This window comes from Equus przewalskii, chromosome 21, assembly GCF_037783145.1.
Source record: "Equus przewalskii isolate Varuska chromosome 21, EquPr2, whole genome shotgun sequence".
NCBI classification, from domain to species: Eukaryota; Metazoa; Chordata; class Mammalia; order Perissodactyla; family Equidae; genus Equus; species Equus przewalskii.
Genome location: NC_091851.1, coordinates 32,794,242 through 33,082,599, shown reverse-complemented (window position 1 = coordinate 33,082,599; position 288,358 = coordinate 32,794,242). Strand labels below are relative to the sequence as shown.

The window sequence follows — 288,358 nt, the reverse complement described above, 5'->3', positions numbered from 1 at the left end:
CTTAAAAATGGTTAAAATGGTAAGTTTTCGGATCCTGGGCACGGACATGGCACTGCTTGTCAGGCCACGTTGAGGTGGCGTCCCACATCCCACAACTAGAAGGACCTGCAACTAAGATATACAACTACGTACGGGGGCAGCGGTTTGGGGACATAAAGCAGAAAAAAAACAAAAGAAGATTGGCAACAGTTGTTAGCTCAGGTGCCAATCTAAAAAAAATAAAATAAATACATTAATTAATTAATTAAATAAAATCTTATGGATCATGTGTAACTGTCATCTAAAAGCTTATAGTAGAAATAAATTATCAAGGACAAAAGTTATTTGTGTTGACATGTAATGGGATTATTGTTATTTTTAAATGAGTTAATAAATAATTTTTTTTCCTGAGGAAGATTTGCCCTGCTCTAACATCTGCTGCCAATCTTCCTGTTTTTGTATGTGAGCCGCCACCACAGCACGGCCACTGACAGATGAGTGGTGTAGGTCTGTGTCTGGGAACTGAACTCTGGCTGCTGAAGCAGAGCATGCCAAACTTAACCAGGCCACGAGGGCTGGCCCAGTAAATATTTTTAAATGTATGAGTTTTAGTGTCTAATATGGTAAATATTAATAGATGCAACTCACGTAAGCAAAAGCTCTTTGAGGTCTTCAAAACATTTTTTAAAAGTGTAAAATGTCGGGGCTGGCCCCGTGGCCGAATGGTTAAGTTTGTGCGCTCCGCTGCAGGCGGCCCAGTGTTTCGTTAGTTCGAATCCTGGGCGCGGACATGGCACTGCTCATCAGACCACGCTGAGGCGGCGTCCCACATGCCACAACTAGAAGAACCCACAACGAAGAATACACAACTATGTACCGGGGGGCTTTGGGGAGAAAAAGGAAAAAATAAAATCTTAAAAAAAAAAAAAAAGTGTAAAATGTTCCTGAGACCAAAAAGTTTGAGTGTAGCTACATGACATTATTCTCTCTACTTTGCATATGTTTTAAATTTTCCATAGTAAAAAAAAAAACATTTTAAAAATAACAACAATTGACTATTGTCTCTCCTTCTTTGCTGTTTGGGCAAATTGCTTAACCTTGGCGGGCCTCAGTATCCTCATCTGTCAAGGGGATAGATAATTCCAAAGCATGATTCTGTGACTCAGATCTGACCCCACACAGCCATGGGGGCTGCTGCCCCACCCGGAGCTTCCGCAGAGATCTGAGCCTGCCTGGGTTAAGGAACAGGGAGTGTGCTCTTGTATTAATCAGCTCCCATTAATTTTTCAAAGTAGACAACAGCCCACTTACTCATCACCCATCCAGCTTCATCCATAATTGATCCTGAGCTGCACTTATCCAAATGGATGGAGACGAGGCCCGGGGCACGGGGGGCTCTGGGAGGGTTTTCTGCTGCTAAGCCCGTCCTCCCAATTAATGGCTGTCATGAGCAGGCACTCACAGCTGTGACATGTTCTAACTGAAGGGGGCTGGCCCTTTCCTTCGATCAAGAATAACAAGGAAGAGAGAAAAACTACTCCTGGATGCTCTGAAGGACTGTTCTGAGGTTCCCTCCTCAAACCGGCTTGAGGAGGCTGATGGAAGCCAGCCTTGCAGACAACTCTGGTCCATACAGACAGGGCAAGTTGCTGTCCACACAGGACAGGTTCGGCCCTCAAACCGCTTCTCATGTCGCTTCTACCCTCATGGCTTCTTCTTAAGGCCGTACACCTCCGGCCCCATCCCCCTGGATGCCAACTGGATTGAAGATTTAAACGTTTATAAAAAAGAATTTGCTACAACCCTTAAAGACAACAGCAAGTGAACATTTCTCAGAGGAGGAAAGACTTTGAGATAAGAGAGAAGAAAGCAGCCCCCGACATCTGGGAGAGCCGGCCTGGCGCTCACAGCCAGGCCCCCATGTTTCCCACTGAACATAAACAATTTCACAGAACACCGACATCACACGAGACCGTGACTAAGCACGACAAAAGCGAGGCCTCTCTGGAATCCTATCTGAACTGTGTTAGTTTCCTGGGAAGGCCGTAACAAAGCACCACACACTGAGTGAGTTAGATAACAGAGAGTTTTTGTCTCTCGGTTTCCGAGGCTGGAAGCGTGTGATCAGAGTGTTTGCAGGGCCGTGCTCCCTCCGGAGGTGCAGGGGAAGGATCTGCTCTGGGCCCCTCGCCTCGTTCATGGTGGTTCCTCAGCTTGTGGCAGCATAGCTCCAGTCCTCGCATGGTGTTCTCCCTGGATGTGCATCTCCATGCCCAAATGTCCCGTTTTTACAAGGACACCGGTTACACTGGGTTAGGGGACCACTCTACTGACCTCATCCTAACATAATTAGTTACATCTGCAAATGTGCCATTTCCAAATACGGCCACATTCTGAGGCACTCAGCCTTAGGACTTTAACATGTGAACTTGGCAGGGAGGGGACACAATTCAACCCATAACCCATGAATTTAGGCAAAAATAAGAACATTGTCCAACCCACAAAAATGACTAAAAACACCCTGCATTGTTTCCTAGGGCCGCTGTAACAAATTACAACAAGTCTGGTAGCTTAAGCGACAGGCATTTGTTCTCCGACAGTTCTGGAGGCCAGAAGTCCGCACTCAGTCACTGGGCTGAAATCAAGGTGTGGACTGCGCTGTGCGCCCCCCGGAAGCTCTAGGAAAGAATCCATCCCTTGCCTCTTCTGGCTGCTGGTGGCTGTTGGCATTCCTTGGCTTGTGGGCACACCCCTCTACTCTTCAATGCCAGCATCTTCAAATCTCTCTCAGCTCTGTCTTCACGCCCCCTTCTCCTGAGAGAGTCAGAAGCAGACAGACAGACAGAAACAGATAGACAAACAGACAAAGAGAAGGTGTGTGTGAACCTATCCCTCTCTCTTATATGAACAACTGTGACTATATTTAGGGCCCACCTGGATAATCCAGGACAATCTCCCATCTCAAGATCCTTAATTTAACCACATCTGCCAAGACAAGTTTCCCACATAAGGAAACATTCACAGGGACCAGGGATTAGGATCTGATATCTTTGGCAGCTATTATTCAGCCCACTACACCCCTGTCCTAGCTGATGAGGGTGACTACTCCTTCTTTACCAATTATAGCTTTAATCTCTCTTCATCCCTCCCACTTTCTCAATAAGAACTATGAAAATAGCCAGTCACAGACTTGCCTCCAATTCCAAAAAGCATCCAAATCAGAGAGAAGCCATGCTTCCTTGAAACCTTCTCAAAACCACTTGACACAAGTCCTTTGGAACACCTCTTAGGAGGTGCCTCACAGTTTCCCATGATGTACGGTCTCTCTTGTTGCCGTGAGCCAATAAACCCAACTTTGCTCAACTGCAGGTATATCCATGGTGGTATTTAGCTGGAGAAATATTAACAGTGGCATAAATACCATAAGAGACATCACAAAGAAGAAAATGCCTGAGTTTGTCGACACAGGAGTGACATCATCAAAAAAGGCAGAGCAAGAATCTCCAAAAACCCTTCCCTCCATGAAAGCAACTAGAACACTGGCAAAATCATGAGAATCAAGTACTTCAGAATGCTGGAAATTAACCAAAAGTTTGCCGTAATCTGCGGGGCAGTTTTTCAAGACAAACAATGAATCTTGATCAGAAGAGTGAGCTTTGTGGCATTTTAACATGTCCTACACCCACCCGCTGCTCCCCAGTCCACAATGACCTTGAACGCTAACAGCCCATAATCTCAGGGAAAACCAGCAGCCCAGTAGCCACTGGAGGAGTCAGAACAGGGTTGGAGATTTTCAAAGCTCCACTCTAAAAGAATCATCAGTATTTGATCTGTCTGGCAGACACCTGGAAAACCCCACTCTTAAGGCTCATCTTTACTTGACCTGACTCAGAGCTCACCCAATATGACCAGTCTTCTCCCCCTGCCCCCTACCCCTGGGGGGGCTTTTGTTAAAAACAATAAGCAGCCATTATTTACTATTGTAGCTGCCTGAGGGAGATAGAACAGTTTGGGCAAACAACAAGTTGCCTAAAAAACTTAAAACGAAAAGCTGGAGAATGAAATTCCATAGAGGGCTTTTTTTTTTTTTTTTCAGGAAGATTTGTCCTGAGCTAACATGGACAGCCAATCTTTCTCTTTTTGCTGAGGAAGATTGGCCTTGAGCTAACAGCTGTGCCCATCTTCCTCTACTTTATACATGGGACGCCTGCCACAACATGGCTTGATAAGTGGTGCATATGTCCATGCCTGGGCCACTAAAGCAGACACATGCCCCGAGATGGCACACATGGGCCTGTGCAGGTGGCACATACAATGCCCTGTGGACAGCACACAGATATTGGCAGCCAACTCAACTCTGCAGGATTGAGAAAAAGAGGACAACTTAAACACTTCAGGGCACTTCCCTGGGGAAAATAAGTGGAAGGCTCTTAGCACCCATTCTCACTTTGCAGGATTGAGTGAAGGCAAAAAGTCCTAAGACAAAAAGTTGGAGGGAACAAAAGGAGTAGGGCAGGTGCATCCATAGACAAAGCCCAAGAGGGGCCAGCCTGGCGGTGCAACGGTTAAGTGTGCATGTTCTGCTTCTCGGCGGCCCAGGGTTTGCCGGTTCGGATCCCGGGTGCGGACATGGCACTGCTTGGCAAGCCATGCTGTGGCAGGTGTCCCACATATAAAGTAGAGGAAGATGGGCATGGATGTTAGCTCAGGGCCAGTCTTCCTCAGCAAAAAGATTGGCAGTAGTTAGCTCAGGGCTAATCTTCCTCAAATAAAATAAAATAAATATATAAAAAAAAGAAAAAGCCCAAAAGACCCCAAAAATTTCTAGCTGGGCTGACAGGTGAAGGTCCTTCTCCCCTGCAGCACACAATAAAAACTGGAGGAGGGTACTGTTTCTTCAAATTGGAAAAGAACAATGCAAGACTTCAAGAAACACGAAGAATCAGGGAAAGAAAACACCACCAGAGAAACAAAATAAAGCTCTAGAGGTAGATTCTAAAAAAAATAGAAATCTATGAAGTGCCTGGCAAAGAATTTTAAATTATCATCTTAGGGAAGCTTGATGAGCTACAAGAGACCACAAATACACAACTAAACAAATCAGGAAAACAATACAGGAACAAAATGAGATGTTCAACAAAAAAATACAAACCATTAAAACAAAACAAATAGAATTCCTAGAATTGAAAAATATAATGACTGAAGTGAAGAATTTGATAGAGAGCTTCAATAACAAACTCAATCAAGCAGAAGAAAGAATCAGTGAACTAGAAGACACATCATTTGAAATTATCCAGTCAGAGGAACAAAAAGAAACAAGAATGAAAAAGAGTAAAGAAACCCTACACGACTCATAGAATACCTGCAAACAAAACAATATGCATATTATAGGAATCCCAGGAGGAGTAGAGAAAGAGAAAGGGGTAGAAAGCTTATTTAAAGAAATAATGACAGAAAACTTCCCAAATCTCTGGAGGGAAATGAACATCCAAATCCACAATGTCCAGAGAACCCTAAATCAGCTGAATATCAAGAGACCTCCAATGAGACATATTATAATCAAATTATCCAAAGTCGAAGCCAGAGAAAATTTTCAAAGCAGTGAGAGAAAAAGTACTTGTCACTTACAGGGTAGCCCCTCTGCTCCCATAAGACTATGAGAGGATTTCTCAGCAAATCCATGAAGGTTAGGAGATAATGAAATGTTATATTCACAGTACTGAAAGAAAAAAAACTGTCAACAAAGAATAATTTACCCAACATAACTGTCTTTCAGAAATGAAGGAGAAAAAAAGAAAAGACTTGCCTAGACAAACAAAAGCTGAGGGAGTTCATCACAACTAGAACTGCCTTACAAGAAATGCTACAGGAAGCTCTTTGAGTTGAAATGAAAGGATGCGAAGTAGCAACATGAACACATGTGAAAGTATAAAACTTACTGGTAAAGGTAAGTATATAGGAAAATTCAGAATATTCCAATACTGTAATGATGGCATGTAAATCACTTTTAATGCTCGTATAAAAGTCAAAAGACTAAAGTATTTAAAATAATTATAGTTATAATAATTTTTAATGGATTATATTATAAAAATAAGTAAATAATAACAGCTATAACATAAAATGGGGGAAGTAAAAATGTAAAGTTTTTGTATGTGATCAAAATCATTATCAGCTTAGAATAGACTGTCATAACTATAAGATGTTTTATGTAAGCCTCATGGTAATCACAAGGAAAAACCCTGCAGTAGAGACACAAAAGATAAAGAGAAAGGAATCAAAGCAAAACACTCCCAAAAGTCATCAAATCACAAAGGGAGACAAGAGAGGAAGAAAGCAACAAAGGAAACACGAAACAGTCAGAAAGCAATTTTTTAAGTGGCAATAGTAAGTCCTTACCTACCAATAATTATTTTAAAAGTAAATGGACTAAATTATCTAATCAAAAAACAGATTGGGTGAATAGATAAAGAAACAAGATCCACCTATATGCTGACTACGAGAGACTCACTTTAGCTTTAAGGACACATATAGGCTGAAAGTAAAGGGATAGAAAAAGATATGTCATGCAAATGTAACTAGAAGAGAGAAGGGGTGGCTATACTTATCTAAGACAAAATAGGCTTCAAGGCAAAAAGTGTCACAAGAGACAAATAAGGTCATTATATAATGATAAAGGGGTCAATTCATCAAGAGGATATAACAATTATAAATACATATGTATGCAACATCAGAGTGCCTAAATATATAAAGCAAGTATTAACAGAACTAAAAGAATAAATAGACAGCAATACAATAATATTGAAGGGGACTTCAATACCCCACTTTCAACATTGATGGATCATTCAGGCAGAATATCAAAGACACAGCAGATTAGAACAACAGTATAGACCAAACGGACCTAACACATTCCATCTAACAGCAGCAGACTACACATTCTTCTGAAGAGCATACAGAACATTATCCAGGATATATCATATGTTAAGACACAAAATGAGTCTTAAAAAATTTAAGATTTAGATCATATCAAGTATCTTTTCCAAGCACAATAGTATGAAACTAGAAATTAATAACAGGAGGAAACAGGAAAATTCGTAAACATGTGGAAGTCAAACCACACACTTCTAAACAACCAATAGGTCAAAGAAGAAATCAAAAGATAAATCAAAGTATATCTTAAAAAAAAACAAAAATAGAAACGCAGTATACTAAAACCTATGGGATGCTGCAAAAGCAGTTATAAGAGGGAATTTTAGCAATAAAAATCTACATTAAGAAAAGAGAAATATCTCAAACCACCTTACTTTACACCCCAAGGAACTTGAAAAAGAAGAACAAACTAAGCCTAAAGTTGGCAGAAGGAAGGAAATAGTACAGATTAGAGAAGAAATGAATGAAATAGAGACTAGAAAAACTATAGAAAAGATCAAGAGAACTAAGAGTTGTCTTTTTTAAAAAAGATAAAATTGACAAACCTTAGCTAGACTAAGAAAAAAGAGAGAAGACTCAAATAAATAAAATCAGAAATGAAAGAAGGGACATTACAATTGTTACCACAGAAATATAAAGGATCACAAGAGGCTACCATGAACAAATTATATGCTAACAAATTGGATAACCTAGAAGACATGGATAAATTTGTAGAAACATACGACGTACCAAGACTGAATCATAAAGAAATAGAAAATCTAAACAGACCAATGATGAGTAAGGAGATTGAGTCAATAATTTAAAATCTCCCAACAAAGGAAAGCCCAGGACCAGATGGCTTCACTGGTGAATTCCACTAAACATTTAAGGAAGAATTAACATCAGTCCTTCTCAAACTCTTCTAAACACTGAAGAGGATAGAACACATCGAAACTAATTTTGTGAGGCCAGCATCATCTGGATACCACAGCCAAACAAGGATTCTATATGATAATAAAATTGATGGTCAATATCCCTCATGAACATAGACGAAAGAATCCTCAACAAAACACTAGCAAATTGAATTCAACAGCATGGTCAAAGGGGATTTATCAATGGGATGCGAGAATGGTTCAACATCTGCAAATCAATAAATGTGATACATCACAATAACAAAATGAAGGATAAAAATCATACGATCATCTTAATAGATGCAGAAAAACCCTTTCACAAAATTCAGCATCATTTCCGGATAAAAACTGTCAACAAATTAGTTATAGAAGGAATGTATCTTAACGTAATATAGGCCCTATGTGACAAAGCCACAGCTAAAATCATAGTCAATGGTCAGAAGCTGAAAGCTTTTTCTCTTAAGACCAGGAACAAGACAAGGATGCTCACTCTCGCCACTTCTATTCAACACAGTACTGGAAGTCTTAGAGTAATTGGGCAAGAAAAAGCAATAAAAGGTACCCAGATTGGAAAGGAAGAAGTTAAGTTGTCTCTGTTTGCAAATGACGTGATCATATACATACAAAACCCTAAAGACGCAACCAAAAAAACTGTTAGAACTAATAAACAAATGCAATAAATTTGTAGGATACAAAATCAACGTACAAAAAATGATATTTCTATATACTAACAATGAACTATCTGAAAAGGAAATTAACAAAACAGTCCCATTCACAATAGCAACAAAAGAATAAAATACTTAAGATGAATTTAACAAAGGAGGTGAAAGATCAGTACACTGAAAACTATGAAACATTGATGAAGGAAATTAAAGAAGACCTGAAAATGGAAAGACATCCCATGTTCCTAGACCGGAAGAATTAATATTGTTAAATGGCCATACTACCCAAAGCGATCTATAAGTTCAAAGCAATCCCTATTAAAATTCTAGTGACATTTCCCACAGAAATAGAAAAAAAATCCTAAAATTCATATGGAACCACAAAAGACCCCAAAAAGCAGAAGCAGTCTTGAGAAAGAACAAAGCTGGAGGCATCACACTTCCTGATTTCAAATTATATTGCAAAGCTATAGTAATCAAACAATATGGAACCGGCATAAAAACAGACACATAAACCAATGGAGCAGAATAGAGAGCCCAGAAATAAACCCTCACATACCGTCAACTAATCTTCAACAGGGGAGCCAAGAACACACAATGGGGAAAGGATAGTCTTTTCAATAAAGAGTATTGGGGAAAATGGACAGCCACATGCAAAAGAATGAAATTGGACCCTTATCTTACACCACACATAAAAATCAACTCAAAATGGATTAAAGACCTAAACATAAGACCTGAAATTGTAAAACTCCTAGAAAAAAACAGGGGAAAAGATCCTTGACACTGGTGTTGGCAACAATTTTTTGGATATGACACTAAACAGCATAAGCAACAAAGGCAAAAATAAACAAGTGAGATTATATCAAACTGAAACACTTCTGCACAGGAAAGGAAACAATCAACAGAGTGAAAAGGCAACCTCCAGAATGGAAAAAAAAAATATTTTCAAACCGTATATCTGATAAGGGGTTAACATCCTAAATATAGACGGAGCTCATGCAACTCAATAGCAAAAATCACAATTTCAATAAATGAGCAGAGGACTTGAATAGAGATTTTTCAAAAGAAGACGTAAAAATGGGCAACAGGGGCCAGCCCAGTGGCATAGTGGTTAAGTTCACATGCTCCACTTCGGTGGCCTGAGGTTCCCAGGTTCAGATCCCAGGCACAGACCTACACGCCTCTCATCCAGCCATGTATGGCAGTGTCCCAAATACAAATTAGAGGAAGATTGGCACAGATGTTAGCTCAGTGACAATCTTCCTCAAGCAAAAAGAGGAAGATTGACAACAGATGTTAGCTCAGGGCCAATCTTCCTCACACACACACACATACACACACACAAAATGGCTAACAGGTATATGGGATGGTGTCAACATCACTAATCAGCAGGGAAATGCAAAACAAAACCAGAATGAGATATTGCCTCACACCTGTTAGGATAGTTATTATCGAAAAGACAAAAGGTAACAAGTGTTGGCGAAAATGTGGCGAAAAGGGAACCCTGGTACACTGTTGGAGGGAATGTTAATTGATGCAGCTATTATGGAAGACAGTATGGAGGTACCTCAAAAAAAGAAAAATATAACTACCTTGTGATCCAGCAATCCCACTTCTGGATATTTATCCAAAGGAATCGAAATCAGGATCTCGAAGCAATATCTGCTTGTGGCATATACATACAAAGGAATATTATTCAACTTTTAAAAGAAGGAAATCTTGCCATTTGTGACAACATGAATAGATTCCACTAAAAGTTTAAAATTTTGTGCTTCAAAGCACACAATCAAGAAAGTGAAAAAGACAAACCACAGAATGGGAGAAAATATTTGCAAATCATATGTCTGATAAAGGACTAGTATTCAGAATATCTCAAACATCCTTACAACAATAAACATCCTTACTCAACAATGAAAAGACAAATAACCCAATTTAAAAGTGGCCACAGGATTTGAAATAGACATTTCTCCAAAGATATACAAATGACCTAGAAGCACATGAAAAGATGCTCAGCATCGTTACTTATTATGGAAATGTAAACCAAGATCCCAATGAGATCCCACTTCACACCCACTAGGAGGTCTATAATCAAGAACTGGAACACTCACACGTGGCTGGTGAATGTAAACTTGTGCAGCTGGTTGGAAAGCTGTTTGACAGTTTCTCAAAAGTTAAACAGAGAATTACTATATGACTAAGTCATTCCACTTGTAGGCATATAGCTAAGAGGGTTGAAAACATATGTTGAAGCAAAACATGTCCACAAATATTCATAGCAACACACTCATAATAGTAAAAAAAATGGAAACAAGCCAAACGTCTGTCAGTCTGTGAATGGATAAAGCATGGTAGGTCCATACAATGGAATATCATTCAGTCATAAAAAGGAATTAAGTACTAATTTCTGCTACATCATGGATGAACCTTGAAAACATTGTGGTAAGTGAAAGAAGCCAGACTAAAAAAAATTATGTATTCTATAATTACGTTTATATAAAATGTTCAAAACAGGCACATCTACAGAGACAGAAAGTGGATTCGTGGGGAGGGAGAAGGGGCTGCTATTTCAGACTGGATCGTCCGAAAGGCCTCTCTACAGAGGTGGCACTGAAACAGGTCCTGACTGAAGGGGCAGAATGTGCCAAGCAGATTTCCCTGGGAAGTGCATTCCAGGCAGAGGGAACAGCCAGCGCGCAAAGACTGAGCTGGAAAAAGCGTGTTGGGCAGGGAGATGAGGCAGGGCAGGCGGGCAGAGCTACGTGCTGTAGGGTCTAGAGTGCGGGGGGCGGGGTGGGTGCTGAAGTGTCTCCTAAGATAGAGGGAAGCTTTGGGGGCCTTAACAGTGTATGGGGGTTGGGAATTGATTGGCGTTTTGAAAAGACCACTCCGGCTGCTGTGTGGAGAATGGGCTGGCGGGTGGGAGTATAGAATGGAGAGACTAGATCAGTGAGGAGGGAAGAGATGGAAGTGGCTTTGTCCCTGCTGGGAGCCGTGAAAACAATGAAGTTAACGCATTTAGGAAATATTTTGGAGCTCGGGCTGATGAGGTCAGCTAACGCCCAGAATGCTCACCTCCTAGCAAGAGTTTTTCCTCTGTTCTGTTCAGAGGCTTTTATTCTTCTCTAATCCACTGGTAGAGAGAGCAAATAGGGTATTTTTAGAAAGTCTTGAAGAGTGAGTGCTGAAGAGATGAGGTTAAATTCTCCCATCCCCACCTGGACTCTCAAAATTGAAGGACGGCCATGTCCACTAAAAGAAGCGCACGAGAATGTTCGTGGCAGTTTATTCATAGTAGCCTCAAACTGGAAACAACTCAGTGTCCATCAACAGTAGAGTGGATAAATAGATTGTGTGTGTTCCTACAATGCAATACTAGACAACAATGAAAAAGCGATCTACTGCTCCCAGCAACAACTTGTGCATGTTAAAAACATTATGTTGGGGGCCGGCCTGGTGGCGCAGAGGTTAAGTGTGCAGGTTCCACTTCGGCGGCCTGGGGTTCGCCGGTTCAGATCCCGGGTGTGGACGTGGCACAGTTTGTCAGGCCATGCTGTGGTGGGCGTCCCACATATAAAGTAGAGGAAGATGGGCACGGATGTTAGCTCAGGGCAAGGCTTCCTCAGCGAAAAAAGGAGGATTGGCAACAGATGTTAGCTCAGGGCTAATCTTCCTCCAAAAAAAAAGAAATTAAATTAAACCCACTATGTTGTGCAAAAAAAAAAAATGCCAGACGGAATAAAAGAACATATTGGTGATTCCTCTCACCCTTCCTATCCTCCAACGCACTCTCTCCCTACTGAAGGCTTCCCCTTCCCCCACTCCTCACTCTTTTTGTGACTAACTTCTACGCACCCTTCAGATCACCCTGAAATGTCACTTCCTCCAGGGAGCCTTCGCTGACTCCCCTGGCCCTGCCCAGGTCTCCCCTACCTTCCCTACCTGCCAGGGACTCCTCTCTTCTGTTTTATTCGCTGCTAAGTCATCTGCAGGACCCAGCTCAACACCTGGCACCTGCAGATGATAGTCAATAATATTGTAGCGCACATTTGAAAGTTGCTGAGAGAGTAAATCTTAAGAGATGTCATCACAAGAAAAAAAATGTGTTACTTTGTCTGGTGATGGCTGGTAACTAGACTTATCGTGGTGATCATTTCAGAGTGTATACAAATATTGAATCATTATGTTGTACACCTGAAACGAATATAATATGTCAATTATACCTCAATAAAAAAAAATTTAATGAAAGAAAACCTGGCAGGGCCAGCCCTGTTGCCTAATGGTTAAGTTTGGCGTGCTCTCCTTCGGTGGCCCAGGTTCGGTTCCCAGGCATGGACATACACCATTTTTTTGTTTTTTAAGATTGGCACATGAGCTAACAACTGTTGTCCGCCTTCTTTCTTCTTCTTCTTCTGCTTTTTCTCCCCAAATCCCCCCAATGCGTAGTTGCATATTTTAGTTGTGGGTCCTTTTAGTTGTGGCATGTGGGACGCCGCCTCAGCATGGTCTGACAAGTGGTGCCATATTGGTGCCCAGGATCCGAACCAGTGAAACCCTGGGCCGCTGAAGTGTGGCGTGCAGACTTAACCACTCGGCCACAGGGCCGGCACCCCCTACACCACTTTTTGGTGGCCATGCTATGGCAGCGATCCACATACAAAATGGAGAAAGACTGATGTTAGCTCAGGGTGAATCTACCTCAGCAAAAAATAAAAATTAAATTAAATTTAAAAAATTAAAAACCTGGCATCTGCAAGCACTCAATGAGTATTTGCTGAATGCATGCATGAATGAATGAATGAATGACCTGGGGGGGTTAGGAAGGGCTTCACAGGAGGAGGTGACATCTCATGGGTCTTAAAGGATGAGTGGAAGTTAACCAGGGCAAGAGTCGGAGAGGGTGTTGCACTATTGAGGGAAAGTTGAGGGATGTGGCCAAGCCTGACACTTTCTGGGACCCAAAGAAGAGGTGGCATGGAGGCTGAGAATCTAGGGGCTGATTCTCTAAGCCCAGGGCTACCACCCCACAGAGCATCTGAACTGCCTAGGCCCCCGCTTTGTGGACTCTGGTCCAGCCAGTCTGGGTCCCTCAGATTCTAACGACAGCCAGGGTCAGGGGTCCCTGCTGGCGCATCAGGAGGAAAGTCGGAGAGATTTTCAAGCAGGGGAGGGCCCTGATCCCGTCTTCAGATCTAACTCTGTTCAGAGAGTGAGGCCAGACAGAAGCAAAGAGTGATCAGGATGGCAGAAAGGGGTAAAAATCAAGAGGTTCAGTCTCTTATTTAATGTGGGACAGGAGGGCAGCGGTGTTGGGGTTCAGCAACCGGGAAGGTGAGTTGTGGTTACACTGCTTCTGAAGGAGGCAGAAAACCTAAGAGAAGCAGGTGTGTATGACCTGTGTATACTCACCGCACAACTCACCCCTCCCAACATACACGCACAGATGCACACGCACACACTCAGCCTTTCCTCTCTGAAACCAGCTGCCCCTCACAGAGGACCGCGTCCCCACACCTGCACACTAAGTCTGGCCAAGAGATCTCTCGCCTTATAAAAATTTGCTTGCACACAACATTGGCAAGGTGAGGCCAGCACAACATCATTTCCACTGTATCATTTTCCACGGAAGAAGACCAGCAGTGGCTTCTAGAAGGAACTTCAGGCTCCAACGGTTTTTGCCTTTCTGAGAAGCAATTGCTGCTTTCACAAACACTGGGCGGGGGCAGGGGGTAGATAGCACAGACGGACAGGCGCTAAGCTATGCTCATTATAGACAAGGCCTGATACAGAGAGAAGAAAAAAAAATCCAGTTTGTACTATCTTCGAATATCACAGTGTTGTGCCTTACAACAGCATCCACGGCACCTTGTTTCATTACAACTGCCAAAAGGAAAAAAAAAATTGAATTACCATGCTAATGTCTTCTCTTTGGGTGAAATCTGTGATTCAGGTACGTGGATATAAAATACATCATTAGTTGCTTTAAAGCTTGTCTTTAATGATGAAAACACATTGCAGGGCGTGAGGGGAGACATAAGTAAACTCAGTCGGCTGGCAGCCTTGGGAGCCTCTTGTAAACCGTAATGTGACAGAGCAGTTTCTTTTTCCCTCTGAGATGACAGTTAATTCCAGACCAGGAAGGCTGTCAAAAATGCTTAGTTCTGCTCCACTTGAGTTAATTACCGGCCCTGGGGCAGGCTGCCCTCCACTCCTCTGCTAATGGGGCTGGGCTCCAGGTAAAAAATCCATTTGCAAGAATGTTTTCCTTGCTCCAGATCTAATTTATTGAATATCAAATATTTATGCCAATGCTATTAAAGTGACAACATTGCTCTCCCTTCCCTCCCGCCGCCAGTCCTAGGCAAGCCCAGGCTTGCTGACAGAAGGCTTTATCCCGTCAACACAGGGCCAAAGTTTTGCTTGAGCTTCTAAGGCCAGAGCTTAGAAACCTCTTCAACCCACAAAGTCACCTGGGACTCTTTATCTCCTTCTTCCTTGGTAGGCAGCCACGTGGCCGGTTATGAAGCGATGACAGGGAACTTGGGCAGGAGGTGAAGAGAAGAAGAGAATAGGAGGCCCGACTGTGGGTTCAACCCCACCAACATCCACTGCAGCCCTCTGTGTTCCAGGCACCAGACCAGGCACCGTGGATGAGAGAGATGGAGTAGACTCGGTCCCGACCCTCAGCGATCTCCCGGCCTGACAGTGGGGACAACTCAGGGCATGTGTAGAAGAGGAGCCAGAGAGAGGTCCTTAGAGATCTTGAGTTTGGGGTCTCCAAGGCTTGAAGGGCACCCAAGGCCCCCTCCCACCCAACCGCACTTAACTGCAGAAAGTTTCAAGTCCAGTCAAGCATATTCCATCTTTCCCAAAACCTTGGTCACCCAGCAAGAGGGCCTCAGACTGTCCAGACTCCGAAGCCTTGGGGCATTCCCCATTAGGACAGCACCCAGCACCCATTGTCACCCCCATGAGTCTCCTGCAGCACAAGACAAATGACTTGACATCTACCCCAAACAGAGGGGTGACTGGTAAAGGTGGGCCAAAGACCAGTCTAATGTGTACCCTCTCCCAGCTATGCCCTGAAAATGGGAAAATGAAATGCATTCGGCTAAAAAAGGACTTTTTCTTTTCTTTTCTTCCTTGAAGCCAGGGAGCTCAGCAAAGCCCAGGCCAGCAGGAAATGCAGTGGTCCCCCTTTATCCGAGGGGAGTACATTCCAAGACCCCCAGCGGATGCCTGAAACCTCAGAGAGTACCGAACCCTATATATGCTATATTTTTTCCTATACACTCATACCTATGATAGAGGTTAAATCATCAATTAGACACAGTAAGAGAATAACAACAATAACCAATAATAAAATAGAACAGTTATAGCAATATACTGTAATAAAAATTACTGTAGCTCTTAGCAACCTCAGCATACACCTTTTTTTCTTTCCTCATTAAGTGCAGAATTTCTACCTTTTCACTTAAAGGAAGCACTTTATGGCTTCTCCTTGGCGTCTCTGAATTGCCAGCATCACCACTCTTGTGTTTTGGGCTATTATGAAGTAAAATAAGGTTTGCTTGAACACAAGCCCTGTGATAATAGATCTGATAACCAAGACAGCTACTAAGTGACTAATGGACCCGTAGCATGTACAGCCTGGATCTGCTGGACAAAGGGGTGATTCACATCCGGGGCAGGACGGAGCAGGACGGCGCAAGATGGCGCGAGATTTCATCCCAATACTCAGAACGACGCACAATTTAAAGCTTATGAATTGTTTATTTCTGGACTTTTCCATTTAATATTTTCTGACCGCAGTGGATGGCGGGTAACTGAAACAGCAGAAAAGGAAACTGTGGATGGGGGGAGGGGGGGTTCTGTAGTGTGTCTGTGGCATGTTTGAGGTTGTGCTGTGCCCTCTGGGTGGGATTCTTTCAGGGCCCTGCTGTCTACACCCACCTCTCCCTTCCTGGAATGAAACAAAGGCCTTTCCTTGGGCCTGAGCTGGGTTTTGAAGGAGAAACAGGCATGCACAAGGTGAACCACAAGGCTTTAGTGCAGGAAACAACAGGACATTGTGTTCAAAGAACTGAAAGCAGATTGATTTTTATTGGAGCCTGAATTGCAAGTGAGTGAGCCCTGGGAATATAACCATCAAATGAGGTAATCTAAGCATGTTAGAAAATGTCAAGTCCTGGATAAATGTGAATTACTCCCCACATCACAGAGGTATGGGGGAACCAAATGATATGTTACATGCACGCTTGCGCTACATAAACTGTAGTTGTTCTAAGACATTTTGGAAGAAGATGGATTAAGCTTCCACCGTGGAGAGAGATCAGGAAAAAATATATCTGTTAATTTCTTTTGATACTAGCGTCTTAGAACTGTTTATAAATTGAGAATTTTGGTAAATTTCCCTTCTGTCCTTTTTTTCAGATCAGCATACTGTATCCAGGTTTAACATTTAGAGTTTAGATAGTCTTGGTTTCCTGTCGATCTGAGTGCTGTGCTTTAGTTTTGAGGCTTTCTCATCATTTTTTATGGCCAGACAATTCTTTGTCTGTGAATGTGGGGGAGAGAGGGTTGGTATTTCTGTCCCTTCCTGTGTCTTCAGTTATCACCCTATTCAAATACATTGCCACATCACATCTGAACTGCTGACATAATTTCTTAGCTGTCTACATTGCCTCTAGCTTCCTTTGTCTTAAAAGCACCTTCTTGGCTACTCTAATATCAATCGCATTTTTACCATTAAAAGTAGCTATAAAAGAACCTTTGCTATAGCCACTGTGATAGGATAAGAAAACAAAAGAGGTAACACTGTTGAGAAAGAAGAAGCAAATTTATCATTATTTACACATAGCATAATTATATATCAGGAAAAAATCACAAAAAAAGCTATTCAAACTAATGAGAGAGGTGGGTAAAATGACCTAACACAAAATGTTTGAAACAACAGTTTTCCTATATACTAACAACAGCCAATTAGAAATACAGTCTAAAAATATGGTTTATGATATATATCCAGCTACTTTGCTGACTTCTTCATGAGAATGCATCACAGAAACTTCAGTGCAAAAGTGAATTTGGATCCTCCACTCAAATCTGCTCCTCTTCCCGTGCTCCCTAGCTCAGTGGGCGTTCTTCCATCTACCTAGTTGCACAAGGCAGACCCTAGGATTTATCCTACTCTGTCTCTCCCTCTCTCATACGCCAGCACGTAAAGCTGTCACCAAACCCTGACAATATTACGTTCTACATCCATCTGCTTTTCTCTCCACCCCAACTGCCTCCATCATCTCTCACCTGGGCGACTGTAATAGCTCCTCTTTCTTCTCCTCTTTTGGGTTCCTTGCTCTCTCCAAACTGTCTTCACAAAGCACTCATAAAGATCTTTCGAGATTTTTACTAAATCGCACCACTCCTCTGCTGATAGCCCTTCACTAACGTATAGACCCCACAGCCTTACCACGGCCAGCATAACTCGGCTGCCATGGTCCTTGCTGACATTTCTAGCCACTTGCCTCCTCACTCCTTGTGTTCTAGCCCCTCCAGCCTCACTTAGTTCCTCAAATGCCCCGAATCTCTTTCTCACGTCAGAGCCTTCACTCTCTAGTTTCCCTTCTGGGAACAACGATCTCTGATCTTCCTTCAAGAAGGTTGGGCGGGGCCAGGGGACCTTAGTCGCTGTCAGAGATCTCCCTGACTCCCCGGGCCTCAGTTTCCCCATCTACAACATAAGTTGGCTGACCTGGAGGTTCTTTCTGGCATTCTATGAGGGGAAGTTTCAGTAAGAGGGAACATCGGTTGAATTGGTGGAGAAGAATGGGAAATCGGAGAGGGAGAGAGGAAATGATCCCGGGAAGACAGTGCAGAAAGAAATGCTAGAAAACTACAGGGAACCCCTTCCAGGGTGTTTAAAACACTAAATGCTGTCACTTTATTTTTATGAGGAGAACAAGTGAGATTAAATCTTAACAGGACCTGGGACCATCATTATAATCCTGTCATGAGGAGGGCAAGCGGCAGCCAACTTACAGTATTCAAATAGCAAATGCATGCACTAGATTGAAAACTTGATTCCATTCAGTAAAAATAATTCACGTCATCCTAAGGCAAGAAGAAAAAAATCAACTTCATTGATCCATGTAAACAGTTTCTGGGTAGTCAAAGGAAGGGACACATCGGCTGCTTCTGCTCCCGGCTTCCGTAGAGACTCCGATGTCCTTCTCTCTTCCTAGCAGAACTTTGGTTTCATTCAGAGAAGCAATGCACCCAATTAAAATGCTACATTTCCCAGCTTCCTTTGCCAAGAGAGGCGGACACATAGCATCATCCGGTAAATGATATGTGAGAAGAAATTGTTGGGTGGACTTCAGAGAAATGTCGTTCAAGGCAGGGCTGACTCAGCTGCCACATACCCTTCTTTTGTCTTCTGCTTTTTACGCTTTCCTCTTCTCCCTTCTTCAACCACCTTGTGACCTTGGGGTAACCATAAAGGAGAGGTCAAGAGAGTCAGAGACTTCAGTGTAAATCCTAGCTCTGCTACCTGCACACTCCATGCATTTGGACTGTTCACTTAACCTCTCTGAGCCTCACTCGTGTCTACAAAATGGGAGTCATAGTGCCTTCTTGTGATACTGGTAGGATTAGTAGAAATATTTTATCATACACAGGTGACAGTGCTTTGTAAATTGTGTCACTCTAAAAGCAAATGCTAGGTCACCTGTTTGCTTATTTGTCTCCTTCCCTTTGTTTTGTAAGTGACAGGTTTTCCTTCCCACCTAAATTTGAGATACTTTAGAAATTAGAATGCTATATTTCTACATGACATTCTTTCATAACAGGAGTATCTATTTTCTTGACATGATACTAATCCTTATGTCATCAGATGCAGCCAGAGGTCCTTTTGTGTACAGTCTGGCCACAGGCAAGCCACAAGTTAATTTGCATTCTCCAACTGTAGCATCAATTATCTTCTAAGCAAATCAGAAACTTCAGATACACCATTCTTAAAAAAATTATTTTTCAAAGATATGGGTCTATTTTATTGAGCATTTGAAGGGTCCTATCAAGCTACGATTCCACAACCTTCAATTCTAGCAAATTTTCTTAAATTATTTATTTGATGATGTCTTCCATTTCATTTTCTCATTCTTGAACTCCTATTATTTGGATGTTGGACCTCTTAGTCTATTTCTCTAATTTTCTTATCTTTTGTTAAGATCTCTTATCTTTCCTACCTGTACATCAGCCAAAGGACCCCAAAGGGACAAGAACTATCCTCCGTAGAAGCCAATGGGGAATTAGAAATAATAAATACTTCTTCCCTATCACACAAACCAAAACATCCAACCACTTAGATTTTGTTTTTCTTTTGTATACTTTTTTTTTATTGTGGTCATAATAGTTTATAACATAGTGAAATTTCAGTTGTGCATAATTGTTTGTCATACACCATATAAGTATGTCCCTTTACACCCTGTGCCCATCCCATAGGGGGGTGGAGGTTGGGCACCAGATGTGAAGGGGCATACTTCTACACCCCTGGTAGAGTAGTATACTTCTATACCTCTAGTAGTAATAAATTACTACTAATTTATTCTCTTTGTCCGTAAGTTTGTTTATATTCCACATATAAGTGAAATCATATGGTGTTTGTCTTTCTCTGTCTGGGTTATTTCGCTTAACATGATGCCCACAAGTTTCCTCCATGTGGTTGCCAATGGGACAATTTCATCTTTTTTACAGCTGAGTAGTATTCCACTGTATATAGGTACCACATCTTCTTTATCCAGTCATCTGTTGATGGACACTTAGGTTGCTTCCACGTTTTGGCTATTGTGAATAATGCCGCAGTGAACATAGGGGTGCATAAATCTCTTTGAATTGTTGATTTCAAGTTCTTTGGGTAAACACCCAGTAGTGAGATAGCTGGGTCATGTGGTAGTTCTATTTTTAATTTTTTGAGAAATCTCCATACTGTTTTCCACAGTGGCTGCACCAGTTTGCATTCCCACCAGCTGTGGATGAGGGCTCCCTTTTTTCCACATCCTTTCCAACAACTGTTGTGTTTTGTCTTGGTGATTACAGCCATTCTAACAGGTGTAAGATGGCATCTAAGAGTCACTTTTTAAGTGTTCTCCTAGGTAACACTTGGGCTAAAGAGCAAAAACCAAAACAGCAAACAGTTTATTTGAAAACCACGAAAATGAGGAAATCTTATGGGATGAGGCAAAGCTGATTCAAAGGCAAATTTGTAACCTTAAGTGCCTTTACGGTTAATCAGAAAAACATGAAAAGTAGGTAAAGCAAACATTCATTTAAATAATTTAGTTTTTATAAAAGATCAAAGTAACTATGGGAAGAAACATGGAAAATATAGTTAAATCAAACCTTAGTGATTAGTTATCTTAATAGTCAGAAAAACAGTAGAACTAGTAGATAAATTTTAGAGTTGGATCATGAAGTAACCTTGTTTCTACCATTACAAGAAGCACAAATAAATGTTATAAATGCAAAAAGCGAAATTATAGATTTTAAAACTGTAAGAGGACTCTATATATAATTACATGCTGATACTTTCGAAACCTTAGTGAAATGGGTTATTTTTTGGGAAAACAAAACATACCAAAGTTGCCTCAAGAAAAATTAGGCTACCTGAATAGACCAATAACCAAGGAAAAAGCTATAAAACTAACTGTCAAAGTATTGTCTCCTAAAATGGAGCTTCAGATGGTTTTGTGGGTTCATTACTTCAACATTTCACAGAACAGATAATTTTCATGTAACATAAACCCCTTCAGGGCATGAAAAAAGATGTAAATCTCATCAGATCATTTTACAAAACTAACACAATTATTGACCATAATGTTTCGGATAAATTTCAAAAACATTACGTTGAATGAAAGAAGCCGGACACAAAGGAATATAAACTATGATCCCATTTATATGAAGTTCAAGGACACACAAAACCAATGTCCAGTGATAAAAATTAGAGAAGCAGTTGCTGGAGGTGGGGATGGAGGACTGCCTGGAAGAAGCCACAAGGAACTTTCTGGGACCGTGAGAATGGTCCATATCTTGATCTGGGTGATGCTACTGGAGTGTGTATATTTGTCAAAATCCATTCAAGTCGTACACTTAAAATCTGTGCATCTTATTGTATATAAATTATAACTCAATAGTGTACTGTTAGGAAAGAGAAAAACTTGTAACCATAACTTAAAAGACAGCCAAGAAAAATAGCAGGCTGATCACACTTAATATGTTGCATATGCAAAAATACTAAACGAAATATAGGCAAAGGTAATCTTGCAATAGATTAAAAGAATAATACATCAAAAAGCTTCAAAGTTGTTTCAATATTAGAAGCCTATTACTACGGTAGTTTAAACAAGAAAAAACATATCATAATAATATTGAAATTGGTCTATAAAATTCATTTATTTGTGATATTAATTCCTAATAACTTCAGATAAAAAAAGATAATACTTCAACATGATGAATAATATCTATCTTTAAACCGAAAGCCCAAATCATCCCTAAGAGTGAAACTCAAGAGGCCACCTCGTTAATGTCAGGAACAAAATGAGGATGGCCACTGTTCCCACTGCTATTTACTATTGTTCTGAAATTTCTAAGAAACGCAAAAGGACCAGAAATAGATATGAATCATAACTACAGGAGAGAAAGAGACAAAAGTATCATTTTTAGTCTATGATAATATTGTCTTTCTAGAGAACTCAAGGGGGCCAACTGAAAAACAATATTCTGACTGGTTACAAAATAAATAGACAGACCCAAGTAGGGATGTTCACTGAAGCATTATCATAAGGAACAATTGGAAACCCCCTGAACGCCCAATAATAGGAGACTGGATAAACAGAGGTGTACACGCGCGGTAGAACACTATACAGCGGTTAAAATGAATTAAGTAGATATAAAATATTAAGTGAAAAACAAAAGGCAGGATGGGATACACAGCGTGGTACTTTAAATGTAATGTTTAAAAACACACTAAACTATACTGTTTCGAAAAATACAGAAATATGGATGTGAAAGATACCAACTTCAGTCCTCCGGCTCCCTCTGAGCGGCAAGGAAGGAGAATGAGATGGGAGAGGAATACAAAGGGGCTTCGGCTAGGTCATACCTTTATTAAAGGAGCAGAAAGTCCTGCAGAAAACACTCCATCTGACAAGCAGACCCAGCATGCCAGAAATAACCCCCAGAAAATTCCCTTGTGACCCTACCAGTTAATTCTCCAATTCCACCCCAGCAACCACTTCAATGATTTCTGTCCCCAGAGGTGAGTTTTGCCAGTTCTTGAAACTTACTTAAATAGAATCATGGGTTTTCTTCCAGAATCTCCTGGGTCTCCCTCTGGAAGACTGGCCTCTTTTTAGGACACTGAGTCTCTCGAGCAGACCAGTGGCAGCCTGAGCCACGGCTGAGGACCGCACCCCTCAGTGCTCTTAGCCGCCATGCAAGTCAGGGGTACAGCCTCTCCTGGGAGGCTGCTGGTCTCAGGGCACGGAGCAGACACCCAGAGGGCACCCAGGGCACCCTCACGGTACTTAGCAGATTCCCCTCTGTTACCGATCAAACTACTGCTACACCAGTAGGACAACCCCAGAGGGGAAAGTCTCCATTCACAACATAGATAGATCAGGGTTTCTCAACCTCAGCACTGCTGACACTTGGGGCCAGATAATTGTCATGAGGACCGTAGGATGTCTAGCGGCATCGCTGGCCTCTCCCCAGTAGACGCCAGGAGTTGATGACAACTAAAGATATTTCCAGACATTGCCGAATGTCTCCTGAGGAGCAAAATCGCTCTTGGTTGAGAACCACTGTGATAGAAGACAGATTAGAGAGGGAGAGTGGGGAGACAATTCTGGGGTTTTTTACCCAGGAACAAAATCACGAAGATGTCTGCATTAGTGTTTGAAGAAGCGACAAAATTGTATCGAGAACACGGAAGAAGACCTGCAGTGTTAGGGAGCACACCACACCCAAGGGTGGGAAAAGCAATATTACAAACCTGCTGATTCTGCTCAAAGGAATACGTGAGCTTAATGGAAGTGCAATTAAAACTCGGCTGGAAACTTCCTGCAACTTAAAAATGTTAGTCTAAAGTTTGAATAGAAAAAAGAAGACGTTGAATATTCAAAAGTATAAATAAATAATAGATTTTATCTACCAGATATTAAGTGGATTGTCAAATTAGAATAATTAAAACAGTGTAGAAGAACAGACATAGCTCTGAAAAAACTAGAAGCCTGGAAACAGGCCCTAGTCCATGCAAGAATTTAGTATCGATCAAAGCGGCATTTAAATTAATGAGAAATGCTGTGGAACGCTCAACGAATAATGTAGGAACAAATCACTAACAACTTGGGGCAGGAAAAAATTCAAGACCTCAAAATAGACATCAAAATAAATTTCATGAATCAGACAGTTATTCTTTTAATTAGGCTATAAAAAACAAGAGTAAAATATAGATTGATATTTTTCTGATATTAGGAGAATGGCTTTCTGAGAAAAAAGAAAAAGGAAGGACTCAAAAAGGAAAAGACCGATACACCTGGCTGCATTAACACACCAACCTTCTAAGCATCAGGAAACACCACAAACAAAATTAAAATCCAGAAAAACTATTGGTCATATAACAAAGGACATAATATCTAAGATTTCTTCTAAATCAGTACAAAGAGGACAACGTGTCATTCCCATTTTTTAAATAGACAAAAGGATATGACCATGCAATTCACAGGAGATAAAATAGAAATGGCCAGAAAACATTAGGAAGTTAATGTCACTGGAAATCTACATTATGAAAATTCAAATATTGAGCTATCTTTCACCCATTGAACTGGCAGGGATTTTTTAAGGTAACACCCAGTGTTTGGGAATTTCCATATCCTCTAGAGACAGCGTTAATTTATGAAACTTTCTGAAAAGGAATTTGATGATTATTTTCAAAAGCCTTCAAAGGTTTCAAGTACACCTAACAGCTTCATGTTTGAGGCTCCAGCCCAGAACTTGCCCCGAATTCCACAGCTGGAAATCCGACTGCTTCCCACCCAACATATCCACTTGGGTATCTAACCGGGGTGTCACACACGCCACCCCCAAAACCAAGCTCCGATTCCTACTCCCCCTCTGTGCCCCAAAGTTGTTCCTCCTGTTGTCACCTCCATCTCAGGAAGAGGTAACTCTGCCCTTCCTATTGCTCATACCCCAAACCTTGATGTCGTCCCTGACATCATTCTTTTACTCACGTCAAATCCTGGGGATGTTAAGCTTCAAACTAGATTCAGAATCCACCCCCTTGTCACCACCTCCATCAAGATCCTGCCCCAGCCACCATCATTCCTTGCCTGGGCCATGGCAATACCTCTTCATTCCACCTGGCCCCACCTTTGCCGTGTTCCAGATTCTCCTCCACATGGCAGCTAGTGGATCCTTTTGTAGCCTGAGTCAAATCAAGTCACTCCTCACTCAAAACCCTCCATTGGATCACTTCTCAGAGAAAACAGAGCCATATAAGGGCCTATAAAACCATGATAATTTGGTTTATAATATATATTTGGTCAGTTAGATGATCGAAATATGTTTCTCATATACATTCGGTCTTCCTCAATGGTTCCTGACTCACAGCTCCCAAAACTCTCAAAATTTCCTAAGTGTTGGGAGTGATAGAGGTATCTCTTTTGTTACGTTAATGAGGTGACTTTTAGAAAGCGCCTAAGGATGCAGTTTGGTTCCCAACAGAGCTGATGATGTGATTAGAGGGTTGGACCTTTGAATCCCACCCCCTGGCCTCTGGGAAGGGGAGAGGGGCTGGAGGCTGAATCAATCGCCAATGGCCAATGATTTAATCAATTGTGAACATGTAATGAACCCTCTATAAAAACCCAAGAGGACAGGTTCAGAGAGCTTCCAGGTGGATCTGGGGATCGTAGTGAGCCCAGAGAGGGCGTGAAAGCTCCATGCCCTTTCCCCAGACCTTGCCCTGTGCGTCTCTTGCATCTGGCTGTTCCTGAGTTCTATCCTTTTATAACAAATCAGTGATCTAGTGAGTAAAATGTTTCTCTGGGTTCTGTGAGCCACTCTAGCAAATTAATTGAACCCAGGGAGCGGGGCATGGGAACCTCCAATCTACAGCCAATTGGTCAGAGGCACAGGTGACAACCTGGGCTGCAACTGGCATCTGAAGTGGGTGGGTGGGGGCAGTCTTGTAGGACCGGACCCTTAACTTGTGGAATCTGATGCTATCTCTGCATGGATAGTGTCAGAACTGAGAGGAATTCTTGAACACCCTGCTGGTGTCCAAGAATTGCTTGTTGGAGGTGGGTGTGGGGGTACTCTCACACTCACATGCTGGAATTGGGTCCAGTAACCCAAAAGAAAGTATAGGATCTGGCTATTTTTCTCACTTAAGCCTAAGTCAGTCCACATAATCATAAAACTCAACACTGCATAATACCAGTGCCAGAAGAATTAATTTCTATGTCAGCAAGTCTATATTGATACATACAAAATGCTTCCTTAATGTCTCTGACAGTTTGGAACCACTGAGATTCTAATCCAACACTTTTTTTCTGCAAAAGAATAAACCAAGACTTAGAAAGTAATTCCTGGAGATGGGTAGAGTAAACAACGCAGCTCTCTCAGGGTGTCCCCTTGATCCAACCCTTCCTGAATCCCATGTAGCTCTTAGCGTCTTAGTGACCTGGTATAAGAGGTTATCTCTCTCTGACAGCTCTGCCCTAACCAATCAAAACACATATTTAGAATAAATGCTCGGAATAAGTTCTGATTGCCTGGCCAACAGAAATTCTTCACTTTGTCATATAAATGGGTAACATTTATATGGCCATTTCTGTTGAGATCTACAGTCTTTCAAGCCCAAGCATCACTCATCATACAAAATAGATCATCAGAATATGAAAACTCCAAGATGGATGGGATGACTGGCCCCCGAGGGGCTCTTGTGCACCTGTGTGGAGCCCACACAAGCCTCTTTCCAACTTCTTACTTCCTCCCAGGCCATCTGTGTATCAGCATCCCTCTCATCACTAATCTGTTAATCCAGTTTGCATTATCGGCACCTGCCTGAGCCAGGCCCTGGGCTGGGCACCAGCCAGGCCGGGATCAGAAGCCCCATGAGCACCAAAATGAGAGCAGGAAAACGAGCCAGCAGGGGGTGGGGATGAGGGATGGGTGGGCAGCCACTCACCGTGGCCGCAGCACCACGGGCCCCGACAGCCGGTTTCACTGTCCCCAGAGCAGATGGGGAAACCAAGGCACAGGAAGACTGAGAGACTCCCCAGGTGACTCAGTGAGGAGGTGCAGAGTGGGCGGCCAAAGCTGAAAGCAGAACTCACCCCATGGCGCTCCTCACTCTATGATGTTCCTCACCCACAGAGCTCCTCACCATATGGTACTCCTCACCCCACAGAGCTCCTCACCCCACGGTGCTCCTCACCCCACGGTGCTCCTCACCCCACGGAGCTCCTCACCCCACGGTGCTCCTCACCCCATGGTGCTTCTCACCCCACGGTGCTCCTCACCCCACAGAGCTCCTCCGCCCGCAACTCTCCCACCTCCTAGAACCCAAGTCAGGGCTGCAGGCCCATCCGGGATGGTGCACCTTTGTTAATTTTTGACTCCCCACCATCCAAACATCTGTCCCTTTGTGTGACCAACCTGTCTGTGTCCTGCCCTGTCTGTCCCCACTGCCCGAGTGGCACACTGTCTGCTCTCCTCTGTATCCCTAATCCTGTCACACGTCTGCCCACCTGTCAAGGGCTGAGAAAGGGTCACCCAGGCCGTGGGGGTGCCAGGCCTCTGAGCACCAGCGAATCCCAGGGCTGCAGAGGCGGCTGTGAAGACCCAGCCGGAGAGGCCGCCAGCGACGAGGTCCCTGAGTGACAGGCCCAGGGAGCAAGGCTTTAATAACTTCGTCCTTCCCTCTCAGCCGCCCCAAATGAGGACGGACTCAGGAGAGAACCAGCCTTGCGAGGGCCTTCTCCTCGTGCCTGAGTCCTCGCTTCAGCAGGAGGCGGAGGCGGCCACCCTGGCACCCACTGTGGGCCCGATTTTCCAGATCGCGAGTAACAACAAAAGCCACCCTGGGGAGAAACTGGGGCCCGGATCACGCAGACGCTCTGGGCCGCAGGTGCGGTGGTCACCGGCTGCCTCTTTCCCTGCCTCTCTCTGCGCCCGCTCATCCTGCTTCCTCCGGTGTTGCAGCCCGGCAGGCGCTCGGGGGCGTCGGAGGGGTCCCTGGCGGGCATCGGAGGGGCCGCTGGGCACCATCCTCTGAAGCCAAGCGCCTGGGCTCCGCAGGCAGCCCGCCTCCCCTGGGAAACCAGCCCCACCTCTCGGCTTTGTGACCCGGGGAAAGGGGTTTCACGTCTTTGCACCTCGACGTCCTCACCTGAAAGGGGACCGTGACAGCAGAGCCGACTGCATAGGATTCGGCGGGTCGCTGCCTGGGAAGCACCGGGAGGCGGGTGCCTCGTGCAAGGGTGCTCCGGAGAGTCAGCAAGGACCGCTCTCGCCAACGAACACGTGCACGGAGAGGCGACACTGCGAAGCCGTTCCGCACACGCGTCATCTGGACGTCACTCTGGCCGGGTCCCATGCAGAAAGGGAAAAGCTGCGGCGAGGACTGAACGAGGTCATGCGCTTGATGTCCCAGCAGCGGTGGGCATCCAGGAAGTGTCAGTACCTGTTAGCAACCAAAGGCCCGTTTGAACAGACAACAGAGGCTCCGGGAGGTGGTGGGGCCAAAGTCACATGGGTGAACGGTGGAGAGCTGCTTTGACCCACGTCTTCCTGGTTCTACATCTCTTTCCTCTGGACTATGTTTAGCATCCTGGCAAGGTCCTGGGTTCTTCGGAGGCAGATCCAGTTCCCAGTCTTGGAGTGAAGAAGTCAGGGATGTGCCAGTGTTGGATCATGTTTTTTGTTGTTGTTGTTTGTTTGTTTTTGAGGAAGATTAGCTCTAAGCTAACATCTGCTGACAATCCTCCTCTTTTTGCTGAGGAAGACTGGCCCTGAGCTCACATCCACGCCCATCTTCCTCTACTTTATATGTGGGACGCCCACCACAGCATGGCCTAACAAGCGGTGCCAAGTCCGCACCCGGGTTCCAAATCAGTGAACCCCGGGCCGCCGAAGTGGAACGTGCGAACCTAACTGCTGCGCCACCGGGCCGGCCCCTGGATCATGTTTAAGGGCAAAGTCTGGGGAGTTAGATGACCTGGGTTCCAATCCCAGCTCCACCACTTTTCAGCTGTGTCCTTGGCAAATTACCCAACCTCACTGGGTCTCAGTTTCCTCATCTGTAAAATGGGGATAATAGCATCACCTAACAGGACTGTCATGAGACATAATCTATGTATTAAGCTTAGCCTAATGCTTCAGCACATTAAATAGATGTTATTTTGTTGTTGTTAGGGTCAGCACCTTGATCTCAGCTTGCCATGACCCCCTTCCCTTAAATATGTTGGTACAAGTTCCCTAAGAATGTGGTCATCTCATACCTAACTGCTCAGGCAAGGCTGCTGCAATGCACGGTTTCAAGGGCATCGTTCACATCTTGTGGAATACCACATGAATGGTGCCCTCTGGGCTTGTACAGTGCACAGCCTATACTCCTGTATGTAGCAACTCTGTGCTCAGGGCAAACTGTGGGACCACAAAGCATCTGGATGTCAGGTTTCTAGTTGCAGAGCATGAGCACCATGAGGCTAGCAAAATGTCCCGGTTCTGGGGGCCTCCAGTTTAGAGCTAGAATCCAGGCTAATCCTAAAAGTCTGGGGACTACACCTGGTGGCCACAGGGAGAAGGTGATGAAAAATAGTAGATGCCAACCCAGGGCCACAGGTTGGGTGGCTGGACTTCTGGGTAGGGATGGGACTTGGGCAAGCAGTGGTCTCAGCTCCAATTCAGGGTCTCTGAGAAAAAGCAACCCAGAGTCAAGGGGGAGGACCCACGTATTCGGCCATGGAAGATAAAACATCAGATCCCGGAGCACAGACTGCGTCCTGCCCAACAGCAGCCCAGCCTCGAAGGAGGCAGACCTGGGTCTTCCGCTGGGCCCTTCGCCTCACCCCAGGCGGCTGCTTCTGCGTCTACGTGGTGAAAATAGCAGATCTCACAAGCACCAGCTCAACGCCTCACGGCTCTCGCTGTGGCCAGAGGGAACACTGTGGCTACGCAGATGTATCTAACAACTTGTGGATGGCGATGCTGCCGGGACCTGATGGACATGGACATCCAGAATAAGCGTCTATTCCGGTAAGAACAAAGGGCTCCCCCTCCATAGCGAATGAGAGAATAACCAGCCCGCCACCAGGTCCCCTCGATGTGCTCTGGCCCCTCGTGGAGGGCTTAGAGTGGACGCCTGCTGCTGGGCACTGAGCAGGGGGCAGCCCAGGAAGTCAGGATGTTGGGTGCATGAGGCTGTTGTGGCCGCTTGGCTGTGAGCCCCTTGGGCAGTGGGACCGCCCGGGAAGGAGAAAGATCAACAGTACGGGGGCGAGTTATCTTGTCCACTGGTGAGCGGCCTGGAGTAGCTACTCAGTGACTACTTCCTGAAGGAACACAGTAACCTGAGGATTGCCAGGCGCGGGGACCTGGCCAGGACCAGGGAAGGAAGTGAGGCGCTCGCCTCCGGCACAAAGTTTAAGGGAGGTGCCCCAAATCTCAAGAATCAAGATAAAAAATACCTTGTTTGAAGTGATTCTTAAAAATCAATGCGAAAAAAATCGATGATGAATAAAATTTCAAAATATTAACTAAAAACAGAATCTGGTAGGGCCGAGATTAGGGTGAGGCGAGCGAGGCCAAATCATGCAAGTACAGGGTCAGCTCCTATCTTGACTTAAAGTTTTGATATTTTGTTTACAATGGATTTTTTTGTATTAGTTTTTTATTAAAGAAAGGTGGCATTAAAATATCATCTATTGGGGGTGGCCTGGTGGCGTAGCAGTTAAGTGTCCACATTCTGCTTCGGCGCCCTGGGGTTCACCCGTTCAGATCCCGGGTGCGGACATGGCACTCCTCATCAAGCCATGCTGTGGTAGGCATCCCACATATAATGTGGAGGAAGATGGGCGTGGATGTGAGCTCAGGGCCAGGCTTCCTCAGCAAAAAGAGGAGGATTGGCAGCAGATGTTAGCTCAGGGCTAATCTTCCTCAAAAAAAAAAATCATCTTGATTTTTGAGTTTTCTGGCATCCCCTTCAATTGTGGGCCTGGGGCAAGTGCCTTCTGGCCTCACCTTAGTCCCGTCCCTGCCTGGCTCCGTCTGTTGGGAGTCTCAAGGTTTTCCACTGCTGCAAACAGCATCCTGATGTGCCACCAGACCCACCAAGAGGCAGGCTCCCTGGACCAGCCGTGGAAACTCCTCTTGCCCGGCATGCCATTCAGAGCTTGTGGCTTGTTTGATAGCGTGGTCCCTGATTGATACAGGCCACCCAAATGTGAAGAGCTGCGTCAGGCACTGATGCCTCTGCTTCCCAAGGGAAATTCTACCCCAGGAGCCCTGCTAAAGTGACTGGTCATGAGGTTTGTTTGTGAGTTGTTTTTTAAATTAATAGACTTTATTTTATTTATTTATTTTTGGTGAGGAAGATTGGCCCTGAGCTAACATCTGTGCCCATCTTCCTCTATTTTGTGTGTGGGAGGCCACCACAGCATGGCTTGACGACCGGTGTGTAGGTCTGTGCCTGGGATCAGTAGCCGTGAACCCCAGGCTGCTGAAGCAGAGCATGTGAACTTAACCGCTATGCCACTGGGTCGGCCCCTAATAGACTTTATTTTTTAGGGCAGTTTTAGGTTTACAGAAAAATTGGGCACGAAGTACAGAGAGTTTCCATATACTTCCTCACTCCTCCACCCAGTTCCCCTATTATTAACCTCTTGCATTAGGGTAGTACATTTGTTACAGTTGATGAATGAATATTGATACATTGTTAATAACTAAACTCCAGTTTAATTAGGGTTCACTCTTTGTGTTGTAGATTCTATGGGTTTTGCCAAATGCTTGATGCCATTTATCCACCATTACAATATCTTACATAATGGTTTCACTGCCCTAAAAATGCCCCGTCTCATCTCTTCACCTCTCCCGCCTCGTCCCAAACTGCTGGCAGCCACTGCTCCTTTTCCTGTCTCTGTAGTTTTGCCTTTTCCAGAATGTCACGGAGTTTGAATCACACAATACGTAGCCTTTCAGACTGGCTTCTTTCACTGAGCAATATGCCTTTAAGGTTTCTCCATTTTTGTTTCCTTTTCGTGGTTTGAACAATTTTTTTAATTACTAAATAATGTTCCATTATTCAGATGTAGCACGGATCATTTAACCATTCACCTACTGAAGGGCATCTAGGTTGCTTTCAAGTCTTGGCAATTACGAATAAAGCTGCTCTTAAACATTTGTGTGCCAGTTTTTGTGCGGACGTAATGTTTCAACATGTTTAGGTAAATATTAAGGAGTGCAATTGGCCTATGAGTTTTTGAGGCCCCACAAGACCTCTAGGACATGAGCCCTTTCTTCTCCAGGGTCAACCAGCACGGCCCTGTCAGTGCAGTGGACCAGTAGACGCTCTACAGGATGGTGAGGCCAACGGAGTCCCTCGCCATCAGAGGGCTGGCCTATGCCCGGATCAGGAAGACAAAGATGTACCACTGCCAAGTCAGGAGGAGGCAGACAACGTCCAGGGGTCCAGTTTTACAGGAGCAGAAAGATAATCTCCCCGCCGCCTGGCCCTGCCCCCACCCTAGAGAGAGCACGCCAGCGAGAACAGAGGGAGAAAAAAATGTGCACTTTCCAATTCAGCACAAACATGTTCTCCCCGGGGGAGCAGGGCCCAGCTCTGCTTTTCTGTTTGTTCTCTCAATTAGGGCGTTTTTGCCTGCAATGATTACCTGCCACAAGGAGATCATAATTAACAGAGAGAACAGACTATATTTCTAGCAATCAGAAACTGTTTTCTAACAACAAGTGAAAATATAGTTAACATTCCACAGCTCTCTCCTCTGTGGAGATTTTTTCCCCCTCACTCTCTACAAATTCAGAGAAAAAAAAAGATTAAGAGTCTGTTATGGGGTGAATTGTGTCCATCCGAAAAGATATATTGAAGTCCTAACCCCGGGAACGGAGAGTGTGACCTCATTTGGAAACCGGGTCATTGCAGGTGGAATTAGGGAAGATGAGGACGCATTGGAGTGGGGTGGCTGGTGCTTAATCTAATATGACCCGTGTCCTTACAACAGGAGGGGAAGAGACGCAGAAACACATGCAGAGGTGACAGCTGTGTGATGCTGGAGGCAGAGGCTCCTGGAGTGACTCAGAGGAAGACGAGGCACACCAAAGATGTCCGGCTGACCCTGCAAGCTGGGAGGAGGCAGGAGAGATTTCACGCAGAGTCTCAGAGGAGCAGAGCTCTGTCGACGCCTGGGTTCAGACTTCCAGCCTCCAGAACTTGAGCGAATATGTGTGTGCTGTGTGAAGCCCCCAGTCTGGGACACTCTGCTGCAGGGGCCCCGCAAATGAATACGGGGCGAGTCCCCTAACTCCTCACCTTGCAGGCGGACCGCCTGAGGCTCCAGAAGGGGCAGGGGCTCACCTGAGGTCCCAAGCAAGTGGGAGGCGGAGGCGAGACTTGAATCACGGTCCCGCTGACTCGGAGGCCAGTGCTCACCTCACACTGTAACTCCTTCCCCGAGTGTGTGGCAGCCTGGGCTGGTGCCGCCGTGCTCCCATCTGGACAGGGACTACGTCTGGCTCAACACCTGGGCAGCAGGTGCAAGCCGAGCCGCGGGGGGCTCGGGTGTAGGATGCTCCAGAAACCAAGGTGGGAAAAAGTGCATGTGGTGCGGGAGGAAGGGGAGAGAGACGGAGAAAAGCGATTAACACTGACTGGGCTGAGTGCCGGGTCTTCTGCACATCATCTCATTTACATCCCACAACAACCTTTTGGCGTAAGTATCATTATCCTCATTTTTCAGATGGAAAACTGAGTTTCAGAGAAGCTAAGTGACCCTCCCATAAACTGTACAGCTGGAGATTTGAAGCCACTTCTAGGAGACTCCACACGCTCGTTGTGGGTAGTTTCATCTCTTCCTACGGTTTCAATTGCCATCTCTATGTTATGGCTCCCGAATGTTTATCTGCAGCCCGCATCTCGTCTCCTTGTTCACCACCTCCCTGTTAATGTCTCACGGGCATCTCAGATTCAACGTGTCCAAAATTTAACCCATCAGCTTCCAGTGGAAACCTGGCACTCCCGTTCACCAAAATGCGCAAACGCACAAACCAGAAAGCTGGCTGCCATCCCCGCCTCCTCTTCTGCCTCCCACCACCCCTTATCCCACCCACAGCACAGGCATGCTGTCACCAAGTCCTGGTCCTGCATCCTCTTTCCATCTTCACCACTTCCACCCTGGTCTACGCTGCCATCCTCTCACTCCTGGGTAACTGCGACCTTCTAACTGGGCTCTCTGCCCTCACGCTTTCCCTCTGCAGTCTAGCTTCCCTTCATGCAGAAGCGAGAGCGGTCTCTTGAAGCACACATCTTATCACATTCTGCTCCTGGATTAAAACCCTTTGACAGTGATTGCCACTTCTTATGTGCTATTCACTGGTGTACGCTCTTTACATATAGCGACTCACTTAATCCTAAAAGCCACCTCACAGTACGAAACAGACACGCTGCTGTTCTCCTTTCACAGATGAGAAAACCGGGGTGCTGAAAGGTTAAGTAACTTGCCGAAGGCCTCACAGTCAGCCGGAATTTCAATTCAGGCAGTGTGGCTCCTGAGTTTGTGCCCTTACCAGTTACACTAAATATCCTTTCCAACGTTGCCCTTCTGCTCTCAGGAGAAAGCCCAAAATCCTTCTCATGGCCTTCAAGGGCCTGCAGGGTCTCACCCTTGCATCCAGCTCTCCATCCCATCCCATCCACGCTCTCTCTTACTTACCCTTCTCAAGTTCAGAACAAGGACTGGGTTTTTTTTTTTTTCAATCAGTCAAGATCTCCAAGGTTCTTTCTGCCACAGGGCCTTTGCACATGCCGTTTCTTCTGCCTGAAACACTGCTGTCCCCCATTCTTCACCTGACTGACTTCTCCTCCTTCATGTCTCACTTTAAACACTGCTTTCTCAGGGAAGCTTTCTCTGAGCCCCTAGAGCAGGGCAAGTTTCCTGTTTTATGTTTTCATTGTCACCTGCACTTTTTCTTTGTACCATTTATCACAATTGTCATTATTTGTATAATTTTATGTTTAAAGTCTGTTTTCTCCCTGATAGACAGCAAGCTCCATGAGAGCAGGGACTGGATCTGCCTTGCTTCTCTGGGACATTGCCTGGAACATAGTAGATGTTCCATAAATAGTGATAGATTGAAAACACAAATGAAACGATGAAGAGAAGAATAAATGAATGAACGTGTCGTGCTCTCTTCAGCCGTCCGTCCAGCAAGATGCAAGGTTAACCGGGAAATATAGGCCCAGTCTCGGCAGCCACCTCCTAGCAACAGTTCCACGCTATGGGAGGTGGAGCACGAATAATTGGCAGGTGGAACGCTAGCTGTCTCCAGCGCAGGGCCTGATCCTAGGGACTCTGTTAGCATTTGCTGAGTCGGTGGTCTATGCTCCATCAGACATCAGGGCTGGTGTCTTCTCTGAATACCTTGATCCCCACCTCAACTCTTGCCAGCACCACTTCACCCTACGGCCTCCGTGCATCTTGGGTGGGAGCCTTGTTCTAGGACCCCCTGACCTCTCTCCACAGCTGCCCTGGTGATGGGCTCTTGTTGAACCCGCAGGCTTGGAGCCTTCCCCCTGTCTGACCTCCCCTCATTGCCCTCCTCACTCTGCGGCCTTCTACACAGCCTCAAGGAGGGCTCAGTGCCCTCCAACCTGTCTCTAGGCCGAGGAGGGCAGGTCTGCACACATGGCACCTCCCTCGTTGCTTCTCCTCCCCTGTCTCCCATCTCCCTCCCACAACCCACCAGGGCAGGAAGCAGGACCGTCCCTCCCTTCCTTTTCCTGTCTTGTCTGGGGTCTCCTTGTGGCAGATGCTGTTGGTTCCCAAGCTGTATCCCCTTTGCCAGACTAGCGCCCCCACCCCGGATCCTACGAGTGTTGGCTGCTGCAGGCTAATACCGTTCGTTCCCTTCCCTGGAGACGTGCCTTCGGCGGGATCTGCCTCTCCTAGGTTACTCTCCCAACCCAACCGGTGACATCCGGCAGCCATTGACCTGGGGGTTCAAATGCCAACCCCCTTGTCTCAAGTGGGGACAACTTGGTGATACAATTCACGTCCCAGAGCTCCTCGTGGGATCGGGCTGAAGCCGGTCTCTAGCTTCAGGTCCTTCCTCTGTCTTCCCACGCTTCCCTCACTCCTCTTCTCCTGAGAGCTCTCTGCAGGAAATCGTCTCTCAGGAATCCCCAACACAGACTCTGACGCCGGGAAACCCCACCTAGGACATCCCCTACTTCAGACCCTCCTCCTCTTTCTCCCGGCGGCACTTACTCTCCTCTCTTTCCAGAGCCATCATGGCGGACAGGATACAGGAAAAGAGAAACCAGCTCACAGATAACAGAACGTGCCTTGGGACGTACAATTAAAATATCACGCAAAAGAAACTCTGGGGTCTTGAGCACCGTGCCGTCGACCATAATCCTCACCAGCAACCCTAACGTGGCCCTGGAGCTCTGCCCCTTGGAGGGAGGCCACCCACCAAAGGATTGCGGCCTAGATCCCATGGACTCTGTGGCGATCCTTGTCCCTGAGCCCCATCCAGCCTCACCGTGGCCTTCCCAAGGCAAAGCTCCTCCTTGTTACTTCGTTGGCCACGCCAGGGAATAGAAATGCAATGGGAACACAAGAATCCAGAGAAAGAGGAAGCAGCATCTTCCAAAAGGACCAAGCACTACTTTCTTTGGCCCATCAGGAAATCCCTCTCCCCCGCCAGCCCATCAGCGGCCCACATCCTGCGACCTGCGATCCACGAAAGAAGAGCTTTCGGTGTGTGGTACCCATGGAGGCGCGTGGTGGAAGGCAGCGAGGGGAGACAGAAGGGCCCACCGGCCCGCGGGTGATGGAGCAGAGGGGTGGGGACGGCGAAAGGATAGGGTTAAGAAACCGGCGGTCCACACAAACACCTTCCACACGGCACTCCTTTCAATTTCTTCTCCGTGAATTTAAATGCATTCTGTCACAGTGAGTTATGTCACCCGGAGGAAATGCCCAACTCGGCGACGTTTTTAAAGATTATTTTTTAGATCACCTATCACTATCCATTTGAGGGACGATTGTTCAATCTGAAAAAATAAATTCAAAACTGTCCCCATCTAAGCAAGATGGAAAAATAACTTTCCCTATTCTTTCGTTTTCTTTCTTTTTACTTTTTTTTTTTTAAAGAAGGCTTATTTCTGAAGGACAAGTTTGAAGATCTGTTTTCACCTTGACATTCTGGCTGGATTTGAGCAGCTTGGTGAGCTGAATATCATGCCTGGTCTAACGGGTAAACAAATGAATGTAAGGCCAGCTGTGTGACTTCAGGCAAGTCGCTTAACCTCTCTGAGCCTTAATCCCCTCAATTGTTATGCTGAGATAACAACACTGACCATAATCATCAAAAGAAATGATGCCCAGATGGTCTTTGAATATGAGACAGATGTAAGGTGTCTGTTGCTCTGAACCATCAATTCCTCGAGGGCAGGGAGCGGGCTGTACCCAATTCTGCCCTCCCTGTGGATCTCATCCAGGGCTTGGCCCACAGGAAGTGTTCAATAACTGTTGGATGGGTGGATGGTTCAGTGGCCAACGGTTTGGTGGGTGAATGTCTGGACATAGAAGGAGACAGATGGCGGAATGCAATGGCATCCTGCAAAATAGCAAGAAAAAAATAATTTAAAAAAGCCCTTCCTTGTATTGTCCTCCGGTTTCCATTGTGTACACACGCCCACCATGGCTGACTCCAAGCTACTGATGTGGCAGCGCTGAATGCAGAGCTGGAAAGAGACGTGCAAAATCGTGCTTGGGAGTCTGTAGAAGCCAGCTCTGCACCCACGGGCAGGAGGGAGGGAGGAGAGAGGGAGGGAGGGGGAGCTGGAGAGAAATAAGGGAGGGAGGAGGGAAGAAAGAAGGAGGCGGGAAGGAGAACCATGAATAAATGTTTATCGTCGAGAAGAAGATAAAGATACTCGGTACCGGAAAGTGCCAGAAAGAGCAACCCGGGGGAGGCAGGAAGTGGCTCCCCGCCATTCATCGTCGACTAGGACTGAATCTACCCATTTTCTGGAGCAAATTATTTCTTTTTAAGGACGGGGTCGGGGAGTTTACACAGCACAGAACGATGATCCTCAATTATTTTTAAGAATTAGAAACCTTTTTTGTTCAAATGAAATCTTACTCGGAAGGCACAATAATTACTGATGTTTATTAAGCATTTACTATACACCGGGTACAGTCGAAGTACATTGCATGGCATACCCCACGGAACCCTCCCAGTGACCCACTGAGACCCAGGGAGATGGTCTTACCAGCCCCACTTTACCAGCGGGCCTGAGGCACTTGCCCAAGGTCACATACTAAGCAGTAGATTCAGGATTTAAACACAAGTTGGTGATGGCAGCCCTAACCACTCAGTTCTCCTGCCCTAATAGATCAAAAGAAAAAGAATGGCTCTAATATGTCAATTACACCTCAATTTAAAAAAATAAATAAATAATTTTTAAAAGAATAATGAAGTGAAAAAAAGAGGAGGAGGGGAAGGGCTGCCCACTGAACCGCCCCCTGCAGGCCATACGCCCAGCAACTCCAGAGGCCCCACAGGGAGTCAGAGTCTCGGAAAAGAAGCAGGAGGAACAGCTGCTCAACCTGGTTCTACTCCTGGCTGGCTGTGTGTCCTTGGAAAAGCTTCTTGCCCTCCCTGAGCCTCAGTTTTCTCATTCATAAACAAGGTATCACCCCCTACAACTCTTATAGATTATACATTGGACAATTCCCATAAGGATCAGGAGACCTTCAGAGTAAAATAGCTTGAATATGTCACCTTACATACGACTTATTTACTTCTGGGACAGCAGGATCTGCTTGATTTAGAATGCATCTGTTTTCGAGCTTGTACGACACTCTTGAAAAAATGATAGTAATCGTTTCTCTAATTCAATTAAGTCTGGTAGGGCTGACTCTATTCTCAAGGATGCCGATTTTTAAACTCACTTTTGTTGGTGCAGAGTAATATTTGGCTCCTAATGCCGCTTTCATGTACAATTTTACAAATGTGCATGAAATTAAACCTGTTTTTGTGGGGAAAACAGCAACACAGACAAAAGGTGATCAGCCTATTGAGTGTCACCGTCTTCGGGACTCGTAGCCCTTTGAAAATCTAAAGAGAAATATAGGCTTTCCTCCCCACAGCAATGCAGACATTCGGCGAACTGTAGCTGTAACTTTGGGATGGGAAGGCTCGGGGACCGTTGGCCCCAGCGGCCAGCAGAAGGAGGACCACAGCAGAGACGAGACCACCTCTGAGGTCCCAGGCAATTCTCAGATCCACGGTCAGCATCCTCGAGCCGCGCAGAAAAATAGCCAGAAGCCACTCAGACACTGCTGAGATTTTAAAATGAAGAATTCTCTTGATAAATAAATCTCTTAATGAAATACAAGCAATTAAGCTAACAGTCCTATCAAATACCACCTGTCACTCAGCAGCCTGACACTTAATTGAATTTCTTTTTCCATCCCCTGGCTCCTTTTCCCCGATAAACAATTTCATTCACTGCAGATCAAGTTTCCCTAACTCAGAAACCAATGATAGTCAATCAACTAATTGACACAACAAAGACTTCTGTTTAAAAAAAAAAAAGTTTCCCTAATTAAAGTGGGAATGAAATTTTATAATACTCTGGTGCCTGATATTAATTTCTCCGTGGTTAACCCTCTCCCTCTTCCTCAGGGACCTGCTAGTGGCTTGAGGGGAATGAGGGGGCCTCAGATCCAGATACAAGTTCAAGTTCCAGCTTTATCCTGAGTTTGCTGTGTGACCTCGGGAGGTTGCTTTCCCTCTCTGTTTTTCAGCAGCTGCAACATAAGGAGTAGAAGTAGGTGACTTCCAAAGCTGCTTCTACCTCTAACTCTTATATTTTATGATCCAGAGGACAGTCCAATGGCGTAGGCTTCTCTCTGTGGTTGCAGGTTAGCCGGCACAGCTGCCAAGAGCTCTCACACAGCCTCGAACTAAAACTGCAGCCCGGTCTCAGTGGTCTCCCTCAGCCTCCACCTGGAAAGAGCAGCAGCCCCTGAATGCATGCACCCCGCTCCCCAGGCACACCCCTTACACACATGTTCGTACAACCTCTCCTTGCAGCACACTCCCTCACAAGTTCAGATCACTCTACGTCAAGGCCAGGTGTGCACACACACCCTCACACATGTACGTGAAACACACATGCATACACACGCATGCACATAGTTGAACTCATGCTCCCTTACACACCAGGTCCCTCAGTCCAGGCCATGCGCGCGCACACACACACATGCACACACATCCCTTCTCCTGGAACACACGTGCACACGTTTAGACGCATGCCCCTTTAGAGAGCAGATCCCCTGAAAGCCGTGCGCATGCTCATCTCCTCATCCCGGACACACAGCACGCACGGACGCAGCCCCAGACTCCTCTTCACAGCAAACTCTCTCCAAAGAGGCCATGCACACACGCGTTTGCACACTCCCATGCCACACACGCTCACACTCACTGTCCAATGGCAGCTGGGGCTGGATGTGAGCAGGTTTCCTGATCGCAAGGAAGCTTTGGCTGAGGCAGCCCCGAGGATCTCAGAAACCTGACGACCGACCCAACAGGATTTTCCAGAACCTTCTGGGCTCCGAAGTTTCTTTCACTCGACCAGGGGCACTGAGCGCCTCCCCTGGGCCAGGCGCTGCGTGGGGAGGAGAGCGGGGAACGAGCAGACACCGTCCCCCAGAAGCAGCTCTGTGCCCAGCAGCCACAGGCCCGGGCCCCGCCAGCGTCACCCCCAGCCTGGACTCGCCAGCAGGCAGTGAGGCCCCGTCCCTGGGCTCTGACACACCCCGGGGTCTAGTTTAGAGGTGGGTCTTCATTAACATCATGGTCAAGGTGGTCTTTGAGCCAGGCCCCAGAGGACACAGGACAGGTGTAGCAGGCAGGGGCAGCGGGGACCAAGACAGGGAGGCTGGGAAGTGGGTACCGAGAGGCAGCGCCACGCAAGGCTGTGGGCAGCCCAGCGCCCCTGCTCACTCTCTTTGGGGCTTGGGTAAGTCACTTAACGTCTCTGAGCCTCAATGTGCTCATCTGTAGAATGGGGACAAGAGCAGCAGCTACGGAGAAGGACCAACAAGTAGAGACTGAGCAGGTGCTCTGGACCAGAACTGTTCTAGGCACTCGAGGTTGTGGTGAAGAACAGAGGAGGTGACGAACGCCAGCTCTTGTGCCACGTCTGCACACACTGGGCGCCAGGTAGGCAGAACGCCCCGGCACTTCAGGGAGTGGAGGGAACAGGAGGCCCTGAATGCCGGTGGGAAGACTGGGCTCTGAAATGGAAGAAAGGGAGGGGCAGAGGCTGAGGCTGGGAGGCCAGCCTGGAGGAGGGGACCATGGAGGAGGATGGGACGGAGCCCCCAGCCTCAGGCTGCATCTCCAGGTGAGAGCCACCTTTTCAACCCCAACCTCCTCTGAGCATCCCCCATTCCTCACAGGGACCCTCTCCCAAGGCAGGGGCCTGGCTTCCTTGTAGGTTTGCAAAACCAGGCTGGGGGGTGGGGGCGCTTCTCCCTCCCCCTCAGACAGAGCGGATGCTCTCGGCATCTGATGCCTTCTGTGGAGCTCATCTCCCCGTCTCTGTTTTCATGTTTTCCTCTCTCACGCTGGCTGTGTGGAGCACATCTCTCAGAAAATACTTGCTTTTGAAAGTTGTTGCCATAACAACCACTTCATTACACGCCAGGCCCAGTATCTCAGAAATGCAGAATCTTTCCTTAAAAGCGTGCGCTGCACATCAAAGGGGAATAGGAGCTCATTATTTTTACATTATTTTGCAGGCAAATAGATATTTTCCAATACACATTTCTTTTCTAAGTTGATTTTCTTGTTCAGTGGAAATGCACATTTCTTTCTTAACGCTTTACTGCCTGCAGGGTTCAGGGCCTGGAAACCTCAGTTCCTCAGAGCGGGAGGGAGAAGGCAATTCTTTGCCCGGGTGTGCATCCCTCGGCCCCCAAAGCTGCAGCTCAGGAAGGCTGGTTTGCTCTGATTCACAATTTGTCTGCACCCAGAAATTCTAGAAAAGGCAGAAATTCTCCGTGTAGCCTGCACAAGTCTTCATTGGTCTGACATGGTTCTCGCCAAGATTTCATAACAAGTGAAGCTAATGATTTAAGAAGCCAAATCAAAACCAACCAACCAAACGAAAATCATAACCATTTGGGATGGAGACGTGTTCCAGGATCTTGTTCTTGGAACCAGAGGGCCCTGTTAGAATTTGATAGGTCGCTTTGGGGGAATGCATAGCGTGTCACTCTCCCCTCACCAGCACAGAAGCCTTGTGGCTTCTGTCTGTCTGGCTCACTGCTCCATCACCAGCACCCAGAACAGTGCCCGGGGCCTGTGGGTGCTCAGCAATTATCTGTCGAATGGACCAATGAATGAATGTGCTGTGAACAGCGCATCTTATGACAATTCTGCAACGAAAGCAATCATCATCTCCATTATACAGATGAAGAACTCAAGCCCTAGAGAAGTTAATACAATAATACTACCAATAATCGCTGACATTTTTAACTTTTTATTGACGCATAACATGCACACAGAAAACGCACCTGTCTTATGTGGATGGCTCCTGGACTTCTCATGCATTGAATCCCCTGGGTAACCAACCCCCAGATCAAGAAATGAAACATTTGGAGGGAGCGAGGAGACTACGAAGAGGGCTCGCTCCTCAGGTGGCCTTGTGGTAATCCACCAAACGGCTGCACGTTTGTTCCACGTGGATTTCTGTGTCTGTTCCCTTTCACAACAGAAAGAGCTGCCTTGAGTCGCTGGCTCCCATCACTACTGTCCTGACCTCTAATGTCGTACATCAATTTTGCCCATCTTTGTGATTTCCGTAAACAGAATCCTACAGCGGGTCCCCGTTCGTGCCTGACGCCTTTCCCTCCTCGCGTTTTTGAGGCGCGTCCGCATGCCGCATGCATTTGACCATTGTTCACCTCTCTGCTAACAGCGGCTAATTTTTAATGAGTATTTATTACGCACACAGTGAGCTCATTTAATCCTCCCAATACTCTAAGATAAAGGCATTATTATAAGTGATTTGCCTGGGGCCCCACACACAGCGGGTGGAGAATTGAACCCAGCACCTTATGGACCCCAAACTCCTGCTGTTGTCAGGAACCTCTTTCCCGGATGACTCAAGGTTACTGCCAAGCACAGTCAGTCGCTGGGCTGGGCCAGGGGTGAGTGGAGAGCTTTTTGCTGGAACACTAAATGGCCCCAGGATGCGATGTCTCAGCCTCTTGTAATGGCCTTGCTATTTCTCCAGCTCCTGACCTCATGTCAGGCTCTCCGCTGCCCCCTCCTGCTGGTGTCAGTGTGTCTGCCAACAGCCACACCAACAGCTCCCCCATTACTTCTAATCCACTATGACCAGGAAGCCGACACAACGAGGGTTGTTAGAATTGTGTGCAAAGCAAGAGAAAGCGGCTATGATCAAGGGCTTGCCAGTGCCTGAGCTTGTAGAGAATATCTGTGATGGCTACATTTCTCTTTGCTTCCTGGGTCCAGACAGGGGAAGTTTCTGGATAAGTCAAGTACCACTCTAGTAAATTTGTTCCCTTTTTGACTGCTTCAATAACAAGTTTTTTGATTTGGGGTCTGAAGGCTTCGTTCTTATAGCATTTCCATAGCTTGTGCTGACGGTCAGCACCTGAAACCCCAACAGACAAAGGAGCCAGGAGAAGCTCCTGGTCCTGAAGCAGAAATGGGTGTTGAAGGGATGTCTGGGAAGGACCCGTTTCTGCCCCCATGGAAGACCTGGTGTCCCATGACCCTGGGCTTTGGTGGGTCTGCTCCAATTCCATTCCTGGGAGGTCCCCTCCCATCCCTTCACATTCCAAGGTTGGTAGTGCGCTTACCTTATTCTGGGTCTGCACTGAGTGCTGGGGACGCTAATACAAGCAGATGGGGACCCACCAGGCTTGTCCCCTGGTGGCCTCCTGCCCTTCTGTGCAGCCCTTCCGGACAGCCCAGGCCTGGCAGCACGGGCCTGCTCCAGCCCTCCATCCCAGTCTGTCCGTCCCTCCATGAGAATACTCGCTCACCTCCAGTGGGCACTTAGCTCCCGGTATCTTTTTTTAATGAAAAACTGAACTATCTCCCCACCCGCCCAACTCCCCCTGAAAGAAGCCACTTTTACATCTATTAACCAATTCGTTTCCACCTGCCTGATTACCTAAATTCATGTCTGCTCTGTCGATTCTCTTCTGAACCACTTTTTAACACCTTCCTGGTTGCTTCATTAATTAATGGGTTAAAAAAAAGAAGAAGTCTGTCCCTGTGGGGTCTCAGCATGAGAGTGAGCCCTCAGTTTTCCTGGATTTCACGCTCCCCTAAATCCAGGGCCTGATAGCAGAGAGAGCATCTCTCTTCAGGGACAGGGACGGTATTTGCTTATTTTCTGACATTTTTGCAGAAGCCCCGATGGCTGTGGTGCAAAAAGCCACTCCACCCTGGGCCCACAGTTCACATTTGGCAACTGTGTCCCTTTAATGGATGCACACGTGTCTATTGTGAGTACAGACATAATGGTTTCCTTGGAGACATGGTCACAATGACTAATTAGACAAAAGAGAGTGTTTTTCAAAGCCTTGAAAGGCATCGCAGATGTAATAAACGAACATCATCTTATCCGATTGATGTATTCCTTCTCATTTCTCCCTAGAAACATCAATAAATGGCCCTGGTGACTTGACCTCATTATGGAGTTGGACTTTTTAACCACCCGGTCAGAGCCTTCTAGATTTTCAACCACAGGATGCTGATCCTGGCAGGCATTCTGAAAGCAGCCAAGGGGCACTTGTCCACGGCCAGCATTTCCAGACCTGGTCGTCCACTCTGGTCCCTGCTCACTCGCATTACGGCCATCAAGGAGACCAGGGATGCTAGGCTTTGGGGACCTCATCCTATCCCCTTCATCACACCAGCCTGGCTCGGCCATCAGCGGCCCCACAGGCTCCCCTTACCGCTCATTTATTTGTTTCAGAATGTTGCGTGTGACCCTTCCTGCTCCCGCAACCGCAAGTGTAACCCAGCATAAGATACTGGCAAAACCTCCCAAGTGAAGGAGAGAACGACCCCAGGTATTTCTTTCAAAGACTGTACACCGATCTGGATGAGCTTTTCCACTCTCCTGCCCCTAATCCCACCACGACCTCAGGCTAAAGGGAAAATGTTCAGAACACAAAATATCCAAATCTCAGACTATGGATAGGCAAGGAAAACAAACCTGTCTCAGATATACTGAGAGATGAGTCCAAAAGGCCCACCATATAACAGCAAAAAGAACACCTGGATAGAAATGCCTGGCCATAAGGAGGAAACAAACAGCAATTAACCAACACTCTAAGAAAAAAATTACCCAGAGGCAAAGAATCCCGTCTAGAAGAAAACATAACCCCAAAACCAGAAGAAAATTTCACTAAAGTGCTTTCTGTTATAAGACCGCACAATAAGAATATAAATATATATGTGTGTGTGTGAGGAAGATTGGCCCTCAGCTGACGTCTGTGCTCATCTTCCTCTATTTCATGTGGGATGCCACCACAGCATGGCTTGACAAGCAGTGCTAAGTCTGCACCCGAGATCCAAACCTTCAAACCCCAGGCTGCTGAAGCAGAGCTTGCAAACTTAACCACTACTCCACTGGGCAGCCCCAAGAATATCAATATTTTAAAGGCATAAACTCTCAAGCACAAACATAACAGAAGAGATAACACCAGAGATGTCATCAAAATTTAGAACATAAAAGTGAATGGACGAGTGGTAATTGACCAAGAAAAAGAGAAAACTGAGACCTAGTGATGCTAGGCTTTGGGGACCTCATCCTATCCCCTTCATCACATCCCTGTGTGCCGGCAGGATGCAGAACTTGCAAAGAAAAAATGGATTCAAGCCACAGAATGCTGCATCAACCAGAGTACCACTGAGGCTGGGGTAAAAGAGATACTGAAACAGAAGTGACCAAGAGTCTGTGTGACGAACATTTATAACTCCAGGCTCCCTTTCCTGACCCTGAAAAGCCAGGTGATGGCATCTCCCATCCAGCAGAAGAAGATGGGGAGTTTTTTCCCTGGAAAGGTTGAAGCCAGAGGCTCAAGAATGAACACTGATCACAGCTAATGGTGGGTATCAGGTGCTATGATGAGAACACTAGAATTAAATGCACGTCTGTACATGAAACAGGGAGAGACAGAAGCCATTTCCCTACTTAGCCCCCAGAATACTTGCAGACAGTCTATCGCCCTGACATAGGGGAGCAAAGGACTCCTCTTGGGGAAAACTAGCCCAAGAGAAAAGACTTAGAGATTCCGACATTTGAGGTTTCCCAATGGCGCATCTTGATCCCTGTCCCTTTACCCCGTGAAGCCCACCAGCCAAGAAGCATCCCCCACACTCACTCAGACCTTCCAAGGAGGCTTTTAGTGCCTCACTCTTAACCACAAGCCAGGGATCACCAGATACTTGGAGGAAACTTGAAATGTGAAAGGTAAAGAACAAAACGAATGGAAAACAGCTTCCCAAAAGCCCAACACAACAGAAGAAGGATGACAGGAGGGAAAGTATGCATGTAGGGATAACTCAACAGAGCATTCCAAAATGGAAAAAAAAATTAAAGATATAGCAATGTAAGCAACCCTGTTATTTAGAAATATGGAAGTGAGACTAAAAGTAACAGCTTAAAGAGTTGAAAGAAGGGGGCAAAAATCAAGAAAGGCAGGTATGAGAGAGTTGATTCCCTTAGAAACCTGGGAGTATAATTCACCTTTATGATCTATGGGCCTTGATACTTCTTTAAAAATAAAAATTGTGTTTTTAGGAAAAGAAAAACAAACCTTGAGTAATAAATACTTAGACAGTCCAGCAGCAAAAGCAAATCATCTACAAATGAAAACAAAGCATCAGGCTAGACTCAGACTTCTACTCAGCCATGGTCAAAGCCAGAAGATCTTGGGAAATGGTGCTTCAGTTTAAAACACACGTAAGCCATGATCATTCTATCCTGAGCGGATGTCGTTCAGGTATGAAGGCAACAGGCAGACATTCGCAAACATCAGCTGACTCAGAGGCCACCTCACCTATGAATCTCTCTTGGAAAAACTACTTGATAATAAAATCCAGCAAATGAAGAGAGAAATAAAAAATAAAAACTCAGGGCTGGAGACATCAGGGCAAGAGGACTGAGCATGAGCAATAAGTCCACCTAAAATTAGAGTTTACACCGATATTCTGATTGTTATTTCATATAAATACAAATGTTTTAAACCTTAGCAATGTAAAAATAATAGTGGAGAAGAGGAACGAAGTGGGGGGAAGGAGGAGAAGGCTAATGTCCTATCCTTTAGAATAGAATAGGGCATCGAAACTGTCTGACATGTAAGCACGTCATTTAAAAACACATGATTCTTGTTGCCATCCTGGAGCAGTGGACAGCGCATTAGTCTCACAGAAACACACGATTCTTAAGGAAATGCAAGTTAAAACCACAATGAAATGCTACAACACATCCATTAGAATGATTAAATTTTTTTAAACGACAAAGCCAGGTGCTGGGGAGATCACAGCCTCTCACCCATTACTGGTGGGGATGCAAAATGGTACAGCCACTGAGGAAAACAGTTGGGCAGTTTCTTATAAAGTCAAACACTTAACAGACAACCCAACAATCCCACTCCTAGGTATTTACCCAAGACAAATGAAAGTTTATGTCCACAGAAAACCCTGTATGCAATTATTTAGAGCAGCTTTACTCATAATTGCCCCAAACTGGAAACAACCCAAATGTCTTTTAACTGGTGAGCAGATAAACAAACTTGGTCCAACTACGCGATGGACTTAGCCATCAAAAGGAGTGAACTACTGAAACGTACAACATGGTTAATCGCCAATGCATCACGCTAAGGGAAGAAAGCCAAACTTAAAAGGTTATCTTCTGTGTGAGTTACGTGATTTTCTGGAAAAGGCCAAACTGTAGGTACAGCAAACCGGTCCGTGGTGGCCAAGGTCCAGGTGTGGAAGGAGGAGTTGACTACAAACGGGCACAGAGTTTGGGGGGCGATGGAACCATTCCACATCTTGATTGTGGGGTGACTATGTGGCTATGTATTTGTGAAAACTCACAGAACTGACCGTACACCGCTCTGTGAAAAATGGATTAGGGCAGGAATGGAAAAGTTAGTCACAGACTTTTCACAGAATATGCCCGTGTCTTTTGATTTAATGAACAATTTTATGTTGCTCTCTCAAAAATTCCATCTTCGGATTAATTTAAGTATTTTATCTGAGAATACCATTGTCGATTGTGCTTAGAATACACAGATTTTAAAAACCACGTGACCCCAACCACACTGTTTTTCCTAACCTCTTGTTAAACATTTTTGGAGGGATCTTTTAGGAAACGATTTCCATTGGTGATGATATAATATTTGTTTGAGGTTCAGAAATTCCTCTGCTTTCACTGCTTTCCTTTTCTTCAGTTAACATCAAGTAAAATTACATTTAATGATTTTACCTTCAAGATACCCCATTTTACAAAAATATTCCCATCTACCTCTCCATCTAGAAACTCCCCATAGAAACATAGTTTGAATGATGGTTTTTTGGAGGGTGAGGGGGTCTTTTTGTTTTATTTTAGCTATTGTACCTTTCTGTGTTTTTTGCATTTTAATGCATATGCACTATTTTTATGAAAACAGTAAGTCCTTCCTTGACCCCACCCTAGCTACAGCCACAGCGCCCCCTCCTCCCTCTCCCTGGCATGCATGTCACTCTCCTTACTCCACAGGTGTTGCCATGCTTATCCCGCCCTTTTCTGGACTGCATGTCCTTGCAGGGCAAGAGCTGTGTCTTGCTCATCCATGTATTGCATGGAAGGCCATGGTCCACATAACAGGTCCTCCATACATGCAGCTGGAATGAAGGACACCATGTACCAAGGAGGCCAAGGAGAAATCCTTCATGAATCTGAAAAGCAAAAAGCATCTCAGAGTTTTCTATCCTGACCTCAGCTGAGGGCTTCCCATTGTCTACTTTCCTACAGTGTGAGAGAGAAATCAAAGGAGAGAGGGGACATGGCTAAAAGCTTGGCTCACGAGAGCAGTGGGAGACCAAACCCAGCCATCTCACTGCCTAACATGTAGGGACAACTCTCTCCTCTCAGTGAGAGGCTGAGCCTTCAACAGAAACCCCATGTTTGGGCTTCTAGAACCATGAGTAAACAAAGAGAACTTCAGAACGTGATGGAGCCACAGGCACCTGGAAGACACCACGGTTAAGCAGAGATTGAGTAGATAAACCCAATACACTCCTTGGCATTCATGAAGCCAACGTGAATCATTTGTCAGCCACCCTCAGACACTGTGACAAGAGACCACTTGTTACTTCATTGAGGAATGAATTCAAGTTATGTGCCCTGCAGGGCTGGGTGCAGACCGTATCAAAGGTGGGTCCCCAGCCAGAGAATGAGCCAAGCCCACCACCCAACGCATCTCAACAGGGGCTGTCATTCTCTCTCGGTCCTTCCATGTCCCCACCTACTCCTGAGAAGTGATGAAACTTTGCTATTTGTGAGAAATGGCCCTGAAAATAAATTCAACTGCTTATGTTGGTAATGGAAGTGAAGAGGAAGTAAAGAAAAAGAGAAAGCATCCAAGAAAGTGAGGACGTAGAGGTATATACTGAAAAGGAATATCAAATTCCAGTGCCGCTCAAATCTACCGTGTGAGTGACTTCAATATATACTCAAGATGGAGTCAGAAAATTCAACTCACAAAACTCTCAGCGAGTGCTTCTGTCATGGGCAGAAATGCTTACCAAACGACAGCTCAGTCCATCCCTTCATTCAATCCTTCATTCGATTCAGCCAATATGACTGATGTCCTCTTATGACCCAGGCACTGGCCTTGACCCTGAGGACGTAACAGTGAGCAGAGCAAAGTCCTTGCTTTCATGGAGCTTCTTGTCTAGCGGAGGAAGACAAGAAATAAATATATCTTATGTCAAAATACGAAGAAAAAGTAGGCAGAGGGATAAAGAGTGAAGGAAGCTGATGTTTTAGAGAGAAGAGTCAAGAAGAGCCTCTCTGAGAAGGTGACAATTCAGCAGAAACCTGAAAGAGGTGAGAGAGAGCCACATGGATATCTGGGGACATGCATGGATATTCCAGGTGGAGAGAACAAGTGCAAAGGCCCTGAGGTGGGAATGTGCTTGGAGAAATAGCAAGGAGGCCAGAGAGGCTGGAACAAGGTGAGCAAAAGGAGGAGCAGCAGGAGATGAGCTCAGAGAGGGAGGAGGGCAGACCTATAAGGCCATGTGGGCCACTGTAAGGACCTTGGGGGTTTTCTGGTTTTTTAAATTGAGGTAACGTTGGTTTATAACATCATGTAAATTTCAGGTGTACATCATAATATTTTGATTCCTGTATAGATTATGTCGTGTTCACCACCCAAAGGATAATTACAATCCATCACCACACACATGTGCCTGGTCACCCCTATGGCCATCCTCCCTCTCCCCTTCCCCTCTGGTAACCACCAGTCCAATTTCTGTGTCTGTGTGTTTGTTTGTTGTCATTTTTATCTTCTGTTTATGAATGAGATCATAAGGTATTTGACCTTCTCCCTCTGACTTATTATTTCTCACTCAGCATAATACCCTCAAGTTCCATCCATGTTGTCACAAATGGCTGGATTGCATCACTTCTTATTGCTGGTAGTATTCCATTGTGTATGTATACCACATCTTCTTTATCCATCCGTCCCTTGATGGGCACCTAGGTTGCTTCCAAGTCTTGGCTATTGTGAATAATGCTGTGAGGCACATAGGGGTGCACGTGTCTTTACAAATTCATGTTTTCATGTTCTTTGGATAAATACCCAGCAGTGAAATAGCTGGATCATATGGTAGTTCCATTCTTAATTTTCTGAGGATACTCCATACTGCTTTCCATAGTGGCCGCACCAGTTTGCACTCCCACCAGCAGTGAACAAGGGTTCCCTTCTCTCCACATCCTCTCCAATACTTGTTGTTTCCTGTCTTGTTAATTATAACCACTCTGATGGGAGTGAGGTGGTATCTCATTGTAGTTTTCATTTGCATTTCCCTGATAGCTAATGACATTGAATATCTTTTCATGTCTCTGTTGGCCATCTGTGTATCTTCTTTGGAAAAGTGTTCAGATCTTTCCCCCATTTTTTAATTGAGTTGTTAGTTTTTTTGTTGTTGAGATATATGAGTTCTCTTTATATTTTGGATATTAACCCCTTATCAGATATATGGTTTGGAAATATCTTCTCCTAATTGTTAGGTTATCTTTTCATTTTGTTGATGGTTTCCTTTGCTGTGCAGAAGCATTTTAGTTTGATGTAATCCCATTTGTTTATTTTTTCTGTTGTTTCCCTTGCCTGATCAGAAATGGTATTTGAAAATATGCTGCTAAGACTGGTGTTGAAGAGCGTGCTGCCAATGTTTTCTTCCAGGAGTTTCGTGGGTTCAGGTCTTGCATTCAAGTCTTTAATCCATTTTGAGTTGATTTTTGTGCATGGTGTAAGGGAATGGTCTACTTTCATTCATACAGGCATGTGCCTGTCCAGTTTTCCCAACACCATTTATTGAAGAGACTCTCCTTTCTCCATCGTCCGTTCTTGGCTCCCTCGTCAAGTATTAGCTGTCCATAAATGTGTGGGTTTATTTCTGGACTCTCAATTCTGTTCCATTGATCTGTGTGTCTGTTTTTGTGCTAGTGCCATGCTGTTTTGGTTACTATGGCTTTGCGGTATATTTAGAAATCAGGCAGTGTGATACCTCCAGCTTTGTTCTTTTTCCTCAGGATTCCTTTTGCTACCTGGAGTCTTTTGTTGTTCTATATAAATTTTAGAATTCTTTGTTCTATTTCTGTGAAAAATGTTGTTGGAAATTTGAAAGGGATTGCATTGAATCTGTAGATCACTTTAGGAAGTATGGACATTTTAACTTGGTCAATTATTCCAATCTAAGAGTGTGGAATATCTCTCCATTTCTTTGTGTCTTCTTCAATTTCTTTCAACAACGTTTTATAGTTTTCAGTGTACAGGTCTCTCACCTCTTCAGTTAAATTTATTCCTAGGTATTTTTCTCTTTTTGTTGCAATTGTAAATGGGCTTGTATTCTTAATTTCTCTTTCTGTTATTTCGTTGTTTGTGTATTGAACAGCAACTGGGTTTTGTATGTTGATTTTGTATCCTGCAACTTTACCGTATTCATTTATTACTTCTAAAAGTTCTTTGGCGGGTTCCTTAGGGTTTTCTATGTATGAAATCATAGGGCCTTGGCTTTGACTCTGAGTGGAAGGGAAACCATTCCAGGGTTGTAAGCAGAGATCGAGATGCTGTGACACAGGTTTCTGACAGGATCCTTCGGCTGCTGTGCAGAGAATGACCTGCAGGGAGAGCAAGTCCAGAGGCGGGAGACCCTTGAGGAGGCCGCGGCAATGAGCCGAGTTGTTTGCTGGTGGCTTGGACGAAGGTGGTAAAGCGGAAGTTTTGAGAAGCGATTTGGAAGACAGTTCAAAAAATCATATTCACATGTCTGGGGGATCTTCAGGTCCAAGTGGGTGTGTTGAGTCCATCCCTAAGGAGTGTCAAGGGTCTACTTGGAGCAAGAAACTTCTACTTGCGTTGAGTAATTTATTTTGGTTTAATCTTGCTTCAAATTGTGCATTATATTCTTAAGTATTTTGCTGATAATTAACAGTGGCTTGTGTTCAATTTTAGTACTATTCTCACTTTGATAAGAATGACCAGTAAGGGTGCTGTAATCTCTGACATGGATGACTGACCCATGGGCAATCCCATTGTTTAGGGGCGAGGTTCGGGTCCAGACACAACCACCTACTTAGTGGGTGTCAGATACCCAAATGCAGTCAATACACTTGGGACCCCTGAGAAGATACACCTGACCTAGGATGGCTGAGGTCTAATGTCAACATTTAGGGCAAAAGCTGTGTGTTTCCAAAACTACCATTGCAGATGCCTTAGACAACCTATAAGCAGACTGAACAGGGCTACAACCCTATTCAATGGTGCTCTTGCACCATCACATTTGACCACCGGAAGAGGCAAATAGACGATCTCATGTGGCCATATGGGCAATGAAAGCTCTCTGCTTTCAAGTTCCAGGCCAGGAAGTGAAGGATGGGTGGAGAGATCACCAGGCTTCCTGCTTACCTGCAAGGCCTCCTCTACTCCATTTCGCTACGAAGACTCTAAAACTTGGTATCTGTGAACAGCTTTGTTTGTTGTGATAAGGATTAAATGAGATGGTGGAGTCAGTCTCCATAATCAAAGAGGGTTGGAATCAAATATACTTGAGGAACTATGCCACCTCTGCCCCGTACTCGCTGTGTGGCCTTGGGAAAACTGCTTAGCCCCTCAGAAGTAGGACTAAGGATACCTCCCTCACATGAGGCATGTGAAAAAGAAATGAGATCACGTATGTCCAAGTGCCTAGCACTGCACTTGGCACTTAGAGAGCCCCGATCTGTGTTTGGCCCTGATGCTAGCTTCGTGAATGTTCCCTTGCAAGCCCCAGAATTAGGAAGCTATTTCTGAAGGGGTTCATGGGCCTTCAGGGCCCCCTTGGGTCCGTGAGTATTGGACCACCCTGGACTCATGCATCTCCAGATGGGACCCCAGTGGACTTGTGCATCCTCAGACTGAACCCCAGTGGACCCATGCATTCCCAGCCTGGACCACACTGGACTCATGCATCTCCAGATGGGACTGCAGCGGACTTGTGCATCCTCAGATTAAACCACTAACCCACAGGGAAGGAAAGGAGTGCCCTGTTTCAGTGGAGTCTGGAATGAGACTTAGAGTCACTGAACTTCAAAGGTAAGGGGCTGCCAGTGGGGAGGAAAAGTGAATCAACCCTCTTAGGGAACTTTGAAATGATCAAAAGGAAACTGAAGCCCAAAGAGGTGAAGGTGACATCCAGGATCACACCATCAGTAAATGTTACAGAACAACAAAACTGGAAATGTCCTTAAAGATTGTCTGGTCTCGCTCTTTATTTTCCAGATGGGGAAACTAAGGCCCAAAGAAAGGAGGGCGTGAACCAAGGCCTCGTGGTCACTAAGTGTCCGAGCCATGGTTAGGACTCGGGGTCTGGAGCTCCCTCTCCCACATTCACATCCTTTTCAATCTGGCAGAGATGCCCCCCAGCGCTGCCATGAGCTGTTTCAAGATGCTTTATGGAGCTGATACAAAACATTTTGTTTTGTATCATGCCTGTGGTGACAGCTGAGTTAAACTGAATGTTCACAGTCATTACGTTCAGAAACCGCACACGAGTTCCATCTATTGGGGTTTCAGAATGAATCAGGTTTCCAAACTCTCCTCTCTCCATCTAATCGCATGTCTGTATATGGTAACCTTTAGAAAATGAGTCTAATAATTAGTCATCTTGGCCTAGTTAAAGACAACAGCATGTTCTCCAATTTCACTTTGTTTTCAACAAGAGAGGGATGCCAACGGTAATTTTCACCATGGTTAAAATATTCTTCTCTGCCGGTCCCTGCAGTCAACTGAGACAGCTCTGGTCCCCACACCTGCCCAGTGCTTCCCCATGGCCCACTCTTTAACCAGGCTGCGCCCCACACCCTGAGGCCCTGCCCCACACTCATTCACATCCATGGACACCAGCTGCGTAGTGGGTACTACAGTACATCTTTTGAATTCATCATTACACTTAATCCTCTTTGCAAGACAGGTCTACTGCCCTATTTTGAAGATGAAAAATTGGAGAACCTGAGGGTATTAGCCCCTGACTACTGCCCAAATCCCAGGTCCAGCCACTCTGCCTGCCCTCCAGCCATGCTGCCTTCTTGCAGTTTCTCAAAGGCAATGAGCTTGTTCCCACCTCAAGGCCTTTGCACAAGCAGATTCCTCTGCCTGAAACACTCTTCCCTCTGACTCTTTGCCTCGTTAACTCCTACTCACCCTTTGGATCTCAACTCAAGCATAAGGGAAACCCCTCACACCTACATGTTCCTATAGTTCTTCTCACTCACATACCACTCTATTTTCCTCCTCCTTCAAAGCACCTATTACAGTTTGTAATTTCATATTTATGGAAGTATTTGCTATTATTTAACTCTCCCACAAAAGCATGAACTCCAAGAAGGCAGGGATGATGTCTGTCTTGTCCACCACTGTATCCTCACATCCAGAAAGGATATATAGTAAGAGTTTAGTTACTATATATTGAATGGACGGTGGATGGTGGATGAATAGTGGATGAGTGGTAGATGGATGGTGGGTGGGCGAATGAATGAATGGATGGATAATGGATGGATGGGTGGAGGGATGGATGATTAATTATGGATGAAGGATGATGGGTGGATAGATGGATGATGGATGGGTGGATGGATGGATGGATGAAGTATGATGGATGGATGGATGGATGGATGGATGGATGGATGGATAACGAATTACAGATGAAGGATGATGGATGGATAGATGGAGGATGGGTGGGTGGGTGGGTGGCTGGCTGGCTGGATGGATGATGAACGATGTATGATGGATGGATGGATAGATGATGGATGGATAAATGGATGCATGGATGGATGGATGGATGGTTGAGAAATACTAAAAAAAAAAAACTTGCCACCCATCCAGGTAAGAGATGGGGCCAAAATACAAGCCCAAGCACTCCAACTGTCACTCCCACTTGTTCTGCTCTATGTGATCATCTTCTGTTCCCCCACCACACACACACACACACACCACTCCCAAACTCTGACCCTAGGAGGTGGTGCCCACCTCCATAGAGCAGTAGTTCTCAAAACTCCCCAGGCCCTAACCTTTTTGTCCAGTCCCCCACATCCCGCATCCCACACACCTGGAGCTCCAAAGGTGCTGATTTAGTGGGTCCAGAAGGGCCCCCAAAGCTACATTGTTAACAGGCACCCAGGTAACTTCGAAGGGAGTGTGTCCTACACCTCCGTTTGAGGATCTCTAGACTAGGGTGAATTCAGACGAATCTCTGTCTCCAGAGTGAGCCCCCCAGCCCTCCACCCGCACCGGCCGCCAGCTCAAGAAGCTGCGAGGGCGTCAGAAGCTGGAGCCGTGCTGCCCTCTGGTGGTCGTGCTGGTGCTGGGCTTCCCGAAGGACCCTCGCCGCTGGGGCCTCTAGTGACTGGTGATGTCTTGTGACCCATGCCTGCCCCGGGGCGTCGGCACCTGTGTTCTGGTCTCTGACTCTCCAATGGTCTCTCCGGGACTATTTTCTCTCCGTAAATGGAAGATAATCAGTGTTTCCCAAACTTCTTTGGGTAACACCTTCACCATTCTGCCCATCTCACCCTACCTGAATTATTATTTACTTGTTTTTTCTCCAAATGTATTTATCCAAAATAACTCATTTTAAAGGGAAACTTGAACCCCCACAGTAGATGGGGAAAAAACGGTTTCACTAACCATAAATAGGGGGTGGGGAGGAGGATGGGGAGACATGGAGGAGTAAAAAAAGAAAACAGGGATTACCAAAATTTAAAAAAATAAAAAGATTGCCATTTTACAAATAAAAATAAGCAATGGCTTGCCCAGGCAGTGAAACTATAAAGACCAGCAAAGAAATCATTATTATAAAAGACAGGATCAGGGCTCTCTCTGGGGGCAGGCAGAGGCTGTGATTGCGAAGGGATGGTTCCTGGGAACCCAGTTCTCCATCTGGGAAATAGTTACAATCGCGTGTTAACCTGTATGTATGAGCTTTATGCATTTTTCTTTTCTTTTTTTTTAAAGATTGGCACCTGAGCTGACATCTGTTGCCAATCTTTTTTTTATCTTCTTCTTCTTCTCCCCAAAGCCCCCCAGTACATAGTTGTATATTCTAGTTGTAGGTCCTTCTGGTTGTGCTATGTGGGACACCACCTCAGCATGGCCTGATGAGCGGTGCCATGTCCCTGCCCAGGATCCAAACCAGCAAAACCCCAGGCCACTGAAGCAGAGCATGCAAACTTAACCACTCAACCATGGGGGTGGCCCCATATGCATTTTTCCTATATTTTATATCTCACAATAAAAAATGCTGTGGAAATAAAAAATAAACAGTGAAATACAGGTAATTTACAAATGCACGCCTAAAAACAAAGGTGGTGATGCTGAACAGCAGTGGTTAGAATGAGACAGCTGCCCAGCTAGGATGCTGGGACCCTGGCCCATGATAAGAGAGCTGGGCAGGCTCAGCAGCCCACTTGGATACATGTCCCAGAAATAGGCTGATCAACAAGGGGTCTCCAGGTGGTCCAGCTCCAGGCAGCTGCCACCCCGTGATACCCCGATCCTCCTTCCTTCCAGTCCACCCTTTCCTGGGTCCCCATGATCAACCCTCAAAGCTTGGAGGGCACTGTTGGAGTGTCCTGTGGCCAGTGTGGTGAAAACAGCATGAACCCACTCTCGGGGGACCATTAGCACCCCAATCACCAGGGGGTGGGGAGAGTCAGGCTGCTCTGGTTCAATTAGGGCAGGTGGAGACAGTCACGGGTTATTTACTGCCACCACCCGTTCTGACTGGTTGACTCCTGCGCCATACCAGTTATTCAAATATGTTTATGATCAGCCCTGCTAATATTCACTAAAGCATGTACGTAACTATTAACATAAAAACCACCCATCAAAACACCATCAAACATAACTCACATTCCTCATGTTGGGCATGTACCATTTTAGGACGTGCTAGGCATTGCCTGGCCCCTCCCAGGGCGACTCTAAGGGCCCAAACATCACAGCTGGGCAATCGCCCATGCTGAATCCCATATGAAAGAACACAGTTCACACCAAGAACTCCCTCGCTCAGAACCATGGGAGCAGGAACATTCCCGGTACAGATGAGGATGCTGAGGCCGAGGAGCGGGGAGAAAGTAGTCTTTCTTCCAAGGGACCCTGCTGCTGACTCACTGAGTGCTGGCCCCTCCAAGGGCTCGCAGGCGACTCCCCTTCTCCCACCTTATTGAGCCCACTCCCATTTTTATTCAGTGCATGTGTCCATGCATAGAGAGGCGATCTGGAGGAATACACGTCAACATGTTATTTTCTCCTTCATACATTTTTGCATTTTCTGATTTCTTTTTATAATAAGGTTTGAAAGTGAGAAAATAGACTCATGTGTTGAGGAAATAAAGCCGCGCAGTTCTGGGCAACGAGCTCTAATGAGGAGGGGAGATCTGGGGTGGCCCCTCACTCTGCCTGCTGAGTGACCTTAGGCAAGTCCTTCCCCTGTCTGTGCCTCAGTTTCCCCATCAGTTCAACCAGAAGGGTGTGCTAGCTCTTCTTTATCCCCAGTTCCACCTCACCCATTTTCCTGCCCTGCTCCGGGCCCTGAAAGGTTGGCCCCATGGACTGCACCACCCAGACACCCTTGCTGGTTGGCTTCCGGGTGCTGGATGCCAGGAGGAGGGAGAGGTGGAGGTATTTATTGCCTGCTGCCTTCCTTTGGGTATCATTTCTGGCAGTAGCTCAGCCCCTCTACAACTACAGCTCCTGTGGGGGGCCCATGCCTCATGCTTCCAGCTCTCATTGGACCCCAGTAGCACAATCCCCTCACCGTGCCCCCAGCTTCCTATGGTTGCTGGTCCCTGGAAGCCTGAACACCTTGGTTGGATCTCTTTGCCCCACCCATGCCTCTGTACTAGTCCCTTCCTTAAATCCAGCTGAGTAGCATTCTGCTCCCTGCTGGAACCTCAAGTCATACAGGCAGTGAGTCCAAGTAGCAAGGATAAATTTCCCAGACTACCTCCTTGGGGATAAGAACCTATGAACTTCCCTATTTCTTCATATTTAAACTCATTCTAGCTTTTAAGCTCCCATTTCCACCGAAAGTGGGGAACATAGTTGCAAACATAAAATAGAACAGCCGTTTCACTCTGCTCTTCTTTCTGTCAACGCACATTGTCTTCAGATTGCACACACGCACACACACTCCACCCAGAGGTGATCCAGGCTGGTAGGGGGAAAGGGTCTACATACGACACCCACGACTAGGAGGGCTGTCCAGCTGGGAGTGGTCCTCAGCCCTCCCTGGCTTCCCTGGAGTCTGGTCATCCCGATTCCTGCTGCTGTAGAGATGACTAGAGTTCTGCATGGCCCCCAGTCATTCATTCCTAGGACCCCGAGGCCCACTCAGGATGGCATCCACTCTCAGCCTTGTGCACACACTTGTTGGGGGCTTGAGGACTTAGTCTGCTCCCCTACACTGTGCTGGGGTCCCTGGTCTCACTGATGCTGACTTTAAGCCACTCCACTCCAACACCTCCCTTGGGCACTGCTGCCCCTCCAGTCGGGCGCTGTACTGGGCTTCTTTCTGAGGCCTCTTCTGGGATCCCTACAACATTAACTGGGGTTGCTATGGCCTTGGAGGATGGGGTGCTGGACTCACTCTTGGGAACCCAGTAACTCTAAACCCCAACCATACCCCCTCCATCCGTTCCTTCCACACTCGCTAATTGAACTCATCTCCGTTTGGGCAGGACAGCATTCTTCATCGCCACCCATTCTTCCCCACCCCATGGTTTATGGTGTAAATTGTATGTTCTGGGTCCCTTTGGCTCTGTGCATGATATGCCAAGCCAAGCTTTGAGCACTAAAAAAACAAGCAAACAAAAACATTTTTCTCTCTCCAGCATCTGGCTTTTGCAATCAAAAGCCATAGCTTTTGAGCACTTTGAAACGCAAAACTCTGAAATTTGAGTCTCATCGCCCAGCCTTCTCAGAGGTCTTCCCTTCCCTGGGGTCTCAGCCTCAAGGTCCACTGTTAATGACAGTAATGATCTTCAATGTCATTTCTAGCCGCGAAGAGCTCTCGATCATTGACTTACTTATTCAGTTAACAAATCCTTGAGCACCCGCTAGGTTCCCCGTGCTAGGCGGGCCCCTGGGAATACAGCAGGGAATTGACAGGGAATTGAAACAGACATGATCCATGCCTGTGGGGAGCGTGGAGTCTACGGGGGGAGGCAGGGGCTCATCAGAAGATGGACAGAAATGAATGTAAAGTGACAGCTGGCATGTTATGTTATGAAGGAAAGGCACGTGGGCTACGAGGGCAACAAACAGAGGAATTTAACCAGCAGGGAGTTCAGGGGAGGCTGGGCTCAGAAGGACAAGAAGGAGCTTAACCCTGCAAAGAAAGATGACAGGAGCAAAGCAGGAGATGCCAAGGCCCTGGGGTGGCCGAGAGCACAGAGTCCGTGAGAGGCCAAGAGTAGCCAGTGCAGCTGGAGTGCAGAGAGGAGTGGAGACATGCACCAGGCACGGCTGGGTGTGGGCAGCCTTTGGATGGTGCGGGGCCCCGTGGGCCCTTGAAGGATACTGACTATATCTAAGCAGTGGGAAGCAGAGCAGGACAGTGTATCTGGATTTCTAGACGTTTCCTCTGGGTCTAGTCCAGACAGAGGCTGTTGGGGAGACCAGTTAGGAGACTATTACTGTAGACCAGGCAAAAGACCATGGTCACTAGGATGGATTGGAGTGGCGATGGGATGAAGAAAGTTAGATAGATTCAAAAGTTGTTCCAAAGTTAAGAGTGGCAGGACTTGGTGATAGATGAGACATGGGGGCAGGGAGTGAGAAAAAGGACAGAACCAGGGCTCCTGGTTTGCAGGAGTGAAGGGAAGGGGGCAGGTGGAGGCGCCATCCACTGAGCCGGGAACTCTGGAGCAGGACCAGTTGGCGCAGGAAGGCGTTTTAGACTGGTTTGGGGCAGGCTAGGCATGAAGAGCCCATGAGATATCCAACGGGAGACACACCCCTTAGCAAGGTACACTCATGAATTCACACTCAGAAGATGGCTTAGATCTTGAGCCAATTATTGGTGAGTTGTTTGCAAGCAGACAGTAAGAGGTAGAAGAGAAACTGAGCCCAGAAGACTCCAGCTTCAATGGCTTGGTAGCAAACCACAAAACTGAGGAATCCAACAGTGAATTCAAGAGCAGGGAAGAGACAGTACAAAGAAAATAGAAACTAACAACCAGAATGTCAAAACACAGGGCTGACGACAACTAATGAGGCGCGAAACTTACTGCAAATGTCAGAAATAAATTACAGCTGAAGATACACACCACGTTCAAATAATTTATTGTGCATAGTCATCATCATAATCATCTGGCTCTGAAAATCCCAAATTATTTCCAGAAAAAATGAGACTTGTGAGAAAAGGAAAAGTATATGATGGATAAATCAAGATTTTTTTATTTAAAATAACCTCTAGTGTAATAAATGCAAGATGTATGATGCCTAAGCTGCCAGAGAAAACTAATTCAAGAAAACACAGCTCATTAAAAACAATTGGGACAAACAAAACAACAGAAGTAAGACCAAATATGAAAGATGTATCAATAGACGTGTGCAGATTAAATTCATCAAAGACTCAAGTTGGATCCAAAACCAAAACCCAAATTGTTAGACCTCAAAGTGAGATTTTCATGATATGTGATGGTAGCTTGCTGGAGGACGCAGGAATACCAAATCTTGCCATCTAATGGCCCTTCTTCATGAAGTTCCCAAAGGACAGATTCTCCAAAAACAAAAGAAAGTGGAAAATAAGTTTCCACATTATTATGATGAGGCTTGAGCCCTAACCAGAGGCTCCATGGAAACCCAAATCCAGATCTAACAGCCAGCTGTTCTAGGAGACCCCTCGAACAGTCACCTGTATGTGGGTTGCCAGATATAGCCAATAAAAATAGAGGATGTCCTTTTAAATTGGAATTTCAGATAAACACCAAATAATTTTTTAGTGTAAGTGTGTCTCGTACAATATAATATCTGAGACATACTTATACCAAAAAGTTATCACCATTTACCTGAAATTCAAATTTAACTGGGCATCCTGGATTTTGTGTAGCAACCTAGCACCCCATAGCAGATGAATTAGAAAATGAGAGCTGAGAAAGAGGAAGATGGCACCCACCCAGCCACATGACGGGGGACGTGGAAGAGGAGGTGACCCTTCCTGGTAGAAGTGGACTCATCGATCTGCAATCTGGCCAATGAGGTCAGCAGCTCCTCCTGGGAGAAGTCGGAGTGACGAAAGAGCAGCAGCCTTCCCTTCTCGTCCATCCTCAAATAAATGCCATTTATGAAAACCCCACAGCCAATGAAATGCCGCATAAAGTTAAGAGCGAAGGGATTCCAGATGACTGATGGTGGTATACATTTAACTGTCTCTTGCCAGAAGCCTGCTAAAACGGTCAAAGGAGAAAAACAGAATGATCTATATTAGCATGTAAACCAGGGAGAACCCGAACCACAGGCTAGCGACCTGGCAGTGAAATTTAATACCAGGAAGGCCCCACTGAGTGAAGGACCGGCTACCGGGTGCGCTGGAGGGAGCTGGCTCCGACCGGCTCCTGAGAGCTGAGTTTGGGGAGCTGATTGTTAAACCAGCTTGAAATTGGCTGTGGTAGGAGTGTCTACACCGTGGAAATTAGCAGATGCTACAAATCAGCGAGTTGTGTTTTTTTGAGAGCTGGTTGTTGAACATTTGTTGGGCTGACTACTACAGATGTCACCAAATAAGAAGAAATAAATCTCTGTAAGTTGAAGGGACCCCATGGCAGAAGAGGTCAGTGCCCCACCCATATCCATGGGACCTTTCAGTGTGTTCTTGCCAACTTCCACCTCCAGTCTCTGCATCTGTCTGGAAGGAATCTTGTTCCCAGAACTGCCCATGCTTAGCAGGTTGGAAGTGCCACGGAACTTACAAACCCCCTGAAATAGGCCTCAAAAAATGAGTCTCTTGGAAGTTGGGGTATACATACCCCAGCTCCATCACAACCGGGGTTGGGTAATTCTGAGTTGTGTGTTTTGTATCATTTCCCATAGTTTCCCCAAAGTCCTTCGGATGCCCACACAGGCAGCTGGCTGAATCACACACTTTAACCTTGCAAGTCTTTACTAGGTTACATTCATGTTTTTCTAAATAGAAATTTTGCTTGATTTTTCTTATTATGGAAACATTGGTACGTTGAAAGCTTTAGAAAGTATAGAAAATATGCTGTTACAATGTTTACCTCATTGTCTTTCAATGTTTGTATGTGAGTGTATATACAAATGTATCTCACGTCCCCACCCTCCTACAGGCTTACCTGTACTTCCCAAACTACTTGCACCTGAATCCTTGTCTCAGGCTCTGTTTCTGAAAGAACCCAAGTGAAGACAGAGCCACATCCCTGGTAGGACTCTATGAAACCAGCAAGCTCAAAGCAGCAGGGAGCAGGGACACTACGCCCCAGGCAGCTGTAGGGGATCCACACTTGGTGCTGATGTTACCCCTGGGGGGTGCAGGACGGCTGGCTCGTGGTGCTGCAGGCTGTGGCTCTACTTCACATCCCAGGGCTGATGTTGGAATGAAGTGTGGGATATTCCTGTGGCCAGGTACAGAAAGGGGCCCAGCTAACTTCAGGCTGCTCCAACAAACAGAGAAAGCCTGGAGCCCAGCAGTGAGGTCATTGCACATAGCTTCACACCTTGGTTGGGTCCCTCAGACAACAGAGCCTCCAAGATAACAAAGCAAAAGGATGGCAAATCCCACCGGAGCTGAGAGTGGCACAGCGTCCTGCAGGGACCACACGGCCATTCCCCACGGCAGCTCCTCCTCCTGTAAAAACGAGCAGAGAAGCCTCAGGACTCACGGAGGGGCTCAGAGTTTCAGAGGGAGGGGCCAGACCTGAGGAATGACGACTATGATTCTTCATCAATGGTTGTGCCTCAAAAAAAAAGAAGAGAAAACCTTAAAACAGAGTTTTTCTGAAATACGGTCCTTGGAAAACTAGCTGCTTGAGGCAGGATCAGATGTTAAGGAGAAAAGTCAGCACTCAGGAAATATTGACTGAGCAAAGGCATGCGGGCTGTTCTACCTTGGGACTCCCTGGGTCCGTGCTGGCGGACACACTGGACCCCGGCTGAATCCTCAGGAGAGGGAGGCATTGTGCCAGCTCCCAGAGTGACGTGTAGGACCCGCATTCCAAGGAATGTCAGCTCAAAAAGGTAAGCTCCAATCGATAAACACATACAGACAGATAAAACATTTAATTCAAACATCTCTAAGGAAACAACTGAAACGGATGACATTCTAGGCCACAAAGCAAACCTCAGAGGTCCTAATGAGCAATATAGTCTTTCAGGCCACATTATCTGACCACAATCCAATAAAAACAGAAATTGAAAACAAACGGCTAACCAAAAAAAATTTAAATCACTCGGAAATTTATTTCTAAATAATTCAAGTCAAAGAAGGGAATGAAACAGCAATTATAGGCCACGGAGAACATAATGGCAATTGGAATTCCACAGAGCAAAACCCTTGGAATGTAACCACACACGCCCTGTGGCTGTAAGTGTTTTTGTCATTAAGCAAGGAAGACCGAAAGTAAACGAGGCATCCAACTCACGAAGCCAGAAAACAAGACCGAGACAAACCTAGGGAGAGAAGGAAAAGTAAAGGTAAAAGTTAATGAAATAGAAAACAAAAACCAGAATTGATAAATATAAGACTCGGCTACTTACAAATAGCTGTAAGATATCTAGACTTGTAAGAGTCTGATGAAGGGAGGGACAGCGAGCAAGTGAGGGAGAGAATCCAAAAAAATTAGATAGGCCAGCCCCGTGGCCGAGTGGTTAAGTTCGTGGGCTCTGCTTCGGCGGCCCGGGGTTTCACCGGTTCAGATCCCGGGTGTGGACATGGCACCGCTCATCAGGCCACACTGAGGTGGTGTCCCACATGCCGCAATCAGAGGCACTCACAGCTGGAATATACAGCTATGTACTGGGGGGCTTTGGGAAGAAGAAGAAGAAAATAAAAAAAAGATTGGCAACAGATTTTAGCTAAGGTGCCAATCTTTAAATAAAAAAGAAATTAGAAAAGGAAGGGAAATTTAGCTAAAGATGCAGAGGAGAGTTTTCAAATTAAAGAGAACAGCAAATACAGATGTGTGCTGGTTAGCTTGGAGTGTTCAGTAGAGAATGCATGTATTCTCGTCTGCTCCAGCTGCCGTAACAAGAAATCACGGACTGGCTGGCTTACCCAACAGAAGTCATTTTCTCACAATTCTGGAGGCTGTAAGGCCAAGATCAAGGTGCTGGCAGGGTTTCTGGTGAGAATTCTCTTCCTGGTTTGCAGACAGCTGCCTTCTCTCTGTGTCCTCACGTGGCCTGTCCTCTGTACTCCTGGGGAGAGAGATAGATCCCTGGCGTCTCTTCCTCAACTTATAAGGACACCTGTCCATTTGGATGAGGGCCCCACCCTCATGACCTCCTTTAACTTAATTACTTCTTTGAAGGTCCTATCTCCAAATGCAGTCACAGTGGGTTGGAGCTTCAGCATGTGGATTCTAGGGGGGCACAATTCAGTCTGTAACAGCATACTTTTGTAGAAAAATAGAAATTGCCAAGAGAAGCAGAAAACCACAGAACTAACTTGGAAACTGACAGAATGATTTCCCAAACAAATATGAGTCAGAGAGTTCAGCAAACAAGCTCTTTCAAACTTTCAAAGAACGTTTCTAGGCTGTTTAAACTGTCCAGAAAACAGAAAAGGATAGGATGCTTTCCGATTCATTTTACAAGTCCAGCGCAGCTGTGACACATACACCTGACAAAGATAACCCCAGTCTGGCATCTTAACAAGATCCCAGGTGATTTGTGCGCATGTTAGTTTGAGAAGTGATGCACAGCATTACGCTGAGGGTTTTCAAAATAAGGCCCTCGAATCGAAAGAACTAGCAGGAGCCCAGATGGCCTGAGACCAGAGCAGCCTTGAACAAGGAACGGCCCAGAAAGGGCAGCATGGAGAAGCCCTGGGCCAGAGCTCAAGGGCTCAGAGGGGCTGGCTGGGCTGTCCACACCAGTCTGCTGGACATGCAGGGACACACAAGGAGCCAGGAATGGAGTGGACACCCCTACTCCAATGCCACGTACGCAGGGCGTGAGTTTGACATGCTTGGGATATCCCAGAGGATGTTCCTGGGGCCGAGGTCACCAAGTTAACACTAACTGCTAAAGGCCATGAAGAGGCAGGTCAGCTTAGTTCAGTGGATGAAACCTAACAACGGAACTCTCTGGGGAGGTAGGAGCTCCCCATCACTATATGACCAGAGGAGAGCTGGCTCTGGGAGAGAAGCTGGCCTTGGTGTCATCAGAAGTCTCTCCAAGCTTGAAAGTTTCAGACTCGTAGCAACTCTAATCCTTCCACTGCTCCATACCACCCCATAATGATCATTGCCGACTTGGCTGGCCAGGACATATGATTTTTCATTTTCAGAAAACTTTGTTTCTGCATGCTCTGTGACCTTCTCCTCTCCAAGCTCTCATTACCATCTGTTGGCAGCATCTCTCAAGATGATCAGTGTGGAACAGGAGTGAGCAGAAAGCATATCTGACCTCGCTTGCATTACTGGTCATATACATGCAGACGGGCCTGAGAAGTGCCACCCAGACAGGTGCATCTATATCCGTCTCTTCCCTTGTGTTGCCATGGTGAGCATCCTGTCAGGTCCCAGGCTCAGAGTGGATGCTGAGGGAAGGCTGCAGGCTTGAGGACCATTCAAGACATCCATTAGAAGCATTAACAACCCTGGCCTTCCCTCTCTCCCTAATGGGCTAAATGGTGGCTTGCGGCACTAATGGGTGCTTAGCCACAAAGAAACCTGCAATAGCTAATGCCCTGTCCTTTATTATGTCGATTTCAATGACAGATGAAGTGCTTTCATTATCATCTCCATTCACAGCCTTACAAATGCCTAAATTACTCGAGCTTGGGCCACTCCTGGTCATACATGCGAAAAAGGCTGTAGGACTGAGAATTTAAAAAGCAAAAGCATTGTCAGTGTTGTCAACAAACACCATGACAGGCTTTAGGGGTTTGTAAGAGCAGATGCTGAGCCACCTGTTAACTCCCAGTAGGGTCAATGTCATAGTTCCCTCAATACTGGGTTACAGGCTCAGAGAAAATGGACACTGTCAAATCAATGATACGGAAGTTACGATTTACCAAGGACACCTTCCTAGTAAAGTATGCCAGGAGATATCTCTGGGGTGCATGGGTCAGGGTACAGTGAGCGTGACTCCGTGGCCCTCTCATTCCTCACAGGGGGCAACTTGGTTGGAGGTACTAGAATTCCCACTAGTCTAGAGAAAGGTCCTGCCAGGACCCAAGAAGCCCCAAATGAGCCCTGATCAAGCTGTTTATCCCCCACTCTGAGCTGGGACTCTGGGTTTTCTCCCTTGGGTAGGAAGGAGTACACTCTGTGCACATGGAGAAAAAGGGAACAAACACTGGTGATAAGAAGGACAGACTGGAGGAGTTCTTAGGACTCTTGACAAAGTTTCCGTTCTCCTCCTTCTGAGCACGTGTACCTCCTTGACTCTTGAAGTTAGATGTGGCCAAGACACTTGCTTTGGACATTGAAATGTCAGTGGAAGTGACATTTATCATTCCAGTGGACGTGAGAGAATAAGTAGAAGCGATAGTTGAAGAGAGAATGGCTGAGCATTTTCCAAAACTAATGAAAGACAATAATCCACAGATTCCAGAGGTCTAACAAATAAATAAAAAGAAACCCACAGGTCAACATGACAATGAAACTATAGAAAAATAAAAGATAAAGAAAAATCATTTAAAACAGACATAGGAAAAGAAATAGATTACCTTCGTAAGAAGTTAGGTAACGATGGAATTCTGAATTCTCAAGCAGAGAGTGGAAGCTGGAAGAAACTGAACTCAGCTTCAATGTTAAGAAAGAAAATAACACCACTATACTCAGCGAAATATCTTTCAAGAAGGAGGATGAAATAAAGACATTTTCAGACAAACAAAACCAAAAGTGTTTGTCAAGAGGAAATTCTAGAAGATAAACTTCCAGCAGACACAAAGGGATCCCACACGGTGGGTCTGAGGTGCAAAAACAGAGAGGAGTGAACAGGAGGAAGAGTGCACACAAGCTTTGACGATGTAAAAGGACAACAGCAATACTGTCTTGTCAAGTTTTTAAAAATTAGGCTTAAAATACAGGGAACAATAACGTAATAAGTCAAGGGGGGAGTAAATGAAGAAGTCCATAATATCCAGGAAGGGGGTGAAACTTTTATTAACTTTAAACCTTGGTAAGTTATCTATGAAGGTTTTAATTTGTACAGTAACCACTAAACGATTAGAGAATGTATAACTTACAAAATAGTGGGGGAAATGGAAAGATTTTTTAAAACTGTCTGTTTAAAAGAAGAGAAGAAAGAAGAAACAAATAAACCGAAGAATAAGTCAAGAAGCACATAATAAGATGGCAGATTTAACCCAAATACATGGGGGATTATATTAAACAGGTGAGTTTAAAGACAGTTAAATGGTCACAGACATGCCACAAACAATTTTGCATGACAGCTGTCCCCAAAGTGCCCCACCCCTTGAAAGTGGTGGACAACAAGTAGCCTGTTCCTGAGGACTCACGCTGCCCATTGTGACCATGACATCACACAGCATAACTTGCAGAGTCACACAGGGCTGGCACGTACATACCTTCTTCACCTTCCAGGCAGGGCAGTTTGGGGTTTTGGCTCTTGCATCTGCTTTACATAGTTCTTCTGTCTCACGTGCCGTTTGATAACTCTGTTCTCTGTGCAGCTGCTCCTGACAGCTCCTTGTCCTTTTTCTAATCCACTACTCGTGGTCCCAGAGAACAGGAAACGTGAGCTGATAAGACCTGTGCGTACAAGGCCAACGCTGGGGCAGAGAAAATCTCCATTATTCCCACCAAGGGCCTTTTCCAAGAGGGGCATTTTGTTTTGACTCTTGGCAGTGACCATTCTGCTTCAAGAACAATTTCTCATGGAGCCAGAAGCCTTGGAAGTTTGCCCTTACAACCCTCACCACCGAATCCCGCTCAGCAGATTTCAGTACCACCTGGCATCATGCAGGAGAAAGAATCCCAAGAAAGCCAAAAAGATGGCCAGCTGCAAATACAATGCCTGCCACGTGGTCCCCATCAAGAAGCTGGAGGAGCACGAGGCTGCCTCTGTCAACAGGAGCACAGCAGAGGAGGACAGCTCGAGCCCTCTCAAAGTTAGCCTTCTGAGTTCAGAGCAGAATGGAAGTGCCCCTCCGGTGTCCCCCTGGCTCCCCAACGCTGAGGTCTGGAATGGGCTCCCCAACGCTGAGGTCTGGAATGTCGATGGCCCTAACTGCCACCCCATGTTCATCCTTAAGACTTTTGTTCCCCAAAAGCTTGTTTGTGAGAGCGACGCAAGAGAGTCAGAGAGAGAGGACCATCCCCCATCCCTGACCAGCCCCCAAAAGACCCTCAGACCCAGAGAGCAAACCACAGGCAGCAGAAAGAAGATGTGTGCCTCTTAAACACGTGAAAGGAGACGCAACTCACCAGAATAAAAGGCACGGAAAGTGAACTTCACTGGAATGCTTTTCTTTTTCCACCGAAGGAGATTGGTAAAGATCAAAAGGCTTAAGAGATTCTGCTGGCAAAGGTGGGGCCAAACGGGCACTTTCGTAACATTTGTGAGAATATAAGTTGATAAACCTCCATGGAGGGCAATTTGACCATAGCTTTAAAAATGATCAGTGCATTTGCTTCAATGGAGCCATTCCACTTCTAGGAATTCATCCTGTAAATATATTCACACATGTGGAAAATGAGGTAAACATAAGGTTATTCACTGCAGCATTATTTGTAGCAGCAAAAGGTCAGAAATGACCTACGTATCCATTAGGGGAGCTTGATTAAATGAAGCACGATGCGGCCATACTAGGAAATAGTATGCTGCCATGAAAAAGAGTAAAGCTCTTTCTGTACTGACAGGGAAAGGCTAAGATGTGTTTTTAACTCAGGGACCAGCGAACTTTTCTCTAAAGGGCCAGAGAAAAAATATTTGAGGTTTTTTTTGTGAGCTGTATAGTCTCTGTCACAACTATTCAGTTCTGCCTTGGTAGAACGGAAGCAGCCACAGACACTGTGTAGACAAATGAACGTTTGTTGTTAGTGCCAATGAGTTGATTCTGACTTGTGGCAACCTTGCGTCCAGCAGAGTGGGACCCTGCCTGGTCTTTTGGTGCCATCCTCCCACCTTCCGGCGCTGTTTCAGACAATGCCCCGCACTATTCATAGGGTTTTCATGGCCAATTCTTTTGGAAGTGGGTGGCCAGGTCCTTCCTCCTAGTCTGTCTTAGTCTGGAAGCTCCCCTGAAACCTGTCCACCATGGGTGACCCTGCTTGTATCTGAAATCCCGTTGGCAGAGCTTTCAGCTTCACAGCAACACACAGCCGCGACAGTATGACAAATGGCAGATGGGTGCTGTGGTTCCCTGACCAGAACACGAACCCAGACCATGGTGGTGAGAGCGCCAATCTTAACCATTAGACCACAGCTGGCTCAAATGAACATAGGTTCCAATAAAACTACTTACAGAAACCAGTGACGGGCTGAATTTGGCCATAGTTTGCCAACCTCTGGGTTAACAGATAGAAGTCTGGAACACTCTCTATATGATGCCACCATTTTTGTAGAGTTGTGGGAAAGGACGTGTATAGGTCTGTGCTTGTGTTTGCATAAATTTCCTCTCCAAGGTCACTCTAGACAGGGGTATGTCCACAAAGCCCAAAATATTTACTCTCTAATCGCTACAGAAAAGTCCTGCCAATCTCTTCACCAGAAACTCACGTCAGCTGCCTCCTGGGAAGAGAACAAGGCAACTGCAGGCAGGGATGATAGGCTTTTTTATATGTGAACACACGCGAATGCATTATCTGGTCAAAAATTAAAATACACATTTTTCAGGAAGAAATCTTAACTGTTGTTTTTTTAAGTAATCATAACTTCCTGGCCCCTTCAACTGTTTCTACAAAGTATTAAGGATTTCTTCTCGGAAAAAAAAAGAAGTTCTGGGTGTTGGCCTCAGAAACTCCATGATAAATAAAGTACATGGACTAGAGAATTTCATACAGGAAGCAGAGGAAATAAGAAATGATGCATAGGGTGCATATCTGTAAACTGCAGGTCAACAGGACCAGGATAAAGAAAAAAGGAATTTGGTTTGGGGTATGAAGGAAACAAATTGGTCATGAGTTAATCATTGTTGAAGCTGAGTGAAGGATAAATTTTACTATTCTCTACTTTCATATAAATTTATCTTACTGTTGTCTCTATTTTTATATAAATTTGAAATCTTCCATAGTAAAAATAGTTTAATATATATGCTAAATGCAATGTGGTACCCTGGATTGGATCCTGGAACAGAAAAAGACGTTAGTGGTGTCGATGCAAATAAGCAATAACCAATCTATAGATAAGAAACATAGAGTGATATTGAGCCAATGCTGAGGACTAGCCCGGAAGTGCTCTCTCCACCAGGGAAGAAAGCACTCTGAGGAAGCATGGGTTACAGCGTGCTTATACACCATTTCAGAACAAAGAACATACATCAAGCATGGCAGGAATACAATCTTTCCCCCCAAATCACAAGGATATGTTTTGCTGCAGTTTAGCACATACACAGCTGACCTTGGTTCTCTGGGAAGAAAATCTTGTTTTCAAAGAAGTGCTGGTATTGGCATCAGAGAAAGGGAGACATTCATCTCTGTCTTTAAAGAGTGTGTTCTTTGCTTTGGGAAGATGTTCGAAACATGCACAAAGCATGTTTGGTGGGCCATAAGTCAGGCTGCTCTGGGAAAAACAAGTTTTAGGCTGAATCAGGGTTAAACCAGAATGGCTTCTTCGTATACCTCAATATGTGAAAAACTCTTAATGTTCTTAATATTTTCATCAGTGGAAAAACTGGTAAAATTCAAATAAAGTCTGCAGTTCAGTTAATAGGATTTTACCAATGTGAATTCCTTTGTTTTGCTCAACGTACCATGGTCTTGTAAAATGTTAACATTAGCGGAAGTCGGGTAGGGGGCATAGAGGAACTCTTTGTACCATTTTTGCAAGTTTCCTGTAAATCTAAAATGATCTCAAAATGAAAAAAATGAAATAAACACACACAGAGCAAGGAGCAGCAAGATGGATACAAGGATGGACTCTTAAGATGCATTGCTGGGACTGAAGCCCCACGCCCCCGCCTATTGGCTGCTGGCCCTCAGGCAGCTCCCTAACCTCGCTGTGGTCCTGTTTCCTCATCCACAAAGTAGGCACCATAAACTCAGGATGGCGTGGAGGACTGAGCGATTTAACACAAGAAGGATGATTAAGACGCTGTCTAAGACGCGGGAAGCCCTCAATGCTCACTGCTAGTAGTGGCAACAGGGGTGGCAGCATTCAGCAAAAAAATATAGAGTGGAGTAAGAGAAACAATGATAAATAAGTAAATGTATAAGATATGTAAACAAATTTAATCAACTTAGAAAATCATCAATTTTGAATTCAAAATGATAAAACTAGATAAAAATAGGCTAGGGGAGGGCATTGTTCAGGGGGATAGAAACATCAAATAACAAAAATGTATATCAAAAATTTTAAATAGCCTCTAAAACAACAGAATTTTTTTTTTGAGGAAGACTAGCCCTGAGCTAACTACTGCCAGCCCTCCTCTTTTCCCTGAGGAAGACTGGCCCTGAGCTGACATCCGTGCCCATCTTCCTCTACTTTATACATGGAACACCTGCCACAGCATGGCATGCCAAGCAGTGCCACGTCTGCACCCGGGATCCGAACTGGCGAACCCCAGGCCACCGAGAAGCAGAACGTGTGAACTTAACCACTGTGCCACCGGCCTGGCCCCCAGAAATATTTTTTAACAAAGAAAAAGAGGAAAAAGGAATAGTAAAGAGAAAACACAATTAAATGATAGAAATCAATCCAAATATATCAATAATCATATAAATGAAAACATTTAACTCACCTATTAAAAAAAATTCCATTTATCTTTCTAAATCAAATGCATGTCCATTCTAATTAATACTAACCAATACCTTTAAGCCAGAGATAGTAAATACGTGAAAGATGTGCCACCACTACCACCTCCTGTGCATATAGCAGACATAACTAATCAATTATAGTACTTTCAGAATCCTCCTTCACACAAGGCTCCAGGCTGCCATTACATAGAGACAGAGGGCAGCTCTATTTTGACAGAGCCCCCTGTGGGTAGGTTCCCCACTTGGAGCACTCGCAGCCTCCCAGCCTGACTCAAGGTGTTTCAGGAAGCATAAGGAAATAAAGGGCTTAAGAAAAACTCCTGCCAGGAGATCTTGGGGGTAAGACCAGGCAAGAGAGGAGGAACGTCCATTCTAAGTTCCTGAGCTGGATCTCAGCCGCCTGTTCCCTCTCCTCCTCAGCCCTTGTTCCTTGCCTCTGCGGGGCCTGTCCCAGCCACACTCCTACAGGGACCATCATAAAGACACTTGTTAGCAGTGACAGTGACCACAGCAAGTGAATGCTGGACTGGGTGCCAGTGATTGACTCACAAAGGAAAGCAGACAATGGACCAGGGAAGGGCACCCCCACCGGCACTGGAGAGCGGGCAAGCTTTCCAAGTTCATGGGGAGGATTCCTGGCAAAGGGGGAACCTAGCAGAAAATCCACGACTTACGGCAGAGAGAGCTGCGGCATGGCCGAGGCAGGAGGAGAGAAAGGGGAGCTACACTGGGCCAGGAGGCTGCCCTGCAGACGTTATTTTATTACGTCCTGGCCGCTGCACTGTGTATTTTTATTTCCAATACACAGATACGAAAAGTGAGTCTCAGAGAAGCTAAATAAATTGCCTCGGTTCACAAAGCTAGCAAGCGGCAAGTGGCCCAGTGAAATGGAGCCCATCCCCACAATTCCACTCCCAGATATCTATAAACCAGAAGTGTGCACAGGAGTTTGCCAAAAGATGAGGACAAGCTATTCATAACACACTATCTGCTTTTTTGTTGGTGAGGAAGATTGGCCCTGAGCTAACATGTGTTGCCAATCTTCCTCTCTTTGTTTGAGGAAGACTATCACCAAGCTAATATCTATGCCAATCTTCCTCCACTCTGTATGTGGGACAGCGCCACAGCATGGCTTGATGAGCGGTTTGTAGGTCCGCATCCGGGATCCAAATCTGTGAACCCCAGGCCACTGAAGTGGAGCACGCAAACCCAACCACACTACCACCAGGCTGGCCCCATAACGCACTATTTGTAATAGCCAATCCAGAAACGCTCCACGTGTTCTTCAGGAGAGTAGGTAAATTATGGAAAAGTCAGACACTGGAATACTATACAGTCGTGAGAAGCAGCAAACTAACTACCCAAGTCAACATGGGTAAATCTCACATAATGTGAAATTCAGTTTACACGATGTTTAAAAAAGGCAAAACAAATCTATGGTGTTTGAAGTCAGGGTGGTGTTTACCCTTGGTTGGGGGACGGGGTTTACAGGGTGCTCGTCGTCTTGTATTTCTTGATCTGCGTGCTGATTACGCGAGTGTGTTCTTTGTGAAAATTCATCCAGCTGTCCACTTGGGGTTTGTGTGGTTTCCTGTACGTTGAACTCCACGGAAAGTCTTTAAAGACTGACCCTGTACCTAACACATCTGCTTTATCTACTGCACGACCCCCCTTCCCAGGCTGGTAAGTACGAAACAGACGATTACATGGAACAGGGCACCACTAAAGCGCCAGCCTTCAAGTCCAAGACTGGGCTCGAGTCCTGACTTGACCACTTTCTAGTAACTTCCGCTCAGAGCAGTCAACTGAAACAAGCACATGAACTTCTCCTTTGCAGGGTTTCTTGTGCGTGAGAAAGGAACGAGAAGGCATTTGGCAATAACATCCTAAGAGCCATATTTTCTGAGCCCCGAGGGGGTGCCAGTGTTCTCTCCAACCCCTTCAGCAACTCTGAAAGGTTCCGGGTTCTCCCACTCTGTAGCCGAGGAGGCCAGGGCTCGGAGCAGGAAAGAGTCACAAGCTGTAACAGCCAGGCTGGGATTCACACCCAGGACTGTCTGAGCCCAAGTCAGAGCTTTATCCACGGCTGCAGGGGAGGCACGGAAAGCTTGCCCCGAGTCCCGGAGGACAACCAAGACACGGGCACAGTCACAATGGCTCTGGATCCCCCACTCCTTCATCCCACTCGTTTCTAGCAAAGTTCCAAGTCTTCTAAGTCCCTCCCCCACCCTGCTAAGCCCGGTGCATGGCTCCTTTTCCTCAGGGCTTTTTGGTGGACATGAGTCTACCTTCTGTATCAGCTAGTTACTGCCACATCAATGCTGAGTAACAAACCACCCCAACATTCAGTGGCTTAAAAAACATTCTTATCACGTGTCATTTGGGGCTTGGCTAATCTAGGTCCACAAAAAGAAGCAGACAGAAAAACCAAGATGTTGGGTACTTGGACAAGAGGATTAGCATGTAACAAAAATGGGACACACTCTTTTCAGATGCACAAGGAACATTTTCAAAATCGATCCTATGCCCGACCGTAAGGCAAGTCTCAACAAATTTCAAAGACGTGAAGCCACACAGGCTATGTTTCCTGACTACAGGCGAATTAAGCTGGAAATCAACAGTTAAAAATGACAAAGCCTTCCCCACCCCTCTGGTCCTGGCTGCCCCGGGCTTCTCTCTCAATCACATCGCTTCACGGCAGACGCAACGCTTACTGAGCGTCCACTGGGCTCAGGCCTGGGCAGCTCTCTGGACACGGTGCCAGGACTGTCTCAGAGAGGAGACAGACCTCCTCCCAACTGACCTTTCTGGAGGGCGTTTGAAACTCAGGCTCTGCCCCTGCGCTATCAGACTGTCCCATTCGTTACGTACTTTAACCTAAATACCTACGGCTTAGCCCTAGTTAATATATAAGTAAAATACCTTCATCCTGACCAGCTGGGACCGCCGGTCTGTATCAGTGAAAAGTTTGGTTCTCAGTTCATATCAAAACTCAGCTTTAATTTCAAACATGTGTGGCCAAGGGCGGAAACATGAAATCCATCTGAGAGAGAGTTAAATCACTATCATCACTAAATCAGAGGCTCGGTGATCTCTGGAAACAGCTGGAACACAGAACTGATTCACGCTCAAGGCAGCCGAGAAAGCGGCGAGTTCAGGCAATCAGACGCCCAAGCTAACCCTGGCCTGTCAGCTACCTGTTCTAGGACCCCGATGTCCCCACAAACCAGCTTCCCACGCACCCTGGTCCTTCCTTTGGTGTCAGATATGACAAGGGGAGAATTTTCTCTCTGGGTAAAGAATCTTTTTTTTCACAACTGCTGTCCATCCATGGAGCTGGATGCCGAGCAATAGAGTCACCTCTCCCCATCAGTGGAGGTGTTTGAAGAACGGCCAGACAACAGCATGACGGGACTGCTGAAGAGGGGGCCTGGGAAACAGAAAAATATTTCTAAAGGACCTTCCAAGACCTTCAACAAATCTGGGCCACTTTCCCCGCTGCTGCGAACACATCAATGGCCACCAGGTGGCGACAGAGTCACACCATCATTGCAAAGGCTTTAATAACCCAGAATAGAGGTTTCTCGAAAATACCAGGAATCTAATTGAAACAAAACGTAAACAACTAAAATTAAAGATAGGATTACCATACGATCCATCAATCCCACTCCTGGGTATGTATCCAAAAGGACTGAAAGCAAGATTGCGAAGATATTTGCACGCCCATGTTCACAGCAGCTCTGTTCACAGCAGATGAGAGGTGAGAGCAACCCTAGAGTCCGTCAACTGATGATGGATGAGTAAAGTGTGGTCTGTACAGACAATGGAATAGTATTCAGCCTTAAAAAGGAGGATAGTATGCTAAGTTAAAAAAGCCATTACAAAAAGACAAATACTGTATGATTCCGTTTATATGAGGTTCCTAGAGCAGTCAAATTCACAGAAATAGAAAGTAGTGGTTGCCAAGAACTAGGAGGAGGGGGAAATGGGGAGTTGCTATTTAATGGGTACAGAATTTCAATTTTTCAAGGTGAAAAAATGACAGAGATCTGTTGCATGACAATGTGAATATAGTTTACGCTAGTGAACTACACACAAGAGGTTAAGACGGTAAACTTTATGTTACGTATTTTTACTGCAATTTTTTTAAAAAACCCATAAACAACTGAGTCTGGCATGGAGGAGAGATCTGGGATTGTCTGTCATGAGAGAGACTGCGAATCAGACCTTCAGTCACTGTGTCCCCGGGCACCCCAGGACAGGTAAGTGTCGATGGAGAACATGTTCTGGCACAGGGCGTCCTGCATATGGGAGGGGGTGGGGCATGACTCTGGGAAGAGGCCTCCAGGCTCTTGAAGGGGTTGTGTCTGGGTGGCTGGAGTGGAAGAAGTGGGAGATTCCATCTCCTGAGACACACGTACAACTCTCAGACCATGGACAATTTTTGGTCAGGCCCTGTGGCCACACAGCAGAAAGCCAGGTCTCCCCTTGGCCTTGTCAAGAGAGCGACCCCACCTTGAGTGGTCTTGATGAGAATCAAGGCTGCCCCTGCCCCGAGGAGAGAAGTCCAAGGCATCCTGCCCTACATACCGATCTATATCATCCTCCAGGAAGCATAGGACAGACATCTCGACCTGATCCGATCTGATTCTTATCTAAAGTTATAGGACCACCCGATAACCAGACCCCACATGAACTGATACCATTTTAATGACTTTTTTTTTTAACATAATCTTTCCTTTGTCTTGTAAAGAAATAACTCACATACCTATGCCTTATAAATTTAGCCCTGCCCTCAACCCATTGCAGCTCTTACTGTCCACGGGTCCTGTCCCCGTGCCTGCAGCTCTTACTGCCCACGGGTCCTGTCCCCATGCTATTCCATGCTATTCTCTGAATAAAAGAGCATGACTGCCAGAACTTGAGAGTCCAAGAAATTTTTCTGTCAACTCCTTGGCTTGCTGAGCCCACATCAGTCTAACATGGAGATTCTTAGCTCAGGAATGCTGAACAATGGCCAGAGGATGGCTGATCAGGGCCGGCCCAGTGGCGCAGCAGTTAAGTTCGCACGTTCTGCTTCGGCAGCCAGGGTTCGCCAGTTCAGACCCCGGGTGCAGACATGGCACTGCTTGGCAAGACATACTGTGGCGGGCATCCCACATATAATGTGGAGGAAGATGGGCATGGATGTTAGCTCGGGGCCAGTCTTCCTCAGCCAAAAAAGGGGGATGGGCAGCGGCTGTTAGCTCAGGGCTAATCGTCCTCAAAATAAAAAAAAAACAGAAACAGAGGATGGATGATCTTGCTTGGTTTTCACTGTTCATTCAAGAAATATTTGTTGAGCACCCTCTGTGGGCCAGGCACTGATCAGGTGCTGGAGATAAAGCAGAGAACATGATGGTGTTGCCCCAGCTCCCTCAGAGGTTACATGCAAGTGGGGAGGGTCATACAAGCAACCAGTACAACACATGTGTAATTGCAGCTGGGCCTGAGGCTCCTGGGAGGCGGGGGCAGGTGGAGGGGACTATCACCATGGAAACCACATGGCCAAATTGCCCTGAATCTGCCGGGACTGACTTGGAGTGAGTGAGGCTCTAGGAGGTGCCATGGAAACCTAGGAAGAAGAAAAGATAACAACAGCCCTAAAATCTCCAAACTTTGAATTTGATTAATAAAAAATATGGGACCTTATGTTTTTTACGCCAAGCGAATGAACACATCAGTTAACTCCCTGCCACTCAAAGTGCTGTCCCCAACTCAGCATCACCTGGAAACCTGTTAGAGGTGCAGCATCTCAAGCCTCAGCTGAGAACCTCCTGGGTCAGAGCCTGCACTTTAGGAGGATCCCTAGTAATCCATGTGCAGATCAGAGCTGGAGAAGCACTGTGTTAGGATTAGCAGGGCTTCCCTCCGAGGAAAACAGGGTGGACGAGAGGCAACTTCTCCTTTCTGATCTATGCACTTCGACATCATCTGAATTTTGTGTAAGGCTTTTATAAGTTAAAAAAATAGACAAATATCTAATAAAACCATCTTGGAAAACAATTCCCCTTATTAAAAGGGAGATATAAAAATGCAAATAAATGTTTTACTGCATATCTCAAACATTATAAACAAACACCCCGTACCTAAACATATGTGCCCACAGCTTCACTGAACGTCTTCACCTCCCAAACCCTCACCAGGGGGCTGGCCCGCTCCCAATCCCCTACAGCTTCCTCAAAGTGAGAATGCCATTCTCCCATCCACGCAGGGTTCTTCACAACTGGGAGGCGATCTGCTCACGGCCAGGCCGTTCCTCCACCCTGTGTTGGTCCAACCTAGGTTTCAACCATCGGCTGTGGCCTCCCCCTGCCCCTAGTCCCCGCCCTTTCCTCACGGAGGACCAGGACACCTGACCAATTCATCCTGGACCCCCAAGTACCCACAGTCCCCGTTCCCCATGACAGCATTTCTATCAGTTACAAACCATCCCAAAATGTACTGGCTTAAAACAATACTGATTCATTATTTCTCATGAGTCTGTGGTCAGCTGGGCAGTCCTTCTGGACTGGACTAGATTGGGTGAGGCTGGATGGCTCAGGACAGGGTCTGAAGACTCAGCTGGGAAAATGGGGAACTCTCGTCTCCTCCAGCAGGCTCCCTCACAGTGCCTCGCGTGGTAATTGTGCAATTCCGTTGGGCAAAGTAAGTCACGGCCATGTGACCTACTCAAGGGTGTGGCTGCAGAGAACAGCGATTCACTGGGGCCATTAAACGAATAATCTCCTGCAGCCTCTATGCCTCTGACCTGCTCACCTTCACCTCCAGCCACCAAAGGCCAAGCCACCATCAGGACCTTGCCAGAACACTCACCCTCTGCCATCCTGACTGAAGCATGCGTTTCCCTCCTACTCTCATCTCCCAGGGGTTCCCAGCCCTCCCTCTCCTGTACTCCCTGAACTCAGAAGCTCGCTGGCTAACTCCCTCTTGCTCTTCACACTGGCCCAGCCAACACCGGGCCCTGGATGAACCCAGATGGCCAAGTTCTCCAGGCCACCCACAGGCTGTGTGCCCCAAAACTTGTGCTCAAGAAACAGTGGACCCTCGGCACTGACGCAGTGCACCCAGTGCCCCCTTCCCAGGCAGGCTGTCCCTCCTGGTCCCCATGGTGGCCAGGGGCTGTGTCCAACCTTCTCACTCAAACCTCTCTCCTCCTCTTAGCACTCTGCCTGGCCCCCTTGCTTTTATCCCCCTGCTGTATCTTTCTTCAAAGTCCCACGACCTCTGGCACGTTTGCATAGTTTTGTTTATAGTTCGTCTGCCCTCTCTAGAATCTAAGCTCCCTAGGAATAAGGTTGTTTGGGGGTTTTTTTTCACTGTTGCATCCTCAGCATAAGAACCATGCCTGGCGCATGGGTGAGGAGGGGCGGCTGCCAGAGGAAACCTCCATGTGTTTATTTAATGCAAGAGGCAGAGGACAGCTCCAGTGCAGAGCTCAGAAGTCTGCGGCCGCCGCGGCCACCTCCCTCGGCGGACAGGGAAGAGGTGCAGGATGAACCCCGAGAATAGGTGGGCAAGACCACGGGGAGCAGGGGCACGAGGCGAACAGCCTCTGGCGTGTTGTAGGCCAGTTTGTCCAGTGTAGCTACCATCCACCCACCTGTGAATCTCCCACAGGTCGTTGTTAAAATCCCCATTTCCAGGTTCCACCCCACGAGCCTCTGATCAGCCCCAGGGTGGGAGACTTGGTGGGCAGGCGGTCCCAAGGCACGCTGCATCCAAGTGTGATCTGGGTGTTCTACAGACTGAGCTGTAGTGGGAACCCCAGGGATGAAGGGACCCCGGGCCCCACTCTCACTGCAGGACAGGGGTTGCCCATTAATGCTGAGAGCCCCGTAGGTCACCAGGGGAAGGAGTTTGGAGTGAGGGGAGTCCAGACCAAAAAATCAGCAAAGGGACAGGAGTGTGAGGCAGGCATGGCCCCTCCACGGAACAGGCTGGAGCATCCGTCTCGGCCACACGGGCCACACGGGCTGCAGGAGGCAGTGTCCCATCTCCACTTCAGCTCTCAAGAGCAGGAACCAGGACACAGCCAGGCTCAAACCAGGCACAATGATGTGTGACTGGACAGGGGCCACCTGGGGAGGGTTCTGCATGCTGAGTGACAGGAGCCCATGTGCAAGCTCGGCAAGGCAGGGGTGTGTCTGGGTCAGACTTGAACCCTGGGGTCCTAACTCCCACTCTTTCTCTTTAGAGGATGGGGGCCCACAGGCAAGAGGACCTGCCCCAAGTCTCCCTTGGGAGCCAGAGGCACTGAGCAGGGTCTAGGTATGGTCCTTCCCCAGGTGGGTGCCGCCTTGCAGTGAACTGAGACCTCAGCCCCCAGGGATGGCCACACGCCCCATCCCATGAGCCCCACTGCTGAAAACCTCACTCCCACATCTAGACCTTCTCAGAACCGGCGCCTGCCCCCCTTCAATCCCCAATGACTCTTCCCAGCTACCAGCCAAGGACGACGGTCCGCCCACTGGGCCATGACCAGGGACACAGCCCCGGTTGTCACTGCCACCATGGCCTTGGGGAGTGAGGGCCACTGTGGCAAGCAGGTTCTGCCTAGGTGCTGGTCACTCCTTGTTTACCAGTCTGACCTGGAGGCTGGGCTCATCACAGGCCAGGTCAGCCATCAGTGGCAAAGGCCAAGTTCTGATGCACAACTTCTCTCACCCCCACCCCACAGGCAAGAGTCCTCGGGATTTTGCAGACGCCCACTGGGTGCAGAGATGAGAAACGGCTCTCAGAACACTGGGCCCTCTAGTGTATAAGGGTTCACAGTCCCCAGGCCTGGGCTGTGCAGACAAGGCTGCACTGTGAAGATGAGAGCAAAGGTCCCCACAGCCCTGGGGGCCCCAAGGACAGTTGCCAGGGAAGCATGAGCAGGGCCCAGGAGAAGGGTGGATGCCAGAACAGCAGAAAGAGAAAGGTAATTTTATTCTTTCAAGAAGATGCACCAACAGGTTGAGGGGAGGAGCACGCTGGCCACGTCCCCCGTCCTAAGCAGGGGTCTGAGATGGGGCCAGGCCTGCCCAAGGCATGGGAGAAGCTAATGGGGCTGCCTGCGGCACTGGGGAGAGCACTGAGCAGGCCCAGGGTGGGACTTTGTTCTGTTAGCACCAGGAACCGCCCGCAGCCGGACTTGGAGACAGGGCAGGGGTGGCCCTGCTGTCTCCACCTGAGCAGTCTGGGGAGGGGCTGGCGGCAGAAGGCTCGCTGCAGGCGGTCACCTGAGTGTGAGTCGCAAATTCACTGACCCCCTTGGTCCCCCAGCCCCCTGTAAACATGAGAATGGGCTCGTGACCACCAAGCCCCTCAAGACAAGATGAGGGTCCGCGATGTGTGGCTGGGCTTCAAGCGGCCCAGGAGCTGCCGGGCTTTCTCCTGCATGAAGAGCTGGTCCCTGGTCCCCCCGCAGGCCACCGTCTTCCAGGCGCTGGTCATCTGGGAGGAGGTAAGAGGGTTATGTTCCAGGCAAGGACAGCATGCTCCCAGCGAACCCTGGCAAGCCTGGCCGGGGAGGGGTGGGGGGCATTTTTATGACCCTCTCTCTCTCTCCCTCCCTCCCTCTAGAAGCCCCAAGTCTTTTTGTGCTCTCTCCACCTTCCCGGTGGCCCTGGGGAAGTCATTCCCATCTCAGGGCTTCCTCAGCTGTAAAGCAAGGAGGATGAGCCAGACAACATGGCTACCCTCCATGCTCTCCGTGTGGCACCAGTCTCCACGTGAGGAAAAGCTGCAGCCACACAGGCTGGTGAGGAGGAGGGGCGAGGAGTTCATACATACAGATGCTGAGATCTGGACAGCCAAGGGCAGCCCCTGCCCTCAAGGACAGACATGTGCTAAGCCACCAAATAGAGACAGTGACCTGATTACAAGTAAGACTGTGTCATAAGTATTGGGGGTGGGGAGGGTGGCTCCCCAGTAGGTGGGTTCCCTGAGGGAGTGGTGTTTGGACTGAGATCTGGAGCAAACAGAGCCACAGAAGAGCATTCAGGCAGAGGCAGCAGCCTGTGCAAAGGCCCTGAGGTGAGAAGAGCAGCAGAGCAAGCCCCCAAGGGTGATGCCACATGTGTGGCTAGCACTCACAGGGGCGGGTGCTGGAAAGTGGCTTCTGGGCTTCAGGGCGGGCACTGGCTTCTCGGGCTTGGCCTGCAGGAAGCCCTGGTTGAGCAGGCTGTTGTCCTCTTTGATGCCTGACAGGATGAGGCTGGAGGAGCTTGATGGGACATTTGTCGGCTGAAATCAAAACCAGGTGAAAGACTCAGCTTTTTGCCACAAGCTCTTAGTGGGAAGGAGAAAACACCTCAGCCACATCCCGGCCCCACCACCTCCCGGCTGTCGAGATCTTGGGTAGAACGTTAACTTTGCTAAGCCTCAGCCCCTCTTTCATTTAAAGATTAAGTAAGAAAACTTCTCTAAAGTGCCTGCTTCAAAGCCTGGCACCTAAAATGCCCAGTGATGCTGGTTCCTTTCACACGAAGCTGGTTCCTCCCCTGGAGCCCAAGCTACTCTAGTTTCTCCAGGTACCAGCAACATCCATGGGCAGTCAGAGACGCCTGCCCCGACCAGCCAACACGTGGAGCGGCACAACAGCCCTCAGGCCTCCCCAGGCTCCCCGCTCTGCTCGGCCTTCACCCTCTAGTCTGCTGGGCTCGATGCCCTTCTGACAGGCAGGAACCTCAGGCTCAGGGGCCTCAGAGAGCCGAGGGAGCAGGTGCTGGTGTCCGCACTCAGGCCAGGCCCACCCTACTCCAAAGCCTGTGCTCTGAACGGCTTGCCGGACCATTTTTTCTTCTTGGTAATTATTTCATGTGCCCGAGGTGGCCCCAGCCCCAAGTCTGGCTAAGTCTCGGCCCAGGGGGATCGCTGGCCAGAGTGAGGCTTCTCTGCATAGACTACGGGTGCAGCAGCCGTACTTGCAAGGCCTAATCAGGCAACTCTCTGTCCTGTGACCCCCACACCACGCCTCTCACGGCCTCCCACTGGGCGCCAGGGCAAGACGGGCTGGCCATCGTCAGCTGCAAGGGATCAACAGCATGGCCTGGTTTCTGGGACCCACGTCCTGGGCAGGCAGCAGCAGCCTTCCTGAGGTCGGCCTGGGCAGCAGACAGCACCCAGCCCAGGGTGACGTGCCTCGAGACCATCTCTGGGGTCACCCCCATGAGCAGGACACAAGGGAAGGTGCTGGGGACCGGGATCCAGGGTTTTCAAACATATTCTAGCAATGCAACTCTTGCCAAATAAACCTTCTGTGAAAAACAGGAGCTGGGCTGCCCTGATAGAAGCCGGGGGCTGCCCAGCCCGACCCCCCCATCAGCTCCCTCCCTGCCCAGCCCGACCGCCCCCATCAGCCCCCTCCCTGCCCAGCCCGACGGCCCCCATCAGCTCCCTCCCTGCCCAGCCCGACGGCCCCCATCAGCTCCCTCCCTGCCCAGCCCGACCGCCCCCATCAGCTCCCTCCCTGCCCAGCCCGACTGCCCCCATCAGCTCCCTCCCTGCTGGCCCAGCCCGACCGCCCCCATCAGCTCCCTCCCTGCTGGCCCAGCCCGACAGCCCCCATCAGCTCCCTCCCTGCTGGCCCAGCCCGACCGCCCCCATCAGCCCCCTCCCTGCTGGCCCAGCACCCTGAAGCCTCTGACAACCACCGGACCACTCCACCTCCAGGGCCCTCTCCACAGCTACAGGGTTCCAGGGGCAGAAGAGCCCTCGGCAGCTCTGGGAGGACTGGCTGAGTGCGCGGCTTCTCCCTCGGACCCCTTACCAAGGACAGAGCCTTGGGCAGCGTGGACACCACCAGCTTCACATCCTCGTCCACGATGTCAAGGGCCAGAGACTTGCGGACCTTCTTGATGGGGCTCCGCCGCAGCTGAGGGTTGGGGAGGCAGGAGGCGGTTAGGGCAGGCGTTCGGGACTCCCATGGGTCCCTATCAGCACCTTGACGAAGCCAGCCCTAGCTGCCCTGGTCACAGACCGGGCCCCGCTGCCTTCGAGCAAGGGGGGGGGGTGGGGGGTGGGTGGGGGACCAGGAGACTCCGGCCGCATGGCAGACCCTGCGCCCAGGGTAGACTGCCCTGCCAGATGCTGTGACTGGAGTGAGAACACAAATGCCAGCCTCCACCCAGAGACCCACTCCTCATCCCTGAATGGACCAAGCACAGCCCCCAAGTCTCTACCATCCCCCCAGACAGGCCCAGCAGAGAATCATCCAAGTTACACCTGAAACACCCACCCATGCGCGAGTAACTCAGAGACACAGAAGCCCACAGGACACAGGCCCATCACAGGTGTGCCTGGCCCACCGATGCGCCTCCTATAAGCAGGTGAGGCGTCAGCCCCAATAGCAGGGAGGGGCTCTGGGTCTAGCACTCAGCCCCTAACCCGGCGGTGTGCCCCAGAAAGTGCTGCCCCTGCTCAGAACCACCATCCAACACGAAGGAGGCCAGGGAGGGCCTGAGTCACCATCTCTCTACCTACACACCCCGGGGCCCAGCCCAGTGGGTCCCTGCCCCTACAACCTCCGCCTGCCACGTTCCCATCTTCCCACCTCTCTGCAGAGGAGACCATCTAGGAGAAAAGGGGCACACAGACAAAGGGGTCCCCAGAGTCTGTCCTGCTATCAGGAAACAACACACGCAGTGCAGCGGGAGAGAGGCTTCTGGGCTGGCCTGGGGGGCCCCTGCCTGCTCTCCTAAGCCAACTGTCCCCCACCTGGTTCACGCGGCCCACACACCCAACTGGCTCCATCTGTAGGATTTCCCTCGGAATCCTCTCTTTGTGACCCTTTCTACTCCCTTAATGCCAAGCATATGGAAAGCAACCAGTGTCTGTCTAGTGTCTGTCTCCATCCACTGGACTCGAGGAGGGAACAACCACATCAGGGTCTGAACCACTGCTCTATCCACCCCATCCAGCCCACAGCCCACTTCAGAAGGGTCCAAACACAATGCTTAGTAACTAAGGGACCAGTCCAAAAGCAGGGGCAGGGATGGGGTGGTCCCAGGCCCCAGGGCCTTACCTTAGTCGGTTTCATCATTAACCACTCAGGGGAGCAAAGGGCATGGGGCCACAGCTCCACTTTCCCCAGCACCTCATTTCCATCAGCTGTCCCCAGACCCACCCCCCGTCCCACTGTCTCTCTTCACCCTGCCATGGCTCCACCCTCCCCTGCCCACGGTGCCAAGGCTGGTGGCCAGGCGCTCTCCCACCCGCCCAGCCACTCACCCCAGCCTTCCTCTTCTGCTTCTCCGGCCTCACTTCGTCCTCGACGATGAGCTCAAGGCCGGCCTCGGAGCGTAGCACCTCCTTCAGGTCCTCCTCCAGGTGTGGGGTCTGGGGCTGGGGGCAGGGCAGCCCACGTGAGGCTCCGCACCCGGCTATGGGGCAGGGCCTGCTCGTGGGGAAGGCAGGACAGACCCCACCACGCTTCGGCCGTCCCAGGCCATGCAGGAAGGGGGCCTAGTCCCAGGACACTGGCTTCATACACATCGTTCACGACCATTAATGGTTCCGTCCTGGACAAGTGGACACTGACCTCGACTCACTGTGGGCTGCTGTGGACTAGGAGTGTCCCCACAGCACCCTCACACAACCGTGCGCAACAGCTGTCAGCTTCCTCAGGGTAGACACGGACGCTCAGAGAGAGCAAGAGCCTGGGCCAAGGTCACACAGCTGTGCAGTTAGGACCTGGACACATTCAACGCACACACTCCTCACCCCTTTGCTCTGCACTAATGGGGACACTTGGTTCCATTTCCCTTTCTCGGGCCTGGGGACTCCAGGTGACCTTTCTGGCCTCAGGCAGCAGAGACCAGGGGAGGGAGGGAGCTACCGAGCAGTAGCAGGTGTAGGTGCAGGGACACTAAGAAGTCACTCTAAAAGCCCCCACATGCTTTAACTACAGTTGCCAAGGTCAGCTTTGCCCTCTCACCCCGTCTGGAGAGCCTGCAGGTTTCGGAGCCGAATCTCCGCTTGGAAAGGACAGGGCATGCTAACTAGCGCCTCGCCTGGGCCCATCGACTCAGTCAGCTCCGTCTCAGGACTCGGGAGACCACAGCCCCGCTGGCTCTGGCCTTCACACGAGGACCCCACATAGAGGGGAGGAGGTGAGGGGAGCACTCCGCAGGCTTTGTTCACACGGCAAACGCTCCTCTATGACCTGCCCTTCTCTCACCTTCGACTGGTTTCTAAAGTAACTGCCTGTCTCAGAAAGCCCCGGTGTCACCTCTTTCTTTTCTCATTGGGGAAAGCATGATGGTCTCATGGTCTGGGAGGAGGGGGAGCAGGGCGGTCTGCACACCGCTGAGAGGGTACGTCCTCACCAGCCCGCTCAGCCCACCCATGAGTGGCTTTCCAGTGTTTTGTAAAGAATTGGCAGTTAAGCAAAAGGCTTCAGTTCGAGGAGCCACACGCCACCCCTCAAATTAGCCACGGCACCGGGCAGGTCCTCCTCCATTCCAACACCTGCCCACCTTCTGCCCAGCACTGACGACGTGCTGAAAGTACTCGCTACGTGTGCATTCATGTGTTTAGTGCCAGTCTCCAGCAGCCCACGCTCAGCTTCACCTGGTGCCACTGTCTCCAGTCCCAGCCAGTGGCTACCTGGCACACTGTAGGTGCTTGGGGACCGTCTGAGGAGCCGATGAGTGACTCTGCCTCGGTTTCCCCATTTACACAATTAGGATGTCCGCAACTTCTCAGGACTGTGAGAAGAATCCAATGCGACCTCAGAGGGAGAGGGCCTGTGAACTATAAACGGCTGGAGGAACCCAGGGGACCCCACTGTGCAGACCCACCTGGCCACCCCACCTACCAGGGGCTTTAGTGGTCCGTACTTCTCCAGGGCATTCTTGAAGGGGGTCGGCGTGTGGGGAGCATTGTCCATGGAGTACTTCTGATCTGGGGTTACAAACCTGCCGGGGCCAGAGGGGGAGGCTTAGCAGCGAGGTGGGGGGCAGACGTCAGCCGCTCAGCTGCAGGCTGCCTGCGGCCCCCACCTCCCCTCCACCTGGACCTCTGGCCTCAGAGGGAGGGAGGAAACCCCGGCAACACTCTCCTCCCCTCCCGCTCACACCCCCCTCCCATCCCCAAGGGGCTTAATCAGGGGAGGGTCTTGGGAGAAGGGCCATCCTCAGAAACAGGAAAGAACAGGACATAGTCTAAGAGGATCCTGGAGACCCAGGCAGGTGAAAGGATGGCTGAGGATGCTGCTCAGTCAATGGTCTGTATTAGGACTTCCCGTAAGACAAGGAAGGCCTGTGGCACACTGCAGGCCCAGAGAGAGGGGGCAGGGCAGGACGGCAGGAAGCCAGGAAGACCTGAAGACCTGGAGGGCACATGGCAGCAGCGTCACTGAGGAAAGGCAGGGCTGCCATCAGGTGCGAGATGGCGAGGCCAGTGCACGTGCTTAACTTACCCTCATCCCAAGTCTCCTCAAAGCGACCAGAGTGGGGAGAGAACTGTGGAGGGAAAGCTTTGCCAGAGAGAAACCTGGGAAGGGTCTGGTCCACAAGCAGAAATACTAAGAGCTTCTATCAGATGTGGCCCCACCAACGCGTGATTTCTGCCTGCGATGGAAAAGCCTGCTGGGGAAGGGACACAAGAGGCGCCTCACACCGGAGAGCCAGGGCTGCAGGTACAGGCCGGGCCAGCTGGTGGTAGCAAACTCTGGCTCTGATGGCAGGTGCCAGACCCCACCTGCACGAGGTCAGCGTGGCCTCATCCAGCTAGAGGCACCGCCACAGCGGCTCCCAAAGCCTCACTGGGGGTTCCTGAGAAACACGCCAGGTGGTCAGGAACTCGGGTGCAGAGGCCAACTCCCAGACACGCGGCCTGGGCCACCCCTCCAGCCACTTCCCTCAGCCTGCCAGACATTCCACAGGCAGATAAAAAGCTAGGACAAGTAAAACCATTCTTTTCTTCCTTCCTCGGGACTGAGAGATTAGACAGGGATCCACAGGGTCTCTTCCCAAATTCTTGCTCTCTCCCACACAGGAGACCCCCTGCAAGGCACGGGGCACAGAGACCCCTCTGCAAGGATGAGAAGCACCGGTCAGATGCAAACACCTTACAGTTGCTCAAGGGGATGAATCTGGGCCTTGGGACCAAACATCTCTATGGGACACTGAGCTTCTGCAACAAATGAGAAAGCTCCAGCACCTCTCTAATTCACGGTGTCAGCAAGAACTGAGAGCAACACGCGTGTTAGAAGATGAAGGGAGCCGACTTGAAAAACGAACACAGAAGTGGGCTTAGAGATGAAAAAAATGCAATTCTGTGAGCCAGAGGACTCGGCAGGTGGGAAAACGCAGAAAACCAAGTTGGTGAATCAGAAGACAATCCCTGACATTCTTGCAGAGTTCAAAGGAAATGGTTTAAGACGATGAACAGGAATAAGAGGAGGAAAAAGAGAGGCGTCTGTGTAGGAAGCAACGTCTAAGGTGGGAGGAAAGGAGCAGACACCAGCGAAACAATAATTAAAGAAATAACAGTACATTTTCCCAGCTCAAAGTTTGAGCCTTGAGTTTGAAATGAAAACCGGAGGAAAAAAGTTAATAAAGACATAGCATACGAACATACAGCCTGGCAAATCTCAGGAATAACTAAAAATAATAATAATAATAAAAAACCTACAAGGATCCAAGGAGAAAAAAAAGATTTGGGACAAAGGAATAAGAGCAGGACAGGTATCGGAATTCTCCATGACATAAACGCCATAAACGAAGCCGAGGCCATGGTTTGGGCCACAGGCATCCTCCCTCCAGAGTTCCACGTCCAGCCTCTGTGGTTGAACAACAGACGACAGCCCAGACCTCAGGAGGGACAGGCCTCACCCCTCCCTTCCGAAAAGAACTCGAAAAAGCACTCCATCAAACGCAGACAATTCCTGAATTTTAAAACAAGGCAAAGTTTGCTTTCGGGAACCACAAAAGTCTTAGGGGTGTTTGTTACACAGCTCAACCCGGCCCTGTGTCCCCGCTGACCCATGCGGCCCCTGTCCCCTCTCCTACTGTCCTTCCCCACACCCAACTCACTGCAAACTCAGCAGCCTTACTTTTGTTCATTAAACTCAAACAGCACGTTGCTACCTGGCAGCCTTTGCTTTGCAGTTCCCTCTGCCTGGATTCCTTTCCTCAGAACCCTGCACGACTCTCCCTCTCTGAGGCGCCATCCCGACCTCCTACCTAAGTTAGAAACCCCTCGCCCTTGCTCTGTGCTCCCCAGGCCTGTAGACCGTATAATCCCTCTGTGGTGTCCGTCTCCCTCTGAAACACCATCTACGGACTGTTAGGAAGCTGTCCCTTCCAGTCAAGCATGACCTCTGCAGGCAAAAATAAAGTGGGGAAGGTGGGATCTAAAATCAGTGGTGAAGGAGACAGAAAAATTCAGAATTAAGTCCAAATACCATTGCCTATTATGTCTTGCAAATGTCAAAAAGAAATTTTGAAAGGGAAAATAAGAAAACCAAAAACATCTTTTGTGGCAATGATCTGGATTTAAAAGATCTGCACTTCTGGTCAAAATCGAACATCAAGGGCCAGATTCACCCTCCTGCCTGAAACAATGAGGAAACAACACACGACGTGAAATGATGAAAGACACTGGACATGAGGCAAAGATGGAGCGAGCCCTGAGAAGGCAGACGAATGAGGAGAGCAGCTGCACTGAGACTCAAGGAACAGCACAGGAAGGGGCACAGCTGGAGCCCGGCAGGCCTGGAGCTCAAGAGGCGACGGCAAGCGAGTTCACAAGACACAGTATCACCAGAGACAAGCGAGGTACACACCAGAGATGGCAGAGGGACCTCCTTGAGTGTTAACCCGGGTGCTGATCTGTGCACACACCATATAAGGAGACTACCAGAGACCAGGGAAGAACCATCCAAAAAGCTCATCCAGCAGAGTAGTCAACACCCACCAGGGCTGGAAAAAGCGCTCCTTCCCACCAGTCAGACTGGAAATCCTCATCACTCACAAGCAGTGGGCAGAGACTGGAGGATCCTGAACCAACCGCTGCTCTGGTCCCACCTAATAAATCTTAAAAGCAAGACCCAAAAGGATCAAACTATTTCTCTTTTTTTGGTGTGGAAGATTGGCCCTGAGCTAGCATCTGTCGCCAATCTTCCTCTTTTTTATTCCTCCCCAAAGCCCCAGCACATAGTTATCCTAGTTGTAGGTCATTCTAGTTCTTCTATGTGGGATGCTGCCACAGCATGGCTTGATGAGCAGTGTGTAGGTCCACACCCAGGATCTGAAGTGGTGACCCCTGGGCTGCCAAAGCGAAATGTGTAAACCTAACCACTCAGCCACAGGGCTGGTCCCAGGATCAAACTATTTCTAAGTAATATAACTGCATCCCAGAACAAAGCTCTAAAAAATTTGTAGAAATACAAAAATACACAGTTCACAACAAGGTAAAATTCACAGCGTCTGGCATCCAAAGAGATATTACCAGGCTTACAAAGAAGCAGAAAGAAAAGTCCATCAACTGAAATTGACCCAGAACTGATACACAAGCTAAAACCAGCAGAAAGGAAATAAAAAGTTATCGTCGGTGTATTTCATATGCTTAAGAAGTGACGTAGAGACAGGGAGGGAATTTTAAAAGATCTACTTGAACATCTAAAGATGGAAACTACAAGGCCCAAAACCAAAAATGCACTGGAGGGGATTATCGGAAGACTAGACGTGGCAGAGAAAAAGATGAGCACACCTGAAGACACCGCAACAGGAACTATCCAAAATGAAACAGAGAGAGAAAAAAGAACGAGAAAAATAAGCATAACATCAGTAAGCCGTGGGAACCTCAAGGGGCCTAATATATGTGTAATTGTGGAGTCGCTGAAGAGGGCTGGGGGTGGAGGGCCCAGAGAATACATTTGGAGAAATAACAGTTGAAATGTTTCTAAATTTGGAGAAAACTATAAACCCAGAGATCCAAGAAGCTCAATGAACACCAAGCACAAGAAACATCAAGAAAAACACATTACAACACATCATAACCAAATTGTTACAAACCGATGATAAAACTGTACAAGCCAGAAGGCAGGAGAGCAACCCCTTTAAAGCTGAAAACACCTGTCAACCTAGAATTCCATACTCGGCAAAAAATATCTTCCCCAAATTAAGTCAACTTTCCAGCTACACAAAAGCTGAAAGAGCTCATCCCCAGCAGGCCCACAGTACCAATAATGTAAAGGACGGCCTTCAGACAGAAGGATCTACCAGACAGAGACACGGATCCACAGCGGGGTGAAGAGGACGGACATGCTTCTTTGTTGGAAGAGAACAGAGAAGCCGGAGCAACAGCAGGTTATGAACACGGAGGAGAAGGAGCAGGGGAAAGAACAATCTGTTCCTTTTGTGGTGCCAGCCTATCTGATCAAGGGCTTACACTCAAGTCCTAGGATTCTGGCTTGAAAGGAGAACCATTTCTCAGGAAATGTACCTAAGCTAAACTTTAGGTCGACTGCTGAGACTCATTTCTGACCAAGGGAGACATGAATCCTTTCCGAAATTATGTATCATTACAAGGGTTAAAATCCTGAACTGATTCCTGAATCTCGTAACTTACTCGCGAAATAATAAACAGCGACGCTTCTCCTGCAGCAAATGTCATAAGCAGAAGCACAGTTACACAGCTCTCTCTACCTGGAACTCAGAGTCAGGCTGACAGAAGGAAGTAAACTTGTTGTGAAAGCCCGTCCAACAAAGCAGGTGGGTAAGCAAACTGTAGGGGCTTCAGAAGGTGAAAGCCTGTGCGCCAGAGACCGGGGTGGGGCGGGGAGGGGCCGGGGGCACTTTCCTCCTTCACATCAGGCTACTCAAACACAGTGGGTTTGCACTTGAAACTCATAAAAGATGGAGACTAAGTTTTTTGTGACAATCTGGTCTCTCTTCGTTCCTGAGATGAGAAAACCATCCAAGTGAAAAACGAAAATGAGGAAGAACAAAGGTGAGGCACCAGATTATATTGACAAAAAGCAAGAGATGTGGTGGCCAGAAGGAAAACAGTCTCTGCTTTTCCGCAGCGGCCCCTCCACAGCGATCCTGGGCCCCCAGGCCTCCAGGCCATCCACCGCTGGGGGAGGGGGCGGGCGGGCAGCGGACGGCACACTCACGCGGCGTGTTTCTGGTGCAGGGGTGTCTTATCCCGGTGCAGGGGCGTGGTGACCACCACCTTCTGGCTGCACACGGGGGTGGATGTCAGCGAGGGGCTCTCCAGCTCCAGTGTGTCCTGTTTGTTCCAGAAGTTCAGAAACTGCCAGGGAAAAAAGAGAAAGGAAATGACAAACTAACAACCTGTGGGGGTGGGAGACACCCTGGAGCCCCTCCCCTGACAAGTGCCCTCCTGACCTGGGAGGACTCCTCCCATCAGAGAATAAAGAGCAAGACAGCTGGACAGGAACCCACCGAGAAGAAGCACGTAGACCCCTGGGCTTGTCACTGCCCCCAATCCTTGCTTTTGCCAGGTGGCGGGAGGTCCATCGCCCACCCCTCTTTGCTGCTCAGTGTGCAGTTAGGTCAAAGACAGTTGACTGTGTGAGAGCAGCTCCTTTTCAGAAGAAATAGGAACAGATCTTAAGCGACCCGTGAAGGACAGGTGACGATGGCAGTGGTGACGTTAACGTTTAGAGAGTGTCTCCTCTCGCCAGGGCTAAGCACTTCTCACCAAGCGTGTCGTGCACTTTTCACAGTGCCAGGAGGACTCAAACCCAGATCTGAGCCATGCCCAAAGCACCACCTCCCTGGCCTCTCTGCCCTCAAGGCCACCAGCAGCACTCAGGGCCCCTGCCCTAAGCGGGGTCCCTGAAGCAGGGTGGCCACCGTGGCCCGTCATCCTGGGCTGTTGTCCGGGCAGCTCAGGCTCCCCTCTTCTCTAGTCAGCAGCCCTCACTCGGGGCCTGTCACGGACGGAACTGTATCTCCCCCAATTCACATGCTGAACCCTTAACTCCCAGTACCTAAGACTGTGACTACATTTGGAGACAGGGCCTTTAAAGAGGCTTCAGAAGGCAAAACGAGGTCATGTGGGTAAGGCCTAATCCAATATGGCTGATGTCCTTGGAAGATTATAAGAGAAAAAGGTAAGAGATGATAAGGGAAAAGAAATTAGGACACAGACACACACAGAGGGAAGACCATGTGAAGACAGGGAGGAGACAACCATCTACCAGCCAGAGAGAGGCCTCAGAGGAAGCCAATCCTGCCTACACCTCGATTTCAGCCTCCAGAATGGTAAGAAAATCCATTTCTGGGGTGTAAGCCCCCAGTCTGCAGTACTCTGTTCCAGCAGCCAGAGCAAACTATCTCGGGGACTCTCTCGGAGACACCAATCACACCCAATACGTGGGCCGGGCCTCAATCCTTCCACAGCAGATGGTGGTGTAACATGTGCCACCTCTGGGCCTTGTTCTCTCCCACATGCTCACAGAAGGGAGCAGACCCAACAAGGCCCAAATCCTCTGCCTCTCCTTCCTGTTTGGGGACATGGAACTCTAGGACCTGCGTCTCGTCCACCCCCGAGTCCATCCTCTCATAGCCCTATCATCCCCATCCCCCTACAGCCCCCAGAGCAGTACATACCCCTCCGTCATACCTAAGGCCCTCTGAGGCCCCTGTCCCCATCTCCCAACCCCCTCCTGCCCCCACCTGTCACCCCTAGCTCTGGACTTTACACCACACACACTGCTCTCCCAACTCTGTGCCTTTGTTTAAGCCGATGGATCGACAAAACCCAGCTCAGACACCACTCTCCAGGAAGCCTCTGAGTGCCTCCCCTGACCTCTAGGAGAGACAGGACCCCTCCCCGGCCCTCCCCTAACACTGTGTATCTTAGAGCCCGGGAAGCAGTTCCCAGAACACAATGAGCTCTCAACAACTTAGTCATCGCTATGACCGTAGCACCTTCCACACCACATTCCGATCAATTCATTACAGCCTGTCCCCAACACTAGCTATCCTCTTCAAGGGCAGGGCTGTCATCTTCACCTTTGCTCCCCAGTGCTGGCAAATCTGGTATGAAATAGGTGCTCGATAAATTGATTCTTTTAACAAATACTGAGTCCCTTCTCTTCTCTGCCTGGTTAGCACCCCAGCACAACCAATTCCTCCTCCTCATGGAAGCCTTCCTGGATGACACCCACCCCGAGACCAGATGCACTCACAGTACTGTAGCCTCCTTCGTTCCATTTATCATGTTTATTTGGGTCTGTTTTTATCAATTGTCTTCCAACCAGAGTGTAAGCTCTATGAGGGAAGGGCCAGGCCTATTTCTGCTCACCCCCATGTCCCAGCACTTAGCACAGGGACCCTCACAGCAGATTCTCAACACGTCCTGGTTGAATGGCGTGCGCCTGCATGTCAGGCCCTGTACTGGGCACTGGGAATCTGTAAACCGAACCCAGTGAGCAGGTGGGGTCCACACACCTGGGAGGGCGAGAAGGGCAAGGTCTTGACAGGTGTGCTCTTGGGGGTGAGGCTGTTGCAGGAGTCCAGGAAGGACAGGCTGGCGCTGTTCTCCGTGACGGGGGACAGGGCGACACGCCTCTTCTTCTGCCGCTTGAGCACCGAGGGCGGCGTGCCGATGCCCGAGCCCCCCACTTCAGTGCTGGGGGAGATGGGGATCAGCTCGCCCCGGCTGCTCCGGCTCAGGTCCGAGATGGTGTGGCCGTCCAGGCGGTACTCAGTCACGCTGGGCCCCGGGGCAGCAGGCTGGCGGGCTGGCGGGGCCTGCTGCTGCTGTGACGGTTGGGGCTGCACTGGACTGGTGGTGAGGCTGCCCTCTGTGGACGACTCCTCGGGGAGGTCAAATTTACTCAGGTCACACCAAGCGTCAGGGTCCTGCCCGGAGAGGAGGGTTAGGAATAAGTGCAATTACTCTGCTTCTCTACCAGTTGATGCAACAGGACTCATTCATTAAAGGGAAATACACGGGTGTCAAGTACAACCCCACAGCCCAGGAGCAAGCCTCATTAACATTTTCCCGCATTTCCTCAAGGATTCTTCTACGTCTGTGTATTTGTAAACATAACTGAAGGCATATTGTACATGGGGCTGCTTGCTCCGTTATTTTAAAAAATGTTCTAAGCGATCTATAATATATACAAAAAGCACAAAGAAAAATACAAAGAAAACTCAGATACCCATCAATAAGCTTAAATAAATCACTAAAACCCCGTGTCCGCCTCCCGGCTCACATCCTCTGCCAGGGCAGGCGACCAGCACCTGAAGTCACTATTTCTCATCCTCACGCATTTCTTTACCACTTACACATGCCCCTAAAATCTAGGATTTTACATGTTTTTAACCTTAGTACAAACTGTTTCTATAGGCTGCTCTTTTCTCCATTTAAAATTATTATTATAATAACAATACTACCTAATTCTATTACCTATGAGTTAAATGTTTACTATTAACATTAGTTGTTATTATGATGAGAAATTTTCAACTTTTATAACATAATTTTTATGACTGCAAAATATTCCCTCACATGAATATATCAGTTACTTAACTATTCATTCCCCTTCTGCTGGACATTTAGGTTTTTCCTCTCATTTTAAAAAATTAACAGTAACATCTTTATGACTATCCTGGATATACATCTTCCCCTGCATTTTTAGTTATTTCCTTAATATAGATTAGTAGCAGTGGAAGTCGTGGCCCCAAGGCTGTGAAGAGGTTTAGGGGTCCTGATTTGCACAGTCACATTCCCGGAGAGAGGATGCAACTTGTGCTCCACGAGCCTGTCAATCACAGGTGCCTCCCTGGCGCTTCACTTGAGTTGTTTCCAATCCCCCAACGATCCCACCAGGGAAGCATTACTCTTCTCCTTTCACACCAAGAAACCCAGGCCAGAGAGGGCACAATCTGCCCGAGGTCACTGCGTTTCTAAGAGCCATTCTAAGAGGCAAACCCAGGTCTTCCCACCTCTGCCCAGTAAATTACAACCCAGCCGAAAAGTTTCTGGAGACAGAAGCTTCTGCTTTGGTCCTTGGAGGTGAGCAGACCTCGAGCCTGGTGTGGTCCTCAGGACCTGCAGAAGCCTGGGGCAGCTCATTCCTAGAGTGGAGGCCCGCTCAGGGCAGTGCTGACTCAGGCCCACACTCCCAGCAGCAAACCCCTACCTCGGGGAGGCCCCAGAACTGACGGCGTCTAACAGACCAGAAGCACATCCTACAAGGTCCGCCTGCAGGGCTGCAGGGAGGGACAGGCAGCGGTATTTCCGCAAATGCTGTAACTCCATCAGCCACTGAAGGTCATCATGGAAAGGGCTCAAACTTAGACCCAGACAGCAACGCCTGACTCCTAGCCCTGGCTGTGTGATGTTGGGTAAGTCTCCTAACCTCTCTGAGCTTGGAATTCCCTCATTAGTGATGGGTCCACCACCTACTTCACAGGGCTACTACAGAACTAACAGAGAGTGTGTATGTACGTAGCAAGTAACGAGCCTGGCACATAGCAGGCGCTCAAAGGTTAGATGTAATTACTAACTAAGCATTGGGCCTGGCAGCCAGTGGGTGCTCAATAGAAGTGAGTTCCCCTCTCCTCTTCTCTGTGCCTAGTGAGTGGAGAAGGATACGGGACAGTCTGAGGATGAAGGGAGGTAAGGCCGTGAAACACCAACAGTGCCAGGCGCCAAGTGGGCCCAACTCTCATCTAACACTCCCCTTAAAGCCCAAAGCAGGGACTGCAGCCGGTAGCCTGGGAGACTGATGAACACAGCAGACCTGCTCTCTAGCTACTCTGAAATTCTCTGCAGTGGAGGAGACTCCACAGACGGACCCTGCAGCTGGGTCTAGTCCCAGCCGCTGGGCACAAGAGGTGAGGCCCAGAGTCAGAGGGACTCAGCAGATGGTCCCCTGGAGACTGCACCATCCAGTCTTTCATTGGGCAGGACAGTGGGAGCACAGCACAATGGTCAAGGCCACCAAGCTTACTCGCTGTGTGACCTTGGGTACACTACTTGATCTCTCTGATCCTCAGTCTTATCTACAACACAGAGAAAGGATACACCTCACAGGATATTGTGTGGACTGTACATTAAGCTCAGAGCCTAGCATTTAGCAGATGTTCAATAAACAGCATCATTACTCTTAGTAAACAAGGGGAAGCCCAAGAATGCTGGTGAAGGCAGGGCACCTCCCACTGAGCTCCCCTGCCCCTGGTTGCCAGGCCTGCTACCCATCACCTGCTGAAACGCCCTCCACACTGCAGGCCTGGCTGACACAGCGGGGAGCCGGAGACGTCACACCAAGAGGTGCTTCCTCCCACCAAGCTTTCTCCCAAGGGGCACAATCCAGCACGGCCTTGGGGGCTGCTCCGCCTGAGCAATCAGAACCCACCCACCACTCCAGCCCCAGGCCCCTCTCAGGGACACCCAACCATCTCTGGTGCCACAAATCCCACGTTCCCCGTCCTGTGTTATCAATCAGACACCTTCCCCTCGTCATCTCTGAGGAATCAGGGCAGTGCCACCTCCTCTGGGGAGCCCTCCCACCCCACCCTGAACTGTACAGCATGAGCCAGGAGCTCCCTTAGGGCAGAGACTGCATGGCAACTATCTCGGTGTCCCCAGGCCAGGTACTCAGCATCGGCTCAGTAAACGTGAGCGGGACTGGAAGGAGGCCTGCCCTTGGGAGCACTACACTGGGGGTGCTCCAGGCCCACCCGGAAGTACCATGACCAACATTACCGACTCGATCAAGTCCAGGGCTTCGGAGAGGCTGGCCCCCACGGCAGGGATGAGGAGGTTTGCGGCCTCCACCACCCACTTGTAGGGCAGGCTGATTTCCGGCGGGGAGCCCTCCTGGTCGTCACGCTTGGGGGAGTCCTCCAAGGGCTCTGGCGTTCGCACTTCGTCCAGCTCTGCAGGGACAGGGTCCTGCTCCTTGGAAGGGGCGGCTGCCACGGCCTCCTCCTCGCTGCTCTCCTCCTCCTTCATGGCGGGGGGCGCCGGGGGCCAGCCGGCCACGAGACCTCCCTGGTGGACACAAAGGCACACCGCTGGGACTTTCTGTTCTGAGCTCTAGACTGTGCAGTATTCCAGCTAAAAACGCACAACCTAAGGAAACTCAGATGAACCCAAATCAAGAGACAGTATATGAAATAACTGGCCTTACCTTACACTTCTAAAAATATCAATATCACAATAGAGTAAGAAAGGCTGATGAAGCATTCCAGAGGCAAGAAGTCGAAAGAGATATGACAATGAAATGCAACGTCTAATCCTGGATTGGACTGTGGGCAGGAAAAAAACGGAATATGGACTGTAGATAACAGAAAAGTCTCAAATCGGTGTTAAATTCCTTGGATTGGACATAACTGTACTGTGGTTATGTAAGGTTACGCCCTTCCTCTTAAGAAACACGCAGTGAAACATTAAGGGATAAAGAGGCACCATGTATGTAACTGACTCTCAAATGGCTCAGATAATGAGTGATACGTGTATATAGAGAGAAAGATAAAGTAAATCTGGCAAACGTTAAAAACTAATGAATCCAGTAAAGGCTATATAGGAGTTCTTTGTTCTATTCTTGCAACTTTTCTGTATGCTTGACATTTCAAAACGCAAATTTGAAAAATGAGCGTTTACTAATTTTGTGAAAGACCAAAAGGAATAGAGGAAAACGGTTCATGGCAATAGCTCTCTTAGCAGAACCTGGGAAACAAGCTTGACACTTTAACCCGACAGACCCCAGCATGGCCTTGGAGATGGCACATGTGGTTAGCTGGGTCCCGTGTCAATGGGGGCACAATGGAATCAGGGAGAGGACTTGGGCTCTGGATTCAGACGGAGCTTTGCCACTGACCAGCTGACCTTGGGCAAGCTGTTTGACCGTCTGAGGGTCAATTTCCTTGCCTGTGAAACGAGGACACTAAGGCTTACCATGCAGGGACATTACACAGATCGGCAATGATGTGAAAAGCATCCAATCTAAACAGGGGCTGTTATTGGTATCGTTGTCAAGTGACACGATGGATACGGTTTGTGATAAAGCAAAGGACGAAAAGGACATAAGAACAGATTTGATTAAAACGTGTAACTGCTATAACAGAAGGGCGGGGAAGAATGCCACAAACACTATTTAATAGCTACCAACATGGGAATCCCAGTTTGGAAAACAGCCACTTTGAAAAACAGTTTGGCACTTTCTTACAAAGCTTGGTATACACTTACCATATGACTCAGCAATCCCTCTCCTAGATATTTACCCAAAAGAAAGGAAAACTTACATTCACACAAAAACCGGCACATAGATGTTTACAGCAGCTTCATTTGCAAACACTAGCTGGACACAACGTCCCTCAGCTCGTTAACAGAAACACTGTGGCACATCCATACAGTATCACTCAGCCATAAAAAGGAACAAAGCACCGATACACACAACAACATGGACAAGATGATCAGATACGACAGACTCAAGAATGAGGTAAACATCTGTATACATATAACAACATGGAAAGATCTAATAGAAAAAGAGACGTAAGATGGTGAGATATAACAAAATCCCATTTTAAGCTTATTACCCTCAGTAACAAATGTTGGAAACGATATATTGGTTCTCTGGGGAAGCTGAGATTAGTGAGCTCTGCCCTCTGCACTGTTCAATTCTGTAAAGTTTTCCCTCTTTACAGTGATCATGTGTTACTTTTGAAGCACAGGGAAAAAACTTATAATTGCAAGCACTGACCAGTGAGCGGGGAAAATAGGAGGTGGTCCCAAACACACATTAACAGGCAAACCTTCTCTGGCAGGCAATCTAACAAGATCGATTAAGAGTTTTTCAAGAATTATCTATCCATCTCTAGGAATTTCTCAAGAAATAATTGAGCAAATAAGTGGTGACTGAGCCACAAGGACAATCATTAAAGTTTTGTTTCTAATAACAAAAAATTGGATATGAGCTTAATTAAACAACACAACAGAACCATTAAATTGACGCTGGAGAGGAATGAGTATGGAGGACACAGTAACACGCTGACCTGCTGACCTGACCTCCTGTGCTCAGGGTTGTGATCTGGGGCTCATCCTGGCCCAGCATGGCCAGCACTCCAGACTTGAAAAATCAAGAAAGAGAGGCAAGGACATTCTATAAGCTCCAGCTGAGCACTGCAGAACTGGAGCAGTGAACAAGTTGCATCTAGCCAGTAAGAAAGGGGAAGGGGGAGCATTAAAAAAATTATTAAATGGTTCACAATTACAGAAAATATTGAGAAACGGTTGTGAAAGACGACATGACTGGAGCCATATTAAAACAGAGCCAGAGCAGCCATTTCAGAGGAATTGCCTTGCACGGCTTGTTTTCTTTATCTTCCAAACTAAACTGAACCACCAACATTCCAAGAAGTCAGCAGGGACAAGAATATCCTGTTTGTAAGGACTGACGAAACCGGACTTTGCCGATGACTGAATGGCTAACCAATCAATGAAGTACAAACCCAGCGTTCCCTAGTCTAGCATCAACACACTCTTCTTTAATACAACCTTGCTCCTCTCCCTCCCTTTTCCCATAAACACTCAGCCCCTCTCCTGTAATCACGACACTAGTTTGGGTTTCTACCTGAATCTGTGCTCCTTGAACTGCAATTCTTTGATCCCAAATAAACGCTGTGCCTCTTAAACCGGTTTCTGTTTTGTAGCTGACAGTGTAGAAGTGTGTTACCTACCACATACCCAGCACTGTCAAATCTTACACTTTGACACGTATGCTTCAAATCTTTATTTATTTTATGAATAAATCATTAGATATAGCTTAAAACTATCAATGAGAAGTTTACTCTAGGGTGTGGGATGGGAGATGTTAACATCTGCACATTGGTTTCATTTTCACAACTGCAAATGTAACACAGTATGATTTTCTAGCAAATCATATAAGATTATAGACACAGAAAACAGATGAGGGGTACCAGGGGGTAAGGGTGGGAAAAAGGCTGATGAAAAGGGGCACAGGGAACTTAGGGGGTGATGGCAACGTTCTGTATCTTTTTTTTGTTTTTGTTTTGGAAGACTGGCCCTGAGCTAACATCCGTGCCCATCTTCCTCTACTTTATATGTGGGACACCTACCACAGCATGGCTTGCCAAGCGGTGCCATGTCCGCACCCGGGATCCAAATCGGAGAACCCCGGGCTGCCAAAACGGAACATGCGAACTTAACTGCTGTGCCACCATGCTGGCCCCTGCTCTGTATTTTGATTGTAATGGTCGTTACATGACAGTGTGTTTTTGTCATATCTTAGGAACTGTACACTAAACACAACGAATTTTCCTATATGTGAACTATACCTCAATAAACCTGATTTGTTTATTGCAAATATGCTTTTAGTATGAAAAGCCTAGAAAGAGCAACAGGTAGGAAGGAGCTGTTGACAAGGACAGAAGGAGGCTGAGGACCCCTGCATCTCGTCCTCAGAAGCGTGTGACAAGGACAGGGCCTGGTGAGACACATGGCCCACACGGAGACCCTGTGGCAGGAACTAACGAACAGCTGAGGAAAAGGTGAAATGAGAAGAACAGATGTAAACGAGATGGTGTCGGATAAACATGCGACCCAACAAACCAACCCGGAGCCACGCCCAGTGGCCGAGGCGCCTCGGGCAGCCATCCCACCTGGCCCTCTGCAGGGTGGGCACGCTGACGGCCGTCCTTGTCCTCGAGCTCCACCAGCAAGTACACGGGGGGCTTGCAGTCCTTGGTCTCGCTCAGGAAGCCTCCCGTGTCCACCTTCCTCTTGATGGTGGAGTTCCAGTGATTCTTCACAGCATTGTCTGTCCTGCAGGGGCCAAGAGCGGACCACTGAACCCCAGCCCTACAGCCTGTGTGCCACTGGGCATGCCACTGACCCCCCTGAACTAAGTCCCCACTTCTGTAAATAAGGGTTCAAATCAATGAACTCTAAGGTCTCTTAGCTGTAAGATGAAGCTGCACGTTTCTAGCCCTTAATGATTTATAGAGCATTTCCACTCACCTCTGTAAAATAAGCAAAGGTTTTATTCAGCTTACGGCAAAAATCATAAAACTGAAATGTTTGTGGAACTCTCATTCCCTCCCCTGCTCACTCTGCATTTGTAGAAACCATGAGCAAACCGCTGGCTGCTGACCCCCATCCTGAGGCTCACGGTGACCTTGAACATAAGCCCCATGCATCTCTGAAGACTGAAAAACCACCACAGAGGGCAGAGCTAGATGACACAGAGGGTCCACGACTGTCCACTCTGAGCCTTGGTTTCTTTATCTGGAGAAGCAGAAGACCGCTTCATACTCCACCACTCACTGAAGATTAGACGAGGAGACACGTGTAGTAGTACAAAGCACAGAGCAGCACAATACCACGGAACCGCAGAGCAGTACAGAAGTTCAAGGAAGCACAGGAGGACAGGAGCAGATTGGTACTGCAGTACGGAAGGAGTGGGTAGGAGAGAAGGCCACAGCAGTATGAATTAGCATTCCAGAGAAGCATAGAAATATACAGTGTGTAGAAGTATAAGATACTAGGGAAGTATAGAGTATTATAGTACTACAGAAGTGTACAGTGTAGAGTAGGAAGCAGGACATGGCAGTAGAGTGGTATAGAAGTATAGAGAAGTAAGTACTACAGAAACATACAGCAGTAGAGTAGTAAGTAGCATACGCTGGTAGAGGAGTATAGAGGTAGAGAGCAGTACAGTACTACAGAAGCATATAGCAGGGGCCAGCCCGGTGGCACAGCAGTTAAGTTCACACGTTCTGATTCTCGGCGGCCTGGGGTTCATCGGTTCAGATCCCGGGTGCGGACATGGCACTGCTTGGCAAGCCATGCCGTGGTAGGCGTCCCACATATAAAGTGGAGGAAGATGGGCATGGATGTTAGCTCAGGGCCAGTCTTCCTCAGCAAAAAGAGGATTGGCAGCAGTTAGCTCAGGGCTAATCTTCCTCAAAAAAAAAAAGCAGCATGTAGCAGCATATGTAGTAGAGCAATATGAAGCAGAGAGCGGTACAGTACTACAGAAGCGTGTAGCAGCACAGGAGGAAGCAGCACGTGACTGTACTTCAGTGTGGTACGTGGTACTACAGTAGTGTACAAGTGCCAACAGGCACTTCCTTCCCTGGGGCTCCACGCAGAGTGCCTTTCCCTTGGACTGTGACCAGAGACTACCAGCTTGACTGAGCAGGAGGCTAAGAGGAGGGTGGGTATCTGCGATCGCTCCCACTGCAGCCATCAGGACGGCGCTGACCAGGCAGGGCTCGGGGCACTATGAGGAGGTTGCCGGGGACCAACTGTGGTCTGAAAGGACAGAGAAACCTTCTCTGAGGAAATCACACCCCACCAAGAACTGCAGGATGAGAACATGTTGGCTACACGATGGGTGCGGGCAGAGGGTGTCCTGGGACGACAGAGGGACACAAGGGCGTGTTTGAGAAGAGCTCAGCACATGTAAGGCACTGAGAGGAGGGCGGAGCAGCTGAAGTTCAACAGGTGAGCAGGCAGACGGTGAGTCGAGGAAGGCTGGTGGCGTGCGCCAGGCCACGCAGGCCACATGGGGAAAGAGGCCTTTTAACCCAAGCGTTAGAAGTGCCGAAAGGGTAACACATTCAGGTTTGAGTTTTGAAAAGAGACCATTCTAGACTTCAGGGGAAAAACACCCTCTGGCGTTTTATCTCCTCTCCCTCCAAGGACTGCACTGCCATGACAAAGAAAGGATTAAAAATAAAACAGTATAAGAGACAAAGAGAACAGGGTAGAAGACAGCAGCAAATAAGAGATTTTTCTAAGTTTCCACAAGATGGAAAGAAGTTAGGGGAGCTGGAGCCGGCCTCGTGGCCGAGTGGTTAAGTTCGCGTGTTCCACTTCAGCAGCCCAGGGTTTAGCCGGTTCGGATCCTAGGCGCAGACGTGACACGACTCATCAGGCGACGCTGAGGCTGCGTCCCACATGCCACAGCTAAAAAATATACAACTACATACCAGGGGAATTTGGGGAGAAAAAGCAGGAAAAAAAAAAAAGAAGTTAGGGGAGCAAGAAGCCACTTAGGAGACTAGGAGTCTGGCAAGAATGGAGCCAAGTCTTCCCAAAGCTCCCCACAGAACATCAAGAGGCTCAGGGCTTGGAGGGACCAGGCGCAGCTAGGAGTAGGGTGAAAAGGTGCAGATACTGGCCCTGACCTTGTAGGCAGGAGGGAAGAGATTTATTTTCTAGAACAAATGACCAGGCAACGCTGGCCACAGCAGCAGAGGGCAGGGATGGTGCACAGAGCTGAAACGGGGACCAGATGAAAACCAGCACTAAATGGGAGGCCCCTTCTCCTGCCCTGCTCCAGAACTCCCCACAGCCAGGCCCAGGCAAGAATCTAAAGGATTCATCATCTCCGGGAAAAGTGAACAACTCTGAGAAATCTGACTCCTGGAGCACCCCCCGCAAGGCCCACAGATGACCCGACCTCCTGGGAACAGGGCCTGCCGGCTCCACCCCAGTCCCAGGAGGCACTCACCGCCCCGGCAGCATCTTGGCGATCTCGGCCCAGCGGTTGCCCAGCACCTTGTGGGCCTCACAGATGATGCGGTCCTCCTCCTCGGTCCAGCAGGACTTCTTCACCTCAGGGTTGAGGTGGTTGTGCCAGCGCTCACGGCACTGCTTCCCCAGCCGGCCCTTCAGGTGCTTGGCGATCAGCGTCCACTGCTTCGTGCCGTACTTCTTCACCAGCTCGATGACCTTGCAGAAAAGCCTCTGTGAAGCCAGCGGGATGCGCCCCTCCCTCACCCCCCCCACAGCACCATCATTCCGTGGGAGCCTCACCATGGCCCTGAGAAGGGACTGCCCAACCTGCGGGGTGACACACACCCATGCTCAGCTTGGCCCCCCTGCCAACCCCAAGGGCAGCCACACAGTCCCTTGACTTGCTGGGGTGGGTGAAGGCCCACTGTGTGCGAGGCCTTGACCCACTAGTCACCTTTTGGTCTTCCTCTTTGGTCCATGGCCCCTTGACGAGGTCTGGATTCAAGACCCTCAGCCACCGGTACTGGCACTGCTGGTCAGTGCGGTTCTGGGGGAAGAAGAGGACCGTGCCAACTCCTGGGATGGTGGCCTTGGACCCTTGTCGAGTGCTGGGCTCAGGGGACCATGGCCAGGCTCACCTCAGATGGGCGTCTGTCTTGTTCCCTACACCCACCACTCACTACATGCCCACATGCCAGAACACGTGTGGTCTCCCTTTGCTATAAGAGGGCGTGGATGGAACTGGGCAAACTCAGAACTCTGCCCAGGGAAGCCACTTGCTGCCACCCTAACACAAGGAGCTGCCATCATGAGCCTTTAAACCCCTGTAAAAGCTTGTGAGGGGGCCGGCCCGTGGAGCAGCAGTTAAGTTTGCACGTTCCGTTTTGGTAGCCCAGGGTTTGCAGGTTCAGATCCCAGGTGTGGACCTACATACCACTTGTCAAGCCATGCTGTGGCCAGCACCCACATATACAATAGAGGAAGATGGGCACGGATGTTAGCTCAGGGCCAGTCTTCCTCAGCAATAAGAGGAGGATTGGCAGCAGATGGTAGCTCAGGGCTAATCTTCCTCAAAATAAAAATCCCCCCCAAAAAACCTAAAAAGCTTGTGGGGTATGTGAGGGATCCTTGCTTGCTTCTGGGAAAATATCATTTCCCTAAAGGTTTCAGATCACGTGAAAGGAGGGGAGAAGAGGATGGGCAGAAGGAGTCTGGGGACTTGGTCACGGAGCTGCCTGAGTGACCCAGGAAATAAGCCAGACAGCAGCTCCTGCGACATTGCCTCCTGCCAGACACCTGCAGTCCTGGGAGTGGGGATCTGAGGGGACCCGCACCACAGGAGGCTCCACATGCTGAATGTGGTGACACCAGCTAGCTCTGCGGGGGCCTCACCACAAAGCCTGCCAAGAGCATTGTCTCCCCAGTTCCAGTCTCACTGTTGAGACACTGAGCAGCAATTCGCTCCTGACTTGCAGGAAGACATGCACATGTCACTGATCACACGCTGCAAATGTCAGAGAGGCTGAAGACCACCAGGCATGCCAAGGCTGCTGGGTGGAGATGCTTACGTCAGGGTGCCTCCAATTCCAGTTTGGGAAGAAAGGGCTTAGGGAGGTTGTTTGGTTCTGTTTGGGTGAGCTGGGGGGCTTGGTAAGGAACTCCCTTTTTTTCTCCACGGCAGAAGGTCTGTCCTAGGCACACTGTCTGGTCACCAAGAACACTTGACCCTGGGAAGGGGGCCGCAGAGGGGCTGCACTCACAGGAAAGTGGCTGGCCAGGAACTTCCAGTCTTGCTGTCCGAACTGCCTCACCAGAGTCCTCAGCTGCTCATCCTGCCAACACCAGAAAGGCAGAGGGCTTGCTCACACATGTGCAGAAAGCAGCTGTTCCCGACAGAGCCTTCCCCAAGAGGAACAGCCTCATTCATCCATTCAGTCATGGAATGAGCAGCTACTACGAGCTGGGCACTACAGACACAGCAGCGGGCAGCCACAGAGCTGCCCCAACCTCAGGGGACTTGTGGTCTAAAGGGAGGCAGATGCTAAGCAAAGGCTCCCAGAAACAAAAGTAAAGCCACCCCAGGCCGGGGGTACGGAGAGGTATATAGTGACTGTCTATTCAGGGAGACCAAGGGATGGGCTCAAAGGAAGTCTGAGGTAGCTGAATGCAGGAAGCAAGTGAGAGAGGGATGCAAGGGGCCAGACCACATGCAGGACTGATTCAGGCCTCTGGGTCATGCAAAGCCACTGACGCATTCAAGCAGTGGATGGTCATGGTCTGAATGCTTGTTGTGAAGTTCACTTTGGTAGCTGCAAGAAAAGGGGCTTAAGAGGGCAGGATGGACAAAAGGATGCCATTACAGGCACCCAGACCAGAGAGGCCAGTGACTCAGCAGGGAGATGGAGAGACCTGGGCAGAATAACCAAGAGTAGTTAGAAGGCAAAACAGTATCGGTTAAAACATTCTCCTGAAAACGAACTACTGATTCAGGCAAGAACACGAAATCTCAGCATCACCATGATGCACGAAAGGAGTCAGGCAGAAAGGGGTACACACTGCGTGATTCTACACGTATCCAATTCTAGACGATGTTAACTAAGCTACAGGGACAGAAAGGTAGTCAGTGGTTGTCTGAGGTCAGGGGTGGAGAGAGGGAGGGATGGATAGCAAAGGGGAGCAAGGAATGTTTGGGGGGGTGACATTCTATAATGTGAAGGTGCTCATGGTTCAACAGCAAAACATCAGTTGAAACTCATCAAACTGTCCTTTAAATGGTTGTAGTTGATTGTAGGTAAGGTATTCCTCAGTCAAATTGATTTTTTTCACTTAACATATGAAGATAAAGAAAATGTGGCATATCCATACAATGGAATATTATTCAGCCTTAAAACAGGAGGAAATTCTCAGTCTAGGAGGTGACGTCAGCATCACTGTGGAGAGAGCTTTCCCAGTAATCCCTCCCCTCCACCACACAACGAAAAAGACATCCATAGTCCAACAGAGGACATCCAAACACAACACAAAAGACATCCGAGAGACCCACACAGCCATATGACAGGGGGCAGAGAGGCTGGAGCCCCCCTTGGAGGAGGTGGAACGGGGCTAAGAGAAAACTTCATTCCCTCCCCAAAAGACTAGGATCTGGGACTGTGGGAGGCCTCAGAGAGGGAAGGAAGTGGGGAGGGGACATTCATTCGCAGGAACGTCAAAGATCCACGAGGGCCCTTGCAGCCTAGAGGGAACCCCTCTACTGGGGTGAAAGCTACTGTGGGGGTGACCTCATCAAGCCAACCCTGACAGCAGACAGCAAGGGCAGAGCAAGAAAACCCCAAGAGCATGCAGAAGAAAGTGCACCCCCTCCCACCCACCCAACGCCAGCTCCAGTGCCTGGCATCCTGGTGGACCACAGAGGGCTCAGAATATGCAGCTCTTGACCCCCACCCAGTGGCAACAGGCGGTAACTGCAATCAAATAATACCACTATGTGCAAAAACAGAGCCATGCCCTCTAGTAGTATCGAAAATTATATTAAATCTCCAGACCAGAGAGAAAATGACAAGTACACAGAAATCAGTCCTGAGGACACAAAAACACATAATCTAAATGACAGAGAATTAAAAATAGCTGTCAGAAAATTCAACAAGTTAAAAGAGAATGTAGAGAAACAATTCAACAAGTTCAGGAGCTACTTCATAAAAGAAGATTGAAACTATGAAGAAGAATCAATCAGAAATATTAGAGATGAAAGACACAATGGAAGAGATCAAACAAAATATGGATTCCCTGAACACCTGAGCAGACATCACAGAAGAATGAATCAGCATAATTGAGGGTAGACATGTTGAAACACTCCAGATAGAGGAGAGAGAACTAAGGCTAAAAAGAAACGAAGAAAGTCTCCACGAAATATCCGAATCAATTAGGAAATGCAATATAAAAATTATAGTATTCAAGAAGGAGAAGAGAAGGAGAATGGAGCAGAAAGCTTGTTCAAAGAAATAATAGCAGAGAACTTCCCAAATCTAGGGAAGGAGATGGAAATCCACATGGAAGAGACTAACAGATCTCCTAAATATGTCAATGTAAAAACATCTACTGCAAGGCATATAGTAGTGAAACTGGCAAAAGTAAATGACAAAGAAAAAATACTAAGGGTAGCAAGGCAGAAGAAAATAACATACATCAGGCTTTCAGCAGATTTCTCTGCAGAAACCTTATAGGCTAGGAGAGACTGGAATGACATATTCAAATCTTTGAAGGACAAAAACTTTCAGCCAAGAATATTCTATCCAGCAAAAATATCCTTCAGATATGAGGGAGAAATAAAAGCTTTCCAAGATAAACAAAAGCTAAGGGAGCTCGTAGCCACAAAACCCCACAGTCACACAAGAAATCCTCAGGAAGGCCTTCATACTCACAAAAAAAAAAAGGGGAGAAAGAGGTTACAAAGCACAGAGTAAGGTGATAAATAGGTAGACAAAGTCAGAAAATTGCAGCTATACATCAGAACAGGTTAGTAAATACTCAAACATAGCACTGAAGATAAAGGAAAACACCAAAAACAAAGATAATCTTGTCATTTTAACCACAAACTCACAACATAACATGGAATAAGATGTGACAAGAACAACTTACGAGGGGAGGAGGAAAGGGACTGAATCGGTTTAGACTAAGGAAATAAGAGGGCATCAGAAAATGGACTATCTTGTCTACAAGATTATGAATACAAACCTCATGGTAACCACTAAACAAAAAAGCAGAACAAAGACACAAATAATAAGTAAGGAGAAAACAAAGAAACACAACATAAAAAACTACATAACTCAACTGGTAGACCAAAATACACAGGACACTAAACAAAGGAAATGCAGGAGAACCAGAAAACGAGTGATAAAATGGCAGCATTAAGCCTTCGTATAGCGATAATCACCCTGAACGTAAACGGATTGAATTCTCCAATAACAAGACACAGAATGTGGAGACGGTATAAAGAACAAGACCCAACAATATGCGGCATCCAGGAAACACATCTCAGCTCCAATGACAAACACAGGCTCAGAGTGAAGGGGAGGAAGACGATACTCCAAGCTAATGGTAAACAAAAGAAAGCAGGGGTTGCAATACTTATATCAGACAAAGTAGATTGCAAGATAAGACAGGTAAAGAGAGACAAAGAGGGGCAGTACATAGTGATCAAAGGGACAGTCCACCAAGAAGACAACACTATAAATATCTATGCACCCAACACAGGGGCACCAAAGTACATAAGCAACTATTAACAAACCTAAAAGAAGACATCAATAATAACACAATTAATAGTAGGGTACCTCAACACTCCACTCGCATCAATGGATAGCTCATCCAGACAGAAAATCAACAAGGAAAAAGTGGAATTAAATGAAAAGCTAGATCAGTTGGACTCAATAGACATATATAGATCACTTCATCCAAAAACAGTAGAATACATATTCTTCTCAAGTGCGCACGGAACATTCTCAAGGACAGACCATATGTTGGGAAACAAGGCAAGCCTCAATAAATTTAAGAAGACTGAAATAATAACAAGCATCTTTTCTGATCACAATGCTACGAAGCTAGAAATTAATTATAAGAAAAAGGCTGAGAAAGGGACAAAGTTGTGGAGGCTAACCAATATTGAAAAACCAATGGATCATTGAAAAAATTAAAGGAGAAATCAAAAAATCTCTGGAGACAGATGAAAATGAAAACACACCATACTAACTCACATGGGATGCAGCAAAAGCCGTATTAAGAGGGAAATTCATTGCAAAACAGGCTAACCTTAACAAACAAGAAAAATCCCAAATAAGCCATCTCAAACTACATCTAACTGAATTAGAAAAAGAAGAACAAACAAAGCCCAAAGTCAGAAGGAAAGAAATAATAAAAATCAGAGCAGAAATGAATGTTATTGAAACAAAAAAGGGCAGCAGAAAGGATCAATGAAACAAAGAGCTGGTTATTTGAGAAGATAAACAAAATTGACAAACCCCCAACCAGACTTACAAAGAAAAAAGGACAGAAAGCTCAGATGAATAAAATTAGAAATGAAAGACGAGAAATAACAATGGATACCACAGAAGTACAAAGGATTATAAGAGAATACTATGAAAAGCTATACGCCAACAAAACGGACAATCTAGAGGAAATGGATAAATTCTTAGACTCTTAACAACCTCCCAAAGCTGAATCAAGAAAAAATAGATAATCTGAATAGACCAATCACAAGTAAAGAGATTGAAACAGTAATCAAAAGCATCTCAAAGAATAATAAAAGCCCAGGACCAGACAGCTTCCCTGGAGAGTTCTACCAAACTTTCTGAGAGGATTTAATACCTATTCTTCTCAAGCTATTCCAAAAAACTAAGGAAGATGAAATGCTTCCTAAGACATTCTATGAGGCCAACATCACTCTGATACCAAAGCCTGACAAGGACAACACAATAAAGGAAAACTACAGGCCAATATCACTGATGAACATAGATGCAAAAATCCTCAACAAAATATTGGCAACCTGAATACAGCAATACATCAAAAAGATCAGGGTCGGCCCCGTGGCCGAGCGGTTAAGTTCGCACACTCTGCTTCGGCGGCCCAGAATTTCTCTGGTTCGGATCCTGGGCATGGACATGGCACAGCTCATCAAGCCACGCTGAGGTGGCGTCCCACATGCCACAAATAGAGGGACCTACAACTAAAAATATACAACTACGTACCGGGGAGCTTTGGGGAGAAAAAGGAAAAATAAAATAAAATCTTAAAAAAAAAAAATCATGTCACGATCAAGTAGTATTTATACCAGGGACACAGGGATGGTTCAAAATCCGCAAATTAATCAATGTGATACACATTAACAAAATGAGGAATAAAAACCACATTATCATCTCAATAGATGCAGAGAAAGCATTTGACAAGATCCAACAGCCATTTATGATAAAAACTCTTAAAATGGGGATACAAGGAAATTACTTCAACATAATAAAGGCCATATATGACAAACCTACAGCTAACATCATACTCAATGGGGAAAAACTAAATGCCATCCCTCTGAGAACTGGAACAAGACAAGGATGCCCACTACCACCACTCTTATTCAACATAGTACTAGAGGTTTTGGCCAGAGGAATTAGGCAAGAGAAAGGAATAAAAGGAATCCAAATAGGGAGTGAAGAAGTGAAACTCTCGCTGTTTGGAGACAACATTATCTTATATGTAGAAAACCCTAAAGAATCCATCGGAAAACTTTTAGAAATAATTAACAACTACAGTAAAGTTGCAGGGCACAAAATCAACTTACAAAAATCAGTTGCATTCCTATACTCTAATAACAAACTAACAGAAAGAGAACTCCAGAATACAATTCCATTTACAATCTCAACAAAAAGAATAAAATATCTAGGAATAAATTTAACTAAGGAGGTGAAGGACTTATACAATGAAAACTCTAAGACATTATTGAAAGAAATTGATGATGACATAAAGAGGTGGAAAGAGATTCCATGCACGTGGATTAGAAGAATAAATATAGTTAAAATGTCCATACTACCCAAAGCAATCTACAGATTCAATGCAATCCCAATCAGAATCCCAATGACATTCTTCACAGAAATAGAACAAAGAATCCTAAAATTCGTATGGGGCAACCAAAGACCCCAGATTGCTAAAGTAATTCTGAGACAAAAGAACAAAGCTGGAGGCATCACAATCCTTGACTTCAAAATGTACTACAAAGCCATAGTAATCAAAACAGCATGGTCTGGGGCTGGCCCTGTGGCCGAGTGGTTAAATTCGCATGCTCTGCTTTGGCGGCCCAGGGTTTCGCTGGTTCAAATCCTGGGCGCAGACATGGCACCGCTCATCAAGCCATGGTGAGGTGGCATCCCACAAGACACAACTAGAAGGACCCACAACTAAAAATACACAGCTGTATACTGGGGGAGCTTTGGGAGAAAAAGGAAAAATAAAATCTTAAAAAAAAAAAAAAACAGCATGGTACTGGTACAAAAACAGGCACACAGATCAATGGAACAGAACTGAAAGCCCTGAAATAAAACCACACATCTACACACAGCTAACCTTCAACAAAGGTGCCAAGAACACAGAATGGAGAAAAGATAGTCTCTTCACTAAATGGTGTTGGGGAAACTGGACAGCCACATGCAAAAGAATGAAAGTAGACCGTTATCTCATGCCATACAAAAAAATAAACTCAAAATGGATCAAAGACTTGAAGATAAGACCTGAAACCATATAACTCCTGGAAGATAATATACGTAGTACACTTTTTGACATCGAACTTAAAAGGACCTTTTCGAGATACCATGTCTTCTTAGACAAGGGGAACAAAAGAAAAAATAACAAGTGGGACTTCATCAGACTAAAGAGCTTCTGCAAGGCAAAAGAAACTAGGATCAAAACAAAAAGACAACCCACCCATTGGGAGAAAATATTTGCAAATCATATATCCAACAAGGGGTTAACCTCCATAATATATAAGGACTCATACAATTCAACAACACCAAAAAAAACAGCCCCATCAAAAAATGGGCAGAGGATTTGAACAGACATTTTTCCAGAGAAGATATACAGACGGCCAATAAACACATGAAAAGACGTTCAACATCACAAATCATCAGGGAAATGAAAATCAAAACTATACTAAGATACCACCTTATGCCTGTTAAAATGGCTATAATCACTAAGACTAAAAATAACAAATGCTGGAGAGGGGGTAGAGAGAAGGGAACCCTCGTACACTGCTGGTGGGAATGCAAACTGGTGCAGCCACTATGGAAAACAGTATGGAGATTCCTCAAAAAACTAAAAATAGAACTACCACATGACCCAGCTATCTCACTACTGGGTATCTACCCAAACAACTTGAAATCAATAATCCAAAGTAACATATGCACCCCTATGTTCACCGCAGCACTATTCACAACAGCCAAGACATGTAAGCAATCCAAGATCCCATCCTCTGATGACTGAATAAAGAAGATGTGGTGTATATATACAATGGAATACTACTCAGCCACAAAAAAGGACAAAATCATCCCATTTGGAACAACATGGAAGGACCTGGAGGGAATTATGCTAAGCGAAATAAGCCAGACTGAGAAAGACAAACACCATATGATTTCACTCACATGTGGAACATAAACAAACACATGGACAAAGAAAACAGTTCAGTGGTTACCAGGGGAAGGCAGGCCGCGGGTGGCCACAGCGGGGAGCACTTACGTGGTGACAGACAAATAATACACAACTCAAATTTCACAATGACACAAACTATTATGAACTCGATAAAAAAAAAAAAGGAAATTCTGTCACATGCTACAACATGGACAAACCACGAGGAATTATGCTAAGTGAAATAAGCCAGTCACTAAAGGACAAATACTGTATGATTCCACTCATATGAAATACTTAAAGTCGTCAAAATCACAGAAACAGAAAGTAGAAAGGTGGTTGCCAAGGGCTAGAAGGGGAGATGAGGAATTGATGTTTAGTGGATATAGAGATTCAGTTTTGCAAGATGAGAAAGTTCTAGAGATCTGTTGCACAACAATGTGAATATACTTAACACAAACTGCACACTTAAAAATGGTTACAATAGTAAATTTAATATTATCTGTTTTTTTTCTTACCACACACACACACACACCAGCTGGGCAAAGTCCCACAGCCCACACCCACACAGCCAGCCCCGGACACGCTGCCCTCCCCTGGCACTCGACCTGGCCAGGCCACCACCTGCCTTCCTCCCATCTTCCCTATGTCCATCCCGACAAGTGGCATGGCCACTTTGCTGTTTCATCTCCAGCTCCTCCTGAACCCCGTGGGCCTCCTCCACCTGTCAACTCCATCTCGCTCTGCCAGTGTCTCCACAGCCATCTTCCTGCCTGGTATAGCGCCCTCCACTCCCTTGGTACTGATCCCAGGCTGCCCCCCAATCTCTTATCCACCCTACACACAGCAGACTAGCTCCCCTGAAGCCCAGCTATATTCATGTCACTCCTCTGCTTTAAAAACCTTCAATGGCTCCGCCCTGCTAACTAAATACATGCTACACTCCTCAGCCAGACACTCAAGGCCTTCCAGGATGTGCCCCAATTGATCTTTTTGTCCATTTCCCTCCAGCCAAACCAGGCCCCTCTCCTTGCTTTTCCCCACCCATCCCCTATTCTGCCTTGCCCACCATTTTGCACACTTCCCTGACTGCTGAATTTCCAAATCCTGATCCTTGAAACTTTCCCTAATCTCTTCGGACAACAGTAACCTCTCCCTCTAAAGGTATTTCAACTATTACAGCGCCTCCTCCGTGCTAGGAGCCTTAGTGCAAGAGTAGAGATATGATGGTGAGCACACAGAGAGAGACATGAATCCTGCTGGCTAATGCCAGCACATCCACGGGCCTGCCTGCGCAGGGGCTTATCTCTCCATCTCAGGTAGAGAGCTGCTCTGGGGTAGGAATCTTGTTTATTCTTCTAAGACCACAAGAGCCCAGCATAGTCCCTGATCCACAGTGGGATGAACAGCAAAGGCTTGCTTAGCACTCCGCTGAAGAAACATATTCTACAATTTAAGCGGGTTTCACAACTCATGTAAGTTAAAGGAAAAAAAGACCTAAAACTAAACACATCCAGGAAAACAGAAGCAGAACAAAAAGATAAGGCCAGTAGGAGTCTAAAATGGTACAACCAATTTAGAAAGAGGTCCAGCAGTTTCTATAAAACTAAGCAGACACCTACCCCATGACCATATCTCAGTATCCCCATAGAGAAATGAAAACATAATCCTCAAAAAAGACTTAGGCAAGAATCTTCATAGCCACAATCACCAAAAACTAGAAACGGCCCAAAAGTCCATCAACAAGTGAAACAGACTCTAACACAATACTGTTCAGCAACAAAAAAAGACGAACAAATTACTGAATCACGCAACTTTATGCTGAGCAAAAGAAGGCTGATAGAAGAGTATAGTTGTGTGATTTCATTTATGAGACATTCAAGAACAGGCAAAACCAAACTCAGAGAGACATTAGATCAGCAGTTGTCTGGAGCTGGGGAAGATGGACCACAAAGGGGACTTTTTGGGACAGTCAGGGTTGTGCTTACATGAACATACACATTTGTCAAAACCGCTGGAACTGTTCACTTTGAAAGGTGTATTTGAGTGTACGTAAATATTTCCCTGAACTTGATTAAAGAATGAAAAGAAAATCAATTCAGAGCTTGATGTCATGAGAGACAATAAAGTTAATCTTAAAAAATAGTAATAGGGGCCGGCCCCGTGGCTGAGGGGTTAAGTTTGCGCGCTCTGCTTCGGTGGCCCAGGGTTTTGCTGGTTCAGGTCCCAGGTGCGGACACGGCACCGCTCATCAGGCCATGCTGAGGCAGCGTCCCACGTAGCAGAACCAGAAGGACCTACAACTAGAATGTACAACTGTAGGCTGGGAAGGCTTTGGGGAGAAAAAAAGAAGAAGATTGGCAAGAGATGTTAGCTCAGGGCCAATCTTAAAAAAAGGAAAAGAAAATATTTAAAAAAAAAAAACAGTAATAAAGAGGGGGTTGCAGATTTGGCTAAACCTCCTAGCAGTTAAAGGACAAGAGGCACAATTAATGTCCACAATACAGAACACAACAGCTCCCAGGAGACAAGAGCAATTGCTGGCCCTGAGGTTTGAGGGACACATGCCCCAAAAAGACATCAATACTGAAACTCTCCAAGGATGCTCTGAGAAGAGGTATCATCGGGGAGAACCAGAGGACCCATCCACTTCTTTCACCAGCTGCTCCTCTTCCTCCCACATGTCAGGGTATCAGGCAGACACATCCCAGGCTCAGTTTTCAGGCCATCCCACCCCCCTTGAATTGCCCCTCAGTGTCACTTACCTCCTCGTGGGTCCACTTGACCTTACACTTGCTGTCCCTCTGCTCCGGCACGTCTGAATCCGTGTCCTGGTAATGCAGCTCATCCAGCTCCTCACTGCAAGAGGAGCAAGTTAAAGGTCAAGTACATGAGCCTCCACACGTCTTTGCTACATGACAGATGGACAGTGTGGGCAGTGGCCAGTCACCTCTAGGGAAAAGGTAGGGGAGGCAGGCTTTTACTCTTTCTGCTTTTTTTTTTTTTTGAGGAAGTTTAGCCCTGAGCTAACTACTGCCAATCCTCCTCTTTTTGCTGAGGAAGACTGGCCCTGAGCTAACATCCATGCCCATCTTCCTCTACTTTATACGTGGGATGGCTACCACAGCATGGCATTTGCCAAGCGGTGCCATGTCCACACCCACACCCGAACTGGCAAACCCTGGGAGGCCAAGAAGCAGAACGTGCACACTTAACCACTGTGCCACCGGGCCGGCCCCTCTTTCTGCTTTTAAAACCAGAAGTACTTCCACATTTTTTTTTTTAAAGATTTTATTTTTCCTTTTTTTCCCCAAAGCCCCCCAGGACATAGTTGTGTATTTTTAGTTGTGGGTCCTTCCAGTGTGGCATGTAGGATGCCTGCCTCAGCGTGGCCTGATGAGCAGTGCCATGTCTGTGGCCAGGATTCAAACCCCAAAACCCTGGGCCACCGAAGCAGAGGGCGTGAACCCAACCACTCGGCGATGGGGCCGGCCCCCTCCACATTCTTTTTAATTTTTTCAATTTAATTTTTTCATTTTATTCTCTTATTTTCAGGAACAACCTAATGATTTCAAAAGCTACAAGAAAAAAAGAGGTTAAGATTTCATCAAGAATGTTATAATATTCAAAACCAGACACCCATTTAATATTTTTAATAACAAAACTTTTTAAACTTGCATGGATATTTTGAGGATTAAAGCTAATGATGTATGTAATCATCAAGCACCAGGATTTTAAGAAATATTAGTTATTTTAAATACATTATCTCAGTAACTGTGTCCAGTTTTGCACATCCCCTTCTCAATCCTTCCCCACACACAGACATAGTTTATGGAATACAAGCAGGGTAGAAGCAGCTTTGAATTCTGGATGTTTTAAATTATCTAATAGGCAATTTTCCAAGTTGCTCCAAAATCTTCCTATTTATCACGTTTAATGGTTACAAAAATGGAGATCACACTATCCATCTCCAGGGATGTCAGGGGCTCACACAAGGTTAGTAACCTCCCAACTCCATGTGGTGGGGCCTGCAGCAGGTCACCTGTCAGGTACTCCTAAGGCAGGTATATGTAAGTGGGAAAAGCCCGCACATCTCCAAACAAGCAAGGCCAGCACAGGCTGGGTGCCAAAAGAAGGAAGAGGGCTTCCTTTCGTGTCCACACTTTCCCCTTCCCCAGAACTCAGCATCTTCCCAGAGCCACTCCTACGCCCCCACGACACCTTGGAAATCCTCCTGCCTCAGAATGTACGCCCTTAGGCTGCAAGTGCCTGTCTCCTTGACATCATCAACAGGTCAGCTCCACCTCCACCTCTCCCTGGATTGCGGCGGGGGGTGTGGGGACCCGCGCACCAAAAGGCCTTAAGAAATGTTTGCTCAGGGAATGACTGGATACACAAATGAATGAATGAACGAATGTGCAAAGCTGCTGCCTATTAGTCAAAAAATGCTAATTAAAGTAAATTTTTTAGAAGTAGGAAAGGAAGGTATGGCATCTAAACCCAGCAACACATCAGTCACAGAAGGAGCTGGAATTCAGCCTTGTGCTGTCACTCCCGAGCCAATTCAAGGGGTCCTCCACCGCGGTAAAGTAGGAGGCAAGAAATCTACAAGACACTAATTAACAGAATGAAGCTGGTTTTAAAATCAGCTGCCCCAGACTCCTTTCTGACAGAAACCACACTTGGTTCTCCAGCACCCAGCTTCTAATCGAACCTGAGCAAATGTTCCTTCAAGGATGAACAGGTGTCTGTGTGTACACTCTCTGGTGCTTTTTAATGGGGAAGCAACTCGGACAGCTGGGAGAATTCTGTGAGATAATATACTTCTATCACCAACATGGTGCTGACCGTGCACTTCCCAGGCACTCCCGTCATCCCCATTTAATGGATGTGGAAACTGAGGCTCACAGGGCTTATGCCACTTGCGAAGTCCGCAGAGCCAGGCTCCAAACCTGCACCTTCAAGTCTTCACCTCATAATCCCAGCTGAAAAAGCAGAGGCCAAGTCAGTGGTGGCCACCACATGTAGGTCCCACACACCCTTTCTACGCCCTTCAGTGTGCTGGGCTCTGCTCCAGGTGGGGTGAGTCAGAAGCTGAGCGGGAAGTGGGGCACTGATGCCAAGGAGAGTCATAGCAAGCGGCCAAGAATGGAGCTGAGAGCTGTGGGGTGCCAGGGTGCAGAACCCACCCCTCACCTGGGAGGGGGTTCCTCCAGTGAGCCCCATGGGAGAAGTGGCAGAGGACCTGGGGGTTGTCTGGGGCTTTTATCATTTCCTGGAGTGATACTTCCGGAACCAAAAGTCAGGAGAGCGTCTGACAAGTGCCTAACCGGAAAACTCCCGGGAACTGGAGCTGCCCTGGGAAATGGTGACCTGAGGAAGACAGACCCTGTGCCAGGCACCCTGGCCACTGCGCAGGGCTCAGACGCCTCCTTGCTGAGAGGAGCTCTGGGGAAGGCCTCTCGGGTCTGCACCCTCGGCCTGAGAAGGCAAACACCACCTGCAGAGGGCTGTGGGACTGTCTGAGTCCAGGGAGGGGTCAGGGCAGGACCCCTTTGTCTTCCCTGACTCCCAAGCTGGCTGAGAAGCCCAGAACTCAGGCGCCAGGAGCGCAGGCGTAAGACTGGGACCTGGAGCCCACAGAGCCGCGTCGGGGCTCCACTCAGCCACTTTTTCTCTGGGGGAGTAAGTAAAATGGAGACCACAGTTCCTGCCTTGGCCCCAGGGGCTGCTGGCACAGAGTGGTCTTGACACACATCAGTTTCTCTTCCCCTCACCTCCGACCCCAGCTGCCCCAAAACTCCTCACGTGGAACAGGAAGACAGGTCTCTGAAACTAAACCGAGCTGGGGCCCGGAAGCCAGGTGGTGGGGGACAAAGTGCCCCCTCCCCCACGGCACATTTCCCAGGCCAAGGGAGAGCGTTTGGGGCCCTCTGGGCTTCCCCAAACGTTGAGAATCGGCAAATCTGAACCCAAATAAGCTTGAACGACAAGTGTCTTCCAGGCTTTGGCCTCCCGCTCACTGTGACTTGGAGAATCATTTTCCCTCTTCAGGGGTCGCCTCCGTCCCCGGTAAAGGCCCTACCAGTTGACACCGCCATCCCACCCCCACCCTGCAATTAGGCGGGAGACAAAATGACATCATGCAGGGCTTGGCCCGGGTCCCAGGAGACCCGCTCGCCCCGGCTCCGAGGTCCAGCAGGCCCGGGGAGGGAAGCGAGGGACCCTCAGGAGCCCCCCGGCTTCGCGCGCGCCCCCTGCCTCGGGCGACCCAGGGCGCAGCATTTCCCCCAGAACCCTGGCCCCCGCCCCTTCGGAGGGGCCACGGCTTGAGGGGGGTGGGAGCGGGAATCAGGGTGGAGGGGGATGGGGTCTGCGGAGGGGGAGGGGCCCTCAGCCCCCCGCCACGCTCACCCGCGCGTCCGCCGAGACATCCCCCCGGCCCGGGCCGCGCCGCGCTCGCCCGCCCGTCGGCTGAGCCCGGAGCGGGAGCCGGGCCGGGGTCAGGGCGCGGGCTGTTCCGGCCGCTCCGGGCCCCGGGGCCGCGCTGGGAGGCGTCAGCGTGTCCTCAGGTCCCGCCGCCGCTCGCAGGAACTGCAGCAGCCGCCGGCGCGCACAGAAGCACTTTTCTATCTCCCGCCAAGCGCGTCGGCGCCGCCCGGGCCTGGCGCGCGGGCGGGCGGGCTGCGCGGGGCGGGGCCTGAGGGGAGGGCGGGGCCTGTGAGGAGGGGCGGGGCCTGCGGGCGCGCCGGGGCTGTACCGGCCGAGAGCCCTGCAGGCGGAGGGCAGGGAGCCCAAGAGGTGCGGTGGCGCCTTGCGAGATGCGACTCCGAACGGGCCGCCAGGTGACTGAGGCCTGGTCCAGGCTCAGTGTGGATCCGGGGCGGCGCAGGAGCAGCCCACACAGCAAAGGCTGAGGAAAGGCAGTGAGGTGCAAGGATGGAGAGTCAGGCCGGGGAAACCGACTGTGCAAAACCCCCAGCGCTAGTCCAAGCCGCTCCTCCGTCCCTACAGCCCCCACCCTAAATCGGCCCCTCACCCCTACCATCTCCCTGCTTCCTCTGCAGCCTCGAATTCAATGGCTCCGGCTCCTCAGCTCCACTCGTGGCAACCCGAGTGAGGCTTATATAATGCAAAACTGATCTTGCCTATGCAGTCTTAAAACCGCCCACCTCTCCCTCAGGGTAAAAGACTCCATAATCAGGTTGATACAATCCTGCCCTATCACCACCCTGCCCCTAGCCAAAGGGAACTTGCTAGCCTCCTTGCCTTTGCTGGGCCATTATCTGGGCAGGAACACTTCCCGCCCCTCCCTCCTGACTAACTCCTACTTATCCCTGGGGTCTACTGCCCACAATCTGCTTGTTAACTGTGCGTTTCTTCCTTCGAACTTTGGGCATGCTGAGGTCCAACTGGCCCCTCAATTCACCGCAGTATTCCCAGGGTCCAGAATTCAACTTGAGTTGAATTCCGTTTGCCATGTGCTTAAACAAACTGCAAGAGACTTAGCAAGGATTCTCCATTTTAAGCTCCCATTTACCAAGTACCTCCGCAGTATCATGCCACACAGGGCTCCCAGGGCGGAGTGCTGAGACAAGGTAAATGAACCATGAGACGAGAGCCTGGGGAGACCTGGCAGAACTTCAGCCCCTTACCCTCTGCTTGTGCTTTAGATCCATCTTCCAGAAGCTGCTGGCCACCTGGGACAGTCCAGCCAGCTGTTGCAAACTTCATTTAGCACAGCAGAAGGAATACTGACATCTTAAGTGATAGAAGCTTCCCCATCAATCAATTCAAGCCTTCCCCTACCTACTTCCTTCATAAAGGAATTCATGTGGACATTCCCTGTTCATTGCTAGGGTGTAGTATTTAAGAGTGCAGGAGGTTGCCCCGTGGTGGAGTGGTTAGTTTCCGATGGTCTGCTTCAGTGGCCCGGGTTTTGCCAGTTCGGATCCTGGGCGGGGACAGGGCACTGCTCATCAGGCCATGCTGAGGCAGCATCCGACATAGCACAACCAGAAGGACCTACAACTAGAATATACAACTATGTACTAGGGGGGCTTTGGGGAGAAGAAGAAGAAAAAAAAGAGTGCAGCCTCTGTAGCCAGACTTCCTGGAGTCTGAATCCCAGCTCCATCATTTACTAGTTGTGTGATCTTACACAAATTACTCTGTGCCTTAGTTTCCTCATCTGTAAAAATGAGATTCTCAAAAATTTAGTTTTTACTATGTACCAGCCACTGTTCTGTATGCTTTATAAATTTTATTTCATTTAATTCTCATAACAACCCTATGAGGTAATGTTAGTATTATCCTCTTTGGCAGATGGGGAAACTGAGACACAGGCCTCCCCCAGGTCACATGGCTAGTACTGTAAATGGCAAAGCAGGGATTCAAACCTGGTCTGTCTAGTTCTAGAGTCTATGCTCTTAATCACTGCACTGGTACCTACTTTGTAGAGTGGTTGTAGGATTAAGTAACTTAATCTGTGTCAACCACTGAGAACAATCCCTGGCACATAATAAGTACGATATTACTTTTAGTCATTATTATTATTGTGATTCTTCACCCGCTCTCATGCTTGTCCTTTGAGGTCCAGGAAGCTGCTCTGCACACAGCACACACTCTCACCTGGATTATTAGTCCCATTTCAGGACAGAGACAGGACCTGGGAGCTCCAGCAAGGTATTTGCCCAAGGGAAGAGGGAGCAGCTGGAGAGTCGGCTTGGAATCTGGGACGGGGGCCAGGTGACCAATACGGTGGAGCCTAGGAAGCCTGGAGTGAGTGCTTTGAGTCAGGGAGCAGGGGGTTACCCTGGTGCCAGATGGAATCTTGTAATCTCCACAAGTGTCTTTTCCAGTTATCATCATACCAACAGATGCCCCCTAGGGAGAGGATTCCAAGTGTCCTGGGTGCCGCCACACCTGGGAGTGGTCCCTGGGCCCAGGAGTGATAACATACAGTCTGCACCCTACTGGGTAACTTCCTGGACATGCCCTCCTCAGACAGGAAGGCTCCAGTCATTTGGTCATTCCACAATCTGCCCCTCCCCAGGCTCCAGAGTCAGAGTTTGCCCCTGACTTAGAAAGATGGGATCAAATCTACTTATTAAATGCTCAGGGCCCAACATAAAACAAACACTGATTGATGACAAGTAAATGACAAGTAGACTCACAGGACCCCTTCTGTTTGGCGTCCTCCCCTCTACCTACTGAGCACTTTCCTTATCCTCCTTGTCCTCCTACCATACTTACCCCACCGACAAGTTTATTGCTCTCTAAAGAACAGGGACAGCCCCGCATTCACATTTTTACCTTCAGATCTTTACCATAATGTTAGGCTCCTTGTAGATACTCACAGAAGGGGTTTTATACATTTTTTTTTTTTTTTTGAGGAAGATCAGCCCTAAGCTAACTACTGCCAATCCTCCTCTTTTTGCTGAGGAAGACTGGCCCTGAGCTAACACCCATGCCCATCTTCCTCTACTTTATACATGGGACACCTACCACAGCATTGGCTTTTTCCAAGCGGTGCCATGTCTGCACCCGGGATCCGAACTGGCGAACCCCGGGCTGCCGAAACGGAATGTGCGCACTTAACTGCTGCGCCACCAGGCCAGCCCCCTTATACATCTTTTAATTGAAGAAATTAAATGTTATAAAGCTAACATTTTGGCTGGAGAGTTAGGAAGGCACAGACCAGAAGTGAAAAGACTTAGAATGCTAGAGTTTGAATTGTGTCTTGTAAGATATGAGACATCGAAAGAGATTTTGAAACAAAGGAATGTTTTTCAGACACTTCTGCCACACCTCCAAGGGCATCACTGTAGAAGACAGAGTCATGGCAGCATGTAAGTGGCCACAGGCATGAGAGTTCGAGGACCAGGACTGGAAATAGAACATTTTCTACAACACCTACAATTGCAGGGAAAGCAATTCAATTACCTATTTCAAGGAATCAGACCTCTACAGAGAAATTTCCCCACCCACTTCTCAGAAGATTGAGATTTTATGAATAACTCTTTGCAAAGCACCTAACTTTGATTTCTAGAAAAGGATCTGCAAAGCATTCAGATCAAAAAATAATAATAGCTAGCTTTTACTAGGGTAGACACCATGTGCCAGGCACCATACTAAGAGTTTTACATTCATTTTGCATTTAACGCTCATCAGTATGTGAGGCAGGTACCAATAAGATCCTCACTCAAAAGATAAGAAAACTGAGGCACAAAGATGTTATGTTACCATGATCACACAACTAGTGGACTAGTAGCTTGAAGCAAAGCACCTATAATTTGAAATGTAAATTTGGAGAGTACTATTTGTGAAAATATGCTGAAATGATTGAAGCTGGGTTATAGCCTGGGGCTAGTCATAATGAGATGATCCAACCATCCATAATCTCCAGAAGCTCATCAGTTGATACAGGAGACAAGGAGTGAACAGAAAATTAGCTCAGCACAGGTGAAGATAAACAGCAGGGGTTGTGTGTGCCCAAGCAACCAACCAACAGGGTCACTGAAGGCTCTTCAGAGCTGGTGATTTAGGACTTTGCAAGGTGGCCAATGTGGGGAACGGTGGTTCAGGCAGAGGGAATAGCCAGTGCATGTCAGGGAGAAGGAATATTAGGAAGTACTCAAGGATTGACCAGAGTTGATGTCATTCTTGACTCTTCTCTCTCATCACTTATCTGATCCTTCTGCAAATTCTATAGGCTCTACTCTCAAACTCTACCTTCAAAATATATTCAGTAGCAAAAGCACATGAAAAGAAGCTCAATATCATCTCATTAAAGAAATGCAAATTAAAACCACGAGATTTACACACCTATTAGTACAGCTAAAATTAAAAAGACTAATCGTATCAAATGCTGGTGAAGATGGGGAGCAATCAGAATTCTCAAATACTCCTGGTGGGAATGTAAAATTGTACAACCACTTTGGGAAACAGTTCAGTAGTTTCTTAAAAATTTAACATATACATCTACCATATGACCCAGCCATTCCAATAAAAATGAATGCATATGTCCATACAGAGATTTTTACATAGCTTTATTTGTAATGGCCCAAACTGGAAACAACCCAAACATCCATCAACAGGAGACTGGATGAAGAAATTGTAGATATAAAACAAATTTTTCCATACAGTGGAATACTACTCAGCCATAAAAAAGACACTGACACAATACGAATCTCTAAATAATTATGTTGAAAGAAGGCAAAGAGTACATACTGTATAATCCCATTCATACACAAGTCTGGAAATTGCAAACCAATCTATAGCGACAGAACCAATCTAAAGTAACACTGGTTGTGAAAAAGGGATTACAAAGAGACACAAGGAAGTTTTAGGGAGTGATGGTTATGTTCCATTTGTGTGACTTTAGGGATCCCACTTCAATCACTGGGAGAAGTGTGAGGTCACTGATCACAGGACAGGGCAATCAATCTCGCCTGGGCTTCTTGGCGCTCATGTCAGCCCCGGCTGTGCCCTCAATTATGCAGTTGCAAAGGGTGAGAATTTGGTCTCCTGGAAACCATCTAATCCAAATCTCTTGTGTTCCTGATGAGGGAGATGAGGCTCTGAGATGAGTGCCGGGACCCTGGGTTACCATATACATACACCACGTCTAGCCCACACCCCTAAGCTCCACTCTGGGCTTTCTGGGGCACCAGCTTTTGCAAACACTTAGTTCTTCCTCTTGTAACGTGGCCACTTGCAGTTCAGCAATCAAGCAGGGAAGGACTCGCGGGTTAGGGAGTTCGGGCAAAAAGTCACGGAGGGACCCGCCGATAAACGCCAAAACCTCGTCCCTAAGCCAGTGGGAAGCGACTGCACAGGCCGGCCAGGCCCCAAGGCCGCGCTTGACGGAATCATCACCCTCCTCTGTGAAGACGGAGAGAGAAAATCGGTCTTTGGAATCTACCTGGCAGTCTCTCGCTGCCCGCGGTAACCCGAAGCAAGTGACGTGACCTGTTTCGAGGCGCAACCCGTGTAAACCGAGGCCAAGGGCCCCAAGTACTCTGACCGCGGGGCCCGAGCCTGGAGACACACAGCGCCCACTTTGGGGCGCGCGCCCCGGCTCCAGCGCCGCGCGAGGCATGGCGGGAGTCGCGCCGCCCGACGTCACCGGGGGCGCCTGCGCTTGGGGGTCGCTGGGATCTCGGCTGCTGGGTTGTGGTGCCCTGGCAGTCTGGCCCGGCGCTGCTTCCTCGCCGGCCGCTCGGGTCAGCCCCGCGCCTTCGGAGTCATCGCCCCTGGAGGTGTACCCCGGCGCCTGCTGTTTGGGGTCGTGCGGAGGACGGATGAAAAGAAGGCCCAGGGGATGAGAGGGAGCGGGGCGAGTCCGTCGCCGGCCTCCGACATTAAGGGCCCTGTTGACCCCCGTTTGCCTCCAGCCGTCCTTGACCCCCCGTGCGGGTCAACAGCCCCGGACAAGCTCCTAACACGGCAAGTGTCCTTCATGCTACTTGTCACCGTTTGCGACTCTTGCGAGGTTAATTCTCTCCGCGATTAGATTGTGAGTGGCAAGAGCGCAGCCCTAGGATGAAACATTAGTAGGCTTCCTGTTAAAACTTGGTATGAGCAAGATTTGTTACTCTTTTTAGAGTATATATTTCTTCCTGCGTCTTGAAGGCAGCGGAAGAAGTTGCTAACGTTGGTTGCAGAAAGGGCAGCTGAATGGCTGAAGAGGGTGAAATTCTTCCTCTTCAGTATTCTTAAGTTCGTGCTCAGGTATTATCTAGTTAAATTTTTAATTAAAACTTTTTAAAAATTAAATTTAATTAAGGCATTTGTGGCGCTCTAGCACCTTTTAGGGAACAGAATTTGAACACCTTTATTTTGTTTTACAAATAAGAAGTAACTTAGCAAAAGCCACAAAGCAGATCTATGAAACTAAGATGCCACAAACTTTCCTCCTTGCTCTTGGGGAGAGGACAGACGTTTTCTCGCTGACTGGTATCTCCCTTTTCTAATGTTATCTCCTCTTCATTTGGATACTAAAGGTTCTCCCATCAGAGATGTATTTGAATTCAACAAATAGAATCTCCAAGTTATTTTTATGCTGTTATCTGCTAGGACTGGTACTTTCACTATTTTTTTTAAGATTTTTTTTTTCCTTTTTCTCTCCAAAGCCCCCCGGTACATAGTTGTATATTCTTAGTTGTGGGTCCTTCTAGTTGGCATGTGGGATGCCACCTCAGCATGGCCTGACAAGCGGTGCCATGTCTGCGCCCAGGATCCAAACCAGTGAAACCCTGGGCCGCCGAAGTGGAGCACGCAAACTTCTTAACCACTTGGCCACTGAGGCCAGCCCCCAATTATCAATTTCTATGTGAACAAATCAGATTTTGAGACTGGACATATTTTCTAAGCCTCAGGGATTTCCAGCTATTTACTGGTTATTTCCACTTGTATGAATGGCCATCATCTCAATTGGATTCTTATGTTCACCCAAAACAGCTCACCCTTCAGAATCCCCACCTTCTAATAGCTCCACCACTGTCCCAGGCAATCAGGCTCAAAATCTTGCCAATCTGACCTTCAACCTCCAGACCAAACCTATTTCAAAATGCCACCTTTCCTATAACAGCACCTTAGTCCACATCCTTGTTACTTCCTCTTGGGTACCACACTCCCTCCCGAAATGGCCTTCCTTCCGCAGTTCCCATCTTTATAGAACCCACCAGCTAAGCTTTTCCGTTGTGCCACATCCCTTACACACTGGCAGTGGCTCTGCAATCTTCTCTCTTTCAGGGTTCCCCAAAGCTGGTACCCAGTGTATTTAGTACACTGCTGTGCATTTCCACATCAGCTGCCCCATTCAAGCAGGTAGTCTCTCCCGTTGTCCTTGGGACAGATGATCACATTTTGCCCTGCATTATATTAGACTTGAGTGCTTTAGGAGCTCAGAGGAGGGGGACAAAGTGTGACAAAGTAAAGCCTCCAGATGGTTGTGTCCTGTAAGCAGCTGGGAGATGAAGGGGTGAGTAATCTATGTGAGGAAGGTGTGTGTTTAGGATTTTATCTTTTTCATCAGGTATGGTGGGGCAGACAGACGGTGCGGGTTGTTTGTTTTGTATCCTTTTGAACTAGTCCAAGAACTGTACAGTATTCACAACAAGCTTGAGAGTTATTTATCTTTGATAAAAGAAATTCAAATCCAGAACAGGAGTCGAAAGAAAAGACTTCAATGAAAGACCATTTCATAAATTATAAAAGTAGATTCAATCAGATTTAATTTTAAAAAATGGAATGTATCTTACATAAAGATCTTGTAAGTTAGAAATGTTGTACCTATCTGGGCACTACAGAAGATGCATAGGCCTTCCAGAGCTCACAGAGGAAAGAGTGTATAGAAAATTTTGATAAGCAATGGGGAACAATTAAAAAATAGTTTACAAAGAGAGAATAAGGAGGCAGAAAATGCTTCAAGAGGCATGGTCCTCAGAAATTATTCTGGAATGCCGTTTCACTTGTATCAACATCATGTTCCTGGATGAGGGAATAAGACAGAATTTTAGTATTTCAGTACAAAGCCTGAAATGTGAACTCTTTAGGGTTTTGGACTCTGATTAGAGATTCTGAATTATCACTAATTGGGACACATAGGTAACCTCTGGCGGTAAGGTTGAATCCAGCCCAAGGATCAAGTTTTCACTAGTAGACAGCATGCTTTTGACCACTATGCACCACCCACCATGAGTAGGGAGCAAATGCAGTTGGAGGCACTGATGTGAAGACCATACCAGGCTTCTTACCTTGGCCTTGGGGGCCTGTCCCTCCCTTGCCACCAGGGTAGGTACTGTCGGGAATCTACCTAAGCCCCCAGCCCACATTTCAGTGCTAAGCAGCTATATCAATGCCTCGCCTCTGGGTTCCCTTCATGGCACTTATCTCCAAGCACTGTAATTTCCCATATGCTCCTGTCTCCCCCACTGCATGGAGCTGAGAGAGACAACAAGGACTGCATTTATCTTGTTCACTGCCATAGCCCCGACATCTACACCATGCCTGGCACATATGAGGCATTCAGTATGAGTACCCAGCAGAGCCAGCCCCGTGGCAGTAGACACACCCTAACTGGTCTTTCCACTCAGCATCTAAAATCCTAATTCCATAATATATGAAAAACGGAGGGGGCCAGCCTGGTAGCACAGCGGTTAAGTTCGCATGTTCTGCTTATTGGCGGCCTGGGGATCACCAGTTCAGATCCCGGGTGCGGACATGGCACCGTTTGGCAAAAGCCATGCTGTGGTAGGTGTCCCACATATAAAGTAGAGGAAGATGGGCATGGATGTTAGCTCAGGGCCAGTCTGCCTCAGCAAAAAGAGGAAGATTGGCAGTAGTTAGCTCAGGGCTAATCTTCCTCAGGAAGAAAAAAAAAAAAGACAATCTCTCTTTATTCTGTTTTATAGGCCTCCCACCCCCATTTACCGTATCATGAATGCCTTCCTGAGTCCTTAAATATTCTTCTAAAACTTTTTTTTTTTTTTTGATGAGGAAGATTAGCCCTGAGCTAACATCTGTGCCAATCTTCCTCTATTTTGTATGTGGGATGCCACCACAGCATGGCTTGATGAGTGGTTGTAGGTCCATGCCTGGGATCTGAACCCATGAACCCCAGGCTACCAAAGTGGAGTGTGCAAACTTAACCACTATGCCACCGGGCTGGCCCCTCTTCTAAAACATCTTTCATCTTATGGATACACCCTAGATATTTAACCAGTTCTCTACTGATGAAGATTTTCCTTCTGTTAAAAACAATGCTGCACTGAGCATCCTGGTTGGTAAATTTACATACATTCAGGATATTATTAAGACAGATTCTGAGGATTAGAATTGCTGGGTCAAAGGTATATACATTTTTAGGGCTTTTGAATAACATTATAAAAAATATCTCCAGAAAAGTGGAACCAATTTATTCTCCCATCAGTAACACATGAATGCCCATTTACCAACAGTGATGGGGCATTTAATTTTAGAAATCCTGTCAAGGAACAGAAAAACCAAAGGCCAGGCAAAATTTTAAAGTTCTTGGTCCTCAGTCCAGAGAAAAATGATTTCTTTTTTCTTTTTTTTTTTTTGAGAAAGATTAACCCAGAGCTAACATCTGCTGCCAATCCTCCTCTTTTTTGGCTGAGGAAGACTGGTCCTGAGCTAACATCCATGCCCATCTTCCTCTACTTTATATGTGGGATGCCTGCCACAGCATGACTTGACAAGCGGTGCATAGGTCCACACCCGGGATCCAAACTGGCAAACCCCATGCGGCCAAAGCAGAATGTGTGAACTTAACTGCTGCGCCACTGGGCAGGCCCCAGAAAAATGATCGCTAATATATGGTGCTGATCTCATGTCCCACTGCTCTATCCTTTGCTCCATTCTCTCCAGCCACACTGGCACTCCTGTTCCTCAAACATGCCAGGCAGAGCCCAGCCTCAGGGACTTTGCACAGGCCTTCCCTCTGCCTGGGACACTCGTCCCCCAGCTGTTTACATGGCTAAATCCCTCAGCACCTTCAGGTCTTTGCTCTAATATCAGCTTTGTAGTGAGGCCTACCCTGACCACCCTGTTTCATGCTGCCACAGTCAGCACACTTGATCCCTCTTACCCTGCTCTACTTGCTTAACATCTTCCGGCAGACTGTGTGATTTACTTATATATTATGTTTACTGTCTGCCTTCTCCAGCTAGAATGTAAGTTCCATAAGTGCAGGGATCTTTGTCTGTTTTGTTCACCTAGCAGATACTTAACAAATTACTTGCAGAATGAATGAATGACATAAAACACGAGAAGTCTGGTTTATGGATGATCCCACCACTTGAAGGGCTCCCGCTTTATTGAGCCTTCTGTGCTCTGTACCTGGTTCAGTTTCTTGAACTCCACCACTTGGAAGAAGATGTGCTCGAGGATATGTTTGGCATCTTGTTGGTCCTTTGGTAGTTTATTGGTTACTCCGAGAATGTCACCACACTTCCTGACGTAGAATTCCAGGTCTTCTTCAGTACCTAAGTACAGTTGGGGCAGTTAGATTAACCCTTGACTTCTGCCCTTCCCCAAGTACAGACTTACTGTGGTTTAGGAATCCCTCCCGTCAGGTTCCTACATCTCTCAAGACCACTCACCTCTTCCTAGGGTAATGTGACCAAAGGACTTAAACAGTGACAAACTGTAGAGATCTCTGATGTGCTGCTTTTATAAATTAGGACAAAAGGGTGACATTCCTAATTAGAATAAAGCTGGACTGGTTCTGGCTTTCCTATTCCCAGATCCAGCATTCCTACAATGCAAAGAACAGGAGCATCCAGTAGGAGATCAAATTACCATTCTCTGAATGCAGTGAGGACCACTATAAGAAGGGCATACGGCTATGTTAAATAATATTTATTAGAGCAATATTATAGGACAGGAAATTAAGAAAAAAATCACCCAGGGGCTGGCCCCCTGGCCAAGTGATTAAGTTCGCGTGCTCCGCTGCAGGCGGCCCAGTGTTTTGTCAGTTCGAATCCTGGGCGCGGACATGGCACTGCTCATCAGACCATGCTGAGGCGGCGTTCCACATGCCACAACTAGAAGGACCCACAACTAAGAATATACAGATATGTACCGGGGGGCTTTGGGGAGAAAAAGGAAAAAATAAAAGCTTTAAAAAAAAAAATATATATATATGAAAGAAAAAAATCACCCATAATTCCACCAACAACATATCCCTGTGAAGGTATCCCCAGCAGCCCTATATCGAGGATGGATAGCCATTACTGCCCGTCTTACACTATACTGTAATTTCTTTTTTTCCCTCTGAGTTTCTAAAGTTATGATAGAAATGTAAGTTTTTAATTAAAATATTCAAACGATACAGCTGCAAAAATCTCTCGCCCTAGCTCTATCCCCCGCAATTCTACCTAGGGTAATTACTGCCACGTATGCCTACATATTTACATATGTGTAAAAAATGGCATCACACTATAATAGTTCTGTAAGTTGCCTTCATCATTTAATGATATAAAATGGAAATTCCATCTCAAAGCTTATGCTCTGTATCTTTCAACAGATTGATAATATTCCACTTTATTTTATATATTTTTAACCAGTCCCCCTACTGATGGCCCATTAGACTGCTGCCTATTTTTCAAATGCTACAATTAATATCTCTATAGCTGTATCTTTTTTGTTTTGCATTTCTACAAGGATTTCTGTAGGATAAATTGCTAGAAAAGCAACTGATCCTTCACAGGTCTATTATTCCTACTGGACTAATCACTCTGTCCTGCTCATTTTTGATTGCCCAGCACCTACCACAGTGCCTGGCACAGAACAGAGACGCAGTAAAGGTGTTTTACACTGAACTCTTTTTTTTTTTTTAAGATTTTATTTTTACTTTTTTCTTCCCCAAAGCCCCCCAGTACATAGTTGTATATTTTTAGTTGTGGGTCCCTCTGGCTGTGTTATGTGGGATGCCACCTCAGCATGGCTTGATGAGCAGTGCCATGTCCCGCCCAGGATCCGAACCAGTGAAACCCTGGGCCACCTAAGCAGAGCGTGTGAACTTAACCGCTCGGCCATGGGGCTGACCCCATACACTGAACTCTTTTCATTTTTGCATACTCCTTTCTGGTCTTTGGGCACATACAGATGTTCACATAGTTGGGATCCCACTGTACATGCAGTTTTATATCTGCTTGCTTCCTTTAGGATTCTCACTTAAATTCTATCAGTGTCACTCCTTGGCCTTTGTTAACCTTTATAATGACTACATGTTGTTCCATCAGTTGAATATGGCACAATTTACTACCATTCCCCTGCTAATAAACACTAAGGCTATTCCCAATTGTATTTTATTTTTAAAATAAATAATGTAGTAGTCATCTGTGTACCTTCATTTATCTTCTTAGATTGGATTTCCAGGAGTGGGGTCACTGCCTCTAAAAGAATGGTAATTTTATGCCTCTGAGCACATGTGTACAGGCCCATTTGCTGTGCTGGAGGCAGTGCATGTCAGGAGGAGCACTGGGCCAAGAGCCAGGAGTACCGCTCACCATGCAGCTGTGGCTTGGGGCCTCATTTCCTCATCCACATGTCGTGGGGGGCACACTTGACTCTCACTAGGATCCCTTCCAATTTTGAAGTCTCTATAATTCTTTGGCCCTGACTAAATTTTCTTATTTAACTGCTCCTATGACCAATGATCCAGATTTGCTAAATGGCAGCCAGGATCAGAATTCATCCTGCAGTCACTCAATAGGTCAGAACTAAAGACCTACAGGGATTAAAGCTGAGACCTTGGCTTCTGCTTAGCATCATATTTTAACTCACTAGGCTAACTGGCCTCAAGAGAAACAATGAACATCCTTTATAGGAAATAAACAAGAACTGTGATTTTATACTCCTGTTCATATTTTGTTCTCCCTAAACAAACTCTAAGCTTTCTCTCATGGCAAATCTCAAAAGTTTACAGTTAAATAAAACTCAACAAAAGAAACAAAAATTTGGCAAAACTTACACTTATTGGTAATCTGAGCAAGCCGTGCCTTCTCAGAGGAGAACGTCTCATCTAAGTCAAACAGCTCCAGTGGAGGAGGTGGTAATTCTCTGAAACTAGGAGGGAAAACCTAAAAGGAAATAAGGTCTTTCATGAAAGAGCATATCCAAAGCTGTAACTGACGGTGCTGAGACATAAGGGAAACGGGAGGCCAACTCAGCGCTTCCTTGGAGGAAGCACCCAAACGCCCTAACCCACTAGACCATATCAGGCACCACGACTAGCCCACTGTAAACCAAGCAGAACCAGCTCTAACTACACTGACCAAGCTGAAATACCAGTGCCCATTAACTCATGCAAGGACACAAAGCTTGGGGCTTATTAGGCTTATTTGTACAACTTGTTTTTCATTTAATCATGAGTTCTTTAGGGACAGAAACTGGGGAAGCAGATGTAGATTAGTGTAGAAAGTGCTGAACTTGGAGCCAGAATTTGCAGGTATGAACCAGTGGTGTGCGGATAAATGTTTAACTGTCAGCTCTCAAAACATAACAAAAAGCTTAATCTGTAGCATTTGTCATTTTCTGTGATGTAAATACTTCCACCATGGCCAATTTGAAGCTACCAAGATGAAGCCAGCTGGCTCCTAACATTCCCTAATGTGGTGGGATAAGACAATTTTGAAGGAAGTTGAGTTAATGCTGGACTGGAATGTTGAAAAATAACCTATACACACATGGCTATCCCCCCGCTGTTAGAACTGTGCTATGCTTCTGAGTGCCTGCTACTTGGAAAGCTGCAGTACAATGCTGTTCCTCCTTTTTAACCAGAATTCTCATATATACACTCCAACCCAACAAGGTGGGAGATGTTTAACAGAAAAGTCACACCCTTGATTTCTCAGTTGGGAACTACACCAAATGGAAGTCCCTATAGAATATTAGTAGATTTGGTCTCTGTGCATGTTTAGAGCCAGAGAAATGTAACTCCATGAGGAGTGCCACCAATGGCATATGGAGGGATCCAAGTGAGGGGCCCAGCTGGTGAGGGAAGGGCCACAGGGGGCGTTCTGCAGCGGGGACCCCGAAGCACACCTACTCACCGCTGGCTGAAGGGCTGGCAGCGGCGTCTCAAACTGAGGTTGGATAAGCTGGAGAGGTTCATGTTTCACATTTAGCTGTTCATGAGCCCTGTGTTAATAAGACAGAAAAGCAGAGAGCAAGATGAGGCTGCGGCAGAGCACGTCTGACCGCACACACTGCTCTTCTCCATCGAGTCAGGAGGTTCAGCGCTGCTGCAGAAAACACCCAGAACGCGTTGTTACGTGGAATGTAATGATCCTTCCAGGAATCTACCGTATCGTACGGCATGACTATGGAGAACTGAGAGGGAAATTTCTTTCAAGTTTCTAATCAGGCTTCTCCTAAATAGGCTTTTTGTTCTTACCCAATGGACACTGAATCTTGTAACTCACTGTGTTTCCTTATTTGTTTTCACCATCAGAAGACAGGTGTCAAACCTGAAGTCTGCTTCTCCTTCTGGCAACTGTACAGATCTGTATAATATGCACTTCTGAGTGCTCATTCACTCAAAAATTGTTTACTGAAAATTGACTATGTACCAGGCAGGTTTATACACCAGGAGTACAGCAACAATGAAAAAAAGAGACCAAGGCAGGCCTTTGTGGAACTTACATTCCAGTGGAGGAGAGACACACAATAAACAAACCCAAGCTGCCAGGTATTAATAAGCATCACAAAGAAAAGCAAATCAGGAGAGAGGGATAGACAGGGAGGGGGCAGAGAATGCAGCTGGTCAGAGAAGTGGAGGGAGGAGGGGAGGCGGAGTCCCATGCAGAGGCAAGAGCAAGGAGAACAGAGAAAAGAGTGCTAGGCATTTTCACAGAGCAGCAGGCTCCAGTGGAGGGAGAGTGGCCAAAATGAGTTTACAGAGGTAAGTGCTGGTCTTACCCTTGGGTTATTTTTAGATTGTGGCTTCCCCTTTGGCTCCATTCTCTCATTCATTTATTTTATTCTTTTGCATCGTACATAATTTTGTAAGCTGGGTGAACGCCTCTGGGAATGAGGCAGATTAAAATATACTCACCCAATTTAAATCATATACACATTTTGGCCTTTCAAAATTAAGCTAAACAAGCAAATGCCAACAGGTGTGGACAAAGTTCATTCCTGCTTCTATGTATGAGGAGAGGTCTGTGACTGCAGAAAGGTGATTAGCTGAGTTTATTGCTGTCACCTCCTCCACAAGTCCCAGGGGTTTAAGGAGACGCTTCCCTAGGAATGAGCAGAATATCCCCATGGAGGGAAGAGAAATAACTTTCACTGAGCACCTACGGCATGTGATGTGTTGTACCTGACCCTGTGCTGGGCACTTAAACTTATTTCATTTAATCCTCAAAACAACCGTGGACAGTGGGAATAATCTCTTAGGGACAAGGAAACAGGTGAGAGATGAAGCAGCTTCCCAAGGTCACGTGGTTGAGAAGCGACAAAGGCAAGATCAGAACTCAGACCTGGCCAGTCCCTCCCCTGAGAAGCTCCATGACTCGGTCTACCGAGAAGGCAGAATGTCATTAGGGGCAGTTCTAAGCTCAAGGTCCCACCACCTGCACACTCACACAGAACCCAGCCGCCGAGCCCAGGCCTCGGTCAGCCTAGGCAGGCCTGTTCTGTTCTCTGTCCCCAGACAGAGCTGAGTGTGCTCAAGCCTTGTGTTAATAATAAAACAAATTCCACTGTCTTCCCTTTCTCCACTCAGCTCACCACCTGGCCACATCTTGCTCCTACTAGGAGCCAATATGTACTTAATGGGGGTGTGGGATGAGTGGAGAAACTAATCTTAAACCCAAGAAAACCTAATTGAGAAAGCTGTCCTTTACAGGAAAAAGGGAAGAGTAAATGCCAACGCTCAACACAAATCTGTGCAATGGAGCTAAGCTGTGTGTTTCCAGAATACTCTGGCCTGACCTCTGACCCTGCATTTTCATCATCCTGTGTCTCGATCCCCAAACCACCAGACCATGATCTCAGGGCAGGGACCCCACACTGTGTGTCTCTACCTCCCACCCACAGGCATCGATAAATACCAGACAGCAAATGAAGTTACTTCAGAGCAGCACGCTATAGATCACACAAATATTTAAAGACTAACTGAATTTTACTCAAAAAAGAGAACTTGCCTTGAAAAGATGTTACTGGCAAATAAAAATACCCAAGAGCACCTCTAGAAACCGTCAGCCCGTAACTACTGCCCTTTGCTGTGGTACGAGAGACAAATACAATGAAAAGAGCCATCCAAGCCCCCAGAATAGCCACTGAAGACTCTGCTGACTCTAAAATAGCAGACAGTTCCAGTCAGTCCCTGGTCAACACTGCAGAGCCGTCACAGTGGCCTGGTCTAAACCACATCGAGAGAGCAGCAGGCCAAAACGGCAGAAGGTGGTTGGACCTCAGCCGGCTTGGGGAGCAGCCTGATGTATCTTTTGTTACTCTGAGAAAAGCCCTGAACTGCAGAGGAGGAGCCCCGGGGCCCATCTCTGGACCCCTTGCTTCCGTGTCATTTCCTCCTCCCTTGGCGTCCTGGGACACTGCTGCCCACAGGCCCCATCCTGCCCCTCCAGCTGCTTTTCCCCAGCTTATCACAGGGCCTCTTCTTCTCCTACCTCTCAAGCAATGGCAGCTGTGAGGTCCTGGTGTGAGCTCAATTCCCACTCTACTTCTGTCCCTGGGTGTCACCTGCCCTTCCCACAGCTTCCCTCACTGCCTTATCTGGACCCCTTCATGTCTACACTGGTTCCACCTGCATCTCTTCACAGGGAAACCTCTCAGCCACTTTAGATTGGGAGGGCCGGGAACAGAACTCACTTCTCTCCTCTTCCTGCGTGCTTTGTGCCAGTTAACAGCATCACCGGTTGCTCAGATCCCCAAGGAGTAATCCGTCTCTCAGACATCTCCATCACAGCCTCCCAGGGCCCATGTCTTGTGATTCTTTCTTCCCAAACATCTCTTGAAAGCACACTACTACTCTTCCTAACTCCACCTTTCAACCCTCCTGACCTGCTGCAACCACCTCCTGACTGGCTTTCTTCACTTCTACTTTTTCTTTATTCCAATTAATTGTACAAACTGCTGCAAGAAATTGTTTTGGTTGACTCTGGATTACACAGTCAATCAAGTCCCTCCTCTAGAGGTCTTTACTAGGACCTCATTTTTGAATTAGACCCTTGCCCTGAGCCTCAGGCTGTTGTCTTTTTTTTTAAAGATTTTTTTTTTCCTTTTTCTCCTCAAAGCCCCCCAGCATATAGCTGTATATTCTTAGTTGTGGGTCCTTCTAGTTGTGGCATGTGAGATGCCACCTCAGCATGGCTTGATGAGTGGTGCCATGTTCGCGCCCAGGATTCGAACCGATGAAACACTGGGCCGCCGCAGCGGAGCACGCGAACTTAACCACTTGGCCACAGGGCCAGCCGCAATCAGGCTGTTGTCTTGACTTCTTCCTTCTGTAATGTGCAGGCGTATCTCCTCAAGTGCTGGTGCTGGAGAACGTAGAACAGTATGTTGCAGGTGACTTAAGAGGATCAATTTTTAAACAACCAAGTTGGCTTTTTTTTTTTTTTTTTTAAAGATTTTATTATTTCCTTTTTCTCCCCAAAGCCCCCCCGGTACATAGTTGTATATTCTTCGTTGTGGATTCTTCTAGTTGTGGTATGTGGGACGCTGCCTCAGCGTGGTTTTGATGAGCAGTGCCATGTCCGCGCCCAGGATTCGAACCAATGAAACACTGGGCCGCCTGCAGCGGAGCGCACGAACTTAACCACTCGGCCACGGGGCCAGCCCCAAGTTGGCATTTTTTTTTTTTTGAGGAAGATTAGCCCTGAGCTAACTACTGCCAGTCTTCCTCTTTTTCTGCTGAGAAAGCCTGGCCCTGAGCTAACATCCGCGCCCATCTTCCTCTACTTTATATGTGGGAAGCCTACCACAGGATGGCTTGCCAAGCAGTGCCATGTCTGCACCCAGGATCTGAACTGACGAACCCTGGGCCACCGAGAAGTGGAACGTGCAAACTTAACCCCTGCACCACTGGGCCAGCCCCCAAGTTGGCCTTCTTAGAAGTCAAGGCTAAGTGCAGTGCAAATGGCAATTAGGAATAACCTTCCTTGGCTGGGCACGCCTGCACATGTGAATGTCTAGGGCTTTGCTCACATAAGCTACATCACTGCAGAATGCTCCCTCCCAGCATCCCCGCCTGCCTCCTGAAATCCTCACCCCTTAAAGTGCGACACCCAGCCCAGTGCCAAACAGACACGAGGCCCCCAAGAAATGTTGGCTGAAATAGTTAATGCCTGGCTAAGTGGGCCCCTTTTTCATAGAGTCTTACCTGCTCACCTCAGCCAGAATCAAATTCCCTTTCTTCATTGTGCCCATGGCCTCTAGTTCTATTTTCCATTCAACATTAATATAATAACCTTGCATCACAGCTTTTGTCTGTCCTCTCCATAAAACCATAAACTTCAGGCATAGTGCCTGACACAGAGCTCTGGAAGTCTTCGTTGAACTTGAACATAAGTATAGGGCTAGGAAGTTAGACAGTCATCTGTAGCTCCACCCTCAGCCTTTGGTTCATCCAGATGTAGATCCCACGCCAGGCCAAAGATGCTGAGAAATGTTAGTCCCTGTCTGTGACATCAGGGATGGCAAACAACAACAAGAAACGGGCAAGAAAACAGGGTAAAGCCCTGGCTTGAAAGTCATTCAGGCCTGGCTTTAATCCCTGCTCCCACCTTGGGAGAATAGCTTAGCCTCTTTAAACCTCAGTTTCCTCATCTGGAAACAAGGCAGGTAACTCAGGCTGACTGAAAGTATTAAGTGAAGTAACAGCGTGGAGTGCCTACAGGGTGACCAACCACCTCGGTTTACTGAGGGGTTCCTGGGACCTGGGACTCTGTGCTAAAACCAGGAAAGTCGCGGGCAAACGGGAGTAAGCTGGTCACCCTGAATGCCTGATACAGAGCCTGGAACACAGCTGGGGCTAATGATGCTGGCATTTTCATCTGCATCAACACCCACCCCACCCCCCCACCCCTACCCCCACCCCCCCCACTCCGGCAATATCCCAGCTGTCTTTGTCGATCTCTTCATAGATCTGAGAACGTTTTGCAAACCACGTTTGCCATGACTCTACCTCTCGTCCCCAGGCTCATGTTTTCAAACCAAATGCTCAGAACGGAGTGCAGTGCAGCTCAGAGAGCCACAGGTACTGACTTGATGACCTTGGGGAGGGAGGTGGTATCCAGCTGGTAAATGGACAGGTCGAAGAGGGTGGTGAAGTCCCGTGGGTTCTCATCGCCCTCCTGGAGACACACTCGAAGCCGCTCTGACAGGGTGGCTGTGTCGGGCAGCATCATGTAGTCAGAAATCTGAAAGCCACAAGAGGGTTCCTTTCAGCAGACCAGGAGCAAGAATTTAATCTCTCTAGTCTCCAACGTCTCAGGTCTAAATCTGTAATATTTATATTCTCTTGCCAAGAGATTTCACTGTTCATGATCACTGACAACTAAACCTCAAATAAGCCACTTTATGTGGTAAGAGGAACAAAAGTCACTTGGCTAAACTCCAATGCTGGCTAAATGCAACTCTCCAATTACTCACGCCAGGACTCACACAGCTGAATACAGCTGGAGAAACACACAGCTGTGCTGACTGGTCCCCTTCTAATTTATGATCACTGATCTGAGTGCTCAGCAATCAACTGTTTTACTCTAGTTCATTCACTTTCCCACTCTCCTAGGGAATACTTTCCTTTTGTCACTTCAAACATCCCAAACAATTATCCCTTTCTTAATTTTAGCTGATGACCTTATTTTCTATTTCAGTGAGAAAAGAGAAGCAATCATAAAAGAAAGTCCACAAGCTCCCACTACAACATCTATCCACCCACCAGCATCTGGGCCACGCACTGCTTTCTCTCCTGTTATGTGTACAAAACACCTGTGACCCCAGCACAGACAACCCCTCCACTTGGACACTAGATCGTGGCCCTTCTCACCTAATGAAGGACACACCTCCAGCACTGCTGAGAGCCCTTAATGATGACACGGGCTGTGTGGTATAATAGCAAAAACCCAGGAAAACCTCTATGTCTGCCACTAGGAGACTGGTCGAATATACTGCAGTACAAACAATGGAAAATACAGTTTTCAAAAAAACAAACAAAAGAAAGCTCTTTCTGTATAAATATGGGAAAATCTCCAAGACCTATTGGTAGTTTTAAAAAGTAAGGTGCTGGACAGTGTATATCCAGTGTGTATGTAGTACCACTTGTGTAAAACAAGGGGGAAGGAGAGTACACACACACATATTTGCTTATATATGTATAAAATATCTCTGCAAGAACACAGAGAAACCGCTAAGACTGTGGTCACTGGGGAGGGGGCAAAGACAGAAGGAAGGCACGCTCATTGTGCATGCTTTTGAATTCCCAACTGTGTGAATGTATTACCTATTCAAAAAATAAATTTAAATAAATGCAGGCTGGCAACAAGAAATTTATTCCTAATTGCCCTTTGAACTGCATTCAGCCTTGACTTCTAACAAGGCCAACTGGATAATAGTTTAAAAACTGGTCTTCTGAAGTCACCTGCAACATACTGTTCTACATTTTCTAGAGCCAGCGCTTGAAGAGACATGCCCGAGCATTCCAGAAATAAGAAGTCAAGACAAACAGGCTCACTTTTTTTATATCTCAAGGGTCAAAAACTCCCGCAATCCTCAAACTTTTTTTTAACAAGAGACAAGGGAAGAGCATAGACAAACAACTGTCCTTCCGGACAACATTTGGCTGTTTTTGTGGCTTCAACCCTCTAACAGGACAGTGGGCTGAAGGTGACAGCAATAACAAGGGCGCCAACTGCCAGGACACACACTGAGAACACAGCACAGAGATCATTAATGGCCCAGCAATCCAAAGGGCCTGAGGCGGACTCCTCTCTGCACAGAGGCCGGCTGGAAAATCCCAGTTCAGAAAGCCATCACGGCCTTAGGTACTCAGATAGAAACATAACAGTGCTCCCAAGACCACTGGTTTTCACGACCCTAGCAGATTTTGAGGTTAAAACTTATGTAAATTCCTTTAGCTCTTTATTGAGCCACCATTTTATTAAATAATCATTTAAAACTGAGCTCGTCTGGGTTTGAAACCCACTCGGATATAAAAAGATTTGATCTGAAATCATAGTCAGGAAGTTCTGGCCTTCAGAATTTCTTACTTTGCAATGCTACTGGATCTAGTGTTTCACTTTCCAAAGCCTCACAACACAAAGGACGTATTTCCCCAGGTCGCACCCCTAGAAGATGTACGAGACTGCGCGGTTTTAGAGAATGGCCTTCACAACACTATCTTCCTCTGGTTTTCTACTGATGCTTCCCTTCTGAACAGTCCAGTGTCATGGGTGGTGGGCAGTGAACAAGAGCAGAAGAAAAGGTGCAGGCTCCAGCATCAGCCTGATGTAGGCATTAGTAATGGCTTGGCCAGGTATTAATCTAAGTAGGTGCCTTGAAGAATTTACTTACTTCAGTTTGCTCAGCTAGAAAACAGGAAGGACAGAAACTTAGCAGGAGCAAGGTGGCCACACAGAACAGGAGCAGATGCAGCACTGCTTAGTGCTGCTCTCTCGACCCACGACACTCTAACTAGGATTGGCAGCTGCCAAACACGCCGTCCCCTCAGACTTGGCTCCTGTGAGGCGTGAAGAGCGAATTCCTGGATGTACTCCAAGTCTTTTATTTTGGGGGCTTACATCACTTTTCAGGAGGAATTTAGGCAAAAGATCCATAAACTTAATGTTTCCATATAAGGGAATGTTTTAGACATGTGGCTGTCCTCTTTCCTAACCCAAATCAGCCCCTGGGAGGCCACATCCTCAGCAGAGAGGAAGCGCTCGGTGGACCACCTTTCTGATTGCCTCTGGCCCACCTCCTGCTACCCAATGCCAGGAAATAATTTCCCTGACATTTCAGAGTTTAAGAAACACTGAAGTGGGGCCAGCCCAGTAGCTGAGTTGTTAAAGTTCCATGTGCTCCACTTCAGTGGCCCAGGTGTGCAGGTTTGGATCCCGGGTGCAGACCTACACACCACTCATCAGCCACACCATAGCAGCATCCCACATACAAAGTAGAGGAAGACTGGCACAGATATTAGCTCAGGGCCAAACTTCCTCAAGCAAAAAAAAAAGGAGGATTGGCAACAGATGTCAGCTCAGGGCCAACCTTCCTGAAAAAAGAAAGAAAGAAAGAAACACAGAAGCAATTGCAGAATGAGCAGACTTTGATTCAGGAGACCTGGGTTTGGATCCCAGCTCTGTGCCTGCTTGCTATTTGAGCACACTGCAATCTTACAGAATTTCAGTTTCCTCATCTATAAGATCAGGGGCTGGACCCATGGCCAAGTGGTTAAGTTTGCACTCCGCTGCGGTGGCCCCGGGTTTCGCCTGTTCAGATCCTGGGTGTGGACACGGCACCACTCATTGGGCCATGCTGGGGTAGAATCCCACATGCCACAGGTGGAAGAACCCACAACTCAAAGTATACAACTATGTGCCAGGGGGCTTTGGGGAGAAAGAGGAAAAATAAAATCTTTAAAAAAAAAAAAAAAAAAAGATGGGAATAAGACCATCTACCTCACAGGGCTGTTGTAAGGATGAAATAAGATGATTTACATGGAAGTATATGCTATATAGTGCCTGATATATAATAAATACAAAAGTTAAAAAAAAAAGTCTTAAAGAGGGGCTGGCCCCGTGGCCGAGTGGTTAAGTTCGCGCGCTCCGCTGCAGGCGGCCCAGTGTTTCGTTGGTTCGAATCCTGGGCACGGACATGGCACTGCTCATCAAACCACGCTGAGGCAGTGTCCCACATGCCACAACTAGAAGGACCCACAACGAAGCATATACAACTATGTACCGGGGGGCTTTGGGGAGAAGAAGGAAAAAACCAAAATCTTTAAAAAAAAAAAAAAGCATCACTTCTTTCCATCTGTCTTATGATAAAGCGAGAGCTAGATATTCCTTTGGAACTGTTCAAGTGGTGCTGAGAAGCTGGACACACTCTTTTTTTTTTAGATTGGTACCTGCGCTAACATCTGTTGCCAATCTTTTTGTTTTCTTCTTTTCCCCAAAGCTCCCCAGTATGTAGTTGTATATTCTAGTTGTAGGTCCTTCTGGTTGTGCTATGTGGGATGCTGCCTCAGCATGGCCTGATGAGTGGTGCCATGTCCGCGCCCAGGATCCAAACCGGCAAAACCCTGGGCTGCCAAAGCAGAGTGTATGCACCTAACCACTCAGCCACGGGGCCGGTCCCTGGACCCATTCTTTATCTAAAAATGTTTCAGTGATTCCCAGCCTCCTACCTCTGGGTCCTCAGCATCAATCTGGTTTAGGTGGATGTCTCCTGTCGTGAGCCACTGGAAAACAACATCCTGGATTTAAAAAAAATAAACACAGAATTAGACACTTGGTTATTTGAGAAAGCTGAGGGGCAGAACTAGAGAATTAAATCAACCAAGAAAAAAACGTAAGGGGAAAAAGATTAAACCAGTGATTTGAAGAAGGGTAGCCACCCGTCTCTTGGTGAAATCATATGAAAACTTAAAATCTTTCCTCACCCTAATGCCACTTTTACTATGAGAAATTTGTCATTTATTTTAGAGCATTCTAACCTCTAACCACAAGCCAAAATTTATTAAAACTTGTTCACAGTCCCAAAGCAATCCCTATTTAATGTGCTGATGACAGTCTTAAAAGTGGAATATACCTAGATCCCCAGAGAATGTGTCTAGAGACATTGGAACTTCATGTGGATGCCACAGAAACAAGAGCTGAAGCAATCTCCCAGCACAACAGTTATGAGAAAGCCCAGTGGGGGCTTCTTCCCCGGCAAGTGATTCACTGGATCACACTCGCGTCCAGCTCTGCATGCACGGCCTGGCGATCCTCACCCAAAAGATTTCCTCTGCACTATTCTTTTTTTTTTTTTAAAGATTTTCTTTTTCCTTCTTCTCCCCAAAGCCCCCAGGTACATAGTTGTATATATTTTTAGTTGTGGGTCCTTCTAGTTGTGGCATGTGGGACGCCGCCTCAGCGTGGCTTGATGAGCGGTGCTAGGTCCATGCCCAGGATCTGAACCTGCAAAACCCTGGGCAGCTGAAGCACAGTGCGCAAATTTAACCACTTGGCCAGAGGGCCAGCCCCTCCTCTGCACTATTCTGACAAGCAATTGCAATTCCTTTACCCCATTCTCCACATCAGTCCGTGACCAGTTCTATACATAACCCCTCCTAAAGGCCACCCCTGTGGGCCAGCCCTCCCCTCATCCACACCTCCACTGCCTTCATTCCGTCCTCCTCCCCTCTTGCCTGGCTGACCCTACCAGCCTCCTGACTGGCTCCAGGCTGCCTCCTCCTTTCCACCTCCTGTACACCTACAGAGTGTCTTTCTACAACACAGCTCTGACTGTGTCCAAGGCAGCTGAACACCCTACAAGGGCTCGCCATGGATTTCTGCAGAAACTTCAAGCTCTTGGGCTTTGCCCGGAGGCCCTGGCTGGGCTTGCTCCTCACCACTCCTCCAGGGTCAGCTCCCACCTCAAGCTGGCTTAGAAATGCTCGCCACATCCTTCTAGGTTTACTTCTCTGTCTCTCACTCTCTCTCTCAGTGTAGACATTGCCTGACTCAGCTTTGTACTCTCAGTGCCTGGCATATAATGGGCTCTGAATAGCTGGTTTTAAATGAATAGATGAACCTGGCAGTATTTTTTTAAATGACATGAAAATCATGCTTACACATTATACATTAATACGATAAAAGAGAAACGCTTACCATGATTTTGCTGTTTTCTTCTTTATCCAAATATTGATCACTAAACATGTGGCATGAGCCAAGCACTGCCAGCTTCCCACCTTGGCTCTGTCGATGACAAAGTTCTGATCAGATACTCTGATCCCCAACTCACTGCATGCATCATCCTAGTCTCCAAACACTTATCATCACTCATGGGAGCAGCTGTCTACTATTCTAACAAGGGCCAGTTCTCCTCAGGATTTTAATGGTCTAGAAATACCAACTATGATAATAACTACATTCTAACCTGCCTCTGATTTTAGACGTGTATGTATTCTTCTATTTGACTGTCACAAAAAGCACTATGAACTGGTTCTACAGCATTTTCCTATTATTAATTGTCTTATAAATGAAGATCATAACCTTGAAGGGAAAACAAGATAAATCCAAAAATAATCTGGAGAAAATTAAAGACATTTATGAGTACCAAAAAATAGTATTGAACTTAAAGATCCAAATGGAAAACTAAGCCATGAGCATGAAAAATTCACAAAAGAGGGGCCGGACCGGTGGTGCAGCAGTTAAGTTCGTACGTTCTGCTTTGGCAGCCCGGGGTTCACCGGTTCAGATCTCAGGTGTGGACATGGCACCGCTTGGCATGTCATGCTGTGGCGGGCGCATCCATGTATAAAGTAGAGGAAGATGGGCATGGATGTTAGCTCAGGGCCAGTCTTCCTCAGCAAAAAGAGGAGGATTGGCAGCAGTTAGCTCAGGGCTAATTTTCCTCAAAAAAAAAGAAAAAAAATTCACAAAAGATATAACTGGTTAATAAGAAAAATTTTCAATATTAATAATTTTAAACTAATCAAAACAAAATATTTTTGCCTATCAGATTAATAAATAGAAAGAATGACTACTAACAGTGTTGGTCAGGTTTCAGTGAAATAAGTTCTTTCACATACTGTTGCTGAAACTGTCAACACACGCAACAAAGCCGTCTGAAATACAGAGAAGCTCTGTGCGCAATTTTATAGTCATAACCACAGAAAGCTAGAAGTAAATCCAACTGTTCAACCACAGAAAAATGGTTAAGAATAACGGAACCTCCCCCGGTTGTTAAATCATATATTAGAAAGGGTTTTCAGTAACATGGGAAAATGCTTCTGTCATAACATTAGGCTAATAAAAAAGTACACCATAAACTGCACTTCTATCCTAGTTTAAAGCCTGCGAGGCAAACAAACAAAAATGGGGCACAAGGAAAAGTAGGCAAAATGATCGAAACGCCAGTCTGGGTGGCCTCAGAGCAGTGCAATGGGAGGCATTCTTTCTTCCGCCTTCATCTGTTATTTTTCAATTTTTCTACAATGAGCATGGATTACTTTTGTAGCGAGAAAAACAGTACAATATTAAAAATACAAAATGCAATCAGTTTTCCTATCAACATCACATACAGGGAACAGGCACAGTTATAATGGCACTAGGAAAGAATTACACCAAAGCCAGAGACGTCAACAGACACACACACAATTCCCATAAATAAAACAAAATCTGCAAAGCAAACTTTGATTTGTACCATGTTATGCAATTGCTTTCATGTGAAAATAATACTATTACTACACCATAACCATTAAAAATAGATCAGTTACTGAGAACACGAAGTGAATTTAGTGGAATTCTACAGGAAGAACGGAGAAGTGACTGAATGGACTGAGTCCGACTTGAATCCACCGATGTGAGTAAATACAGGAGGAGTGAAGGACTTTTCCTTCTCACTACACTCACAGTTAGGCTTATATTTTCTTTTCTTCAATCTTCTTTTCCTTACTTGATTTATTTCAAATAGATTATAGATCTTCCATTAACCTTTCACTCTGTCCTGACAGACATTCTACCATTGTTTTCAGCTCCTTTTTCAGCATTTGTCTATAATTTGTTCCAATTAAACAAGAGTATGTCTACTCAAGGCCTGATTTGCTCCTTCGATATTAACGAGTCTATCCTGGTAAACCAAAGACCTGGAAAGGTTCGTGATAACCTCAATGAAGGCAATGGGCCTGCAAGGAGGCAGAATCCCCCAGGGCTAGCCTGGCTCTGATTACAGCTTCCAAAAGGATGGAGAGTGGCCCCCTCTCTGGGATCTCTGGCTCATCTCACAAACTTACGAGTGACGGGCAACAACCTGTCTGAAAGATTATATAAGGCAGGGGTAAAAGCCTGTAAGGAGGAGAAAATAGGCTTTAAATGGCTAGGCAATCGGCAGATGATAATCTCATAAGTTCTAAACAAATCGTCACACTTAGCACAGAATTTTGAACCCAACAGATGCTCCATAAAAACCCACTGATTAAGCCAGGTAAAATTTCTGTGCACAAATCAAATAATTATAGTTTTAGTATTAAACTACCAGAGGCCCCTAAAAAGAATATCTCATTACTTTTGTGCTATAAACTGACGGTTTATGTAACTAATTATTTCCGCACTCAGAATCATTTAATAAAACTTTACACCAATTTTAAAGCAGTATTTCCAGCTGTTAGGGAGAGGCTACCTGCCATAATAGCTATAGGAATTTTGTCTAAATAATCATCTTTCAAACACAGCACAGACATTTATTTACTTCCTAATAAAATGAGGTCAGAGCTTTTAAATATGGCAGGGAAAGATAAGACCCAGGTCCCACAAAGAAAAATAGAATTGTGAGGAACCGGGGACATCTAGGTCTCTGGAGAAAATCGGCGAGGTCAGCTGGTGAACTCTGTCTCGGTGGTCAGATGAAGGCAAGTACAGCAAAACATGAATTAAAAGGCAGAGGAAAAATGGGGTCATAATGATGAGAGCTGTGTCCTCTGGGACCATCTGTTCCCACATTTGCGGGGTCTCCAGGATGAGAACTGGACAAGCAGTCTTCTGACGTGTTTTCCTGAAATAAACTAAAATAACAGCAGCGTGATTCCATGCAGTTGGGTGTGGTTTGTTAACTCGACCTTTCCCTGAATGGACTGACTGAGGGGACAGCCCGCAGTCATAGCCCGGATGAAAAGTTATTTAAGAGTTATAATCCAGGGGCCGGCCTGGTGGCATAGTGGTTAAGTTCACATGCTCCACTTTGGCGGCCTGGGGTTCGTGGGTTTGGATCCTGGGTGCAGACCTACACACTCCTCATCAAGCCATGCTGTGGTGGCGTCCCACATACAAAATAGAGGAAGACTGGCACCGATGTTAGCTCAGGGACAATCTTCCTCACCAAGAAAAAAAAAGTTATAATCCTCATTGCTCATGTAGCCTCATGCTGTAGTGGAAAAGCTTTGGATTTAGAATGAGAAGAGCTAGGTTTAGATCTTGACTCCATCAATTACTGGACAATCCATTGTTTCCTCATAAGTAAAATGTACATAACTGAAATATTACTTTGCAGGACTGTTGTGAAGGCCAATGAGAAAATATATGAAACCCCTCCGAAAACAGTAGTTTTTACTATTTCAATAATAAGAACAACATATCCACCCATATCTAGGAAAGGCTGTACCTTCGAGTGATAGAAAGCCAGAATGGGTCTGTTAAGTGGGAAACAGACAGAGCCTGTGGACAGAATAGCCACTGCTGGTTTCATGACGCTCAACGTGGCACCAAAAGGATAGACAAAGGTGAGAGCCCTGTAAGAAATTAAAGAAACATTCAAATTAAAAAAAAATGAATAAAATATTTTTGAACACAATCTCAGTGTTTCTTGAGCAATTCATCATCAAACAAAATTTCCTTAAGCTTTGGTTTCTTAACTCGAAAATTGGTGTAACTCTAGCTATAAGTTTAATAAAGATTTTTAAGAAATATGAATATAAATTAACAGAAAGTGTAAATGATTCTAACTGGAAGAACTAAATTAGCCCCTGTGGGGAAGGGGTGGGGGAGAGGGGGCCTCTCTGAACTGAGCTAGAGCCATATTGAGCCCGCTCCATATGACAGGTAAACATCTTCCTCCTCCTCAGAGGTCTGACGGGTGCCGTCTCTAAGAATCACCACCCGTCACTGGGAGGGTGTGTTAGCAGCTGAGAGTTTACATGAACAGAGGCGTGCACTCACCCCACACTGGGCTGCCCTGAGCCCCTCCTCCACCCTCCACTGTCCTAAGGAAGACGGAGAGTATCTGTTTGACTTGGGGCACCTGGAAAGGGTGTGGGATGGAGCGGGTCAGGGTGGGGTGCAGATCCTGGGGTGAGGCCAACCCATGCAGGAGGGGTTATCGTTTTACTGAAAGAAAGCTGGAGCTCTGCAAAGGTGGTTGTCTGAAGGAAGCGCTCTCAGAATGGAGAGAACCAGGAATCTTAAAACTAGAGCACAAAGTTAGAAACATGGGGTGGGAGGAGGTGGGGGAGGGCCCATAAGGAATCCCATAAAAAGATTTTAATTTCCCTTTTCCCTTAGACCATGAGAAAATTGTTTTCAGCTTAAGTTTAAAATTATTTCCTTCCCGAATCAGTTTTCCTCATCCCTTCAGTAAAGTTTCATCTACCCCTTTTACAGATCATGTGTGAACGAGTAAGACGAGCTGGGTGAAAAGTCTGGGAATGTGGCTACAGTAGAGAGAGGGGAAAAGGGACACAGTAAAACACAAGGCTAAATGAGGCTGTGAGGCTCCAAGAGGACAAAATATTTCAAAGCAAGAGGCAGGATCACTTATCCATGTCTCAGAGCCTACTGAGGAGCCGTGCTGCTTCCGGATGACCCAGGAAACAAATAACCGGCCATTTGCCCTTCGGTACAATTACCGACGAGGTCACGACGCGACAGCAGGTAAGTCACTATGCCTTATACCTTATAAGGTATAAGCACTGTCACCAGTGTGACCTCACTGGAGTTTCCCAGCAACTTTGTAAGACTAACATTGTCCCCATTACACAGAGAAACAGAAGCTAAGAGTTACTCCATCCTGGGTTACCCTGCAAGCAAGACAGGAAATCTGAAACTTCTAACCCCACAGTTCTTTTACCTACATCAACTGGATGAGCTGACACAAAGCTCGAGAATTAGACTGTGATTCTTGAATGTCAAAACTGTTAATTCTATAAGTTGCCACACATTTTTCCCCTTTATGACTTCACCTTGGTTTCATACTAAGAAAGCTCTTCCCTACTCTAAGATTATAAATATTGACCTATGTTTTCTTTCAGTACTTTTATGGTTTCATTTTTTTTTTTCAAAGATTGGCACCTGAGCTAACATCTGTTGCCATCTTTTTTTTTTTCTTCTTCTTCTCCCCAAAGCCCCCCAGTACATAGTTGTATATTCTAGTTGTGAGTGCCTCTGGTTGTGGTATGTGGGATGCTGCCTCAACATGGCCCTATGAGCAGTGCTATGTCTGCGCCCAGGATCCGAACCAGCGAAACCCTGGGCCGCCGAAACAGAGTGGACGAACTTAACCACTCAGCCACAGGGCTGGCCCCTATGGTTTCATTTTTAATATTTAAAGTTTTAATCCACCTGAAATATATTTTGGGGTATGGTCTGAAAATGGAAATGTTTTTCCAAATAGCCAAAACTATGCCATCTATTTCCCGATAATTTAAAATGTCACTTTTAGGGGCCAAGCTGGTGGCACAGCAGTTAAGTGCGCATGTTCTGCTTCAACAGCCCAGGGTTTACCGGTTCAGATCCTGGGTGTGGACATGGCACCGCTTGGCACACCATGCTGTGGTAGGCGTCCCACATATAAAGTAGAGGAAGATGGGCACGGATGTTAGCTCAGGGCCAGGCTTCCTCAGCAAAAAGAGGAGGATTGGCAGCAGTTAGCTCAGGGCTAATCTTCCTCAAAAAAAAAAGGTCACTTTTACTATAAACTAATAACCCCCACCTTCCACATATATTTTGAGTCTGAGTCTAATTTTTATTTACTTTTTACTATTTCTGCATTAGTACCACATTATTTTAATTATTAGAGCTTTGTCATATGCTTTAACCAAATAAAAATGTTCAACTTCTATGGGGCAAAATACCCCAAAGTACAAAGGTAAACTGGGAAAAATATTTGCAACACATGGAGGTCTATAAATGAATAAGAAAAGACAAACCAGCAACAGAAAAATGGGCACAAAGCTGTGAATAGGAAATTCATGGAAGAAATACAATCAGCCAGTAGACTTTAGAGGCCATCCCACTCAACAATAATCAAAGAAATGCAATTTAAAATAAAGAGGCATCATTTTCACTAGAACACTCCATGCTGGCAAGAGAGGAAAAGGGGTGAGTTCACAGGGACTGTAAGTGCTACAAACTGCCCGGAAGGCCACTGGCGATGTACCACATTCGGCAATGCATCAACCCAAGACCTTCGACCCAGAAATTCCAATGTTCGCATCTAGCTTACCGAAACATTAGCATAAGCGCACAAAAACTGTACACACAAAGATGTTCACTTTGTGCTTTGTTATTTATAATGACAAATATAAAGGTGTTCACAGTAACAGCATGGGGCGGAAGTTAAGAGTACAGGCCCTGGAGCAGACTGTCCAGATTTGAAACTAAGTTCTGACACTTAGTCAAATGAGCTTGGGTAATTAACCTCCCTGTTATCTTGTCTATCAGCTCACAGGACTGTTGTGAGGATTAAAGGAGGTAATACATGCCTGTCACATAATAAGTGCTCAGTAAACATTAGCTGGTATTATTAAAGCAAAATATTATAAACTACCTAAAGGTTCAATAATAGGAGATTGGTTAGATAAATTCAGAAACATCAAGTTTTGTCTAGTCATTACCTACCTATATATTTATATATGGAAAAAATCTAGAAATCTAAATATTATATTGTTAAGACTGATTATCTTTGGGAAAGGGGCATGGATTTACAGCAGAGGACTTCTACTTTCTTCCTTTTGAACTGTTCAAATTGGCTTTTTGGTGAGAATTACTTTTGAATCAAAATGAAAACTCTTCATGTTGAAAAAAAAACTCTTCAAAATGACAAACACATCCTCCTCAGGTGGCCTCGGAAAACACACTCACTGGACATTGTTTCCACTGCTCTCCTCATCAATGATTCCAGGCACGGCCTTCCCTGCAGCTCGGCTAATTTCCCTTGAAGAAAAGAATTGAAATCTAGTAAACGAGAAAATTTAGGAATTTCAGACTCCATTCATTAACAGTAAGTATGAACCAGATGCAAGGACTCTGCACACTTGTTCAAGATACAATTCTGAAAAATTAAATAAAGGTACACCCCCACACGTACTCCTCTTTTGGGAAGCCTGCAAAAGTTAACATGAAAACAGTGACCAGTTCCTCTTTCTCGAGTCCTAAGGGAAGGGTCCATGCACTAGACCCACATTCTAGTCCCGCGTCCTAGACTCTGCATCGTCAGACCCAGCGGAGTGCCGGGCATCTAGCAAGTTCAAGTGTGGAATCAATCATTGTGACTATAGGGAAAAGTTCACAGAGGGCACCTGATGTTGCCCCCTCATGCATTCATTTCCCATTTCCCCAAAGCCCCCAATTATGTTTTAGGATCCAGTGCATCAGAAAAAACTGACCTCATCCCAAGGCTCCAGGGGAGAGAGTATGACCTAGCTATGCCATCAGGGCATTCCATGCCCTCTGCCACAGTGATCGGTTCGGGATGGGTATGTGGCCTAGGCCAGCTCAAACAGGGCAAACCTCAGGACTACTCTTGCTGGGAATGCTGGGACTACGGCATGCTCTCCCACCCAGACGATGCGGCCTGCAGTATGAATAGGGGAACTGTTAAAACTATTCAGCCCATGCACAGAGGAGGGCAGAACGAAGAGAACTGCAAAGAAATGGAACTGGAGCCCTGATGATATCCTGAATCCTTTCATCAATCTATATCCAAGGCCTGACCTTTTTCTGGGCTTTTCAATCACATGAATCAAGAAAGTCTCTTGATTGTTTAATCCCATTTGAATAGGGTTTTCTGTTGTTTGCTACTAAATGTATTCTGACTGACAAAAAAGTGAATGTGGAGTAAGATTTCAAAAGATGAGAGGAATATAACTTGATAGATGAGGAGTAATATAATAAAATAAATTATAACGAAATAAAACAAAAAGGTGAGAAAAGAAGAAGGGCCAGGGAAAAGAATGGGTGAGAGGAGACGAGGAAGATTCACGTAGGAAAGATGAATCATTTAAAAAGACATTTCTGCTTTGAACACGCTTACCTGTTCAAGACTCCATTGGAAACTAGAGCTTCTTTAGGATGGAAATACTTATAATATACATTTCTAACCACAGCATCTTTAAGGGAAAAAGAGAGGAAGGTGTATTTTAGATAACAGAAATAAGTTTGATATTACAGATACATAAAACTTTGACCCGAACAGAACCCTGGAACTCTGCTCTAATTCCTCTCATTTTATAAGTGGAAGAAGCCTGGGCCCAGAAGGGTCAGACTGCCAGTGGGGCCAGGATGCTGACCACGCACCCTACAGCCCAGGGCTGTTTCCAGTGTACGGTTAGGCCCAGAGAGCTACAATATGAATAGTAAACAGGAAATTACTGCCTCTATTAAAATAGGAAATAATAATAATTACCATTGTTAACCATGATTCCATATTCTTCTAGGAGAAAGTTAATATTGGTGTCAAATCTGGATTCCCCACCCTCTCCGAGCATCACAAGGATATCTCCACCGCCATCAAGGTATTTCTTCAGGACTTCAAACTACACAAAGGACAAAAACAATCTATGAATATACCCAAAAGACTTTTGTCCAAAATACTATAAATAAATAAGACCATAAGTAGCTGAAAAATAAACACTTCAAATCTATAAGGCACTTAAATATAAATGTATAGAAGATAACACAAAATCTACTCTCTCTGTAAAATTCCCAAGCATAAAGCTTTAAGCTTAAAGCTCCAAATTACTCTAGCTGAACTGACATTTTCCAAGTTGACTATCTGGACAGCAAACCAAGAGCAGACAACTACCAGCTAAAGGCTGCTCACAGGTCTCCTCCAATCAGCAGCATCCCTGGTCTTTACCAACTCGATGCCTGTTGTACCTACCCTCTCCTGAAAACCAAAAACCTCCCCAGACATCGCCAAATGTCCCCAGGGGAGGAGGGAGCAAAATCACCCCTGGCTGACAACTGCTGATCGAGACCACACCTTCTCCTCACTGCCAGCCATGGATATTGGGATAAAGGCATTTCCCACCACCCCAGGGAGGAGCTCTGTTCAAGTCACTGACCGATGCAGCCATAGTGAGAAACGCATGTTGTCTGCTTCTCTCTTGGGAAGCTCGCTTCTGCTTTCACACAGCTGGGGCGGGGAGAAAAATCTAGGACTGATCTTGTTGAGCCAGCCTGACAAAACCTGGGGAGGGTGGTCTAGACCAAGAGCCAGTCAACTCTGTTTAAACATCCCATCAGAAAAAAATTGAACACGCACTCTAATATGCATATACAGTACGTATTTACATAATTATAAAACATACTCCCCAAGAGGAAATTTTTTAAGGATAACAAAGATATGAATAACAAACACAATTTCCTTCTGGCGCCCCACTTTGGAAACCACTGGTCCAGCATGGACCAGTGCTGCTACAGCGTGGCCCCTCTTGCTCTTGCACTCCCTGGATTTCCTTCTCTTCTCCACCCCCCTAAATATAAAAAACAGAGTGCAATCATTGACACCATCAAGAGGGCTTGCTCCTGAGTAAGACATAACTTCACAGATCCTGGACTCTGCACAATGGACTGTCCTGTTCATGGTGATTCTATATAGTTACTTAGCCTTTTTTCAAAATGTTAAATAAAAAAGTGTTCTAGTGTATGTACGTTCAAGTACTAACAAACTGAAATACACATATTCTTCCAGTGTGTATCTGCTAAACATTTACACTTTGAAGCATATATATTATTTTATAAATCATCTTCCTTTAAGTTCTTTACATTAGTTAGGACATTGACTTTTTTTTTAATGGTAGTGGGTTATATTATCTATGCTTTTCAATTCAGGGTAATAAAGGTGGTATTTATAATATAGGTGGACGGTGGTCTGATGGAATTGGAAAGCATGGTCAGGGTCAACGGGAGGTGACGGAATACCACCAAGCAAGTGTGATGAGCCAATGTCATCAAGGGAAACAGGGCAACACGACAAATTCAGGAGAGTGTCTGGCTGGATTCTAGCATCTAATATCAGGCATATGATGTCTCTTCTGTCACGCAAGTTTCTGGAGGACAACATCAAAGAGGGATCATATAGTCCTTGAGGGGTGGGCTGACCCCTTTACTAGTCCTAGAAGGCCAGCAGCAATGACCAGGGAAGCAGTGATCTCTGCCCTGGAGGAAGGCCTCTGCTCACCAGAGGATCAGCCCAGTAGAAAAAGAAAAATGCAAACGGATATTGGTTTTTAGAAAGAAGCTAAAAACTTTTCTCCCTTTCCTTCCTACCTCACTCCACCTCTAAAGGGAAGGCTTGGTGCCAGGGACCGGTCTAGTGAGAGGACACTTTATTAGGCTAATTTAGTTCTCTGGAACTAAATCTGCCTCTCAAAGGACTCCCATCTTTTGGAAGTCTCTGCCTTCCATCCCTGAGAGCTTTGAGTAAGGATTGGCCTGGCACGCATCCCCTCTTGGGAAAGGGCCAGGCGCTGGTCTCTGAGCCTCTCTCTGGACGCTCTTGCTTTCCTGAGGCTGCTTGATCCTTGACAAAGACCTGGTCACCTCTCTCTTTGCTTCCCTAAGTGGAGAAGGGACATCAGCGGGGAGAAACCATAGTGGAGTGTGAAGCCAAAGCCCAACAAGTAATAAAATATTCCTTTGCAGGCTACATCTCCCTGAGTGTCTCACCCGGTAGGGGTAGCTGGTCACCTCCACATCTTCAATAGTAATTCCTGCTCCTTCTCTCAGTTCACCTCATCAAACAGTTACGTCTATCTGCATGCCCTTCCCAGATGAGAAGGTTGAAAGAAAAAGGACAACAGAAATGCTCCCGTGCCCCTCCTCCCCGTGGTCCTCCTCCCTGTGGACCTCCTCCTCATGGCCTCACCCAAACTAAGAGCACGACACCTTGGACTGCCTCAGTCTAAGGACCACACTGCTCCCGCCCTGCCTTGACCTCCCTACTCCCCACAGACCTCCCCGAACATCAAGGCACTTCCAAGTTTCTGTGAGAAAGGTTCTTGCTTTATTCTGGGTTTTTTGTTTTTTAATTGTGGTAAAATACACATAACATAAAATTTTCCATTTTAACCTTTATTCTTTCTTTCTGTCTTTTCTTTGGTGAGGAAGATTGTCCCTGAGCTAACCTCTGTGCCAATCTTCCTCTATGTTATATGTGGGTCGCCTGCCACAGCATGGCTGCCAATGAGCGGAATAGGTCTGCACCTGGCAACGGAACCTGGGCTGCCGAAGCAGAGCACGCAGAACTTAACGACTAGGCCACAGGGCCGGTCCCAGATAATTCTATGTTTAATTTTTTGAGGAACCGCCATACCATTTTCCACAGTGGCTGTACCATTTTACATTCCCACCACAGTGCACAAGGGCGCCGATTTCTCTACATCTTTGCCAACGCTTGCTATTTATGTTCTGGGTTTTACATTTATCACTCTTTGTCTATTTCATAAAATAAAATAAAAATGAGCTTAATTTTAAGTGGCATTTTGCTATTTTCAAAGCAAAAATATGGCGAAGAAGTATGGCTCATATTTAAATAGCCTGCACTGTGTCTGGCACTTGACACACAGTATCTCAGTGAATCATCACAACTACTCCATAATGAAGAGAGAGGCGGAGCGGTTACCTTAAGGCCACACAGTAAGTGGTGAAGACGAATTTAAACCCAGCATTTCAGAGTCCATGCTCCTAACTATCTCAAGACATTTCTTCTTTAGGGATATTTCTTACCTCAGCTGCAGTAAACTTTTCCCTTGGCCCGGCTGTAATCCACAGTTTCACCCCAATTAGCTTCTCAGAGGTGATTTCATCTTTTAAGCTAGAAATATGATTTTAAAAACAAGTGTCAGATCCATAATTGAAACCAATTTGTGAATTACTTTAGCCGCCAGACTGTATGGAAGCAGAGGCTGCACAGGCCCAGCAATGAAGGGATTTAGACGTCCTGGTCCAGCCTTTCTCCCAAACTGAGCATCCCTTCTACAGGCCTGCCCCAGAATCATCGGCCTCTGCTCAAGAGCTCCTTACAAGCCAGGCTGTACAAGGTAAACCATGCTGGAGCACAGAGGCCTCCAACCACTAATTCAGTCAGCTCTGCCATTAGCTGGTATGGTTACCCATCTTTACCCCTTAAGAAAAACCACACACACCCACAAAGACAGAGAGATATTCTCATTTTTCCTTTCCCTAAACTGAAGCATTAACCCAAGTTAAAATATGGAGAAAGCCTCTAATCTCTTAAAAAGTTGTGTGTGTATAATTAGAACAACTTTTGATTTGTGATTTGGGGGACAACTTAATAATATGCCAACTGCCACTTTTCAAAAGAGATGTTTTAATAATTTACTTCTGAACGATCTTAAATTGAGCTCCTCCCACCTAAACAATCTATCTCACATAAGAAAACAAAGACTTTTCAGTGTTACCAGTAGGTTATTATTATCACTTAGAAGGGAAAACCATAGACGGTCACCTCTGAATCTTCCAATTACTCCGAAGTCTTTTCTGCATGGATTTATAGCCATTGTTGGTGGTAAACACTTCCTTTTTGTATGCATTGAAAAGAATGGTGCTCCGAGGCTCTTTCTCCATGGTTACCTTACGGAAAGAAGAAGGGATCAGAAAAAGGGAAACAATAAACAATACTCCCAAAGAGAGACCCCAAAAGGAATAAATAGTCTACTTCTTCTAATTTATCAAGAAAGGGTATACAGCTGCAATCTAGCTATGAAATCCCTATAATTCTCAAAGGTTGAGAGTGAAATGAATGATCACAGATGCAGAAACCTAAAGCCGGTAACCCCGGCTCTGGCCTTGTCTCTTGCTCTGGCCATCACCTACCCTTGTGGGAGACCATGTTTCCAACCTGATTCCTTACTGCTAACTACTATTAAGCGTAGGATATAGTCTTCTAGATTCTTTCTATACATACGTTAACTTATAGTTTTATTTAGGAAATAGGATCTTACCACATGCACTATTCTACAACACACTATTTTCACTTAACCTTGTATCTTTCACATCTTTCCATGTCAGTACATTTGGATCTACCAGATTTTTTTTAAACTCCTGCTCAATATTCCATTTAACGGATGTACCATAATTTATTTAACTAGGCATATACTGATTGACACCTGTGTTTTTCCCCAAATTTTTGCTAGGAAAACAGTGCTACAAACACCACCCTTGAACATGTTTTTGTGCACCTGGCATATGTGTAAAATAAATTCCTACCTGTTAAATAACGAAGTAAATTACTTCCAAATTGCCCTCCCAAAAATTGTTACTTCCACTAACACTAATACATTTCTGTTTCTACAAAATCCTATCTATTTCCGATCATTTTCATCTTTGCTAATAAGATAGGATAAAAACCCCTCTCATTATTGTTTTAATTTGCACTTTGAAATTAGTGGGATGGCCACATTTCACTGTGTACATTGGCCATTTATATTTCTTCTGATTTTCTTGTTCATATGCTCTAATAATTTTTTTACTGGGTTTATAATTTTTCTAATTGATCATTAAACAAATACTTCCATAAGTTTGTTTGTCTTTAGATTTAACTTCTGGTGGCTTGTTTGGTTTGAGTGAATTCTGCAGACCATACAAAAATTTTTAAATTATAGAGTTAAAAGCATTAATCTTTTGCTTTCTGGCTTCTGGATGGCATAACATATTTAGAAGAGTTTTTGCCATGCCAAGATTATAAACATATCCTGCAATGCTTTCTTCCAGTACTTTTGTGATGTTATTTTTTTAACATTTAAAATTTGGTCCATTTGGAATTTATTTTGGTGCTCAAAATGAACTTTGTTATTGTTCTTTTTAAATTACTAGAAAGTCGCGTGACACCAATACATCTTTTCAATGCTAACTGGAAATACCACCTTGACTACATAAAAAATCCCTACAAATTGGATCTTACTCTGAATTCTCTTATATTCTATCTGCCTATAGGTTTCTGTTCAGTTCCATACTATTTTAATTACTATAGCTTTATAATATGTTACAGTATCTGGTGGTGTTGAAGAGCTAATCCCCCTTATTATCATTAATTTTTAGAATTTTCCTGGCTAGTCTCATATATTTATTCCACCAGTTGAACTTTAAAATCATTGTGTCATGTTAAAAAATCACCCATGATCCCACCACAGCTATCTTTTCACGCTCAATTCCATCCACGTGCATGCTTGTTTTCACAATGTGTACATGCAATATCATATTCTGCTTTCTCCAGTTTTCTGAGAGAAATGTCTTCTTGATTAGGTTAGTGGTTACATGATCTATCGCATGGTTATACCATAATGAACTCGACCAATGCCTTCATGGGCATCATTTCAATTTTTTGCCAACATAGATACTACTGAAATTTACACATTTCTGCTTTTGCTATTAATTATTTTTGCCATAAGGCAGATTCCTAACAGCAAGATACCTAGCAAAAGGGGATGAAAGTAAGATGTTATGATTCCTCGTCCAGGACTCTTTCATACTTTGCAGGACGACCAAAAATCTCCCAGCCGGAGGCGACGGAGATTCGAGCCGCGTCCGAGGTCGAGGATCCGGGCCTGCATCTGCGCCGCCGGTTTACTTTACCCCAGCGGACCTCGATTTTCCCCTAAGACTGGCCCCGAGGCCCCGAGGACAGTCCGGCGAGGCCCTTGCCAGCTTCCTGGATGCCTCAACGCCCCGGCTGGCCCTTCAGCGTCGGAGCCCTTCTTACCTGAAGCCCAGCGACCACCATCTTCACCTGACACCTCCCAGCATCCCTGCCAGGTATCCAAGGCCGCTTAGCAACGGTGGAGACGAAGCGGCGCGCTAGGAAGGCGGGGATCAGGGCGGGGATCTAGCCGACGTGATGACGACAGAACGGGAAGTCGCCATTGCGCCTAGAGCGACAGGTGTGGTGGGCGGGGCCAATGCAGGACAGTACCATTAGATTGGCTGGGGGTAGATCCAAACAGAACGTGGGTTACCTTAGGCCAAACATAAACCCATTTCACTTTCTCCTTTAATTTTAGGTATTATTATAGATAGATAAAAATGGTAGGTCCCAAAGGTCCAAACTTGGCTCCACCCCGAGTGAGGAGAATAGTGAGGGCTTCCGGCGGGGTGGGGGGACGTCCCAGCCTCGATCCCGTGAGCGCAGGCGCAGAGCGCCAGGGCCGGGACGGGGCAGGGCGGGGCTTCGCCGCTGTGACCCAGGCCCGGGATCAGACCATCAGGCTTGGGGAGTTGCGGCTTGTTGTGTGATGTAGGAGCGTTTCGCCTCCTTGGGAGGCCGAGAAGACTTCCCCGGAGGGTGGCAGGGTTAGTGGTGAGGATGGCAATAAGAGTTCTCTTTGATTAGCCCCGCATCTCTGAGAGCCACAGCGCCAGGCCCAGGAGATGCCGCTGAACCCGCCCTTTAGGCGTCCCTAGGCAGGCAGTCAGTACCTGGCCACATCCTACAAAAAAGGTAAAAATATAAACTTTGTGAAGAGAGCTGTGAGGGGCAGGAGCTGGACAGAAAGGCGCCCCAAGGAGCAGAGATGTGAAAGGAGTGGTATTTCACTAAGGCAAAGGCTGGGAAAGGGCGTTCCTGGCAGAAGGAACTGCTTATGCGAAATAGCCATCGACACGTACAGGTTGCCCTGCCATCGCCATGAAAATGGGAAACGAGGCTTCGGTAACTGCAAACAGGCTACCCGTCTCCCAGGGGAGCGCTCCGTGCCTGCCCTGAGAGAGTGCGGACTTGTGTGCAATGCTGCCGCCTCGCTGGCTCAAACCCGGGAGAGTAGAGACTTCTGACAGTCTTGGCTTACGTTTATGTTTGTTAGGATCTTCAACATGTATAGTAGTGGGGGTTTTAGGATCTCAAAACACACACACAACTCTTGTTGCCTTATCACAACTACTGTCACTGCAAAGTTAAAAAGTGGGGAAGAGGATAATTGTGGGGAGGCTGTATTTGGGAGCAAAGCTGGATGAGTACAGTCTGCAGTTAGGGATAACAATGGCAGTGATGCAGTCCCACTGGAGAGAGAGTAGGCCGTGCCACCTGAGGGTTGGGACCGGTCTTGGGATCCTTCTGCCTGATGTGCAGTCAGTGTTTGCTAGAAGACCACGAGTACCTGCCCAGAGCACTTCTCCCACTGTTGGAGGTTGTAGAAAGGGCAAGCGTTCTCGAATCAGCTGCCACCAAGTTCAGTTCCTGGCTGTGCGTTGTACCAGCTGGGTGACCTTGGGCAAGTTGCTTAATACCTCTGAGGGAATGTTACTTATCTGTAAAGTGAGGTTAATAATTTCCAAATGCTGGCTTACTGTGAGCATTGTAGATAATGCATATAAAATTCAGAACGTGCTCAGTAAATAGAGGCATAGTGTGAGCAATTCAATAGCATCATTTTTCTTCATTTTTATTTTCTATCCTGGTAAAAGTTTTGTGGTCTTACAGTTTTAGAACAGATAGAACCCCTTTGTGTTTCATGATCCGTAGCAGATTGTGTGCTTTCGACAATGCTATCATGTTTCTGACAATTACACTGTCTTGCTTTTTGCTTTGGGAAGTTGGGGGAATTTTTGCCTCTCCCTCATCATGTTCCACATTTGTCAATTAACAGACACTATTAAGATAGAAATCAAATCAGAGTGTTTCTTGCACAGTTCCCAGCACATGTCAAAGGGTAAGAGTAGCTCTTCCTGACCCAGCTTCGATCTCTAGTAGGTCAGTGTCTGCCATTGGTGTGTTTTCCATGGTCTTCCAGCTTCAGCCCCTATAATTCCTGGGGCAGGGGCTGGGTGAACAAAGATGGAAGGAAAGAGTGGGGCTGAGTTAAGAGGAAAAGGCATTAAAATCACCAGCACATAGTGATGTTAAGAAACATCCCCTCTTGTCCACTAACCAAAAAGCTAATAAGACCACCTTGAAGTAGGTGATGAACCACAGGTTTGTGAAAAAGAAGCCACTTTTCCCTGACATAAGGCAGCATGATCCATCCTACAAGTGTAGGGTGTCCTGAATTCGTGGGATGTTACGTGCTCATATTCTGTCCAGTCGGAATCACTTTTAGAAATGACTAATTTTGAACACATGGAGCTCCATAGGTGGCCCGAGGGCTCTGGTCACCAAGCCTGCACCAGCCTCCAGCCCTGTCCAAGGCCTGGGCTCCCCATGGCCTCAGAGCTGCCAGTCACACAGGTGCATGTGAGGTGGAGGACAGCACGAACATAGCAGCCAGGCTCAGACCATGAGCGTCCAGTTGAATGTCTCCTCTGGAAGACCCCATTTCCCACCACCTAGCTTGTTCCAACCAATTCCTGACTTGGCTCTCATTAGAGATTTTGACAGTCATTCTGCTTGGACCTAATGGCCAGAGTGAGGGGCAGACCACAAAGGTTACACGTGAGAGCTTCTGTGGCTCCAGTTCCCAGCTCTGGCCTTTATTAGCTATGTGACCTTCAGGCAAGAAGCAACTTCTCTGACCCTGTAAAAAGTGGACAGTAATAGTTTCACAGCTGCCACATGAGACAGCACTCCCAGTTCCTCTCTTGACTCAACATCTGGCAAAGCTGCATCCCTGGCCCTAGCTGCAGGGGAGGCTGGGAGAGTCAGGATCTACCTTCAAGCAAGGAACAACTTCTCTGACCCTGTGAAAAGGGGATGTAATAGTTCCCTTGGGGTTGTTTGGCTGAAAATTGATAATAGACTTGAAAGAGTCTGGCACAGAAACTGGATCAGCATAGGCAGGTTTCTGAAGCTGGCTTTGGCCACTTCAGCAAAAAAGGAGTATGTGAAAAGGATCATAAACTCTCAAAATCATGAGGAAAGCTAGAGAGTGAGGTTCAAGGCTTCCCAGGGATGACAGGAATGACACACGGCACAGATCTGATGAGGAAGCTACTGCTGCCGCCACTGAATACCAATTGCTGCAATTTGCATAGTCAACACTTCTATACCAGGAGCTCGGTTTTGTGGGTATTGTTACCACAGCTACAACATGAAAGAGAGCTTCCAGTCCCTCCGTTGAGTCAACATCTGGTGCAGGTGTATCCCTAGGCCATATGCCTGGCCCTAGCTGCAGGGGAGGCTGGGAAAGCAGTATCTAGCATTTTCAGCTCCACTCTAAGGGGAGATAGTTATTGCCCCTCATCAAGGCTCATAAAGTAGGAGAGTCCCTGCATATAGGATGGGGTTCAGATGCCAGGCAGACAAACCTAATAACAAAAGTCCAGTACCACCCACAACAAAGAACATAGAAACCATCGACAGAAAAGTGAGGATGTTGGGGATACCCTATAGGCTTGTCACATCTCTGTCACTTTACACATGGGGATCAAAATCCAAACACCAAGAGGCCCTCTGGGAAAGAGGTGCTGGTTGTCTACCCCATGTTTTCCCTTTCTCCCTTAGTGTTGGAATCCCTGTGTTATCAGGGGTAGTAATGTGCCCAGCTAATACGACACATCCCAGCCTCCATACAGTAGGATGGGTGGCTAGTGAGATGGAAGGAGAAGTCAAGCCCCCACAAAGGTGGGGCTTCTGGGGGAGCTCTGTAAAGGTGCCCTTTTGCTTTTCCTCCTTTCCTCACTTTTCCTTGCCCAGGACACAGAAGCAATGGCTAGAGCTCTAGTAACCAACTTGAGATAATGTAGCAATCCTACTATTGAAAGCCATTTGCCAAGGATGGCAGAGTAGAAATACACAAAGCCTCTGAGTATCTGATAACCTGTTGTACCAGCCATGGACCACTAACACAGTCTTCTTTTATGTGCTGGTAAAAAATAAACTTATGTAAGCCATTGTTACTTTGAGTCTCTGTTACTAGCGGCTGAAGGTAATTCCTTATGGATACCAGCTGTCTTCACTGGTTTCACAGGTGCTTCTCTTCTAGCAATCCAAGATGGCATCATCCTCTGGTGCATAGGAAAATCCCAGGAATGCGCTTGAGGCCCCAGAGCTACCGGCCATCGTATCGGGAGTGCAGCCGATGGACGTTGACACAGCTTCCTGGGTGAACTCTGGGTCAAAGTGTTTCAAGTCAGCAGGTCCTGCCTGTGAATATAAGCCATCCATGAGAAGGGAACACTGCGGTCCGAGCTGCCGAAGGAACCCACAAGCCCTAAGAGGGATTTTAGGCCTTCGCTCTGAGTGCCTCATGGACACCTTTACTTAACTGTCACTCACCCATGCATTCACATTACTCATTTTATTCTATGAGATCCACTAACCACATCCCAATTCCTCTAACCCCCTCATACCCTGCCTGTCTGCTATCAACCCTCAGACAAGTCTAGACAACATACACTGACTAACTGCCTACCAGGCACAGTTCATGGCACTAGGAATATAGGAGAAGAAACTAGAGTGGGCCTCTGCTTTCATGGAGCTTATACTATGCAGGGGATAGGAGAATGGATAATAAATGTATACACAAATAGACAATTTTGAGTGTTGATAAGTCTTATGAGGAAGGTAAAATGGGGTAATATGGTACAGAGTGACCAGGCTTGGGGGAAGGCCTGTGTGGGAGACTACAAAAATGGTGACAAATTCTCCATTTCCCATCCAGAGGTGGAGTCTATTTCGCCATCCGTTTAATATGGATTAACCATGGGACTTCCATGGGCCAACGGGACGTTACCAAATGTGATGCAAGCAGAGGCTTGAAAACCACACAGTGGGGGGTGTTCTCTCCTGCTGCACTCGGAACCCTCAGGCCACCGCGTGAACAAGCCCAGGCTAGCCTGCTGGAGTATGAGAGGCCTCGTGAAGGAAACTCCAGTTGCCCCAGCGGCTGGCCACCTGCCAGTCTGTGAGTGAGGCAATTCTAGGTCATCCACTGCCAGCTGACCTGCTAGCTGACCACTGACATCAGAGAGCCCAGCAGAGACCCGCTGGCCTCACCCAAAAAAACCACCCAGCCAGCCCATAGAATTGGAATGAAAAATAGTGTTTTAAGCCACCTAGTTTGGGGGTGGCTTGTTATGCAACAAGAGCTAACTGATACGCCTCTCGCGGAAGCGGCACAGTCTGTGGAGAAGGCTGGGCCACATGGGTTTTCTGAAGATGAGCAAGTGGAAGGGTCTGAAGATCTGTTCTGATAGGCAAGCCTTAGGCTGTGGCACCAGACCATGGTTTCCAGCTTCTCAAAAAGGTTACAGGGCACAGTGGTCCCAGCCCAGGGCTCAGAGTTCCGAGACCAGAATGTGACTCCCGGTGCTGGCCCTCATTAGCTATGTTTGTTAGACTAGGCAGGTGTTGTCTGTGGGTTGTTTTTTTAAAATAAATGAAGACATTGATGCCACAGAAATTTATTCAAGGCCTCCCAAGTTGTAGGCAACAGACCCAGGAATGCACCCCCAGTAGGTCTCACTCCAAAGGCCCAGCATTGCATTCTATTACCTCCCTGGCTAGTATTTTTTATATCAATCCATCTCCAGGGTGTATGTTCAATATTATCCTCAGGGTCTTTTTTAAATCCCCAGATGAAGAAACTTTTCAGGTGCCCAGACTGAGTGTATCCTATCTGACAAATGTTGTCAAGAATCTGGTGCTCAAAGACACGTTCATGAACAGGTAATTCACCAGAGGAAAAATGTAAACAGTGAGTTAACATTGGCCGTGTTTAGGGATGTGTGCAGACTACTTGGATGGAGGGGGTTTGACACTTCACAGGTGACCGAGAGAATGTCCCACGCCCACCTCAGATGGGGCTCCTTTCACTCATACTACCACGGCTAATTAACACCAACAAACTAACCTCCTTCACCATAAATCTAAGAAATATAAACTAAAACAATACAAGAGGCCATTTTTTTTAAAAGATTGACACTTGGGCTAACATGTGTTGCCGATCTTTTTTTTTTCCTTCTTCTTCTCCCAAAGCCCCCTAGTACATAGTTGTATATTCTAGTTGTAGGTCCTTCTGGTTGTGCTATGTGGGACGCCACCTTAGCATGGCTTGGTGAGCAGTGCCATGTCCAAGACCAGGATCCAAACCAGCGAAAACCTGGGCTGCCAAAGCGGAGCGTGTAAACTTAACCACTCGGCCACGGGGCTGGCCCCCCATTTTTTTACTTAATGAATTCGCAAAGTAAAAAACAGCAACGACCTCATATGCTGCAGAGAATAAGATGAGAATTCTCCAGCAGATGCTGCTGGCAGGAAGTGGTCTGTGCTCCCTAACACACAGTGAAGGCAGTTGAATCAAGAACCTAAAAACGTTCACGTTGTTTGACCTGGTAATTCCCCATCTGGAATCCATCTTAAGGAAATAATCAGAACTCTGGGCAAAGATACACACTTAAAGATGTTCATCAGTTCTGATAAAGGAAACTTGATAATAACCTAGAGTTCACCATTAGGAACATGGTCGAATAAATTATGTTACCAACATAGGGTTGAAATATTATCCGGCCACTTAAAATGATACTTATAAAGTTTTATATGACTTGGGGAAATAATAACATGGTTTTTAGCTAAAAAAAAAAAACAGGAGGAGACAATATCTCTCTATATAAAGTATGACCTGTGTAAAAAACACATAGAAAAAAGACTGGAAGGAAACATGCCAGTGGTGGTCTCTCTTGGATAGTGAGATAATAAGCTTTTTTTCCCTGCTGCTTTAAACTTCTGTTTTACACACTTTCTGCAATGAATACATGTCATTTTTATTATCAGGAAAAAAGCTAAACATAGAAAAAAATAATCTTTACAAGGCTTGGCTCTGGGGGTGCTACATGACACAGAGCACTTTAAAGACTATATTGGGCTCTGCAAGGAGGGTTGTTGGTGCTAAAAATTAAGGAGTGGCAGCTGGGTTCGTCATGCAGCGCTGAACGAGCAGTCGGGACTTCTGGGTTCTAGACCCAGTTCTGCCTCTAACTTACTGTGTGGCCTTGGACAAATCATTGAGCCTCTTGGACTCTCGGTTTCCCCTTCTGTAGATAGAGAGTTGGTCCAGAGACCCTCCAACTCCCACCAGCCCTGGGAATCCAGAATCTAGGATCTGGTGACCTCTTACCACATTTGGGTTGAAGGGTGGAGTCAGCCTCTTGTGGTACAAGTCATCCCAGTTTATGGGGCTGAAGAAAACATGGGTCTTTATCTCCAGCTGCAGGAAGACGGTACTGATCAGAAGTAGCCCTCCCCACAGGCGCTCCCACAAGGCCAGGCGCTCTGAGTCTACCGGGAACTGGCTGGCAAGCCCTAAAACCTTTACTAGGAAAGCAACTTGCAGTTCAGCTGATTTCCTGGACAAAGGGGCGTCTGCAGCCAGGCGTCTCCCTTTTGCCATCATCCAGCACCCAAGCCCTTCTCCCCCATGGCATGTATTTGTTCTACATCTATTTACTGAGCACCTGCTCTGTGCCAGCACCATGGTTGGCTTTGGGGGTATGTCAGTGAACCTGCCCCCAGGGGTCCCAGGGCATCTTGGGGTCCTCTCCCCGCTATTCTGCCTCAGTGCATCTTGACTCTTCTAGAATGCAAACCGGAGAAATAGACCAAGTCAACTCACTGAGGAAGGTTTGAGAAATAATACCCCAAGAAAAGCTGCAGGTTCCCGGAGACCCAGAATTTAGGACTCAGCCCTGGGCACGAGTCACCACTTCTTTCCTAATCAAAACCAATATTGGCACCAACTTCCTCCTGTCCCAGCAGGATGCTCCCTCTATCTGTGTTTCTCCAAGAATGATTCTCTGGCTCCCTCTCTCAGAAACCCCCTATCAGATCTTGTTAAAAAGCAAGATCCAAAATGTCTTCAGAAGAATACCCAAGAAACTGTTAAGACTGGTTGCCTCTAAACTAAGGAACTGGGTGACTCGTGGGACTTGTTCTGAATATCCTTTGAATTTTGATCTGTGCGTATGTATACCTTATTTAAAAAATCATCCATGTTTTTTAAGTTGCAAATTTCCCCTGGGAAGAAGGGGACCAGTCTTCATGAAAGCCCTGTTCTGTCAGCAGGCCAGGCATGGGTAGGCAAATGCCCTAATGTTATTACACTTCACAAGATCTGCAAGTGGCACCAGCATTTAAAAGGCACTCACTATGTGCCAGGCACTGGCCTAAGTGCTTTGCATATGTTAATTCATTCGATCTTCATAAGCTATGAGCTAGATGCTATTATTACAGGTGAGGAAACTGAGAGGTTAAGCAATTTGCCCAAGGTCCTGGGACTAGGAAGTGGAGGAGAAGGGATCCTGAACCAAGGTAATCTGTCTCTACCATCTCTATCATCCATGCATCTCAACCACTATGCTGGAAGAGAAAACAAACTTCCAGGAAGAAAGGTACTGTGCTCTTCTTTTTATAAATCCAAATTATCTTCTGTTGAGTAGAGAATGTAAGATTATTTTTAAAGCTACTTTAATAAAAAACATACCAGGAATTTGTTAAGGGAATGGACTGTGAATTATTTATCTTTATATCCTGCCTGCCCAGCCTGGACACTGGCAAGGAGGAAGTGCTCATATTTGTGAAATCTGTGATATTTGTGAAAAACAAGCCCAGTCCACTCTCTGCACAGAAGCCAGAAGAATTTCTTAAAACTTAGATTGGGTCTTGCTTCTTCCATGCTCAAAATACCCTAAAGCATACCACTCTCCTTCTTGTTCCCACCCCAGGACTTTTGCACCTGCTGTGCCCTGCGTCCAGTATGCCTCTGCCAGCTCGCTGCAGTGGCTCTTTCTCATCCTTCAGGGCTCAGCTTAATTGTCACCTTCTCAGAGAGCATCTCCCTGACCAGACCAGTGTGAATTCACCCCCTCAGCTCATTGTTCATTTCTTTCCTGACACTTGTCACACTCTCTAATAATTGTATATATTTGTTTGTTGTCCGCCTTCCCCCAATAAACCTAATAAGGTCAGAGACCCAGTCTATTGATTCCCTAGCTCCTATCTCAATGCCCGGCACATGGCAGGTGCTCAGTCAATACTGCTTGAATAGTAGAACTAGACAGAAGGAAGTTAACTAGCAGCAGCAGCACCTGTGAGTTTCTAAATGAATGAATTAGCAGTGCCTGGTTTTAGAGGAAAGCTGGATGCGTGTCACTGCGCTTCTGAGCTGCCTCTGCAGGAAGCTGAGGGCCCCACGAGGGGCCAGTGCTCCACCGGCAGGTCACCTACAAAGTCTGCTTTGGAGCCCAGCCGCTGCCTCTGGTCCTTGTGGAGAAGAGCTTGCAGGAGGTCGCAGGCGGCCACCGTCCGGCCCCCAGGGATCTGGAGCGGCTGGTGCAGAATGTTCTCATACATCTGGGACACATCTCGGCTGTAGAAGGGCGGCTGGTGAGAGAGGGAGAGAAGCTAGGGGATCATTCATGCTATGGTGGGCACAGGTCTCAGGGAGACTTGGAGCAAAGCTGGGTAGCTGGAAAGATTCAGCCAGACCCGTCTCGTGCAGTGCCTCACGTGGCAGATTGGAGTGAGACAGAGACCTCCGACTTCCAGCACAGTGGAGAGGGCTGCTGGGAAGGCTGGAAGTCTCTCCCCACCAGCGTGAGGCGTGTGGACCTCCCAGGAGCACCCCCAATCCCATCTCTCTTAATCCTGCTTGTGCACCAAAGTTAACACTTTCCCCGTCATCATTTCATCCCAGCCTCACAACCATCCTCTGAGACAGGTTGTAATTTTTCAATGAGAAAACAAGGCTCAGAGAGATTAAGCCACATAGCTAGGAAGAGAGCCAGGCCCCAAACCGTATCCAGAGTCCACTTCTGTCTCCTGATGCTCCCTTCCCGCGTCCTCTGCCAGCTCTTCCTTCTCCTGACTCCACAGAGCCTGTTTCTTCCTATCCACCAAGCGATGTTGGCAAAGCCACCCCGGAGTAAAGCCTGGCCTGTGGCGAGTCCACACTTGCCTCCATCTAAGTGTGGGATTGGGCTGGGGGCTGGTTCAGCAACCTACCAGCACTGTGACCTTTCTGGGCCTCAGTTTCCCTCTAAGTAAAATAACAACTTCCTTTCCTGTAGTGCTGGCCTCCAAAGGCTGTTTTGAGGTACCAAAGGTAAAAACATGTGTTGTAAACAGTAGAGTGCTGGACTAATATTACTGAAAAAATATACATAATCCTTGTATTCACTGTGGCATCATCTCTTTTAGCTTCAAGTGGACAGAGGGCTTGTTCAGTTCCCTGAGCAGAGCCTGAGCAGACCACACAAGGGAGAGATCAGCCCCCATCTCCCCCCAAAGGCACGTGTCCCTTGCAGACAGCTACCCTACTCACCAGGCCATGCAGCATCTCGTAGAGAACTGCCCCCAAGCACCACCAGTCCACTGCCCGATCGTAAGGCTCTTTACGAAGCACTTCTGGAGCCAAGTACTGTTGAGGGGAAACACACTTATCTGAAAGACCCTCAGCCTCAGTTTCCCTATTTGTAGACAAGGCACTTGGAGGCAAAGATACTCAGGGGTTGATCCTGCTGTGATATTCACTTGGCTATGCATGTGTTCATTCAGCATCCATTCACCAAAGGCCTGCTTTGTCCAGGGCCCCTGGCCAATGTGCGGGGGACATAGATCAGGCAGGATGGCCCTGTATGGTTGTATATATCGTACACCACACAAAAGGCCAGCCAAAGGGGTAAAGGGTGCTGGCTGTGATCCTCTCACCAAGCCATTACTCTAGTACAGGGCTATATCTGGCAACTTTATTTGTGTTTAAAGGGATAACTTTTTCTAATTAGCCTGCCCAGCGGAGGTGCCTTTTTCTAATTTGCACAAAAGCATCCAGTCTGTGTCCCGGGCATAGGAAAGCCCTGGGAGTCCTCCCAGTGCAGTGCGGAGACGGTAACAGGTAAAGTGTAAGGAAATGGGGCACATACTGGTACTGGAAACCTTAGTAACGGAGGCATGGAGAGGAGTCAGGAGAGAGGAGGCGACACTTGAGTTCCTATTGACACACGAATGCTGCCGTGTGTCTGTGCCTTGCACAGGAGAGGACCCGAGGCAGAGCTGTGCCTTCTGCCAAACCCAAGAGCTTGGTGACCTCTTAGCCTGGTGTCTCTGCCACTGAGGAAAGGGGTCTGAGCAACAAACAAAGCCACTTTGAGAGATTGTGTGGGTCTGGGGAAGGGTGGGGAGTCACACAGACCTGAGCCCTACTTGCTGTGTGGTCGCAGGCAGGTCATTTAACCTCCCAGAACACTGCTTCTTCATGCACAAAATGGGGACGCAGAATCCCTCCCTGGGGGCTGTTTCAAGGATATGTGCTAATATATGTGGAATATCATATATGCCTAGGCCCTTAAACAATGGGAGCAAATGTGCTTACTCTTATTTGTGCTCCCTGGCACCCTGGCAGTGGCTGAGTTATGGAAGAGATGACGTGTTGGGGCCACACGTCTCCCACAGGAGCCAGGGTGCCATATCCCCTGCTGCCCGCCCCTGGCAGTGTCCAAGGAAGGGATGGCTGTGCTGTCAGGCTTTGGGAGGCCAGCTCCGTCCGGCGGACACCCTCCCGTACACAAACACAGGCAATGGCTCCTGCTCTGAGAGGTCATCTGCCCATCGGCTACCCGGAAACTAAACTGAGGAGGCTCAGCTGAGATCTGAGACCCAGATTTCCAGGCATATGGAGAAACATAGAGCAGCTCAGGTCCTGATCCATGCCAGGCCAGGAGGAGCTTCCCAGTCCTTCAGCCTCAGCCCCCTGCCCCCACCCGCACATCTGTCCAAGCCACTGGAAACCCCTTCGGGTCCAAGGTCCAAGGGTCAACACTGGTGGGAGTCTGAGGAAAGGTTTTAGCCCCAAGGACACTGGGAGGCCTTGGCAGGAGGGACAGACATGTGAATTACTGCTGAGACTCACAAACTTTAACCCTCCAGGCTCCTGGTGGCTGGAAGAGGGCGGTGGAGCAATGTTTTCCACTTGCAAGCCCTGATCGTAACTGTCAGGCCAGGCCCTCCTGTTGCACATGGACTTCACCCTGTGGGGCAGCGCTGTAGCCACTAGCCACATGTGGCCACCGAACACTTGAACTGTGGCTGAACTGAGCTGAGATGAACTGTAAGTGTAAAATATACACTGGATTTCAAAGACTTAGTTAGAAAAAAAGAATAAACGATCTCAACAATTTTATAATGATTTCGTGTTGAAATGATAACATTTTGTATATATTGTTTCAATGAAATATATTATTAAGGTAGTTTCACCTGTTTCTTTTTACTTTTAAAACGTGGCTGCTGGAAAATTTTAAAGTGCATGTGTGGTTTGCATTTCTGTTTCTCTACCTATTGGACAACACGGCCGCAGAGCTTCACCAGCAGCTGGCCGGGTCCCAGAAGCCCCTAGAGCTGGTGGCCCCATTACACAGATGAGGAAACCAAGGCTGAGTGCACAGCCAGCTCAGGGGAAGTGCTAGGTGGAAGGAGTGAGCCCCCTCACGGGTAACCTGTTGGCTCTAAGGAGGAGCTGTGGTATATCAACCAGGCATGGCTTGACCTCTCCTAGGAGGCTGACCTTACCTCGGGGGTGCCACAGAACGTGGACGTGGTCTCCTCGGGCTCTACACCCTCCTTGCAGAGGCCAAAATCCGTCAGCACCACGTGTCCCTGAAGAGGAGGGGGCAGGGGCAGGAGGGTTGTTTATGATAAAGGGACTGCCAGGCTTAACCCCAAAGCCCAGATGCCACACTGCAGGGCAGTGGCTGTGGGGTCTGATGCCCTTGGCACAGGTTAGAGGCCCCACTCAGAGACCCAGGGCTTCTAGACTGAATGCCAGGAGCAGCACAGGGGGCCAGGTGGGGGATGGCATTCCACTGTCTGCTCGCGGGCTCATCACTGACCCAGAGCCACACCCTACATCAGTGGCAGCTCCAGAATGTCCTTGCTGGAGGGGCCTGGTGGCAGCAGCCCCCTTGACCCAGAAAGCAACCATACCTTGTGGCAGCTGGGCAGGAGGGTGAATGGTAAGGTCGTAGAGTGAGTGGATACTGTTGGGCTCTGCTCAGAGCCCCTCTTTAGGGGCTGTCATGCCCATCCCCCCATGCTGGGGCATTGCCCTCACCCACAGTTATGCCCCCTCAAGGGGCAATCCCCATCTAATGACTGGCTGATGTAGGGGCACAAGCACCCAGCCTCCTTGCCTCAATTTGGAACAGTTCTAAAGAGCCATCCCAGCTCGGGCCCTCTCCACCCATGTGAGGCCAGCCAAGGCCTCACTTGTCACCACAATGCAGGCAATCTTTGTCCTCTGCCCAGTCCTGCCTCCTGATCCCCTTAAAGGTGGATCTCTTGAAAGTGTTCCCCAATAAACCTTCTGCACCCAATGCTCCATCTCAGTGTCTGTTTCCAGGGAACCTGGTCGAAGACTGAGGGACTACAAAACCCATGAGCCTCCACCTGGCTCCACCCCCACCCCCCACAGACCTTCTATACACACACACACACACACACACACACATGTATACATGAATACATGGTGCATGTATACGCGCTTGTACACACGCATAGGTACACATGCACACACATATTTGAATGCATCACTACCCATATGTATGTATGTACAATCCATGCATGTTGATGCACACACACACGTGAGTACACAGCATACATGTGCAGCTATGCACGCACACAAACACACACATCCTAACCTGGCAGTCCAAGAGGATGTTCTCTGGTTTCAGGTCCCTGAAGAAAACAAGAGAAAAGAACTCCTTAGGGTCTCAGCCACTTAGTGAGGAGAGTTGGGGACCGGGGCTCCTGGCAGGACCACTATTCACAGAGGCTCATGGAGATGCAGAGGGAGAGCCCAAGGAGGATGGGCACCTGATCCTAGAAAGGAAGAGGCTCCCATCCCACCCACCCTGTGGGCCCCTCTGCCTCAGATAAAGGACCTGGTTCACCAGGATTTCATTAAGATATAGGGGTCCACACAACGCCTGGCTGTTGGGGCAGAAGGGCCAGGCCTAGCCCTGCGCCACAGGCAGGCCTCACCTGTAAATGATGTTGAGGGAGTGCAGGTAGCCGATGGCACTGGCCACCTCGGCAGCATAGAACCGGGCCCGGGGCTCCAGGAACCGGCGCTCCCGCTGCAGGTGGAAGAAGAGCTGGAGGGGCAGGAGGTGGGTGAGAGGGTTTCCCGGGGAACTCCAGCTCCTAGAGTGCGGTGGGGGAGTGGGGAGACAGCTGGCCAAATCACCCCCTCTCTGAGCTGCAATGTACTCAGATGAAAAAGGTCACACTGGGGCCAGCCTGGTGGCGCAGAGGTTAAGTTCTCATGCTCTGCTTTGGTGGCCTGGAGTTCACTGGTTCAGATCCCGGGTGCGGACCTACGCACCGCTCATCAAGCCATGCTGTGGCAGGCATCCCACATATAAAGTAGAGGAAGATGGGCACGGATGCTAGCTCAGGGCCAGTCTTCCTCAGCAAAAGAAGAGGAGAATTGACGGTGGATGTTAGCTCAGGGTTAATCTTCCCCAAAGAAAAAAATAAAGGTCACACTGGCCCCCACCCCATAGAACAGTTGTGAGTGTCCAAAGGGTCCGTGGGAGAGACTAATTAGCATGGACTGAGCACCTACTGAGTTCTGGGCTCCAAGCCAGACCCTTTCACCTCTCTTAGCTTGTTTCATCCTCAAGACTAACTTCAAGGTATCAAATAGAAGCTAGTTTCACGTAAGAGGAAGCTGGGAGGGGTCAGAGCAGTCAGGTGACCTGCCCAAAGTCACGTAGCTCAGAAGTGGCAGAGCTGCCGTTTGAACCTAGGTGTTTCAAAGAGGTGTTTTTTCTCCAACTCGGGCAATAAGATCATTATGGCTGTCAAACTGAGCCCAGGTTAGGTCTGCCTATGGGCCAATTGCTTTGGTCTATTTTTCTGGCATGGAAAGCCCTTTACCTCTACCAGGGGACTTAGGGATACACGACAAAAACTCCTCTCTTGGCATCAGGTCAAAAGTCATGAGGTCACACAGGTTAAGTCTGGGTCCACTGGGCAGGGGGGCCCACCAAATATTTACGATCTTGCCCAGAGAGACAGAGTAAAGTCCAGGAGGGAGCCCAGCATATCCCAGCTGTGCTTCTTGGGCATCAGGTGGCCTCAGTGGGCATCAGGTTTACCACAGTGACCAGTCACCCCCACCCAGCGGCCTATGGTGTGAAATGGGGGGCATTGGAAATCTCAACCACAGAGCTCCTGTAACATCAGCCTTTCCCAGGTGCACTGAAGTGAGGCTGGGCAGCTTTGCCTGGGGAAGTCAAGAAACGATCAAGGCTAGGCGTCAGACCTGCGTTCAAATCCTGGCTCTGTCAAGTCCAGGCTGGGTGGCCTTGAGCCAGTGAGTACCTCCTGAGCCTCGGTTTCTTCAGCTACAAATGGGTCTGTTGTAAGGATGTGGTGGGATGATTCCAGAGCCTGGGGCACAGTGGGCATGTGGGATGGGTAGCTCCCAGCTAAGAGTTGGCCATGGGGAGCCTCCCTGCTGGCCCACTCACCTCTCCCCCGTTGACATAGTCCAGCACAAAGTAGAGCTTCTCAGGCGTCTGGAAGGAGTAGCGCAGGCCCACGAGGAAAGGGTGCCGCACATTCTTCAGAAGCACGCTGCGCTCTGCCATGATATGGCTCTGCTGCGGAGTCACAGACCGCGGCCCACGTCACAGCCCACTGCAGCCCGTTACCCCGGCTCAGCCCACATGGCCTCCCTGGTGGGGGCTGCCCTGCCCAGGACCTTCTCACGCTCCTGCTCAAACACCCACTATGGCTCCTTATTGCCCTCAAAGCCAGGCCCAGGTTCCTTGCCTAGCATTCAGGGCTCTTCATGGTTAGCCTCATCCCTGGCCAGTCCATGTGGGTATAGCTCCAGCCCTGGATCAGAAATCCCTGCCACCACCGCTCCAAGGTGACAGCAAAGCATGCAAACACTGCATAAATGAATCAAGGAGAATCTCTGAGGAAAGAGGCTGTGCACTGTCCACATTCGTGCCTTTTTCATGCCGCTTCCCCTGCCTCGACCCCTCTTTCAGGCCAAGGAATCCCACCTTCAAGGCCTGCTGCAAGGCTACCTCCTTCGCAAAGACCTCCCCTTCCCACTCCCACGACGTCCCTGTTCACGTTAGCGCCTCATCTGAGTCCTCTGGCTTGGGATTCCGCCCTCACTCAGGGCCCGCTCTACCCTCCTCTTGGGGCTGGTGTTAAAAAGACTCAAGTCAGCTGAAGCATCTAGAACTCCAGGATGGCTCTGGCTCGAAGGGCCTTCGGAGAGTGTACAGTGTGACCCCATATTGCACAGATGGGGGGCTGGCACCTAGACAGGGCAGAGGACTTGTCCACTACGGAGCCCTGAATTTCCCAGGGGAAGCAGAAGGCCGGGACGGGGTCCCCCCGAGGGCTCTGTGGGTGAGGCGGTTGGCCTGCCTTCCTTGAGAAGGGTCAGCATCCTGGGCACCACATGGCTGGCTGCCTGTTGTGACCCCCTCTGCACCCAGCCCCCTCAGAGTCGGGACCCATCTTGGGAAACTACCCTAGGCTGGGGCTCGAGAAGCAGGAGAGGAAATGCCTGTGCCCAAGCTCTGGTACCTCTTTCTTCTTTAAGATGGACTTTTTCTGCAGCACCTTCACTGCGTAGAATGTCCCATCAGACTTGCGCTTGGCCAGGAGGACCTGAGCAGACGCACAAACGCAAGGCCTGCAGGTGACTCCTCGGGGCTTTGGCTTTCTCGACAGCCCCCAGCCCCAGCCCTGTGTCCATGACTCTGCAGGTTGTGAGCTCCCTCTTGAACATGCAAGTGACAGACAAGGGGTGGAGGAGGCCGGAGAAGGGGAGACCACCCACCCTCATATGTCACTCACCTTCCCATAGTTCCCTTTGCCAATGACTTTGAGGAAGTCGAAGTCGGTGGGCCGGGCACTGGGGGAAGAGAGAAGAACATGGGTCAGTATTTGTGAGCCTGGGAACCCTGGTGCCTGAGTTCAAGCCCAGGCTTCTTTTTAACTTTGAAGCTGGGGGCTCCAAGGAGTTCTCTAAGAGCCACGCCACCTGGCTGCTGAAGAATGCCACGTTCTCTCAGCCAAGAGGGCGCTTGTAAGGCCAGCCCCCGCCCCTGGGGATCTCATGGTTGAGTAAACAACAGGCAAGTTTGGGAGAAAAACAGTCATGACTCACAGAAGGAGAGGGATCTCACCCCAATGCCTGACATGGGCCTGAAGGGTGCAGGGAGATGCTAACAACTCAGATTTTGGGGACATTCCAAACACAGGGCTCAGCACCGGAAAAGGCTGGAGAATTAGTGGGCGATAAAGCTTAGGGATGGTCCTGGGCCCAGATGGCAGAGGGTCTTGAAGCTAGACCAGAGAACTTGGATTTTGTTGTCAAGGCAAGGGGAGCCAGGTATGAGGGGAGCCAGGTATGAAGGGAGCCGGGGAGGAAAGCTGCTTGAGAGACAAGAACTCACTTTGGGTTGGCTGAAGGCCCCAGGTTGATGTTCCCATTGGCCCTTGAGGGCTAAAGACATTTACAGAAAGAGTGATTAAGATCAGGTCCCTACTCCTTGACCCCTCCCTTTCTCCTGTCCCAGGCCCTGCTCCCTTCTCCAAGATCTCTATTAGCCTATCTTCCTGCCTGCCTGCCTTCCTTCCTTCTTCCCACCCCTCTACCCAACCACCTACCGATCCACCATCTCACCTGCCTCTCACAATAGACTTGGGAGGCAGCCGGCTCTTGTGCCAATTGTGAGGGTGAGGAAACCGAGGCCCAGAGAGGAGCTGTCCAAGGACCTACAGGCAGCCCCACTGGCTTTAGAATCCAGGGGTTCTCAGAGCCAATCCCATGATTTTTCCACCCCATTTACTTCTTGAGGCCCTTGCCCAAGGCTCTTCTCTATTTACCCTAAAAATGGCCCACCTCTGTGAGCTCACAGTGACCCCGCTGGCCCCCCAGTCCTGGTCTTGGGCTGCCCACCAAGCTGGCCAGTGCTTCCACAGCCTTCCTTAGCGGTGGGAGGAAGTGAGCCCCCTGGTGGTGGGTGGGGGAACCAAGACCCACTCACCTGCGGACTGGGGGTCCCCGCCGGGCTAGAGTCCATTCTGTAACAGTGATCAGGTGGGCTCTGGGGGCACAAGGAGGAGCAGGCATGAAGAGCTGTTGTTGGGGAGTTCGCGTCACTGTCTAGGGCTTCGGGCACCACTGCCCTCTCCTCCCCTCCCTAACCTCTAACCCGGTGTACCAGCCACAGCCTGAGAGTCTCCTACCTGAGACGAGCAACCCCTGCATGGGACAAGAACTGATATCCCCAGGACCCAGCCCTCTCATCAAACATCTCAGCAGGAAGAGAGGGAGGACAGTCAGAGGTGGCCCCTCCCAGGCTGAGTCATTTTAAGCACTGGGGGCAGCCAGGGCATGATCCTGGAGCCAGGGCAGCTCTGGAAGTCCAGGATGGCCAGGGCTGGAAGGACCCTGCAAAGGATGAAGTCTGAACCCTTCCCCCCTCATTTCACAGGTGGGGAGCCTAACGCCTACAAAGGGACTTACCTAGGTTCACACAGCTTGTGAGGGGCAGGCTGAGCTCCCCAGGCTCCTAGACAGGCATGCTCCAACCCCGAATTCCGGTGGGCAGCCCCAGGCTGGGCTCTGTGCTATTATCTCCCTGCCACAAGGACTTCCACCTAATGCCCCTGGAAGCGCAGATGCTCTGGGGGCCTTGGGTCAGAGCCACGGAGAGACCCAAGACAGGCCAGAGTCTATTTGAGAATAAACAGACCAACTGGTCTATGCGGCCAGGAGCATAGTGTCTTCCCTGCCCCCGCCCTGCAGGGTTGGGGAGGCTGGTGTGTCCAGCCCCAGGCTCAGGGTACCCAGGGCCCCACAGCCCCACCGCTGCTTGGAAGGTCAAGTCCAAGAGCCAAGACCTCATCTGAGAGCCCAGTTGCTTGTGGGGGCTGCCGGGTACTGTGCATCCCAAGACCACAGCCTTGGCGTTTCATGGGGCCTGGGCTGCAGCCTGGCCTTTTTGGGTAGAGACCACCCATCTTTACCAGGGGGCTCCTGGAAGTACCACCACAGCTGAGAAAGTGACCACAAGCAAAGGGAGGAATCCCCCAGCCCAGCCTGCTCTGAGAGGCCCAGCCCTGTGGAGCCCTGAGGGAGCCAGCTGCAGGACTGCCCCAAGAAGGAGTGCAGCCTGGCCCCAGCCAGTGCCCCGTGGTCTGTGCTCCTGAAGACAGCCCACAAGGCTGCCACTCCTGCTCCTAGGCTGACCCTGAAGGCCCCTCTGCCAGGCCCTGGCATCCCTGGCCCCACATACCTGCCCAGCCTGAGGAGAGGCCACTGACAGAACCAGCAGTTGGAGCCGGAGGACGGCCAGTGGATAAGAGAGCCTCTCTCTGTTCTCCCAACAAGGGCCGAAGTGTCTGTGCCTGGTGCCGGCCCGGCCCCAGCACCCAGCTCAGAGCTCCCGGCGGCAGCAAGGGGGCTGCTGATGTCACGTGGGATCCAGCAGAGCTTAAGAGGGACCAGAGACCTCTGTTCCCTTGGGGACGTCGCCTCCCCCTGGGGGGTGGGTGGAAGGGGCTGGGCAACAGCTGCGGGAGGGCCCTGGATATGCTTGGGGCTTGTTAGAATGTGTGAATGTGCGGGTCAGGCTGTGTGCGTGGTGTGCGTGTGCAGGCGTCTCATGTATTGGTGTGCTTCAGTGTGTCTGTCTGGTGTCTGGTGTCAATGTGTCCTGTCCATCAAAGTATTCGTGTGAGTGTGTACGTCTGTGTGTAGATGACTGTGCGTGCTCTGCTTCTTGGTGTGCATCCGTGTGGCCGTGTTATGATTTCGTCCATGTGTCTCTGCATCTGTGACCGGGCTCTCACTTTGCGTGTGCACAGATGCGCCTCAGTGAGTCTCTGTAGTGTGTTGACATGTCAGTGTGTATCTTTCCATCTGTTAACGTGTTGTGTGTATGTGTGTGAGTCTGTGTGTGGGTGTCTACATGTGTGTCTGCAGATGAGCATGGTCGTCTGTTAATATGTGTGTAACAGTGTAACCACATGTGTATATAGAGGTCATTGTGTATCTGTGTTCATATTGGCACACATCCGTAAATTTCGTGTGTGTGTGTGTGTGTGTGTATGTGTAGGGGCCTGTCGGTAAGACGACATGCTCCACAGGGCATAACCAAGACTAGTGCAGCCCATCTGGGGCTGGAGATGAGGTTCCAGAGACCTCGGCCATGGCAGCTGAGAGCACTTTGCCCCCAAGAGCCTGTAGATGTCTCAGAGCCCTGGTCTGGCTTAGCCCGGCTGGCCGCGGTCTTTGACTGCTTGGTCCTGTGAGCCTGTCCCTGCTGGCCCTCCAGGCTCTGGCCTGCTGTCTCCAGGGAAGGCTGGTTGTCCCACAGCTCTCTGGCTGTGTGAGAGACAGGAAAAGGGTCCCAGCTGGCACCCAGGCTCATGAAGACCTTGCTGCCTGGTGCGATAATTAGGCACTCACGGGATCCCTTCCTCTCCCCTGAAGCTCGTGAGGGGCGTTCTGGGGAATGAAGGAGTTGACAGGGCCCCACACAGCCCCTGCCCTTCTGGAACTTACTGTGAGCCTACCATGTGCCACACCCAGACCTCAGCAATTCACCACAGTAGAGGGATCCATGGGGCTGGGGCCGCGGGGGTTGGACAGGGAGGGACCTGAGCCCAGGGGCCTCGGGGGTTCTCTGTGGGCTCTCAAGTGCTGGAGACCCAGGGGTGTCGGCCAAGGAAAACCCAAGTGAACAATATCAGATCCTTCCATCTCTCAACAAAATAGATATGTTGAACCAATACACAGATGGGCAGGATGTTGTGTTGACAAAACATATCCAGAACAAGGACGTTTCTTTTCAATCACAGGACCCTGATGGGGCCTTCATTCAGCAGCACTGCTTAAATCAGGAAAATAATAGTGACAATATTAATAATAACCTAATGTCCCACCACAGGGCACTTCAGAATACCCGCTGGCAGTAGCAGCTTTCTCTCTTGACCTTACATTCCTCTCCAGATGTTGTCCCATTGCTCTGTTTCCTGTTTCAGTGAAACTCCTTGAAAGAGTTGTCTGGACTCAGTCTCCACTCCTCCTTTTCTTTCTTGAACCCATTCCAAAGTGGCTTTCATCCCAACGCACCACCAAAACAGTGGCCTTCCGTGTGCCAGAGCCAGTGACGCACGCTTTGTCCTCATCTCACTCAGCTTCTCTGAGGATTTGGCCCCCTTTTCCCACTTGGCTTCAGGAGCTCCTGGCTTTCCTTCTACCACACTGACTGCTCTTTCTCCATCTCTTCTGCTGGATCCCCCTCCTCTTTTCACCCTTAAACACCGGCCTGCCCCAGGGCTCAGCCCGTGGACCTTTATCTAAAGCTTTCCCTGGCTGATCTCAATTTAACAGCTTTAAGTACCAACTATACTCCATGATCCCCAAACTTCATTCTAGTTCTGCTTCTCTCCTGAACTCTGGATTTATATATCTAACTGCTTCCTTAACACTTCACTAGTTAGATGTCTGCAGGCACCTCACTCTTAGCATTTCCAAAACAAACGTGTTGATTCCCCTTCCTTCCACTCTGCCCAGCCTCCTCCTCCCTCAGCCTTCCGTCTCAGCAACGGCACTACCACCTACTCGAAAGTTGAAGCCAGCGACTTGGAATTCATTCTACAAAACTTGCACCATGAACTCCCATTGGACTCTACCTTGACAATATATCCAGAAACCACTGGGGCTTGCCACCACTGCTGCAGCCACGCCGCCTGAGCCTCCACCGTCACCTGAAAGGATTATTGTAGTGGCTTCCCTACTGTCTCTCTATTTCTATCTTTACCCACTACAACCCTTCTCCACCAAAAGCCAGAGTGACTCTTTTAAAATGTGAATCAGATCAGGTGACTTTGTTGCTCAAAAACTCCAGCGGCTTCCCATCAAACTTAGGATCAAAAGTCCAAAGTCTTCACTATGGTCTAGGAGATTCCATACAACCTGGCTCTTATCTCCATCTCCCTCTCACTGCACTCCAGATGCTCTGGCTTTCTCACTCTCCCTGGAACACAAAGAGTGCCCCCTGCCTCCTGCCCTTTGCACTTTCTTTTCCCTCTGCCCAGAATGCTCTTCCCTCAGACATCTGCATGGCTGGCTTCCACTAACATCGCAGAGGTCTCTGCCCAAATGTCACCTCTCAGAGAGGCCTTTTCCGATTACTGGTGACTGATTGTCCTGGTTTGTCAGGGGTTTCCAGGGATGTGGGACTTTCAGTGCTAAAACCAGTGCAGTTCTGGGCAAACCAGGATGGTTGGTCAGTCTACAAAACCAGTCCCGCTCATTCCCTATCCACTTTTTCTACTTTATGTTTTACTTCATAACACAGCACTCCTTGACACCTTATCATGCAACTCTGTTTATTTTCTATCTCAAACAGAACACCAATTCCTTGAGGACAAAGACTTTTCTTGTTCACTGTCGAATGCCCAGCACCTAGAAAAGAGCCTAGGATGCAGTCAGTGCTCACTACCTATTTGACTAACGAATCAAGGAATGAATTGATAAGACAAATTACACACATATAAAATGGAAAATTACCCAACAACAACAAAAAAACTATATACAAACCTATGTAAATCGAAATGGGAACACATATGTGATACAGTGCCAAGCAAAAAAGCAGGTCTCAAAATGGTAGGTGGACCAGGGATACCATCTTTGTAAAGAAAAAAACAATACATGCACGCACATGTACATTTGTGTATAGCCACAAAAAATGGCTAGAGGGCCATGACCCAAGGCGACAGCGGGTTAGGTTATTTTTCATCCTTGTACCATTGTGTGAAACTTCTCATGGTGTTGCTGTTCACTTAATACTTAGGTACTAAGTCCTGGTGGGAACTTTGGCACGCCCTTTGCCCAACATCACCTGCCCCCATCACCTTGACTGTGACCCCCCCACCAGAGCAGCTCTCTGCTCCTGTCTCCTTTCTCTCCTCCACTACTGTCTTCTGTTTTTCTAGCCAGACACTGGGCATCAATACCTTCTCCTGACTCTTCAGGCCTATGGAGACCCCTTTGAACTCCCTATGGGTGGTCCAAGCCCCTCCATGGGCCCCCAAGCCTGTCCCTCCCCCTAACTTGCCCTAGCCTAGATTTGCATCCCTCTGCCCCATCACTACATGGACCTGCTCACATTTCCCTGGACCTGCTGAATCGGGGTTGGGGGGGAGCGGTCACAGAGTTCCCTCTCCTTGGAACACTCTCCCGACCAGTCTGGTCTGCTTGGCTAACCTTTTCATTTGTCCCCATCTGCCTTTCCTGGAAGCCTTGCCAGACCACCTCCTGATCCCACGACTCTTGCCCCCTTCTGTGCACCTGCTTCTGTTGTTGCACTTGTCTTCAGTCTACTGTCGTCTATTCATTTACATGCCTGCCTGCCAGGACATACCAATGACCTCCCAATGACAGCACACGCCAAGGGCCAGCTTGGTCTTATTTTGTTCCCACAATGCCATGGGTTAGGAACTATCATCATGACTGTTTTAAAGACGAAGAAACTGAGGCATGGAGAGGTGAAGTGACTTGATCAAGACACACAGCTAGTAAATGACATAACCGGGATTTGAACCCAGGCAGCCTGAGCCAAAGCCCTTGGCCTGGCATTTCGGGAAGAAGTTAGGAATTCAGAAAAGGAAGGGTGGAAATTAGTGGTAAAGAAGTGAGGATATAGATTGGTTATTACGAAGGAAGAAAATTAGGCAGCTGAGAAGGCAAAGAGTTAGTTGAGAGAGAAGGAAGGAAAGGAGGAAGGGAGAGGGAAAGAAGTTAGGAAGAAAGGAAATTACGAAAGAAGGAAGGGAGGGAGGGAGAGAAGAGTTAGGCAGAAAAAAGGAAGGAAAGGAATTAGGAAGGAGGGTGTTAGGAAGGAAAGGAAGTAAATAGGTAGTGAGGAAGGAAGTTAGCTAGGTAACTAGTTAGTCAACTGGGCAGACCAACAGGACCGCAGGCAGTTGTCCTGCTCGTGGTTGAGCCTCTCACCTGAATACTCTGGGTCCCAGCTCAGGTCCTGGAGAGCAGCCCCGAGCACAGCTCTGCCCTCCTGTCTCTCCGCATGGTCCCTCTGACCTGAAACCCAATCCTGACTTGCTGGAACAACTTTCCCAGTCAGGAGTGACCTGTCACCCACTCGCTGGGGCTCGTGAACCAGCTCAACCTCCCAGCCCTGCCGGCTGGGAGCAGGCTGGGAGCTGGCTGCAGGGCCTTCCGGTTATTAATTAACCGCTGGACCTGAGTCACAATGCTGGCTGCACCCACTGGCTCCTCCACGGACCCTGCCCTGGGGACTCTCTGAACTTTTAAAAGCTGCTGCACAACTTAAGTTGTGTGACCTTGGGCAAGTAACTTCAGCTCCCGGAGCCTCGTGTGAATTTGTGATGATGGTGTGCGTCCTACGCCAGCCTCACTGCCTGACACTACTGGCACTCTCTTGAGTTGAGCCAAAGCCTGCTGCCCAGAGCTCGCCCGCTCTGGCACTGCCCTTGTGCCATCCTGGGAGGAGAACCATGGCTGAGCTGAGACCCATGCCTCATTCTGCCCTTCAGAGACCTCAGGCTCAGGAACCAGGACTCCGCTCTCCCCAGCTCGCATGGAAGGCAGGCTTTCTCCCCGTTGACCTGAAGCTGTCTAGACCGAGGATTCTAACTCAGGGCAGGGGAAGGGCCTGGTCTGCTGGACAGATGAGAAAAGCTCTGCCTAGTGACCGCTCCTCTGTAGGCAACTCAGAGTCCAGCTGCCACGCTGCTTCCTCCATTGCCTCTTCATTAAAATGTCAACTTCCCAGTCACTCCAGTGCTTTAAAAACTGGCTGCTCTACTGGGCTCTGGAGGAGCCCCGCACGCCCCATCCCCACCTCCAGCAACCACATTTCAGCATCTGGTCCCCGCCCAAAGAGGGGTGCAGCCGACCTAAGTGCCAGCAAATCAGGGCAGAGCCCCAGATCCCGCACCTTCCCAGGGCTGTAGCTGCTTCTGCTCCGCCCAACTCCTCCTCCTTTGTACTCTGAAAGCCGGTTTTAAAAAAACCCACAAAATGGTATTGCATGGACTGTACCGAAGAATTCCAACATAGGGAAGAATGTGGAATAAAAAGCGGAAGCTTCTCCTCCAACCCATCTTCAATCTCATTTCTAGAGGTACCTGCTGTGAACTAAACGGTGACTATCCGTCCAGACTTCTGTGTCAACCCAAACCTACATATCTTACACTTTTTCCCCAGAAAAATGGGCCATATTATACATATTGTTCAGCAATTCACTTTTTTTCTCACACTTCTTTCCATGTCAGCATATAGAGAGTCAATGTTTTTTTTTTTTTAAATCTGATCACATTGTAAAATGTGGGATTAATTTCCCTATCCCTGGTCCCTACTCGCTGTCCCTTTGCTGATGGATATTTAGGCTGCTACGTAGCGATTTCACAAAAATCCTAACAAGGCTGTAGGGAACATCTTTGTGTTAATTCCCTGTGGCCTTGTGCTAGTCCTTCTGTCTGATAAACTCCTGCAAGTGGGAGTGCTGGGTTAATTGTAACCTATCCACCAAACTACTGTAAAAAGCTGTACCAACTGACTTGGCTATCAGCAGCGCTTAAACTTGCCCTTTCCCCTCAATGATGTTGCAGAAAATAGCCAAGGCCATTCCTGCCGTGAGTCCCCTGCAGATACATGAGCCTTCTGCAGATACGAATCTCTCCCCAATCCTCCTTCCGCTTCCCTCTTCTTTTCCCTTCCACCCTCCCAGTCTCTTCTCTCTCAGGCGGCTGGATTATGTTGTGTGGGCATGAAGGTCAAAGACGTTCTCAGGGATGACAAAGGGAAACAAGAGACTGAACCCATCAGAACCCACCACCATGCATATTCCCTCCCCCTTGACATTCCCCTTGCCACTTTTCTGTGCCTGGTCTGGCCACCCTCCCCCAGCACTACCCGCACCTGCATACACCCTCTCATACCTGTCGATTCATCCATAGGTAGAGGGAGTAATGGCCATGAGGTCAGTACAGAAAAACCTGTTACCCACATGGGCTGGGCGCAGAGTTCACACATAGGTCAGAGATGGGCCCCCAGTTTTCTTTTGGAAAAAAGATTTTTAGAAAGCGATAAATGTACAAAATTTTAAAAATCAAATAGGACGATGAGGTGGATAATGATCAGTTCCTTGTCCTATGCCTCACCTTTTTAAGCTGCTTCCTTTGGTATTTACCTCCATGTGTCTTGATAGCATGATTATACTGCTATTTCTCCATCTTTCAGTTTTAAATACTATCTAGTAGCTTCCTTCCTACTACAGAACATGAATATTTAGATCTCGGCCATCCAAACACACACTTCTGCTTTTCCTAAAGTTAATTCATAATTGCCTCAGTTGATGGCTTGAAATATTGAATGCATGTACACACACGCACATATATAATTCTCTCTTAAACTCTCTGACAGAACTGAAAGTATCCTCGTAATACAATACTACATGTAGGTTTCAGTTTGATTTCTTTGTTTCTTTATTTTTCATAATTCCTGGAAGCCATTCATCCCTCTGTTCTCACCTGGACAGTTGCTCAGTTGTCAACTTGGCCTTTCCTTTCCCATCACTCTGGAAATTCCCTTTGTCTCCTCATTCAATGCTTTGTTTCCTGGATCCTATGTTTTCCTCTTCTTTAAAAAATTTTTTTAAATTGTGGTTAAATCCACACAACATAAAAGTTGCCATTTTAACCATTTTTAAGTGGACAATTCAGTGGCATTAAGTATACTCACAATGTTATGCAACCATCATCATTATCTATTTCCAAAATTTTTTCATCATCTCAAAGAGAAACTCTATAGCCATTAAGCAATAACTCCTCATTCCCCCTTTACCCCAACCCCTGGTAACCTCTAATCTAGTTTCTGTTTCTATGATTTGCCTACTCTAGATACTTCATATAAGTGGAATCAGACAATATTTGTCCTTTTATGTCAAACAGCCAAACTATTTTCCACAGTGGCCACACCATTTTACATTCCCACCAGCAATTTCTCCACATCCCTGCCAACAATTATTATTTTCCTTTTTTTGTTGTTGCTGATTATGGCCATCTCAGTGGGTATGAAGTGGTATCTCATTGTGGTTGATTTGCATTTCTCTAATGACTAATGATGTTGAACATCTTTTCATGTGTTTTTTTAGCCATTTGTATATCTTCTTTGGAGAAATGTCTCATCAAGTCCTCTGCCCATTTTTTCACTTGGGTTGTCATTTTGTTTTAGGAGTTCTTTATATTTTCTGGATATTAAACCCTCATCAGATAGACAATTTGCAAATATTTTCTCCCATTCTGTAGGTTATCTTTTCACTTTCTTGGTAACGTCCTTTGATGCACAAAAGTTTTTCATTTGGATGAAGTTCAACTTACCTATTTTTTCTTTTGTTGCTTGTGCTTTTGATGTCACGCCTATAATCCACTGTCAATTCAAAGGTCATAAAGATTTACTTCTATGTTTTCTTCTAAGAGTTTTATGGTTTTAGCTGTTATATTTAGGTCATCGATCCATTTTGGGTTCATTTTTGTATATGACGTAAGGTAAGCATCCAACTTCGTTTTTTTCACAATCCAACTGTCCCAGCACCGTTTGTTGAAGACACTGTTCTCTTCAGTCAAATGGACTTGACACTGTCATCAAAAATCAACTGGGCATAGACGTATGGGTTTACTTCTGTATTCTCAATTCTATTCAATTGGTCTTTATGTCTGTCCTTATGCCAGTATCACACTATTTTCACTACTTTATCTTTGTATTAAGTTTTGAAGTCAGGAAGTCTGAGTCCTCCAACTTTGTTCTTTTTCAACATCGCTTTGGCTTTTGGGGGCCCCTTGCAATTCCATATGAATATGAGAATTAGCTTTTCCATTCCTGCAAAGAAGGCCACTGGAATTTTGATGGGTTTGCACTTAATCTGCAGGCCACTTTGGGTAGTATTGACATCTTAACACTGTTAAGTTTTCCTAGCCATGAACACAGACGTCTTTCCACTTATTTAGGTCTTTAATGCTTTCAGCAATGTTTTGTAGTTCTCAGTATTTGAGGCTTTCATGTCCTTGTTTGAGTCTATTCCTAGGTATTTTCTTCTTTTAGAAGCTATCGTAAATGGGAGTGCTTTCTTTTTGGATTATTTGCTGCAGGTGTATAGAAACACAAGTGATTTTTGTGTGTTGATTTTATATCCTGCAACTTTGTTTAATTTGTTTATTAGTTCTAGCAACTTTCTTGTGGGTTTTTCATAGAGTTGTCCCTTGGTACCTGCCAGGATTTGGCTCCAGGATCCCTGCAGATACCAAAACGAGTGGATGCTCACGTCTCATATAAAATGGTGCAGTATTTGCTCATAACCTATGCATATCCTCCCATATATTTTGTCATCTCTAGATTACTTATGATACTTGAGACAAAGTAAATGCTACATAAGTAGTCGTTATACTGTATTGTTTAGGGACAAACGATAAGAAAAAAAGTCTATATGTGTTCTGTGCAGATGCAACCATTGTAGGCCTTTGATTCACAGTTGGTTCAATCTACAGATGAGGAACTTGTGGATATGGAGGGTCGACTATATACAAGTTCACGACATCTACGAACAGAGAGTTTCACTTCTTTCTGTCCAAGTTGGGTGCCTTTTATTTCTTTTTCTTATCTAACTGTTCTGGCTAGAACTTCCAGTACAATATTGAACAGCAGGGGTGAAAGTGGGCTTCCCTGTCTTGTTCCTTATCTTAGGGAGAAAGCTTTCAGTCTTTTGCCATTGAGTATGATGCTAGGTATTTGTTTTTTTGGGTTTTATTTTTTGTACATGCCCTTTATCATCTTCAGGAAGTTCCCTTCTATTCCAAATTTTCTGTTTTTATTGTGAAAGGGTGTTGGATTTTGTCAAATGCCTTTTCTGCCTCAATTAAGAGGATCGTGTGTTTTTGCCTCCCTCATCCTAGTAAGGTGGTATATTACATAGACTGATTTTCTTATGTTGAACTACCCTTCCGTTCCTGGGATCTTCCTCTTTTTTGATTTACTCTTTCATTTTCTTTTTCTTCCTCTTCTCTGCAAAGGCCCCCAGTACATAGTTGTATATTCTGGTTGTAGGTCCTTCTAGTTCTGCTATGTGGGATGCTGCCTCAGCATGGCCTGATGAGCAGTGCTAGGTCCGTGCCCAGGTTCTGAACCAGTGAAACCCTGGGCTGCTGAAGCAGAGCGTGCGAACTTAAGCACTTGACCACGGGGCCGGCCCTCCTCCCCTTTCATTTTGATGGAGCACGTCCTCTAGTAGCTTCCTGAGGAAAGGTGCACAGGAGGTGGAAGTTGGACCTTGTATGTTTGAAAATGTTCTGCCTTCACATTTGATTGACAGCTTAGCTGAGTACAGAATTCTAGGGTGGAAATAAGTTTCCTTTGGACACTGCTCCACTCTCTTGCTTCCAGCATTGCTACTGGGAAGTTCAATGCTATAGTGACTCGTGTTCCTTTGGATGAGAGCTGTTCTCTTCCCTCCGGAAGCTTAGATCTCCTTGATCTCATTAGTCTGACATCTCACAATAATGTAGCTTGGTGTCATTTCTTTTACATTCATTGTCTTGGGCTTTCCATGCGACCTTTCACTTTGGAGACTACTGTCTCTCCTCTCTGTGAAATTTCCTTTTTCAAAAGATTTTATATAGTTTTTTTTTTTCTGTTCTCTCTTATTGGCATTCCTATTAGGTGAATATTGGACCTCCAGCTAGGCCTCTAATTTTCTTGTTCATTTCTATTTTTCATCTTTGCCTCTTAGATTACTTTCTTGGCAATACCCTCAACTTTATCTTTCAACTCTTGTGTTGAACTATTTTATCTCTGCAATCACATTTTAAATTTCTGAAGCCCTTTCTTGTTTCTCTATCTTTCTTTTTCCTTTATAGCAGCGTAGTGGGTAGAGGATTAGCTTCTGACAAGTGGAAGGATCAACTCTTCCACTGTGATAGGCAGGAAAGAGGAAGGATGGATGGGGGGGGGGGATAGGAGACTGGCAGATGACATGGCAGGAAGGTGGGGGTATCCCTTCTGATGACTTCCATTTTCTCTGTGACATAGATGGTGAGGACGTCTATTGAGACAACAGGGAAGGCAATGGGGTAGGAGGTTTGTGGAGCATGGTAAGTGAAGTCATAGCGAACCCCCAAAAGACCCAGCCACTTCCTGGAGAGTTTTGAGGGTTCACATTGAAGCCACCAGAGACCATCAGTCAACCACAGCACCAATCTGCTCAATCAGATAAGTTCCTGGTCAAGATGTGGAGATGATGGGCTCTTGGACAGCTCTGTGGTTGGTTTTCTTCTAGCCAAGTAGTCTGGAAGAGCAGCAGGGCAAAGGAATTAAGGATATTGACATGAAAGGGGCTGATGTGACTGAACATGGCATTTTGGCCACTTTCTCATCTGTTCACACCGTCTCTGGGAACCTTAACAAATTCTAACCATTCAGCTTGACATTTCCCCACCTGAAAGTTTAATGTTATTTTAAAAACTGGAGGCTTTGTTGAATTTTCTGCCTTGACCACTTATAAACTGTCAAGGATCAGGCCCTTTTCACACTGTTCTCTGGGGATTCCCATTGTTTCTGTTTCTCAATGTAGACCAGCATATCGATTTATCTTTATTCACTGTTTCTTATCTTTAAAATAGAATAAAAATCAGGTTATTTAGGACCCCTAACAGCAAGAAGAATGCTTTATTCTCTTCAGTACTGGCACCATTTGATATTCCTTTTGTGTTTTCTGGATGTTTTACCTTCAAAATAGAAATGCACTCTGACTGCATATTATTCAGTTGTTCAAGTTTATTTATGTTGTTTCAATACATTGACAAACACACCACATTTTGTTTGTAACATTCTCCTTCAAGAGTCACTTTATCTTAAACCAGAGAAGTCTCTTAAAGAACATACATGTGTGCACACACACGCACACACACACACACGAGGCAAGTACAAAAACGTTACTCCACCAAAGTGCATGTGAATGAAAGTGCAAACAGGCTTCATTTTCAAACTCTGGGATCATACTCTCTGCTTCAAAAATTAAACAGAAATGTCCTCATGGCCCTAGGCCAGGGCTGGGCAAGCGCTGGGTGAGGCTGTGGGCCCAGCGTGTGTGGTGCCTGCTGCTGGAGAGCAGGGCAGAGGGCACATGGCACTGGGCATCAGCGCCAACTCCATCCCCTCACTGCGCTCCCAGTCAAGATGCAATGATCCCATTTGGGGACAGGATGAGGGTGAAGGGGCAGTGGGGCAGAGAGAAGGCAGATTTCTTTCTCCTTTTTTATGATTTGGTTTCTTTCCAGAGAGTTTGACATTGGCACAGAAAGTGCTGAGGCCTCAAAGTTCGCAGGCCTGGGGGTCCTTTTCTCCAAGACCCTTAGTCCATCCTGACTTTCCCGTAGGCAAGCACTAGGAGTGCGGTTGGCAGATCCACATGGCGAAGCTGTACCAGGCCCGCCTCTTAGAAGTGGTGAGGTCCCACAGCACAGCTATGTATACTAGCTGCCTCCTCCTCATACCACAAAGCCCGTGAGCATCTCTCGCCAGTTTCAGAGAGGAGTGGCCAAGGCCAAGGAGCTGGTGAGTTTTGCCACCACCCAAGCAACCAAGATAGAGGGGCTCAGACCTGCTCCTCATTACTCTTGGCCAGGGGGGCACCATCGCAACCTCTGTAAACCCAAGCCCCAGCCAGAGGCACGGCCCACTCGGCTTCCTCTCAGGAAGGTTGTGCTCAGAGCTGCTGCTAAGGGTGGAAAGGAAAGGAACATCTGAAGCCCTGTGGGAGTTCAGCTCAGGCGGCCGAACGGCTGCCCTGGCAAAGCTGTCTGCACCCATGTGAGCGAGGGTCTCCAACTGGGCTGGAGCAAGAATCAACAGAGCTTTGGGGTTCCCACCTCTACAGGAAAGACAAAGCTTCATATTTAATTATAGCCCTTGACATTTTCCCAATACCAAGTTTCACATCTGCACCCTGTCAAACACTTCTGAGAGTGCCCTACACACACACGCGCACACACACATCACATGACCGAGAGAAAGGTCCCCCTGGCTCCACACCCTGCAGACCCATCTCAGCACCTGTGGCCACTGGAGCTTGGCAGTTGCTCCTTACCTCCATGTGGGGCCTCTGACCCCACCCCCTCCAGGTTGGGAGGCAGGTGTGGCAGTGGCTCAGTGGAGGCTGGGTGCTCACTTGGACAGAAAGGTCGAAGTCCCAGAGCCCCAGGAGGCTCCCAGCTGGCAGTGTAAGACAGACTGCGAGTGGTGAGAAAGGTTTAAGTGACACAGAGAACTCAAAGATAGAAGAATTCACCTTCCCAACTCTCAACTTCAAGTGGGCTTTGTAAGACTCCTCAAGAGCAAGACATTCACGGGACAGGTAGAATGTGATGTCACGGCGTGTGTATGCTAGACAGAGTGCTACCTGCCCCCGGCAGGAGGCCTGGCAGGCACGGGGCCCTCACCCCACGGCAGCATCTTGGCTGAGATCCATGGCTGCAGAAAAGGATTCTATGCCCAGCTTTGGGAGCCACCATGCCTGCTGGAGCTGCCGCTCTGGCCAAAGACCCCAGATTGTCTGATGTACCTTTGGGCTGGCCACAGCTACCTAGCTGGCCAGGCTGCTTCTTCCCAACACCCAACACAGGAAGGGTGTATGGGGAACACCTGTGGAACCTTAACCTCTGCCGCAGAGGTAAAACAGGCTCTAAACACCCACTGTGCTGGAAATAGGACTTGGCATGGCACACTAACATGCCATGTGGTCCAGAACCAGGCACGCTTAAGAAGGCATCTCGGCTCAGAATCCCCCAATTCTGGGCAAAAGGGAGAAAGGCAGTCAGAGACTCCCAGTGGATCCTATGAAAACATGTTTCTGAGGCTCACCCATCTAAGGAGGAAGAGCCAGTGGGGTCTGGCTGGGCCATGGCTGGGGACACTGCCCAGGAAACCAGGCAGCAGAATGAGGGCAGCAAAACCAGCAGACAGAAAAGGGAGGAGGTGTTTTTGAGTAAATACTTTTGCAGCAGGGTTACTTCCTGGTAGGAGGAAAGGAGACAAGGAAAGGAAAGCACAGAGAGATGCCGAAGAGAAAAGGGCCTCAGATCAGAGAACTCCCGTTCTACCAGACTGTTCTTAACTGCTAAGAAAAAGACCCAAAGAGTGATTAAACAAGTCAGCTGGAGATGTGGGGCTGCCATAGGCAGGGCCCCTCCAACCTACTCCACCAGTAAAGCTCCTCCAGCCCAGTCACACCCTCACCACTGTGCCTGGTGGTAGATGAGCTCCAGGACCAGGCAGCTAGGACTCCATCTCCCCCAGGGCCCGTCTGCTCCCATGTACCTTGTAGGAAGCAGCCCCGGAAAGAAGGACCACCCCTGGTAAGATAGAGATGGTGGTGGGGTACAGGTGGGATATGAGGAACTCAAGTTGGGAAGGAAGCATCAGCTGCAGACAGAGGCCCACCTGGGCTGGAGGAGGGCCCAGCCCGGAGCCAGTCACTTTAAGGTGTCATCGGCATTTTTGAACATGAGAATGGCGTTATAGATCTTCAAGGCTGGGCCCAGCTTGACGCTCATGATCTTCACAATGTCCGCCTGTGTCAGCAAAAGGAAGGCCTCGCCGTCAATCATCTGAGGGGTTGGGGGAGGGAGGCGGAAAGCGGAGAAAGTGGAGGGTCATGGGGAAGGAGTGAAGGATAGGGAGGATGTGCATGGGAGTGGGGAGGGGAGAAAGAAAATTGGAGTGAAGGATATACGGGGAAGGGAAGGAGGAAGGGACAGGAGGAGGAAGGAAAAGGAGAAAGGAGAAGGGTGGGAGAAAGGAAAAAAGGAAGACAGCCATGGGGACAGAGAAGGAAAGAAAGACATCTACTGGCTCCCCCATGTTCACACACGCACACTCTTTGTCTCTTTCTGCTGACTGGTCTGGATTTCAGTGTGTATTTACATAACGTCTTCTGAGTCCTCACTGACAGCGGCTTCAAAAAATCTGCTCTTGCTGTCCCCTAAGGAACCCACCGGTCAATCTTAGCCCTGACAACAGGAGACAAGTAGACACTGTGGGCATTCTGATGTGGTGCAGTATGAGGTGCACAGTGTTACCTGTGAGCTACTCTTGTGAGAGAGCAAGAGAAAGGGGGTGGGGAAGAAGAGAGGGAGGAAGACAGAGAAAGAGAGAGAGAGATTTAATCTGAATCTAACTAAGCCTCTGGATCTAACTTCCAGTTTAGAGGAAATACAGGGGATAGTGGAACAAGTTAAGCAACACCACAAGGAAGCAATGAGATGAATCCAGAAGGGCACATTCTGCAAGAGTTTTTTCAATGTTATGAAAAAAAGAAAGAAAAAAAAAGAGAGGGGACTATTCTAGAAGAGCTACAATAACCCAAACCAAGCATGTGGACCTTGTTTGGATCCTGGGTCAAAAACACCACCTGCAAAGGATATTCTGGGCACAACCAGGGAAAACTGAATACAGCCAGGGTATTAGGTGATATGAAGGCGTCACTGTCAAGTTGTTAGGTGGGATAACAATGGGGTGGTTATGCAGAGAAAGACTTTAGTTTTTAGAGATGCATGCTAAAGTATTCAGCATGAAACGCCATGATGTACATTATTTGCTTAAAATTACTTCATCTAAAAATAGGTGATGCAAACATGGAAACTGCTGATAATTGCTAATTCCAGGGGGTAGGTATCTGGGTATGGACAGGGAGGGAAGCCAGCTGTGGAGGAGGGAATGAGATGAAGAGAGCCAGGGAGGGGGTTGTGTGGGGCTAGGGATGGGGTCGGGGGTTGGGGGGTGGTGAGCAAACAGGGAGTTGTTTCTCAGAGGGGTGGGCTCGGCTGGGCTGGGGAGCGCTTGGGCAGAAGGACCATGTGGACCTGGTCCCACCATTTAGCCTGAAGAGGCTCCTCCTCTGGGTACCGGGACCCCTTTTTTGAGGCGGCACCATCCTTCCTATGCCGAATCCTTAAGAATCATGGCAAATAAAACACTTCTACGGTGTTTCTTGTGTGCCTGGCACTGTTCTCAGAACACTTTTTATATATTAACTCACTTAATCCTCACAACACCCCTTGAAGCAGTACCAGTGTTACCTTCATTTTACAGATAGGGAAACTGAGGCAGAAAGGCTAAGGAATTTGTCCAAGATCCAGCTGGCTTTTAAGTGCTGGAGCTGTGATTCCAGAGCGTTTGCTCTTGACCACTGTGAACGATGGAGAGGGGCTCCCATGCATGTGATTCCTGCCGCTCAGGGGGTGATGCCCCCGAAGCCTGGCCCTGCCTATGAGCCTCCCCACATCCAGCTCCACAGACTGAACTACAGATCCTCCCCGAATCACTGGCTGTTTTCTGCCTTGGACCTCTGTGCCCTGTTTCACCCCTGCTCGGCAGCCCTTCTCTCCGTCGGCCAGCTGAAGCCCAATGCTTCTCCCAACGTCCGGAGCTGCCCACTCCTTCCACTCTGCCTGGAGCAGAGTTCAACAGACTCCACGGAACTGTATGGGTTCGCTCACTTGTCTTCCAGGAGCGCCAGATGGCCACTCACCTGCTATATGGCAGGTGCTCAGTAAACACTGAAAAGGTGAACAAAGGGGTCTCTGAGGGGTGGCAACGGGCAGGATGCCTCTCAGAGAGGCTGGCAACCTTATAGGTTAAACTGGGTTGGGGCAATGAACCCCACATCTGTCCTTCCAGCAGCTCTGAGAAAACAGCTTTCTGGTCCTTCACTAGTCACTAACCAAAGAAGCTCTGAAAGCTGGCACTTCTGATGGCTAAACACCTTCTAAAAACAAAGAAAGAAAACAAAAGCCTAATAGCTAAAAGTTCCTGATGAGATTATCAGAGTTATACTTCCGTTCAAATACCCTAAGAAGACCCGTCAAGTGCAAATGGGCCTCCCAGGTCTAGCATCTGGGTTCAGTGAGTAAGTCCACGTCCCCATCTTGTCCATGCAGACGGCACCTCGGACAAGGAGATCAAGGGGGGAGCAGTTCCCACAGAGTCCAGCATTCCACTGTCTCTCCAGTGCCTCCCTGATGGGAAAAGAGCCCCAGATGCCAAAAATTGTGTGGGGGACCCATCGGCCATGTGGCCGTCCTGGGAGACAAGTACCTTAGACCTACAGAGCCCTCTTGGCTGAGCTCAGGCAGATGTGTCAGTGCATAAACACCCAATTCCAGACACCCTGGGCCAGTTAGACTCGGAGGTCCCCTCTCAGTGGTTCCACTGAATCACAGAGCCTGGTCCAGGAAGAGCTGGAACCAACAGCCCTAAGTGGCCTTGACATCCTAAAGTTCAGAATATGAAGAAAAGGAACCCCAGACGTAGTTAAATATGCAGCATGGATTTTTACAAGAACTCATTTATTATTATTCAGAAAACCCATTGGTGTGGTTCTTGTGCATGACCTGGACATTTCTCACCAGGTAACTGCCAAGGACCAGATTCTAGGTTCTTCGAAGCCAAGACTGGGGTTTGTGGTCTAGCAATTTGGGACTAAGTAAGGAGACAATGAGACTATTTCAGAGCATCAAGATATTGTATGTGTGCTGGTGTGTATGGGGAGTTTTGGGCCATAAAATCAGGAAAAAGGTCATGTTCTGACCTTAAAGGTAGAGGAAATCAACAGAAAAATGGATAAGATGAGCCAAATGCAATAACCTACCCTAAGCAATAGCCCACAGTGCTATGGATAGGACCAGGGAATTTCCCAATTGAGGTAACCCGATTAGATCCTTAGAGAGCCACACATGGAATGTTTAACACAGGCTGAGCTAAAACCGAATCAATACTGTCAAAACTTGATTGAGGAGGCTTCTACGCTGTCACAACAGAAAGACACGGTCCACAAGGAACCCAAGAAAAAGGGACATCCAGGGGGCAGGAGGTCACCAGTGTTTACCCAGCTGCACTGTCAGCAGAGCTTGCCAGCCTCTCCCCGTCCTCCCATGATACCTGGCACACACCTCTCTCAGAGCCCTTACCACACTCTACCAGAAGCAGCAATTTACAATTCTGTCTCCCCTACACAGGGAGCCTTGAGAGGAGGAACTTCTGCGTCCTCATTACCTTATGCTGGGCCAGACACACAGTCAACATCAATTAATTATTTGCTGAATAAATTAAAAAATACACAAGAGCTACAATAAAGGTGACTAAGAGAGGACTGGGCAGACTTTCCTTAAGACCGTCAGTGCTGACTACCAGACTGAGCAGACTACCTGTAAGACCATCTACCCACTTTGCTCTAACTCATGAAGCATCGCTCTAAGGACTGGTCTGTGTCTCGGCTGGAGAGAATCTTGACCCATGTCTCTGACTGCCTGGAATGCATCAGTTCAGCCAGGGAGAGCCCACTCCCTGGAGCATGGTCCTCCCTGGAGAAATTGATGAGGTGGACCAGATCCTGGAGAAAGCGATCCTCAGCCCCCACAAAGGTGCTGCTCGACTCTGAGTCTCTATGGGATGCTGGGGGCCCGCCAGCACACCTTCCCCACTTTTGGTGGTTGCTTTTTTCTATCACAGACAATGCTGAACTGAGATACGCAGATGTTCCTAGGAGAGACAGTCCTTCTCCCAACAAGTGGAGAATGCCAGAGACTACAACCCTTGGGTAGGTCTGCAGCTGGCTGAACAACTGCACTCAAACAGCATTGTTTTATGACCTGACGTCACCTAAAGGACGATCCCTAATGGGCGCCACATGGTTCTGCTCCGGCTCATTAAACATGCGTGGTGAATACTTGGTTGAGGACACAGAAGGCTTAGTTATCAACTGTACAAGTTGTATGAGGCTGGACAGGCTTATTGGTATCAGAGATGATAGAATCAAGATTTAAAACAATGAGACTATGAAACCAACAAGGTAACATTTAATAGGGAAAAACGCAAAGTTTTACATTAGGTTAATTTTTTAAAAACCAGTGGTACAAGTAACACACTGGAAAATTTGGTTAGACTATAATGGATAATTGATATAAAAGGCACTTGTGGACTTTCATAAACCCCAAACTGGTGTGATTTGGCTATAATAAAGCAAGTATAAACTGAAGTTTTGCTAACAAAAATATAGGGCTCAAATCTAGGGGAAGAGAAAACCACCCAAACGTCCATTAACAGGAAAACTGTGCGATATTCATAAAATGGAGCACTACTCAGCAACAGAAACGAACAAAGTACTGGTGTACACAGTAACATGGATGACCCTCAAAAACGCTGCACTGAGTGGAAGGAGACAGACACAGAAGAGTACGCACCATATGATTCCATGTACATGAAGTTCAAGGACAGATAAAACTAATCTTTGGCGCTAGAAATCAGAACAGTGGTTGCCTATGACGGTGAGGACTCATGAAAGGGCCAAGAAAGAACTTTCTGGTATGATGGAGATGTTTGATATCTTCATTGAAGTATCAGGTTCAGAGTGTATACATTTCACAAAACTTGTGGAATTGTATTTTCAAGACATATGCATTTCACCCCATGTAAATTTTATCTTCATTAAAAAATATCTAGGTGTCGGTTCATCAACTGTAACAAATGTACCACTCTGGTGAGTGATGCTGATAAACAGGGAGGCTGTGCATGTGTTGGGGCAGGGGGCTATATGGAAAAATCTTTGTACCTTCCTCTTAGTTTTGCTGTGAATCTAAAACTGCTTTACAAAAAATAGTCTTTTTAAAAGCAAAAACTAAAAACATCTAGGGCAGCCACAGCCTAGTGTGTTCTGTGTTGGTCAGAGGGCATCTGAAACATGGGGTACAGCTCTGAACACACATATCATGGTAATCTTTTACCAACCCAGAAGGCAAGCACCCAGAATGGGGAGGAGTTTGGGAGCTCTACCACACAAGGATCCGACAAAGAACCTGGCTGTGTTGGGCCTGGATAAAGAGATTCTTCCAGGGAAAGAGGAGCAAAGTCCTTTCTTATGGGCACCTGACCTGGGCGGGAACGACACTAGACTTTCCTGGGTGAAGGGAGATGTGTGGACTCTTTGTAAGGAAGACCTAAACAAGCTCAAAGATCCCTTCCAGTTTCAAACTCTACAAATTAGGAGGGTCATAACAAAGTTCTTTATTTAAGGACAACGACACAATAGTTGTCCATTGTATTGACTGAGCCCTCATTGTATTAGGCCTTCTGGTATAGTGACATGGTTCATATATTACTCTATAGTATTGCTATATAGTAATATCTATGCTAGTGACATAATTATGCCAGACATTCTGGAACAACGGCCTATTCCTCATTTCTAATGCTCACAATGGTCCTGCAAGGTAGCCATCATTACACTCATTTTATCTCCATTTTACAGATAAGAAGATGTAGACTCAGAGAGAGTAAAGAGCTCAAATTGGGCGGAACTAGGATTCAAAACCAAACTGTCTCTAAAGTGAGGGTTCTTTTATCTACAACTCCGGCTTCTTATCTTTGGTAAGCTCTTGGGTCTTGATTTTAAGTGTATGTGAGGATCCTTGCAGTAAATGGCAATATCCATGCCATTCAAAATACACTTTAAATTTATTGACTGTACTGTTGAAGCTAAGTTTGGAAAACAAAAGTCTGGGCAGAGAGGAGAGGGGTGAATGGAGTCCTGTCTTCACAATGCCTTCTCCTTCTTGAGGATGGTCTGAACGCAGAGGGTTTGCAAAATGGGCCTCGGTCTATACCAGATTTTTCCCAGAGACGTGGGTCACTATGACTAGTCTCATCCAGGTGGGACGACAGAGAGCCCTCCCTAGCTGGTGGCAGTGCTGATGATGGCACTGCTTCCTGCCATCTCTGACAGTGACCCTTCTGTCCCCACTCTGCACTTGCACCTTACCTCATCTTTGAAGAGTTGTGCTTGGTCCTCACAACCTGTCAAGGTCTGAACGAAGCTGAAGACCTTGGAAACCAAAAAAGACATGTTGCCAAGGGGACAGGGGCTTGGGAGTGTAGAGGAGAGGTGGGTCTACATGGCCACGGTGGCTTCTAGGCTACGACAGGGTTGCTTTTTCTTATCAGCCCAAGAGAATCCTTCTGTCTCTGTGCTGTTGGGTGTGCAAGGTGAAGTCCCTTGCTCTTGAGGTCCAGGGCTGAAGCCTGTCTCTCCTGCTGGATCTCCAGCTGGACTAGCAGCATGTCTCTCTCCCTATCCACTAGGATGGGCCCATCAGACAGGCTCTTAGTCAGCCCCGCTGGGCAGCTGGGAGGGACCATGGAGCAGAGGGGTGAGCAGGAGGTAGTGTCAGGAGCAGCGTTGGGCTCTGCTTGGGGAGGGCCTTTCCTGAGCCCTCCTGTCAGGGCGTGATGAGAGGGTAAAGTAGGGGAGGAGGGAGGGGGAGGGGCCTTGCACCTCACCTCATCGATGGTCCACTTGGTGACTGCGGAGGCCGAGATGCCCGCCACTCCTGGCAGGAGCTTGCAGTGCTGCTCCCAGCACACTGAGAGTGAACGGTCAGGGTGGGCCGACAGGGCCGACATGAAGAGGGACTGGTGCATGACATCGGTAGTCAGTGCTAGAAAGCAGAGGCAGAGGCTGGCAGGCCAATGCTGAGCACTAATGTGGTCCCAGAAGCCCGCTCATACCCATACCGCTCGGGAGGACCTTGGCCCCCTGCTGATAGCCTTGCAGAGCCAAGAGGGTGATGTAGGTCTGACTCCTCACCCCGTGCTCACTCCCTCTGGTAAAGCTGGTTCCTCACTTTAAGGACTCTCAGGTCAGCTGTTTGGAATGACCCTACCGCTGTCTCTCTAAGGCTGCATCACCCTGGGCCCTATAAGGATGCTCTCTTGGAGATCCTGCAGCATCCTCGAAAACACCATTCTTTAGATACCTTGCATCAAAATGGCCCCCAACATCCAAGCAAGCTCAGCTCTGACATCAGAAGCCCATTTTGTTTGTTCTCCTTTTCCTATGACCTTTTGGGACCCAAACAACTCTCGCAGAGCCAGGGTGATTCTGATTCTCAAACAGAATCACCCTGCCCAGTCTGAAGCCCACTTCTCTAGCCACTGCCACTGCCTCAAGCTCCATTCCTTTCCCTTGTTCCCCAGCCTGGTCTGGTTCGCTACCTGCATACCGGCACCCTGCCTACTTTGGTCCCTAGAAAGTGATCCATGACCCACCCGCCAACTCCATATTGCCTGTCACTTTGCTTCCTGATGTGTTCTTGGAATCCCTGGCTCCTGACCTCCAGCCTCAAGGCTGCTGTACGAGCTGATGAGTGACGCTGCTCTGCTCGCCTTCTCCGTGGCCAGGACTGGCGCTCCCCGACTTGGACTTCACCTACTTCTGGCGGCTCTGACAAACCTTGCCCCACCCACCTTGCCAGCCTTGGCTGGCTTTGGGCCACGTGGTCACTGTCCCATGGGTAGTCCAGGAGAGCTGGCTCTTTCCTCTTCACTGGGTGCTAATTCGAGACGTGTGGATGCAGCGGTCCGCTGCCCTCTTCTCACAGGCCCTCCCCTGCTCATCACGGATTGTCCTTCCCTCTCTCCCCTTAGCTTCAGCCTCTCACCCTGACTCCTCGGCACCTCGCCATTGCCCTCAGAGCCTCTCAGATGGCATTCCCAGCCTCACGGACTGTTCTTCTGTTGCTCTGCCTGCCTGCTGCCCTCTCTGCTCATCCTCCCAAACCCGGGCTCCTCTCACACTCCGAAAGCTCCACTTCAGCACCACCAAGGAGCCTGCTACCTCCGCCCAGCGCAGCCAGCTCTCTCAGCATCCATTTGGGGTGCATCCAGATCTCCCAAGACAGTCCCCACCACAAGCACTTTACCTATCTGGCCGTGAGTTTGGCCCCCTGTCCTCCCAGGTGCCTCTCTATGACGCTCTGTTTCTGGCTCTATGTACCTGGTGAGGGACTGGGGGACAACGCCAAGTCTGTGGGGAGCCTGCTCCTTATCTTTCTTCCCCGGAACCCAGGACAGGAGCGCCCACAGGCAGTCACAGTGTCTCATCCGACTACCAATCACTCAGCTGTGGGTCAGAAACAGTTCCTCTTGTTCTTTTTTTTTTTTTTGGTTTATAAACAACAGAAATTTATTCTCACGGTTCTGGAGGCTGGGAAGTCCGAGATCAAGGCGCCTGCAGATTCTGTGTCTGCTGAAGGTCCACTTCCTGGTTCACAGACGGCCATTTTCTCGCTGTGTCCTCACGCGGCCAAAGGCGTGATGGAGCTCTCAGGAGCCTCTTTTATGAGGGCACGGATCCCATTCATGAGGGCCCCGCCCTCATGACATAACCACCTCCCAAAGGCCCCACCTCCAAACACCATCACACTGGGGATTAGGTTTCAACATATGAATGCTTTTTTTTTTGGAGGAAGATTTGCCCTGAGCTAACTGCTGCCAATCCTCCTCTTTTTGCTGAGGAAGACTGGCCCTGAGCTAACATCTGTGCCCATCTTCCTCTACTTTATATGTGGGATGCCTACCACAGCATGGCTTGCTGAGCAGTGCCATGTCCCCATCCGGGATCTGAACCGGTGAACCCCAGGCTGCCAAAGCGGAAGGCGCTCACTTAACCACTGCGCCACCAGGCCAGCCCCCTCAACATACGAATTCTGAGGTGACACAAATATTCAGTCTATAGCACTGCTATTATCGGAAGTTACAAACATTTGCTGGACCAGCACTATGGAAAAGCTGGGAGAGCCACAGGGAAAAAATGCACAGCACAGTGAAAACATACAGTGGACTCAGAATCTGGAGGTGGGGTCAGTGCCTTACTAATTTGCTCTTTAATCCCAGGCAAGGAACTTAATACGGGTCTCAGTTTCCCCATCTGTAAATGAACTGGTTGGGTATGGAAATCTCTGTGGTTTCCTCTTGTTTTTACAAACACTCATGGGCTGAAGAGCCCCGTGAGCAGGGCAGGCACACTGGAGTCCTGTTGTCTCCAGGCAGCCTTCCCCACAGAGCTGTGTACCAACAAACCCCAGAGCCCATCTGAGGAGGTCTACCCATGGATGTGTGGGGAGTCTCTTCTGGAACAAAATCCAGAGCAACCAGTGTCCCCTCTGTGTGGGAGCCAGCTGGGAGAGCAGGGGAGCCCTGCACAGAGGTCAGAGACCTGGGCTCTGTCTCCTGCTCTGCCCCTGAAGTGACTGGTGGCCTTGGGTGAGCCCTCTCTGGGTCACAGCCTCAGCCTCTGGAAAGACAACTTCCCAGTTCTCAGGGTAATTCTGGAATGAACACAATAGGCAAGCACCCTCTGGTGGTCAGAACTGTGGCCCCGCAATGGAAGCTGACCAGGTGGACCACGGGTGGACAGAAGTGGCGCCCACTGCATTACCGTCCCCTGAAGTCCTCCCTCTGAGGGCCCGGAGGCTGGCCAAGACCCTCCTCACTCAGGCCTGAGGCTGTGGAACTGCCCTCTGTTTCCACCACAAGGGAAGAGTACAGAAGAGCAGCAAGAAGGAGTGAGGCAAGAGATCAGGACTAATAACAACTCCCACAGGTTATTGGGCACTTTATACGGACCCCGCCTTTAAGCCTCCCATCCCCGTTTAAGATTGACACTGTTATCATCAGTGTTTTACAGACGAGGAAGCTGAGGCTCAGAGAGGTGGCGTACCTGTCCAAGGTCTCACAGCCTGTGAAAGGCAGTCTGACTTCAGGACTGTCCTTTTACTCGTGTGGTCTATACTGCCCAGGCTACAGAGGTTGTTCCTGAAGAAGTGGACTAGCTTGGGTCCTGCCCAGAAACTGCAATGAACCAGGTGATTTCTCAAGGTCTCTTCTCACCTTAGAATGATGTGCATTCAGCTCACCTGAAGCAAGATTCTCAGCGTCCCTGCTGTGTCTCAGGCCCTGTGCTGATGGCTGAAGACGTAAGATGAACCTGTCACCCAGTGGAGGGCTCAGTCACCTTGTCCCTCCCATTGGAGCACGCTATGGGCTGAACTGTGTCCTTCCAAATTCACAGCACCTCACAAGGTGACTGCGTTACCTTTAAAGGGTGGTTTTAAAGGGGTGGTTAAGGTAAACCGATGCCACCAGGGTGCGCCCTAAGCCAGTCTGACTGACATCTTTATAGGAGGGAATCTGGACACAGAGACACCAGGGGCGCACGCACACAGAGGAAAGACCAGGTGAGGATACGGCGAGAAGATGGCCATCTGCAAGCCAAGGAGGAGGGAGAGACCAAATCTGCTGACACTTTGATTTGGACTTTCAGCCTCCAAAGCGCGAGAAAATAAATTTCTGTTGTTTCAGCCCCTCGATCTGTGGTGCTCTGTCATGGCAGCCGAGCTGACTCACAGGAAGGGGTCGAGAAGTGGACTGACATTTGGGCTAGGTGCTTTCTGTCTATTAAACCAGCAGCATGTGGCAGGAGAAGTCAGACCCAAGTTTAAACCCCAGCTCTGCCCTTACAAGGCAAATGACCTTGGGCAAGTGACTTCACTCTCTGAGCCTCCCATTCCCCTTCTCTAGAAGGAGAGCACGGTATCCACATTGCAGGGTGCTTGTGGGAGTCAGCCAGAGTGGATGTGCTTTTCATATACAGTGCCTTGCCCATAGTAGGTACTCAGTAAATGGTAGTAGAAGGCACTATTACTTTACATAGTTGACACCTGAAAGGCAAGCATTATTCATGTTTTCAAAGGAGGAGACTGAGGCTCAGAGACGTTACGTGAGTTGCTCAAGGTCACACAGCTAGAAAGTGACAGCAATCTCTCCCTCCCAGGAAGCCTAGAATTGAGAATAGCAGAGCCGGGAGCATCATCCTGCCCACGGTAGAAAACCAGAGGCCCAGAGAGGCTCTGTGCCTTTCCCGCAGACTCACAGAAAGGCTGTGGGTGAAATGGGGCTGGAACCTAAGGTCACTCCAGGCTCCATCCCGTGCTCTGCCACTGCTCTATGCTCCCCACGTATCTCAGCCTTCCTTCCAGCTTCTCCCCCTCCAGGCCCTCCGGCGACTCACCCCACCAACAATTACTAAGCACTCATGGTAAACACTTTGTGGAGGGCAGGAGGTGACCTGGGACTCACTCGGGAAATCTTCCTGCGGGATCTTCTGATACTTTGGAGGGCGTCCAATCCTGGAGAGAGAGGGACCAGGTCCGTGGCAGGGACTCAGTGCCTGGCCTGGCCCAGGAGGACACGAGGCCCTGCACCCTTGCCCTCCGCACCGGCCATGATGGCGAGGCTTCTTCCTTAGGGAGAAGCCTGAGAGGTTCCTCTTACGGGCCGAGGCCTCCGAGTCGGACAGCTCCGCCTTCAGCCGGCTCTGGTTCCTCTCGGCCAGTGGGCAGCCCGAGAGGCAATGGTGAGCTGTGAACTTGCCTGTGACGTGGCCAGAGCCGTCACAACCAGGAGTGGGGCACTTCCTGGAGAAGGAGGCGGCTTCAGTTAGGCTGAATCCACTGGTTCCTACTCAGCCCTTCCCAGCCCTAGCTCCACTGGGAGAGCGTCTCGGTGAGCCCTGCTCAGCTGGGCGCACACAGCAGGTGGAAAACAGACCCTCTCTGAACAATGCCCGAGGCCTCTTAGCAGGAGCCCTCCGCTCACCGGTGGTGAAAGCTGTATTTGGAGGTCCTGGTGTGCGGCAGGCGCTGACAGCTGAGAGGAGGACAGTCCCCAGCGGAGGCAGAGCTGGGCTCTCTCGGTCCTGGAGGAGCAGGAGGAAGAGTCAGCATAGGGTCCTGGGGTGGGGAGGGAGGGAGGGAGGGGAGTCTCCCCAGGAAGGTCAGCACTAGGAACTAGTGCCCCTGATTCAGGGCCCTGAGCCAGGCTGACGCCATTGCCTGCTGCTGGCTCTCTGCCCCTCTCTGGGGAATGAGGGCTTGGCTCTCACACACTTCGTTGAGATAGCAGGCCATGCCCTCTGTCTCAGAGAGGAGAACCCTAGGGGAGGAGCTCCACTCAGAGCTGGTGGGGGCACAGCTATACCTTAGAAGCCACATCAGGCAGATTCATGCTATTCTCTCTGTTTCCCTGTGTCCGTCCCCAAGATTCTGGTAACTTTTTAGGCTCTGCTCACGCTTGGAGAATAATCGACTGTGAGACAGATGTGGTGGCAGCAGGGAAATAAGGGGGGATCCTGGGGGTGAGAACTAGGGCCGAGCAGTCCAGTGACCTGACCTCTAACCCCTGCCTGCGTAGGGGACAGAGTTTTATTGAAGGGAGCCAGCATCTCCTTAGCAAACCCAATGCCTGCTCTGTGTGGCTCTGCTAGACGCTGAGAGAACTGCCAGGTGTATAACCACCTTCTAAGCACATGCTCCCAGGTGACCTTGCCCCCTCACACCTCAATACCCCAAACCCAACAAGTGGGGAAGCCAGAAGCACTGCCTAGTGTGGCAGAGAGGGAGGATGGGGGTCCCAGAGCTCACTGTGAGCACGGGAGCCTGCAGCATCAGACCTGGGCATGATGGTCAGAGCCCCCAGGGCAACCTATAGGAGGGAAGTTGTCAGAGCTGGGGGGCAGGGTGGGACAGCAGAGGGAAAGGGTCAGAGGGTCCTAGCGGTACACACGGAGAGGAGGCTGCAGGGGATGCCCTGTCTTTGAGCACCAGCCCGCCGGGTGGATGTCTGGGTGGTCAGCGTCAATCCAGAAGTCATAGGCATGACTCCAGCCATCAAAGTGGAGCTGGGAAGAAAAGGTCCGTGGAGGTCAGGTGTTCCTCGTGGAAGGGGCCCAGATGAGCCGGGAGGTCCTCCAGGCTCCAGGGGCTCTCCCCATCCCTAGGGCCTGTCAGAAGCAAGATTCTGGATTGGAAGAACCAAGGGGCCAACCCCACGCAATCCATCTTGGCTGCCACATTTTCCAAGGGCTTCACTCATTAAGTTACTGGCTTCTCCCATCAATCTGTGGGTAGGACAAGTCTTATTAGGCCCATTTTACAGATGAGAAGGTTAAAGCTCAGCGAAGGGAAAAGACTTGCCAAGCCTGCAAAGGTAAGTCCCAGATGAGGCTAAAATGAGATCCAAGATCTTCGGCCTCAAGTTTAGAGCTCTCTTCCCCACAATGTGCGGCCTGCCTTATGTCTGGCTCAGGCCATGCCCTTGACCTCTAACCAGTGCACAGAAGTCCTGCCCAATTGGCCTGTCCACTCCCCCAGCCTGAGGGTCCTGGAACTACCTTTATCCTATGGTCCTCCACATCCTCCACACTGGCCACACGAATCAGAGCTGGGTTCCTGCGGTCCACGGCCTCCAGCTTCATGTTGACCAGGAAACTGTGCGGGGGGCGCTGCAGGGGGACAGCAGCCTTCAGGCCCAGGCCCACCTCAGCAGAGCTGAGGCCCCAAGAAGGGAGCCCTAGTGCTGTGCCTGGGAAATTGTGGTCTGCCAAAGGGGGAGGCCAGGGTCCCATTCTGGCTGGCCAAGGGTTCCATGCCTTACTGAGCTCTGCTCTGGGAGCAGGGAGAGCCGACTCACCACCTTGAAGGCCCAGGCGGGCACGGCAGAGGCCCCAGTTTCTTCCAGATATTTCTCCCAGCAGAAGCTATCAGGGTCTGGGTAGTCTGGAGGAGAGCAGGAGAGCACTGTCTAGGCACCCAGGCACACAGGCGGTGCTCTCTGCTCCCAAGCAGGACCAGGAGCACAGAAGGGAGCGAGGCCCTTGGAGTACCATCTCCCCCCCATCACCACAGCCAGCTCCTTGGAGGGGGCTCCTGAGGCAGGAGGCAGAGGGGTGCTAATCAGAAACAAGCATGTCACCACCTCACATTCACAGGGCTGCCTGGGAACCCTGGTTCCCACCCTCTACTGGGCCCTATTGCTCCAGCTCCAGCCCAGCCACATCTGCACCTCTACTGTCCACAGGCCAGCCTAATGCTCCCTAAGGGAAGGACCCTTCCGTCACTCTGGACCCCTGCTCCCTTGCTGAGGGGCCATCTAACTTTCTTCCCTTGAACCTCAGTGGAGTCAGGGGTTGACAGGCCTCTCCTAAAATCAAAGGGTTCTAAACTCCCGGCAGAGATGAGGCTCCAGGGTACATCTGCCCCCTCATCCTGACCCTAAAGACCCAGCTAATGAGGTCCTGGTAAGGGATCAGGGGAGAGGGATATGGGGCCAGGCCCAGGAAGGGGCGTTTGCTCAGACTGCAGGGTCACCTTGTGGAGGGGTGAGGGGCTTTCCTTGCTTCTGGCACCAGCCCACTGGGTGGATGTAGGGGCTGCTGGGATCACACCTGCAACCCAAGAATACTTCACTGTCCCAGGTGAATCTCTGAGGCCCTGAGCCTGCCGTCCTATGACAGCACGGCTTCAGGGCCCACTCTCATCCTACTTCCTAGTGAGAGCTACACAGAAGGCCGAGGAGAAAGTCAGAAAACTGCAGCATTAACTGAAAACTCTAATACCACCATAACATCTAAGGGAAAATCATGAACACAGGAGTTTGCTCGTCTTAACTTTGGTATTTTCAGATAAAACATTTAACACTGCATTGTGTTTCTTATGATATAGATCAAATCCAGAGGACAATTACACCCTGGAGAAAATCTGAAGTCAGGACTGGGCTGGGGCCATGGTGCCTGAGGTTTGAAAGCACTGGCCCCCCACCCCTCGCCCTGCCTTCTGCCCTCCCCTCACCCCCCAGGCCAAGTCTGGGCCCTCCCACTACCAGTAGTCGTAAGTATCGTCCCAGTTGTCAAAGTGCACCAGGAAGCGGCTGTCCACCACATCGGTCACACTGGCCACACAGACGAGGGATGGGTTCATGCGGTCAACAGCCTCCAGCTTCATGCCCACCTGGAAGCCCAGGGGTGGGGGACTCTGGGGGCAAGAAGAGGGGCTGCCACGGCCAGGCCCAGACCGGCTAGTGCTGGCCCAGAACCCACTGGCAAAGGAAGCAGTCGGTTCCCCAGGAGTCAAGCTTGGGGGGATAGATGGGGGGGAGGGCAGAAGAAACAGGCTGGGAAAGAGGGTCCCTCCAGGACAGAATCATAAGCCACAGGCCACTCAGGAACTCCTGGCCCCCAAGATGCACTCAGAGGAAGCCTCACTGTGGCAGAAGGTGAGCGACTGGCAGGGGGCTACGCATTCACCCAACGAGTGTGCCAGGCTGAGCACAAGCCTCCCCCACCCTGTGAGACAGGGGTCACCATCCACCATCATTTTACGAGTTAAGTAACTTGACCAGGACCACAATGCTAGTCAATGGTGGGGCCAAGGTTTAAACAGTTTGACTTAAAAGTCTGTATTCCCTGTCACCATTGTGGGTAGAACCCCACCAGTTACCTGAGAACCTGTAAGTATGGTCTCAGGGCCTGACTGGGGGTGTGGGGAGTAATGTTCCTTCCCGAACAGCACGGCGGAGCCCCTGGCCCACGGGGGTCCTGGATTTTTGACATGGTGATATTTCTCCTGGGGGTTCCCTACATCCCTCAGACCTTTTGCTTGGGATTAGGAGATACTTTAGCTGCCGGATAAAGCTGCCAGTTGCCTTGAACAGAGAGTTGTTCAAGTGAGTTGTTGGGACTCAATGGGAGAGGCTCAATGTTGGGGAGAAGGAAGGAAAAAGCAGCTCGCAGAATAGAAGCTTGGACCTTACACCAAAAACCACCGAGCAGACCAAAGCAAGAAGCAAGAGCAGGGACCTCTCCAGGCCCAGGCTGGGATGGAGGGCCGGGGCTCCGAGGGAATGTGCAGAGGGGAGGATTTCTGCAGTAGGCAGGAGGGAGGGAACCGGGGGAGAATCTGTAATCAGCTTCCCCCTCTGGCCCTTGGCCTGCCCAGCGTGCCCCTCCCATTTGGTGTGAGAAACCAGAACAAGGCTGAGAGCACCAGTGGATGGCTCTCCTCTGATGAGCAGATACCCTGGGCTGGCTGCAGTGACTCCGTCCTAGGGGGTGGGTGTCCACTCTGGCTCAGGGGCACTCACATGGCTCTGGCTCACAAACAGGTGCTTGGGGGCAGCCTGAGCTCTTGTGCTGCGCAGGTACTGGCTCCAGCTGAACTCCTCCTCCTTGTAACCTAGGCCCCTCGGGGGGGACGAACAGAGCACCGTGCAGACAGAGGCTGGGCCCTGGTGAGGGCACCCCACACTGAAGCAGCAGAGTCAAGCAGGCCTGAGGACCCCACAACCCTCAAGAACCTGCCCAGGGATCCCATGGCACAGCAGGACACAACCTGAGTGGACATTCAAAGGGCACGGGCAAAGCAGAAGCCTTGGGGCCCAGTCACAGCAGGAATGCGATGAAGAGAGGCTGGTGTGCAATGGGGAACAGGGTAGGGGGGACCACAGGGAAGAGGAGGAAAGTCTGAGGGCTCCCTGCCTCACCCTGACCAACCCAGCTGGGCCTTACCTTTGGGGGGCTGCAGCTTGTGCCCAGTCTTCTCAAACCAGCCAGCGGGGTGAATGTCAGGGGAGTTGGCATTGATCCAGAAGTCATGGCACTCGGAATACCCATCAAAGTGCAGACGCAGGCGGTAGCCACACACCTGGCCCCGTGAGGGGGAATCACGGGCACTGCAATGCCAGCAGACGCCGCTCCCTTTCCCTCACCTCTCCTGGCCCAGCCTGGGGGTCTGAGGGGCTCTGATGTCACTGACGCTAGCAGGTTCCCCACCCCACCTCTCTGCTCCCAGGTTCCCTGCCATCATGAAATTTGCCCCACGCTCTCCCATCCTGCGATGAAGACAGTTCATGTACTCACGAGCCCTGAGTTCTGGGTGCAAGACAGGGAGATTCTCTGACACCTCCTACCCTTTCAAGCCCTGGACAGGACCCGGAGGGCACCTACCAAGGCTCAGGCCTGCTTAGGGCCCCAGTGACCTTTCCTTCTGCCATCTCCTCCCACTGTGCCCACTCATGCACTCTGCTCTGGCCTCACTGAGCTGACAGCAGCTTCTTGGACATGCAGCCTGGTCCACACCCCAGAGCCTCTGCCCACTTTTCTTCTTCTGCCTGGAACACCCTACTCATTCCAAACTCATCTCTCAAGACTCAGCAAAGGAGGCCCTTCCTCTACGAGGCTTCTCCTGCTCTGTCGGTGCCTCTCTGCTCACGTCTGTCGCCACCCCTGTGGCATGTCGCTGATGTCTTTATCTGGCTGATTCCCACACAACTGTGAGCTCCAAGAGGACAAGGACCTTCCTTGTAGGACTCATGCCAACATCCCTGCTCTTGGGATCTCTCTTCCTCAGGTCCCCTCAGACTGAAGTATACGCCCACTCAGTACCATCACCACCCCTCACACTTCATCTGATTTTTGTTCATTTTTTAGCTTTCTATGTGTCCTACCTTAATCCCCTACTAGATTGTGTGCTGGGGGCAGGGCACTGTCTCTCTCATCTGAGTCCAGGCCCTCCGTGCCCCTGGAAGGCCCATCAATCTATCCTGACAGACATCATCAGGACGGTGGTGCAGGCCTCAGCTCACCTCGGCCACGCTGAGGATGAAGTACATGGAGGGGTGCTGAGGGTCGATGCCTTCCAACTTCATGCCCAGTCTGAAGCCATTCTTATTATGGGTGACCGTCTGGTACTGTCAACGCACAGATTGGAGAGGACCCAGCTTCCATCCAGCCTTATCCTTGCCTGGTGGGCTTGGGGTGAAGGAGCTGCCTTTAGGCCCCACCCGCCTGGTACTACCAAGGGGGTTATTATTCGGGGGTCTTTAGTGCAGGGATCCAGAAGGGGAGAAACTAGATCTCAAGTCCCTTAAAAGATGTGGGGTGAGTCAGGGCTGGACTTAGGGGCTCTCTCTCACCCAAGCCACAGAAAGATCAGTGTATAGAATTGAATAGAATTCAAAAGTCTGCAGGCCCAGTGATGGGTGAGCCTGGGTCCCATGTCCCTATTTCTTCCCACCCTGGAAGCCCCTTATGGTGAGCCCTTTTCGACTCCAGGCTCCTAAGCTGTCTCTCCCGCTTCCATTCTGCCAGTCCTTTAAGGGATGTTAGACACAGAAAACACCAGAAGCCCTGAGTTTGGTCGTGAGTCCCTCGACTGGGAACACAAGGTTTTCCTAGGTGGAAATTGTCCCACTCACGTCCTGGAAGAGGCTGACAGGGGCAGTGATGGCCTTCTGCTCCTCGAGGTAGGACTCCCATGACCAGCCTTCCTTCTTCTCCCCTGATGCTGTGGACAGGAGACAGACGGGCTGACCCCAGGCTGCTGCTGAAGCACCATTTCCTCAGTTTCTCCTGACTCAGCTCTACCCTAACCTTCACAACAAACCTTTGTTTGTGGTCACATGCTGCTCTCTGGTCCCACTCAGCCATGATGGTGCCAGAGGCAGGGGGGCAGACCTCAGGTGAGACCCAGTCTCAGGTGAGGCTACACCAGTTCTGTCTGTCCCTACCCCAACTCCAAGCGGCTGTCAGCAGAACTCTGGATTATGCAGCAACTAACTGAGGTTATGAAGCGTCAGCCTCAGAGGGACCCTGTCCTCTGGCAGAGCTGAGTGACAAGTCCTGAGCGAGAGGACTTAATCACAGCACCACCTAAGCTCACAGGGAAAGAAGAGGAGAACGAGAAATGAGAGAGAAAATGGGAAAAGAAGCAGAAACAGAGAAGAGAGGACACGTAGAAAGAAGAAATTCTCTTTTTTTGACTTTTCTTCTGAAGACTTACAGGGACACCCAGAAACACAAATGCACATTGTGTGTGTGGTGAGCCCACAGAGTAGAGATTGATTGCACAGCCCTCCCAGACATGCACACGCACACACGGTCGTCAGGGCCTACAGCCCTCAGTTGTCCGGGTCCTGGGGAGGGGGCGATGGATTCCCCTGCGGGACCTTCAATTTAGCCTGAGATGGAGTCCTGGCCTCCAGCACAGAGAAGAAACACTCCTTAAAGGCTAGAATAGCTGGTGACATGTAAGGTAGTCCCATAAGGTCAGCCTGAGCTGCCTTCAACCAAAGGCCACAGACAATTAAAGAGGTGACAACTTGGAAAAGTCAATTCATATCCCTTGGGTAAACACGTCCAGCTTCTTCTAGGAACTCCTATGTCTCAGTTTTGTTTTCTGTAAAATGCAGGTAACTTCACCTACCACAGAGGGTCATTATGAGGAGTAAGATGCTGTGAGTAACAGATCCTTATGAAATACAAAGCGCTGGACTCGTGTTACTGGTCCTCCCTAGGTCTCCACGAAGTCTGATCTGGATTCTAGCTCTGCCTTGCTCTGGCTCACTTGCCTACTGCCCCCAATATTCGGGTTTGGAGTGATTTGTTACTCAGGAAGAAGCTTTTTTCTTTAGTTGGAACCTAAGTGGCTATAAGCGTCTGTCTAGCAGCTGCCAAAATGCCCCCGTCACTGTACTGAACCTTGAGATCCCAAACGTCTGACCCAGTTGGGTCAAAGTAAGTATTTCCTTCATCAACTGATCAACCAAGCCACCAAACTCTCTGAGACCCATGCCGACACACCGACCTAGAGCACATCTCTTCCTGCTGTCCTTTGTGCTGAGTGAAACCCGGATTGTCCCTTAGAACAAATCACCTACTATGTTCCCTCAAGAAACCCTCAGTTCTTCCACTCAGTCTTCATTCAGACTCACTGAGCAGGGGAAGGGAGAGAGAGAGAGTAGGCTTCAGGATGCCAGGGTGAGCATCATCTTGCTGTATCTTGCACTGGAATTCCACATCATCCTGCATACTACTGCTTTACTTTTTCCAAATCATCACTACTATTACAAGCCCTTCCCAATACCCATCTCTTTCTGCCTAGATGGCATTCTTCTTTTTGCCTCACTCTTCCCAAACCATAACATAAGCTACTTGTCAGATTTCTCATCTCAGGCACCTCTGCCTCTCCTTGACTCTTTTTTTTTTTTTTTTCTTGAGGAAGACTAGCCCTGAGCTAACTACTGCCAGTCCTCCTCTTTTTTTGCTGAGGAAGCCTGGCCCTGAGCTAACATCCGTTCCCATCTTCCTCTACTCTATACGTGGGATGCATGGCGTGCCAAGCAGTGCCATGTCTGCACCCGGGATCTGAACTGGCAAACCCTGGGCCGCTGAGAAGTGGAATGTGCGCACTTAACCGCTGCGCCACCGGGCCGGGCCCCTGCCTCTCCTTGACTCTTAACTCCAAGATCATCTCCCTTTAGCCATACTCAAACATGGCTAAGCTCTAAGACCCCCCATGCCACAGCAGAGCCCGCTGACCTCTTCCTTTGCCATCCCTTACCTTCCCATCGCCCATCCCTGCCACTTCCCTCCCTGGGCCTTCATTATCTGGAGTTCTCACTGGTCATACCACATACGAAATATACAGTCTTTACAGTTCACCATCACACACCACATTCTTTTACCTTAACCATTCCTTTTACCATTAATTGGTACCTCCTGTGTGCCATGGCTGGTACCAGAAACCGGAGGTCAGGGATATCTTAGAGACTTCACATACATGATATCTTTTAATCCTCACAATGTCTTGAGGTGATAGGTAGGGCTCTAGCAATCCTTTTCACAGATAAGAAAAGAGATTAATGTCATCCACTGGAGACAGACCTGACCACTAAACCTTTTAGTAATAACGAGATTCCCTCCCTGACCAAGCCTCCAGCCTCCTTCAGTTTCCCTGCTTTTTCCAGGGTGAACAAGGGGCTGAGCCTTTAGGCACATCCCCAACCCCAAGTAAGTCCCAAAGCTCCTGTGGATGGTAGTGCAGCTTGTGCACTGTACACAGATGCCCAGCCAAGAGCATGATGAGGGTTGAAATCCAGTGTGGGGTCCTTGCAAGGCTGAGTCTACTATGAAGAAAGGTTGCCTTTTTCTAATTGGTCTGCTCAGAAGGGGTACGATTTCACAATTTGTGCAAAGGCACCACACAGGCTAGCTGTGGCACTGATCCTCTCTTGCCATCCAGAAATGCTCCTTTGCTTATTTCTGCTTCCTTGGGCTACATGCTTCCTTAGCCTAGCACTTCCTTCAGCAAGCTCAGGCTGTTGAAAGCTAAATTTTGTAACTTCTCTGCCAAAGTCTGTGCCCCTTTTGGTATTCTCTACCCGAGTCCATGGCACCACCATCCATTCAGCCAGTCACACAAACCAAAAACTCGGAAGGGATCTTTTATGTCTCTCTTTTTACTTCCCAGGATCCTTTAGTCGGAGTCCTGTTTACTCCCTCTCCTGGGTATCTCTTGAATCTGTCTCCACCTCTCCACAGTCACTGTCCTTCTTTCTTTGAGCCAGTCCAAGAGCCACTGAACTGATCTCTCTGCCTCAGATCCAGTCTATTGCCAGAATATCTCTAAAATAAAAACTGGTTTGTTATTTCTTTGCTTTAAGGTCCACAATGGCTTCTGAGTTCTGACCAAAAGACAAAAATCCAGACATCTTTCCACAGCATACACGCTAGCCTCATCACACATCTCCATGCCCCTGTGTGCTTCTCTGCCTTTGCACACGTTGATCCCTCTGCCTCAAAGATCTTACGCTACCCTATCCCATCCTATCTTTCTTTCATCCTTCAGGACCCAGCCACAGCTCTGGCACCTAGCATAGGGTTTTATCCAGAACACGTGCTCAACAAATGTTTACTAAATGAATGACTAGAGGGATGGATGGATGCACGGATGGATGGATGGATGGAATGTCACCCCACATATCCCATGAAGTCTTCCTTGACTACACGAGGCAGAGTTTGTTCTGTGACAGTCTTTTGAACCTACAGACCTTAAATTAAATACTTATTACACTATTACATAATAACTACCTGTTTACACCTCTCTCTCTCTGCAATGAGATTATGAGCTCTTTAAGGGCTGGTATTGTGTTTTGCTTACTCTAAACTCTTAGCCCAGTGCCTGGTACACAGTAGGCACTTAGTGTTTGGTGAATAAAAGAACAATAATGGAAATACTATACATCAAAAACTGTGGGATGCAGCCAAAGCAGTGTTTAGAGGGAAATGATAGCCTTAAACGAACATATTAGAAAAGAAGGAAGGCGGAAATTAATTAAATCTGAAAATTAAAATTAATCTGTCTCATGAAGTTAGAAAAATAGGAGTAAAGTAAACCCAAAGAAAATCAAAGAAAGGAAATAAAAAAGACAAGACAAATAAAATTAATAAGGCTCTGGCAAGACTGATTAAGAAACAAAAAGAAGGGGTGGGGGAAAAGGGGAGATATTGGTCAAAGAATACAAACTTCCAGTTACGAGAAGAATAAGTGCTGGGGATCTAATGGACAGCATAGTGATTTTAGTCAATAATACTATATTATAAACTTGAAAGTTGCTAACAGAGTAAATCTTAAATGTTCTCACCACAAAAAAGAAATGGTAATTATGTGACATAATGCAGGTTATTGTATGGTGTAATCATTTCGCAATATATAAGTACATGAGGGGCCGGCCAGGTGGCACAGTGGTTAAGTTTGCACATTCTGCTTCTCAGCCCAGGGTTTGCGGGTTCGGATCCCAGGTGCGAACATGGCACCACTTGGCAAAAAGCCGTGCTGTGGTAGGTGTCCCACGTATAAAATAGAGGAAGATGGGCATGGACGCTAGCTCAGGGCCAGTCTTCCTCAGCAAAAACAAGAAGAAGATTGGCAGTAGTTAGCTCAGGGCTAATCTTCCTCAAAAAAAAAATATATATATAAGTACATCAAATCAACATATTGTACCCCTTAAACTTACACGATGTTATAGGACAATTATATCTCACTAAGGCTGGGGAAAAAAAGAAACAAAGAAAGAAGCCACATGTAATAATAAGAGAAATAAAAAAGGGGGCTATCACTACATATCCTGCAGACTTTAAAAACGTAAGGGGATATTACGAAGAACTTTACATCCTTTTGACGGATTATCTTCTGCATCACCTAGCCTCATGCCTACCTGTATGCACTAGTGAAATTGCTCTCTTGAGTCACCAGGGCCACAATCCAATGACCTTTTCTCATTCCTCAACTCTCTCAATGTCTGTGTGCTCCCAACCACCCATTCCATCTCAGCATTTCCTTCTTGCTTCACTCTCTTAGCTCTATCTTCCTCCTCTTCTATTTCCATCACTGTTTCTTCTTTCCCTGACCCCAACCCTGCTCCTCAATGCTGGATCCCTAGAAATTAATACAGTACTTCCCTCTCATTTTCCCTCTTTCTGCTCACTCTCTCAGGAAGCTTCTTCAGCATGGTTTCAGTCATTTCAGTTGAGACAATTCACGAACTAATGGTTCTAGCCAGGCTAGAGTTCTGGCTACAAAGGTCTACAAAGGACAGACAGAAAATGTACAGAGAAGAATAGAATGCCAAGGTCCAAGAACAACTGATTACAAGCAGTCATCAGGGTGCCACCATGTGCTGGGTCTTTTTGTCTTAAATTTGCTACAGATACATCTCTGTATTTACCTACTTCTTATAGAGCATGGTTAGCCAACTCATAATCAGTTAATTTTAAGACACAGAAAATTTAATCAAGAGCCTGGTACTTGTGTTCAGCATGTGCCTTATAGGGATCTATGCCTGGGAACACCAAACTGAAGAGGCTGGGCTCCATAATGCTATGGTCTATTGTTTACCCAGTGAGAGCTATTAAAGCCATTAAGGTTTCTAAGAAGTATAAATAGACCCTTTTGAAAATCAAATAAAAGTCATGGACCATCTCCCGAGAACAATGAACAATTCACAGAATTTTGCATGTGAATTTAGATTAGGGACCTCAGTTAAGAAGGGACCCTTATAACTGATCAATGTTTTATACTGAATCACACATTCATATTCTCAATTTGTTCCCCAACTCTGTATAGCACTCTTTGTATTTCAACATAAAATGTTTCCTATACCCAATTAGAAAATGGCAAGGATCTGAATAGATGTTTCTCCAAAGAAAATATGCAAATTGCCAATAAGCACATGAACAGATGCTCAGCATCAGTAGCCATCAGGGAAACACAAATCAAAACCACAATAAAATACCACTTCAGACCCACTGGGGTGGCTATGATAAAAAAGACAGGGGCCAGCCTGGTGGCACAGTGGTTAAGTTTGTGCACTCCGCTTCGGCAGCCCAGAGTTCGCTGGTTCGGATGCTGGGCACAGACATACACACCACTCATCAAGCCATGCTGTGCTGCATCCCACATTGAAGAACTAGAAGGACTTACAACTAGCATATACAACTATGTACTGGGGCTTTGGGGAGGAAAAAAGAAAAGAGGAAGATTGGCAATGGATGCTATCTCAGGGCCAATCTTTCTCACTTACCCCCCCAAAAAGCATAAAAAAAACACAACAGATAATAACAAGCGTTGGAGGAGGTGGATAAACTGGAACCCTCATACACTGCTGCTGGGAACATAAAATGGCGCAGTCACTTTGGAAAACAATCTAGCAGTTCCTTAAAAGGCTAAACATAGAGTTACCTTATGACCCAGCAATTCCAGTCCTAGGCATATACACAAGAAAGATGAAAACTTCCATCCACACAAAAACGTGTTCACAAATGTTCATATCAGCATCATTCATAGTCCCCAAATGGAAGCAACCCACATATTCATCAACTGATAAAGAAAATGTGATATATCCTCACAATGAAATATTACTCAGCAATAAAAAAGGATGAAGTACTGATGTGTGCTACAACATGGATAAAACCTGAACACACTGTACTAAGTGAAAGAAGTCAGTCATAAAGGACCATGTATTATATGAGCCCATTTATATGAAATGTCCAAAATAGGCAAATCCATATACATGGAAAGTAGATCGGTGGTTGCCTAGGGCTGGAGGGGAATTGGTAGTTTGGGGAGATGACAGCTAACGGGCACAGGGTTTCTTTTTGGAGTCATGAAAATGTTCTAAAATTGATTGTGGTGATAGTTATACAACTGCGTGGATAGACTAAAAACCAGTGAGCTGTACACTTCAAATGGGAGAATTGTATGGTACGTGAATTATATCTCAATAAAGCTGTTTCAAAACGACACTAACTGTAAAGTTTATAAATTGGACATCAGCAAAATGAAAACTTTCAGCTCCTCAAAAGACATCATTTAGGGAAAAAAAGCAAGCCACAGACTGGGAGAAAATATTTGTAATATATACATCTGACAAAGGACTTGTATCTAGAATATATAAAGAATTAATAAGTAATAATTAAGATAAGTAAGAAGATAACCCAATTAAAAATGGGCAAACATGTATGTCTAAGGTAACTATAAGGAAACAGAACAGGATGCTTGTAGGATTGCTCTGAATCTGAAAAGGCTGTACCATGTTGATCCTGAAGAGTGCCACTGTAGATACTTGATCTGGATGTGGGCAGAATGAGAGATGACATGAGAACATCAGTAACTGTTAAAATTCTCAGAATAGCTATTCATGACTAAACAAATTGTAAAGACTTTTGCAATGGTGTGTTAGAAAATGATCTTTCACACAAATAGCTGTTGAAAAGGTGAAGGAGATATATGAGAGAGAAGGCCTGAGTATGTACATGAGTTATGTGGTTCTAACTCTTAAACTACTGGAACACTGCATCAGGACCAGATATATCAGGTGTGTAGAATATGAACCCAATAGCTGGCCATCAAACTGCCAAAGAGTGTAGCTAAAACAGATTCTCCACACACACACAGGACACTCAAGCAACCCTGCCACCCCCATCCCTAACCCCAGACTTTTCTGCCAAAAGACCCAGAAAATGAATGGAAAATTTTTAGCCATAAATGCAAACTCTTGTCTACTGATAGAGTTTCTTCTCTTGAAAAAAGAGAAAAAGGCAGAAGGGGGAAAACATCCAGAAACCAATGCTATACCAGTGTTCACAGTTGAGAGGGTGAGTGCTATGAATCAAAAGACAACTTTGTACTGGTCAACAGGACCCAGCCAGAGCATGCTGATTTATGAATCTAAGTAAGACAGAGCAGTTGAGTCAACAGTAGTTAGACACCATTTCCTTCCTCTGCGTAAGTCTTAAGAGGTCATAAGCTATTGAGAGCTAAGCCTTTGTCTTTGAATGTGACAGCTTTGGGTGAGAGTGGAAATCTGGTTTGGCTGTACTGGGCGGAAGGGGGAACAGGCACTATAGGGTTTTGAGCCCTGGACACAGATTGGGCTCCTCTGGCTGGCACTGGATCCATCAAGGCAGAATGATATCCCAAGAACTGGGCTCACCCTCTGGCTCTCTCTAGGACAAGAAAGACAGTGACTCATGCAACTGAGCCATGGTCCAAGAGGAACCACCAACATACAACTCATCCATTCCTCTACTGAACAAACATTTATTGAGAGTTTACTCCACATCAGTCTCCGTGTGTGATAAGACTAAGCACCAGGCATACAATGATTAATAAAACAGATTGTTTTGAGGGAGGTAGACAGACATTAAACAAAGTGCTACACAGTATCTAGGTGATTACAAGTGTGGTAAAGCTACTTAGCTCCAGTTGACTGTTATCACAGGGGAATGTGGAGATGATAACGAAGAAGACCTGAGGACCAAAGCTGACTATCAATGATCTTTGTCCCATTTTTCTTAGAAAATGGAACAAACCAAAGGGTCAGAATGGCGGCCCAGGGTCAGATTAATGACCAGTAAGAACTTGTTCACAGCACCAAAGGGAAGCAATGCCATGTGGTGCTACTAAAGGTTGCTCAAGTCTTGGGATACTGAGCCTGGCAGTGAGGCCTACTCACAACTGGATAATAGAGGATAAACACACACATGCTGTAACCCCCAAGAACACACATACACTAATGCACAAACCAGAAACCTTGTCTCTCTCTCGTCCTCTTATACAAACACACTAACGCACGCTCATCTATATAGGTACCACACACCATCACAACCATAACTCACACTCCCAGCCTCACCCCTCCAAAGGTGTGTACACACATCACAAGAATATATATACCCAGGCCACCATACCAGGCTGGCTGCTGCTCCACTCCTCACTTTCTGGGGTGCTGGCGGTGGGCTGTCCCTCTGGATCTTTTCCTTCTTCTTGCTTCTCCTGTGGAAGGCAAGCCTGATCCCAGCTTCCTGTCCTCGTGGCTTGGGGTGAAGCCCCAGCCCCTATTCCTGGCCCCTGCTTGGCTCTCTGGCCACATGGTGTTCTGCCCCAAGCAGGTGGAATTTCTTCTAGGCCACCAGCAGGAACATAGCCCCAGCAGACAACTCTCTACCGCTTGGTCACAGACTCACATGAGCCTATGCCGCCTAGTTACACAGCTTGACTACAGTTCTCCTCTTTCCCAGGTGGGGAAACTGAGGACACAAATATCTGCTCTGTGCTGATTTTACCTGCTCACTGGAACTTTCATGCTCTGTCTCTTCCAGCTTCTCTGCAACTAGAGGCCTCTGCTCCCTGGCCTCTGGCCTAGTGACTGGGCTCCCGTGGCGGAGCTTCCTGCCTGCCTGCACATCTACTCGGGTGTCAGTTCATGTGAATGTGACTTAGCCCTGACACTAGACCGAGATGGGAGCTCCAGAAAAGCAGGAGGGTGATTCATCCATTTTCCTCCAATCAAGTACAGGACCTGACTCTGGATGGGACTCCAAAATATGAGTTATTATGTGTCTTCTCTGGCCCAGCCCCAAGACCTGGATTAATGGAGGAGATAGTGGGAATTGGGGTACAGCCTCCAGCCTCCCCCTTCCCTCCCCCTGCCCTCTTCCTACCATGGCCTCTGGCTCGGACTCCTCCTCTGATGGGCTCTGGTATTCCCTGTGCTTCCTCTTCTTCATGGGTTTGAGGAGCTCAGAAGTGCTGGCACAGGAGGAGTTCTGGCCTGAGGAGTTCTCCACTATGACTGACCTGAGGGAGGGGCAGCCTGAGGAAAGAACACCCGCCCTGCACCCCCCCAGCCCCTGTCCTAAGTCCTGAACAGGAATGGAGCTTTGGGGCCTGAATGCAGAGCAAGTAGGGCTGCCTCCCTCCACCACCCTCCCCTCCTCGCCCCCCGCCCCCTTACCGCTCCTGGTACAGCGGGGGGCAGCCATCACTGGAGGAACCAGCATCTGGACCGGTGCCTGGTTGAGGCCCGCAAGCCTGGCACTGACAGGTGCCATCATCCTCTGGGGGGTCCTGAGGGGGATCTTCTGGAGGGTCCTGGGGGAGGTCCGCTGTGGGGGCCAAAAGGGCCTGAGACGTCCCACCCCATCACAGCCACACCCAGGTTCCGCCCACCCTGGAGCCCACGTCCCCTCAGGCCCGGCCTCACCTTGGTCACACCTCGTCAGGTCCTTCTCCACCTGAGGACCAACCCCTGGGCGCACCTGCAGAACCCGGGCCACGCCCCCCTACCAAGGCTCCACCGGGAGCTCAGGCCTCGCCCCACCGGCTCAAGGATTCGGCTCGCGGCCTGGGGCTCTTACCAGGCTGGTGGGTGCCCGCATCGCCACCTCCTGCTGGGGCCTCGCCATTTTCGTACTCGGCCACGCCTTCCTGCCGCAGCTCGGGGCTCGGGGGCTGCTCCGCTCCCACCATGTTCAGCGGCGCGTACTCGCTGATCCGGAACTGGAGCGCGGGAGGGTCTGAGGACCGCGACTCCCCTGCCAGCCCTTGAACCACTCCCCGTCGACACTGTTTCCCTCCTGCCGCCTTACTCCAGGCCACGCCCCCAGCAGCCAGCAAGACCCCGCCCCTGGGTGCCCACCTCAAGCCACGCCCTCAGACTCCCGCGGGCCTGGGCTCCAGGGCGCCTCACTGCAAGCCACGTCCCTAAAGCCCCATCCCAGGGCGTCCCTCTCCAAGCCACGCCCCCAGGTCCCATTCCCCACAAACCACGCCCCTAGGTCCCCACATGCCCTTGTCCTCAGAGCGCTTCGCTCCAAGCCACGCCCCTAGTTTCTCACTCAAAGCCCCACCCCCAGAGTCCTCCATCTCGCCAGCTTCCCCCACCTTCCGCCTCAGGCCCCGCCTCCGAGCCCGCAGGCCCCGCCCCACAGCTGCGGCTCGCGGGGCCCCGCCAATCCCCACAGACACTGACCCGCAGGCCGCTCCCAGGGGGCGGGGCCGCGGCCTCGGTCCACTCCAGGAGCCGCACTGTGCTGGCGCTGGAGCTGGCCGCCGGGCCGGCGCTTAACTGCGGCAGAACCGTGGCAGTGACAGGTACGCTGTCGGCCACTCGCTCTGGGGCGCCCACATGGATCGGCTCCCGCGGAAAGCAGGACACATCCAGGGCACTGCTGGACAGGCCAAGGGTGGCCGTGCTGGCTGCGAACAGATACACGGACAGACAGGACACAGGTGAGCCTGGTGGCCCTGCCCCGACCCTGCCATGCAGGTGTGGGCAGGTGAAAAGTATCATCTCCTCCCTAGGGTCCACACCTGCTTGGGCAGGTATGGGGGCTGCTCCTCCTCCCAGACCCCTCGCTTGGCCCACCTGGGATGATGAAGGCAGTAGCGGGCAGGTGAGGGCCTGAACCTGGGCTGTCTCTGGCCACCAGGTGCACGCTGACCTCCCCTGAGGAGGGCCCCTTCAGTGTCCTCAGCATCTCCATTTCAGCATGCCCCTCCATCCTGGTAGGCCTACAAGCGGAGCAGAGCCATCAGGGCCATCAGGGAGGGAGGCGGCTTCTTTGAGGAGGAGCTGCCCGTCCTCAGAGAAAACCCTCAGGCCTGAGCAGAGTAGGGTGTCTTAGGAGACCAGCATCCGGTCTGGCCACTAGCTCTAACCAGGTCACGCAGGCCCTGCACCTCCCCAGTTTCCTTAAGATGAGCAAGTGTGAGGGTGCTTTGTAAACTGTGACATACAGAACTGACTCTGGGGAGTATGTCTCAGGCCAAGTTCTGTCTGGCCAGCTGTCCTCATGACACACCTCAGGCCAAGGCCAAACACCCCTCTTTTTTTTTTTTAAAGCTGAGCACCTGAGCTAACAACTGTTGCCAATCTTTTTTTTTTTTTCCTTCTTCTTCTCCTTAAAGCACCCCAGTACATAGTTGTATATTCTAGTTGTAGGTCCTTCTGGCTCTGGCATGTGGGACACCGCCTCAGCATGGCCTGATGAATGGTGCCATGTCTGCACCCAGGATCCGAACTGGCGAAACCCTGGGCCACTGAAGCGGAGCACGCAAACTTAACCACTCGGCCATGGGGCCGGACCCCCGCTCTTTTTTGACCCCTTCTCCCTCTGGGGATTCAGAGCCCTCGAGTACCAGGTTCTCCTTCACTCATACAGGTTCATCTTCCTGGGAGGTGATCTTTCCTGATCACCACTCCCTCCAACCTCAAGCACAGCAACATCTGTTGAACAACTGCATGCATTTGAAGAGCAAAGAGGGAGTGCCCAGAGAACCCAGGCAGTGCCTGATTTTCCTGTAATAAAGCAAGGGCGGTAAAAGCATTTAATAAAGAGTTGGTTGAACAGGTAAATATATGAAAAAAAAGACCTAGTGCCATAACAAATATACTTAATATCTATTATTACTTAACTCCTAAAGTGTGTTGGCCTCTGTCCTAGATGCCTTACCAGCACTGTCCAGTAGAAGTTTCTATGATGACGGAAATGTCCTATACCTACACCAGCCAGCACAGTAGCTGCTAGCCACATGTAGTTCCTGAGCACTAGAAATGTGGCTAGTGTGACTGCGAAACGTAATTTTAAATCTTATTTACTTCAAATTAAATTTAAACAGCCACAGTGGCCATAGTTATTGTACTGCACAGCACAACTTTATATATACTATAATTGGCCTGTCGACTCTACCTCCAAAATACATCTCAAAGTCTGACCACTTCTCTCCATCTCATTGCCACCATGCTAGCCCCAACCACCATCAGTTTTCCCTGGACTTCAGAAATTGCTTTCTAAGCCATCTCAAGATCCTTCTTCTCTTGCTCTCTATAGTCTATTCTCCAGTAAGAGAAAGCATTAAAAATGTAAACCGAATCGCATAATTTCTCTACCTAAAATCCTTCAATGGCTCCCCATTGCCCTTAGAATAAAATCGAAGTGCTTTACCCTATAGAATCTGGCCTAAGTCTTCCTCTCTGACATCATCCCTCACCACTCTTCCCCTTGTTCTCCACCCTCCACAAACTCTGGTTTCCTTCTATTGCTTCACTAAATGTCTCCACCTCAGAGCCTTTGCCATTGCTGTTCCTTCCTCCTGGAATGCTCTTCCCCAAGCTCTCTGCTTGGCTGCCTCCTTCCCATCCTCCAAGCCTCAGCTCAGGGGTCACCTCCTCAGAAGAGGTCTTTCCTGAGCATTCAATTTAAAGTAGCACACCCCTCACCCCGTCCCACTACTGCTTATCTCAATACTGTGTTCATTTCCTTCATGTCCTTCATTATAATCAATAGTGATCTTCATTTATTTGTGTTTGATCAGTCGTCCCCACATAAATGTAAGTTCCATGAGGGCGCAGCCTTTATCTGTTTTGTACACTGCTCTATCCCCAGCACTTAGAGTGGTGCCTGGCACACAGTAGGTGCTCAGTAAGTATTTGTGTTGGATTTCAGTAATTTCAACTTGTTAATAAAAAGCACCGTATGAGTGTCTCTTTTTGGTAATGACAAACGTGTTTTTTTTTTTTTTTTTTAAAAAGCCTGTTTTTTCTCAATACACTTTTAAAGGTTTTTAAATTGTTTCATATCTGGTCAAGTTGAGATTTTTAAGAACCTCATTTTTAATTTGTAATAAAAGTTTACAACTTGATTTTTTCAAAAAAGTCAACAAACTGCAAGCACCTGTTAATAAAGGTCTTAAATAATAATAATAATAAAAAAAGCACTGTATGAGTGATTGACACTTGGTTGTTTAAGGTGTTAGCAGTACTTGACAATGGCTTCTGGCATACAGGTTAAGGGAAAGAAGGTGGGCCTAGGCTTAAGACAGAGTTAAGACAGTTTGAATCTCAGCTCCACCACTTAATACCTGTGACTCTGAGTGAGTGGCTTACCCTCTCTGAGCCTCAGTTTCTGCATGTGTAAAATGAGCCTGGTAATGGCATCTACCTCATAGGGCTTTGGTGAAGAATAAATAAAAAAATATGTAAAGTCTTGATACCAGCACTTTCAAATATCTACCAATCCACTCCCTTTTAACAGAAATTCCAGGGAGCTTGGTAGCTTCTGGCCAAGAACATGTAAACCACTTGCTTGCAATGGGTGCTGTCTCTCCCGCCCTCCCTCCTGCTGTTCTTGCGCATTCACTTATTTTCCAGCTTTTCTTCCCTAAAACACAGGGTCCATCCTCTACATTATAGAGTGTATACTCAAGCAGGCAAAGATGAGAAATATAACCTGATTAATTAAGGCAGCATGCAAACCAAGGTTTGTTTTCCCTTTTTTTTTAAATTATAAAATAGAATTCCCTGCATTTCAATTCCAATTATATTGCTTTGCACAGCTGAAGTACTTGCACCATTTTTAGTTCTTTTAAACAGAGTCAATACTTTTGTTTAAAACCCTGACAGTCATTAAGAGTGAATGTGGGCACTCCTGAAAGAATTCCATTCTGTTTCGAAACCTCTCCCCGGTTTCCGGTCTGTCCAGGAAGAGTGGCTGAGAGGACCACCCTTCTGTTCCGGTGTGCTGCCCTTTGTTCCGCATACACTGGAGGGCCAACTTGGTGTCAGCACCATTTGTGCTCTGGGAGTACCATCTCATATAAGACTGAGTGCTCTTATGAAGCTTATGTTCTAGAAATAAGAGATAAGGTTGAGGCTGGAGATACAAATTTGAAAACCATCCTGTAGAGATGGTCTTGAGTATAAAGAAATGGGGGGAGCCTTGGAGCTCACCGAAATTGATAGGTTGGGAAGAGGAAGAAGATCGAACAAAAGAGACTTAGAAGGAGACTGCAATGAGGTGAGAGGGGATCCAGAAGAGTCTGGGCTTCTGGAGGGCACAGGGGGAAAGTTTTCAGGAAGATGGGACAGCTCAACGGTGTTAAACGCCACTGACACATCCAGTCACATGAGGACTGAGTGTCGACCATTTTAGCAATAAAGAGGTCATCAAAAACCTTGACAAGAGCCATTTCAGAAGAGCTGTGGGCACAAAAACCTACCGGAGTGGGTTCTAGAGAGAAATCATCAATTAGTCCAATATTTATTGAGCACTTACGAGGTGCCAGGCACTGTTCTAGAATATCTGGATTTGTCAGTGAACAACACAGACAAAAACGTCTGCCATGGAGTCTACATTCTGGTGGCGAGACTGACAAGAAGGGTTGGTCCTTGTAGGAGAGAGAATAGGAGAAAGCAGAGTGGAAACAACAGGATGAACAGCTCTTTCCAGGAGCTGTGATGTGAAGGAGAGCGTGGAAACGGGGGAGGGTACTTGGAGAGTTGATGTGGTCTCAAGGAAGGGTTTTTTTGGTGGTTTTTTTTAAATAGGAGGTGCCACAACATGTTTGTAGCTGATGAAGATGAGCTTACAGAGAGGAAGAAACTGACAGTGCAGGAGAAAAAAAAATAATTGTAGAAGACAAATCCTTGAATGTGTAGGAGGGGAGAGGATCCCGTGCGCCTGTGATGTCGGGACCCATCACGTGTGGTTGTGGGCTCCAGGCTAGCAGCACCTACTCTTTCTGTGTTCTTTCCTTAGGCCGGGAACTGCCTTCTCTGGATTTGAATTCACCCCTCCTCTACCACTACTACCTACCATATTTGTAGCTCACACAGCATTTTCATAAGCATCGTCCCATTAGGTCCACATGGCAGCATGACCAGCCTGAGATAGCACCCAAGCCTGAGCCGGGTGCAAGGAACCCATCCACACCTACCCCTGCAGCCTGGTCACACCTTCAGAACGCCAGTTCTGTGGCCTCTACACATTCTGTTCTGTCTTCTTGGTACCTTTCCACATCCCATATATCTGGAAAATTTTTAATCATCCTTCAAGATCCAGCTTCAGTGACACCTACTCTATGAAGTCTTCCTAGAATCCACTCTCAAAACAAAGTTAATTACTCCCTCTAGTGTGCTCCACTCCACCACGATCTATGTCTTTCTCCTCCAGGGACCAGAACAGAGCACCTGGCATGCAAGAGCCTGATCCAGATATTGCACTGACAGTCATGGAATGAATGAATCAGCGAGCTGGGAGTAAAGAGTGGTCAATAACATATGGAGAAGAAACAAATGGTACTGAAAGCCATAAATGGCTTACCATTCTTGCCTTAGGCTAGAACACTACTATTTTCTCCTTCTGTGCTGCTCAGAGGCTGGGGGAGGAGGGGATAAAGTGGGAGGTCCCGGCCACTGTGAAGGTTGTCATTGGCAGTCCTCAGCTGTCAGCCTCTCTCCGAATTGCCCTCAGCCAGAGGAGCTGCCTCGCCCAAGTGCCCTCTCCTGGAAGCAGCCATCTGTTGACTAGTCGATACGGGGTATAAAGGCGCCGCCCCCTTGCCTCAATTTGGGATGTCTCTCCTGGGCCATCTCGGTTCCAGAGCTTCCCTGGGGACAGGCTGAGGGCTCCTTTGAGACTACATGAGCAGTTCAACTTCTTCCTCTGCCCAACCACCCTGCGGTCTTCACTCCCCTGCAGGTGATACCCTCAAGGGCACTCCAATACACCTACACTCACATCTCCCTCTGAGTCTGTTTCCGGGGAACCTGACCTAAAACGATCCTTGGATCCTCAGCACGGAGCGCTGTTTGGCACATAGCAGATGCTCAATAAATATTTATTGAATGAATGTGCCCGTGTTTATGATCTCTTGGTCTGTCGGCCAAGGTTCCCCCCAGCCTTTGCCCTTCAAGACCTCGTATACAACAGACGCTCAATAAATGCCCTCGTTCTAGGTGTTGGGGGTGGGGAGCTAGCGTCCCAGACAGACACCCCCGATACTCCCAAAACGCCCTCGGAGCCCCAGAGAGACTGAGCGCCACAAACTTGGGGCCTCGGCGCCGCCCCCCGCCGCAGGTGCCGCGGAAACCCGGGAGGCGGAGAAAGCCAGTTCAAGGGTCGGGACCCGCCGCCCGCCTCCCGAATCCTCCCCGGACTAGTATAGACGGCGGCGGGCGGGGCGGCCACGGATCCGTCAGCCCCGCAGAACGGTTACTTTTTAAAACGCCAAAATGGCGGAATTCTTTTTATTCTTTCCTTTTACAAAAAACAATAATAATCCAATTTTCCATTATAAAAATCGGAAATTAATGGTAGAAAAGAGAAAGTTTGCCAAATGACCCATTTCTTAAGAAAACCACCGTCTACACCCTCTTTTCCATTAACGAAAAACTCTTAATTGACTGCATTTTTCTAAAATCAAAGCCTCCTCCCTCCCCACCCTCCCGATCGCGGCCAGCAGCAGCACGGTGGATGCGCCCGCCTCGCCCTGCAGCCCCGCACCCGCCGGGCCCCTCCGCACTCCTCCCAGACCCCTTCCACTCGGCTCTCCCCAACCTCCTCCCCAGCCCGCGCCCCCCGCCGGAGGCGCTCGGAAGGAGCGACGCAGCGGGGCCGCAGACCCGAGGACTCTTCGTGCCGGGCTGGACCCGTTGGGGCGGCGCCTCCGCACCCCGGGGTCCCAGCCCAACAGCCGGCGGGATGCCTACCTGCAAGGCCAGCGCGCGCCCTCCCGGCGCCGAGCTGCGGTCCGAGCCCAGCGCAGCGCGCGCCTGCGCGCACAGGGGGGCGGGCCCGCCTCCCTGCAGGATGCCGGGCGCTGACTGCGCGCCGAGCAGGTTTGGGGGACGCGGGCCCGTGGGTCCAGAGGCGCCCGCGCCCTCTTGCTTTCCTGCGAGGCCCCGGCCGCGTGGGCCTAATGTCCCCTCCCTCTGGGGTCGGATTGCTGCGCGGGCGAGGCGGCTAGAGATTCTTCCTGCTTACTATCCCCTGCATCACAGCCAGCAGCGCGCAGGGGGGCTGGGGGACCACCAAGCCCAAGTGAGAGCCTGGTGGGCCTCCAAGCTGAGTGGTCAGTGACAAAAGACTCCTGCACGCACCCCGGCCGGGTCGCTGCGCTGTCCAACGCCTTCTCACCGCGCCTGCCCCCCCACTTGGAGAAGAAGAGACAAGGAGAGTCAGAAAACTGCCTCAGGAGGGGTGAAGGGCCTAGCGACCAGAAGAAAGGAGGCCCGCGCGGCGTGAGCTCTGATCCTGGCCCTGCCTGGCCTAAAGGGAGACATCAGCCGCACCTGCGTTTGGATGAGCCCACTGCCATTGACTGATGGTGTAACCTAGGACACATCACTTTATTCTCCTGGTCCTCTCTTTCTCCATTTGTAAAGACTATTACTTCATGGTCTCTGTTTTCAGTAACGGTTCCTGTTGTGGTGTTGCCTTGAGCAAGTCACCGCTTCTCTGTGCTTCCGTTTCCTTGGTTTATCTCACTAGTGACATCTCCCTGTTATTGGTTCTTGTAGCACAAAATACTTCTCTTTCTTACACATACCACATCTGTAACTTCGTGTAGATTTGTATAATTGGACAAGTTGAGACTGCAAGCTCCAAGAGGGAAGGAAACATTCGTTTTTGTATCCCTAGCACCTAGCCCAGAGCTGGACACTGAGTGGGTGCTCAATACATATCTGTTCACTGACTAATGATTTATTGCACGCAGACGAAAACAGGGCAACACTTGGTACAGCCCAGAGACGGGGCCCTTCTCTCACACCAATGATTTAATGTAATCCTTCATTTTACAGAAAAGGACATTGCGGTCCATTTGGCCTAAGGTCATGGCCACAGGTCAGAGCTCCACGCTCCTGACTTCCAGTTCAGATGTGAAAAGGGTCTCTAGTTACGCATAGGCAAATTCCCCAAATTGTTGTGATCATCAGGTTTAAATTTATGCAGACTTTAACTATTCCGGTTGCCACGTCAACGCATTACGTTTTCCTTCCTTGCTGCAATGGCAATTTTTAATCACATCTTGTATTATTGGGAATAAGATTGCATCAGTTGAGGATGCTGGTTGCCATAACAATGGAAGTCTCTTTATACACACCAATACACACACAACCATCCGCTCATTTCTTGTCTACCCAGACTGTACTTGTTTTAGACTCCAAAAGATTTTAGGTATTCAGATTAAAAGAAAGTGGTGAAACTACACAAACACCATGGCTTCTCTAACAAATGTATCTTCTAGGTAGTGATTAAGACAGACAAGTGGAATCTGAGCTAGTAGGATGCAGGAAAGAACAACTAACAGCGACTTGAGTTGCTGAGACATTATTTTTCTGCTCATTCACAGTATTTTGGTGGTCTCAATACCTATGGTGGGCTTGCTTGAACACCTTCAGGAATGGAGAGACTCTCCCAAGTTGATGTGATTTGGGGAAGGTTCCGCCTCTTATATAGCTCACAGGAGCAGGTGAACTAGTCGTCCTTCCCTCCAGTGACAGCCTCCTCTTCAACAAGTTAATAGCCTCCGGTGTTTTCCCCAGGTTGACTCCCTACCCAAGAGTGGACCCAAACTTTTGAAATGTTGATGAATAGAAGCACTGAGAAAGCTGTTTGTAAGCAGCCAGAACTTTCTGTTCCTACAGATTTTAATTCAACATTGGAGCAATCCATGTATATTAGGAAAATCATCAGGACGTGCCCTTTATGTAAGTGTAAAAATACTTATGGTTCCAGTGACATGGCAGACTTTGCTAATTGGGAGCCCTTTCTAGCACAAACACGCCAAAACCCTGGATAAAATATTACAAGAACGTGGAAGGAAGCAAGCAAAGGAGGAAGGAAAATAAATTCACGGCTGAACTAGCAAGAAGTGGAAATCAGCAGGAGCCAGAAACAGTGAAGCTGAGCAACAAGGGGCTGGGCTGACGTCTCCTGCCCTGCAGGTGGTTATTGGCTATAGACAGGAACCACTTGCTAGTGACTTGGGTTTCATCCCACACATAATGACAGGAGATGGGATCTGGGGTCCATGTGATACTGCAAATTGGAACTGAAACCCCTGGATAAAGACTGGATACTCCCCACCCCCAGACTAAATACTTGTGAGCCCCATGGTGGGAAAGGTAGGGGATGCACAAGTTTCCAAATATGATTAGCTTCAGGTCCTGCTTCCCCCTGGGCATGGGTGTGTGCTATTGAGAACATCAGAGACTCACAAAATTTATATTTGACTTTGGGAATTTATTGTTGTGAATTTTGTTTGTGAAAAAACGTGTCTGTGACCACTAGGAAAATTTGTCTCAGTGATGGCCAGAGCCTCAGCTATTTCCCTTACTCCACCCTGTGAAATATCTGAACCTTGTTCGCAACATGATAGACTTCATGTCTTATGATGAAGCTGAGGAACCCAATGAAAAAGAATCACTTGATCAAGCTTTATTAGTTTTCTATCAATGCTGAACATGGTACTAGGGAGCTACTGGTTAAAAACCCCCCACAAATTTATTATCTTGCAGTCCTGGAGGTCAGACGTCCAAAATGGGTCTCCCTGGGTCTCCAGGCGTCAGCAGAGCTGTGTTCTCTTCTGGGAGCTTTAGGGGAACATTCATTTTCTTGTCTTTTTCCAGTTTCTAGAGGCTGCCCACCTTCCGCGGCATGTGGCCCCTTCCTCCATCATCAAAGCCAGCAATGGCCAGTCAAGTTTTTCTCATGTCACACCACTGTGATTCTCTTTTGCCTTCTATTTTCATCTTTTAAGGACCCTTGTGACTACATTGGGCCTGCCCAAATAATCAGGATAATCTCCCTATTTTAAAGTCAGCTGATCAGCAAACTTAATTCCACCTGCAACGGAATTCCCCCTTGCCATATAACATAACATATTCGTAGATTCCAGGAAGTAGGATGTGGACATCTTTTGGGGGAACCATTATTCTTCCCACCATATAAACTAACAATAACATTGGCCAAGTAACTAATCCTCTTATAAAGTGCCCTCATTCACAGTTATCTTCATAGTGTTACTGTGTGCTGAGATATGCTGATGGAAGTGATTCATATATACACATTAAAACTAACTACTCATTTAAAAAAGTTACTACGGAGATCCAAAGAACACGGGACACAAAAAATTAAAACAAGTTCTTTCAGAATAAGCAAAGAGTCTGGGCAGGTATTGGGGAGGTTGGTCTATAACCCCAGGTTCTAGATGGCAACCTGGAGAGGTAAATCCATTCAAATGATCCATTTTGGGAAAGTATGCACAGCAATTGCCAAAACAGAAGCAGGCAGTGTTTGGAAAGTATCAGGTCAGGATGTTTCTGAAGCATGTGGTTTAGAAGCTTGTGACAGGTGACAGCCCTGTGGCCAAGTGGTTAAGTTCACGTGCTCTGCTTCTGCAGCCCAGGGTTGACTGCTTCAGATCCTGGGCACGGACCTACACACTGCTCGTTACGTCATGCTGTGGTGGCATCCCACACAGAACTAGAATGGCTTACAACTAGGATACACAACTACATGCTGGGGCTTTGGGGAGGAAAAAACAAAAAGAGAAGAGAATTTTCACAGTACATCTCTAGGGACATAATTTGGGAAAAAGGAGTGAATGATTGGAGAAAAAGGTGGCTGGTGTTTGGGGAGAGGATTCCGGGGAATTCCTCTACTTCAACCAAAAGAGCTCTATTTTATTTATTTATTTTTTATTGAGTTATTGATAGGTTACAATCTTGTGAAATTTCAGTTGTACATTAATGTTTGTCAGTCATGTTGTAGGTGCACCACTTCCCCCTTTGTGCCCACCCCCCACCCCACCTTTCCCCTGGTATCCCCTAAACTGTTCTTAGTCCATAATTTTAAATTCCTCATATGAGTGGAGTCATACACAGATTATCCTTCTCTCGCTGGCTTATTTCACTTAACATAATTCTCTCAAGGTCCATCCATGTTATTGCAAATGGAATGATTTTGTTCTGTTTTGCAGCTGAGTAGTATTCCATTGTATATATGTACCACATCTTCTTTATCCATTCGTCTGTTGCTGGACACTTAGGTTGCTTCCATGTCTTGGCTATTGTAAACAATGCTGCAATAAACATTGGGGTGCATAGGACTTTTCGGATTGCTGACTTCAAGCTCTTTGGATAAATACCCAGTAGTGGGATGGCTGGATCGTATGGTAGTTCTATTTTTAATTTTTTGAGGAATCTCCATACTGTTTTCATAGTGGCTGCACCAGTTTGCATTCCCACCAGCAGTGTATGAGGGTTCCTTTTTCTCCGCAACCTCTCCAACATTTGTTGCTATTAGTTTTAGATATTTTTGTCATTCTAACAGGTGTAAGGTGATATCTTAGTGTAGTTTTGATTTGCATTTCCCTGATGATCAGCGATGAGGAGCATCTTTTCATGTGCCTGTTGGCCGTCAGTATATCTTCTTTGGAGAAATGTCTGTTCATGTCTCCAGCCCATTTTTTGATTGGGTTGTTTGATGTTTTGTTGTTGAGTTGTGAGAATTCTTTATATATTATGGATATTAAGCCTTTGTCAGATATATGACTTGCAAATATTTTTTCCCAGTTAGTGGGTTGTTTTTTTGTTCAATCCTGTTTTCATTTGCCTTGAAGAAGCTCCAAAAGAGCTCTATTTTAAAAAATCAGTTTCAAGTTTTTAAAGAATTTGAACAGGGAATTCTGCTAAGGATCCTGGAAAAGTCAAACCGTGCCTTGGCATCAGGACCCAGGGACAGAGTCCAGTTCTACAAAGCCATGTGCTTTGCAGTTTTAATCCTCAGCGGCCCTCTGAAAAAGGCAGCTCCATTTGAGGGATGAAAACTGAAGTTCCAAGGTCACCAGCCTCGGTTAAGGCCTCACAAGCTAGTACACAGCCAAGCTAGGACCCGACCCTCTCACCTATCTTTGCCGCTGCCTCTGCTCTACCTGACACACTTCCACCATCTCTGCAGAGACCTTGGGCTTCCAGGAGGCAATGCAGGCAAGTTACTCAGGATTAGAGCACATCCGAGAGGTTCTTGTTGAGGACTTACAGAAACATGGAAATCCTGGGTTAACAGGAGGTAGGATATCCTAGCAAAGTGTATTAGAAATGGCAAATATGGTTTGTTAGGTGATTTTGGAGCACGTTCAAGGAAGTGGCACTTTGTCATAGGTTGGACAGAGACATTGTGAGTCATACTCACCACTCAATCTCCAGTGCTTAGAACAGTGCCCGGCACAGAGTAGGTGCAGAAAGAATATTTTTACTATTGCTATTGTGCTATGGTACACAAATTAAAAAACTAGATATCTAAGGTTGTATATCCTCTCCCAGAAGTATGACAAAGCGTGTTTTATTTCCCAGTACCAAGGATTTTCTCCCCGAAGAATTACCTTGTCAAGTGGAGACAAACACCACTTAAGGTGACCTCAGAACCTGAAGCCTCTGTACAAGTCTTTATCTTACTTTGCTCTGGCTCTGTCTGCTCCAGGCAATCTTCTCCTTCATCAGGTACCTTCATGTCTTAGTGCATCCGAACTGCTCTGACACAATACCATGGACTGGGTGGCTTATAACAACAGAATTTTTCTCACGGTTCTGGAGGATGGGAAGTCCAAGACCAAGGTGCCAGCAGATACGGTGTCTAGGGAGGGCCTGCTTCCTGGCTCAGACGGCCATCTTCTTGCTGTGTCCTCACATGGAGAAAGGGGAACGGGAGCTCTCTGGGTTCTTTTATTAGGACACTAATTCCACTTCTGAGGGTTCCAGCCTCCTGACTTAATCACCTCCCAAAGGACCCACCTCCAAATATCATCACTTTGGGGATTAGGTTTCAACCTAATTTTGGGGAAACATACGCATTCATTCTACTGCACTTTGTATCCTGTAATCAGTGGTTTGGAATGAGGTTGCTGGAAAGTTACCTTCTACTCTCCCTTTTTCTTCCTCTCAAGGAACATAACTGGCTTTCTGGAACAACCTAGGCATTTGGATGGTGTCAGCCAGATATAGGGATGAGCAATTTAGTGGTATCTCTCCTAGAAAAGCTAATCTACTGGAAGATAACAATAAATTTCTTTGGTGCACTTGTTAATTCAGGAACCTTCTGGCTTTCAGTAGTGAATGGAAAAACAGCGAACTTTTATAACTTTCCTTAATCTACATTAAGTATAATGTTTTATACTCCTTTGAAATATGAAATATATACTTATTGCTTAATTTACTTGCTATCTGTTAGGGTCAGGAAAGGAAACAAATGGCACACTCCAACTGAGTAAATCTGAAGAGAATGAAGGGTCTACTTATAAAGGTGTGGGCTGGGTGCTGGAGCAGACACTACACCCTTCAGTTGGGAGCCACAGCCAACCTTATCTCTGCAGGAAGGGAAGCTGTGGGAATAAATACTCCTACCTCAATCTCCTCCCTCCCTCCCTTGTCCTACTGCTTTTTCCTAATGGCTGAACCCAATTAGAAACCAGAGGACAAAGGAGTATGTGGATGGAGTCAACAGAGGTTGGCTTCCTGGGGCTCAGAACAGGCAGGGGGAGAGCCAAATGCAAGATAGCTATCATATTTGTTAAGGGAAAACTGAAGAAACAATTGGTCTTCAGAATACTGTTGTGACCTGACCTTGATGACATAGATTAATCCCACCAAACATGTCATGCCTGCTAAGATTCCACTGGCCAAAACCAAGGGACAACAGTATTCCACTCAGAGGGGGAATGAGAATATATAGGAGGGGAAAAAGACATATATATATATAAATAAAATTCCTGATAGTAATTTCATCTACCACACATCTGGTAAGGCCTTTAATAAGTGTTTATTGAATGTGGGCCGGCACCATGGTGACTCAGGGTGTTACACTCTTCAGACTTCCTAAAAAACCTCTGAGCACTAATCATCTTATTACAATCACAGCCACAGCTAACTGGGCTTTAGCTTCTGCTGGGTCCGCAGGGCAATGTCATGTATAGCAAAGTTGGGTGAAAGCTATAATTTAAGATCTTATTTGTTCATTCCAATCAATGATAATGCTGTTGTGTACTCTAGAATCACACAAATTCAGACTCTGAATTCCTTTCTTCGACTCCTACTACCCACCATCAAAATGACACATTATCTGCTTTAAACCCTCTGAAGGTGCAGAAGAAATTCTGCAGGGTACTGAAGAGAGTTTCCTCATTCCTATACAAGAATTGGTCCAGAAGTCAGCTGAGCATCTATTAGGGCAAGGAGGCCAAAGTTCAAATCACAGTACAGGAAGACAACTGAGAGAGTCAGGGGATTCAGAACTGCTGCAAGCAGGGTTGAGGGGATGTTTAACTTGGAGAGGACCTTCGCAGGAGCAGAAAATAACATGATCTGTATGGCCTGAGAGAGACCAAACTAGTTGCAATGAACACCCCAAGGGCCCAGACTGTGGTTGCTAAATATCATTTCCAAATAAAAATAACTATGGCTTGTTGGAAAAATGGCTGATTCTAGGTCTGGGACTAGAAAGATGAGCCTGGATGTCTCACCATACCAGAAAGCAAGGAAGCTGGTAAGATTATTAGGGTTGTTTGAAAAGAACTCAGGAGGCACTTTGACTCCCAGTGACCAAAGACAGACTAAGGCAACATCAATAAGGAGAACTGCAATAGAATGAAAAAAATGTTTACAATCATGGGTTCATGGTTTAATGGATCTAGGCAAAATCACCAATGGCTGCCAAGATGATCAAAAAAAAAAGAACTGCAATCTGATAGAGCCTCTAGAACAATGGGTCTCAAATTTTAGCATGCGCCAGAATCACCTGGAAGGCTTCTTAAAAGATCTAGGGCTGGGGTTGGCCTAGTGGCATAGTGGTTAAGTTTGAGCACTCAGCTTCAGTGGCCCAGGGTTCGCAGGTTTGGATCCTGGGCATGGACCTACACACTACTCGTCAAGCCACACTATGGTGGTGTCCCAAATACAAAACAGAAGAAGGCTGGCACAGATGTTAGCTCAGGGCCATTTTCCTCACCAATAAACAAACACACACACACCTATGGCTGGGCTCCACTTACTGTTTCTGACTCAGTGAGTCTGGGATGGGATTTGAGAAAATGCACTTCTAACAAGGTCCCATGAGATGCTGATGCTATTGGCCCAGGAGCCACACTTTGAGAACCATTGCTCTACATCTATCAATTTACAGGAAATGCAGGGGACAGAACACCACACTAAATGACACCATGAGAATGCAATCAGCAAAATCAAGACTAGGCAACTACTCAACAGTTAACCTCAACAAATACATCACAACGGAAAAAAAAGGAGACTCTATAGATTAAGGACACAACATGTTTTTCAGAGGTATACATTGAAATATCTTGAGCTGAAATGTCTAGAATTTCTTTCATAGTTATCTGGAAAACAAAGTGGATAGGCACATAGACATTGTTAAAGCTGGATGAGTACATGGGTGGTTCACCATACTATTCTCTAGCTAGTGTTTGAAATTTAGCATAATAAAACAGCAATGTATTTAAATAGTACACTCAAGGCTGGTCACGAATGATGAGAAACTAAGAGTAGTAGATATTACTCTAATAGCTGGGCACCATATTCAGCAATTCTGCTTTGCCTTCCTTTTTCTCAATTGGCCAGAAGAATATTACGGTTTGACTATTCTACTTAGAGAATGTTTTAATAAAGGCAGCTACTATAACAAGTGATGTGCCAAGCGCTTTGTTAATAGCATTTACTCCCCACAACAATATCACAAGGCACTATTTTATAGACGAGGACATAGCTTACTTTCTATTGCATATTCCTCTCATCTACGTAAAAGTTGCTTCTCACTTCCTCTTTAGCCCCGGGGTAGGGGAATCGCCCTACTTTCAGTGGTAATGGTGTACAGTCTGACTGCCATCAAAGCTCTCCCTCAGCAGCTTTCTCAAACTCCAAAATGGCCAGCTCCCTCCCCTCCTAAAAACAAAACCCTTTCTTTTGACCTTACCTTTACAACAGTCCACCCTCCCACAGAAAGCACTTCCTTACAGTAGAATACCACTGAATAGAAGTGAGAAAATCAACAATAAATGTTAACAGTGGGTGATGGTTTAATAAAGAACTGGGTATTTAACAGACTCTAGTTATCCCCCAAATTACTGATTACAAAGGGAAAAAGTGACTTTATTGTGATCCAGATTACTATTACAACGTGCCACTAGAAATGATGCATCGAGGAGAGTCTCATTCTTGTGATATTACCGCCAAAAATGCCAGCATGAGGAGATATCAAACACAAATTGAGGGAAATCCTATAAAATACCTGTCCTTTGCTATTTGAAAATGACATGGTCAAGAAAAAGGCTGAGGACCTGCTCCAGATCAAAGATCAAAGAGCAATGACAACAAAATGCAGCAACTGATCCTGGATGAATGGAAAAATAAAGAACATGATAGGACAACTGATGAAATGTAGATTTTTCTTGTTTTAGTTGTAGGTCCTTTCTAGTTGTGGCATGTGGGACGCTGCCCCAACATGGCCTGATGAGCAGTGCCATGTCCGTGGCCAGGATTCGAACCAGTGAAACCCTGGGCCGCCAAGGCAGAGCAAGCAAACTTTAACCACCTTGGCCACGGGGCCGGCTGATGAAATGTAAACATGGACTGTGGATCAGACAACAGTACTCTATCAATGCAAATTTCCTGGTTTTGATAATCAGATGTTATAGTTATATAAGACCACATCTCTGTTCCTAGGATACACACGTTTTTAGTGATAAAACAGCAAGACGGGGGCTGGCCCTGCGGCCGAGTGGTTAAGCTTGCGCTCACTGCTTTGGCGGCTCAGGCTTTCGCAGGTTTGGACTCTGGGCGTGGACATAGCACTGCTCATCAGGCCGTGTTGAGGTGGTGATCCACATAGCATAACCAGAGGCACTCGCAACTAGAATAGACAACTATGTACTGGGGGGATTTGGGAAGAGGAAAAAAAACCCACAAAAACCCCCCAAAACCAGCAAGATGTCTAACTTACTTTCAAATGTTTTGGGGAAAACACCATTAAAAAAATGAAACAAAATATAATTGGTGAATGGGAAGAGGATAGTTTTTTGTACTACCAAGTTTTCCCTAAGTTTGAAATTTTATCAATTATAAAAAAAAATCTAGTCATTCTTTTTGAGCCTTCTTTAACCTAACTTCTTGAGTGCTTTTCACTAAGAGGAATCGAGTAGCTGAAACAGGCACTGTGTTTTAATGCTTTAGGGCTGTTAGGAACTGAACCAGGATTTAAAGCCTACCTCTGGTTATAAATCCTCATGTTAATAACGTAATGAATTCCCTAGAAATAATCTCAAAATTGGGTGTTGACATACAGATGTTAACAGTGAATACTATAAATTTAAGTACCAACAAGAGCTTCCTAGTGTAAGCTATAATACTCAATACCACTTTCCTTTGTAAAATTCAAATGAACTCCGATGAAACTACCTGCAGAAGATTTGTTCTAGATTTGCATCTCCATAAGGATGCATAACTAGTAATCCTGGTTTCCTCAAGGGGTCAAAGGTGGAATTCACTGTATTACCCTTTTTAATCTATCTTCTGGTTTTTGAACTATGATTCCTTTCTATTCAAAGAAATGCAAAAAGTTAGTCACTTTATTAAGTACTATACTGGGGGCCCATCCGTGGGGTTGCTATATGATAGCCAGGCAAATCTAACAAGCTATTTAGGATGTAGAAGACCAATTACTCAACTGCATCCTCATCCTATTAGTGAACGTAAGGATGCATGGCATTAGGGATACAAAACAGGTGCATCCTGTTCAACATGTGGTCACTGCCTCAAAAAGCTCAAAATTTCATGTGTAAACCAATTACTACGTGCTAAACTGTGTAGGAGCTCTAACATAGGTATTTTCGTTGTATGATATTTGAATATTGAAAGTAATTTTCATTCACGTTGTTACGTAATAAGCCAAAAGATTACTTAAAAAAAGCTGGTACTGAAAAAAATGTAACTATACACCCTTCAGTAATATAGTAGTCAGCCATTCAAAGTACATCTTTGTATCAGCATATTTTAAGTAGAAACAAGCTGCAGAACACTACTCATGGTACGAACAGCTTACTGAAGGGCACAGGTGTTAAGTCAGGGCAGATGCAGATATGGTTAATAGTGAAACCTTAGTAAGCAGGCTCTAAGGGAGAGAGACTTTATATGATATTCCAATATATACTACTTTTGTAATAAAAAAGTAAATCAGAACATTCCACTGCCACAGCACTGAAATTGTGTGCAACCACAGAAACCGGATGAAGTCAGAAAACAGTGCCTTCGGAAAGCAAGGTAAATAATAAAAAATGTGATGGTTCCTAGGCCTAAATTGCTCCAAGTCTAAATTAAGGAAATCAAGTTAAGGACTCGGGAAAAGACGATTAAAGCTTCCTAGTTTATCTGAACATTATCACGGAAAATGTTCAAACCACCACAAGATAAAATCAGGTAAATTTTAAGTGAAAATAAAGCAGCGCAATATAAAAAAGATTTAATATGCTTAATCCTTCATAACAGCAGATAGCATTTATCTGCTCTAAGTACTTTTCATATATTAACCTTTAACATTCACAATTCATGAAAGTTTACCCTATATTATCATTTCACGAGCGACACTGAAACACAAGGGATAATGATTTGCCCAAGATAAACATCTACTTATGTTGGTCTAAACTCAGGTTTCTGAAGAACCAGAAACAAGACCTTTTTCTCACAGTCAAGTCAGGAATGGCTGACCAATGGCAACTCCAATTCAAAAACCCAATTGCCAAATATCTGGCACTAAGTGGGAATACACAATAAATTCAAAACAAGCCTTTCCCTCTGTAAGCACTTTATTGAGCAGATAAAAGCATAAAATAGGTTAACAAAGCGGGAGAAAGAAGATATCAAGATGAAAGGTGGTAACAATGCAGGAGGGGCAGAGCTAAGTCACAGGAGCAGGTAGGACCCAAACTGGCCATAAAGGCACTACGGCACGCCAATAAACACTATCAGCTCAAGGAAAGGGAATCAAGGTATCGCTCACTTCTCCTTTGCTCTCTGTCAGCTTAGTACTCCATCTAGCCACAGACGGACATGTGGCATGCTGTAGAGACTCAGATTCCACTTCTAAGTTAGCAAGGAACGAAACATTTTATTAGTCGATTCTGTTCTCAAATGGGCCAGTGTTATAAAATGGTTTGGCATATCCAGTGACATAGGTCTGCAGGTATGGAATAGGACTAGGTTTTTAGTAAGCTGGTAATTGCTATTCCTAGAAAATTAGGTACAGGCATTTACCTACACAATTACCCACTACCAGGGCTGCTAGCAAGGTAGACAAACCCGCCTTTTACCTTGCCATGTAACATTAACACAATAAAGCCCAATTGATGCATGCTGCGTTCTTTTAGAAAGCCAAATTCACTGTAATATTGCCCCCTCCTTCCTTTTAAAAGGCTGTGGTTGTAAAAGCTTTTGTTCTTTCCCTGAAAACAAGAGAACTTTGGTCAAAGCCAATTCCCAAACTAACTCTGTCCTTAAATATCAATTTTGAAAAGCAGTGGAGGCTTGCCTCTTCATGGAAGTCATTAACTTCTGTTCTAAAATATGCAAAATAATGAACCACAGTTCCAGACACCAGTTTATTCTCTCAAAAGTCTTAAGTTTATATTGGGAAAAAAACCCCACCCATTTCTTAGAAACATTCAAATTAAAAAAAAAAGTATCAAAGTAAATAACGTCACGAAAGACACACCAACCTTTTGGGGCACTATATTTCCAAGATTAGGCTCTAGGAGTTTCTAACAGGAAGCTAAGAAATTTCTTAACGTCTTTCTACTCATTACCAAGGACTCCCAGCTTCTCCTGTGATTTTGACAGCCATATCTTTGACTCAATTTTTCTACACAGCCTCATTTTACTAGAGATGCCTTCTGGATTATTTGAACCTACAAACCGACTCTAGATTATGCTTTCTAGCCACATATGTGGCACAATGAGCAGTGTACCACCATGCCCTAGCACAAACCAGCCCTTGACACCTTACATAGTGACAGCTCAAAGGAAGATGTTAAAGCTGAGCCAAAATAACCTACATCTTGATTTCAAAGGTTAATGAGTACTTGTAAATGGAACTACTTTATTTAAAACTATCTGAACAAAGAGAGAGAAGGTAACATTTCTCAAACTGCAATCTCAACTAATTAGGGCTTATGGATGTATGGACTAATTGGCAAATGAGTAACTCCCACAAATCTGAAGTATAATTTGGTTTCCACAGTATTCATTACACTTCATTCATGTTAAAGTACAAAAAGTTTAGGGTTTATCCATTTAAATTTTTTTCAAACCAACCACACACTGTCAGGTTTACAAGGATGACCTAACCAATTATGACATAGCCCCATCAACTACAAATGGGATTGACTGTTGGATGGAATTTTACTTTAACTGGCCACTGATTTTACCAAATGAGGTTAAGTGCCTTTATGTTAAATATAATGATCTTCTAACAGAAAACATAGTATTTCTTTTCCATTTTGAACAAAAAACCACAAAATTTCTGATCAAAGAAAGACTACTTCCATTTTTACATAGCAAACATTAAAGACCATGGAACCATACTCTAACAAAACACTAATTACAGCAATCACTTCCAGAAACTGGGATTACCAAGCTAAACTAGATCCCCAGTATTAGGAACTATTTCTTGAAGAGTTCAATCAAATTTAAATTTGAAAAAAGTTTCACTATTTAAAATCTAGCAATTTAGGCAAAATTGTATAACAGATTGACTACAAAATCTTTTATTTTTAACTTAACTTGTTAAAGGAACAGATATAACTTTGGCAAATTTGATGAACAGCACAAAATATTATCCAAACTGAGTAATTTATTGCTGGTCTGAGGCCTGCCTTGTTTTACACATAAGGAGAACTTATACTGCTTCCACAAACAGCAGATTTTCAGTATATAAAGGAATTTAATAGTGACCTACTCAATAAGGCAATCATCTTGGTAGCAAACTTTTATTGAAATCTTACATAACTCAAGCTTTATAAAAAGCCAACATAATTGAAGATTGAGTTCTCCCTCTAAAGCCTTAAGTATTCAAAGCTTGAAACAGTTAATTTAAAGTAAGCAAACAAATAAACAAATAAACAAAACCCCTGCAGCAGATCCTGCTGAAATACTTAAAAAAAAAAAAAATCTAAATGAGCTTAATCTTTACAAAAGTTATTTTAGCTCAAAAGCTATAAAATCAAAGTTATCTTAATTCTACAAAGAAGGGAGAGGGTCTTTGACTTCATGCCACCATTTCTTTAGAACCTCATCTTTTTCATCAAATTTGGCCACAAATCAAATTTCTGTGCGCCCCTGTTTTCAGGAGACTCCTCCTGCAGAAGAGGCCAAGTATAAACGTGGAAGAGTAACTGCCTAAGCAAGTAGGAAAATGTTCTGTAATAGTGTGCAAAGAACTGAGAGTTCTGGGTTAATCTCTGGAACTCGATCTGGACCGTGACCTTGACTTTGAACGAGATCTAGAACGGGATCTTGAAGCTCTTTTTGGTGGAGGGGACACAGAACGAGCCTTTGAGGGTGGAGCAGGTACGGGTGAATTGGAGCGAGACTGGCTCCTTGATCTAGATTTTGACTTTATATCACCTTTTCCATTTTCTTTGGGGGAACGAGATCGAGAACGAGACCTGCTTCGAGACTTCTCATACTCATCCTTAGATCTGCTCCGAGAGCGCGAACGGGAGCCCCCAGACTTGGGCTTAGATTTGCTTTTTGATCTAGATTTCCTGCCTTTTGATCGAGAACGTGATCGACCTTTGCTCCGAGACCTGGATCTGGACAAGAAAAGCCAGATTTTTTTTCAATAGCTTGTCAAAACACACAAGTATTACATAAAGAAGTATACTACAAGAAAACATCTAAGGCACGTCATTTACCGGGAGCGACTTTTTGAGATACTTCGAGATCTACTGCGGCTGCTTCTGCGACTCCTACTTCGTGACCTTCTTCTAGACCGTGACCTACAACAAGAAACACAAAAAAATTTTAATCTCAAGTCATTACAACATGAGTATTTGTACAACTTATGAAAAACAATACACAAACCAACAAAAAAATGTAATTGTTCACAAATTAAACCTGCTATCAAAACATCTGGAAAAGAACCCAATGATGCACAACCAAAAAGAAACTAAGACCTGACCTAATTTCAATTAAGCATTAATTGAAACATTTCCATCTGAATTTTTCTTTGCTCTTGGAAGATACTGTTTCCTCTCCTATCCGTATAATTCAACAACTTACCTTGATCTGCTTCCAGAGTAAGATCGCCTATGGCTCGTTCGTGGTTTATCTTCAATGAGCCTAATATTTCTGCCATTTATTTCCGTACCATCCAGTTTATCCAAAGCACGCTTCATGTCAGAGTAGGACCGAAACTCAATTACGCCTTCATTTGTGCGTTCTTTGTGAGCATCCGCATAGGTTACTTCACCTGCCTGTCTCATGAAATCCTAAAAGAGCAACAAGTCTTATCAGACCCAGAAATCTAAAGAAAAAAGATCTACACACTCTACTTGATTCTCAGAAACAAAAAAGCAAAACAAGAGCCTACCTTTTAAGTATCAATCATATCATTTTTATCTTATAGTGCACATACCTTTAAATCCTGCCAACTGCAACGACTAGAAAGATTTTCTACAATAAGTCTGAATTCTGTACGAACAGGTGGTCCATATTTGTCTCTGCCAGAGGTTCTCCGACTGCTGTATCCACCTCCACCACCTTTATCACACGAAGAAAATAATTAGATGCTTTGTAATGATAGGAATGCATAACGTTCTTGAAAAGTTAGTACAAACATATCAACTTTTATTTACTGGAGTAGGACTTTGCTATTATATTGCTAAACCTTCGATACAGTTGTGATTTGCCATAAATTAAATTAAAGGCAAGTCAAATAGACTAAATCCAACTAAACTTCTCCTACAATCTGTTAGAAAGTGACTGCTCCTTTATTCAATTTACCTCGCTAAGTTTTATTTTACAGAACATTGTAAAATATAAAACTTAACTGATTACATGCATTTCTACATTTTACAAAAATGTTTACTAGTTACACTAAGTACTTACATCACAGTGTGAGGTTTTTGGTGGTGGTTTGGCCACAAAACACGCAAGGTAACAGTCACCTAGTTCAGATTAACCAGTTTTGTCTAACCCTTGGAATCCTCACCATCACCCTGCGTCTAATGGCAAAAGGCTGCTGTCGTCATGGCTTCCGGTAAGGTCAGCCAAAGGGTCATAGGGCAAGGGTCACACAATGTATGGAAAAGCCAAGGCCAATCAGGAAAGGCAGTCATCTTAGCCTCAGTGGACACAGCCTCAGCCCCATTGGTCACTTTCAAATTGAAACATCAAGGACTTGTTAAAAAGTTTGAATTCAACATGCAACAATTTCAACATCAAACATTTAACATAACCAAAAATCCCCCCACCTCCTCCCAATAACATGCCCCAACTAGTTCAAGTACAGCATAAAGCTTTTACAGATCTACTTTGTGGTGCAAGGCCACAGTAGTTCAAAATAGCATTTCGTTTGGCCCCCGTCAATTTTAATAACTCTAAGACTCTAACTTAAATCTCCTCCCCTTTCCCCGCCCCCACGCCACCCCCACCCCGCCTGCCCCCAAACTACTACGCTAAGACATTCCCAGTTCTAGCTAACGCACTGACAGGTAAGCAAGGGAGATAAACGATACAGTCATCCCTCACTTCCTCCGCGGGCAGGGCCCACGACAGTGCTGACAGGGGCCCAACGCAGCCACCCCCTCCCAGCTTAGCAAACCCCCCCAACACCCGAACCCTGGCTAGGCAAAACCCACGGCCCGATCCCCGCGCTCCGGCGTCCCGTGGCTACCCGGGCAGGCGTGAAAGCAGCGGAGCCCGGGCGCCCCCGAGTCAAACGACCCCGGCCCCCGCGCCTGCCCGGGCCGGGAGGCCCCACCCCGCCCCGCCCCGTCCCGTCCCCCGTGCCTGCGCCCGCCCCGCAGGGTCCCAAGGACGCGGAGCGCGCGGGGGCAGGACTCACTGCGGCTTCCGTAGCTGTAGCCGTCGCGGTCCCGGCGCGGGCCGCGGGCGTGCTCCACGATCACGCGCTCGCCGCAGAGCTCCTTGCCGTTCAGCTCGTAAACGGCGTCGTCGGCGTCGCGGGAGTCCTCGAACTCCACGAAGCCGTACCTGGGGGCGGCGCGACGGCCGGGACAGGCGGCGCGTCGTTAGGCCGGCGGCGCGCACGCACGCGCTCCCGCCGCCCCCCGCGCGCTCCCGCGGCCCCGCGCCGACGCCATCTTGGAGGCCCTGCCACGCGGCGCCGCGGCCTTGGCCGCCTCTTCCCTCCGGTGGGGCTTGCCGCCGCCAGGCCCGGGACGCTGCAGGCCGACGTGGGCGCACAGGCCCGACTCACCCATTTTTGAGATCTATTTCGAGGAGACGGCCATAGCCACTGAAAAAGCGCTGAATGTCCTTCTCCCGGACGTTGTAGCTAAGGCGTCCTATGTAGACGCGCGGCATGTCCGTGGCGGGCGGGGGGCCCGAGGGCTGGCTGCCGAACGGCTGACCACAGGGCAGGAGCCGCGGTGCGGGTGCGGGGACGGCGGAAGCCGGAACACGCGCCTCACACCGCAGCGGCGGCCGAGTCCAGCCACACAATGGTGCGCGCGCGCCAGGGCTACCCTATAAGGGCGGGCGGCCGGGGGCGGGGCCCGACGCGTGACGTCAGCGCGCAGCACGTAGCCTCCCGCGCTGGAGCCCTGGGCTGGAGGGTCGCTTGCAGGTCCACCGCCCGCCAGGTTTCAGGGAGATGCAGTTTTACTCGCTCCCAGAACTTTGCTCCGCTCATCTTTGTGAATGTCTATACCGTCGTTCCTCCGCGGCCTTGTCGTCTAATTTGTACCTTCTAGAAAACTTCCTTTGCGTGGTCTCAGGGACTGGCGCTTGGGAGGCCGGCTAGGAGAACCCTCGCTTTTCATTGGTTCTCGAGGTTGTCATAATAGATCTGCGTGGTCTCTGATTGGTCTCTTAAGATTAAACTGCGAATTTCCTCCACCAATCGGCTCACACTCTGCCCGCGCCGGCGGCGGAGGGGTAGGGGGCCCAGTTGACTAGCCCATTTCGCGGAATCCAAGGTTTGCGCTCGGAGGTCCTGGTGACCCGGCTGCCATCGCGCTGCGAGCGCACAGCCCTGCTGGCTTGTGTCCCTCGCGGTCTCACGCCATCATCAACCTTCACCGCCTGCCTGCACGTCCCGCTTTCCCTTCGTGGGTCTTTCTTGGAGCACTGGCAGCTGGAGTCGCCTGTAGACTGGTGTGTGCATGGCAATCCCACGCGCCCTGTCGGTGCTCATAAAGGAAGCATGGCTCAGGCCTCTGGCCCGGGAAGGTTGAGCAAGACCTGGCAGCCCTCCTACAGAGGTGCGCTCTTTTCTCCTCCATGTGGAGAGTCCGTTGACCGAATGCCATCTCTTCCCTCAGTGTTTGGAAAGCACCTTGTGTATGTGGCAGAAATACACATTTTTGACTTTGTCACTAGAGAGCCATTTAAAGCTGGAGAAGTAGATGAAAACCCCAAAGGAGTAAGTTTAAGTGGAGAGCAGAAGACCTTGGAGTACCCTGAAACCTAAGTACGGAAAAGGAGACTGGGAAGGAGTGACTAGAGAGGTGGCGAAAAGAGCCTGGTGTCACAGAACCTAAGACAGGGAGGGGTATCACTGAGGTAACACTGGCTGTTGAGATATTTCCGTATACGCCTTCCGGCTCCTCCTGAGCTGTGCAACCTTGATATTCTTCAACTTCTCGTTGAGGGGGGGCGATTTTGCCTCTCAGAGGACATTTGGCAAAGTCTGGAGGCTTGTTGGTTGTCGCGACTGGGAGAGGACGAGTGTTAATACTGGCATCTAGTGGTAGAGGCTATACTGTCTGTGCTTAAAGTTAGATAAATCAAATATATTGGTAGATCTTTTTTTATTTTTATTTTATTATTTTTTGGTAGATCTCTTTTAAAAAATCGTGGAATATAGTGATTAGGGAAAGGAGAATTCAACAGTGTGATAACATTTTTTTTACTCATCAAGTTGTCAATATTTAAGAATTTGTTCAAATTCGTTATTGGCAAGAGGTGAACCAAGAAAGGGCACTCATAGGGTGTTGGTGGGACTGAACATTCCTTTTGGGAGGGTAATAGGGTAGTACTTATTAACAGATGCATATAGGGAGTGGCGTGTTGCCTCCTCTCTCCTCACAACTCATTTGCCCAAAGAGGAAGGTGCAGCTGATATCGTCCTCCACTTCCTCTCACCTCTGTTTCCCCAGAGCCCAATGGTTACTCTTAGCAAAAAAGCCCAATAGCATCGACTACAGAAGAGTAACCAGTCTCAAATATAATTATTGAAAAGAGTGTTGGGCCATCAGTATTCTGTGGAGTCTTGCTGATAATCTAACTCACCTCTGGTGATGTCTTGTAAGAACAACTCAAAGGAGAAATGATGGGTGTACGGTATGAGAGCGCGTTTCTGTAGACACCTACAATTGTGGCAGAAATTGTGAGTGATCCACTGCTCATTCTAAAATTGTGGAGGTAACTGCAGGAGTCTGTCAGCAAGAAAGGGAGAGTTGCTTCAATCTGATCCAGAGGAGAGTTAATAACTTCGAATTCGTAATTATTCAGATTGTAAAGGACAGTCTAGAGTGCACAGTTGTGGATTTCAATCCAGTGGATATTCTTATATATGTTAGCTGGAAACCAAAAGAATTTCCCAAGCACCATGTGATTCGAAGTGGGTGTAAACTGGATTCTGATAGGTTTTGCTGTCTTATGTCTGAAAAATTTAGCATTCCAGAAGCTGTCATCTTGAATGGGTTTTGGAAGAACATGGCGACTCAGGTATGTTTACATGGAGTGTAGTGAATATATCAGGGGTCGCTCCAGAAACGGAATTCCAAAATGGAAATTGTCAGTGGCAGAGTTTGAAATGAATGTGAATCTGATGATTGGAAGAGGCTCGCAGGCCATCACACTACAAGTGCATTCCAACTGGGATATGGGCTTAAATGTGGCCGAGCGAATTCAAACCCTTATTGAAAAACATCTGTACAGGATTCATCTAGACAGCATCTCTCAACCGCAGCATTATTGACCTTTGGGGCCAGATGGTGCTTTGTCGTGGGACCTGTCCTGTGGACTGTAGGGTGTTTTGCGGCATCCCTGGTTGGCATCTACCCACTAGATGCCAGTAGCCGTTTCCCTCCCCGCAGTTGTGACAGTCAAAAAGTGTCTTCACAGGTTGACACATGTCTGCTGAGGCACAGAATTGTCCCCTGATGTATTGCTTTTGACAACGAGGGGATGTATGATGCTGTGAATGGCTTCTCTCGTGTTCTAAGTGTTCAAGGATTAACCAGAGTTTTTAAGCAGAAGTGGAAGGATAACGAGGTTTCACCACTCAAGAAGAGGGAGGGTATACTGAACTGTTTAAATATCTGGTATTATCTCAGCAACATGCCAAGGAAATGTAATGATTAGAGTATGATTAGCTGTGAATATGCAATTTTTTTTCTTACTGAGTACATGAATTTGGGCCCACAGGATCCAAGCACATGCCTCCTAAAGTACTTGGGTTAAGAATTTAGGAACAAATAAAATCTGTTAGTATCAAGTGGAAAAAGTACACAGAGTGGACCAGAGATAGAAATTTGTGAGTTTGTCACAAACTAGATGAAAACTCCAAAAGAGTAAATTTAGATGGAGAGGAGAAGAAAATTCAGAACTGCACTCCGGGGGACTCTATTAATCCCTGTATGTAATTCCTATGGCTGCTGTAACAAATTCTACCGAGTGGCTTAAAGCAGTGCCAATTTATTATTTCATAGTTCTGAAGTCAAGTGGCTCACTGGGTTGAAATCAGCGTCCACAGGGCTATGTTCCTTCTGGAGGCTCTAGAGGAGGGTCCATTCCCTTTCATTTTCCAGCTTCTAGAGACTGTCTGCATTCTTCGGCTTGTGGCCCCTTCCTCCATCTTCAAAGCCATTAACTTTGGTTGAGACCTTCTTACATCCAATCACTCTGACCCCTGCTTCTGTCACATCTCCTTTCTCTGATGCTGAGTCTCCTGCCTCCCTCTTATAAGGACCCTTGTGATTACATTGGGCCCACCTGGATAATCCAGAATCATCTCCCCATCTCAAGAGCCTTGACTTAATCACATCTGCAAAGTCCCTTTTGCCATGTAAGGTAACATCTTAGCAGATTCTGAGGATTGGGATGTGGATATCTATGGGAGGAAGTGTTATTCTGCCTGCCCCAGAGACTCTGAAATTTAGCAGGAAAGGAGACTGGGAAGGAGTGGCTAAGGAAGAGGGAAAGAAACTAAGAACGTATGGTGTCAGAGATGCCAAGAGAGGAAAGGGTTTCAAGGAGGCCGTGGTCCATTGACAAACAAAGTTCACGAGCCTTTGACCCAACCACCTCACTCCTAGAAATCGATTTGACAAACAAGAGGACCAATTTGTAAAACTATAGGCTCCAGGTTGCTGTTCTTGCAATGGAATACTCCACGACTATTAAAAAGAATAAGTTAGATTCATTCATTTAACAAATATTTATTGTGTGCCTACTGTGTGCCAGCCGCTGCTCTTGGCATTGGAAATATAACACTGGAGCTGTGTGTCGGAGTCTGCAGGCCCCAGGCCGAATCTGGCCTGTCACCTGTTTTGTAAAGAAAGTTCTATCGGAACATGGCCACGCCCACTCACTTACCTGTTGTCTCTGCAGGACTCAAGCCACATCAGTGGGGTTGAGTAGTTGCAACAGCGACTGCCCAGCCTGCAAAGCCTAAAATGTTTGTTAACTGGCTCTTTGCAGAAAAAGTTTGCCTACCCCTAATCTATGTTATTGACTTGTAAAAATGCCTGTGTTATGGTAAGTGAGAAAGGCCAGTTTTAATATACGCATGATGCCATTTTTGTAAACAGCAAACACCCCAAACCTCCAAGCCCCAGTGCTTCATGTGAGTACACGGTATGGTCACGCATCACTTAACAATGGAGATACACTCTGAGACATGCGTTGTTAGGTGGTTTCGATGCTATGTGAACATCGTAGAGTGTACTTATACAAACCTAGATGATATAGCCTACTACACACCTAGGCCATCTAGTACTAATCTTATGGGGCCACCGTCGTATATGTGGTCCATTGCTGACCCAAATGTTGTCACACATCATGTGACTGTATATGTGTGTATTGGGTTGGGTTTGTGGTTGTCTTTGAACATCAGTGGGGGTAGATCCTACACAATTGTGTCCCCACCAACTCTCTCCTTGCATTCCTCACCCCTCCTTCTCCCACCTTCTTATTGTGCTTCAAATGTACCAAACTCATACCCACCACAGGGTCTTTGCACTGAACCTCTCCCTGTATCTGGAACTCTGTTTTCCTATGGTCTATTCTGTCACTTCTGGTTTCTGCTCAAGGTTACCTTATTACTCCTCTGACCCCTCATTTTATTTTATTTTTCCAACCTTTATGGAGATATTATGGACATATCACATATGCAAGTTTAAAGTGTACAATGTGATGATTATCTAGAGATACATGTATATAATGCAAAATGATTACCACAATGAGGGTAGTTACCTCCATCCCATCACATAATAACCCTTTTTTGTGTGTGTGTGGTAGTAACATTTAAGATGTACTCTCTTAACAACTTTTGAGTTGTTAATACAGTATCATTAATTATGGTCACCATGCTATATACATTAGATCCCCAGAAGATATTCATCTTACAGCTGGGAGTTTGTACCCTTTGACCAATATCTCCCCATTTCCCCGAATCCCTATCCCCTGGCAACCACTATTCTACTCTGTTTCTGTGAGTTCAGCTTTTTAAGATTCTGTATGTAAGTGAGAACATACAGTATTTGTCTTTCTCTGTCTGACTTATTTCACTCGGCATAATGCCCTCGAGGTCTAGCTGTGTTGTTGCAAAAGGCGAGATTTCCTTCTTTTTTATGGCTGAATAATATATACGCACACTGCATTTTCTTTATCCATTTTTCCGTTGATGGACACATAAGTTATTTCCCTGTCTTGGCTATTGTGAATAAAGCTGCAGTGAACATGGGAGTACAGATACCTCTTTGAGATAGTGCTTGCATTTCCTTTGGATAAATACCTGGAAGTGGGATTGCTGGATCTCATGATAGGTCTGTTTTTTATTTCTTGAGGAACCTCCACACTGTTTTCCATAGTGGCTGCACCAGTTTGCATTCCTGCCATCAATGCCCGAGGGTTCCCTTTTCTCCACATCCTCGCCCACACTTGTCTCTTGTCTTTTTGATAACAGCCGTTCTAACAGGTGCGAGGTGAGATCTCGCTGTAACCACCCATTGTACAATAGCCTCGCTCCCTGTGTTCCATATCTCCTTCCCTGTTTCATTTTTCTTTATAGAACTTTCATCACTTGACATACATTTGTATACTGTCTCCCCCACCTGCCTAGAAGACAAACTTCATTAGAGCAGGGATGTTGTCTGACTGTTTTCTGTTATATTCCCAGCACTGAGGAAAGCACCAGGCACACAGTAAGCACTCAGGGAAGGCAGGGTCATCTGGTAATTGTTCAGAGCATGAGAGGTGAGGGTCTCCATTCAGCAGATCTCAGTGTGCTGAAGGGCTCATGAGGATGTGCTGGGGGATGGAATCCTCCTCCTCTGGCTCGTGCCCACCCACGCGGGCTGCCCAGATACTCAGACCCTCTGAGCACTCCAAGGGGTGCGGGCATGCTCGCTGCAGATCCCCCCCTTCCTCTACCAAACCTCATCCAGACAGAGGAGTCTGGTGTGGCTCTGGAGCCACCGGAATTTTCCTCCATTGTCAGTGGGAGTGTAAACTGGCACAGTCACTTTGGAAAACTGTGAACCGTGTGGTAGCATCTACTAAAGCTGTCTGCTTGAGATAAAAGCTGCTAGCATCCACCCGATGACCCAGCAATTCCACACCCAACAGAAATGTGTGCAAATGCTCTCAGTGTGCTGGAAATTCATGGCAGCATTATGTGTAGTAGCCTCCAAACTGGAAACCACTCAGATGCACGTCAGCTGAATGGACACATCGGTTGTGGTTTATTCACACCACACAATACACAGCAAAGAGCGTGGACTACAATGATACACTTCAAAATCAATGATCTCACAACGATGTGACTATCCAGGCAAGACACAAAGGATCCACACTGTATGATTCCATGGATGTAAAACCAAAAAACAAGCAAAAGTGGTCCATGGTATTAGAAGTCAGGCTTGGGGGCAGAGTGACTGGAAAGGGGTCTTCTGGAGCTCTGGTCATGTTTTGTTTCTTGAGCTGGGCGCTAGCTACGCGAGTGTGCTCTGTTTGTGAGAATTCGTTGAGCTGTACACTTACGACTTGTGCACTTTGCTGTATATGTGTTGTACTTCAACGGGAAAGTAAAAAGGGTATTAAATCTCTCTTAAAAATATTTTAACTTACTTGACCTGGAGCCCTCCGGGTCGTGCTGGGGACTAAAGCTCCACTGAGGACTTGATTCATAGTCTTTGCCCACGAACGTCGACTTGTCTGAAACAGTTGTTTATGATTGTTTTGGGGGTGTTTTTTTTTTTGGTTTTGGTTTCCAATTAGGTTTCTATAGGCTCGGAACCGCTCCGTGGCTGGGAAGATGCGGCTCTGTCGCCACCTGGTGGCTATTAGTGTGATTACAGCGGTAGACAAATTCCACCGGTTGTCTCATCCTTGCTGAACGAAGCTGAGAAATAGAAGGTCTTTGAAGGTCCCTGAATCCAAATCTTCTAACTGTCAAGCCCTAATTCACCCAGAGGTTTTCTGGCCGTCACTTGAACACCTCCCCTGATGGAGAGTTCACTACTGAATCAGCCAGCCACATCCATTCTTGGACATCTCTCACTGTGAGTAAATTCTGTATAGAAAGTAAAAAATTGCTGCCTCGAATTGTCTACCCACTGGTCCTGGTTGTGCCCCTGAGGCTGTTCAAATAACCACATCCGTTTCCCACATGTAGGCCTTTCAGATGTTTGGGGGCAGCACACAGACCCTCTGTCCATGTCCTCTCTCTTGGCTAAGTGTCCACAGTCCCCCAGACATCCCTCCTGGGGTCTGCTTTCAAGTGCGTTCATCATCCTGGCTGCTGACCTCTCATCTGTGGCCCTCTTCAGGTGTGGCCCTCCTCGGGTGTGGCCCTCAGAGCTGATCTCGCTCCCTGGACTTCTCTGGACATGCCTGTTGCTTCTGTGGCCCCATTATCCTCCAGGCCAGTTAAGAGCTGTGGCTGCTGTTGGCATACCTGGTGGTGGCTGCTGTCTAATTTCTCACTCAGCCCTACCTCTTTTGCTGCGTGGAACCAAACTGCGATGGAGAAGCTCCTGGTCTAGCCCACTGTGGCAAACAATGTTTGTCTTGAGAATGGAAGCAAGCTGGGCAGCAGAATGGAAATCCAGTGTTATTGGCAGGTCGGCTCAGGATCATTGCTCCAATTCCTGGGGCAGCTGGGAGACAGAAGTGCTGATGAGGAAAATCTTAGTTGGCCCTGTGTCAGGTGAAGAGCATGAGGCCATGTACAAAATCTGAAGACGATTACTGCAGAACCCCAGCATGCTTCAGGGAGTACTGTGGTCTCCAAGCCTGTCAGAGTCCCTTGAGAGGCAATGCTGGGCCCCTCCCAGACGTCCCCCAAAGCTGGAGCATGTTGGTTTCTGTTCTTCCACCTGGCACTGAGCTGTGGCTCACAGACATTTTGCATCATTAGTTCCATATGCTGTTATTTGGACAAATTTAAGCTGAAGCATATTCCTGAATGCCTGTAAGTGCTCATGTTTATCACTACAGCTCTTATTCTGGCAGCAAAAGCTGCGTCAAATGGTGGCCCTCTAATATCACAGGACCGAGAAGCCGAGCAGAATGGCAACATGCAGGCAGCATCCCAGGGTGTGCCCAGGGTGCAGAACCCACCTCCAGCAGAGTGAGGGAAAGTCTTTTTTTGGTACCTTGCATGGCCCAGGCACTGTGCTAGACTCAGGGGACATAACCAGGGACAAGACAGACCCAGTCAGGCCCTCCAGAGAGCAGCGGTCCTCAGATGTTGGCAAGCACCATTTAAACACGAAGATATGTGGGCCCCATCCCTCAGAGTTGGAGTCACTGGGTGTGGGGCAGCACCTGGGAATCTGCATGTTCAACATCCTTCTGCGTGACTGTGAAGCAGAGGGTCAGGTGACCGTGGTTTGAGAAATACCGGCCTGGGGCCTCACTACTCAGAGCATGGTCTGTGGACCTCTCCTCCCCCCGTCAGCATCCCCTCAGAACTGGTTAGACATGCAGAATTTCAGGCTCCACCCCACCCCTACTGAATCATAATGGGCATTTTAAGCTGATTCCCAGGAGGATGTGTGTGCAGGTTAAAGTTTGGGAAGCATTGCCAGTGCAAGGTCCAAGGGAGCTTTTTACCCTGCTTCTGTGTTGTTTTGATAAGAGAACGAATATATTCATGTATTACTTGGTAATTAAAAATAAATTAATGAAAAACTTGGCATAAACCAGGAAAATCTTGTACAGGAACGTTCAGAGCAGCTCTCTCCATAATGGCCCCAAACTGGGAACAGCCTAAATGTCCATCGCAGGTGAATGGATAAACAAAAGGCGGCATATTCAAAAAATGGAATACTGCTCAGCAATAAAAAGGAACAACATACAACAATATGGATGCCAGTGCATTGTACTAAGTGGAAGGAGCCTGACCCGAAAAGCTACAAGCAAGGTGAGTCCATTTATCTGATGTTCTAGAAGAGGCAGACCTAAGGGAACGGAAAACAGATTAGTGTTGCAGAGGCTGGTGGTTGGAGGAGAGGACTGACTACAAAGAGGCAGGAAGGAACCTTCCAGAGTGAGGGACACGTTCCATATCATGATTGTGATGGTGTTTACACAAACGTATACATTTACTGAAACTCATTGAACTGCGTACTCAAAATGGGTGAATTTTACTGTATGTAAATTATACTAGTAAAAAAGATTTAAAAAACCAACAAAACCAAGACCATCAAGAGCTTTGGGCCATCTTTTTTCTTCCCGGAGAGCCTTGGTTAAGCCTCCCGTCCATCGCCCCCATAGCTAAACTTCCTACTCATCTGACCAAAAATGAAACCTGACCCTCCAGGCACGAAGGAGGTGCTGTGACCCACAGTGTCTCACTCTCACGGTCCACCAGGAGAACCTCGCTTTCAGCTACAGGCTGAGTGTGGTAAAGAGGGTGTTAAGTTAATTCAACAAGAAGGTCCTCAGACTGAAGTGGCTCTGATGCTATGGTGGCCTATGTGAGCAAACCAAAACCTAAGCCTGTAAATGCCTCAAGGTTAAGAAATCGAAACTGTGGAAATTAATAAAAGAAACCTTAACTAAATTGGAGTCAGGAAGGCCTGTAGGGGGCACTCTCATCCCCATCACACCTCATCAATTACACCAAACAGGAAGAGACTAACAGCTTGTATCTTGGACAGGAAGTAAAACTACTTTGCTACTGAAGGGAGATTTCTTTCCCCACCCAGCAACAGCCCAGCCAATGAAAAATGCCACAGCCCAGCCAATGAGAGACACTGCAGCTCAGCCAATGAGAAATGCCACAGCTCAGCCAATGAGAGACACTGCAGCTCAGCCAATGAGAAACGCCACAGCTCAGCCAATGAGAGACACTGCAGCTCAGCCAATGAGAAACGCCACAGCTCAGCCAATGAGAGACACTGCAGCTCAGCCAATGAGAAATGCCACAGCTCAGCCAATGAGAAGCCATTGCTGTGCCTAACCACTCCTGGTGTGTCCCTACATGATTTGAATCAATTTTTGCTCAAGTAAACTCAAAATTTTAGTATGCCTCAGTTTATCTTTTAACAAAGATTAAGAACCTATCTCTGGAGCCAGATTGCTTGGATTCTGTTTCCAGCTCTATCATCTGCTACCTGTGTGACCTTAGACAAATTTTGCCTACTCTCTGTGCCTCAATTTCCTTGTCTGTAAAACAGAAAAAGTGATAGTACTTGTCTGGAAGAGCTGTGTCAGAATTTTTAAAAGTCATATTATTGTAAAGCATTTAGGACATTGCCTATACATAGTAGGCATCACATAAATATTGGTTATTATTATTTAATAAGTGTGGATTTCATGTACGCCATTTTTTACCCTCAATGTAGCCATGAATATCATTTTTATGGACTTGTTACAAGCTAAGAACTCTTAGTTCTCCATTTTTTATGACAGGCTGATACTAGAAGCAGTCTCTAATCCTATTCCAGCTGTTTCACTGATGGAGGATTCCCAAGGAATGGCCACTTGGGAGGTGGGAGCTGGAGATGGAGCAGAGCTCCTCCAGTAAGGGTGGGGCTCAGCCTGGGTCTGGGCCAGTTTCACTCTGTGGTCAAGAAGACAGGCTCAAATCCCCTCTCCCCAGGAACCTTTCCTGAGCATGTGGCCCTTTCTGATCCCTGACAGGTTGGGATTCTGGTTGCTTCAACTCTATGAGGTCCTCAGTCTCCACCTCTGAAAAATGGGGATGATCCTGGCTCCCAGGGCTGTGGTGGAGATCAGGTGAGATGGCATGTGGCACTCTTGGTCTGGTCTTGGTTTGGATTCCTTGGTTTGGAAACAGGGCCTGAGATGGGATGCAAGTGCAAGTAGTTTATTTGGGAGGTGATCCCAGGGAACATCACTAGGAGAGAGAAGGTATGGGACAGGGAAGGGAAGAAAGCCAGTAAAGGGTATATTATTAGATTGATGACAATGGTGGGCAACTGGAACTTAATTCCTCTGGGGACTCTGGGAGTCAGTGCAGAGCCCACCTCAGATGCAGTGAAAATGGCCGTCTCCCAATGGAGGGGTGAGGAAGCTGGGGCATTTGTACATCAACCAGGGGGCTGTGTTGGTTGAGCGCTGATTCCAGGAGCATTCACTCTCTGGCACTTCCTGCTCATCTGGGGTGTGGAGTGTCTCCCACAGTCAGAAATCAAGCCCTGGGGCAGAGAGGTGCTGGTGTTCCAGCAAGCTGACTTGGACTGGTGGAGGTGAGTGTTGAGACCACGGGAGCAGCTCAGCATCTGCCACAGGCATGTCGGCTCGTCTCCCCTTGCAATTCTGTTTTGATGGTATCTTCCCTGATCAGAGTGTATGGATGCCTGGCTTCTGGTGAATGGGCCTGGACCACTCCAGCAGGTGCCCCCATCATCTACCCTGCCTTCACCAGCTCCTGCTTGACATGCCAGCCCCTGTGGTTGTCTGTTGCTCCGCCCTTCCCACAAAGGTCCAACAAGAAAGCTGAGAGAAAATAAGGACCCTTCCTCAGATTGCAGATTAGCACAGGAATGCCTGTTTACCACGTGAAAGACCTTTTGATGCCTGCTATAGAAAAACACCCCTAAGGGGTTGGGGACCAGACTGACTTCAGCTCTAAGATCAGCCTGGCAGATGTCTAGTGGCCCCGTGGCCCACTCCTGGCAGGGACTGTGGGCTGTTTCAAGTGTGAATGTCAATGTTTCAAAACTTTGGCCACCAACATTTTGGGTGTGTCTTGGAGCTGTGGAGGGCCATCTCAAAGAGTTATCCAACTTTACGCCTTTCCAGCAGGGTGCCAAGTCATCTCACGCCTCTGAGCCTTGTTCCTCAGCTGTAAAATGGACGTAATAATAGGATGATCCCCACAGAGCGGAGCTGAGAGGTAAATGAGATGGTGAGTCTTCAGTGCCTGGCATGGTGTAGACCAGCGGTTGGCAAACTGTTTCTGCAAAGGGCCAGGCAGTCAATACTTTGACTTTGTGGGCCAGATGGTCTCTGTTGCACCTACTCAAATCTGGCCTCGTAATGCTGAAGCCCCTCAGGCTATAGGTAAATGTTATAAAAACAGGTGCTGACCCCTGGGGTAGAGAATGGGCAGGATGGGGAGGATTTTATTTCTCCCTCTTAGAAGGAAGAAATGTTTCTTACCCATCCTTGTGTCCTCCTTTGGGCTCAGCATGGGGCCTGGCATGTAGTAGGTGGTCAGGAAATGTTTACTAAAGGAAGAAAAACAGCATGAGAGAGGGAAGAGAATGGCCTTTGGAGTCAAACAGACCTGGGTCCAGATTGACTTATTCTCCACGTAACCTGTGTTAAAGAAAAAATTGTTCGTAACGCTTGTTAAATAATGATAAGGCAGACTATTCAGGGGACCTATCAAGATACGTACAGGACGACTGCAATGGGGTTTTGCAGGAGGGGAGAAGATTGAGCGCAACTCCACATACAACAAGGAAAAGTGGTAATTTATAGCTAAAGAGCGGCAAGTGGGTGGTCAGTGGGTGGAAATTGACTAAGGGGAAATATTGGGAATAAGAGAGAATTCTGCTTAAATCAACCTAACAGGATCCTTGCTCAGTGTAGGTCAGGGTGATCAGATATCACCTGGGGGATGATGGGAACTTGATCAGATATTGAGGATGATCAGATACCAGGGGTGGGGATTCTGGCTAAACCATCTTAGTGGGATTCTTGCTACAATCGTATGTATTAGCAGAGACACACATGGAAGCCCCAAAGTCAGAGCCTGGTTGGCGGAGAGTTCAGAGAAGGCTAAGTACTGTTTGGTCATGGAGAGTCTGTGACCTAAGCTGAGACACTTCCCTCTCTGAGCCTCTTCGCCTGTAAAACGGGCATAGTAATAATAATACCTACTGCGTAAGGTTGTGGCAAGTGTTAATGGAGATTGTGGGAAGAAGAGTGGATGCTGAAAAAATATTTTCTAGAAAGCATGAATAAAGGCTCCACCTTCCGTGATTTTTAACCCATGGCCTTCAACCCTTAGTCGCTCTGGACTGAGGACCATTTCTTGTCTCCTGCAGTCTGTGCAAACAGCCTCCTCTGGCCCATCTTGGGTACTGAGGGTGGAAGGGGGATGGCGCTAGGGGAGAGGGGTGGCTGTCCCTAAGAGAGTGAGGCGGGAGTCCTGCTTCCTGTTCTGAATTCAGGGCCAGGCTGGCAGTAACTGCAGACAATCAGTTTTTGCCCGAAGGGCTCAATGTTGGCTGTAAAGAATTAACGGCCAGGAAAGGTGTCTGCCAATTACTTTTCAACTCAAGGTGCACAGATTACAGCAACACAGCTGAGCTTATTTCAGATCCAGGCCTCCCAGAGCTGGCTGACAATTAACCTCTTACTGACTTCCTTCCCAGGAGAGTCCAAGAGTCAGGGGCCTCTCCTTCAAGGGCACGCTCAGACTTCCAACTGTGTGTGGAACATTCCACATTTCCACAGAGGAGTAAGGGAAGGAGGGACACACATGTATCTTGGTTTAGTTGCTCTAGAAGCAGGCGCTGAGAAAAGGATTCGAGTACATGAAGTTTACTTGGGAGGTGATCCTGGGAAATACCAGAAGGAGGGTAAGGAAGGGAGGTGGGGAAGGGACAGAGTTTAGAGGTGTATCATCAAGCCAGTTACTCTGTGGTTGATGGAGCTTAGTCTCACCTGGGGATCTGGGAAGCAGTGTAACACATACATCTGAAATTGCCCCATCCGAGGGTGAGGGAGCTGGGGTATTTATACGCTGACTCCTGTAGATCACTGGTTGAGGGCTGCTGCAGGGGTGTTAATTACCCAGCACTTCCAGCCTGTCTCACTTGGTGGCCAAGATAGTCCTCAGGCAGGAGATGCAGGTGTTGGTAGCTGGCATGCCCTGAAATGGTAAGGCCTGGGGGATTTGAGCAAGGTACCCACTGAGTCCGCTGCAACATGTACTGAAGGCCTACTCTGGTCCAGGCACTTAAGATCTGCGATCTCACTTAACCTCTGCGTATATCCAGAACTGAATCTTAGTTAACCTTCTCTCTCCGGACCTTCTCCCCGGGGACGAGGGTGAGGTGAGTAAAGCCCTGGTGCCAGGTGCAACATTTAAGGGGGCACTAAAAACCACAGCAATCCAACAATATTTTAATGCAATATTTTAAAAAAAGTGAATGCATAAAATTCACGATGAACAAACTATCGGAATTTTAAATCAAGAGAGAATCAGTAACAGTGCCAAGCCAAGCCATATTGAAGCCTGAGGCGAAAGGAAAAATCAGTGACACTGATTATGTTCATCATGGATCTTTTTTTGGCATTCATTCTTCGTTTTAAAAATACTATTGCATTAACACATTATTTATCTTGATTACTGAATTTTTTGGCATGCCCGTGTATTTGGTGCCCGAGGCAAGTACCGCACTAGTCCCACCCTAGTCCTCGCTCTGCTCCTCTCTCCCCATCTTCCGCCATCTTGGTAGATTGCACTCAGTCCATCAGCTGCTCAAGCCAGAAGTCTGGGGTCCCCATGGCTCCCCTCCTTCCCTCCCCCTCCCCAGCTGTGCTGTCACTGATCTTTCGGGCCTACCTCCAAGCATCTCTCAAGTCTGTCCTCTTTTCTCCATCTCATTGCCATGACTCTTCCAAGAGAGAGGTCCCCATTCATGGTCTTCTTGGCAGACAGGAATACCTTCTTGGATTTCCCTACAAGCTCTGACGTGTCCACTCTCATCAGTGCTTCTAGCACGCACACTACTGGCTGTTTCTCTGGCCTTCTTCCTTCCTTCCCTTCCTCAAGTCCTCCCACATCCATGTAAGTTCTCCTTCCACTATGAGATACCTTACTCCCATAGTTCTTACAGAGGCTCTTTTTTTGTGACTAAATCCTAAAAAATACCCCAAGTCTGCTGCCAGTTCTCCACCATCTTGGCTGCTCCGAGTGGGCTTGGGGGGTAACCCGAGGCACAGACTCCTCTTGGAGCCTCAGGGAAGCAAAATCCGCTCTGATCTTTCTTTATCCCCTCACCTACTTGGATTGCTATTTTCTTACTCTCCCACTTTGTGTCCGAGGCTGAGGGAAGTGGGGGCACTGGGTTCCTGAGACCTGAGAAATGTCTTTCTCTTATTTATAGTCTCTCTGCGTCTCTCTACTTCCTCGGTTCCACCTCCAGGCCTGGAAGAGATGACCTTCTTGTAGTGGGGTGGGCACTTTCCTGACCTCATTTCCTAAACCCCCTCTTACAACTGCTTGTAATAAACTCCAGACTCAAACCTCCAAGCATGGCCCTTGATATGTAAAGGGAAAGTTCTGGAATTAAGAAACTTTCTCTTTTTTCCCCCTCCCAAGGCCAGGTTTTAACTACTGTCTCTAGACAGACTCAAAGTCAAACTATGACCTCTTTATTTCAGGGGGTGTCTGCACTCCTCTTACAGTAATAAATGTCCTTGATTCAAGGGGAGGGTGTGGTGGGGTGAAGGGACACAGAGCATCGTGATTCATAGGGATGCAAAATAGATGGACGCGTCTGATAGTTTCAAAAAATTATCTCCTTTACGTAGTCAAGTGGGTCCCCAGTTCCCAATACCTTTGCTGACCTCCTGGGCATTCACTATTTCTGGAGAGTTCCCGCAAGTTCTCCTGTTTAGCATCACCTCCCACGTCAGGGCCATATTTGTCTTGGGCATACAGATGGCTCCTTTGCTAACTTATTTAAGTTCTGAGTGGATACAGAATCTCCTTGAATCACTGGTGGTGAAATCCAAACTTTGGGTGGGCATTTCAGTGAAAAAAAGGGAGACCAGGATTCTAATCCCAGACCTGCCTGGGTCTAAAGTCCCTGAGTGTAAAATGGGGACAATAGTGCCCCCTGCATAGGTTGTTAGAAGGGTTAAACGAGATAGTGGGTGTACAGCGAAGCTTCCCACAGCAGCTGGCACTGACTGAGCGCTCCCCTGGTGTCTGTTTCTTCCCGTCCTTCTCCACTTCTCCACCTCCTCAACCTCCTGCCATCCCCTGCTCTCTGGGTTGAGCCTCCCTGTTCCAGAATTCTGGGCTTCTGGAAACAGAGCTTAGTCCTGGACTTGTTAACCTGCTCAACAAGGCTAACCCAGCCCCCAGTACCAGGCCACCCCGCTGCTGTTGAACAGTGCAGTGATCGGGCATGAGCGGGCTGACTCATTGTTAATGCAACTTTCTCAGCAAAGAGCCAGGCGTGTTGGTTCTCCAGTGCTATGATTGACCTTGGAGCTGAAGATTTCCCCGATACCATATGATTATTTGATCATCATCATTATTGTACACATACACACACTCACACAGATTCCTGTGTTTTGAGTCCTGAGTCCTGGCGTCTGGGAATCTCGGGTCTGCAGAGGTGTTGGGTTAAGGGAGGTGGGTAGGGGAGCAGGAGAGAGGACAGAAGTCCATCTAGGTACCTACAGTCCCTCCTCCAACCTCCTCCCCGCCAGGTCTATGCACTGTCCAGCCCTCATAGCCCGGGTCTTACTTTGTGTCATACCTATTCTGAGCGGGGGGGACGTAGTCCTACAAAGCCCAGTGTGGAATTGCCCCTGTTGATCTCTTGACTCTCAGGTCTTGAATTTTGTCTCCCCTCTGTCCTCTGTGCCCCAGTCACCATGACCTCCTTTTGATGACCAGAACACATCAGCCTCTTTCCTTCCTCAGAGCCCCGTCACCTGCCCTTCTAGTCCCTCTGTTGGTGCTCCTTCCTGCTCTCTTCCCATGGCTGGCTTCTCATCCTTCAGTGCACGAGTCACCTCTTCAGGGAAGTCTTCCCTGACTACTCTATCTAGAGAAAATCCCCCTAAAATTACTTATCACGGTACCTCACTTGCTTCTTTCACAGCAACTATTTTGATTATTTTAACCCTTTTTTTTTTTTTAAAAGATTGGCACCTGAGCCAACAACTGTTGTCAATCTTCTTTTTTTTTTTTGCATATATATTTTTACTTTTTCCTTCTTCTTCTCCCCAAAGTCCCCCAGCACATAGTTGTATATTCTAGTTGTGGGTGCCTCTGGTTGTGCTGTGGGATGCTGCCTCAGCATGGCCTGATGAGTGGTGCCATGTCCGCGCCTAGGATCCGAACCGGCGAAACCCTGGGCTGCCAAAGAACAGTGCGCAAACTTAACCACTCGGCCATGTGGCCAGCCCCTTAACCCATCTTTAAATATGCTTTTCTGTCCCCTCCACCAGATTGCCCACTCTACGAGGGTAAGAGCCATTTTTGTTTTGTTCCCTGTGCTATCTCCTGCATCTAGGTAGTGCTGGCACACAGTAGGTGCTTAATAAATCTTTGTGGAGGGGTGATCCTCACTTCCCCTTGCCATTTTATTATCTTAAATGAATTTTGCAGGCAGCCTGATGGGCCATCTGGTTGACCCAGCTTGGAATCATTTCTGGGGCCAAGGCTCCCTCTCCCTCTTTAAAGGCAGCAGGGGTTGGACCCTCCAGGGTGTAATGCCTGAGGCTCCTTGAGACATGCATCGCCAAAATGAACCCCAGCTGGCTGCTTTCTTCCTAGTAAGCTCTTCTCCCTACATCTGGTGAGGGGAAGTCAAGGAGTGGGAACTAGTCTTCACTGAGAACTTACCATGTGATAGCTCTGTGAACTCAGGCAGATTAATCTCTATGGGCTGCAGTTTTCCCATCGCTAAAATGGGACTAACAGAAATACAGGATTTCTCAACCTGAGCACTATTGACATTTGGGGCTAGATAGTTCTTTGTTGAGCGGCATGTGTGTCCTGTGCATTGGAGGATGTTTAGCAGCATCTATCCACTAGATGCCAGTAGCAAACCCAGTTATGACAATCAAAGATGTCTCTAGACATTGCCAAATGTCCCCAAGGGGTAAAATCACATGCCTCCCCACACCCCCCCATTGAGAACCACTCCAACAATATCTACCTTACAGGATCCTTGGTAGGTTAAATGATGTAGGTCATGTCAAGTGCTTATTATTATGCCCGGCATAGAGTAAAGATTTAATATATATATATTTAAAATCTATTATTGTCCTTATTAACATCATTATACCAAAGGCCACAAGGAGTTTCAGGAAAGAGAGGTGCATATAGGGAGGGAGGCAGGCAGGCCCAGGAAAATCCAATCCTGTGCTGATGGTGAGCGGGAGCCATCTGGTCCCTGCTTCCAAGGACTGACATAAAAGTTTCAGGAAATTTGCAAATCAGTTGTTAAACATAGCCCACCTTGAAACTGGCAACGGTAGGAGTATTTACACCACGGGAATTGGCAGATGCTACACAGCAGAGCTTTATTTTCGGGAACCACCTGGCTACCACATTAAATGGTACCACCTTTATTAACACATTAAATGACAAGATCTTGTGATGGGTGTAATAACTACTGACATTTTCAAAGAACGATGAACATCCATGGCATTTTGAGATATCAGCAACAACAGTAATACGATATGAAAATATCCGTGATTTCTATTGGTGACAAAGTCACAGGTCCTGGTTTGTTGCCCACATTCAGAACTGAAGGAAACGCTAAACTTCAGTTAGAAGTAGGAGAAAATAAAGATGTATTTTTTTCATCCACACACCCCCTGAGTTCCATCCATGGACCTCAGTTAAGAACCTCTGCTCTGGTGGACACATTTGGTGGGCGGTAAAGTGTCAGTGAACCTGGGCCTTAGAATCAGACAGACCTGAACTTGAATCCCCAGCCTGCTGGTTACTCAGCGGGGCGGGTCTTCATTTCCTCAATCTCTAAGTGGGAGTCTGAACCTCATGGGTTGTGGAAATTAAATATAACAATGTAGTTAAAGTGCTTTAAGAGAGGCCTGGCACCCAGTGGGGTGTGTGTGTGTGTGTGTGTGTGTGTGTGTGTGTGTGTGTGTTGGGGGAGAGGCTTAATAACACGTCTCCCCGTCTCCACGTGTCTGCAGAGATCTCTGAATTTGAGTGGCAGAGATAGTGACAGATCTCACCCCAGATGGCGCTCCTGGTTCATCTTTATTTTTAGTTTCTGTCTGGGTGAAAAATTTGCGACGTGTACACCAAGGCAGAACAAATAGAATTATGACTCACTTTTCACAAATTGTGTAGTGGATTTCACATAGTTTTCATGCTTGATTTTCCACCATGTTTCAAACTGTTACAAAAATGTTTTTTTTTTCCCCTTTCCTTTGGGACGTTGGGACATGGGTCCCAGTGGGGTGGGGGCATCGTGTTGCCCCCCTCTTCCCTCCTTGCCTTCCCGGTGGCAGAGTGAGGGGAGAACCACACTGTCCTCAGCCTGGAAGCTTCATTATTCCTTGGCACAGGACCGTTTTTCCAGCTCATTAGAACCTGGAGCTGAGATAAAAGAGGGCAGAGCCATTAGGTGGCAATTTATATGTAAATGTGGAAGTTACTGAAGAAAGAGAGTCAGCCAGTGTTCTTCAGTAAGCCTTCCAGTTGGGACCCTTCTGGAAAGCGCGCATCAGCCTCCAGAGCCCTGAGTACACACGGTCCTGTACTCCCCACCGCCCTCCACCAGGCTCACGGTGTGTCTCCTTGTCTTCACCCTTGAGGAGACTGAGACCAAGGTCACACAGTGAGTGACATGCAGGGCCAGCACTTAAAGACACAGGTGGACCCCAAAGGCAGCACGGCCACTTTATGGGGTACTTCTGAGAGGAGGAGACCCATCTGACCAGCCTGCAGCCTCACACCCTCCCTTCTCCTCTCTTCAGTTTTATTCAGCCTATTGAGGCTCGTCTTCTGGCTCGGGAGCTGAGGGGAAAGGTGTACTGTATGCCCCGTTAATGAGATTTAATTAAGCAGTGATTGTGCCCAGGCTGTGCGGTGTATGTGTAGAGGATGGTCACTAGCAAAGGAGCCCTCTGGGCTCGGTCCCGAGCTCCCATACTGAGGTGTCAGGAATTAAAATGGAGGACGTTAAGAAGGCCAGAGCCGAACCTTCTCCCTAAAGCTAAAGAAAAGTGGGCTTCATCCTCACTCCAGGCTTTTCTTCCCTGTGGTCAGTAGCCTCTAACCAGCCCAATCTCCAACTTCTTGAGAGTGACAGAGTCAAAGGGAGGAGTGAGAGGACAAGCTGTCGTGCTAGGAGAAGCAGCCTCCTTCTTCCTATTTCTTCAGCCACCTGGCAAGTAGTTTTCTGAGGAGGGACAGACATCCTCACCTCTGCCAAGTGCTGAGCTCTTCAATCTGTCCCATATACTATCTTACTGCCCGAGGCCTTGAGCTGGCCCACACAGTATTCTCCCTCCTTAGGTATGGGGTGAAGATAGAGGTAAGGGACTGGAGGTGATGTGTGTTGGGGGAGACTGAGCATCTCCTTAAAGCAATATATCCTGAGTAAGAGTTTGTTCTTGGTCTTAAGAGCAATGGGAAACCCTCAAAGAGTTTTAAGCAGAGAATTGATGTGGTCAGATTTATAGTTTAGAAAGATCTCTCTGGCTTCTATGGGGAGTGAGTGGGAAGCAGTGGATAGAAAGATGAGTTAATGGGCTGATTTAGTCATTTAGAAGAGAAATATGGTGCCCAAACCAAGGTAGTGATAGTGAAGGGGCAGACAATAGCATGGATTTGGTAGAGACCAGGATACCGAATCAATAGCACTTGGTGATTGATTGGATGTGAGGGTGAGAGAGAGTAAGGATACCCAAGCTGTGGCTTGAGCACCTGGGTGGGCAGTGATGTCTGCAGTTTCCCGAGGCTGGACTTCAGGAGGAGAAGCAGTAGGTTTGGGGGGAAAGATGATGAGGTCAGTTTTGGCCATGCTGAGTCTGATGAACCTGTTGGACATCCAAACAGAGGTGTCTGGTCGGAGTTCAAGAAGGATGTTTGGGAGACATTAGCACATAGATGGTAATTAAATTGAGAAAGGGAAAGGTCTGAGGACAAAATCCAGAGGAGGAGGGTGGGAAGGATGGAAAGAGGAAGATGATTTCACAAAGTTGACTGAAAGGTGATGGCCAGAGAGGAAGGAGTGGGTGTTATGGAAGGTGATGAAAAAGAGTATTTCAAGGAGACAGGATCAACAATGTGAAATGTGGGGAGAGGTCAAATAAAATAAGGACTTGGCAAAAGTAGGGGTTGGAGAGGGTCGAGGAGTGAATGGGAGGTGAGGATATAGAAACTGTGGACAACTCCTTCCCCCCCCCTCCTTTTCTTCCTTACTTCCTCCTAATAAAAAGAAGGAAATAAGAGTCACCTTGAATGCTACCGTGGGATGACCATTATTAACATTTTGGTGCCCAGCCTTCTATGCATCTTTCCAGGTACCACACATTGCAATGTATAGAAACTTTATCTTGAATGGGATGATATACTTGCTGCTTTTATTAGGATTTGCCCCCCAACACCACATCAGCACTCAATCCCTTGTCTTAGCCCTTCCCCATAAGCTGTGTTAATAACTTAATAGATGTTCTCATATTTTTCTCTTTACATATACAATCCCCTACAGGGTGTGTGTATGTGTGATTGTTTTATAAAAACAGGATCATATTCACACTTGCTCCTCCCCTCAGCAATACCTCAGTGAAATTCCTTTCAACTATCTGGAGGAGCTCTGATTTGTTCCTTTCAATCCACGTAATGTGCATGGCTGTGCCACGTTTTATTCAGGTGAACTCCCAATGGATATTCACTTTGCTTCCAGTTCTTGGTCACTAGGAACAACACCACAATAACCATTCTCATATATATGTTCTAGTAGACTAGGACTTTTATCTCTATGGGATAGATTTCCAGGAGTGAAACTGCTGGGTTGAAGAGTGGTTTTTTTGGCTGAAATTTTATTATAGAAAATTTCAAATATATAGAAAAATTGAATTATACATCTAACACTGATATACCCATCACCTATATTTACAATGAATCTTTTGCTGTAGTTGCCTATCTATCATCTACTCATTCCTCTTTTCATTTATCAATTCCTCTTACCTTTGGCACATTTCAAAGTTGTAGACATCACTCCACTCCACCACTAATCACTTTAGCATGCATAGCATTTACTTATTTAGTATTTGTTTACAGATTTTTTCAGATGTAACTTATATGCAGTGAATTGCACAAATCTTGTGTACCTTTCATCAAGTTCTGACGATTACGTACACCTGTGTATCCCAAATCCCAATTAACTTATGGAACGCCACCATCAGCCCCAGGAAGTTCTCCTGTGTCCCTCCCGAGTCAATTCAGCTCCACCCCTCAGTAAAAAACACTGTTCTGATTTTTCATGCTATATTAGTTTTGCATGTTCTAGAATTTCATGTAAATGAAATCGTACAGTATAAATTTTTTTTTAGTAAGTCTTCTTTGACTCTGCATAATATTTTTGAGATTTATTTATATTGTTGTTTGTACTTTTTCGTTGCTCAGTAGTATTCAATTTTATGAATATATCCCAGTGTGTTTGTCCATTCTCCCGAGCTGGTTTCAACTTTTGATTATTATGAATAATGCTGCTGTGAACATTCGTGCACAGTTTTTTTGTAATAGATATACGCTTTCCTTTCTCTTGAGTAAACTCCTAGGAGTGAGATTGCTGCTCATAGGTAGTGTGTATTTAGCTTCGTAAGACACTGAGAGATATTTTTCCAAAGTTATTGTACCATCCACACTCCCCTCAACAAGGTGTGAGTTCAAGTTATGCTACATTCTTAACGTCGGTTGACGTCGTTAGTCTTTCAATGCAGCCATTTTGGCAAATAGGTCCAGGTATCTCCTGTGATTTCCCTTTACTTTCTCCTGATGACGAATGACGTTGAGCACATTTTCATGTGCATGTATTTTCTCTTGTGAAGTGTTTGCTAAAATCTTTCAGTAGGGGCTGGCCCCGTGGCCGAGTGGTTAAGTTCGAGCGCTCTGCTTCAGCGGCTCAGGGTTTCACTGGTTCCGACGCTGGGTGTGGACATGGCACCACTCATCAGGCCCTGCTGAGGCGGCGTCGCACATAGCACAGGCAGAGGCACTCACAGCTAGAATATACAGCTACGTACTGGGGGGCTTTGGGGAGAAGAAGGAGAAGAAGAAGAAGAAAAAAAAGAAAAAGAAGATTGGCAACAGATGTTAGCTTGGGTGCTAATCTTTGGGAAAAAAACCTTTCACCATTTTTTAATAGGCATTTAAAAAAATTATTGAGTCATAGGAATTTAAAAAAATATATATACTCTGAATACTGGCTATTTGTCACATCTATACATTTTATGCATTTTTTTCCCAGCCTGAGAATTGCATATTCATTTTCTTAAAGGTGTCTTTTGATGAGTAGACATTTTAAATTTTGATAAGTCTAATTTATAATTTTTTTCTTTTATGATTATTGCTTTTATGATTATTCTTTTATGACTTTTTTATGGTTATTGCTTTCTAAGTCCTGCATAAAAAACCTGCTGAAGGAGTCTAGTCTCTAATGTGAGAAGAAAGTCACCTACATTTTCTTCTAGAAGTTTTGTAGTTTTAGCTTCAATGTTTAGGTCTGTTGGGGAGGAGGAAATTCCCCCCTTCTACCCTTCTTGTATCTTTGGCTGGACTAATAGTAAAATTGACACAAGACCAGATTAACAGGAGAATACTCAGTTTATTTTGTACGTATTGGAGGTCATAGGGAAATGATGCTCAGAGAGTGAACAAAGCAGGCAGTATATGTATATTTTACACAAAGAAACAAATTTGTGAGGAAAGATAGGACAAAGAAACTTAGGTCTGAGGTATGTAATTAGTGAGGAATTTAGGCAGAGTTTAGGCTTAAGGTAGCAAATGAGCAAGGTTCGTTTATATAGACTTCCCGGCCCGGAACCCCCAGCTCTGGGGATAAGGATGCAAGGGGAGCACCTCTCACATGGGAAACTTATTTCCTGCTTTCAGGGGAACAGAGACAGGAGGGTCAGAAGGCCCTCTTTGCTTCTCAAGTAACTTTCATTCAAAATAATCAATATGCTATTGTGGGGTATTTTGGGGTGGCCCGCGCGGGGCCCCAACAGGTCTGTGGTCCATCTTGATTTAAGTTTTGTACATGGTGTGAGGAGGCAAGGGGCGAGGGTCACTTTTTTCCATATTGGCTACCCATAGTTGTCCCAGAAAAATTTATTGAAAACATTTCCTTTCTTCATTGGATTCCTTTGGTATCTTCATCAAAAATCAACTGACCCTGTAAGTGAGGATGTATTTCTGAGCTCCCTATTCTGTTCCATTGATGCATCTGTCTATCCTGATGCTCCAATGCCTTGCTTACCGTAGCTTTGTAGTTAAGTCTTAAGTCAGGTTGTGTTAGTCCTCCAAAGTTGTCCTTTTTCAAGATTGCTTTGGATATTTCTAGGTCCTTTGCATTTTTATATAAATTTTAGAATCAGTTTGCCAAATTCTACAAAATGGACTGATTGGTTTATGGTTGAGATTGCATTGAGTGTATAGACAACTGACATCTTAAAAACACCGAGTATTCCAATCAATAAGTTTGGTATATTTCTCCATTTATTTAGATCTTTAATTTCTCTCAGTAATGTTTTGTGGTTTTTAATGTAGAAGTTGTTAAAACAGAGGTTTTTAATGCAGAGGTAATGTCTTTTGTTAAATTTTTTTCTTAGTATTTCACGTTTTTTGACAATCCAGTAAATGAAATTGTTTTTCTATTTTCACTGCTAGAATATAAAAACACAATTGATTTTCGTGTATTGTCCTTGTATCTACAAGTTTGCTAATTAGATGTTTTGTAGATTCCTTAAGATTTTCTGTGTAGACAATCATGTCATCTGTGAATAAAGACAGTTTTATATCTTCCTTTTCAATCTGCCTCTTACCTTTTATCTTGCTTTCCTTCACAGGCTAGGACCTCTGGTGCAGTGTTGCATATATTCCCTCAATCTTAGGGGGAACAGTTAACTATCCAATAGTAACTATCAAGTATGATGCCAACTGAGGTTTTTTGAAGATGGCATTAATTAGATTGAAGTTTCCTTTAATTCTGCTTTGCTGAAAGTTTTCTTTTCTTTTTTAATGAATGGCTGTTGATTTATCTTTTCAAATGATTTTCCTGCATCTATTTGAATGAATATTTGATTTTTCTCTTTAGTCTGTTAATACTGTTGATTACGTTGATTGGCTTTGCATAAGTTAAACCGAGCTTGGATTCCCAATTTGGTCATGATGCATTTTACTTTTTGTATGTTTTGGGTTCTATTTGCTAATACTTGTGAAGGATTTTTGTGTCTATGTTCATAAAGGATATTGGTCTGGATTTTTTTGTTTTAATTTCTTTTTCATGTTTTTCATCAGGGATATATTGGTCTCATAAAATGAATTGGGAAGTATTCTTTTCCATTTTCTGATTTTCCTGAGATAGGATTTAATTCCTCCTTAATAAAACTTGCTGGTGAAATCACATGAAGTTTTTTTTTGCGGGCAGGTTTTTTTGTGTGGGTGTGTGGAAAGGTTTTAAATTATGGATTCAATTTTTTATTAGATCTATGATTATTTAGATTTTCTATTTTATTTCCTATCAATTTTAGTAAGTTGTGTTTTTCAAGGAATTTGTCTATTCTGTCTAGATTGTCTAAATAATTTGTAGTGTAAAGTTATTTATAATATTCTTTTATTCTTTCCATATCTGTAGGATTTGTAAGGTTGTCTCCTCTTTCACTTCTGGAGTATTGATAGTTTGTGATCTTTCTATTCTTCTCATGGTCAATCAAGCTAGGGATTTATTAATTTCATTGATCTTTTCAAAGAACTGGCTTTTGGCTTTGTTAATATTCCTCTACTGTTTATTTTCTATTTTGTTTATTTCTATTCTCTCTCTCTCTCTCTTTTTTTTTGCTGAGGAAGATTCGACCTGAGATAAATCTGTGGACAATCTTCCTCTTTTTTCTTTTTTTTTTCCTGTGAGCCCCCACCACAGCATGGCTGCTAACAGACAGGTGGTGCAGGTGCGCACCTGGGATCTGAACCTGGGCTGCCAAAGTGGAGCCCTTCAAACTTAACCACTAAGCCGCTGGGGCTGGCCCTCCTCTTCCTTTTTTTTTGTACTCTTTCATTGCCAGAATCATTTTTTTTGGTGAGATTGGCCCTGAGCTAACATCTGTTACCAATCTTCCTCTTTTTTTTTTCTCCCCAAAGCCCCAGTGCATAGTTGTATATCCTAGTTGTAGGTCATTCTAGTCCTTCTATGTGGGACACTGCCACAGCATGGCTTAGTGAGCAGTGTGTAGGTCTGTGCCTGGGATCTGAACTGGTGAGCCCTGGGCCACTGAAGTGCAGCGTGTGAACTTAACCACTTGGCCATGGGGCCGGAATCCCTTCTCTTTTTTAAAATAATTCTCATTTCTACTAATTTTGAGTTTGCTTTGCTCTTCTTTTTCTAACTTCTTAAGGAGGAAACTTAGGTCATTTATCTTACATATATTTCATTTTCTAACATAAATATTTAAATTACAAAGATCCCTCCAAGCACTACTTTAGCTGCATCCTGCAAATTTTGACATATTGTATTTTCATTATTCATATAAAAATGTTTAAAAATTTCCCTTGTGATTACTTCATTGATCCAACAATTGTTCATAAGTTTGTTGCTTCATATCCACATATTTATTTTTTCTGTATATCTAATTGCTTATGATTTTAAATTTAATTCCATCATGGTCAGAAAATACACTCTATTACTTCAATTTAATTTTATTGAGACTTGTTTTACGGCCCAAGATATGGTTTATATTGGTGAATGGATACCCTGAGCATTTGAATAAAATGCATATTCTGCTCCTGTTGGGTATAGTGTTCTATAAATAGAAACTAGATCAAGGTGGTTGATGGCACTGTTCAAGTCTTCTACATTTTTATTGATTTAAAAAACCTAGTTGCTCTATCAATTGCTGAGAGATGAGTGTTAGATTTTATCAATTTCTGTTTCATGCATTTTGAAGCTCTATCATTAGGTGTAATTTTAATTTTTATGTCTTCTTGATGAAAATAGACCATTTTACCATCATGAAATGTCCCTTTTTCTCTCTAATAATACTCTTTGTCTTGAAGTCTCCTTTGTTTGAAATTAACATAGCCCTCCTTCCAGCCTTCTTGTGCACTGAGTGTATGTTGTATGATGTATATTTTCTCATCCATTTCCCTTCACCTATCTGTATCCTTATATTTAAAGTGTGCCTTGTAGTCAGAATGGGGACTCTTCTTCTTTTTTTAAATCCATTTTGACATTCTCTGCCTTTTAGTTGGAGTGTTTAGCTCATTTACAGATAATGTAATTATGGATATGATTTGATATAGGTCTATTTATTATTATTTGTCTGTCATATATATATATATTTTGTTTCTCTGTTTTCCCTTTTCTTTCTTCTTTTTTTTAATTTTAATTTTTAATTGCAGTAACATTGGATTTTAACATTATGTAATTTTCAGGTGTACATAATAATATATTTCAAATTCTGTGTAGTTTACATCATGTTCACCACCCAAAAACCAATTCTAATGATTCACCACACATGTGAGCCTAATCACCCTTTGCCCTCCCTCCGCCCTTCCCCTATGGTAACCACCATCCAATCTCTGTTGCTAAGTGTTTGTTTGTTGTTGTTTTTATCTTCTACATATGAGTGAGATGATATGGTATTTGACTTTCTCCCTCTTTTTTTTCCTTTTCTTTCTTTCTTTCTTTTTAATTGCAGTAACATTCAGTTATAACATTATGTAGCTTTTGGATGTACATCATAATATATTTCAAATTCTGTATAGATTACATCATGTTCACCACCCAAAAACTAATTATAGTCCATCCCCTCACATGTGAGCCTCATCACCCCTTTTGCCCTCTCACCCCCTTCACCTATGGTAACCACCGATCCATTCTTCGTTGCTATGTGTTTGTTTGTCATTGTTTTTATCTTCTACTTATGAGTGAGATTGTACGGTATTTGACTTTCTCCTCTGACTTATTTCACTCAGCATAATACCCTCAAGGTCCATCCATGTTGTCACAAATGGCTGGATTTTATCATTTCTTATGGTTGAGTAGTAGTCCATCGTGTATAAATACCACATCTTCTTTATCCATTCGTCCCTTGATGGACACCTAGGTTGCTTCCAAGTCTTGGCTATTGTGAATAATGCTGCAATGAACATAGGGGTGCATGTATCTTTATGCATTTGTGTTTTCATGTTCTTTGGACAAATACCCAGCAGTGGGATAGCTGGATCATATGGTAAATCTATTCTTAATTTTCTGAGGATACTCCATACTGCTTTCCATAGTGGTTGCACCAGTTTGCGCTCCCACCAGCAGTGTATGAGGGTTCCCTTCTCTCTACATCCTCTCTAACACTTGTTGTTTCCTTTTCTGTCTTTTTATTTTATTTTATTTTTTGGAGGAAGATTAGCCCTCAGCTAACTACTGCCAGTCCTCCTCTTTTTGCTGAGGAAGCCTGGCTCTGAGCTAACATCCGTGCCCATCTTCCTCTACTTTATATGTGGGACGCCTACCACAGCATGGCTGCCAAGCAGTGCCATGTCCGCACCTGGGATCCGAACCAGCGAACCCCGGGCCGCCGAGAAGAGGAACGTGCGAACTTAACCGCTGCGCCACCGGGCCGGCCCCCTTTTCTGTCTTCTTTTGGGTTAAATAAATAATTTTTAGAACTCCATTTTAATTTATTAATTGAATTTTTCAGCTATACCTCTTCTTGTTTTTTAAAGTGGTTGCTTAGTGATAACACTATTTGTTCTTAACTTTTCTCACATTCTACTTAGACTTAATATTTTACCATTTCACATAAAATTTAAGAGAATTGCAACCGTATGGGTCCATTTACCCCCTCAACTTTTATGCTATACTTATTGTATATGTTATATCTGCATATGTTATAAACTTTACAATTAATGTTATGGCTTTTACTTTAAATAGTTTGATGCATTCTTCTTAGAAATTAAGAAGATATAATATTTTGTATTTACCTACATATTACACATTTCCAGGGATTTTCATTCCTTCTTGGAGATGTGAGTTTCTATCTATGTCATTTTCCTTCACTTGATGAACTTCACTTAGTATTCCTTGCAGTCCGGGTCTATTGGCAATGAATTCTCATTCATATGAAAATGTTTTTATTTCCCCTTAATTGTAGTGAACAGACTCTGAGGTGATTCCCAATGATCTCCATCTTCTGATATTCTTGCCTTTATATAATCTTTCCCCTTGAGTGTGAGTGGAACCTGTGGCTTGCTTCTAACCAACAGAATATGGCAAAAGTGAGGGAATGGTGCTCCCATGATTATGTTATGTTATAAGAGACTCTGTGTTGCTAGCTGACTCTAGAGTTTCTCTTTTACTTGTTGGTTCTGAAAAAGCAAGCTGCCATGAAGTAGTAGGAGCCCCCAGGGCAAGAAATTGCAGGCAGCATCTAGTTGTTGAGGATGGGCTCAGTCTTACAGACTCAAAGAAGTGAATTCTGCCACCAAGCTGAGTGAGCTTGAAAGAGGATTCCTTGTTGTTAGTTGTGCTTCCAAATGAGAACCGAGCACTAGCCCACACCTTGGTTGTAGCCTGACAGAGGACCCAGGTGAGCCATCCTCTGATTTCTGATCCACTGTGAGATGATAAATGTGTGTTGTTTTAAAGCCACTAAGTTTATAGTAATTTCTTATGCAGCAATAATTCATTTTTGAAGTATATTTTAGTGCATTTAGAATTCTGCACTGACATTTTTTCTTTTATTGCTCTAAAGATGTTAGTCTATTGTCTTTTGCCCTCCGTTATTTCAGACATGAAACCATAAGCTGTGCACATCCTTGTTGCCCAGGATGCAATGTGTACTTTTTCTCTGGTTGCTTTCATGGTGTTTTCTTCGTCCTTGCTTTTCAGTTTGCTATAATGTATCTGTAGGTGGTTTTCTTTGTATTTTTTTCCTGCTTGAGGTTTGTTGAGATTCTTGAATCTGTAAATGTATAACTTTCACCAAAATGGGAAAATTTTGGCCATTATATCTTCAAAAAACTTTTTTTTGTCCATTCTCTCCTTGCCTTCTGGGACTCAACCTTCACGTATGCTAAACCTTTTGATATTGTTCCACAGATCACTGAGGTTTTGTTAAAATTATTTTAGTCTTTTTCTTCCTGTTCTTCAGATTGGATGACTTCTAACTACCTTCAAGTTATTGATTCTGTCACCTTCCATCTCTTGTTAAATCCATCCAGTGAACTTAAAAAAAAATCCCAGATATTGTAATTTTTAGTTCTAGAATGTTCACTTGGTTGTTTTCTCTAGTTTCTGCTCATCTGTTGAAATTTCCTATTTGTTCTTTTATTTGAAGCATATTTTCTTTTAAGTCCTTGAGCATATTTGTAATAGCTGCTTTAAAATTATTTTATGCGGGATAGAACTTCTGAGATGCAGATACTGAGACAGAATTAGCAGTACAAAAGATTTATTGGGAAGTTACACCTGTGAAAGGTAGGGGAGGAAGCATGACTGGGCAAGGGAAACCATCACATCATGATGTATACTTAATACTGTCTCTACTAGCTTGATGGGGAGCTCTGAAGCAACAATGGCCCATTAAAGGAATCCCCCATTTGCCAGAAATGGCTAAGCCCTTACAACACTGCCTTGCCCAGTCATTGACTGGAAACCTCCCAGAGAAGTTGGGGCTAATTGTATCTGTTCAGTTCTTTTAACCTTAGCTGGTTGTGGTGGCTTTGAAATGTGTGAACTTGGCTAGGCTGACGTACATTCCACAAATTTCCTTACCTACATTCATCTCGTTAGGGTGGGCCACAAAAGAGAGGTTCTTGTGGGAGATTTGAAGGGCAGAAGCGAGGCAGCAGCCATTTTGTAGCTCACACAACTTGTCCTCTATCTGCTGGCTCACTTTTGAGTTCTTGCATATCCTTGAGAGTCTTTCCTCCATCCTATCATGTGAATAATTTCTTAGGCAGGCAGTCCTTTTGTCTCCGTGGACGGAACAGGCTATTCAGATCTTTCCTCAGTTCAGGGAGATTTTCTTCTGATCTGAGTTTGATTATTGCCTCTCTTCCTACTCTTATTTTATCTCCATCTGGAACTTCTATTTTTCGCTTGTTAGGATTCCTCGATCTTTCCTCTAAATCTTTTATCTTTTCCCTCCTGACTTTTATCTCATTGTCTTTCTTCTCTAAACTTTAAGATGTTTCTCACACTTGATCTCCCAGGTTTCTGATTCAGGGCTCAACAATGACATCCTTTCCTTTAATTCATTGACTAGGTTTTTTTTGTTTTTTTGTTTTTTTAAGCTCGAAGGTCTTGTTTTTAAGCTTCCCAAGTTCTTTTTGTGATAGGTTTGGCTCTTCTTATAGCCTGCTACCATTTTTAAAATTCAGGTGGTAATTGGTCTCCTCCAGCTGCAATTGTATTTAGTGACCACATCATCTGGTTGTCCTACTTCATCCTCCTCTGAGGTCCCTCTCTTGGGCTGTTATCTTTTGCTGTCTGCTCCTAGGGGTTTAGATCTGGCTGAGTATCCTTAAAGATGGGCAGAGGGAAAGGGTCTCCGGTCCTGGGACCTGTGGTTCATGTGGTCAGTCCCATGCCAACGCATCCAAAAGAGGCTTCTTTGCTCCCTGTTCTCTTTGAACTCTCCCAGACTTGAGGGTGGGTACCTCAGCCAATGTCAGCAACTTCCTGGTCTTTTAAAGGTCATGAAGGCTCAGCAGTTCATGCAGGGTCTATGGATCCTGACAGCCCAGGTTTTCCCTGGAGTGCCACTTTTGGCTCTAACCTCTGCACCACTCACAAAATGATTGTCTAGGAGAGAGGGAGCCCCACAGTCGTGATTTCTTCAGGAACTAGCTCCCGCTGAGAAAAGGCAACAGCCTCAAATGGGGATGGGAAGAAAAGGAAGTCCATCCAGGCTCCATTGTCTTCAGAATCCCCATGTCAAAGTATAATTTCCAAAATGCTGAAAACTTCACTTTCCCTAAAGTGAGCATGTGTCAGAGATTTAACTAACTCCTTAATGAGGGAACAGCAAGATGGTAAGGAGAGTTCAAAAAAGTATGAGAGGCAGAAATATTTATAGTCACTTAAAAGGAAGAATGTTGGAATACGATTGCTAAAGTACGTATAAGAGAAATCTGTAAGCTTTGGGTTATAATCTTTTCATTTATCTCTTTACAGAATAAAGTTCATTGGTCACTGTTGGTTTTTCTAGGGTAACAGCTATGCTTTCAGAGTTGTAAAGTAACCTAATCAATAGTAGATGCAATGTACACCCATGGAGAAATGCTGTGCAACAGAAATAGAACCGTGAGCCCCCAAAGCAAGCCACATATGCAATTACTTGTGTTATTTACTTTAACTCCAGTACTCAAAATAGTATTATTTAAACATGTGTTATGGGTTGAATTGTGTCTCCTGCAAATGATATGTTAAGGTTCTAACCCCTGCTACTCAGTATGTGACCTGTCTTGGAAATAGTTTCCTTGCTGATGGAGTTAGTTAAGATGACATCATACTGAAGTAGTAGTCAATTAATTCCATATGACCGATGTCCTTAGTAGAGCGGAGAATGCCATGTGATGACGGAGACAGAGACTGGAGTGACATAGCTGCAAACCAAGGAATGCCAGCGATTGTCGGCCCCCACTATACCCGGAAGAGGCAAGGAATGGTTCTCCCCTGTGGGTTTCAGAGGAGCGTGGGTCTGCCGACACCTTGATTTTTCACTTCTAGTCTCCAAAACTGTGAGACGGTGAATTTCTATTGTTTAAAGCTGCCCAACTGTGGTACTTTGTTATGGCAGCCCTGGGAAACTGATACAACATGTAATATAGAGATGATTAATTAATCTCTGACACTCTTTTTTTCTTACTAAGTCCTTGAGATCCAGTCTGTGTTTTGCAGTTATAGTGCATCTCGGTTCGGACGTGTGGCTCACGGCTACCACATTGAACAGCATGGTTCCTAGAGAATCAGATGATGGGGGATGGGACCACTGCTTGGCAACACTCAACCCTGAAGGAACACAGCAATTTCTTTGCCTCATTCCCGAGTGTTGGCCAGTTTTCCTTAACTTTCCTTTCCTTAACTGTCCTCTGCCCCAGACAGCTCTGGACTGATGGTAGAATCTGGTAGAGAAAGAGAGGCTAATAAAGAGGCGGCCAAGGGGCCAGCCCAGGGGCATAACGGTTAAGTTCACGCACTCTACTGTGGCGGCCTGGGGTTGGCCGGTTCAGATCCCGGGCATGGACCTACACACTGCTCATTAAGCCATGCTGTAGCAACGTCCCACATAAAAAATAGAGGAAGATTGGTACAGATGTTAGCTCACTGACAATCTTCCTCATGACAGAAAAAAGAAGTGACTGAGCAAGAAAGGGCTCTGAGAGAGCAAGGGTGTCTGAAGTTTGAGCTCAGGGGCCAGGGTTTCCACTTTCCTATAAGATACTTTTGTTGAAATTTGAAAAATGAGCCACTGTGGGTGGATGCATTAGAAAAGGCATATATGTCTGGGCATCTCATGCCAGGGTGTAGGGCTTGCAAAGCAGAAATGGGTTGGATTTCAGTTCCTCCTGGCACCTTGGCTAGGTGCTCTTGTGCAGTGCACAACCTGCACAACTGCACTGGCAGGCCCCACCAGGGATAAGAACCAGCCACAGACGCAAAGTGGTGGAACCTTGTCCAGTCAGGCAGAAAGGAGGCTGAGGGAGTGAAGGCATGTGTCTGGGAGCAGGACAGAGTGAGGAGTATGGAAGGAGGTTGATAGGGTTATGAGATGACATTATTTTCACTCTGAAGAGGGAGAGATGGGCTGAGAGTGAGGGTCAGAGGTTTGGTGGGAGAGGCAGGTCTGAACGTCTCCACAGAGAAGGCAAGAGGACAGCATAGGACCAATCAGAGGGTTGTTGGGCCATGTCAAGGCCTGACAGACTTTTGCCTGGAGTGGAAGGCAGGAGTGACCAGACGTTCGAGACCGAGCAGTGAGCTCACCGGGGAAATCAACCATGCTGAGGTGCAGGTGTGCAGGAGCTTGCTTTCATCAAAAAATGTATGCCTGCCTATTCCAGGTGCTTTAGAAATCTTAAGTCATTTGATTCTCAATTACTTCCCCTTGGCAGATAAGAAATGCAAAACACAGAGAGATTAAGTGACTTGTTCATAGTCACACAGCTACTAAGTGGCAGAGTCAGGATTTGAACCTGGGCCATCTGGCTGTAGCAACTTTGTGGGAAGGATGCTCTTGGTCCTGACTCCACCTCTCTAAGGGGGGGGAGGCCTTCCCTTCTGCCAGAGGTGTCTGTGAGGTCCTGGGGTCAGTCTTAAGAATGGGGTAAGGTGATTTTTTAAAAGCCAATAAGATAATCGTTTGTTTTGTTGAGGCTAAACATTCTTAGGTCACGACGTGTAAGTGCTGTGTGCCCACAGGGAGGATCTGGGGACCGTGGGGAGCTCTGCTTTCTGCCCGAGACTCGGAGACAGACGTGGGTGGCCTGGGGACTAGGGGGTGAGGTCAGGCAGAGACACCCATCTCCTCTCAGTAGCTGGCAGCTGGTGGGTGGGGGGGCTAGACCTCGAATGTGCAGGCAGAGCCCTTCGTCTGAGAGAAACCGTTTTTCCATTTCCATTTTTTTTTAAATTTAGGAAAACGTGTCCAAATCAGTTTTATCACCATCCCGGCGCTTGTTTCATGAAACGCAGCATTTCCATTGAAGCTCCCCGCAGAATCACTTCTGTCAGCCACCAGCCTTGTGAAAGGAGCGAATGCATTTTCTGTGTCCATAATCACCCCTCTGTGGGGATGAAGTCGATTTCAATGACTGTCTGATAAAGGAATAACTCAGCATGAAAAAAAAATTAGAATTCCTGGAAACCCTAGAGGCAAAAGGCAAAAGAAATTGGATCTGATGAAAACCGAGATCTTTTTAAAAGGAAAGCTTTATTATTATTTTTCGAAGACAAAACTGTATTTTAAAACAGTAGGTTGGTTTATCAACAAATCTCTATTTAAGGAATTGAATACGGAACTGATTATACGGCTGGCAAAACCTCACTATTCAGACACGTTCCGAGACCGGTCTGATTTTGTGAAAGGGCTGAAGCAGTTTGAAGCTTGTGGTTTTGTAACTCTGACTTGTTAATTACCTTCGTCTCAGACTAAGCGGAGAGACTCATTCTTTCCGATTGTGACCTCGGGAGCTGGGGGGAGCTCCCAGCAACAAGCTGATACAGACGGTTTGTAATTAGTGTATCAACTGGTCAATATTAATCAGCCACTTCCGGGTGTTTGCACTGTTTACGGTACAGGAGGCGCTTTCCCTTCTTTTCCTTTCTGTGGACTGGTCCCTGTTGGTGTTGACACAGCTACCGAAGAGTCTGAACTCCCCCCTCGCAGCTCCGTGGTCCCCACGGCACGTCCCACGTCCAGATGTGGCAACTGAGGCTTAGGGAGGGGCGTGCCTTGCTCGAGGTTTCAGAGCTGAACTGTGGCTAGAATGCATCTCCTTGGGACTCCCGGTCCATTGCTCTTTGTGATGTAGGTCAAAGCACTCGGCATATGACAGTTATGTTATCAATAAAAGAAGAGATGCTACAAAATGGTTCTCTGCTGTGTTTTTATTTTATTTTTTTTCCTCCCCAAATCCCCAGGATATAGTTGCATATTCTAGTTGTAAGTCCTTCTAGCTCTTCCGTGTGAGCCACCACCACAGTGTGGCTACTGACAGACGGGTGGTGTGGTTCTGCACCTGGGAACCAAACCTGGGCTGCCAAAGCGGAGGGTGCCGAACTGTAACCACTAGGCCATCAGGCCTGGCTCTCTGCTGTGTTTTAGACATTTCCCCTATAATCTTGCCAGGTACAGACTTGGTCTCTCTGTGTGATAATAACAACACGTGACAACAGTTACTATGTCCCAGGCGCTACCCCAGACACTGCGTAAATCTTCATTAATCCTCTCAACAACCTTCTATTAGTCTAATCCCAACATACTTAGGAAAACTGAGGCCCAGGGAGGTGGAGTAAAATGCCTGAAACAGAGATTCCCACAATTTCTCGGTTCCCAGTACCCTTGGTATCTCACTAATTTTTTCAGTGTCCCAAGGCCAAAAGAAACACCTAGAAGCTTTGTTTATTAAATAGTTAGCTCCAAACAACTTATGATTATTTATGTCCTAACAGCTTAGCAGTCATTTGGAAAAATAACTCACATAAATGGAAAGAAAAAATTATTTCATCTTAAATAACCAGAATTACGTAGTCATGGGATGTGTGTGCCTGTTGAGCACTGCCCAACTTCTCAAAACTTAGACTCAGATGGCCCACTGCCACCCTCCTTTCTTGTTCTCTACATCGATTTTCACATGGTACTTGTTTTTTATCACTGTAACCCAGCTTTGCACAGAAATGAAGTCAGCAGAAGGAATGTAACACAAATTAACGTTGAACACGAATTAATGTTGAAACTGTGACAACCATGAGCTGCAGTTAGCGGTGGCCGGTGGATATCGCTGTGTTTCTCTTGAACATTCAAGAGAACCCATGGTGCCCCTGTGTATTTGCTGCCGAGCCCAGGGGCGTCTTGGCACACAGTTTGGGAAGCTGGTGAAAATAGGGCCTTGAACCCAAGCAGTCTGGCTCCTGAGCCCACACGCTTGGTCCTGGGCTGCCTTGCTCAGTACATCCCATCCAGTAGGCCTTACTGTGTCAGGAAAGAGGCTGGTTCACCCAGCAGACATTTGATGAGTTACCACTCTATCCCAGACCTTGTGCCGCGCTGGAGTCGGGAAGGGACAAAGGTGAATTTGCTCCAGGACCTGTTTTTCAATAATCCTGTCATGTAGGAAAAGAATTGCGATTAAGCTATAATAGAAGGATGTACAAAACCCCACCTTATCCAGAGAGGGGGTCCTGGAGATGACGTGTGGCGGGACGGATGTAACTGCCGTGGAAGCTTATTGAGGCTCCACTGACAGAAGTTTGATTTTGGGCACGAAGCACATGCTGCCCCTTCCCATTCTGTGTGGGCAAAATACACATCTCCCCTTGGCCCGCTCCTGCTCAGATTCCTCCCATGGCTCCCCACTGATTTCTGGATAAAGTCCAAACTCCCACATTGGGCACTGAGATCCTGTGGCAAGGCCCTTGCCTAACTCGCCAGCCTTGTCCCCCCACAGAGGCCCTGTGATCTAGTCGTCTTGGGAGCCTTATAATTCTCCGGAAGCAGAGTTCTCCATGCCCACATGCCTTTGCACATGCTGTTCCCTCTGCCTGGTTTACCTTTCCTCAATTGTCTGCCTGGTAAATCCCACTCATCCTTGTAGGTCTGCCTCAGGCCTCTCCTTCGCTGTGGAGGGCCGAAAACAGTGACCGTCTATTTAACTCACGATTCTGTAGCCTGGCCATCTGGGCTGGGCTCAGCTGGGTGGTTCTGCTGGACTACGCTGGTCTCACTCGTGGGTCTGCAGTGTGCTGGAGGGTTGTCAGCCTCATGTGGGACGTCTGAGATGATGGACAGGGAGCTCTCTGCACAGGGTTCCGTGGTGTCTCATCCTCCAGCAGGCTAGCCCAGATTTCTTCACGTGTGGATTTCAAGAGCTGCAGAAGAGGACAAGCCCCCACCTGAGAGCTTTGCAGACCTTGCTTGCATCACGTTTGCTATCCACCTATTGGCCAAGACAAGTCACCTGAATGAGCCCAGAGTCAGAATGGGAGGGCATTCAAGGTAACACAGCAAGAGGGTGCAGAAGTGGAATGTAGGGGGATTCGGTGCCATTTTTGCAATCTTCCATAGCTGGACAGCCTTCATGCCGAGAGAGTCTGTTTGAGCTCACCAGGTTGTGAGCTCCTGGAGGCCTTTGTTTGAGATGCCTCAGTTTCCCCAGAGCCTGGCACAGAGCAGGTATGCAGTAACTATTCGCTTCTGCTTCAATACCCATGGGGCCAACTTGGGCCTTTGACCCGAAGGAATGACCAGAGAGCCCAAGAGGAAGGCAGCAGCAGGTAGGGGGAAGGAGGGACAGACAGTCCTTTACAAACTTTTGCTCTGCAGCTCAGGTTGCAATTTGTCCCAGAGAACGATCTGATCAGATTCAGCCACAGTCTGGTCTCCACCTTTAAATGTTGGGAACTGCATAAATCAGCACATTTCCCCCAAAGCAGAGTCTATATACAGCACTGCCAGGCTGCTCGCCATAATTAGGCCTCCAGCAATGATTGCTTTTGCTCCCTGTGTTTTATCACCAGCCTCACAGGGGAAGGGGAGGGGTGTGATCAGCGGTATGATGTTTGTGTGCAACCCCAATATTTGAGAGGTTGAGGGCAAGTGTAAAAATGGGGGCTCTGGCCTGGACCTCATCCTCTTCTCTTCCTGTCCTCAGCTTTGTCCTGCACCAAGGGTTTCCCTACGTGCATATGGTCGCTGCACTCTGCATTTCCCATTCCTCTCCACCTCCTTCACCCGCCTGCAGATACTCTTCTCTTGGCCCTTTGAGAAGAGAGGAGCACACACTGAGGACAGTCCATCCTTAGGAGAAAGGGCCCAAAGAAGGATGGTGCAGGTCCCGGAAACAGGCTCAGAACCACTTAGGCAGGGATCCTGAGGAGGGCAGCATCTTCTAGGAAGGGGAGGGGCTACTGGTGGGCACATCCTCTTGGACCTTCAGATGGCTCACCCTGTGGGGAGGAGCACTGGTCATCCGGAGGCCAGAGAAGGGCCGTTTACAGTAGGGGCAAAGGCGGGAAGTCCTGGTCGCAGATCTAAGGGTGATTCTCTTCGTGTGGGCGCAAATAGAGAGGCATGGGGGTCTCGAAATCTGACCCTGTCACACTGCCAGCAGGACTGGGCCTCCCAGAGTTGTAGGAGTCACCTGAGTGGAGCCAGGCCTGTTTGGAGTTCTGGAAACGGCAGCCATCACCCCTCATGCTTGCACAGCCGTCAACTGAATGGAAGGCTCTCACATCTGCTTCTATTTGACTCTCACTGCAGACCTGTGGGGTCACTAGGAAAGGGAGTCTCACCCGCCATGAGTAGATGAGGGAGCTGAGGCTCAGAGAGGTGATGTGACCTGCCAGAGGTCACACACCTGCAGTGGAGGAAGGCTTGAGCCCCAGTGGTGGACTGCCTGTGCAGGGCTCCTGCTGCCACATCTATCACTGAAGTTTGGAATAGATCTTGTATGGTATCCGTCCATCCGCCGTACCTATAATGGTTGGGACACTCCCTTACTGATGGCAACCTTCATCGTTTCAGTTTTTTGCTGTTGTAAACAATGTGGCAGTGAGCATCCTTGTGCTGGAATGAAGTGTCTAGGACAGAATCCTCCCGCTGTTGTGGACGATATTACTAAATCTCGCTGAACCTCAATTTCCCATTTTGTATGACAGGGATAAGAATACCATCTGCATGAGACGTGGAATAAATGAGTGAATGGCTGCTGCTGCTGATGGTGATGGTGAAGAAGATGGTGATGATGACGACGTCTGGTCTACCAGACAATTACGTTCCTTGGGTGCTCTGGTTTATGCACCAGGCTCTGGGAGCTTTGTTGATCTGAGGCAGAATCTCTGCCCCTACATATCCTGGGACCCCCAACAAGATTTGACTAGTTTAGGCTCAGAATTGAGGCTCCGAGGAGCTCCCCGAGGCCCTGTACTCTTCTCTATCTGCACTTGCTCTCTAACTAACTATGGCTTTTAATACCACCAGTATGCTCATGACTCCCACATTTATTTTTCTAGTTATGACCTTTCCACTGAGTTCCAGACTCATCCATCCATCCTACTGATTCAGTCTTCAAAAAAAATCCCAAATCTTTCTCCATCTCCACTACTATAGTTCAAGATGCCATCGTCTCTCTTGCTCTCTTCTAATTTCTTTATTAAACATTTAGCTTGTTAGCATTAAATCTTTCTGGTCATTTAACATAAAGATAAATACTTTTCAAACTATATATTTTCCTCCAGGTATTGCTTTAGCCTACTCTCTCAAA

The 288,358-nt window shown here is 47.2% G+C and overlaps 5 protein-coding genes, 2 long non-coding RNA genes and 1 pseudogene across 23 annotated transcripts; 4 read left to right on the top strand and 4 right to left on the bottom strand.

Moving 5' to 3' along the window:
• Positions 1–68,329: 68,329 nt before the first annotated feature.
• GTSF1L (gametocyte specific factor 1 like) lies at positions 68,330–69,231 on the top strand. Its single transcript, XM_008515776.2, has one exon. It carries the CDS (start codon positions 68,654–68,656, stop codon positions 69,176–69,178), a length of 525 nt encoding a protein of 174 aa, XP_008513998.1. The 5' UTR covers positions 68,330–68,653; the 3' UTR covers positions 69,179–69,231.
• A 12,412-nt stretch (positions 69,232–81,643) lies between these two features.
• MYBL2 (MYB proto-oncogene like 2) lies at positions 81,644–120,980 on the bottom strand. The gene is made up of 14 exons (XM_070589281.1): positions 120,759–120,980; positions 117,110–117,203; positions 106,955–107,026; positions 105,649–105,741; positions 105,190–105,410; positions 102,332–102,494; positions 98,415–98,702; positions 95,150–95,563; positions 92,842–92,981; positions 87,535–87,634; positions 85,947–86,060; positions 84,487–84,591; positions 82,812–82,961; positions 81,644–82,169 (listed from the first exon to the last, which is right to left on the bottom strand). The coding sequence occupies exons 1-14, from the start codon at positions 120,776–120,778 to the stop codon at positions 82,041–82,043; spliced, it is 2,103 nt and encodes a 700-aa protein (XP_070445382.1). The 5' UTR covers positions 120,779–120,980; the 3' UTR covers positions 81,644–82,040.
• A 5,477-nt stretch (positions 120,981–126,457) lies between these two features.
• LOC103548156 (uncharacterized) lies at positions 126,458–141,375 on the top strand. Its single transcript, XR_544184.2, has 3 exons — positions 126,458–126,794; positions 140,042–140,100; positions 140,720–141,375. It is a non-coding gene; the product is annotated as an uncharacterized lncRNA (long non-coding RNA).
• IFT52 (intraflagellar transport 52) lies at positions 128,568–160,954 on the bottom strand. Of its 3 annotated transcripts, none has more exons than XM_008515787.2 (14): positions 160,545–160,954; positions 158,292–158,416; positions 157,550–157,637; positions 154,224–154,353; positions 153,852–153,927; positions 152,681–152,752; positions 149,208–149,334; positions 145,718–145,804; positions 144,250–144,318; positions 140,109–140,263; positions 134,930–135,017; positions 133,849–133,957; positions 131,211–131,356; positions 128,568–128,840 (listed from the first exon to the last, which is right to left on the bottom strand). In XM_008515787.2, the coding sequence occupies exons 1-14, from the start codon at positions 160,563–160,565 to the stop codon at positions 128,793–128,795; spliced, it is 1,341 nt and encodes a 446-aa protein (XP_008514009.2). In that variant the 5' UTR covers positions 160,566–160,954; the 3' UTR covers positions 128,568–128,792. The 3 variants fall into 3 exon arrangements, with proteins under 3 accessions (XP_008514009.2, XP_070445381.1, XP_070445380.1); XM_070589280.1 differs by having other exon boundaries at positions 145,718–148,611; positions 160,545–160,733; XM_070589279.1 differs by lacking the exon at positions 145,718–145,804 and having other exon boundaries at positions 160,545–160,715.
• Positions 160,955–162,206: 1,252 nt separating this feature from the next.
• LOC103548189 (L3MBTL histone methyl-lysine binding protein 1) lies at positions 162,207–230,320 on the bottom strand. Of its 15 annotated transcripts, XM_070589266.1 has the most exons (34): positions 230,173–230,320; positions 224,823–224,982; positions 224,050–224,195; positions 223,654–223,880; positions 223,040–223,181; positions 222,637–222,787; positions 222,344–222,479; positions 221,591–221,675; positions 212,761–212,849; positions 212,149–212,253; positions 211,073–211,208; positions 210,649–210,740; positions 209,389–209,540; positions 208,878–208,954; positions 208,201–208,286; positions 207,902–208,012; positions 207,295–207,409; positions 206,329–206,428; positions 205,950–206,147; positions 205,810–205,859; positions 201,172–201,329; positions 200,654–200,716; positions 178,784–178,843; positions 178,190–178,239; positions 177,588–177,645; positions 177,315–177,398; positions 176,234–176,365; positions 174,738–174,850; positions 174,395–174,431; positions 173,268–173,354; positions 171,028–171,123; positions 169,932–170,087; positions 167,827–167,916; positions 162,207–164,855 (listed from the first exon to the last, which is right to left on the bottom strand). In XM_070589266.1, the coding sequence occupies exons 3-34, from the start codon at positions 224,183–224,185 to the stop codon at positions 164,691–164,693; spliced, it is 3,537 nt and encodes a 1,178-aa protein (XP_070445367.1). In that variant the 5' UTR covers positions 224,186–224,195; positions 224,823–224,982; positions 230,173–230,320; the 3' UTR covers positions 162,207–164,690. The 15 variants fall into 15 exon arrangements, with proteins under 15 accessions (XP_070445367.1, XP_070445366.1, XP_070445368.1 ...); XM_070589265.1 differs by having other exon boundaries at positions 205,810–206,147; XM_070589267.1 differs by lacking the exon at positions 205,950–206,147.
• LOC139078240 (uncharacterized) lies at positions 223,775–228,799 on the top strand. Its single transcript, XR_011531115.1, has 2 exons — positions 223,775–223,913; positions 228,635–228,799. It is a non-coding gene; the product is annotated as an uncharacterized lncRNA (long non-coding RNA).
• Positions 230,321–242,312: 11,992 nt separating the features above from the next.
• Positions 242,313–249,231, bottom strand: SRSF6 (serine and arginine rich splicing factor 6). Its single transcript, XM_070589278.1, has 6 exons — positions 247,964–249,231; positions 247,589–247,737; positions 246,158–246,282; positions 245,803–246,011; positions 245,436–245,519; positions 242,313–245,333 (listed from the first exon to the last, which is right to left on the bottom strand). The coding sequence occupies exons 1-6, from the start codon at positions 248,068–248,070 to the stop codon at positions 244,973–244,975; spliced, it is 1,035 nt and encodes a 344-aa protein (XP_070445379.1). The 5' UTR covers positions 248,071–249,231; the 3' UTR covers positions 242,313–244,972.
• LOC139078307 (L-lactate dehydrogenase B chain pseudogene) lies at positions 248,912–250,660 on the top strand (annotated as a pseudogene).
• The last annotated feature ends 37,698 nt before the right edge of the window (positions 250,661–288,358 follow it).

Bases quoted from the DNA above. Each gene is read 5' to 3' on its own strand.
- GTSF1L (XM_008515776.2), top strand. From the start codon at position 68,654: ATGGAGCCAGAAGCCTTGGAAGTTTGCCCTTACAACCCTCACCACCGA.
- MYBL2 (XM_070589281.1), bottom strand. From the start codon at position 120,778: ATGTCTCGGCGGACGCGCGG. The intron at 105,411-105,648 runs GTGACTAGTGGG...CTTTTCTGCAAG, and splicing joins CCAAAGAGGAAGACCAAAAG to GTCATCGAGCTGGTGAAGAA. The intron at 86,061-87,534 runs GTAGGTGGGGTG...CCCTGCCCCCAG, and splicing joins ACGGACCACTAAAGCCCCTG to CCCCAGACCCCACACCTGGA.
- IFT52 (XM_008515787.2), bottom strand. From the start codon at position 160,565: ATGGTGGTCGCTGGGCTTCAG. The intron at 157,638-158,291 runs GTGACCGTCTAT...TCATATTTCTAG, and splicing joins AGTAATTGGAAGATTCAGAG to CTTAAAAGATGAAATCACCT. The intron at 128,841-131,210 runs GTACAGAGCACA...TCCCTCATCCAG, and splicing joins AGTTCAAGAAACTGAACCAG to GAACATGATGTTGATACAAG.
- LOC103548189 (XM_070589265.1), bottom strand. From the start codon at position 224,185: ATGGAGGGGCATGCTGAAATGGAGATGCTGAGGACACTGAAGGGGCCC. The intron at 201,330-205,809 runs GTGAGTCCCAGG...TCTGCTTTCTAG, and splicing joins CCCGCAGGAAGATTTCCCGA to CACTGACTACCGATGTCATG. The intron at 178,240-178,783 runs GTGAGTGGGTCT...AAATGTCTTTAG, and splicing joins CGGGGACCCCCAGTCCGCAG to CCCTCAAGGGCCAATGGGAA.
- SRSF6 (XM_070589278.1), bottom strand. From the start codon at position 248,070: ATGCCGCGCGTCTACATAGGACGCCTTAGCTACAACGTCCGGGAGAAG. The intron at 246,012-246,157 runs GTATGTGCACTA...TTGCTCTTTTAG, and splicing joins GCAGTTGGCAGGATTTAAAG to GATTTCATGAGACAGGCAGG. The intron at 245,334-245,435 runs GTAAATGACGTG...TTTCTTGTCCAG, and splicing joins ATCTCAAAAAGTCGCTCCCG to ATCCAGGTCTCGGAGCAAAG.